This window comes from Mobula birostris, chromosome 10 (genome assembly GCF_030028105.1).
Source record: "Mobula birostris isolate sMobBir1 chromosome 10, sMobBir1.hap1, whole genome shotgun sequence".
In the NCBI taxonomy this organism is placed as follows: domain Eukaryota; kingdom Metazoa; phylum Chordata; class Chondrichthyes; order Myliobatiformes; family Myliobatidae; genus Mobula; species Mobula birostris.
Window position 1 is genome coordinate 15,212,888 of NC_092379.1, and position 243,793 is coordinate 15,456,680.

The following is a 243,793-nucleotide window of genomic DNA, read 5'->3' on the forward strand; positions in this document are numbered from 1 at the left end:
CACGTCCCCTCTACCGTGTTCCCCAATGACTGATTCCGTTTGTCAATCGTTCCAGGAGAAGAAGACATCAAGTGGGCTGGTGTTCGGGAACTCGCTGCACGCACTACCTCAGTGCAGGCTGCCGGACGGGAGTGGTACGATCCCAAGGTAAGTAGCAATCGGGTATCCCATTACGTGATCTAATCTCCTCCCCTCCTGGAGATGTGGAATGTCGCTGGTACGGATGCAGAGGGATAACGTCTCATCAGCACCCTTGTCCCATCACAACAGGCAGCTCTTTCACGCTGAACAGTAGATCCCTGTCGAACTGGGAACTGGAGTGCAAGTGTGTGCTTCCCTGAAAATAGAGTCACAAGTAAGAGAGCTTTTGAAATGCTGGCTTTCATCTGTTAGGGCGCAGAGTGGAAAAGTTAGGAGATCCTGGTACGGTTGTACAGGGTGCTAGTGAAGCCACACTTGGAGTTTTGTGGTTAGTTTTGGTTGCTATGCCAAAAGGAAGGTGTTTGAAGTAAATTTATTGTCAAAGTACATATATGTCACCATGTACAACCCTGGGATTTTTTTCTCAAGGGCATGCTCAGTAAATCCAAAGATCATAATCTTCTTCTTGGGGCCGTTAGCTCTTCAGTGGTGTATAGGCCATCGATGGCCTCCAGTCTCCATCGTCCAAAGTCAATGGTATAGTTGGAGTTCTCATCAATGGTCCTGCAATCCATTGTATCCACTGTACACGGGGTTGGCCTACACAGCCTCACCAGAGCCCTGTTGGCCGGCCTTACCCATTTCCTCCTTTCAGGATGGGGACGTAGGATTGGACTTCTGAGAGGCCAAGGACCACAATAGAATCAGTGAAAGACTACACTCAGCAGGATGGACAAGCAACTAATGTGCAAATGACAAAAGAAAAAGAGTAAATAAATGAGTAAGCAATAAGTTTGGAGAACATGAGATGAAGAGTCCTTGAAAGTGAGTCCAAAGCTTGTGGGAACAGTTCAGTGATGGAGCACGTGAAGTTGTCCCTCTGGTTCAAGAGCCTAATGGGGTTGAGGGGTAGGAACTATTCCTGAACCTGGTGGTGCGGGTCCTGAGGCTCCTGTACCACCCTTCCTGATGGCAGCAGCGAGAAGAGAGCCCGGCCTGGGTGATGGGGTGTCCCCAATGGTGGGTGCTGCTTTCCTGCGACAGTGCTCCGTGGAGAAAGGATTTCCAAGGATGGTGCTGGGTCTTGAGGGACTGAATCACAGGGAGAGATTGGACAGGCTAAGACTTCGTCCTTGGAGGTGAAGTTATAGAGGGGTTGTACAATCACGAGGTGTCTAGACGAGATGAATGCACTCAGCCTTTTACCCAGATTTGGGAAATCGAGAACTAGAGGACATAGGTTTAAGGTGAGAGGGGAAATATTTACTAGGAACTTGGGGGACTTTTTTTTTTACGCGAGGGTGGTTTCTAGGTGGAATGAGCTTCCAGAGGAAGTGGTTGAGACAGGTATAGTAACAACAATTGTACTTGACAGCTGGGCAGGAAAACTTTAGAACAGGAGTCATGGACTGCTTGCTTACTGGTATTGGTCTATGGTATACAAAGTAGATGGGAACCCCTGCTTCAGAAGTTTATGGAGTAAAAGCTGGAAATGGGATGAGCTTGGATGGTGCACCTCGGTCAGCACGGACCAGTTGGGCCAAAGGTCCTCTTTCCATGGATGGTTCTATCCTGGCTTCTGTTTTCCCCTGAGTCTGGACCCGAACACACGGCTTCTGGGTTGTTTCCCTGTCCCCGTTCCACTTGGTGGTTGTGTGCCTTTGTGCTATTGTGGGAGGGGTCACCAGGGGGAAAGATTCACCGATGTGCCCGAAGCCTCCAGGAAGAAATGCACCATCCCCACTGACTCCAATGACTCTCTGTCCCGTGACCCCCCTCGGAGAAAAGAGCGCTTGGGGTGGTACTGGGGACCTCAGTCATGTGTCAGGAGAACTCTCGTTTCATTGGGAGTTGTTTTAGGTGACGTTCCAAATCTCCTCAAACTCCTAGAGTTTCTACAGACATACTGTGGAGAGCACTCTGACTGGTTGTATCTCTGTCTGGTATGGACGGGAGGTGGCTACTGCACAGGACTGAGGCAACCTGCAGAGAGTTGTAAAGTTAGTCAGCTCCATCATGGGCACTAGCCAACGTTGTATCCAAGACATGTTTAAGGAGCGAAGCCTCATAGCGGCAGCACCTATCATTAAGGACCCCCACCTCTTGGGACAAGCCCTCTTCTCATTGCTACCATCAGGAAGGAGGTACAGAAGCCTGAAGTCACACACTCAGCGATCCAGGAACAGCTTCTTCCCCTCTGTCATCCGATTTCTGAATGGGCATTGAAACTATGAATGCTACCACACACTTTTTTATTTCTGTTTTTGCACCACTTATTTAATTCAACTATATATGTCCCATAATTCCGTTTTTTTTCTATTTTATTGTGTATTGCATTGTACTACAGCCGCAAAGTTAGCAAATTTCACGACATATTAAATCTGATTCTGACTGAGTGACTGAAGGAACATGTCACCTCACCTCGCCTCAGCCTCCGTGCCCATCTGTGGGAAGAGGCGTCATTAGCCACTTTGGAACCCACCGAACCGGACGCGACTCTTCCCCAGGGGCCGCCCAACACTGAAACACGAAAGGTGACGCACTTGGCTTGTAAGGCTTGGGTCAAGACCCACCTGGGCGTTGTCAAGCCATCGTAGAGAGGTTGGAGTCCTCCCGGGACCTGGGTCGACAGCGTACCTCCTCCAAACGAAACGCATCGCGATGGAGCAGCACGAGTTGTAGTCAGTTCAAGTACCGAAAGAGAAATAAAGTGAGCGAAGGGAGTTTGGTCTGAGAACAAAAAGAGATAAAGGAAACAATAACATCTCTACAGAGTATTTGTGATTTCAGAAACAAAATATTTATCATCTGAGGGACACACATCAAAGTTGCTGGTGAACGCAGCAGGCCAGGCAGCATCTCTAGGAAGAGGTGCAGTCAACGTTTCAGGCCGAGACCCTTCGTCAGGACTGAGGGACTACAGATTAAATTTTTGAATTTCTGGGCCTCTGAACTGCCTTAACCTAATTGTTAAAAGTAATTGAACTGTTATAGTACTGATCAGCATAATAATTGGTATTGCACTCTTAATATCCTTGTCTTTCTGTGGTGTTTAAACCATAAGATATAGGAGCGGAATTAGGCCATTCAGCCCATCAAGTCTGCTCCATCATGGCTGATTTTATTATCCCTCTCAAGCCCATTCTCCTGCTCTCTCTCTCTCTAACCTTTGTTGCCCTTGCTAACCAAGAACCTATCAAACTCCGTTTTAAATACTGTATATCCAGTGATCTGACCTCCGCAGACATCTGTGGTAATGAATTCCACAGATTCCCAACCATCTGGCTAAAGAAATTCCTCCTCATCTCTATTCTAAAGGGACTTCCTTTTATTCTGAGGCTGTGCCCTCAGGTCCTAGACGCTCCCACTACTGGGAAGCATCCTCTCCATACTCACTCTATCTAGGCCTTTCAGTATTCGATGTTTCAATAAGATCTCCCCCCCCCCCAATTATTCTAACCTCCAATGAGTACAAGCCCAGAGCTCTGGAACGCCCCTCGTATGTTAACCCTTTCATTCCCAGAATAATTCCCGTGAACCTCCTCTGAACCTTCTCCACCGCCAGCACATCGTTCCTCGGATATGATGCCCGAAATTGCTCACAGTGCTCCAAGTGTGGTCCGACCAATGCCTTAGAGAACCTGACATCCTTGCTTTTATATTCAAACCTTCTCGAAATGAACGCTAACACTGCCTTCCTCACCACCAACTCAACCTGCCAGTTAACTTTTAGGGAATCCTGCAGGAGGACTGCAAGATAAATGAATAATGGATTTAAAAAAAAATTCATGTGCAAGTCAAAAATTTGGGGGAAAAGTCAGGTTATTTATTGACGTCAAGCAAGATAATTTAACCAGTGTTCAGGGGGTTACAACACATGCCAGCTGGCTTAGTTCTTGGTGGCCTCACTGCATCTCTGTGCTTACATTTAGGCTTTGTTCCAGCTTGACAAACTTTCAGCTCGATTTCTAATGGACACGATGTGGTGGCACTTCCTGACCGTGTTCTTTATTGCACGGACCCCGTTTAATTTTGTGCTGGAGGTTTTATCTTTGATACCAATGGCTCCCCTCTACCCGGCAGGTTCCTGATGGAGGCCTGCACCTTTCTGAGTCAGCACCTTGAGACCGAGGGCATCTTCCGCAAACCCGGCTCGGCGGCGCGCATGAGGAACCTCAAGGTATGTCACTGGGAAGCCTGCGTGGTGCGCCGATGCGGGCTCCCCTGCGGTAGGGTTGCGGGGGGGTGGGAATCAGACTGGTGAGGGGGGCTCTCCAAAGTCTGAGCACTGCTCGGTGCACGGTGTGGTAGGTACAAAGACCTGGGGCGGATCCTTAAGCCCGGGCCTTTGAGATGCCGTAGATGTACAGAAAGTTATCAGGAAAGCTACTCACCTTCCCCCTCACCTGGTCTCGCGTGTCGCCTGCTAACTCGTACTCCTCCACCTCCTCCTCCGAGTGTCTACCCACTTCTATATCAGCCCTGATGAAGGGTTTCAGTCCAAAATGTTGACTTTTTATTCCAAATCTTACATTTGTAGATGTTGCCTGACTTGCTGAGTTCCTCCTGCATTTATGTGTGTGTTAACCAAGATTTCGAATATCTGTAGACTCTCCTGTGGGTTTTTATGTACTGGGCCAGGTACGTGGAGCCGGGGGTTAACACTGCAACTGTTCTCACACTGTTTGGTCCACACCTGAGTGCGCACTCTCGGAGTACATACACGTCGCCACGTACAACCCTGAGATTCTTTATTCTGCAGGCATACTTAGCAAATCTATAGAACAGTAACTGTAAACAGGATCAATGAACAGCAAACTGTACAGATGCAAATATAAATAATTAGTAATAAATAACGAGAGCATGAAATAACAAGATAAAGCGTCCTTGAACTGAGACCATCGGTTGTGGAAACACCAGAAATAGATTGAGTGTAGTTATCATCTTTGGTTCAAGAGCCTGATGGTCGAGGGGTGGTAACTGCTCTTGAACCTGGTGATGCAGATCCTGAGGTTCCTGTACCTTCTACCTGATGGCAACAACGAGAAAAGAGCATGGCCTGGTGCTGAGGATCTCTGAGGATGGATGCTGCCTTTCTATGGCAATGTTTCATGCAGAAATGCTCAATGGCCGGGAAGGTTTTACCCGGGATGTACTGGGTCAAATCCACTGCCTTTTGTAGGATTTTCCACTCATAGGCATTGGTGTTCCCATACCAGGCCGAAGTGCAGGCAGTCAGCACACTGTCCAACGCACAACAATAGAAGTTTGCCGTGGTTTCTGAAGACATGCCAAATCTCTGCAGACTCCTGAGGAAGTAGAGGCAATGTCGTGCTTTCTTTGTAATTACATTTATATGACGGGTCCAGGACAGGTCCTCTGAGACAGTGGCACCCAGGAATTTAAAGTTACTGCCCCTCTCCACCTCTGATCCTCTGAGTACTGGCTCATGGACCTCTGGTTTCCCTCTCCTGAAGCCTGCCATCAGTTCCTTGGTCTTATTGACATTGAGGGGAGAGACTGTTGTTACTACACCACGCAGCCAAATTTTCAATCTCCTCCTTTATGCTGATTCATCACCACCTCTGGTGCGGCCCACGGCAGTGCAGTCATCAGCAAACTTGTATATGGCGTTGGAGCCACACAGTCATAGGTGTAAAGTGAGTAGAGCAGGGGGGCTAAGCACACATCCCTGCGATGCTCCTGTGCTGATGGTGTTGGTGGAGGAGATGTTTTTGCCAACCCGAACTGACTGGGGTCTGCAGGTGAGGAAATCCGGGAACCAATTGCACAAGGAGGTATTGAAGCCCAGGTCTTGGAGTTTGCTGGTTAGTTTAGGTGCTGAGCAGTAATCGATAAAGAGCAACACTCACCACGCGCTGGAGGAACTCAGCAGGTCGGGCAGCGTCCGTGGAAAAGATCGGTCGACGTTTCAGGCCGGAACCCTTCGTCAGGACTGAAGAGGGAAGGGGCAGAGGCCCTAGAAAGAAGGTGGGGGGAGGATGGGAAGGAGAAGGCTGGTAGGTTCCAGGTGAAAAACCAGTAAGGGGAAAGATAACGGGGTGGGGGAGGGGAAGCAGGGAGGTGATAGGCAGGAAAGGTGAAGAAGGAATAGGGGAAAACACAATGGGTAGTAGAAGGAGGCGGAACCATTAGGGAGGTGATAGGCAGCTGGGGGAGGGGGCTGAGTGACATAGGGATAGGGAGGGAATTACTGGAAGTATGTTCATACCCTCCCCCCACCTTCTTTATCGGGCCTCTGCCCCTTCCCTCTACAGTCCTGATGAAGGGTTCCGGTCCGAAACGTCGACCGATCTTTTCCACGGATGCTGCCCGACCTGCTGAGTTCCTCCAGCGAGTTGTGTGTTGCTTTGACCCCAGCATCTGCAGATTATTTTGTGGTTATCGATAAAGAGCATCCCAATGTAGGCATCTTTGCTGTCCAGATGTTCCAGGGTTGTGTGAAGAGCCAATGAGATGATATCTGCTGTGGACCTGTTGATTCAGCAGGCAAATTGGAGTGTGTGTTGCCCCGGCTATACTCAGAGGGGACAAAATTGCAGACCAAGTCACCCACTTCTGTGGCACCTCCTCTATCCGTGAAAGCAAAGCTGTGGTTTCACTAACGTCCAGCTGACGCGGTGGGGACCGATCAGCCGGAAAGCGCAGCAACGTGAGCGCGGGCAGAATCTCGAGGGCTTTTGCTTGGAGTTAAAATAAAGGGATGGAAGACAATGTCGGAGAAGAGGTTCCACTCCTGGTCACCACGTTACCAATCAGTGCACGATACGGCTCCTTCATTAAGGTGATTAGCTGTCCTCACCAGGATGGTGGGGGAAGGAGACTGGGTAGAAAAGAGAGCAGGCAGTGCGGTGTGGTGTCGAACTGGAGTGCTCTTCTTACTGTGCTGAATGCCCACTTGACCCACTTACAGCCACTCTTAAGCCACCTCACTCCTCGCCTCCGTCGCTGTACAGCTGCGAACGTGCAGAGGTACGTGCGTGCGCTTCTTCAGAGCAGATCAGAGACACCGGGCCCCCACCGCCCCTCGAGTGCAGCTCTAATCTCAAAGCCGTGCTAACAAGCCGCTCTCCCCAAAGGCAGGAGCGGTGCCACGTGCCTCCTTCGACTGAGAAGCCAGGCTTTGTCTCCCGATGGCTGGCAGCTCAGTCCCAGAAATGCCCGCCATTGTTTCCAGCGCATTTGCTTGCATTCTAATGAAAATGAGAACGGTTCGGATCGGAGACCTGCCGCTCCAAAGGGGGCGGTGATTGTGGCTCTTCGCCTTTGGCCTGTGGTAAAATGCGCCTAGCTTCACTCTGATTCGAAACAGCCCATTCTTTTTTTGGCTCCTGCGGTGCTGGATTTGTATGTCATCTCGTCCGACTCGAGAAAGCGCTTCCCAGCCAAGGAAGCGGGGTACAGTATGTGGAGTGGTCGCCATTTTGCCGTCAGCAGTGGAGAGGACTTTCCTGTGCACAGCCACCTCCCATAGGCAGCAATATGGTGGCCGTTAGGTGTTCCAGTTCTTAACCAGCGACCGGGTGGTATGGTAGTGCTACAGCCTCGCTGCTCCGCCAACCAAGCGAACCCGCAAACCTCTGGTGCTGTCTGTGTGGAGTTTGCATGCTCTCCCTGAAACTGTGTGGGTTTTTAAAGCTCAAAGTAAATTTATAATCAAGGTACATGTATGTCATCATATACAACCCTAAGATTCACTTTCTTACAGGTATATTCAATAAAATTACAGGATAATAACCATGACATCCTTGCCATAATATCCTTGCCTTGCCACAATGTCCTTGCCATAGAGGGAGTACAAAGAAGGTTCACCAGACTGATTCCTGGGATGGCAGGACTTTCATATGATGAAGGCTGGATCAACTAGGCTTATACTCGTTGGAATTTAGAAGATTGAAGGGGGATCTTATTGAAACATAAAATCCTAAAGGGATTGGACAGGCTAGATACAGGAAGATTGTTCCCAATGTTGGGGAAGTCCAAAACGAGGGGTCACAGTTTGAGGATAAAGGGGAAACCTTTTTGGGCCAAGACTTGGAAAAACTTCTTCACACAGAGAGTGGTGAATCTGTGGAATTCTCTGCCACAGGAAACAGTTGAGGCCAGTTCATTGGCTATATTTAAGAGGGAGTTAGATATGGCCCTTGTAGCTAAAGGAATCGGGGTATGGAGGGAAGGCTGGTACAGGGTTCTGAGTTGGATGATCAGCCATGATCATACTGAATGGCGGTGCAGGCTTGAAGGGCCGAATGGCCTACTCCTGCACCTATTTTCTGTGTTTCTATGAGATAATCGATGAAAGACCGCACCAACTTGGGCAGTTGACTAGTGTGCCAAAGACAACAAACTGTGCAAATACAAAAAGAAAGAAATAATAGTAAATAACCAATAGATATTGAGATCATGAGATAAAGAGCCCTTGAAAGCGTGTCCATAGGCTGTGGGAACAATTCATTGATGGGGTGAGTAAAGTTGAGTGACATTATCCTCTTTGGTTCAAGAGACTGATGGTTGAGGGTAATTGTTCCTGATACTGTTGGTGTGAGTCCTGAGGCTCTGGAACTTCTTTCTGCTGGCAGCAGCCAGAGGAAAATATGTCCTGGGTGGTGGGGGGTGTGGGGGTGGGGGGTCCCTGATGATGGATGCTACTTTCCTGCGACAGCATTTTGTTTAGATGTGCTCAATATTGGGGAAACCTTTACCCGTGATGGACTGGGCCACTTCCATTACCTTTTGTAGGATTTTCCGTTCAAGGGCATTGGTGTTTCCATACCAGGCTGTGGTGCAGCCAGTCAGCAAACTCTCCACTACACACCCCTAGAAGTTTGTCAAAGTTTTAGATGTCATGCCGAATCTTCCCTCTGGGAGTTCCAGTTTTCATCCACATCGTACAGATGTAGGAGCTGGCGGGTTAATTCGCTGCTGTGATATTGTTCCTTGTACGTAGAAGAGGGGTAGAATCTGGGGTGGGGTGGCAGTAGTTGATGGGAATAGGAGAAGAATAGTATGGGATTAGTGCAGGATTGCGTGCTTTGTGGGTCCTTAAGGTTATTCTAGCCAGGGAGATAATGGGGACAAGCTCCCACTACCTGTTAAATGCTCCCAGTGGCATGCATCTCAAATGGCCTCCGACAACCAATACCAGCTCGGGGCCTTCACGTGTGGCTTAGCTACTAAACTCGGCAAAACCATTTCTACTGACAGAAGAAGTGGCAAAGGCGGGCTACTGGCGCTCTAAACCCAGTTGCTCTGGGTGGGTGGGGCTCATCAGCTATGTTCCCGCTAAGCTGTGCGTGTGCGCGCGCACAGGTTTTTCAGCCAGCGCACAAAGGAAATTAATGTGCTCACAAAAGGTTAGTTACCGAAAATAATATAGTAATTAATAATTATACTTACTGAAAATAATCTTTTAGCTAAATGTTTCTGTTAACTAGTTAGTCAGTTTTTCAAATACCACAATGCACGTCACTAATTTACGTCACCTCAGCTTTCCTGTTCCAGTTTGTACAGCTGCATCACGGCGGCAGCCATCCTTGGTGGACAGTGTTCATATCGTAAAGTTTACAACGATCTTTTTCAAATCCTGTAGATAGCTTACTAAGTTTCTACCGAAAAAAAAATATTGATTCACTATGTCGAATTCAAAAGAAGTGAAGGGCGTGAAGCGCAAAAGAACTGCAAATTTGTTTAAAGTTGAATGGCTTAACAAAATAGTAGAAACTGTTACACAGAAAGCTCATGAGGTCATGAACGTTCAGCTACGAGAAATATTTATGTATAATTCGGAAACTGGAGTTATCTGTTAGTATTGTCGTGATGCGAAAGTTGCCGGAGAATTTTCTAGTGGAAAGAAGTGGGACGATATTTGGAAACTTGACTTTTGGAAGCATCATTTGGCAAGTAAATCGCAATTGGATGGTATACAGTTAGAAAGGTTAACGATTTCAAATTTTCCGTGCAAGAAAAAATTAAATCCAAACTGATTTCAAACTTTGCTCAAATGGTGGCATTTGTACTTCAAAATGAACGGTTTTGCGAGCTTGCACAGTTGATGGACATTGGGGGAACCTTTCTTGCGTGTAGTGCGGACTGTGAGCGAGGTTTTAGCCTAATGAATCAACTCAAAAACAAGCTGAGAAACCGTTTAGGTGAATGTCATTTGGATATGTTAATAAGAATCAAAAGCTAGCAATTGATTAGAAGTTCTATTAGTCTAGATAGAGTTTACAAAGAATGGGTAAGTGCCAAAGACAGGAGAGAGAAAAATAACTGTGACTTAAATATGTATGTTATTTTGTTGTTATTCTGTGCAGTTTTATGTCAAACCTACATAAACTCTGCAATGTGTGCATTCAGTGCCCACATACTTTTGTCACAGGAAAAAAATTTGCACAACATAGAAACATAGAAAATAGGTGCAGGAGTAGGCCATTTGGCCCTTCGAGCCTGCACCGCCATTCAGTATGATCATGGCTGATCATCCAACTCAGAACCCTGCACCAGCCTTCCCTCCATACCCCCTGACCCCCGTAGCCACAAGGGCCATATCTACAACGTAAGACTTTTACGCACACTGACTACTAAAAGTTAGAGGGAACATTGTCTGTCAGCTCGTCTCAGAGAAGAAAATCTCTGACCTCTAACCTTGCGGCCATACCCACTCATGGGGAAGGCTTCGGGAATGGGCTCCAAGGGGAAGAATCCCGAGCTGGGGTCACTAAGGCGGTCCTACGTTGAGCTCAACACTGACTGGCAGCGCCTGTGATACTGCTGGTACCAAACTGTATTGGTCTCCGCCGTTCCTTTGGGTTCGTCAGCTGCATGAAGGGGGTGGTGGGGGAAAGAGACTGCCGCATCAGCAGCAGCTTGCTCTCCGTATTTGACTGCCCTGGCTTGCGTAGACAGCTCGGATGCAATATTCATGTTCTCGCTCGACCACGGGGGGCCTCACGAGTGCTTGATGGTTGGAGTGTTCTCAGTGGGTCAAAGGTCCTGTTTTTGTGCTGCATGTCTGTGATTCCACCAGCTTATGGAGCTTGAAGGCTGTGTTGCAACTTTGGAAAAAAAAACACTGTTTTAGTGATGACTCTGTGCATTTCTGGTCATCGCACGCTGGAGAGGATGTGGTTGCGCTGTAGATGGTGCAGGGACGACTCATTAGGATGTTACCAGGATTGGAAGCCTTTACAAATGGGGAGCGATTGGATAGGCTGAACTTGTTTTCCCTGGCAACGCAGGAGGGACTCAGCAGGTCAGGCAGCACCTGGGGAAAAGAATAAGCAGTCGACCTTTCGGGCCTAGACCCTTCATCGGGTCTGAGAAGGGAGGGGAGCCAGAATACAAAGGTGGGGGGAGGGGAAAGGCGGCAAGCTGGACGCTGATTGGTGAATCCAAGTGGGCGGGAAAGGTCAAGGGCTGGAGAAGGAGGAATCTGATAGGAGAGGAGAGTGGACCATTGGAGACAGGAACAGAGGAGGGGACCCAGGGGAAAGTAATAGGCAGGTAAGATCAACTTAAAGGTCAGAGAGGAGAATAGAGTTCGGAGGGGGTGTAATTTGTTCACCAGAAGGAGAAACTGATATTCATACCAATCCCAGGAGCGAAGGAGACTGAGGGGAGACCTGATGTTGGAAGTTATGAGGGCATAAATAGGGTAGGGTCAAACTTTTTACCCCCATGATGGGTATTTAAACAAGAGGGCATGGGTTTCAGCTAAGAGGAAGGAGTTTTTGGGGGAGTTATGTTACAGAGTTGCTGATATCTGGGACTCACTACCAAATGAGCTGGTGGAATTGGATATAGTCACAACATTTAGGAAGCATTTAGACACTGTGCAAAAGTCTTGGGAACAGATATATAGCTGGGATGCCTGAGACTTTTGCACAATGCCGTATTTATTAACATGGAGCGGAGGGCAAGTTTGTAAATCTGGCGGGAGCAAAGGATGTTGGGAATGGCGAGGGTGGTGCGCCACAGGAGGGGTGTGGGACAGGTGGCAGAGAAGGAGCGCCAGGGGCGGGTGCAGACACAAGGTCATTTGATTCCAAAAAATTAGTTTATTGGTCATTACAGAAAGTCTCTCTGGTGCTTCCCACTCCCATCCCTCTCCCTTCCCCTTTTCCCGACCATGATTCCCCTCTCCCTGCCCCCTTCCCACTGTCAGTCCACAATAGAGACCCAGATCAGAATCAGGTTTATCATCACTTACATATGTCATGAAATTTGCTTTCTTTTGTGGCAGCAGTACAGTGCAACACATAAAATTACTACAGTACTGTGCAAAAGTCTTGGACACCCTATATGTATGTGCCTAAAATTTTTGCACAGTTCTGTAAACAGGCAAAGAATAGAAGGATATGGAATTGTTGTAGACGACCAAAAAGTTGGAAATAGACAGTGATCTGAAGGGCCTGTCACTGTGTGTACCGACCCACGTTGGGTGTAGCTGGTAAAGCTGCTACCTCATGGCTCCACAACCAGTACCTCTAGTGCTGTCTATGTGGAGTTTGCACGTTCTGCCTGAGACCGTGTGGGTTTCCGCAGGTGCATCGGTTTCCTCTCGCATCCCAAACATGGCGGGTTGGTGGGTTAATTGGCTGCTGTGAATTGTGTGGGTGAGGGGTAGATTCTGCGAGGAGCTGATCAGAGCGTGCAGAAGATGAAACAGAGCTGCTGCAGGTTCAGAATTTAGAATCGGTTTATTACTACTGAAGTATGTAGTGAAATTTGTTTTGTGGTAGCAGTACAGAGCAGTATATAAAAATTGACAAGTTACAGCAAGAAATATTTTTTTTTAAAGTGCACAAAGAGATCAGAATAATGAGGGGACGTTCATGGACCGTTCAGAAATCTGAGTCCAGAGAGGAAGAAGCTGTTCCTAAAACTTTGAGTGTATCCTCAGGCTCCTGTACCTCTTCCCTGATGGTAGAAATGAGACGAGCGTGTGTTTTGGATGGTGAGGGTCCTTAGATTAGATTATGAGGGCACTCAGTCCTCGTTTATTGTCATTTAGAAATGTATGCATTAAAAAATGATACAACGTTCCTCCAGAGTGATATCACAAGAAAACACAGGACAAACCAAGACTAAAACTGACAAAACCACATAATTATGACATATAGTTACAACAGTGCAAAGCAATACCATAATTTGATAAAGAGCAGACCATGGGCACGGTAAAAAAAGTCTCAAAGTCCCGATAGCCCCAACATCTCACGCAGACAGCAGAAGGGAGAAACTCTTCCTGCAATGAATCTCCAAACGCCGCCAACTTGCTGATGCAGCACCATTGGAAACACCCGACCGCAGCGGACTGTGAGTCCGTCCAAAAACTTCGAGCCTCTGACCAGCCCCTCCGACACAGCCTCTCCGAACACCATCCTCTGCCGAATGCTTCAACTCCGCCCTGTCCGCCGAGCAACAAGCAAAGCCGAGGGACTCGGGGCCTTCCCCTCTGGAGATTCTGGATCACGCAGCAGCAGCGAAGCAGGCATTTCAGAAGTTTCACCAGATGTTCCTCTGTGCTCTCACGTCCATCTCCATCAAATCAGGATTGTGCATGGCACCCTACTTAACAGATAATAGACATCACCACCGGAGTGGCCGCTGCGAGCTGTGTCACGCCACCATCTTCTCCTCCCTTATTTATGAATGGTGGCTTCCTGAGGCATCAAGTTGGGTGGTTGACGATCATCATGGACTCAATGGGCCGAACGGCCTCTTTGTGTCTTGTGTAGCTCTGACTCCAAGGGGTCAGGGTCGAGGAGGAGACTCTTTCGTCCCCACCACTCTCCCCATGTAAGAGGGCATTCAGCCTGAGTGGATTTGCCCCTGATTGGGGTCCGTCCCTTCGGCGCTGTTGGACGAGGAGGTCCTAGAGGGGGAGCTGAGTTTGCAGCTCTCTATCTAAGAGGGAGAGATCGCCAAGCTACTTGACGGCCGGGGAAATCTCCCAGCGACGGTTCTGTTATTCCCAAGCTGGGGAGAGAGCCGGCGGGACTGGGACAGACTGAGCTGGAGGACGCCTCCAGTTCGGGACCTGTGATGGGATAGCCCGTGTTGTAGGAGGGCGCCACCCCGTGGTCCTGGGAAATGGTGCTAGCCCTCCTGTCCGCTGGCATTCGGAGGCAATATTCCAGGCCGGTGTCCCTCGAACGCATCTCCCTGTTCGGCCACGTGAGCCGTGCAGCTGCAGGAGCAGGTTAGATGCTTGGGATCCTGTGGCCGGGGACCTAGCTCCCGGCACCTTAAAAGATCCCCACAGAGGTCAACCTGGAACTCTCCCTCTTGTATCCTGTGACCTCTTCCGCCAGCAAGGAGGAGAAGAAAGGCCATGGGAACGCGCCACCATCTAACCCCACCCACTCAACAGATTTCCCCTCCACACTCCTGATATGTCAACATTCCTTCTCTGTCTCCAAACCTCCCTCCCCAACAGCATCTTCACCAGATGGCCTGCAGTAGCTCAGGAAGTCAGCTCACCCTGTCCACCCCCTCATCTTCTCAAGGACAGTCAGGATCGGCGATGAATGGTGTCCTACGTTCCAAAAGGCAAATGGCCAATAACACAAGGGAGTTGGCCAGTGCATTAATAAGTGAGTTGCTACAGCCAAGGTCCTGCACTGATGATTGTACTTTGGATTTTCTGCAATGGTATTGTTTCATTCTTGTCATGTGCACTGAGATGCAGTGAAAAGCTGGTCTTGCATACTCTCCACGCAATCAGACACAGTGCACTGAGGTAGAAGGTGAAACAATAATAATGCAGAATAAAGTGTAACAGCTGAGGAGAAAGTGCAGCACAGGTAAATGTTTGAGTACAAGATCTTAACGAGGTACTGTAGATTGTGAGGCTGAGTCCATCATATTGTACAAGAAGTCCGTTCATGAGTCTGATGACAGGGATAGAAGCTGTTCTTGGGCCTGGGGTATGTGCTTTCAGGGTTTTTATCTTTTGGCCTTGAGAGAGAAGAAAGAATGTCCGGGGTGTGTCGTCCTTGATTATGCTCAAAGGTTCATTTTATTGGCAAAGTACGCATGTACAATACAACTCTGATGTTCGTCTTCTCCAGATAGCCATGAAATACAGAAAGACCATGGAGGTTGTTGAAAGGGTCTGTCTACCCCTCCTCTCCTCCACTGGCATGAAAAAGAGAAAGAGAAAAAAACAAAATTTACAAAATCCCAAACCACCCCTCCCTTCCCTCGCAGGAAAGGACAGTGACAATAGCATCAAATCCTAGACTTCCTCCCACACATCAGTGGTGGGGAAGATGCTGGAGTCAATTATAAAAGATGAAATAGCGGCACATTTGGATAGCAGTAACAGGATTGGTCTGAGTCAGCATGGATTTACGAAGGGGAAGTCATGCTTGACTAATCTTCTGGAATTTTTTGAGAATGTAACTATGAAAATGGACAAAGGAGAGCCAGTGGATGTAGTGTACCTGGACTTTCAGAAAGCTTTTGATAAGGTCCCACATAGGAGATTAGTGGGCAAAATTAGAGCACATGGTATTGGGGGTAGGGTACTGACATGGATAGAAAATTGGTTGGCAGACAGGAAACAAAGAGTAGGGATTAACAGGTCCCTTTCAGAATGGCAGGTGGTGACTAGTGGGGTACCGCAAGGCTCAGTGCTGGGACCACAGCTGTTTACAATATACATTAATGATTTAGATGAAGGGATTAAAAGTAACATTAGCAAATTTGCAGATGACACAAAGCTGGGTGGCAGTGTGAAAGGTGCGGAGGATGTTATGATAATTCAGGACGACTTGGACAGGTTGGGTGAGTGGGCAGATGCATGACAGATGCAGTTTAATGTGGATAAATGTGAGGTTGTCCACTTTGGTGGCAAGAACAGGAAGGCAGATTACTATCTGAATGGTGTCAAATTAGGAAAAGGAAGATCTAGGTGTCCTTGTTCATCAGTCACTGAAAGTTAGCATGCAGGTACAGCAGACAGTGAAGAAAGCTAATGGCACGTTGGCCTTCATAACAAGGGGAGTTGAGTATAGGAGCAAAGAGGTCCTTCTTCAGTTGTACAGAGCCCTGGTGAGACCACACCTGGAGTATTGTGTACAGTTCTGGTCTCCAAATTTGAGGAAGGACATTCTAGCTATTGAGGGAGTGCAGTGTAGGTTCATGAGGTTAATTCCCGGGATGGCGGGACTGTCATATGTTGAAAGATTGGAGCGACTGGGGTTCTATACACTGGAATTTAGAAGGATGAGAGGGGATCTGATTGAAACTTATAAGATTATTAAGGGATTGGACATGCTAGAGGCAGGAAACATGTTCCCGCTGATGGGTGAGTCCAGAACCAGAGGCCACAATTTGAGAATAAGGGGTAGGCCATTTAGAACGGAGTTGAGGAAAAACTTTTTCACCCAGAGAGTTGTGGATCTGTGGAATGCTCTGCCTCAGAAGGCAGTGGAGACCAATTCTCTGGATACTTTCAAGAAAGAGTTAGATAGATAGATAGAGCTCTTAATGATAGCGGAGTCAAGGGATATGGGGATAAGGCAGGAAAGGGGTACTGATTGTGGATGATCATCCATGATCACAGTGAATGGTTGTGCTGGCTCGAAGGGTCGAATGGCCTACTCCTGCTCCTATTGTCTATTGTTATATAAAAACCAACAGATCGTTCACCCGAAAAAACACCAACAAGAACAGACCCTGAATCCCCAACCCCTCACTCTCACAAAAACTAACATTCCGGCCACAAGAAGGAAAACACCGAAAAGCTGAAGGAAATGTGAAGTACAGTCCAACGCTGGCCACTTTACTGAGATGGCGGGAAGTATTGACGGAGTCCATAGACGAGAGGCTGGTTCCCGTGATGTGCTGAGCTGTGTCCATGGCGCTCTGCTGTTTCTTTCAGTCTTAGTGTGCAATGAATATTCACAAACTCGGCATTTCTCTCCGCTACCACAGCTGAGTGTCGTAGGATGTGGTCTGCGTGGGGAAAGTCCTTTACTATAAGGGAAAGAAGCTGTGGGCATGATCATATCCCACAGTTCTCCTGAAATAAAGGCATGAGTGAGAGGTTTGAAGGTGTCAGAGTATAGATATTCACTGTCCACGGGGGAGGGGGGGGGCTTAGTTTTTGCCAAGCTCAGCTTTCTGACCCAGCAGCTGACACTTGCAGAGATTAATGAGTTGTTCCTAAGTAGGTTAGATTTCCAACCAATATTCTTTGTTCAGCTTCTTGTCGTGAACAGGAGCCAGTCTTCTGTCCTTAATGTAAGGGGCAAGCAGTGAGCATTCTGAAGTTAGTGACGGCTTTGCAAACAAACAGCACAATCTATAGAACACAGGATGCTGGCCCACAGCATGGAGCTGGTTTGTTTTTTTTTAAAGTGGCCTCTTTTAAACCAGACGCTGCCTAAGTTATTTAGTTCAAAGAAGCACGCAGACTAGATTGATATTTTCACTTAGCTCATCAAGTAGCTGATCTGTTAATCGTTGAAAGAGTTGCGTGTTCAGAGATTCTGCTTGATAACTTTAATCATGGGTAGAAGGGAACTCTATCCCCAGATGCTTTTTAAACCATCTGTGTGAAAATGTTTCTGGAAAAAAAATATCACATACGTGTGAAGTCACCCAAGTGGCAAAAAAACACAGTGTAAATGTTAGAGAGCAGTTAGGCTTGTTAGGAATGGTCAAGGAACAACAAGAAGAATGATGGAAAACGGGGTGACTGGAATCCATTCCTTTGCCTTTGACTTCTGCAATTTGTTCATCTTCAACTCATTGGTATATCTTTTTAGCTTGTAGGAATTGTACCTGTGGTTTGGAACTCCTTTGTGCTTTAGCTATCTTTTATAAGGTAGAAAACCCCTGTGAGTTTTGAATATGCTTTAAGAGTTTTGTCCAGATTTAAATGTGTAGCATTAAAAATAAACTGTGTTTAAGCTACTTCGTTAGCTGGAAGTAGCTTTCTCTTGGTGGGGGGGGGGGCGGCGGGGAAAGCGCCATTCAAACATGCATAATGGAAATTAAACTCGCCGTGGATGATAAACAGGGAAGTGATCGAGCCTTTGAAGAGTAGGTAGCTACAGTATTACCTCGTTTTAGTAAGAGTACCCGTACCCAACTGTACTGGGTAGGGTTTAAGATTTTCATTTGAGTTTACAACTTCATGGACAGCTTCACATGAGAGGCTGAGGAGTGCTGGAAGGAAGCTCTGGTGCTGAATGGTAACCTTGCAAAGCAGGTGACTCCTTAGAGGCCATTCAGCCCACTGAGCCTGTTCCACCATTCCTTTAGATCATGGCTGAAATGTATCCAACTCCATCTTCTCTATGTGGTTTGACCAGCCCCTTGGACAATGATCTCTCTGCCTCAATTTCGATGTGCTTGCCTGGACCCATCCCTGTCCCAGGCAGCTCTTGGAAAGGCTGTTCCTCTGTGCTGCTCTGTGTTCATATGTACCACCCCAACCCCTTCCCTGATATGAAGGACCATGTTAGGACCTTTGGCGCATTTTGCATGAAAGTGCGGTCAGAACAACCTATCCATAAACCCAGATGGTTGTGGTGTTGGAAGGGATTGTCAAAGGATTCACTTACAAAATTAACCCCTTCAAAGCCAGGAAGGAATCGTTCTACAGGATTGTAAATCATAGGAACGTGCCAATGGCCCATGCAATACTGATGTTTTGGATCTGAGTGAAGGATCTTGACCAAAATGCCAACTAGTTTCCTCCCCAGACGCTGACTAACCCATTCAAATCCTTCAGCATCTTGTCTCTTGCTCCTTCTGTTCCTTTGCCTCTGCAATCTCTTGTCTCTTGGAGATGCTATAATCCAGATCTGGCTCAGGGGCCACGATTGGGATGTCCTTGCGTTTGGGTTCTGGTCGTGCCAAGTATCTGCTGCTGTGTCCTGAAGCTCCAGAGGCTACGCTGTCCACACCAAAGCACATGACTTCATTTCCTCTCTGCCACATCCCTGTACAATGTCAAAGCTGAAGCCTCTGCTTGGCAGAGGAGATGAGAGGAAGCCAGAGAGAGGGGGTTGATACGAAGAGCCCAGAGTACGAAAGGGGAAGGAAGTGATGTTGTAACTTGACGCAGCACGGGATTTGTACAGATGCATTGAGAAAGTGCCTGAGCCCCCAATGAGAAGTTGCAACATTACTCCAACTACATCTGTTTGGTCACAGAGCACCAATAACATAGGCAAAAAACACAAGGAAACATTCAACAAGTCGACTGTGGAAGGAGAAACATTTAATGTTTCAGCTGAAGGACCCTGAAAGCCGGTCGATTTTAATTTTGCAGGGAGCATGGGGAAGGAATGGATGGGACAGAGGGAATCCCTCTGATAAGGTTACCTAGGAGATAAGTAGGTGAAGCATGATGGGATCACTGCAATGATGAAATTGGTCTTGTGCCGCAGAGCGCAGGAGCAACTAGAACGCTTCTGCTGCCCGTCTATGGGTTTGGGTGAGGATGCTTTGAATGTGACCCTTCATGCGTATCTGACAGTTTCCCTGTCTCTGCTTTCCGCCTCAAACTCTCAAAGACTCTCTGTAGCAAAGGAAGACTCTATAGGCATTGCTTAAGAACAGAGCAAATCCTTCAGCCAGAGGGTGGTGAATTCATTGCCACAGGTGCCTGTGGAGGCCAAGCCATCGGGTGCATTTAAGACAGATCGGTAGGCTCTTGATTGATGGGAGAATAAGGTTGGGGAGAAACCTCAGCCATGATGGAATGGTGAAGGAGTCTCAATGGGCCAACTGGGCTAATTCTTCTCCTGTTTCTTGTGGTGTTGAGGATGTGGTTGCACTGGGAGATGCAGAGGCGCTTCAACAGGGCAGCGTTGGAGGCGGCCCAACTCCGTTATGAGGAGAGACTAGAGATGCTGGGTTTGTTTTCCCTGGAGCAGGGACCTGACGGGAGTGCAGAACTGTGCGTGGCATTGACGGTTAGGAAGGGCTTTACTTTGGCAGAGGGTACCTGTTAGCAAAGGCCAAAGGTTAAGGGTGGGAATAGGACATTTAGAGGGGATTTGAGAAAAGATTTTCCACCTAAGGGAGTGGTTGGGACCCGAACCCTAAAGCCTGCATTTTTTTCGGTCTTCCTCTCCCTCTTGCTGGCTGCTGTCAGAGGAGTCTTGGGATCCACATTGCAAGGATTGATCGGAGAGGCTGTGGACCCGTTACTGGGGGGGGGGGGGGGGGGGGCTTTGATGTTCATGTATGTGTACCTGGATTCTGGTTACTTCTTGTCCCTGTTTCTGAGCGGTTTGATCGGGGGTGATCGATGTGCTCTGAGGTGCTTCAGTGAAGAATGCTTTGCCCCCGCGGCCTGCAGCGGACTGGTGGTGCGACGCTGAACTGAGCTAACCTGAATGCTGCTGGACTCCTCAAGTCAAGTCTAGTCGCTTTTTACTGTCATTTCGACCGTAAACTGCTGGTACAGTACACAGTAAAAACGAAACAACATTCCTCCAGGACCCTGGTGCTACATGACACAACACAAAACTACACTAGACTAAGTGGAACAACACAAGGCTACACTAGACTATGTAAAACAACATAAAAATGGCACTAGACTACAGACCTACACAGGACTACATAAAATGCACAAAACAGTGCAGGGCAGTACAATAAATAACAAACAAGACAATAGGCACAGTCGAGGACAAATTACAATATAATGATGTAGATGTCAGTCTAGACTCTGGGTAGTAAAGAGTCTGATGGCTTGGGGGAAGAAACTGTTGCACAGTCTGGTCGTGAGAGCCTGAATGCTTCGGTGCCTTTTGCCAGATGGCAGGAGGGAGAAGAGTTTGTATGAGGGGTGCGTGGGGTCCTTCACAATGCTGTTGGCTTCGCGGGTGCAGCGTGGGGTGTAAATGTCTGTAATGGCGAGAAGGGAGACCCCGATGGTCTTCTCAGCTGACCTCACTATCCGCTGCTTTGACATTTGATACTCTATGTATTGTCCACTTGCATTTTGCCATTTGTGCAATTTGTTCTTTTATTTTGCGCGTTGGGTGTTTGATATCTTCTCGAACAAGTTCCATGGTGTATCTTTGTTTTGTGGGCTGCCTGCAGGAGGACCAATCTCAGAACTGTACTCTGTGTACATACTTTGATAATAAATGTACTTTGAATCATTAATTGAACGCTTGAAGTGCTAAGGTGCAGAAAGTTTCGGACTGACAGCAAGGATGTGTGATTACTTCTCTGTGGTTAGAATGGCTATGTTGGGCCGAAGGGCCTGTTTCCTTGGCGTTTGGCTGTATGAGAGGGGCGTGCAGAAAGGCTGCAGAAGGATTGGTCAGATGAAGCTGAGGGAAAAACTCAGTGAGATCCAGGGGGTGGGGCAAGATGGTTGCAACTTGGGTGGTGATGAAGCCTGTGAGGCGGGGTGGAGGTTACAGGTTACGGGGACGGTGGGACTAGAAGGGCTGAAAGCCATGGATGAGGGCGGGAGGAGGATGAGGCAGAGTGCCCGACTAGGCAGGTTGTTGGTGCAGACACTGAGTTAGTGGAGATCTCTGAGCAGCCTCCCGCTCTTCCTTCAGGCTCTCGCAAAGCGACAAGAGTGGACAGCGAGAATGGACAGTCGACAGTGGACCCCGAGGCCACAGTTTAAGAATAAGGAGTAGACAATTTAGAACGGAGTTGAGGAAAATCTTTTTCACACAGAGGGGTCTGGTTCTGTGGAATGCTCTGCCTCAGAAGGCAGTGGAGGCCAATTCTCTAGATTCTTTCAAAAAAGAGTTAGATAGAGCTCTTAATGATAGCGGAGTGAAGGGATATAGGGAGAAGGCAGGAAAAGGGTTCTGATTGTGGATGATCAGCCATGATCACCGTGAATGGTGGTGCTGGCTTGAAGGGCTGAATGGCCTACTCCTGCACCTATTGTCTATGGTCTATTGAGATTCCCTGTGAACATTGCCAATACTGTATCTCGGTACGCAGAGATATGGAAGAGCCAGGCAGATGCCGGCCTGGATTGGCACTGGTGCGGGCTGCGTGTTCCAGGCACGAGGGTGCAGCGTTGGTGGCTGCTTTGTTGTGGACACAGGAGCACGGAGGGTGATGGGACGCACTGCGGTAAAGATAAACTCAATGGGCCAGTTGGCCCAGTTCCGCTCCTATGGCTTGTGGGGTGGCAGGGTGGAGACACGTCTAGACAAATGACAAATACTTTATTTTATTGTCACCAAACAATTGATGCTACAGCATACAATCATCACAGCGATATTTGATTCTGCGCTTCGCACTCCCTGGATTACAAATTGATAGTAAATATTAAAAATTTAAATTATAAATCATAAATAGAAAATAGAAAAGGGAAAGTAAGGTAGTGCAAAAAAACCAAGAGGCAGGTCCGGATATTTAGAGGGTACGGCCCAGATCCAGGTCAGGATCTGTTCAGCAGTCTTATCACAGTTGGAAAGAAGCTGTTCCCAAATCTGGCCGTACGAGTCTTCAAGCTCCTGAGCCTTCTCCCGGAGGGAAGAGGGACGAAAAGTGTGTTGGCTGGGTGGGTCGTGTCCTTGATTATCCTGGCAGCACTGCTCTGACAGCGTGCGGTGTAAAGTGAGTCCAAGGACAGAAGATTAATTTGTGTGATGTGCTGCGCCGTGTTCACAATCTTCTGCAGCTTCTTCTGGTCTTGGACAGGACAACTTCCATATCAGGTTGTGATGCACCCTAGAAGAATGCTTTCTACAGTGCATCTATAAAAATTAGTGAGGGTTTTAGGGGACAGGCCAAATTTCTTTAGTTTTCTCAGGAAGTAAAGGCGCTGGTGGGCCTTCTTGGCAGTGAACTCTGCTTGGTTGGACCAAGTCAGGTCATTTGTGATATTGACCCCAAGGAACTGAAGCGGGAGGTCACGGTGTCAGAAGTGGTGTCGTGTTGGGCGGAGGAAACGGATGAGGTCCTTCGTGACTGCTTTGAATCGGTGGACTGGTTAGTATTCAAGGGCTCGGCAGCTAACCTCGATGAGTATGCCTCAGCTGTCACGGACTTTATTTGGAAATGCACGGAGGACTGTGTGTCTTGCAAGACGACCTGGGTATTCCCTAACCGGAAACCTTGGATGGATTATGAGGTCAAGGCCCTCTTAAAGGCTAGAGCTGTGGCTTTTAGGTCAGGGATACCAGTTGCTACACGGAATCCAGGCGTCAACTCCGGAAAGCCATTAAGAGTGCCAAGGGGCAATATCGAGCCAAGTTGGAAGCCCAGGCTAACCAGAGGGATGCCAGTAGACTATGGCAGGGTCTAAATGAGATCACTGGGCGCCAAGAAAAGGCTGGGAATATCAATAACTGTGGCACTTCTCTTCCTGACGAACTTAACGTATTCTATGCAAGATTCGAACAGAAGAGGAGTGTCCTGCTTCCTCTGGATGAACTGGACCTGGTGGCATTGACATTCATCACCACCAAGGAGGACATTAGAAGGGCCTTCCTGAAGATAAATCCAAGGAAGGCGACGGGCCCAGATGGCATCCCAGGACGGGTTCTCCGGGCCGATGCAAGCAAGCTAGCTGGAGTGTTTGCTGACATCTTCAAAGCAGGTGTCAGTGTCAGGCGCTCCTTCCCTCCGCTAGCCTGCAGGTCACCCTTGGGCAAGGTGTAGCACCTGCTTAGCCCCCCGATCAGGGCCATGGGAGCAGGAGGTGGACGGTCGTACGAGCAGCCAGTGCAGATCATGAATCCTGGTTATGTGACCACTGATGCCAGACAGACAATCTCTGAAGAGGATTGATAATGGCTGGGGTCACCCATCTTGTAAAGACACTGCCCAGAAGGCGGAAATGGCAAACCACTTCTGCAGAAAAATTTGCCGAGAACAATCATGGTCATGGAAAGACCATAATCACCCACATCATACATGACACAGCACTTAACAAGTGGACAATGGCATATGGTCTTGTAGGTACAAGCAGAAGAAAGACACACCAGTATTTTTAATCCTTTGGAAGGTTAAGGTTGTTTTGCTCATCTCCAAAGAATCTAACAAGCTTCTACAGATGTACTATTATTAACAGTATGCTGGCAAATTTCATTGTGGTTTGGTATGACATTTTGAAGACACAGGGATATTAGAAACCGCAGAGATAATGGGCTCTGCCTAACACATCACAGGCACATCCCTCCCCATAAACCATTCGGTTCTTGGGCCACCCTACCCAACTCTAATCACTAGTTCAGTACGTGTGTTGGTTATCCGTCATTTCCGATGATGTTTGTCAGCTGCACGGAGAAAAACCTGTGTGGGGGGAGTTTTGTAGTGTAAAGACCATTGCACTGGGGCAGTTCCACTCTCTCTGGGCTTCAACATCTTAGTCCAATGGTACGAAAAATTGTCTAGACTGGAGACTTCCTTAGCTGCAATTTATATCCATGACTCCTCCTGTGCCTAGTCATGCCCTCCGCTCTCCACAAACCGTTGTAACACCGGCCTCTTGGCCCGTTCGGTCTTGTAGTTGATCTCATCCTCCCAGTCTGGCAGAAGTGGTTTCGCGTGCTGGGGTAGGCACAACCCTATCTTACTGGAGGTCGGAAGTTCCCGGCTACCCTCACCTGGTTTAACCTGCCTGTCCAGGGTGTGGCCACTGTTGCAGGCAGTTACGTGGAGCCGGAGGTGAGAGCTGGGTGGCAGGTGGGGACCAAAGGTGAGTGAGCTGCCCCTGGGCGGAGCGTGACAAGCCCACCACCACCAGAGGTGCTACCCCTCCCTGGAGACCCCATACATCCCAGTATAGAAACACAATGGCCACTTTGTACTACAATGAGCTTTTATGTGTTCTTTCTTGTAAAACATGTGTATAATTGATTCCTTAGGGCTGTTATAGCCAGAGGTAGTAATGAGGACAAGGCCCCACTACCTATTAAATGCTCCCAATGGTGTGCATCTCAAATAGCCTCTGGCAACCAAGTCCCGCTCTTGGCCTTCACGAGTGGCTTAGCTACTAAGTCTGGCTGAACCATTTCTACTGACAGAAGAAGAGGCAAAGATAGGTTGCTGGCCCCTTAAAAGAAGTCACTTTTGCTCCCACTTTGTCACAATGGTTCTCTCAAGTGATGCTATGTCTTAGTTTGGAGAAAATTAGAAGTCGAATCTTTAAACCTATGTTTGATTTTGAGAAAAGTTGGGGTTCATTTGCTCGTTATTATCATTTGAGTTAATTGATAGATTTCCTTCACGATCTAATTGTAAATTTTTGGTACTGTACATTTCTTTTGCTGGCGGTTTGATGTTTATCTTTAGAAGCTTTTGTGTGAAACATGGCTCCAGGGTTGAACACCTAATGGGGTTTTTATCTCACTTTTTGTTACTCAGTAGGATTTTTTTTCTTTTTTTTTCATCACCAAAAATTTTTTCAATCTTTATAATAATGTTTTTTTTTTTCTTGAGACATTGTGAGTGTTGTTTACTTCGATGTACTCTTGTAAATTTTGGATAATAATGAAAAGATTTGAAAAGAAAGAAAGAAGTCACTTTGGGCAAATGGGGCTCGTCGGCCAAGGTTGGCAGCTCATTTAGGAGAAGGAAAACTCCAATCTCAAACCTCCGGCGCCTTGCGGCTACACCCACTCATGGGGGAGGCTTGGCGAGAAAGCCCTGAGGGGAAAATCTGGAGCTGGGGTCCCTAAGGCAGTCCTATGTTGAGTTCAATGCTGACCAGCAACTCCTGCGACACCACTTGCGCCAAACTGTGTTGGTCTCTGCCGTTCCTTTGAATTCATCAGCTGCGTGGAAAGGGGGAGCCAGCTACATGGGCAACGGCTCACTCTCCACATCATACAGCCCAGACTTGTGTAGGCAGCTCAGATGCAACACCCATGGTTGACCCTGATCAACAGAAGGTCTACATGTGTACAATTTATGTTTTTTCAAGTGAATCTTATGCCTGTGATGCGTAGCAAGTGATATTTTCTGTTGCATATGACAGTAAACTCAACTTTGACTCCTCCCTCCACTACTTAACCCATCACAAACCCCTTATGGTGACCCTGGACTCGATCAAGAGCCCAACCCTTCCCAACACATTGTGCCTGAGATAATCTCACACAACCTCTCCGAGCAACTGATCCATCTAACTAAAGATTTAATTACTGTCCCGATAGTCATAGAGTGATAGAAAAGTACAGCACAGAAGCTGGCCCTTCAGCCCATCTATTCCGTGCAGGACCATTTAAGCTGTCTACTCCCATCCACCTACACCAGGTCCATAGCCCTCCCATTCATGTACCTGTCCAAACCTCTATTAAACATTGAAATCAATGTCGCATATACCACTTGGGCTGGCAATTCATTCTCACCACCCTCTGAGTGAAGAAGCTTGCCCTTCATGCTCCCCTTAAACTTCTTACCTTTCACCCTTAACCCAACTTAATTGGGAAAAAGCTTGCTTGCATGTATTCTATCTGTACCCCTCATAGTCGTGTACACCTCAGACAAATCCTGCGTTCCAAAGAATGAAGTCCTAACCTATTCAATCTTTCCTCATAACTCAGGTCCTCCAGACCTGGCAACATCCTTGTAAATTTTCTCTGTACTCTTTCAACCTCATTTACATATTTCTGGTGGGTAGGTGACCAAAACTGGACTGATAAAAGGTCTCGGCCCAAAACCTCCAGTATTTCCCTCCGTAGATGCTGCCTGACCTGCTTTACTTTCCCCTTCTTCCTCCCTGGCCCAAGCAGCCGCTCCACTCATTTTCCTCTGCACATTTCACAGTAGCAGATAACTTCTCCTGGGTCAGGAGGCATCCGAGGACGAGTTCCAGGGCTCCCAGTGCTTCCGACGCAGGGCTGAGAACTTCTGCGGGAACTCGGGCCATGCAGAGACTCCCTGTGCATTGACGGTGCGTCTCCCGGTACCCGGCACGCTGTCTGGGCTGAAAGTTTACGGCACAGCCAGCCCAATGCCCGAGAATGGAAAACCAAAGTGACACAACTGCTGGTAATCTGAAATCGAAACAGCAGGTGCTGATATCTCTCAGCAACTCAGGCAGTGTCTGTGGAGAGAGAAACTTGGGGCCAGAGGCATGATAGAGGGGTGTCCATTTAGAACAGGGATGAGGAGGAATTTCTTTAGCCAGAGAGTGGTGAATCTGTGGAATTTGTTGCCACAGGCAGCTGTGGAGGCCAAGTCTCTTTGCATATTTAAGGCATAGGTTGATAGATTCTTGATTAGTCAGGGCATGAAGGGATACGGGGAGAAGGCAGGAGATTGGGGCTGAGAGGGAAAGTAGACCAGATGTGATGAAATGGCAGAGCAGACTCGATGGGCCAAATGGCCTAATTCTGCTCCTGTATCTGATGGTCTTACAAACATGAACTCTTCACAGATGCTACCTGACCAGAATCAGAATTGGGTTTTTTATCGCTGATGTATGTCGTGAAATTTGTGTTGTGGCAGCAGTGCAAAATATTTTTTAAAAAGTTACTCTGTTACAATAAAAAAAATACATAAATAGTGCGGAACTGGAATAGTGTTCATGGACCATCCAGAAATCTGATGGTGGAGGGGAAGGAGCTGTTCCTAAAATGTTGTGTGTATCTTCAGCAATGTTCCCTCTGATTTTTAGTAGTCAGTGTGCACTGAAATCTTAAGTTGTGCAATTTTTTTTCCTGTGACAAGAGTATGTGCACACTGAATTCACACATGGCACAGTTTATGTAGGTTTACAAAATATTTGACATAAATCTGCACAAAAAACATACATATTTAAGTCACTCAGCTATTTTTTCTCTCTCCTGTCTTTGGCATTTACCCATTCTTTGTAAACTCTATCTAGACTAATAGAACTTCCATCCCATTGATAGCTTTTGATTCTCATTAACATATCCAAATGACATTCACCTAAACGGTTTCTCAGCTTGTTTTTGAGTTGATTCATCAGGCTAAAACCTCACTCACAGTCCGCACTAGACGCAAGAAAGGTTCCCCCAATGTCCATCAACTGTGCAAGGTCGCAAAGCTGTTCATTTTGAAGTACAAATGCCACCATTTGAGCAAAGTTTGAAATCAGTTTGGATTTAATTTTTTCTTGCACAGAAAATTTGAAATCATTAAACTATTACAGTATTTTTCAGCTAGAAAATCATGATATTTTAGACATAAGGCATTAACTTGTTCATCGCCAAATGTGAAGTCACAATCTGCAATTGTAGAGAAATCAAAAGCTGACCATTCTTGTACCTCGTCTTCAGGAAACCTTTGTTCTAAATGAACACGAAGACTATTTATAAAAGTCAACAGCGAACTTGTATCTACTGTGACGCTTTCTTCACGCTGTTGGCTTAGCAAAACTTTAACTTTGTCACTCCACGAAACATTGTCTCCCAGATACTGCTTGCTTATCTTGTTAATTTTGCCTCGTGCAAAATGAAGTGTATCAATTGGTGTCAGGCCACTCTTTTGCAGAGTCTTGCACAGTGCAGCCAGCTCATCAAAGACATCACTTAAAACCTGTCAAGCTACTTTGTATGTGATGTTTATCAATTTCTTGTGACAGTATTTAGCCACAGGTTCATTTGACTGATCTTTTTCAGTAAGAACTTAGTAAGCTATCTACAAGACTTGAAACAGATCTTTGTAAACTTTACGATATGAACACTGTCCGCCAAAGATGGCTGCTGCCGTGATGCAGCTGTACAAACTGGACCAGGGAAGGTGGGGTGACGTGCATTGTGGTATTTGAAAAACTGACTAACTGGTTAACAGAAACATTTTAGCTAAAAGATTATTTTCAATAAGTATAATTATTAAATACATTATTTTAGGTAACTAACCTTTTGAGCGCACATTAATTTCCTTTGTGCGCTGGTTGAAAAATGTGTGCACACGCGCACACGCACAGCTTAGAGGGAACGTAGGAGACTCTTTGGGCTCCTGTACCTCTTCCCTGATGGGTAGGCATGAGAAGAGGGCACGTCCTGGGTGGTGAGGATCCTTAGTGATGGATGCCTTTTATGGTGGGAGGGCTGTGCCCGTGATGGAGTTAGCTGAGTCTAGAGCCCCTGCGGCCCCTTTCGATCCTGTGCATTGAAGCCCCTGTGCCGGGGGAGATGCAACCAGCCTGAATCCTCTCCACTGCTTTTAAAAAAAACTGCTACAGTCTGTAGGGTGTATCCATCATCTTAAATTTCTATATTTTGGGTTGTACCTTTGCCCAGGCCTGGCAAGTAGTTCCTCCCTCTGTAATTGGCCCTGCCCTTTCCCAGTATTTTCCTAATACAGTATTCCTACCTGTCTCTCTCTCTTTAACTCCTTATAGGGCTAAGCAAGTATCTTTAGATGTGTGGTACATTTTACCCATTTTTTTTAAAAATAGAGAAGTGCCCAAGTTATTTCCACACAGAAGTGACGCCTCGCACTGTAATCCTTTTCCATTTTCAATCTTTTTATTAGTTTTATAAAAATAAACATGATAATGGTACAAAGTTATTGGGAATACATTGTTATAATTAGCAAACAACAGGAATTCTGCAGATGCTGGAAATTCAAGCAACGCACATCAAAGTTACTGGTGAACGCAGCAGGCCAGGCAGCATCTCTAGGAAGAGGTACAGTCGACGTTTCAGGCCGAGATCCTTCGTCAGGACTAACTGAAGGAAGAGTGAGTAAGGGATTTGAAAGTGGGAGGGGGAGGGGGAGATCTGAAATGATAGGAGAAGACAGGAGGGGGAGGGATGGAGCCAAGAGCTGGACAGGTGTTTGGCAAAGGGGATACGAGAGGATCATGGGACAGGAGGTCCGGGAAGAAAGACAAGGCGGGGGGGGGGACCCAGAGGATGGGCAAGAGGTATATTCAGAGGGACAGAGGGAGAAAAAGGAGAGCGAGAGAAAGAATGCGCATATAAAAATAAGTAACAGATGGGGTACGAGGGGGAGGTGGGGCATTAGCGGAAGTTCGAGAAGTCAATGTTCATGCCATCAGGTTGGAGGCTACCCAGACGGAATATAAGGTGTTGTTCCTCCAACCTGAGTGTGGCTTCATCTTTACAGTAGAGGCAGCCGTGGATGGACATGTCAGAATGGGAATGGGATGTGGAATTAAAATGCATGGCCACTGGGAGATCCTGCTTTCTCTGGCGAACAGAGCGTAGGTGTTTAGCAAAGCGGTCTCCCAGTCTGCGTCGGGTCTCGCCAATATATAAAAGGCCATATCAGGAACACCGGATGCAGTATATCACCCCAGCCAACTCACAGGTGAAGTGTCGCCTCACCTGGAGGACTGTCTGGGGCCCTGAATGGTGGTGAGGAAGGAAGTGTAAGGGCATGTGTCACACTTGTTCCGCTTACACGGATAAGTGCCAGGAGGGAGATCAGTGGGGAGGGATGGGGGGGGGGAACGAATGGACAAGGGAGTCGCGTAGGGAACGATCCCTGCGGAAAGCAGGGGGGGGGAGGGAAAAATGTGCTTAGTGGTGGGATCCAGTTGGAGGTGGCGGAAGTTAACGAGAATAATATGTTGGACCCAGAGGCTGGTGGGGTGGTAGGTGAGGATCTGGGGAACCCTATTCCTAGTGGGATGGCGGGAGGATGGAGTGAGAGCAGATGTGCGTGAAATGGGGGAGATGCGTTTGAGAGCAGAGTTGATAGTGGAGGAAGGGAAGCCCCTTTCTTTAAAAAAGGAGGACATCTCCCTCATCCTGGAATGAAAAGCCTCATCCTGAGAGCAGATACGGCGGAGACGGAGGAATTGTGAGAAGGGGATAGCATTTTTGCAAGAGACAGGGTGAGAAGAGGAATAGTCCAGATAGCTGTGAGAGTCAGGTTGGACCCGGAGGGTGGTGGGGTGGTGGGTGAGCCTCCAACCTGATGGCATGAACATTGACTTCTCTAACTTCTGCTAGTGCCCCACCTCCCCCTCGTACCCCATCCGTTATTTATTTTTATACACACTTTCTTTCTCTCACTCTCCTTTTTCTCCCTCTGTCCCTCTGACTATACCCCTTGCCCATCCTCTGGGTTCCCCCCCGCTTTTCCTTCTCCCTGGGCCTCCTGTCCCATGATCCTCTCATATCCCCTTTGCCAATCACCTGTCCAGCCCTTGGCTCCATCCCTCCCCCTCCTGTCTTCTCCTATCATTTTGGATCTCCCTCTCCCCCACCCACTTTCAAATCTCTTACTAACTCTTCCTTCAGTTAGTCCTGACGAAGGGTCTCGGCCTGAAACGTCGACTGTACCTCTTCCTAGAGATGCTGCCTAGCCTGCTGCGTTCACCAGCAACTTTGATGTGTTTTGTTATAATTAGCATAAGTGATTATAAAGCCAGTTGACACTTAAATGATAAAACTCCCAATCCTATAGGATACAAATGAACAATATACAAGAAAGAAAAATATCTAAAAAAAAAATCATGAAAAAGGAAAAAAAAATATAACCCCCTTCCAAAAAAAACTAATCTAAACAAAATTAATCAACTAAACCAAAAAAAAAGACATGGGCTGTTTTGGAACATCGTTTAAAAAAAAGAGAAAGGAGAAAACCTTAGTGTTGACGACTCCGTTCCTCTCAACCAATATTACAAAGAGATTAAATAAGTTTGGAAAGGCACACTGTTTTCCTTTCGGAACCTTTTCTCTCCCCAGGCGAAGCTGCAGCGGGGAGACTGCTCCCTTGAATTCTCGTCCGCCTCCGACGTCGCCGGGCTGTTGAAGCAATTCTTCCGGGAGCTGCCGGAGCCCATCGTCCCGGCCGGATTCCGTGGGCCGCTGTGCCAGGCGCAGCAACTGCCGGCGGAAGATGAGCAGAGTGCAGTCACCCTCCTGCTAACCTGCCTGATGCCTGTGGCTAATGTGGCCACCATGAAGTATTTCCTCTCCTTCCTCCAGAACGTCGCGGGCAGGTAGGAGACCTTTCGTCGAACTAGGCTGCACCTTGTGGTCTTTGCACTGCAGTAGGGGTGGGCTGCAGGACATCAACCTAGGCTGGGTAATCCCTGCCTCCAAGGATATGGTTGCGTAGCCGTGGAAACACAGGCATCCATTGGCCAAAAATAAATCCTGTTTGGTCTAAGCCAGAAATCCATGTGTTCAAGGCCCAGTCCATTGACTTGATTGTATGCTTGGTGCTGATATCCCTCAAGGAGAGCTTTAGTGTGGCCAGAGACATAAAACTGGGAGCTCCATTGTCTTGTGAGATTACTAGGAAAGTCCCATCACTCTGTTGGGGTCTTCACAACTCAGAAAGTTGGGGGGGGGTGGTGAAACTTGGAGATGGGTGGACACGTATAGAAGTGTCACACGCAAAATGCTGGAGGAACTCAGCAGACCTCGCAGCATCTATGGAATTAACAGTTGACATTCAGGGCCAAGACCCATCTTCAGGGCTGAAATGAAAAGAGGAAGACACCAGAATAAAAAGGTGGGGGGGGGGAAGGGATGGAGGATGCTAGAAGGTGATAGGTGAAAGGTCAAGGGCTGGAGAAGAAGGAATCTGATAGGAGAGGAGAGTGGACTGAAGGAGGAAGGGAGGTGATAGGCAGGTGCTACTACTACTACGTCAACTCAGGCCTAGGGGGCTGACATCAGGCACGATGACAGACTCTCCACTTCTCCCTCTCCCTCATCAGTGTGTTCAGTTCATCTACATTAGCCTCGCCGCTGTCTTCTAGGAGCATGTTGACCATAGTCTTGGGAGGGCGCCCAGGGTTCATCCTCCCGTGCTTGGGCTCCCATATGATGACTAGGCTGGCAGGTAGCTCGGGGTGGCGTAGACAGTGCCCCGCTAGTTGCAGTCTTCTTGCCTCAATTTTAGTGGTGAGCATCGGTAGGTGGTTATAGAGTTCGAAGTTCATCATGTGCTGTTGGCAACTGACGTCAACGGCCACCTGGAGCATTCGTGTATAGCAACCATCTAGAGACTTTCACATCGTCTTGGTGAGCGTCCACGTCTCGCATCCGTACGTGAGAATGGACTCTATGACTGCCATGAAAATCCTCTTTTTTAAGCCCTCTGGTCAGGTTCGACTTCCAGATTTCCTTCATGTCGTTCATAGCTCTCCAAGCCAGCGCCTTCCGTATCTTTATGTCCTTCTCTGAACTCATCATTCTTGACCCAAGGTACTTGTAGTCAAAGACTACACCTAAACTCTAAAAAGACGGAGTACATGGTGTTTAACTGTGACAAAGGTACTCTCAAGACTGTAGAGAATGATACCATTAAGAAAGTCTTTGACTACAAGTACCTCGGGTCAAGAATAATGATAGGCAGGTGAGAAAGAGGTAAAAGGCCAGAGTGGGGAATAGAAGAAGAGGGAAGGGAAAGGGAATTTTTTTTAAGCCAGGAGGAGAACTCTAAATTCATGCTATTAGGTTGGAGGGCTACCCGGATGGAATATAAGGTGTTGCATTTCCTCCCTTTGGGGCAGGAGAGGGTGGCCTCTTGGCACAAGAGGAGGCCATGGACTGACATGTCAGAACAGAAATGGGAATCAGAATTTAAATGTTTTTCCAATGTAGAACGGGCCACATCAGGAGCAGCAGACCCAATAAACGACCCCAACAGATTCGCAGCTGAAGAGCTGCCTTACCTGGAAGGACTGTTTAGGGCTCCCCCCCACCTTTTTATTCTGGTGTCTGTTTGATTTTTTGAAAGTATCCAGAGACTTGGCCTCCACAGCCTTCTGGGGCAGAGCATTCCACATATCCACCACTCTCTGGGTGAAAAAGTTTTTCCTCAACTCCGTTCTAAACGGCCTACCCCTAATTCTTAAACTGTGGCCTCTGGTTCTGGACTCACTCATCAGCAGGAACATGCTTCCTGCCTCCAGCGTGTCCAATCCCTTAATAATCTTATATGTTTCAATAAGATCCCCTCTCAGCCTTCTAAATTTCAGAGTATACAAGCCCAGTCGCTCCAATCTTTCGACATATGACAGCCCTGCCATCCCAGGAATTAACTTCATGAACCTACACTGCACTCCCTCAATAGCAAGAATTACACCCCCTTTGGTAGAGGCGTATCTCCACACCCAACTGATGGGATTGTTCAATGACAAACAAGAGAAAACTTGCAGATGCTGGAAATCCAACCATCACACACAAAGTGCTGGAGGAACTTGGCAGGCCAGGCAGCAACTAGGAAAAAGAGTGCAGGTGACGTTTCAGTCCTGCTGAAGGGTACTCTTTTCCATGGGTGCTGCCTGGATTGCTTAATGAGTTGGCTTGGACCCATGGCCCAAGTGGCCTCTTCCAATGGCATGAAGACCTAGAATTACTAAATGTTCTGTAGGATTTGTAAGTGTGGCTGGCTGTGTTTACACATTTGTTCATTTGTGTGTCTCTGTGTGTCCCTCTCTCTCTGCCTCTCTCTCTCTCTGTCCATTGTGTCCTGTTCTCACTGTGTCTACATATGGTTGGGACACGCACTGAGAGGAAATTTACATATCAACTAGCCGCATCAATGATCTGGTGTACAAAGATTTTGCTACCTGAATTCTTTTGGGTGTATCTTATGGAATTTGGGCTGCTGGTCATGAAAATCGCCATGAAAATTCCCTATCACGCATCATTTTTCTGAAATCGCCCATATTTTTTTGTTTCAATTCATAATTCAAGTCTGACTAGCTGATGCCAAGATTAAGGAAGACATTTTTGTTGGTCCACAATTAAAGAGGTCATCAATGACAGGGAACTTCTAGTGGGACCGGAGAAAATCACATGGAAGGCACTTGAGGGTGCTGTTGAAAATTTTCTTGCTAACTACAGAGCACCAAACTACGTGCAGCTGGTTGACAACATGCTTCAAGGACACAAAACCATGAAGTGCAACATGTCACTAAAGATTTCTGCATTCCCATTTAGACTTCTCCCCTGCAAATCTTGGCACTGTCAGTGACAAGCATGGAGAAAGGTCTCACCAGGACATTGCGGTCACAGAGAAACTGTATCAGGGCAACTAGAATCCATCGATGCTGGCTGATTATTGTTGGACACTTCAGCGAGACAGCCTAAGACACTGAGTACAAATGAAAATCATCAACAAAGCATTTTTAGCTTAGTTGAACTATTGCAAAGAGTCAGCACTGTCATGCAATTAAACCCATTATATTCAATAAAAGTCAAATTCTTGTTTCTCCAAATTCCTATGTGATACAAGTAGCCTGAAATGGTATTTGTGTTCAGCTTTAAACGGTCTATTATAAACAAAAGAAGATTCTGAGGAAGCAATACCTGAAAACATTTGTCTTCTAGTGTTTCTGAGCACTGCTGTTCTGTTCTCGTAGATCCGAAAAGAACAAGATGGGGGTCCACAACCTCGCAGTGGTCTTCGCTCCAAACCTCTTCCAACTCTTCGATACGAGTGGCAAGCTGGCGGGAAGCGTTGAGAAGGCGCTGCCGTTGCTCACCCAGGCCACGGAGATTCTCATCGGCCAAGCTCAGAACATCGGTGAGTCTGATACGTGCGGGGTTCAACCGAATGATTTAAGGATTAAAATGAAAAAGACTCCGGGGATGGTGTGTTCCCTCCGAGGTACTAGGGTCATCGATGCCTCAGAATGGTCGCAGGATTCTCTCCCTCGAGAGAGAGAGAGAGGGTGAGCAGCCAGAGGTCATGGTGCATATTGCACCAATGACGACCTGTAAGAAAGGGGGAAGAGGTCCCACACAGTGACTGAAGATCAGGACCTCAGTGTAGTCATCTCTGGACTACACCCAGTGCCATGTACTGGTCAGGGCAGGAATAGGATGGTAGTACTGAATGAATGAGGGGCTGGTGCAGGGGGAAGGGTTTCAGATTTCTGGATCATTGGGATCTCTTCTAGGGAGCATATGGCCTATCCAAAAAGGATGGGTTGCACCAGAACCCGAGGGGGACCAATATCCCTGCTGACGGATTTGCTAGAGCTGTTGGAGGAACTGAAATTTGGCATGGGTGGGTTGGGAATTGGAGTGATCAGGCTGACGTTGGGGCAGTTGGTATACAAGTGTGTAGTGAGGCTGTGAGGAAGGACAGGCAGAGGACAGGGTAAAATTGCAGTCAGTGGGATGAGTTTAAGTGGTACGTGGGGGAAAAATTAAAAATGGTGATGAATAACGGGATGGGAGGATTTGTATTTGAATGCCCACACTATATAGAATTAGATAGATGATCTTCTAATGCAGTTGGAGATTGGCAGGTATGACATTGTGAGTATCACTGGGTTGTGGCTGAAAGAAGATCAGAGTTGAGCTTAACTTCCAAGGACACAAATAGTATCAAAGGACAGGCAGGTAGGCAGAGGGGGTAGGTTTGGCCTTGTTAAAAAATGAAATCAAATCCTTAGAAAGAGGTGACATAGGATTAGGATTAAGGAACTGCAAAAGTCAAAAGACCTTGATGAGAACTATATACAGGCCTCTGAACAGTAGCCAGGGTGTGGGAGATAAATTACAATGGGAAATAGAAAAGGCATGTCTAAAGGACAATGTTACAACAGTCAAGAAGGGGATGTCGATATGCAGGTAGATTGGGGAAAACCTACTAGAAGGTAGAGGGTAAAATGAATGCAGTGACATGCACGACAGCTGCATCTTGGGAGAAGCAACACCCACAAAATACTGGAGGAAATCAGCAGGCCAAGGCAGCATCTTATGGGAAAGAGTACAGTTGACGTTTCGAGCCGAGACACTTCAGCAGGGCTTCGGAGAAGATCTGTTTTCCAGCAAGACCATGACCCCAAGCATGAAGCCAAAGCTGCACAGGAATGGCTTAAAAACAACAAAGTTAATGGCCTGGAGTGGCCAAGTCAGAGTCCAGTTGAGAATTTGTGGCTGAACTTGAAAAAGGCTGTTCACTCACGATCTCCATGCAATCTGGCAGAGCTTGAGCAGTTTTGTAAAGAAGAATGGGGAAAAATTGCAGTGTCCAGATATGAGAAGCTTATAGAGACCTATCCACACAGACTCAAGGCCGTAATTGCTGCCAATGGTGCATCTACTAAATACTGACTTGAAGGGGGGTGAATACTTACGCAATCAATTATTTTGTGTTTTATATTTGTAACTAATTTAGGTCACTTTGTAGAGATCTGCTTTCACTTTGACACGAAAGAGTCTTTTTCTGTTGATTAGTGTCAAAAAAAGTCATATTAAATCCACCGTGATACAATGTTGTAAAATGTCCGGGGGGGGGTGAATACTTTTTATAGGCACTGTATGTATGTGACATATGAAGTTAATAATTATATTTTAAAAATGTATATCTTTATAAACAAGAGAAAATCGGCACTTGCTGGAAACCCAAGCAACACACACAAAATGCTGGAGGAACTCAGCAGGCTAGGCAGCATCTATGGAAAAGAGTCAACAGTCAACCTTTCGGGTTGAGACCCTTCATCAGAACTATTCAATAAAGGGTCTCAGCCAGGAACGTTGACTGTTTACTCTTTTCCATAGATGCTACCTGGTCTGCTGAGTTCCTCCAGCATTGTGTGTGTGTGTTTTCATTTCTGAAAGATATGTTGGTTAAGGTGCACTTGTTGTGACTAGAGATCAAATTGGGCAGGGAGTTCACAAGATGTGACCTTCAGACTTGGTTATTCCTCTGAATGTTTGGAACAGCAGTCCAGAGCGTACTGGGTGGAGTTATTTCAGTGTTGTTTGCCATTGGTTAATGTGTTTTCATCTTACCCATTCTTCCCTCCCTTTGAGATGCTGAGGCAGGGAGCAACGTGCACTTTTCTTTCTCCCCAAGGTGGTTTTTGGTTTCAAGCTCGAGCTGCCGAATCATTAGCAGGAGAATGCTGGCCTCCAGTTGCAGAGGGATGAATTTCCAGCTGGCTCTCGGCAGAGTGGTTGGTGGTGGAGCCGTTAAATTCAGAGATGTTTGTGTTCTGGGGCTGGGAGCAGACAGCCACATCACCGGGGGTTGGGAAGCAAGAATAACTGCCTTAACATGGAGGCGTAGTTTGTGTGTGCACTCTGCATGCTGGTGGCCAGGGGAGTAGTTAAACTCTGCATTGGTGTCTTTGGTGATCACTGCCGTGCTTTAACTGTGCACTGGTGTGGTCAGTGATCACAGTGGTTTAACTGTGCGCTGGTGATCACGAGCCTGGTTTAGCTGTGGGCTGTTGTCGTCAGTGATCACAAGCCGTGGTTTACCTGTGCACTGGTACACCTGACAGTTTTATTAATGTGCAATAATGTGATCCTGTTTTCCCATCAATCCACACAGTGCTGGAGGAACTCAGTAGCCCAGGTAGCATCTATGGGGGAGCGGGGGGGAAGTACAGCCGACGTTTTCAAGCCGAAACCCTTCGGCAGGACTGGAGAAAAGAAGTTTTCCACAGACGCTGCCCGGCCTGCCAAGTTCCTCTGGCATTTTGTGTGTGTTTCTCGGATTTCCAGCATCTGCAGGTTTTCTCTTGTCTCTGTTTTCCCGTCAGATAACTTTCTGGGCTCAGTAGGACTGGATGTTGGCTGCGAATCATTTTGCTCCGCCCTCACCACACAAGTGGAAGGTCAGGAGCCCGTGTCCCCTTTGAAAGGCCTGAGCCCAAGCTCCGTGTTGTCTCGACAGTAGTACCCATTTGTGGGTGCGCTGTGCAAGGAAAGATCAGTCTGTCCTGTCTAATGGTCGTAGAAAAGTCTGGGACCATTGAAGATGTTCAGAGTCCATTTATTTCTCCTGCTTTCCCCTCCCCTCCCCCTGCCATTTAGGTCACCTCCCACCATCAGTGTTGAGCAAGCTGCCCTCCCTGGATACAGAAGCTGGTTTCGTGACCACTGGTGGCCCAGACGGACGGAAGCTCTCGGCGAAGCAGAGGAAACGGCTGCGGCGAAGTGTCGGAGGTCAGCATCTGTGTCGGAGGGCGGGAGGTCAAATGGTGGGTGTCAGAGACTGGAGGTCAGTGTGTCTAGCAAGGCAGATGGCTGCTGCTTCCATTATTGTCGTGAGTGGCTGGGCATCTCCATGAGAGGTCAAAAGCTGGTTATTTATACCAAGGTGTTTCCATGGCGACCATTCCCCGCCATTCAGGGCCAGGCCGGCCTTTGGCTTAGAAATTAGTTCAGGATGAGGCTTCTTTTCAAGCAAGGTCCACCAGTGAGATCACAGCTGATCATGATCAGGTTTTGCGACCGGCACTTCTGCACCCCGAGTCTACCTGGACAAATTTCCCGTTTATACCAATCCTAAAGTTAATCACCCTGTCAATCAAAATCAAATCAAATTCCGGTTATCATTCAACTGTACATGAATGGGTCCAAGGTGCGCTGCACAATCAAGATTGTGAGCACACGTACAGTCACGCAAGTATGTAGCCCAAGTCCCTGAGTGATATGCCCTGCAAATTGATGGTGCATTTTCCGGCAGTCCACAGATGAACACATGCACGCAATCCAGCTTGTCACTCCACTAATCGGACACTGGAGGGCAGCACCAACAGGCGAGTCCGGCCCCCAACCGAGCATGAATGCCATGCTACAACATTTGTGGCATCTCCTCTCCTGGACTGCCGCAACAGGCAAGTCTGCGGCGTGAGGCCTAGTCTGTGCTAGAACTGATGCCACACAGCTCCCCTGCCATTTGTCACGCCACCAAACAGGCCCGGGGCATCTCGCATTATCAGTGTCCAACAGGGTCTCGTGATTGTAAGAGACACATCCGAGGCAATCACCCGCCATTACTCTGCACGCTGCCTTGGTGCACCAACTCTGACGCCTTCGTGTGGCAGGCAGCAACGTGGTCTGTACCAAGTCCAGCTGCTCCACCAGCCAGCAGCTCACTGACCCGCGGTACCCGAAATTCTTGGAGTCCAGCATTGTCCTGTAATCGTAAAAAAAAATTTTTAAAGAGAAAGGAAAAACACGTTTGGTTGTCCCTCGAGAGGCCACTGCGTCTGAGCACGCTGCCACCATATCGGAAGTAGGAGTATTCTCATCGACTCCCTCCAATTTCTGCCCGTCCTACACACTGCTGCCTTTAACCCGAGGGACGTTGAAGGAAGTTGGAGCACCCGGGGATACCTGCTCCTTCACGACATAAAACTCCACACAGGCAGTGCCAGGGGTCAGGATTGAACTTGGGTCCCTGTAACTGGGACCAGTTGTGCGTCCCACCACTTGTCTTCCACTGTGCACCACTGGAGATCTGATCACCAAGCACACCACTCTGTTGGAGTGGCAGGTGCTGAGGCCCGGTCGAGTGGGACTTCTGCATCGAGGCCTAGTGATTGGATAACAGTGCTTCAATGCCTCAGTGGTTCCATTTAATATCAGAGAATGTATTCAATATACATCCTGAAACTCTTACTCTCTGCAGATAAGAGAGTAAGAGTTTCAGGTTGTATATTGAATACAGGAGAAAAACCCCTAAGACTGAATTACAGAAAAATATAACAACTCCAAAGCCCCTCTCTCCCTCCCATGCACTAGTAGCAAAAGCATCAATCCTCCCCCTCCCTCTCCCCACACTTATTCCAGCAGAAAGCAACAGCAAAGGCCCCAAAGAGAGACCATGGTCTACAGTCCATCGAAATCCACTGTTCACCCAACCGTTCATCATGTCTCCCAGCCTCCCAGCCTCCCAGTCCCCCTTTCCATGGAAAGAGGGGAGACGATCAGAGATCCTTGCTAGATCAGTGTGATAATCTGAGGCTTGGGTTTTAAGGAATATCATGTAGGGTGAGAGAAGGGGGAGGAAGAAACAGCATCAAGGAAGGGTCTCTGGGTCTTGGGGTCTAGGTAGCAAAGGAGTCCCTGCTTGAAGGTTACCATAGGTCTAATTCCAGAAGTTGGGAGAGGAGAGATTTGGATTTATTACGTTAGTGAATGAAGTATTAAACCAGAACACAGAAAACTTGAGCAACGCACACAAAATGCTGGAGAAACTCGGCAGGTCAGGCAGCGTCTATGGAAACGTGCTCACCCCATCTTCCCACCGTCTTAACAGTAATAAAGTTCCTCTTGTCCTTACCTACAGTACCATCCCATCAGTCTCCGCATCCAACTCATTATCCTCTGCAACTTCCGTCATCTCTAAAAGGATCCTACCACTAAGTGTATCTTCATCACTCTCCAACCGTCCCCGCCTCCAGTTTTCCACAGGGATCACTCCCTCTGCGATCCGCTTGTCTGTTTTGTCCCTCTGCACTAATCTCCCTCCCGCCATTATCCCAGCAGCCTAGGTGCTACACCAGCCCATACCCACCTCCTCCCTCACCTCCATTCAGGGCCCCAGGTTTCACCTGTGAATCTGCTGCGGTCACCTGTTGTGTCCAGGGCTCCCAATGCAGCCCCCTGTACGTGAGACCCATCGCCAATTGGGAGGGGAGACTGCTTCGTTGAGCACCTTCACTCCACCCTCCAAATGTGGAACGCCCCAGTGGCCAAACGTTTTAATTCTGATTCCCGTTCCCGTTCCAACATGTCGGTCCGTGGCCTCTTGTGCCAAGATGAGGCCACCCTCAGGGTGAGGGAGCAACACCTTGTATTCTGTCTGGGTAGCCCCCCAACCTGATGGCATGAATATTGATTTCTCCTTCCGGTAGGCAAATTTTTCTACCTCCCCCACCTTCCCCCATTCCCCGCTCTAATATTTTACCTCTTCTCACCTGTCTGTTACTTCTTCATGGATCCTCTCCTATCACCCTTTCTCCTACGGTCCACTCTCCTCCCCTATCAGGTTCCTTCCTCTCTAATCCTTGACCTTTCCCACCCAGCTGGCTTCACCTATCACCTTCCAGCTAGCCTCCTTCCCCAACTCCAATATTTTTATCCTGGTATCTTCCCCCTTTCTTTCCAGTCCTGAAGAAGGGTCTCAGCCCAAAATGCCGACTACCTATTCACTTCCACAGATGCTGCCTGACCTGCTGAGTTCTTCCAGCACTTTTGTGTGTGTTGCTTTGGATTTCCAGCATCTGCAGACTTTCTCATGTTATAGAAAACTTGATATTCTTTTCACTATCCTGTTGACCTTTGACATCCTGCATTTGATGTATCCAGCTCCCAAGTCTCACACCAGGGAGGAAGGTAACATTTAATGCAATCCATTCAATTGAACAACTAACTGATCACAATTAAAAAGTTTTTATTTATTTTTGATTTCTATTTAATTTGGGATGTTTTATAGATAGGTTATTACTATAAAAACCTGTAGAAATTATTGTTATTAATTTAATTCAATTCGAACGGTTTCTTTGGTTAGTAGAGGCCATTAGTCGAGCTCAAAGCCACTAAGATGTTGAAAGGCCGTTAGGATGCCACAGAGAAGGTCCTCGGAACCTAGCTCCTGAGGTCTGGTCCTTGACTGTGTGTCGCTTACCCCTTGGCAGGAGTACTCCAGGAGCAGGATGCGAAAAATGGGTGAGGCTCTGGGAAAGGTGAGGAAGGCCGGATGCATGGTGGCCTGGCCCGTGGTGTGAGCTGGGAGGTGGGCAGCTGAGGAAATTGTTGGCAATGGTGGTGCAACTTCATCCTTGTGCCCCTGTACCACTGAGATGCCCTCCTTTGTGGGCCACTGACGCCACGTACTGGGCAATAGGACCTTTTTTTCATTGGGTAGCTTTACTCTCCATTCTGCCCTGATGTGAGCCAGACCTAATCAAGAGTAGTTCAAAGGGATATCAGTCATTTAAAGTTAATACATTGTTTAAAGTAAATTGATCAAGTTTTTCTAACTAACTTGGATGGTGTCAGGTACCTTTCGCTAGGTCTTAAACTAAAGAACCAAAAACTGAGCGGATCTGTTCAAAGACATGTTTGTTGATTGGAAGGAGAAACAACTTTCAGGCTGCTTCTGATATACAGCTCACAAAGTTTGTTATTTTTTAATACAAATTTTCAAACTCTGGCTGTTACCTGTTCTGGAGATCTACTCCTCCACTACAATACAGCTGCAGTACCCAAGGCCAGCAGTATATCATTCTCCCCTTAGATGCACAATGAACAATGATCAGGACGTTAAATGCCTCTTGACATATACATACCTAGCTTATAACAAAGCACTCTGGGATTATACAGGTTCCATTTTGTCACATTACAAGATTAAATGCACAAAAATCTCAAAGCTTTAAATATATTTCCATAATGGACTCAGTGTCTATCTCAATGTGACCTTCTCGTCGACCTGTACTATATTTGCTCTGTAACTGTAACAGTTTATGCTGCATTCTGGGGCCATAGAGCACTACAGCACAGAAACAGGCCCTTCAGCTCATCTACTCCATGTCAAAATTATTTTATTATTTAGTCCCATTGACCCACTGTAGCCCTCCATACCCCTCCTGTCTATGTCCTTGTTCAACATTTAAGAGAAGTTTGGACATGCATGCACCACTTCCGCAGTCTCACCACCCTCTGAGTGAAGAAGATCCCCCCTCAGGTTCCTATTAAGTTCTCTTATTGTTTCACCTTGGACTACCTCAATGCACTGTTAATTATGAAATGATCTGTATGGGCAGTATACAAGACAAGGTTTTTCACTGTGTCTCAGCATATGCGACAAATATAAACCAATTTACCAACTTAAATTAAAAGTATTAAGATTTCCAAACACGAATGAGCAAGTTATGCCCAAACACTGTGGAAAGTTTCCACTGAGGATCAATCTATTGCAGTGAGCTTTCCATCGAGGCTATAGTGCACAGAGGCCGAGGGGTTTTATAGTGGCTGGAGGCTCAATGTTCAAGGTAACTATATGTCACCATATACAACCCTGAGATTCATTGCCTCAGTAAATCTACAGAGTAATATAATCAAGGAAAGACCACACCAATTTGGATGTTCAGCCAGTCTGCAAAAGGCAACAAGCCGTGCAAATACAAAAAGAAATAATAATAATAAATAAATGAGCAATAAATATTGCGAGCACAAGATAAAAAGTCCTTGAGAATGTGTCCATAGGTTGTGGGAACAATTCATTGATGGGATGAGTGAAGATGAGTGACGTTATCCCCTTTGGTTCACGAGCTGATGGTTGAGGGGTAATAACTGCTCCTGAACCTGTTGGGTGTGAGTCCTGAGGCTCCTGTGCCGCCTTCCTGATGGCAACAGTGAGAGGAGAGCATGTCCTGGGTGGTGGGGGTCCCTGATGATGGATGCTGCTTTCCTGTGACAGCGTTTCATGTTGATGTGCTCAATGGTGGGGAAGGGATTTAACCTGAGGACTCTGCTTTCCCCCCAGTTATTGTCAGTGGAGCACTGAGCAGACTGAAGACTTCAATCACTCTGCAGCCGAACAGGTACACAGGTACGTTGTGTCTTTGGTGATCCCTCACTGTCCAGTCGATCTCTTCCTGTTGTACCTGGGCTCCAAAGGGAACACTGTTCCCTAGATCCTATATTTCCCTGTCTGCCCCCATCACAGCATGCTCCCCGCCTGCTCCAAATCATGTAAGGACTCATGAAATTGGAAATTCAGTTCAAGCTGCTACCCAGCTACGGTAAAACTCCAGCACACTCGAGATATTGGTGGTGTTCGATTAGAACAGTGGTCCCCAACCTCCGGGCCACGGACCGATACATTGCCGCGAAGAGTGCAGCGGTAGCCGGGACGCACCCAGCACATCTTTAAGAAAAAAGCCGAAATAAACAAGCTAATTGATTAGGTGCCGCCCGGCACGTAAATGTCGGCCCAGATCAGAGGCGACGCAATCGGCAATCGCCTCTGATCTGGGCCGACATTTACAGGCTGGGCGGCACCTAATTAATTAGCTTGTTTTTTTCGGCTTTTTTCTTAAAGATGTGCTGGGTGCGTCCCGGCTACCACTGCACTCTTCGCGGCAATGTATCGATCCGCGGCCCGGAGGTTGGGGACCACTGGATTAGAAGACTGTTGGATATAATTTCTACTCATAACACAGCTTGAATTGACTTTTTTTTCTGATGTGCTTCATTATACATATTCCAGTTGAAGCAGGTACGTGTCAATAGAGCACGGGAACTGAGTGAAAAAGGGAGTTCGGCAAATGTCACCTAGTGAGCCAGAGGCTAAGTGGCTAGAGTTTCTGAATAGTTGGAGCACAGATTATTGGAGTTCTACCGTAGGAGCCATGCATCTGTTCTCTAACTGCATTGTATCGAGTGTTGTGCGTTTATTATGGTAATCCAGTCACATGAGTTGGGGAGGTGGGGCGTGGTAAAAGCAAAGGGAATAAGTCACGTATTCACGCTTTGTTCTAGGCTGTTTGTAGTAGATTGGGACTGGCGGATGTCGTATCTCTTGCTGACCGCTCAATTGTGCTTAGCTTATACCTGGGTTGTACTTAAGTTCACAGCTTCAAGATGGTATGTTTGCACGTTGCTAATAAAGGATTTGACCTTTGGAGCGATCATTACAGGAGGTGGGGGGGTGCATCATGCAGGTATAACAACTCCATTCTTTTGGTTTGGCTTGGTTTTGCTGGGACACCGTGTTTGCCTTGTGCCAAGTAGAATTTCCCCCCTCACCCCCTTCAATTTTCAGATACGGCTTTGCACTTCAATATGGCTGATGCTCAGCTCTGGCCTCCCGTTGTCAGGGTGAGATGCCACTTGTTCGTCAATCCTATTTCTTCCCCGCTGTCTCACTGTCATTGTGTGTGGTTGTTTCTTCTTTTCCTGGAATAGGAGACTGTCTAATGTCCTTGACCACCAGAAACGACCAGGAATTAGCTTGAGGGGTTGGGGGGGGTGAACACAAGGTCGTGACCTAACTGGAGGTCATGTTGAGATTGTTATCAAGTGCATGATTACGGTACAGGAGTAATGAACAACTTCCATATACTGTAACAGTACACAGATACATAGATTCAGACAATCAGTATACAGAATATCAAGGATCAACTTTATTCCATAAGACATAGGAGCAGAATTAGGCCATTTGGCCCATTGAGTCTACTTTGCCATTCAATCATGGCTGATCCTTTTCTCCCCTCCTCAGCCCCACTGCCTGGCCCTCTCCCTGAAACTTTTTGATGCCACGTCTAATCAAGAACCTATCAAGCTCTACCTTAAATACACCCAATGTGCACAAGTTGTTCATGTTGAACTTCTCTGCCACTCACGTGCTGGGTCCTCAGTCAACGTGAAAACACACATAACTTTCCGAACATTGCTCACAGTCCATCTCGAACAAGCAGGTCTCCCACCGGATCGCACGCTACGACCAATTCTCCCCAGCTACTTCTCTCTTCATCTCCACTCGAACAAAAACCCCAAGCCCAACCTTATTGTCCCTCACCAAGAAAAATCTCCCGCTAATTGGATGGCACACATTCCACATCACCCCTTATCTTCAACAATGACCCAAGCGGGCTGAAAGCAGAACAAACTGCTCTTACAGAGCTGCTAAATGAAATTCCTACAGCGAACCAGGAAAGACGTGAATCAGGGTTTTACACATTACGAACTTGCTGTGGTGGGTTAGTGTGTCATGCAATAAAAAACCATTCAACAATTGTGAAGAATGAAGAAGTATATAAAATTAGAGTTTAGAGTGCAGGTTGGAATATAATGTACATAAATCTGTATGTACCAGCGTGTATTTGCAATTTAAGTAGCATTATAAATTCAGAATATCAATTATACAAGGCAATGAGGAGGGGAAAAATGACTATGATGACTTGCGATTTTTGAACATGTTTAACCATGGGATTTCACAAGAGGACAGGACATAATCATTTGATCAAAGAGCCATTTGATCAAGGGAGTGGGACAACCTCTGCTTTAAATATACCCAATGACTTGGCCCCCCACAGCTGTTTGTGGCAAAGAATTCTGCAGGTTCACCGCTCGCTGGCTAAAGAAATTCCTCCTCATATCCGTTCTCAATGGACATCCCTCTATTCTAAGGCTCTCTGGCCTTAGACTCCCCCACCATAGGAAACCTCCTCTCCACACCCACTCTATCAAGGTCTTTCAACATTCGATGGGTTTCAATGAGATTCTCTCCTCATTCTTAGTGAGTACAGCCCAGGGCCATCAAAGACTCCTCGCAATGAGCCTTTCAAGCGCGGAATCATTTTCATGAATCTCCTTCAAATCCTCTCCAACGTCAGTACATCCTGAGGAAGGGTAAAGTGTAGGAATGGAATTCCGAATAACTGAAGACTCAGTGATGTGGAGCAGAACAGGTGATAGGAGGGAACGTGCAGGATCCCTGAATTGGAGGAGCTAATATTTCAGGGAAGCAAGAGGCAGTAGATGCTGGCAAGAGCAAACTGCGGGAGCAACTTGGCAGGTCAAGCAGCATCTATTGGGGGGGGGGGGGGAAGATGCGTCAACACTTCAGATCTAAACCATGCATCAGACCCTCCATAATCTTGGGGAATATTTAGGCTGGAAAGGATTACTAGTGTAGAGGGGGAATGATTTTATTTAGATTATGGGGACACTCAGTCCTCCTTTATTGTCATTTAGAAATGCATGCATTAAGAAATGATACAATGTTCCTCCAGTATAATATGACAGAAACACAAGACAGACCAAGACTAAAACTGACAAAAACCACATAATTATAACATATAGTTACAACAGTGCAAAGCAATACCGTAATTCAATAACAGCAGACCATGGGCACGGTAAAAAAATGTCTCAAAGTCCCGATAGCCCCAACATCTTACGCAGATGGTAGAAGGGAGAAACTCTCCCTGCCATGAGCTTCCAGCGCCGCAAACTTGCCGATGCAGCATCCTGGAAGCACCTGACCACAGCCGACTCAGTCCGTCCGAAAACTTCGAGCCTCCGACACCAAGCACCATCTCTGCCAAGCGCTTCGACCCCGCCCCAGCCACCGAGCAACAAGCAAAGCCGAGGATTCGAGGCCTTCCCCTCCGGAGATTTCGGATCACACAGTAGCGGCGGCAGCGAAACAGGCATTTCAGAAGTTTCACCAGATGTTCCTCCGTACTCTCACATCTGCCTCCATCAAATCAGAATTGTGCACGGCACCCTACTTGACAGATTACAGATATCCATCACCGGAGAGGCCGCGCGCGCTGCGTCGTGCCGCCATCTTCTCCTCCTCCTCCTTGATTTGAAAACAAGGCTATGATTTTAAGATCACATGTTGATGCCGTGGGACGTCTCAGGTTTAGGAGCATTAGGGTGAACTGATTGGGCCTTTGCGGTCTGACTCTATAAAGATCAATGTAAGCTTTATTATCAAAGCACATATACAACCCTGAGATTCACTTTCCTGTGGGCATACTTGGCAAATCTATAGAATAGTGTAAAAGAATCCGTGAGACCAACCAGAGTGCAGAAGACAACAGATTGTGCAAATGCAAGTATAAATAAATAGCAATTAAATGATAAGAACATGAAATAGTAGGGTAAAGAACCGTCATGGTGAGATTATTGGTCGTGGGAACATCTCAATGGATGGGCAAGTGAGTGTAGTTATCTCCTTTTGTTCAAGAGCCTGATGGTTGAGGGGTAGTAGCTGTTCTTGAACCTGGTGGTCTGAGACCTGAGGCTCTTGCACCTTCTACCTGATGGCAGCAGCGAGAAGAGAGCATGGCCTGGGTGGTGGAGATCTCGGATGATGGATGCTGCTTTCCTACGACAGCGTTCCATGTAGATGTGCTCAATGGTTGGGAGGGCTTTGCCTGTGACGTATGGGGCCAAATCCACGACCTTTTAAACGGAAAATCTTACTGGGGCTTTGGTGTTTCCATACCAGACTGTGATGCAGCCAGTCAGCACAAGCGGTTCTGTTGCAAACTAAGTTCACTTTCTCAGAGGGAAGAGCTTTAAATTGAGAAGGGGAGAAGCGGTTTACCAGATGTTTTACGGAGTGGCAGGTGAATTGAATGCACTGTCGGGGGAAATAGCCGGGTGGGGCCTGCAGCAAGGCACGGCTTCAGATCATGTCCAGCTGAAGATGGCTTACAGAGAGAGTACAATCAGCCCAAGCAAGAAAGGTCTTTGAAGAGCCCAGCTTCCCTTTGCAGAGCAGGGGACCGGAGCCACTAGGTATACCAAGCTAAGATAAGGATGGAAACGAAGATTTCTAGTGTGACAGTAACTACTGGTCAGTTGCTTTACTAATTCTGAAATATTATTGCCCAAAATATTTTTAAAAAAAGACCATCAAACACCCAATGTGCAGAGGGAAGGGGTGAGAAAAAGACACACAAATCATGCAAATAGTAAAAGCAAGCAGCAGCATTTGGAACGAAAGTGAGTCCATTGACACGAAGGCCGGAGTAGGCCCGTAGCCTCAGCCTCAAGTCATCACTCATCGGAGCAAAATGTCGCGGAGCCTGCAGGCACAAAACCCGGGGCAGGCCGGGTCCTCTGCCTCACTGCAGCAGAGAATGGAGGAAGCAACGCAGATTGGCTCACGTTCACGGCTGGCACAGATATTGTGGCCTGAAGGGAGGGCAGGGCCTGTTCCTGTGCTGTGCTGAACCACGTCCGAGATGCAAATGGAAGGAAAGGTGAACTGTCCCAACTTCAGGTGTGTGGACAGTCATCTTGTCTTCAGGGTGAATCAGAGTCAAGTGCTCCCGGCTGTTGTCTCTGGAGATTGGAGAATCAACTGCTCAGAGGACTTTAGAGTGTTGGGCTGAGGCTATTTGGCCCCATTGTGCCTTTGCAAGCAGTTTGAAGGAGGTGCTCCTAACCTTAACTCTTCTCTGCAGACTTTCCCTTTGGGTTTATTCAATTCTCTTTGCAGAGTTGCTGTTGAATTTGCTTCCAACACCCCTTCAAGCAGACGGGTAAACCAAATGTCTCCTCCTCTGTCCTCTGATCCTGCCTATTATTTTATGTCAGAGATCCGTGGGCCCAACTCTTTTGCCGCTGAGTTTCTGCTACCTGCTTACTTCAGTCAGTCAGGTAGCAGTCAACGTTTACCTCTGGCATTCAGATCTATAGACAGATACCTCAGTCAGTCTCTGCTGTTCAGATCTAGACAGGACCCACAGATACCCCAGTCATCCTCTGCAATTCAGATCTATACAGGACCAATAGATACCCCAGTCAGCCTCTGACATTCAGATCTATAGACAGATACCTCAGTCAGCCTCTGCTGTTCAGATCTAGACAGGACCAATAGATATTCCAGTCAGCCTCTGCAAGTCAGATCTATACAGGACCAATAGATATCCCAGTCAGCCTCTGCACGTCAGATCTAGATGGGGCCAACAGATACCCCGGTCAGCCTTTGCCATTCAGATCTAGACAGGACCAATTCATATCCCAGTCAGCTTCTGCCATTCAGATCTATAGACAGGGCCAACAGATACCCCTGTCAGTCTCTGCTGTTCAGATCTAGACAGGACCCACAGATACCCCAGTCAGCAACTGCCATTCAAATCTAGACAGGACCAATTCATATCCCAGTCTGCAATTCAGATCTATAGACAGGACCAATAAATACCCCAGTCAGCCTCTGCAATTCAGATCTGTACAGGACCAATAGATATCCCAGTCAGCCTCTGCAAGTCAGATCTATAGACAGGACCAACAGATACCCTAGTCAGTCTTTGCACTTCAGATCAATACAGGACCAATAGATACCCCAGTCAGCCTCTGCTGTTCAGATCTAGACAGGCTTCATTGTCAGTTATACTTCCAAGGGTGAACATCACCAACAGTTTGTCCTGGTCCAACAACGTAGATGCCACTGCCAAGAAAGCTCACCCAATAGCTGTTCTTCCTCAGGAGGCTAAAAAAAGAAAAAAAATGTGCGTGTTCCTGCTAACTGTGGCTAATTGTTATCAATGCACCGTAGAAAGCATTCTGTCTGGGTGCAATACAATTTGGTAAGATAACTCCTCTGCATCTGCCCACAAGAAGCTGCAGACTTGTGGTCACAGCTCAGCACATCTTGGAAATCAGCTTCCCCTCCAAGTCCTCAGTTGACACTTTTCGCTGCCTCGTAAAGCAACCAGCACCATCAAAGACCCAGCCAGCCTGGACATTTTCTCTTCTCCCCTATTCCTTTGGTAAGAAGATACAGAAGTCTGAAAGTGCAAACTACCAAGCTCGAGCACAGCTTCTACCCCTGTTGTAATAAAACTATTATATAGTTTCTTAGTACAACTAGCAAGGTTCTTGACTTCACGACCTACCTCGCTATGATCCTGCACCTTACTATTCCCCTGCACTGTACCACTGCATCTCTTTCCCGGTTCCTAAAAAAAGCAATCGGGAGACAGCGGCTGGAATTTCTGGGACGTGTGCTGAGGAAAGAGAAGCTCGAACGTCTTGCAGTGACGGGAAAAACTCCTGGAAGAAAAAGTTGCAGTCGACAGTGTATGACATTCATGAGTTGCATCAGGGGGTGGGCAGGCAAAAGTTTGAAGAGCTTATTCGTACCTCTCAGATTAAAGACCATGATTACCCACACCATATGACACAGCACATGATGACAATGAAGACAATGACGATGATGAAGATGAAGACGAAAATGATGATGACAATGACTATGATGAAGACGATGTTGAAGCTGAAGACTATGATGTTGGCTCTATCTGTAGCTGCTGCATTTTATTTATTTGTTTTACTTATTGATACAGCGTGGAATAGTCACTTCCCGCCCTTTTGAGCCATGCCACCCCAGCAATCCCAGACAAACCCGATTAACCCTGACCTAATCACAGGACAGTTTTTTACTATCGCTAATTAACCTACCCGGTAATCTTTGGACTGTGGGAAGAAGCCAAAGCATTCAAGGAAAAATCATGCATTCCACAGGGAGGAGGTACACAGACTCCTTACAGAACAGCACCAGAATTGAACTCTGAACTCTGGAACACCCCTAGCTGTAACAGCACTGCTCTAACTGCTACGCTACCATGGCTCCTTAGTCTGCAATGTTATTATTTTCCCTTGTCCTACCTCAATGCTCTGTGTAATGATTTGATCCGTAGGAACAGTATGTAATGGAACATAGAACAGTACAGCACAGTACAGGCCCTTCGGCCCACAATGTTGTGCCGACCCTTAAACCCTGCCTCCCATATGAACCCCCACCTTAAATCCCTCCATATACCTGTCCAGTAGTCTCTTAAACTTCACTAGTGTATCTGCCTCCACCACTGACTCAGGCAGTGCATTCCACGCACCAACCACTCTCTGAGTAAAAAACCTTCCTCTAATATCCCCCTTGAACTTCCCACCCCTTACCTTAAAGCCATATCCTCTTGTATTGAGCAGTGGTGCCCTGGGGAAGAGGCGCTGGCTGTCCGCTCTAGCTATTCCTCTTGTTATCTTGTACACCTCTATCATGTCTCCTCTTATTCTGCTTCTCTCCAAAGAGTAAAGCCCTAGCTCCCTTAATCTCTGATCATAATGCATACTTTCTAAACCAGGCAGCATCCTGGTAAATCTCCTCTGTACCCTTTCCAATGCTTCCACATCCTTCCTATAGTGAGATGACCAGAACTGGACACAATACTCCAAGTGTGGCCTAACCAGAGTTTTATAGAGCTGCACCATTACCCCGTGACTCTTAAACTCTATCCCTCGACTTATGAAAGCTAACACTCTATAACCTTTCTTAACTATCCTATCTACCTGTGAGGCAACTTTCAGGGATCTCTGGTGTAAGATGAGCTTTTTCCTGAACCTTGGTCACACATGACAACAGCAAACAAACTCCAATTCCAGTTCCAAGGTCAAAGTTTGCCTTGAGCTTTAGACAGCTTAATGTCTTGAGATAGAACGGAGACGGAAGGGTTGTCATTTAGAAAGAAGAACCCCTGTTTAAGGAAACAACTGCTCAGTTGATAATTTTGAGGCTTTATGATGTGCAGTGCTGTGCTCTCTTTTCCTCCCTTCAGTTAGTCGTCGGCAAGGACCAAGTCCTGCGGTCGGGTCTTCGCTCACAGCCAAGAGGAAGGCAGCTGACGATTCGGCCCGGATTCCAGGCATCTCACCGAAGAAGAGGTACCCGGGCGAACAACTGCAGCCTGTGCACTTTTTGCTTTAGCTTAAGTTTAATGATTTTAAAAAGAAAAGCCCATTCCTATCTAACTATAAACCTATCACTCGTGCTTCACACACTTGCACTACACCAGAGCCTGTGTGATTTCTCCTGACTGTAACGGCACTGGAGCCTGAATGCAGCTATAAACGCAGCTGAATTAAGTGTAGAGATTCCACTGGGAATTATTTTGGTGTTCCTGTTACCAGTTCGCACTGAGATACTGCCATTGTTCAGATGACAGTGCTGCTTCCATTGGGAGGGTGTTTTCCCTTCCCGTAGCGTTTGGAATTGAGCAGAGGGGACGGGGTTGCAGCTTCTCAGGATGGGAGGTTGGTGTTTTAAGATCACAATGATTGTGAGAGATTTTTGCAGTTCTCAACACAGTCAGCCACTGGGGAGAATTCAAGCTTAGAGTCATAGAGAAGTACAGCACAGAAACAGGCCCTTTGGCCCATCTAGTCCATGCCGAAACCGTTCAACTACCTGCTCCCGATGGCCTGCAACCGGGCCATAGCCCTCCATATCCCTACTATCCGTGTACCTATAAGAGGAACACGAGGGGAAACTTCTTCACTCAGAAGGTGGTGAGGGCATGGAACGAGCTGCCAGCACAAGTCCATGCAAGCTCGATTTCTTCTCTTAAATGTTGAAATCGAGCTTGCATGCACCACTTGTGCTGGCAGCCCGTTCCACACTGTCACCACCTTCTGAGTGACGAAGTTTCCCCTCATGTTCCCCTTCAACTTTTCACCTTTCACCCTTAACCCACAACCTCTGGTTGTAGTCCCACTCAACCTCAGAGGGGGGAAAAACCTGCTTGCATTTACCCTTTCTGTACCCCTCATAATTTTGTACACCTCTATGAATTCTCCCCTCAATCTTCTACATTCTAAAGAATACCGTCCTACCCTATTCAGTCTTTCCTTGGGTCCTCCAGACCCGGCAACATCCTTGTAAATGTTCTCTGGACTCTTTCAACAAGCTGGTAACAAACTTACGGACATCAAAGGATCTGAAGGTGAAGGACGAGAGGGAGGAGGCCACTCGGCCCGTTGAGCCTGTGCTGTACCTGCTTTTCAGAAAGATCGTGACTGATCTGACCTTGGCCTCCACTCCACTTTCCTCTTCTCCACAGTCCTCGAGTCTGCTGCAGTTTAAAGATCTGCCTGTCATACTTGGACTTAAATTTATTCCATCTGGTTGAGGGTCTTGGAGTCCATATTTCAATAAGATCACCTCAATGTTGTGAACTACAGTGAGTATCCACCGAACCTGCTCCCACAACACCTTCAGTCCAAGCAAAAACCATGTTGAATCCAACAAATAACCTCCCCACCCTTTTTCCCTCAGAACCTTTTGCTCACCCTCTCCCTGTTCATGCTGATAGATTAGATACCTCCCACTGACCTTGTGCACTAGCTGTCTATACAAGGCTGATTGAAGACCTGCTGGGAATCCAAATACACAACATCAGCTACGTCCCCTTTATCTACCTTCCTCACCCTGAGATTACCGTCAAGTCCAAGTTTCATTCATAAATCCCAGGCTGATTCATCTTGATTATTATCAAGGTTTTCTAAAATGTTGTATTACAAGTGGCTTAAGATAGAATTTTGCCAATCGCACAAACACTAGCTGGGTTCCTCTTTTTATTTTTTCTTTGAATCAGGGAGCTAAATAATCCATTTGTATCTGGATACAAGGATCAGCAACATTTTACAAACAAGAGGTGCTGGAAATGCAAAGCAACACACACAAAATGCTGGAAGAACTCAGAAAGCCAGGCAGCATCTGTGGAAAAAAGTTAACGGTCGACGTTTCCACGGATGCTGCCTGGCCTACTGTGTATTACTCAGCAACCATTTTGTTTAGTATCAGAGTAGATTTGATGGGACTTTTGCTGGTTTCCAATTTAGCCAGTCAGTAATCATCCCTTTCCCTACTCCCCGCAGGAGATCACTGTCCGATTCAGAGGAGGCTAAACCTGAATCCCGTGTGGATGATGGAAGTCCAGGATCAACAGACTTCACCCGTGCAGGTCCGTGGCCTTTTGGAATACCTACTGTGAGATCGCAGTGGCTGCTAGTCGTAACTGATGGTTCAACACAAGACCTAGGAGACGTCCGGCGTGGGGCAGCCTTGAACGGAGGTGGGAGAAGTTTCCGCAGGGGAGGGAGATGCAAGGATTGACTGGGCAAGGAGCCAGCAAGTCATGAAGAGGCATTGGAGGAGAGTCCAAGAAAAATTTGTGGGTGGAATGGGGGAGGTGTAGGGGAAGACAAGCCATGGGGGGAGTCCACCGGGATCTTAGAGGGGGCAAAGGGGGTTAGTTGAGACCTTGGTGCTGGTCTGGACAGGGAGGTGGTGGGAAGACCAGGCTGTCCTTGGTAAGAGACGAGACAATGCCTCCCCTGGATCTCGGTCTCAATCCCCAACAAAGTCCAGTATCTTCTGTGAAACATCTTCAGTGTTGGCACGTGGCCAAGTGGTTAAGGTGCCGGTCTGGTGATTTGAAGGTCGCTAGTTCGAGCCTTGGCTGAGGCAGCGTGTTGTGTCCTTGAGCAAGGCACTTAATCACAGATTGCTCTGCGATGACACCAGTGCCAAGCTGTATGGGTCCTAGTGCCCCTCCCTTGGACAACATCGGTGGCGTGGAGAGGGGAGACTTGCAGCATGGGCAACTGCCGGTCTTCTATAAAACCTTGCCCAGGCCTGCGCCCTGGAAACCTTCCAAGGCGCAAATCCATGGTCTCACGAGACTAACGGATACCTATTTATTTTCTGTGAAATACCTTGGTGACTGATGGAGGCAGGGAGAGGTCGGGCTGATGGGACAGCTGCCGGGAAGGGGACAGGCTCGTCATCGAAGCAGAGCCGTAAGGTTGTTGTCTGTGAGGAGGAAGTCGTGGGTCCTGGAAAAACCCAGCCAGCAGACAGCAGCTGTGGAATCACTAATGGAAGGCGAGCAGAGGGGGTGAGGTGGGGTCTGTGAAAGGTGGGGAAAATGGAGGGACAAAGTGAAGGCTGATCTTGGTGGTGGTATGGTCACTTCTCAGCCCCTCCTTTAAGGTGTGAGTTTATAGAAATATACAGCACGTGACTCTTCAGCCTATCTTGTAGTGTTGTCTGTTGGCACTCATCCCATTTTCACACTTTAGTACCTTTTCCCTCCACAACTTTTCTAGAACATAGAAAATGTACAGCAAAATACAGGCCCTTCGGCCCACAATGCTGTGCCCAACATGTACTTTAGAAATTATCTAGGGTTACCCATAGCCTTCTGTCTTTCTAAGCCCCATGTACCTGTCCAGGAGTCTTGTAAAAGACCCAATCATATCCGCCTCCACCACCGTCACCAGCAGCCCATTCCACACACTCACCACTCTCTGCATAAAAAAAACTTACCCCTGATATCTCCTCTGTACCTGCTTCCCAGCACCTTAAAACTGCCCTGTCGCGTTGGCCATTTCAGCCCTGGGATAAAGCCGCTGACTATCCACACAATTGATGTCTCTCATCGTCTTATACCTCTCTCTCAAGTACCTGTCCAAATTCCCCACACACACACACACACACACACACACACACCTCACTCTCCCCTCCTCTCCCCTCCTCTCCCCTCCTCTCCCCTCCTCTCCCCTCCTCCCTCTCCCATTCCCTCCCTCTCCCCTCCTCCCCCACTCACTCCCTCCTCCCCTCCTCCCCCTTCTCCCCCACCTCTCTCTCCCCCTCTCTCTCTGCTCCCCCCCCCCGGAGGAAATCTGCAGGCCAGGCGGCAGCCATGGAAAAGATTAAACAGGCGGCGGTTCAGGCCGAGCCCCTTCGCTTCCTTTCCAATCCTGGTGGAGAAGTCACCTGTCCAAATGCCTTTTAAACATCGTAACTTTATCTGCCTCCATCACCTCCTCGGACAGCTTGTTCTAAATATAGAACAATATAGAATCTTGAGGGGTCACAGCCTCAAGATTCGTGGGAGTAAATTTAGAATGGAGATGAGAAGGAACTGCTTTTCCCAGAGAGTGGTGAATCTGTGGAATTCTCTGCCCAATGAAGCAGTGGAGGCTACCTCAGTAAATATATTTAAGACAAGGTTGGATAGATTTTTGCATCGTAGGGGAATTAAGGGTTATGGGGGAAAAGGCAGGTAGGTGGAGATGAGTCCATGGCCAGTTCAGCCATGAATGGCGGTGCAGGTTCGACGGGCCCAGATGACCAACTCCTGCTCCCATTTCTTATGTTCTTGTATTCGCCACTCTCTATGTAGAAAAACATTTGCCCATCAGGTCTCATTTAGATTTTTGTCCCTTCTACCTTCTGGATCTAGGCTCCACTCCTCAAGACAGAGACTCTGACTCTCTGTCCTTTATATGACCCTCATCATTTTATAAACCTCTGCAAAGCCACCTCTTGCCTTCTGATCTTCAAGTGAGAAGAATCTAGAGCAGAGGCTCCCAAGCAATGCCATGAAGCAAGGGAGTCTGAGAACCTCTGATCTAGACTATCCAATATCTCCCTGTAACCACACCTCTCCATTCCAGGCAATGTCCTGGTGGATCTCATCGGCCATCTCTCCATTGCCACGCATCCTTCCTACGGTGTGGTGACCAGAAATGTACACAACAGTCCAACTGCAGCATAACCAATGTTTTGTACAGCTGCAGTGTGTCATGCCAACCTTGTACAAAACTGGATAGAAGGAAGATGCTCCCCCAAACTGTGACAGGGGAATCACAGTGTTTGGATTCAGGGTAAGACACTTCACAAATTTTTCCATGCCAAGGGTGGCAAATTTGTGGAATTTAACTGAATTACACTTTTTATGGGCTATGGTAGTTTGTTCATTATATGCCGTGTCGTATGACATGGGCAGTTATGATCTTTCCATGGTCAAGATTGTCTTTGGCAAATTTTTCTACAGAAGTGGTTTGTCATTGTCGCCTTCTGAGCAGTGTCTTTACAAGATGGTGACCCCAGCCATTGTCAACACTCTTCAGTGATTGTCTGCCCGGAGTCAGTGGTCGCATCACCAGGACTTGTGATCTGCACCAGCTGCTCCCATGGTTTCACGTGACCCTGATCAAGGGGGCAAAGCAGGTGCTACACCTTGGCCAGGGGTGACCTGCAGGCTAGCGGAGGGAAGACGTGCCTCACACGTCCTTTGGTAGAGGCGTATCTCCACCCCACCACCATTATGGTCGTATAATGATTAAATTACAAAGCCATAATCAAGATATGAGATCGAATCCTATCATGGCTGCTGGCAAATTTTAAGTTCACTTGATCAAATACTCTCTCCTGAAGGCAAGTAGGGAGGCAGATCCAAGGAAAACCGTCACCTAACCAACGAAGAGAAAGGTTAACTAAGTTAGGACTTTATTGCTTGGGGCATAAGAGGAATGAGGGGTATAAACAGACTAAATACAAGCTGGCTTTTTTCACTGAGGTTGGGTGAGACTAGAACTAGAGGTCGTGGGGTAAGGGTGAAAGGTGAAATGTTTAAAGGGAACATGAGGATCTTCTTCATTTAGCGGGTGAAGAGAGTGTGGACCGAGCTGCCAATGGATGTGGTTGAAGCAGGTTCGATTTCAACATTTAAGAGAAGTTTGGATAACTCCTTGGTTGAAAGGAATGGAGGGCTATGATTGAGGTGCAGGACAATGGGACTAGGCAGAATAATGGTTCAGCACAGAGTAGATGGGCAGAAGGGCTTGTTTCTGTCTGTTCTCTATGACTCTCAGTCATTGTGAAGTCTGGTGGACTAGAAGAGGCCATTTGGTGCATTGTTATACTTTGTAGAGCCAGTCTAATCAGCCCTAGTCTGCCGGGCTCCTGTAGCTCTGCACATAATTTTCTCTCAATCTAATTGTGCGAGAATGGTAGACCCTGTTGCTTCCCCACACACTGCCAGTGAATTCAAGAACATTGCCAGCAAATAGTAATTACCTTGTCTTCCCCCATTATTATAAATCTGCACCTCCTGATCTTTAAATTATATGCCAATAGAAATGATACCTTCTCCCATCCCCCCCGTCCTCCCTTCTCCCGTCCCCCCTTCTCCCGTCTGTCACCCTTCTCCCATTCCCCCCTTCTCTTCTCCCCCTCTCTGTGTCTTCCTCTCCCTTCCCCCTCTCTCTCTGTCTACCTGTCCCCCTCCCCGTCTCTCTGTGTCTCCCTCCCTTCCTCCCCCCCCCCCGAGTCTCTGTCACTCATTAGTACTACAGCACAGAGTTGGCCCTCCAGCCCTTTGAGCCCCAGCAGTCTAACCCCAGGCTGGTCACAGGGCAATTTCCCATGGTTAATTACCCTACCCAGTACCTCTTTAGACTGGGAGGACCTGGAGAAAACCCACACATTCTAAGGGGAAGATGTACAGACATTCCTTACAGGACAGCGCAAATTCCATAGCAACCTGAGCTGTAATTGTGTGGTACTAGCCATTATGCTGTTGGGGCGCCCCCTACTGAAACTCATCATAAACTTCAGAATAAAGTTTGTTGTGACTGACATCAGTCGGGACACTTTTTGTGGCAGCAATACAGTACAGACACAACAAATTACTACAATAAAAAATATATGTAAATTAATAGTGCAATAATACACTATAAATAGTGCTCATGGACCTTGCAGAAATCTGATGGTAGAAGGGAAGAGGCTGTTCCTAAAATGTTTGAGTGTGTCTCTTCAGGCTCCTGTACCTCCTCCCAGATGATACTGACAAGAAGACGACGTGACCCAAGTGGTGAAAATCCTTAATGATTGATGCCACCCTCTTGAGGCCCCACCGTCTGAAGGTTTCCTCGATGAGGGGGAGGCTTGTGCTCGTGATGGAGCCAATGGTGTCTACAGTCCTGTGAAGCCTCTTGTGATCCTGTGTATTGGTGCCTCCACAGCAGGCAGTGATGCAACTAGTCAGAATGCTCTCCACCATACAGCAGGAGAAACCGGCTAGTCTTTGGTGACAATCCAGATCTTTTTGAACTATGAATGGAGTTTAGTCGCTGGCGTGCCTTCATCATGACTGCATCAGTATGGTGGTCCCAGGATAGATTCCCCGAGATGTTGACGGCCAGGAACTTGAAGCTGCTCACACTTTCCACCACTGACCTCTCAATGAGAAACCTTATGGGGCTGTCTACTGTGTCTGGTGTGCCCGATGCAACCTCCTCTACATTGGTGAGACTCGTCGTAAATTGGGCGGGGGGGGGGGCAGCTTCGTCGAGCACCTCTGCTCCATCAGCCTAACGTGGAACTTGCCAGTGGCTGAACATTTTAATTCTGATTTCCATTCCCATTCCGACATGTCCGTCCGTGATCTCCTCTTGTGCCAAGATGAGGCCACCCTCAGGGTGGAGGAGCAACACCTTATATTCTGTCTGGGTAGCCTCCAACCTGATGGCATGAACATCGATTTCTCCTTCTGGTAAATTTTTTTCCTCCCCCTGCCCTCCTATTCTAATCCCCACTCTAGCCTTTTACCTCTTCTCACCTGCCTATCACCTTCCCTTTCTCCTGTTGTCCACTCTCCTCTCCTATTAGATTCCTTCTTCTCCAGCCCTTAACTTTCCCATTCCAGCTGGCTTCACCTATCACCTTCCAGCTAGCCTCCTTCCCCTCCCCACACGTTTATTTAGTCTGGTGCCTTCCCCCTTCAATTTCAGTCCTGAAGAAGGGTCTCAGCCCAAAACATCGCTGTTTGTTCATTTCCATAGATGCTGCCTGACCTGCTGAGTTCCTCGAGCATTTTGGCATGTGTTGCTTTGGATTTCCAGCATTTGTAGACATTTTCTTTCTTTTTAATTTTTAAATCTTTTTATTAATTATTATTGAAAATCAACAAAAAATACATTAAAGTAATCAAATCAACATATCAATATGTACAATAAGAGTTAAACTATCGAGGGAGGAGAAGATGGCGACGCGACGCAGAACGCGTGGCCGTTCCGAATGATATCGTAGGGGTTAACTAGGATGCCGTGCACAATCCTGATTTGATGGAGACAGCCGTGAGAAGTACAGAGGAACATCTGGAGAAACTTCTGAAATGTCTACTTCGCTGCCGCTGCTACTGTGTGATCGAGAATCTCCGGAGGGGAAGGCCCCAAATCCTCGGCTTTGCCTATTGCCTGTTGCCGGGGCTGGGGTCGAAGCGCTCGGCAGAGACTGTGCTCGGTGTCGGAGGCTCGAAGTTTTCGGACGGACTCGGAGTCGGACTGTGGTCAGATGCTTCCAGGATGCTGCATCGGCAAGTTTGCGGCGCTGGAGGTTCACCGTCTGCGTGATATGATGGGACTTTCGAGAGACCTTGAGACTTTTACCGTGCCCATGGTCTGTTCTTATCAAATTACGGTATTGCTTTGCACTGTTGTAATTATACGTTATAATAATGTGGGTTTTGTCAGTTTTTCAGCCGGTTTGTCTTGTGTTTCTATGATATCATTCTGGAGGAATATTGTATCATTTCTTAATGCATGCATTATTAAATGACAATAAAAGAGGACTGCGTGTCCTCATAATCTAAAAAAAAACTGATTAACCAAACTAAACAGTATATCAATAATAAGAAGAAAAAAACAAAATGTTAAAACTATAATTTTTTTTGGAAAAAAGAAAGAAGGAAAAAAGAACCCCTACCAACTAAAACAAAAAAAAACCCCTACTAACCAAAAAAAAAAAAAAAAAAAAAAAAACCATTGGGAGCACAACCCCAGACCTATACGCCATACAAGCTTCCATAAAAGAAAAACATCAATCCGCCAACCAAATCCACTTACACAAGAATCAGAAGGGGACTTGTAGACATTTTCATGTTAATGAAGACTGGTGTTTGTTCTCCCAACTTCCCCTTCCTGAAGTCTGCAATCAATTCCTTGGTCTTACTGATGTTGAGTGCAATGTTGCTCTTGCAATTCCACCCGACCAACTAATCTAAGTCACTCCTGTAAGCCTCCTCGTTGCCACCTCTCAATCTAAACCTAGCTTCTCTATTCTGACCAGGTAGGTGAATGCTAGTCTTATGCTTGAGAGATTATCTCCTTGGGATGTGTGGGTTATTCTTTTTTTTGCAGATCTCGGCCAAGATGAGAATCTGTTCCCTGTAGCATCTCAGAGTCCTTCTGCGTTCCTGAAAACCTGGACAGAGCGAGACGTCCTGTCAGCAGGGGGCAGGAGAGCTCCATTTATCGCTTCAGTGACCAGGATGGGAAATAGCAAGGCAACGAGTTACCAGAGGCAGAGGCAAGTACCAACACTGCCCTCACGTTGTTTAGGCAGAAATCCAACACGACAGAGATCGATCTTTAAGTACATGTAAATAATATATCTTTATGAGCCCAATGTTCTTTACAGTCAGTGAAGGGTTTCCGAATTGTAATTCAGGTTGAAGTTAAAAACTGTACAGTGCTGTGCAAACGTTTTACATGCTTATGTATACCGAAGATACCTAAAACTTTTATACAGTACTGTTGTAATTTTATGTATTGCACTGTACTTCTGCAAAAAAAAACAAATTTCATAACGTGAGTGAAGAGCCATTCTATAATGACCAATAAACCAATTTGTAACCCAGGTTAATTAAACCCAAAGATGTAATGTTGGAAAGCTCCACCTGTGGAGGGATGAAAATATGGTTTAAAAAAAGAGAACTTGGGGGAAGCTATGAACGAGGCGTGGCTGACACAGCACGGGAAAGCGAGAGAAACGCAGCAAACTATTAGAAACTAAAGATATAAGAGCGTTAAAAGTGGAATTAGTCATGCGTATCTCTACCCTACTTACTTGGAAAACCTCAGGGTGAAAAGCCTGGAGGAGATACGATGGTGATAAAGGATTGCTTGAGGCTACATCTATAACACGCCATCAACTGTAACGAGACAATATCGGCAGGGACGAGCGTCCAAGATCTCCACCGTGTAACCGGGAATTAGTTCTGTTAAATCACACCGAGGAATTTGGTGAGGTTTTTTTGTGTAAGTATTGTAAATTGACTTTCCGTGGATGATCAACTATTTCATCCAACAAAACAAGATGGCTAGCCACCCAAGATGAAGAGCCAGCGTGGGAATGAACTGTTTCATGACGTGGAGGATTTAATGTGGTTGGATGTACAAGTTTATTTTCATTCGAAGGATCTGAATTTGATTTTCTGCAAGAACTGGTCATTTTCACAAAGAATTTGATAGGTTACTGAACAAGAATCATTTTGTTTAAAAGTTGTGATGTTGGAAAATTGTCGTGAAAGGAGTTGAGCTGTATAGATATATAATGTTTGAATTTCAATTTGTAGACATACTGACTTGGACTGAAACTGAAGTTAACCATAATACTTCAGAATAGGAATTCAATTAGTTTTCTAACAGAGAAGAAAAAAAGGAAAGTTTAGTCTGTAAACCTTTAGATGGGGAATAATACTAGATCTAATTAGTTAGAGAAATTGCAGTAACAAAGGTTATTCTAATGAATATCACTGATTCTAACTAAAGAGGAATTTGGTTTTTGTTTGATGTCTTAGATTTGGAACCTAAACAGAATGTTGTAATTTTGAATTGTTCTTACTCATGTAAATATTTTGTATATCTTGTTTTTTTTTAAATAAATAAAACTTAACACCATAAGTGTGAGTTTTCTGGTCACTGCCTCTTTCTGATATCTAGAGCTTCTGATGACTTACTAGCCCCTGGTGTAGTACTATGTAATTTGATTTTTCTCATAGAGTGCGGTGACCAGTCGCATAAGATAAGACGAGTGCTACACAGGTGTTACGTAAAACTTGGCGAGCCAGCCAGGAGGCAGTTACTAGATAACCAGTAGCATACCGATTAGGATACAAAGCACTGGAAGAATCTTATTGTTCAAACTCACTTGTTCAATTAAGACCTACAGTGAAAGAAAATGGAAGTCTTGGAGGAAAAGGGTGTCAAAATCCCAAATGCTGCTTCAGTCAGTGGCATAACAGAAAAAGATGAGGAAATACTAGACTTCCTAAAAGAATATGGTTCAGTTGCCAGACTTATTCCTCTGACTGACCCCGGTGAAGAATTTCCTAAGTGCCTCATACAACTTTTGGCTCTGCAGTGCAAGATCTCCAGCCCTTGCACTCAACAGGCAAGTGGTGACCAAAAAGTTTCCTACCATGTAGTCACTTTAGCCGGTGTTTACACTCAGAAAGTTGGAAGAGACTCTACTCAAGCTTACCTTGGTGGGTTGAAAACCTTAGCAAAGTGCAGTGGGAAGGATTATGATGAAATCCTGAGAGAGATGTGAACCCAGATCAGTGAAACCCTTACTATCGAGAGAAGGGAAACAGTCACTGTTCAAACTGCTGAAGATGTACGTGACAAGACCACAACTCTTCAATTTCGAGCTAATTGCCAGAAACAGGTCTAGCTGCTATGCAGAATAACTCGGTCCCTGAAATACAAACTAAGGGAGTTGCAGTGAACCTACCCCTCTCTCCCAATGATCTAAACTCTCCAGAAATTCAAAGTGGAGCACATTGTGCCCAGTAATGACTTGATGACTCATGGCCATCCACCAGTAAGGCTCTGAACTTTTTCTGGTAGAACGCCTCGTCCACCTAGTGAGGTGGATTATGAGATGCTAGTGATGCTGAGATGACAGACTCCCAGTTAGCATGCTAGTGTTGAACTGCTCTTGCAAGACCCAAGTGTGTCAGAGCTTCGTAGAACACCAATAATATGTGAAAGTAATCTTCCACCAGCTTCTGACATCATCAAGTCCATAAGCCCCGGAGCTTCACCTGCAGTTTACGTGAAAGTCCAATATTCAGCTTTTGCCACTATGGAAGATGGTGATGAATTATTTGCCAAATTCATGAACATTGTACAGAGCATGTCTGCCTACCTACAGCAGCTGCAGGTAGCGTTGACACTGTAAAGCAAGGCGGAGTTGCTGAAACTGAGGCTAACAAGCGTCTCTTAAAGCAGTTTTGTAGGAGATGTTGGGACTGATCCCCAATGTTAGAGCTGCAACTGGAACTGAAAAAACAAAACCTGCCATCATTTACAGACTATTGACATTTCTACACCGAGGAAGACAAGCATGTTTCCAGAACCGCTCACACGGAACAACATTTAGGAACAGTTGAACAACGTGCCGGTATACAGTCTCACTCCACAGGTGCCTGTAAAGAGGATGATGTAGCACAGCCAATTTCAGTTACTTCTCAACTGGCTAAACAAATCGCTGAGCTTCAAAGTCAGCTAGCTACCCTGCAAGCCACGAAACAACGAGGGTAAAAGCAAGCTCTAAGATAGTAGGTGATATGCTACTAAAAGGAAATGCTGACACAAAAGATAAACTAGAGTCCACAACCACTAACAAACAGCCAAGTGTAAAACCAAAACCTTGGTACTGTTTCAAAAGTGGCGAAAATGGGGGACACAGCCAGCTCTTACTGATATGAACACAATCCGACTCTAGTAGCGGAAGAGTGAAGAGAGTTTGAAAAGAGATGGAGTGAGAGGGAGCCAAGTCATGGTACTCCTAAACCTCATTTTAAACTAGAAGCGGTTCCTGTTGCGGGACCAACAGGGTCTGATGTTAGCAAAGCACCTCCCAAAAGCTCCAGGATGTTGCTCAGTGAAACAAAACCCGAGGAAGTGCGGGAACACATCTTGAAGTTTACTGGAAGTCAACGGGTGAACACGGGTTGTGGTTGAAGTTAGCGCTGACGCTGTGCAAGCTGTACATGGGCGTCGTCTTGTCCAACAAACAGCACCTGCCGCAGATGTCGCCATTGTGTAGGTTCGATCCTTAATGATGCATTCAAGTGCTAGTCCTGACAGTTACACACAGGAAGATTAGTGTGGGGGATTACCAGTCATCTCTCATCTCTCTGATGCTAAGATTACAGACTCCTAGTTAACTGATCCTTGTATTAGGGAAGTCATCGAGCAGATGGAAATTGGAGAAAAACCATCCCCTTCAGTGAGAAACACAATCCCCAGACGACCCTACCTTCTCAGAGAATGCAATTGTCTAGAGCTAGAGGACGGAATTCTCTACAGGAATTCTCTTTAGGTACAGAGGAGATGTCAGGGCTAAGTTTTTTACGCAGCCAGTGGTGAGTGTGTTGTATGGGCTGCCAGCAACAGTGGTGGAGGTGGATGCCATAGGGTCTTTTAAGAAACTTTTGGATAGATACATGGAGCTTAGAAAAATAGAGGGCTATGGGTAACCCTAGTAACTTCTAAGGTAGGGACATGTTCGGCACAACTTTGTGGGCCGAAAGGCCTGTATTGTGCTGTAGGTTTTCTATGTTTCTATGAAAAGATTAACCGAAGATAAAACAACATACCAGCTTGTCTTACCTGAGAAGTTTCAATCTGAGATACTTAAGAGTTTCACAATGACTTTGGTCACATGGGTATTGATCGTACCCTGGATTTAGTCAGAAGCCGGTTCTGTTGGCCCAAGATGGCTGCTGATGTAGAACACAAGACTAAAACATGCGGCCAATGTGTAAGAAGAAAGACCTTGCCTGTGAAAACTGCTCTGTTAGTGAATATTGTGACTACTTGACCCCTGCAGCTGGTCTGCATGGACCTTTTTGTGGTAGAACTCAATCAAAGTAACACAAAAGATGTGTTAGAAATAACTGATCTTTTCACTAAGTATGCTTTTTGGCTGGGTGTAGGAATAGCCAAAGCCAAGACGGTTGTGAAGTGCCTTTGGGAGCATTTCATCTCACATTATGGTTATCCTGAGTGCCTACACAGCAATAGAGGGGCTGACTTTGAATCCCACTTGATTAAAGAACTGTGTGACATAGCTGGAATTCAAAAAGTCAGAACTACACCATATCATCCTATTTGTCGGACCCTGTCGAAAGGTTTAACAGGACCCTTTTAAATATGTTGGGAGCTCAGGAGACGAAAGATAAAAGTCGCCGGCAAGAATTTGTGAAACCTCTAGTCCGTGCTTATAATTGCACCAGGAATGAGGCAACTGGCTTTAATCTGTATGAATTGATGTTCGGATAACAACCCAGACTCCCAGTCGACTTGGTTTTCGGACTACCCTTGAAAGACAAATATGGAAAATCACAGTCTCAGTATGTACAAAATTTGAAATCCTCGTCTTGAGGAAAGCTTCAAGATAGCTACAAGGAACTCACAGAAAAAGGCAAACCAAAGCAAGACCAGATGTGACAAACGTGACAGCTTCCGAGTTGAAGGAAGGAGACCGAGTGCTAGTAAGGAATGTGCGCCTGCGAGGTGAAAACAAACTTGCTGACAAATGGGAAGAAACGGTCTGTGTAGTGGTGAGCCAAGCTGGTGATCTGACTGTCTACAAGGTATGTCCTGAGAACCAGCCTGGGCCCATACAAACATTACATAGGGATCTGTTACACACATCAAGGTTGCTGGTGAACACAGCAGGCCGGGCAGCATCTCTAGGAAGAGGTGCAGTCGACGTTTCGGGCCGAGACCCTTCGTCAGGACTAACTGAAGGAAGAGTGAATAAGGGATTTGAAAGTTGGAGGGGGAGGGGGAGATCTGAAATGATAGGAGAAGACAGGAGGGGGAGGGATGGAGCCAAGAGCTGAACAGGTGATTCGCAAAAGGGATATGAGAGGATCATGGGACAGGAGGCCCAGAGAGAAAGAAAAGGGGGAAGGGGGGAAGCCCAGAGGATGGGCAAGGGGTATAGTCAGAGGGACAGAGGGAGAAAAAGGAGAGTGAGAGAAAGAATGTGTGTATAATAAATAACAGATGGGGTACGAGGGGGAGGTGGGGTATTAGCGGAAGTTAGAGAAGTCGATGTTCATGCCATCAGGTTGGAAGATACCCAGACGGAATATAAGGTGTTGTTCCTCCAACCTGAGTGTGGCTTCATCTTTACAGTAGAGGAGGCTGTGGATAGACATGTCAGAATGGGAATGGGACGTGGAATTAAAATGTGTGGCCACTGGGAGATCCTGCTTTCTCTGGCGGACAGAGCGTAGGTGTTCAGTAAAGCGGTCTCCCAGTCTGCGTCGGGTCTCGCCAATATATAGAAGGCCACATGCTCCCTTCCCTTCTAAAGACAATGAACAACTTTCTCCTGTCCCTGTTCACAAGTACACAACTTGCAGGAGTACTAAGAATGAGCAGTCGGTTGAAGAGGACAAGGATGAGGTTTATTACCTCAGACCAAGACTTGACATCATAGCTAAACCTTCTAAGAGTCGAGAAATTTGTGAACAGTTACACAGAAGAAATGGTGGCCTCCAGCCCAAGCCCAAACCAGCCCCTTGCAGACACTCCAGTTGCAGACCCAGTGCTGGAATCCCAAAGAAATGCTGCCTGGCCTGCTGCGTTCACCAGCAACTTTGATGTGTGTTGCTGAAATGACAGTTACTTACCTTATGTAGAGGAATCCACTGTAAAAGGTAAATTGCCTGTTAGTCCTGAAGAAAACCCAGTGGAAAAAACAACTGAGAAAATGTGTAACCAGTACATCCAACAGACGAAAGAGGTCTGGGAAATTCGTCAATCCCAGATAAGTCTGAGACTCGACAAAAGAAAGAGACGTGATGAAGAGTTGACTAGAAAAGATACGACGAATGAAAATTCTCACAAAGAAGAGCCTGAACTTACGTGGTTTTCTAGAAACAGAGAAAAGCCTAGAACTCTGACATATCCTGAGCTGGGAAAACCTATAGTGACAATAGTTCAGTCCCCTTTCCAAGCTCTGAGTTCAACTGCAAATATCCCAGGAGGGAGGAGAAGATGGCGGCACGACGACAGCGCGCGCGGCCACTTCGGTGATGAGTATCTGTTATTTGTTAAGTAGGGGGACCGTGCAAAATTCTGATTTAATGGAGACAGACGTGAGAGCACAGTGGAACATCTGGAAAACTTCTGAAATCCCCGCTTTGCTGCCACTGCTACTGTGTGGTAACCGGAATCTCCGGAACTGAAGGTTCGGAGATCCTCGGCTTTGCGAGTTTCAGCGGCCAGGGAGGGGTCGAAGGCGCTCGGCAGAGGATGGCGCTCGGGAGGCTGTGTCGGAGAGACTGGTCGGAAGCTCGAAGTTTTCGGACAGATGGACTCAGTGTCGGCTGTGGTCGGCTGCTTCCAAGGCATCAGCAAGTTGACGGTGCCTGGAGGTTTACGGCAGGGAGTTTCTCCCTTTTGCCGCCTGCTATCGGGGACTCGGGAGTCGATCGACTTGGGGACTTTGAGAACTTTTTTTTACAGTGCCTATGGTCTGTTCTTTATCAAATTATGGTATTGCTTTGCACTGCTGTAACTATATGTTATAATTATGTGGTTCTGTCAGTGTTAGTCTTTGGTTTGTCCTGTTTTCAGTGATATCACTCCGGAGAAACATTGTATCATTTCTTAATGCATGTATGCATTTCTAAATGACAATAAAAGAGGACTGAGTGTTCTCATAATCTAAAAAAAAACTAATCTAAAATCGAACTGCTGTAGAATCTCTTCCAGATTTCACAAGTGTTGAACACACCAACCCCATTACAGTGCAGCCTGTAGCTGTATGCAAAGGGACTTGCACAACTTCAAAGGGGAAGGGTGTAACCCAGGTTAATAAACCCAAAGATATAATGTTAGAAAGCTCCACTTGTGGAGGGATGAAAATGAGGTTTACCGAATTTAAATAAAGAATTTGGGGGTGGGGGGGAAGCTACGTAAGAACAAGGCAAGGTTGATACAGTGTGGGAAAGTGTGAGAAACGCAGCAAACTGCTAGAAACTTAAAGATATAGACTGTTAAAAGTGGAAGTAGTGAGTATCTCTATCTTACTTGAAAACCTCAGGGCGAAACCCCTGGAGGAGGGACGATGGCGATAAAAGATCTATTGAAACCATGGCAATAACAAACAACAATGAGACAACATTGGCAGAGATGAGTGTCTGAGATCTCTACCATGTAACTGGGAATTAGTTCTGTTAAATCACACCAAGGAATTTGGTCAGGTTTTTTTTTGTGTCAGTGTTGTGAATCAACTGTTTGTAGATGATCAACTATTTCATCCAACAGACCAAGAAACAAGGTGGCGAGCCAGCCAAGCTGAAGAACAAAATGCGGGAACAAAATGTTTCATGACGTGGAGGATTTAATATGGTTGGATGTACAAGTTTATTTTCATTCTTGGGATCTGAATTTGATTATCTGCAAGAACTGATTATTTTTGCAAAGACTTTGATAAGTTGCTGAATGAGAATTACTTTGCTTAAAAGTTGAGATGTTGGAGAATTGTCATGAAGGGAGTTAAGTTGTATAGATATATAATTTTTAATTTTCAATTTCAATTTGTAGACAAACTGACTTGAACTGAAGCTGAAGTTAACCGTAATATTAGTTTTCTAATAGGGAACGAAAAAAAGAAAAGTTTACTCTGTAAACCTTTAGGTAGGGAATAACACTAGATCTAATTAGTTAGAGAGATTGCAATAAGAAAGATTATTTTAGTGAATATCACTGATTCTAACTAAACAAGAATTTGTTTTTTGTTTGATGCCTGAGATTTGGAACCTGAACAGAATGTTGTAATTTTGAATTGTTCTTACTCAGGTAAATATTTTGTATATCATGTTTTTTATATAAACAAAACTTACCTCCAGAAGTGTGAGTTTTCTAATCACTGCCTCTTTCTGACACCTAGAGCTCCTGATGACGTTCTAGCATCTGGTGTAGTACTATGTAGTTTGATTTTCTCATAAAGGGTGCGATGACCAGTCACATGAGATAAGACGAGCACTACATAGGTGTTACAAATCGTTTGGAATCAAATGACCTTGCCTGGTGTCTGACGGGAGCAAAGGATGTTGGGAATAGTGTGGGGGTGCCACGGGAGGGGGGTGGGGCAGGTGGCAGAGAAGGAGTGCCGGGGCGGGGCAGGTGGGTGTGGATGGCACAGGTACAGACACACCCAGCCCTGAGGCACCAGGCAAGGTCATTTCATTCCAAACAGTTGGCTGATTGATCATTACAGAATGTCTCTCTGGTGCTTCCCTCTCCCCTCCCCTTTTCTCAACCATGATTCCCCTCTCCCTGCCCTCTTCCCACCCTCAGTCCACAATAGAGACCCAGTACAGTGTGATACACAAAATTACTACAGTACTGTGTGTATACCTTGGATCCTAGCTGTATACTGTATATGTGCCTAAGACTTTTGCACAGTTCTGTAGGTGTCCTGGAGGAGTGTTTTATCTGACCCATCAACTTGTGATACCAGTAAAAGTCCTTGCATTTGCAGAATTTTTTGACATTTGCTTTGGGTATTAATGTGAACTATCTTAATAAGAGCTGAATCACCTGCGATTCACTGAAACTTTTGAACTGTGCTCGTGTTGAACTTCCAGTGTCATCGTCATACTTTATTGATCCTGGGGGAAATTGGTTTTCGTTACAGTTGCACCATAAATAATAAATAGTAATAAAACCATAAATAGTTAAATAGTAATATGTAAATTATGCCAGTAAATTATGAAATAAGTCCAGGACCAGCCTATTGGCTCAGGGTGTCTGACCCTCCAAGGGAGGAGTTGTAAAGTTTGATGGCCACAGGCAGGAATGACTTCCTATGACGCTCTGTGCTACATCTCGGTGGAATGAGTCTCTGGCTGAATGTACTCCTGTGCCCACCCAGTACATTATGTAGTGGATGGGAGACATTGTCCAAGGTGGCATGCAACATCCACCTCCCAAAATATGCCGGTTGGGAGTTTACTTGAATACAGGAAATGACCCCAGGATCATTACATGCAACACCGCTGAAGGACATAGCTAAAGGGTTCAAAGGAGGTTCAGGAAAATGACTCCAGGATTCAACGGCTTGTCGTATGAAAAGCGTTTGATGGCTCTAGGCCTGTATTGGCTAGAATTCAGAAGAATGAGGGGCGACCTCATTGAAACCTATGGTGAAGGGTCTTGATGAGGTGGATGTGGAGAGGGTGTTTCCTATGGTGGGAGAGTCTAGAGCCAAAGAGGTCACAGCCTCAGAAAAGAGGGGAGTCCTTTTAGAATGGAGATGAGGAGAAACTTCTTTAGCCAGAGAGTGATGGATCTGTGGAATTTGTTCCCAAGTCTTTACGAATATTGAAGGCGGAGGTTGATAGATTCTGGATTGGTCAGGGCATGAAGGGATACAGGGAGAAGGCAGGAGATTGAAGCTGAGAGGAATAAAGGATCAGCTGTGATCAGATGGGCCAAATGGCCTAATCCTGCTCCTATATCATATGGTCCTAGGGTCTTAATTTGGGTGTCTAAATTCACTGTTTGTGTGCTTTCCAGAATCCCAGTCAAGAAAGCAGCTGCTCCATCTACTGTAGACCACCGGGAGAGTGGCTGGGGATCGCCACGGTGCCATGGTCTAAGTGGAAGGGAAGATTCAGTAAGTTCCATTTGTACTTGGTGACGGGGCTTTGTGAAGGTCTCACTTTAAGTGGGGGCATGATACAGCCCAGGACTTGGGCAGCTGTCCGGAGTAGGTGCAGTACACTCGTCAATCCTGTCAAACAAATTCAGCCCGTTGGAGGAATGGGTGATTTAATTGACCACTGATGGACATTTTTCCCCAGTACCTCGATGGCGTGGCTGCACCCGGCTTCCAGGTCAGATCATAGATGCAAGAGATTCAGCAGGTGCTGGAAATTTTGAGCGACACGCATGATGCTGGAGGGACACAGCAGATCAGGAACCTTCTACGGGAGGGGAATAAACAGTCATTGTTTCAGGGACCCGCCATGAGTCCCTTTATAGATTTCCCTCCATGGATGCTGCCTGACCTGCTGAGTTCCTCCACCACTCTGTATGTGTCCAGGTCCCCGGACGTGGCGCTCAATGCTCGTGCACCTTGGCAGGTACTGATGCTGGCCTCGGGAGTTGGCAAAGTGCAGAATCCCGAACAGCGGCGCAAGTCTTGACTGAATCATGTGTCCCAATGTTCAAAGTGCTACCGGTGAGCTGTTTCCTCCTCGATACCTCAACAGTCCTCATTCCTGGGCAACGTTCCCTCTCATTTGTAAGTCAAAAAACAGTGTGCGCAAAAAAAATCTTGTGCTGTGCCATTTTTTTGCAACATGTGTGGACTGAATAATTTCCTTAATAAAAACAGAACAAGTAAGCCAGTTCTAAAATCTGCAGACAAATCATCGCAAACTCCACGCTGTCAGCGCTGTCCGCATCAGAAACCGGAAAAGGAAATGTGACTGTGTATAAAGGCATCCGTTAGTCTTGCGGGACCATGAATCTGCGCCTGGGAAGTCTTCACTCTCCAGGGCGCAGGCCTGGGCAAGGTTGTATGGAAGACCAGCAGTTGCCCACGCTGCAAGTCTCCCCTCTCCACAACACCAATGTTGTCCAAGGGAAGGGCATTAGGACCCATACAGCTTGGCACCGGTGTCGTTGCAGAGCAATGTGTGATTAAGTGCCTTGCTCAAGGACCCAACACGCTGCCTCGGCTGGGGCTCGAACTCACGACCTTCAGGTCACTAGTCCAATGCCTTCACCACTTGGCCATGTGCCCACACTGTGAGTGTGATTGTGTACGATCGTGAAATATACTTAACATGCTGACGAGGTAGAGGACAACAACCTTTTGTGAGCAGTTTAAATTCCTTTTTGCGCTAGTAGCAAAAGATGTGCGTGCGCGCGCACACCTTAGAGGGAACGTTGTTTCTGGGGACTTTCCACTGTCCAAGTCCTCTCCTCACCCAGCATTCCCTGATACTGTCTCCCATTCCCGATCTCTATCCTCATTAGCCAGTGAGCTGTTTCCTCCTCATTAACTAAATAATCCTCATTCCTGGGGACTTTTCTAATCCTCACTTTCCACTATCAAATTTTCTCTTCACTCTACCTCCCATTCAAGATCTCTATCCTCATCACCCACCCCAGCATCAGACTCCCTCAGTTGGTATAATAAGAGGAAGCAACTTATAAAGTAATCAGACTTACTGACCTATTGCCCTCTCAAATAGAAACCCATCGGGACAACAAATCAGAGCAGTCAAAAGGGGAATTAAACCAAACAGTGTTGAACTAATATAATAAATCCTTATGAAAGTTTATTATTCATCAGTCCAGAGTAGTCAAACAATTTGAATTCTGTCCAAATGAGAAATTTCCTGCCATTGGTGGAATCGATCTATCATTGTGACATACGAGAGAAAGCAAAAAGGGATTGCAGGTGTTGGAAAGGAAGAAGAAAATGAATTAGGCGAGTGAGGAGGCGAGGGCGGGTGTGGGTTTTCGGAAATATTAAGATTCAGCGTTTTTACCAGTTTGAAATTGTGTCTCTGTCGCAGTGGAGAAGGCCGGAGGGGAAGACAGGTTTAAGGTGAGAGGGGGAAATTTAAGAGGCAACTGGAGGGCAAGTTGCTCACATAGAGGGTATTGTATTTATAGAAAGAGCTACCAGAGGAAGTGGTTGAGGCAAGTGTAAAACACTTTTGCAAGACATTTGAACAGGTAGATGGATTGGAAAGGTTTTGGGATATGGGCCCCAACGTGGGCAAATGGGACTAGGCTAGGTGGGCACTTTAGTCAGTGGGTTGGGCCAGTTTCAGTGATGGATTGCTCTATTGCGTTTCCTTGTGCTGGACTCCTCCAGGAAGGCAAATAGATCCTTTCCTCCCCAACCATCTTCACTGTCCACCACGAGACCAAAGCTGGTGGCATTTGCAAACATATTAATTCTGTCTCCTACGTTCTCTTCCAAATCATGAATATACACAACATATATTTTTAATGCTAATTTTGATGTCTTTGCACTGCTACCACAAACCAACAAATTTCACAACACACAAGTCAGTGTTAATAAGGCTGGTTCTAGACCTTCACTGGGCCTTCTCTCTCCGGAGGTACCCTGTGCTTGCCGGATCAGTACTCGTGGGGAGTAGGCATGAACTCGGGTTCAGTTGTTTCAGATGAGAGAAACTGGGTGGATTGGGTAAAGTCTAGATTCAGGCCTGACAGCTTGTTGTGCCTGACGTTAGGACTAGATGCAAGGAGGAACACTTGGGAAAATTCCATCCAAGCTCTCATGCTCTACCAGCTTGGTTTGTAGCAAGTTTACCACTTCATAGTTCAAGAACACTTGACTGTGACGAATGACATTCTAGCCATTCCTTCCCTGCCTTTTCCTCAGCAGATCAACACCTCTTCCAACGTGTTTTACCGTGACTGGATGACCCCGACCTTGAGTGCTGACGTTGCTGGATTCCCATTGTGTGGAACAAGGCTCCTCTCAACCCCAGTGATGCAGGGGAATGACCCACAGGAATGTGGTATGTACTGAGGGGCACAGGTGACCCAGGGATGGTGGTCCGTACTGAGGGACACAGGTGACCCAGGGACGGTGGTCAGTACTGAGGGACACAGGGGACCCAGGGACGGTGGTCCGTACTGAGGGACAGGTGTGACCCAGGGACAGTGGTCCATACTGAGGGACACAGGGGACCCAAGGACGGTGGTCCGTACTGAGGGACAGGTGTGACCCAGGGATGGTGGTCCGTACTGAGGGACACAGGTGACCCAGGGATGGTGGTCCGTACTGAGGGACACAGGTGACCCAGGGACGGTGATCCATACTGAGGGACACAGGTGACCCAGGGATGGTGGTCCGTACTGAGGGACACAGGTGACCCAGGGACGGTGGTCCGTACTGAGGGGCACGCGTGACCCAGGGACGGTGGTCCGTACTGAGGGACAGGTGTGACCCAGGGACAGTGGTACATATTGAGGGACACCTTCCCCAGGGACTGTGTTACGTACTGAAGGATCCAGGTGACCCGAGGATGACGGTGTGTCCTGCAAGTATCAGCTTTTAAAAGCAGCCACTCATTCCGTCGGATTATGGAGCATACACGAATGTTGCTCTGCAGTTTGCTGTCATTTGTTGGGGTTGTTCTGAGGCTCTGGAAGGGAAGGCAGCAGAGATATTCTGAGGTTTAATGTACTGTGTCACTTGGTCAGTAAGACTCTTCACTCTGACTTCAACCGCCTCATCAGTGAGTCTGGGTTTGAGCTTTCTCCTGCCATTCTCAGACACTGCTGCTCCAGTTAATGACCTGGTCCCACACTGAATGCCCAGAATGGTGCCTGTTTATTCATTTCCTTAAATGCTCCCTGGCCTCTGAGTTCCTCCAGCAGTTTGTGTCTGCTGCTTTGGATTTCCAGCAGCTCTTCGTGCTAACGAGAACTGTTCTCTTGACTTCCCCTTCAATAGACAATAGGTGTAGGAGTAGGCCATTCAGCCCTTTGAGCCAGCACCACCATTCACTGTGATCATGGCTGATCATCCACAATCAGTACCCCGTTCCTGCCTTCTCCCCATATCCCTTCGCTCCGCTATCTTTAAGAGCTCTATCTAACTCTTTCTTGAAAGAATCCAGAGAACTGGCCTCCACTGCCTTCTGAGGCAGAGCATTCCACAGAACCACAACCCTCTGTGTGAAAAAGTTTTTCCTCAACTCTGTTCTAAATGGTCTACTCCTTATTCTTAAACTGTGGCCTCTGGTTCTGGACTCCCCCATCAGCGAGAACATGTTTCCTGCCTCCAGCGTGTCCGATCCCTTAATAATCTTATATGTTTCAATCAGATCCCCTCTCATCCTTCTAAATTCCAGTGTATACAACTCCAGTCGCTCCAATCTTTCAAAATATGACAGTCCCGCCGTCCCGGGAATTAACCTCGTGAACCTACGCTGCACTCCCTCAATAGCTAGAATGTCCTTCCTCAAATTTGGAGACCAAAACTGTACACGATAATCCTGAAGTCTACAATCAAATCTTTGACCTTGCTGATACTGAGCGTGTTGTTGTAGTTGCAACATAACTCCACCAGCCAATCTAAGTCACTCCAGCTTTCCCATTTCCATGGGTGCTGCCTGATCCGCTGAGTTCCTCCAGCATTTTGTGTTTGTTGCAAAGGAAATTCTTGTTGCTGTGCAGGAAATGATGAAAACCCAGTGCTTTATTTAAAAGTGACCTCTTTCTCACGGTGAAATTAGTTTGATTGCACCAAAGTAGCTCCTGGCTTTGACTGACTGGCGTTGAATATCTTGTGTTTTGCTCCCTCCAGATCTTCCCGGTCAGAGCGACCAGGAGCCCCCTCGATCGCCGGGCTTGGTCTCAGCTGGTATTGAGCTGAGCACGGGTGAGGCGGATATTGCTGATCCCATCACTAACCGAAGAGATCCGTCGCTGAAGGCCAAGGCCCGCGCTCTCAGGCCGTGCAGCGCGTTGAGGCCAAGTGTTGCTGATAGCCCAGGGGCAGGAAGGAAGGATCAGCCTTGGGCAGGCTGCAAAGATGCTGTGAAGACGGACTTCAGCCCCGCCTGTGACCATGCAGCCTCCTTGCCACGTTTCCTTCAGTGTAATTCCACCCTGTGTCGTGAGGTAGTTCGCCAATCGCTGAGCTTGCCCGAGGGTATTTCGGACAACTGGGAGCACGGGGCTGGGTTTGGAGACAGTCCTGATCTCCTGCTGGAAGGCACTCCGCCTGCAGCAAGAGCTGAGAATCCGCCAGCCTTCGGCTGTGGACCTTCTCCGCGACCAGTGCCCGCCATGGGGGCGCGTCACCGCTCCGCAGATCTGGCCGGCCTGACCACAGGTCCTCTGCTATTTCAGGGGCCAGCCCTGCCCGTCGTTGCTCAGGTAGAGAGCAGTGCTACACACTCCCTGTACGAGACGGGGGATGGATTGTGGCCAGCAAAGGGCTGCAAGCCAGCACCCTACAACGCACCGGGCTGCGGCAGTGAAAAGTCCCACCCGCAACCCAGCATGATGGCGCTGGCCCCAGCCTCTGTGGCAGGGTGCATTCGGAAATTTAACAAGCTCTCTGTGAAAAGGGATGGTTTGAAACAAAAAAGTTCCCACTGATCTCGAAGCAAGCCCCACAGCAATCTTCCGCGCTGAGGTTTGCCCAGCAGGCAAGTACTCTGTTCGGAAGAAAGCCCATGGGGCAGGAGCATCGAGGCACGGGGCAGCCCATCAGAAGGTCCTTAAGCCTTGCAAATTTGTCAGGGCCTAGAGGAGCTGACGAGCGCTAGCAAGCGCAGAGCAGTTAGTGCATCTGAATCAAATGACCTGCAATTTTCAGGTGGCCCGGAGCGATGCTAGCTTAGCGGTGGCGTCACAGACTCTGAGGAAGACATCCAGGCCGGGTCTAAGGGAAGAAGACCCCCCCCCACCCCCGGACAACAGAAGGAAGCCAGCAACACCAGTGGGCCTCAGGCTCGCCACCCAAGCAAGATGTAGCCAGCAAGGCCGCCCAAAACAATATTTTTTGACTTTTAATGTGAGATTATCATCGGGATAGTGCTTCTAGCTTGAGGAAAGTGGGTGGTGTTTCAATATATGAGGGCTCAAGCCATAGATGTCCTTTGTCAACTGTCCACATTGCTGGCCTTCAAGCACGGCGCGAAGACCTAGACTACAAAGGCGTTTCATCCCACGCCCACCCTATTGTAGTTTTATTCAGGTGGATTGAAGGCATAGTGACCCTTCCAGTTTTCGAGACTCGGTACCAGTCCCGCCACCTCCATCGGGGTTCATTGGGCAGATTCCCAAAGATATTCCGTGTTTCCTGGTGTAGTTTTGTGTTTTGGATATACGTAATTCAAAGCATGCCTCGCAGAAGGGGAGGGGGGGGGCTTGTGACAGCGAGTCTTTATGAGGCCGGTAATTTGGAGATTCCAGTGTCTTGTCATACCTCATCGGAAAAGGCTTCTGCCTTGGGAATGCCGGATACAGGGTATCAGTTTAAGTAATGCTCACACTGTTTTTAAACATTTTCACATGAAAAACATTCAATTTTACTCTTCTTTTTTTCCCCTTGAGAAAACTTGTATTCTCGAAGCTATATATTTCTACAATAAAATCAGACTGTACCTTATTGATTTACCCTGGTTTAAAGATTAGCTTTATTTGTCAAATATACATTGAAACATACTGTGAAATGCATCGGGGGCGGGGGGGGGGGGTTGAAGGCAGGAGATTGGGGCTGAGAGGAAAAGTGGTGAAATGATGGAGCAAACTCGATGGGCCAAGCAGCCTAATTCTGCTCCTGCGTCTTATGGTCTTATGGCCTCTGTCTCCAGGACAGTCCTCCAGGCCTCCTATTTCCAGGCTTTGGCCATCAGGCTTCAACTTCTGGACGTCCATTCAGCATTTGGCCATCATTCTTCAGTAGTGACCACCGGACTAGCCGATGATGGGACCTTGAACACCAGGCACGCCCCTTGTGCTTCCCAGAACCCACTGACTTGGGACAGCCCGGCATCCATGGATGTCCTTTGTCAATTGTCCACATTGCTGGCGGAGACCTCGACTACAAAGGTCCTACATCCCATGTCCACCCTATTGTAGCAAGAGTAGGTCTGGGCCAGTGCAGAAGATGGGCGAACAGGACAATTTGTATATTCCAAGCAGCTGAAGTTTTGATCTTTTCCTCTGTGTGATAGAACAAACCCTCCCTTTGACATCCAACCTGTAAATTCTGTCTGCCAGTACTGCCCTCCCTTCTGTTGTCCACAGCCACGTCGCCCGGCGACGGAGAAAAGACCAGACAACGCAGAGGCTCTGGGGAGATGGGAGGTGCCTCCCACAATGGATCTTACCGAAGTCTTCCTTGGGCTGGGAATCCCAGGCCCCAGTCACTCATGGGATTATGAACAATCTTCCACTTGTGGAAAGGGGTTCGCAGCGTCCCAAAGATGAGCAGATTAAATTTCCCCTCGTTGAGGGTGAGGGGTTAAATCTGGAAGTCTGTAAAAAAAAAAAAAAAAAAAAAAAAAGTGGGCAGGTTAAAACTGGGAGTAGTGTCAGTGGATGATTGATGCTTGGTACAGACTCCGGGCCTGTTTCCATGTTTTACCTCTCTATGATCTATGAAATGGATTAAAAACATAAATGTTGATTTATGCGTCAGCATTCTGGTATGAATCCATTTGGCCGAGGTTCCTTTCTCCCTCGACATCTCAGAGTATCAATCCAGTTATTAAGGAGAGCAGGTGCTGGAGAAGTTAGAGTGATAGGGGAACGAGGCCCCTGTGAATCATCACTCAGGGTGTGCAGGGGTTCCCATTCTTTCTTTAATGTCATGGGCCCCTAGCATTAACCGAGGGGTCCGTGGACCCCAGCCTGGGAACCCCTGGTGTAAGTAAGCGTACATGTGAAATGTGGCCACCTCCACACAAGGTTATCAAAGCTGAGCTCCTCTTTGTACCACCAATCCTTCAAGAGAACCACAAACTTGTGGTTTGTGTGCCTCAATGACCCGGAGAGCGATGTCGGCTGGAGTCCGGGCTTTATGCTTTGTCCCTTGGTGGGGTCACCCATGCCGAACAGGTCAAAGGGTAGAGGCCAGACTAAGAGTGGTCCACCGGTCCTCCAGGTTCAGGGGGTTCAGCTCAGGGCTAACAACCCTGACTGGTCAAACAAAACTGTTACGGCAACACCAGTGAAGAGCCTTCTACATCTGAGTGTGACGGTATTCCTGAGTCTCCACCCGGGACTTGCACGACCAACAGTAGTGAAAACGGAGAGGAAGCTACTGATGGGGTGAAGGAAGCCCTGAGATGGAGGACCTTCACTGCCCTAAATGCCAGTGGCATAATGGGCAGTAAGTAAATAAGTTGTACCAATTCTATTTTAACAGGCATAACAAATGTACAAAGTTCTTCCACTACTGGACAGGGAGGTCCATGGTCCATTGGGTTAGGAACCCCCTCGATTATTGTGCGTCTATCACCCCAGAGGTCCACCTGAGTGGTGACAGCTCTATTGGTTTTAAGAAATCTACTTGAACACCACCTCACGCTACTACCACTACGTCGATTCAGGTCTAGGGGGCCGGCGTCGGGCACGATGACAAACTCTCCACTTCTCCCTCTCCCTCATCAGTGTGTTCAGTTCATCTACACGTTGTCTATGAATGAAAGGTATGCATGGTTTATTCTTGTAAATTAAAAAATTATGAATAAAGTTTATTTTGATACAGTACAATGGAAAACTTTGAACTACTACAGCACTGTGTATATATAATATGAGCTAGGGTGCCTAGCACTTTTGCTCAGTACTGTAACACACATAAAAATAGCTGGTGAACACAGCAGGCCAGACAGCATCTATAGGAAGAGGTACAGTCGACATTCTTGAAATTCCAGCATCTGCAGATTTCCTCGTGTTTGCACAGTACTGTAGCAGTTCTGTATAATGCTCTGTACTGCTGCTGAAATAAAAACTGTGGGTGGTATCTCTCGTACGTACAGAGAGAGATAGAGCTAGGGTGCCCAAGACTTTTGCACAGTACTGTAGTAATTTTATGTGTTGCACTGTACTGCTGCAAAATAAAACACATTTCATGACCTCTGTGAGTGTGGATAAACCTGATTCTGATCTGGGTCTCCATTGTGGACTGAGAGTGGGAAGGGGGCAGGGAGAGGGGAATCATGGTTGGGAAAAGGGGAAGGGAGAGGGAAGGGAGTGGGAAGCACCAGAGAGACATTCTGTAATGATCAATAAACCAACTGTTTGACATTAAATGACCTTTCCTGGTGCTTCAGGGCTGGGTGTGTCTGCACCCAGCCCATCTCCCAACCCAGCACTCCTTCCCTGCCACCTGTCCCACACCTCTCCCGCGCCACACCACCCTCACTATTCCCAACATCCTTTGCTCCCGCCAGATTTACAAACTCGCTCTTGGCTCCTTGTCGACAAATACCCCTCCCGCAGCGCTCTACCTTCACCGTTCCCGACATCCTTTGCTCCTGCCAGGTTTACAAACATTAAAAAAGCAAATACATATTCACATCTTCATGTGGTATTATTCTCAGCACTTCACACCAACCACTTTTTGGCTTAAAATTAATGTGCGTGATATCGTGCATACCATGCACAGAAAACCTTGGTCGTGTTCCCCGTCTTACTGGAACTTGCAGGTCCAGCTCATCTTTTTAAGAAGCTGAGCCATAACACAGAGTGCTTCCAGATTTGCTTTTAATGGATTTGGGCTCTTTGATAATAGTTTTGTACCTGGAAATGTTTGTGTAGGCTGCTTGTGCACTTAAAGAGGTATTGACGAGGGAAAACGTTTCCCTGGTTGCCCAGGAGATCTATGTTTCGCTTCTGCTGACCATTAAAGGAGAATCCCATCAGAAACCCATCGTTGCTGAAGCCAGTCATGTTATCACCATTATTAGTTTAGTAGTCGGAGCCTTTTCCCCCTGCGTTGTCGTGGCAACAAATGGTTAATAGAAATCATAGATCCTCAGCACTGATGGTACAGGGGGAGGTTGTTTGACTCTGTGGAGCACCTTTCAGTGACTGGGAAGAGCGTATCCATTCTGTTATAAGACCAGAATTAGGAGCAGAATTAGGCCATTCGGCCCCATCGAGCCTGCTCTGCCACTTAATCATGGCTGATTTATTATCCTTCTCAACCCCATCCTTCTGCTTTCCCCTCATAACCTTTGACAGCCCTTACCAATCAAGAACCTATCAACATCCGCTTTAATCATGGTTCATAGCTCAACAGCAAGAGAACCAGACCCTTCAGCCCGATGTGTGTCACAGCATCTATAACGGGGGCTCCCAATCTTTATAAACCCTACAACAATACCACTTACCAAACTCTTGGTCCATACCCTACAATACTTTGATGGTTAAAGTGAACATGTCGATCAGGGGTTCCCAACCTCTTTTCTGCCTTGGACCAGTGCCATTAAGTAAAGGGTCTGATAGCATGAACATCGATTACTTGTGTCTGGGGTTTCTTCTTTGTTATGTTAAAATTAAAATGGCTTCTTTCTTATGTTAATCTTTTAAACTGCTGCGTATTGAATTAAAATGGCTTCTATGTTATGTTAAATGCTGAGGAAGTCTCTAGTTAGCAATTTGCTTGGGTTATAACAGATAGCTGGTGTACTATCAGCCAGTGGGTGTCCATGTTATTCTTTCTTGGAGTGATATGCTGTCTCATATGGCTGGGAACCAAGGGCTTTTGGTGGGGAGTCGGAGGAGAGACCGTGAGGACGACGGACGTGCGGGGAAAGCTCAGGTCGATCACTCCGGGTGTTCCCGAGCCGCGAGTCGACGGGGTCAGAGGGGTCCCGAAGAGGTCCCCGAGCTCCAACATGTGCACGAAGGAATTGAACTTTGATAAGTCTGGCTCCTTTTCCATTCCTTTTTTTGTATTGAACTTCTATTAATCTCATAGACTTAGTAATATCTATAAAGTGTACTTGGTAAAATGTACTGAGTGCGCTGGCTGGCGATCGATGTTTGAAGTTGAATTCAGTGGCAGTTGTACAGCAACCAACGCAACCAACACAACCAGGAGACCGGGCGAGCGGCGGCCGGGGTTTCTCCTCGATATATACGAGCCAATATAGCTGAGCGTTACACTTGAACTTGCAATAATGCCCCCGCCTCTTCTCTATTCCCATTCCCCTCTCCCTCTCTCACCTCATCTCCTTACCTGCCCATCGCCTCCCTCTGATGCTCCAGCCCCTTTTTTCTTTCTTCCATGGCCTCCTGTCCTCACTTATTAGATTCCACCTTCTCCAGCCCTGTATCTCTTTCACCAATCAACTCCCCAGCTCATTACTTCATTCCTCCCCGCTCCTGGTTTCACCTATCACCTTGTGTTTCTCCTTCCCTTCTCCTGCACCCCCCACCTTCTAACTCTGCCTCCTCATCTTCTTTTTTCTCCTGTCCTGAGGAAGAGTCTCCGCCCGAAAATCGACTGTTGACTCTTTTCCTTAGATGCTGCCTGGCCTGCTGAGTTCCTCCAGCATTTTGTGTGTGTCGCTCGGATTTCCAGAGTCTGCAGATTTTCTCTTGTTTCTTTCAATTTTTTTTTCTCTAGTTTACTGAGCCCTAGTTCACCGGCTAAACTCCAGGTGGTCTCAGTCTCAGGAACGCGTAAGCCTCTCCACCACCACGAGTCGATGATCCTCGCTCAGCTCCTGGGAGGTTCACTCATGGTCAAGGGGACGTTTCCCGACAAAAACGGATCCAACCAAGATCTCAACGGTGGAGCTGGCAGAAGATTACACATCACAACGGCAGTGGGGGAAGACTGCAGCAGTGAAGGCTCCCCCGTTGTCTTCCACTTCATGTAACTGGATCTTGACCCTGATCTGCCAACAACTAAACAAGGAGGTTGCCCATAAAGTGACACACAGGCATTCTCCATTAAAGGGTTCCACATCCTGGATCGACCTCTACAGCCACCTGAGGACCCACCAGTAGACAACCCCCAGGGAGAACATCATACTCAATTCCCCGTCCAGTCGTTTAACAGCATGAAAGATTCATCTGTCCAACTTTTCCCTGGAGCTCCCCGTCCTGACCTCCAACAGCAACGTAGGCAGTGATTATATACTTACAGCCGGTGTGGTAACCCTTGCAGTGATTCGAGATTCAAGGCACAAGTTTGTTTGCCGTGCATCGGAACGTACAGTGGAGTGCGTCATTCACGTTAGCAACCAACACACACACACACACACGCGCGCGTGCCGGGGCCAGCCCACGAACACTGCCGCACAGTTCCAGTGCCAACATAGCATGCCCACAGAGCTTGGCAGAACAACACAGAACAGGACAAGCAATAGCCCCGTTCCTCCCTTCCACCCACACATGTTCACAACCGTGACCATTGTGAAGATCGAGTGGAGACCCAGACTCTAGCCAAACCTCTAATTTCCCACGTCCCTGTTCCCTAAACCCTAACCTGACCCCAACTCCCTTTGCTGTCCCCAAAACCATCCCTACAAACCTAAAAAAGCAATTAAAAATAGCAAAAGCAGAGCTCTAGCCTGACAAAGGTCAAAAATTAACATTTGATGCCAAATCTCACACAACTGGTTGATTTCAGAATCTCTTTGGAAGAGAAAGAGGCAAAGGAGGTTTAGGGGCCAGATGATGTTGAAAGGTGCCCAGAGGAAGTGATATTAAACTAACAGAAACGACATAAGTTGGGTAGTAAATCAAAAAGAAAGGAAATAGAATTTGAGGTGGTGATTTTGCCCATGCTGGCCATAAATTTAATCTTTGACTCCAAGGTTTTGTACACTTGGAGCTATAAGCACAGTTCTCATCATCACACCACAACAAGAATACGTTTTGCAATATTTAAGATGCAAATGAGTATGAACATGTCTTCCTCCTGTGAACAAATTCCACCCCCCCCCCATTCCCAACTGTGACCTTTTACTTCTTCTCACCTGCCTATTACTTCCCCCTGGGTCCTCTCCTCCTTCCCTTTCTCCTTGTGGTCCACTCCCCTCTCCTATCAGATTCTTTCCTCTCCAGCCGTTGACTTTTGACACTTACTCTTCCAGCCGGCCTTTTCTCCCCCTCTCCTAATCGTTTTATTCCGGCGTCTTCCCCTTCCTTCTCAGCCCTGAAGCAGGGCCTCGGCCCGCAACATTGACTCTTTCCTCTTCGCAATAGATGCTGCCTGATCTGCTGAGTTCCTCCAGCGTTTTGAATGGATTAGATTGATGTTGTAGTAGGTTAGTTAGTCAGTATAACACCGGTGGGCCGAAGGGCCTATACTGTGCTGTTCTGTTCTATGTTCTCTGTTCCGGTGCCTTGGCTTTCTGTAGTGCTGATGTGAGCAAAATTAGTGCTCATGGTCACAGAGTCATGGAGAAACAGGCCCTTCGGCCCATCTAGTCCATGCCAAAACCACTTAAGCTGCCTACTCCCATCGACCTGCACCGGGACCGTAGCCCTCCATACCCTTACTATTCGTGTACCTGCCCAAGCTTCTCTTAAATGTTGAATTCGAGCTCTCATGCACCACTTGTGTTGGCAGCTCATCCCACACTCTCACGACCTTCTCAGTGAAGAGGTTTCTCCTCATGTTTCACCTTTCACCTTTAACCCATGACCTGTGGTTGTAGTCCCACCCAACCTGAGTGGGAAAAGCCTGCTTGCATTAACCCTATCTAGACCCCTCATAATTTGGTGTACCTCTGTCAAATCTTATCTCAATTTTCTATGTTCTAAAGAATACAGTCCTAAGCTACTCAATCTTTCCTCGTAACTCAGATCCTCCAGATCCGGCAGCATTCTTATAAATCTCTAAAACAGCGGGGAGAGAAAGTGGAAATACGAAGCAAGCAGTGCAGTTTATTTACTCACACCTCTTCTCCGATAGCCCATGTGCTTCTCCCTTGCTGTTTCAGAGTTCTAACACTATTACAGGGTGTCAAGCACTTGGCAATGTCGCTGGGACGGTGAAGAGTTTTATTACCGCAGGTTCTCTGCTTCATGACTTCATTTTCTGAACTAATACTTGACGATGCTGAGATGCACCCTGGGATGTATCAGTGGAGCAACCTGGGGTCACTGGGTGTTTCGGGTCATTCAACGTCGGGCGCTCCTGCCCAGGCGACTCGGCCAGGGTTGATCAGGCCCTGGGCTTGATTGGTTCAGGGGCTACACCTCTTGATCCACTGCTCGCTCAGCAGCCTCTGTGATAGTCCTGATGGCTCTTTTCTTTGCAGACCCCGTAATGCCAAGGAGAGAGTAGGTTCTGCACAGCAGGAAGCCAGCAAAACCTCTACACCCCACCTTTATAGGCTCACATCGTGCCCTCCAGCCCTGTCTCTACCAGCTCCTGGCATTTGGCCGCCTTACGCTTGAATGCCTCTTCAATCCGGTCTTTCCAAAACACTGTCAGTTCTACCATGACCACCTGCTTCCAGGTTTCTGACTGAATGGCCATGTCAGGCCTCAGGGATGATGATGCAATGAACTTGGGGAGCTCCAACTGCTTGCCAAGATTGACGTTCTGACGCCGTGGTGAGCAAACCTTCTAGTGAGACAAGTGCTATATCAAAGAGTCCTTTCAAATCAGAATTCAGCCGTACTTTGCTAGCAGCAAATACCCGGTAGCGTACCCTTTAGTGTAAGGTCTTGCAGTGCCACCATTGTTTGTCTGGAGTCCGTACATTCTCCCTACGACCGGCTAGGTTTCCTCTGGGTGCTCCGGTTTCTTCGCACATTCCAAAAAAAGACGTGCGTTGCAGTGAGTAAGTTGTGGGCGTGCCATGTTGGCGCCAGAACCATGGTGACACCTGTGGGCAGCCCCCAGCACATCTTCGACTGTGCTGGTCGTTGGCGCATGTGGCACATTTCACTGTTGTGCTTCGACGTACTTGTTTAGATTAGATTATGAGGACACGCAGTCCTCTTTTATTGTCATTTAGTAATGCATGTATTAAGAAATGATACAATATTCCTCCAGTGTGATATCACAGAAACACAGGACAGACCAAGACTGAAGAACTAACAAAAACCACATAATTATAACATATAGTTACAACAGTGCAACAATACCATAACTTGATGAAGAACAGGCCATGGGCACAGTAAAAAAGTTCAAAGTCTCTCGAAAGTCCCACATCTCACGCAGATGGGAGAAGGGAGAAAACTCTCCCTGCCATGCCCGACCACAGTCCGACTCTGAGTCGTCCGAAAACTTCGAGCTCCAATCAACCCTCCAACACCGAGTACCGAGCACCATCACTGCCGAACGCTTCGACCCCAGCCTTGGTCGCCAGCAGCAGGCAAAGCCGGGGATTTTGGGGCCTTCCCTCTGGATCTTCCCGATCGCACAGTAGCAGCGGCAGCAAACCGGGCATTTCAGAATTTCTCCAGATGTTCCTCTGTGCTTTCACGTCTGTCTCCATCAAATCAGAATTGTGCACGGTCCCCTACTTACAAATACGATATCATTTCACCGGAGAGGCTACGCGCACTGTGTCGCGCTGCCATCTTCTCCTCCCGCCATCTTCTTGTGACGGGTAAAGCTAATCTTTTATTCTTATAAAATGCTTTGTTACTGCAGCGATGTTGGAAATATGGAAATACTTTCAGGGATTGTGATTATAAAGCCTTAGATTATTGGAAGAACCGTGAGGGGAGACTTCTTCACTCAGAGGATGGTGAGAGTGTGGGATGAACTGCCAGCGCAAGTGGTGCATATGAGGTCGATTTCAACGTTTAAGAGAAGTTTGGATAGGTACTTGGATGGGAGGAGTATGGAGGGCTATGGTCCCAGTACAGGTCGATGGGAATAGGCAGTTTACATGGTTCGGCATGGACTAGATGGGCCGAAAGGCCGGTTTCTGTGACCTTAACCTGGGGAAAGAGTTTCAGAGTCACGAGAGACAGCAGATGCTGGAATCTGAAGCTGCAGACAGTCTGCTGGAGGAACTGGGTGGGTCGAGCAGCGTCCGTGGGGGGAGATGGACGTGATGTTTTGGGTCGAGAGTCTTCATCAGGATTGAGAGGGGAGAGGACAGATAGTATTCCGTGGAAAGGGGAAGGGTGTAGGGAGGTGTTGAAGGGTGAAGGGCAGGTGGAACCAGATGGGGGAGGGGATACAGTAGGCGGTGAGTTGGTGGTAGGTGGTTGGGACTAGGATGGAGATGGGGATGGAAATGGGTTTTGGGAGGAGGGGTTGCTGGAGGAGGGAATGGGAAAGGGGACAAATGTAGGTGGATCAGACGAGGAGACAGAGGAGCACAAGAGGTGTGGGTTACTGAATGGCGTGGAATGCAGTAGATCAGGTTGGGAGCAGTGCTTGAAGAGAGCTGCTCAAGTCCCCGGGTGGTGGTGATGAAGGAGTTGGCACCTCCAGTAGGACACCAACGAGCTCAGTCACAGTGGCCACTCAGGGTCCAATCAAAGGTGCATTTGTTCATCTTGTATTTCGTTTTGCAATCATAAGTCACCGCCGGTTACTAAAAACATCAAGTACCGCAGGACAATCCCATCAGCAATTTGCTCGATGGCGAAGGAGCTGGACTTGTTGTTTGTGTTGTCATCAGGACTTGTTGCGTACCATCGGACGGAGAGAGTGCGCGATCCAACAAACCAAGTGAGTGATTACCTTTGACGCAAGACCCTGTTGCATATTGGTGACGTGGAAAACTGCAAGCCCATCCATGGGCAAAGACCGGTGGCGGTAGAGGTGCTTTGCCTCGATTGCGGCGTGCGCTAGGTCTCGGGCCGTGGGGTCGCCTTGGATGCAGCGACCTGTTGCAGCTGCTGAGGGGGAGCGAGCAGGGGCTTCTGCTGGGATCGTGCTGGGTTAGGACCTGGCCCCTCCTCTTGGCGCTGCCCTCCGGTGTTCACTCGGCGCTGTCTTCCGGTCTTCGCTCAGTGGAAAAACCAGCTCAACCAGGACAGTTCAGGTTCAAGTTCAAATTCAGGTTTAATTGTCATTCAACCATCATGAATACAGCCGAACGAAACGGTGCTGCTTCGGGCCAAGGTGCAAAACATACACGCCAGGCACACACAAAGCAAAAATTCGGTCATGAGGGAGAAAAATAAATAAATAGATAGAGAGATATATAGATGTGTGTGTGTATATATATACGTATGTGAATGTGTGGCTATATATCCCAAGTCTCTGAGTGACCTGTGCCCCAAATTGATGGTACAGTTAGTTCCCAGCAGTCCACAGGCAAACACAGACATGCAATCCAGCTTGTCATTCCACCAGTTGAGCACTGGAGGGGAGAACCAATGGGGGAGGCCAGCCCCCAACCCTGCACGGACGCTGCGCCACACCACCTTGGGCGTCTCCTCTCCTGGGACTGTAGCAGCAGGCAGCCCATAGCTTGAGGCCTAGTCCCAACTACGACCAAGGCCACGCAGCTTCCCCACTCCCGGCAGTCTGTCGTGCCAACAAGACAAGGGAAATGGGCCTGTGGCATCTTACGTGATCAGGGTCTGACAGGGTCTTGCGATCGTAGTAGAAATGTCCAAGGCAATCACCCGCCATTACTCTGCATGCCACCTTCACGCAACAACTTCGATGCCTTCCTGTAGCAGGCAGCAACGTGGTCCGCACCAAATCCAGCTCCTCCCCCGATGAAGAGCTCACTGATGGAGTAGACCTGCAGCCCCCGAAGTTCTTTGATGTCCTATGATTGTAAAAAAGACATAAACACCTTTGGTTGGCACCCAAGGGGCCACTGCATCCAAGAATGTCACCACCTTACTGGAAGATCTTGAACTTGATATACCATTCTTGTGTTGTCACCTGGACATGTTGCCTTCCCTTGTTGTGCGGAGATGTCCACTACGTTCGGATATGGCCCAAGTGCGGAGCGAGCTACACTGAAGCGGGTCAGTAGTTCACAGACTTTAATGCAAACAGAGTGAGAGCGAAAAGAAAACAATAAACTCTAGGCCAAACAGGGCCATTGACTAAAACTCTCAAATGGAAAACGAAGCCAACGCGGGGGATGAAAAGAATAACTAAATATAAAACAAATACCGCTAGTCTTCAGAGTCAGTTGACTCGGCAGTCCAATTTCTCAGACACGGCAGAATGCAAACAGGCAGTGAAATGTTGCTGTGCTTTGCCCAAGTCTCGACAAGCACTATGACAAAAAGAATGGATTTAAATACCATCGCAATGAAATAATAATTAGCTGACACGTGCATATTCACGAGCACAATTGCTGTATTTGCTGTGCTGCCAAATCCGTGGTTGTGACAGAGACAGAGTGATCGTATCGGACACTTTTCTTTTGATTGCAAGACCCTGTTGGCCATTGGTCATGTATAAAATAGTCCGCAATGTGGACCTTGCGGGAAAATCAAGAAGCTGGGAGCCACTGGAGTTTCAGAATGGACCATGAAGAAGTCAGAAGAGCTATTTCTTGGAAAACGATATTCAGGTGGAAAATATAATGGCAACTGCTGATGCTGCTTTGGTGGTAGGTAGATACACAGGATTCATTGCTCATTTAAAAATGTTGTGCCTGACATTTTTTGCATGCACTGTTATCCACCATGAGTATTTGGGTACAAGTAAATTGGGAGGACTTTTGCACGACACCATTGTTGCTGTAATAATGGCTGGCAACTTCATCAAATCAAATGCACTTCAACAACCATCTTTTTCGACAACTTTGAGGAAGATGAAGAAGATTTCGAAAGGCTACTAATGCATACAGAGGTCCGACTGCTATCAAAAGATAATTGTCTTTATTGCTTTGTTGCACCTTGGGATAGTATTTTAGCACTTCTAGATGATAAGCTGCTTGGAGAACAAATTGTCAGTGATAAGTCTGATATATTTTACCTGTCAGATATATTTCAAAAACTGGATTTATTAAACAAACAGTTACAAGGGAAAAAACTGCAATCTCATATCATGTGAAGAAGCTATTATCACATTCCTTGGAAAACTCAGACTTTTCATCAGCAATATTGGACGTCATGAGTTTAGGTAATTTCTTTCAGTGGCCACTCTTACAATAGAATTGCAAGGTGATGATCTGATTGTTTAAAATCTTGATCATTTAAACAACTGCACATAGATATGGAACTTTGAGTGTTGATATTTTTATATATGGATATTGAATATACCATCAATCTATACGCCTCTTGGGGACTTGGCTGTATTAATTTTAACTCAAGAATCGGGCAATAAACTCCCCCCTTGAACTTGCAAGGGCAAGTCCTATGGTTGCAGGGAAAAACTCCAGGGTGGGGAGGGATGAGTGGAGCCTGTGGAAGGTAGAAAGGGGTGTGCAGGGGTAATTCGATCACGGTGCAGCAGGTAGAAATGAAGGATGATGTATTGGACACGAAGGCTCACAAGGTGAATGGCGAGGACCACAGGAACTTTAGCCCTCTTCTGTTTGATGGCAGGGGTGGGTAAAAGCTGAAGTTTGAGAAAGCAAGAAAGTACGGGGGGGGGGGAGGGAGGTGGTGCTCGGGCTCATTCTACCACAGCAAAAGGGAAGCTGCATTTCCAGAAAAAGGAGAAAATTTTTAATGCCCTGGAATAGAAGGCCTCATCTTGATAGCAGGTATGACAGAGAAAGTGGTAGAAAGAGATGGCATCCTTACAAGAAACAAGGTGGGCAGAGGTGTCGCCTAGGTAGCTGTGGGAGTTACCAAGTAAGGACTTAGCTGTTCAATCCTGCCTGGCTCTTATAAACCCTCGTCCTCCAAGTCCTTGTGTGATTTGAAATCTGGTAAGAGGGTACAAAATTGCTAAAGGAACACAAAAACTGCTGGAGGAACCCAGCAGGTCAGGCAGTAGGGGTGAATAAACGGTGGACATTTTAGGCATCCTTCATCAGGGTATTCCCTTCATAGAGGTTTCCTAACTAACTGAGTTCCTCCAGCATTTTGTGTGTGTTGCTCAAGATCTGAAGGATTTCTTGTGTTAATGGCCCCGCTGCTGATCTGTTGGTCTGGTGCTCATTGGCCAAGACAGCAGGGATAATTTCCCATTCTCCAAGACTTTGTTGTGTCCATGTGAGTAACTAGGTCACTGTTTAGCATTTCAACTGGAATAAAACTCCATCAAAGAGGCACTCCGAAAGTACTGCATCTGAAGAGTTGGCCTACGGTTTGTCAGTTTCTGAGTGAGCGCATGAATCTACTGAGAGAAGAGGATTGAGAGCCACAGACACCAACCGTTTATTGATAAATACCAGATCATTGTCAAGGAAGATGCAGTCCAGCCGAACCAGAAAGTCTAAGAAAGCATGGTTCCGCTGCTGTGGTATGCTGGTGCACAAGCAACTAGTCGCGGAACTGTGAAAATGCTATTGGTAGATAACACTGAGCACCTTTGGGCACATCTACATGACGTGTTGTCACAGGAAAGCAGCATCCATCACAAGAGAAATCCACCACCCAGGTCACACTCTCTTCTCATGGCTGCCTCGGGGCTCACAACAACAGGTTCAGGAGCATTGGTGAAACCCAACGTAGATGGGGGGGGGGGTACAGCTTCGTTGAGCACCTTCACTCTGTCCACCACAAAAGGCGGGATCTCCTGGTGGTTGCTCATTTCAATTCGACTTCCCGTTCCCATTCTAACACGTCTGTCCACGGCCTCCTTTACTGCCAGAATGAGGCCAAGCTCAGGTTGGAGGAACAACGCCTCATATTTTGGGTAGCCTCCAACCCGGTGGCATGAACATCAACTTGTTCAGCTTTTGGTGATTACTCCCCTCCCCCTTCTCTCTTTTTCCATTCCCTATCCTGGCTGACCTCCTTTCTTCTCTTCACCTCCCATGCCCATCAACTCCCTCTGGTCTCCCTCCTCCTTCCCTATATTCCATGGTCCGTTGTCCTCTCCTTTTCAATTCCTCCTTCTTCAACCCTCCCAGCTTCTTATTTCATCTCCCCTTCCCTGAACCACTCAACACCCTCCTCACTTGGTCTCACCTATTCCTGCCCGTTTGAATTCATCCCCCTCTCCCCCTCTCCATTTCCAGTCCCGATGAAGCAGCAATTGTTTATTTCCCTCCATAGATGCTGCCTGGCCTCCTGAGTTCCTCCAGATTTTTGTGGCTGTTGCTCAAGATTTCTGGCACCTGCAGAACCTCTTGTGTTTATGATCTTCCTGCTGATCATTGGCCTGATGTCCTTGCCAAGGCAACGAGGATAATTGGTGTCTGTGATTCGCTGTTTTCTCCTCAAAGTCAAAAGGAAACCAGCAAGAGGCGCTGCTTTCATTTCTTTCAACCAGCACGCAGAAAACCCAAAACATATTTCATTAGGAGTTTGAGGAGGTTTGGTTCGTCAACTAAAACACTCGAAAACTTCTACAAAAGTACTGTGGAGAGCATTCTGACTGGCTGCATCACCGTCTGGTGTGGGGAGGGCAGTGCTACCGGACGAGGTTGAAACAAGTTGCAGAAATGTGTAAAATTAGTCAGCTCCATCATGGGTACTACCCTCCGCAGTGTCCAAGGCATCTTCAAGGAGTAATGCTTTAGAAAGACGGCGTCCATCACTAAGGACCCCCACCACCCAGGACATGCCCTCTTCTCACTGTTGCCATGGGGAAGGAGGTACAGGAGCCTAAAGGCACCCACTCAGCGATTCAGGAACAGCTTCTTCCCCTCTGCCATCCGATTTCTGAATGGACATTGAACCCATGAATGCTACCTCACTACTTTTTTATTTCTGTTAGTTTGCATTACTTATGTTAACTATTTAATAGATATATACATACTTAATGTAACTCTATATTTTTCTCTATTTGTTTAGCTGTATTTCATTGTACTGCTGCCATAAAGTTTAAAAATTTCACGACATAGGCCAGTGATATTAAATCTGATTCTGATTTAAACTGTGACGGTTATGTGACAGATTCAAGGCTGAAGGAAGAGAAAATCTACAGATGCTGGAAATCCAAACAACGCACACAAAATGCTGGAGGAACCCAGAAGGCCAGGCAGCATCTGTGGAAAAAAGTACAGTCGACGTTTCAGGCCGAGATCCTTCGGCAGGTCTGGAGAGAAAAAAAAAGCTGAGGAGTAGATTTAAAAGTTGGAGGGAGGGAAGAGAGAAACACCAGGTAATAAGTGAAACCAGGAGGGGGTGGGATAAAGCAAAGAGCTGGGAAGTTGAGTGGTGAAAGAGATGCAGGGCTGGAGAACAGTGAGTCTGATAAGAGAGGTCAGAAGGCCATGGAGAAAAGAAAAAGCACCAGAGGGAGGCGATGGGCAGGCAAGGAGATATGGTGAGAGAGGGATAAGGAAATGGGAAAGGGTGAAGGAGGGGGGGGGGGGTATTACCAGAAGTTCGAGAAATCGATGTTCATGCCATCAGATTGGAGGCTGTGTCAGGTACAGTTTGAAATACTTTACTTAATTTAGATGGCATGGTTGAAACCATGGAGACACTTGAACCCAAACTGCCACTGGGGCGAGGCTGGCTTTGGACAAAGGCCTGTTTAATAGCGCATCTGATTATGGCCCCATTGAACTCAGTGTATTAATCTGGTAAATTCACCTGGTTAAATTAACCCTTAGTGAATTTTATTGAAATCTACTTTTATATGCGCTCAGTGGCCACTTTATTAAGTGTAATCGTACACCTGATCGTTCGCGCAAATATCTCATCAACCAATCACGTGGCAGTAACTCAATGCATAAAAGCATGCAGACATGGGTCAAGGGGTTCAGTTGTTGTTCGGGCCAAACACCAGAATGGGGAAGAAATGTGGTCCAAGTGACTTTGACCCTGGAATGATTGCTGGTGCCAGATGGGGTGGTTTGAGTATCTCAGGAACTGCTGATCTCCTGGGAGTTTCACGCACAGCAGTCTCTAAAGCTTACAGAGGATGGTGTGAGAAACAAAAAAAAATATACCCAGTGAGTGGTAGCACTGTGGGTGAAAACACCTTTGTTAGTGAACGAGGTCAGGGGAGAATGGCCAGACTGTTTCAAGCTGACAGGAGGGTGACAGTAATTCAAATAACCATGCATTATAATAGTGGTCTGCAGAAAAGGCTCTCTGAATACACAGCACATCAAACCCTGAAGTAGCTAGGCTACAATAGCAAAAAAAAACCACCGGGTTTCAGTCTTGTACCTAATAAAGTGGCCACTGAACAAATACTTTTTTATACACATTTTAACTAATTCAAATTTATGGAACTGCACCTGAAAATGAATCTTGATGTAGTATGTGGTGACATAATGTATATATACTTTTTATAATAAATTTTACTTTGAACTTTGACTAGGCTGGGTCTGCCTTGTGTTTGTAACAATGTAAGACACCACAGTATAGTTACAGAGCCCACATCTGCCAGAGCTCAGAACAACTGCAAAATAACTTCAGTGGTTGGTAAGTTGATGGAGAAGATCCTGAGAGGCAGGATTTATGAACATTTGGAGAGGCATAATATGATTAGGAATAGTCAGCATGGCTTTGTCAAGGGCAGGTCGTGCCTGATTGAATTTTTTGAGGATGTGACTAAACACATTGATGAAGGTAGAGCAGTAGATGTAGTGTATATGGATTTCAGCAAGGCATTTGATAAGGTACCCCATGCAAAGCTTATTGAGAAAGTAAGGAGGCATGGGATCCAAGGGGACATTGCTTTGTGGATCCAGAACTGGCTTGCCCACAGAAGGCAAAGAGTGGTTGTAGATGGGTCATATTCTGCATGGAGGTCGGTGACCAGTGGTGTGCCTCAGGGATCTGTTCTGGGACACCTACTCTTCGTGATTTTTATAAATGACTGGGATGAGGAAGTGGAGGGATGGGTTAGTAAATTTGCTGGTGACACAAAGGTTGGGGGTGTTGTGGATAGTGTGGAGGACTGTCAGAGGTTACAGCGGGACACTGATAGGATGCAAAACTGAGCTGAGAAGTGGCAGATGGAGTTCAACCCAGATAAGTGTGAGGTGGTTCATTTTGGTAGGTCAAATACGATGGCAGAATATAGCATTAATGGTAAGACTCTTGGCAGTGTGGAGGATCAGAGGGATCTTAGGGTCCAAGTCCATAGGATGCTCGAAGCTGCTACTCAGGTTGACTCTGTGGTTAAGAAGGCATACAGTGTATTGGCCTTCTTCAACCATGGGATTGAGTTTAAGAGCCGAGAGGTAATGTTGCAGCTATATAGGACGCTGGTCAGACCCCACTTGGAATACTGTGCTCAATTCTGGTCGCCTCACTACAGAAAGAAAATGGAAACCATTGAAAGGGTGCAGAGGAGATTTACAGGGATTTTGCCTGGATTGGGAAGAATGCCTTATGAGATTAGTTTGAGTGAACCCGGCCTTTTCTCCTTGGAGTAACAGAGGATGAGAGGTGACCTGATAGAGGTGTACAAGATAATGAAAAGCATTGATCGTGTGGATAGTTAGAGGCTTATTTCCCAGGGTCAAAATGGCTAGCACGAGAGGACGTAGTTTTAAGGTGCTTGGAACTAGGTACATAGGAGATGTCAGGGGTAAGTTTTTTACGCAGAGAGTGGTAAGTGCGTGGAATGGGCTGCCGGCGGTGGTGGTGGAGGTGGAAATGATAGGGTCTTTTAGAGACCCCTGGATAGGTACATGGAGCTTACAAAAATAGAGGGCTACGGGTAAGCCTAGATAGTTCTAAGGTAAGGGCATGTTCAGCACAGCTTTGTGGGCCGAAGGGCCTGTATTGTGCTGTAGGTTTTCTATGTTCTATAATGACACAAGAGGAAGATGCTGGAATGCAAGGCAACACACACAAAATGCTGGAGGAACTCAGCAGGTCAGGTAGCATCTATGGGAATGAATAAAGTATCGACGATCAGAGCTGAGACCCTTCTGCAGGAATGGAAAGGAATGGGGAAGACGGCTGAATAAAAAGGATGGGGTAGGGGGAGGAGGACAGCTGGAAGGTGATAGATGAAGCCAGGTGGGTGGGAAAGGTAAAAGGCTGGAGAGGAAGGAATCTGATAGGAGAGGAGAGTGGACCATGAGAAAAAGGGAAAGAGAAGAGACTTGTTGGTCCATAACCTCCTCTCGTGCCATGATGAGGCTATCCTTAGGGTGGAAGAGCAACACCTTGTATTTCGTCCCGGTAGCCGCCAACCAGATGGCATGAATATCGGTTTCTGCTTCTGGCTTAAAAAAAAATTCCTTCCACCTTCTATTCCGTACACTGGCCTCTTTGTTCTTCTCACCTACCTATCACCGCTCCCTAGGTCCCCTCCTCCTTTCCAATTCTCCACTCCCTGGCCCACTCTCCTCTCTTGTCAGTCTGACTGTTTATTCATCTCCATAGATGCTGCCTGACCTGCTGAGTTCCTTCAGCATCTTGTGGGTGTTGCTTTGGACTCCCAGCATCTGCAGGTTTTATGAGCCTTGGCCTGAAACATCGCCAATTTGTTCCTTTCCATAGATGCTGCCTGACCTGCTGAGTTCCTCCAGCATTTTGCTTCGGACTTCCAGCATCTGCAAGGTTTTAAGAGTCTCGTCCTGAAATGTCAACTGTTTACGCATTTCCACAGATGCTGCCTGACCTGCTGAGTTCCTCCAGCATCTTGTGTGTGTTGCTCTGGATCTCCAGCAGCTGCAGACTTTCTTGTGTTTATTATGGAGTTCTCCCTGCATCCTATGCAACAGTTATCCCTGAATCAATGTCACTAAAACAGATTAACTGGTCATTAACACATTAGTGTTTAGGAGAATTTCCTGACCACAGTTTGGCAGCTGTAGTCTGTTACAGCTCTGGAAAGGGAGCTATGTTTTAAAACAATAGGCTCATTGGCTGCAATGCACAATGCCAAGGTCTCCTTACCTTTGAAGGTGCCTGCAATGTGCCTCTTATTCTGTGTGTTTGATTTTGAGGGCAAGAGTTCTTGCTAAATCAATTTACCACTTTTGCTTCATTCTTTTATGTTTCGTGCCAGATTGTGGGTTTGCAAACAATGCCGGGCTCCCCTCTAATCCGACCACAGACTGCCAGGGCCCATGCAATATGCAGACTGCTGTGTACACACCATCCATCTCAATTAGAATGCCATGCTAGCTTTTCATCTTTAAGTAATAGCAGCCTTTATTAAACGAAGAAATGCCACAGGATCTTAAAAACTGGAGCTTTAGAGAGTGAAAACAGAGACTGTTTATACAGTATAGCACTATTTACAATCATTGGACTTAAGTCATTGAGTTATGCAGCATAGAAACAGGACCTTAGGTCTAACTCATCCATGGCAACCATGATGGCAGCGAAGCTAGTCCCTCTTGCCCATGTTTGGTATGTGTCCACCCCTGTCCATAGACCGTTCCAAAGGGCTTCTTTCTGTGCCGGATCTCTCCACGACTGGTCCAGTATTACAGAATGAATGAGCTCAAATTTCCTTAAACTAAATGAAGGGAAAAAAATCCAGAAATTTTGGTTATTGGCACCTGCTTACTGCCTGTTACACCGCTGGCGTTTCGGGCAGCAATGAAGATCCTCCATCTCTGGCGGTGTTCAGGGCTTCCTTCGTCATGTCAGTAGCTTCCTCTTGGTTTTCACTATTGTCAGTCATGCAAGTCCTGGGTGGAGACTCACGAATACTGTCGCACTCAGACATAGAAGGATTCTCCACTGTTGATTCTGCAACAATTGTGCTTGATCACTCAAGGCTGTTACTCCCTGAGCTGAACCCCCAATCCTGGATGGACCACTCTTAGTCTGGCCTCTACCCTTTGACCTGTTTGGCATGGGCGACCCTACCAAAAGCCAAAGCATAAAGCCCTGACTCCAACCAACACAGCTCTCCGGGTCATTGAGGAACGCAAGCCTCCAAACCCTCCGACTATGTTGTGGTCCTCTTGGAGGTATGGTTATTGCTAGCAATAAAAAAGTGAGAATTTTAGAAATAAACTTGATGATTTGGCCTTACAAATCAAGCAGCAGTAAAGAATTTAAGCATTATTATTAACCCTGAGCTAAGTTTCAAGTCACATATCTGCTGTCACTCCATCCTCCCGCCACCCCACTAGGAATAGGGTTCTCCTGGTCCTCACCTACCACCCCACCAGCCTCTGGGTCCAACATATTGTTCTCCGTAACTTCTGCCACCTCCAACGGGATCCCACCACTAAGCACATTTTTCCCTCCCCCCCTCTCTCTGCTTTCCGCAGGGATTGCTCCCTACGCAACTCCCTTGTCCATTCGTCCCCCCCATCCCTCCCCACTGATCTCCCTCCTGGCACTTATCCATGTAAGCGGAGCAAATGCTACACATGCCCTTACACGTCCTCCCTTACCACCATTCAGGGCCCCTAACAGTCCGTCCAGGTGAGGCGACACTTCACCTGTGAGTTGGCTGGGGTGATATACTGCGTCCGGTGCTCTCGATGTGGCCTTCTATATGTTGGCGAGACCCGACGCAGACTGGGAGACCGCTTTGCTGAACACCTATGCTCTGTCCGCCAGAGAAAGCAGGATCTCCTAGTGGCCACACATTTTAATTCCACATCCCATTCCCATTCTGACATGTCCATCCACGGCTTCCTCTACTGTAAAGATGAAGCCACACTCAGGTTAGAGGAACAACACCTTATATTCCATCTGGGTAGCCTCCAACCTGATGGCATGAACATCGACTTCTCTAACTTCGGCTAATGTCCCACCTCCCCCTTGTACCCCATCCGTTATTTATTTATATACACACATTCTTTCTCTCTCTCCTTTCTCTCTCTCTGTCCCTCTCACTATACTCCTTGCCCACCCTCTGGGTTCCCCCCCCCTTGTCTTTCTCCCTGGGCCTCCTGTCCCATGATCCTCTCATATCCCCTTTGCCAATCACCTGTCCAGCTCTTGGCTCCATCCCTCCCCCTCCTCCTATCATTTTAGATCTTCCCCTCCCCCTCCCACTTTCAAATCCCTTACTCACTCTTCCTTCAGTTAGTCCTGACGAAGGGTCTCGGCCTGAAACGTCGACTGTACCTCTTCCTATAGATGCTGCCTGGCCTGCTGCGCACATCCTTCATATAGATGAGGAGTAAAATCTTTACGTCTCTGTTCAAATGTGCAATGTGCAATTATAGTAATTTATAATAAATATTAGGTACAACTGAATAGTCAGCATAATATAGAAGTGCAATTGTATCAGCATGAGTTAATCAGTCTGATGGCCTGGTGGAAGAAGCTGTCCCGGAGCCTGTTGGTCCTGGCTTTTATGCTGCGGTACCGTTTCCCGGATGGTAGCAGCTGGAATAGATTGTGGTTGGGGTGACTCGGGTCCCCAATGATCCTTCGAGCCCTTTTTACACACCTGTCCTTGTAAATGTCCTGAATAGTGGGAAGTTCACTTCTACAGATGCGCTGGGCTGTCCGCACCACTCTCTGCAGAGTCCTGCGATTGAGGAACTGCACAAGAATTCAATTTTTTAAAATAATATTCTAAGATGCAGGAAATTTGATACACACTTCCGTTTTCAGCCAATTAGACGACTGTAATGCACTTTCTTCAGGACTGCCTAAGAAAGATAGAAATCGGCTGCAGCTTGTTCAAAATGCAGCAGCAAGCATCTTAACCAAATAACGAAATTCTTAGCACACTTCACCATTTTTGGCATCATTACGCTGGCTGCCTGTGCCCTTTACGGTCAGTCTTAAAATACTCTTCATCGTATATAAGGCTCAGAATAATTTAGCTCCTCCATATATTTTGGATTGTCAACCCCCAGGGTGGTGGGGTGGAGATGCGCCTTTACCAAAGGACGTCTAAGGAGCAGGTGGTGGATGGTCGTATGAGCAGCCGGTGCAGATCACAAGTCCTGGTTATGCGACCACTGACGCCAGGCAGACAATCTCTGAAGAGTATTGATAATGGCTGGGGTCATCCATCTTGTAAAAAGACACTGCCCAGAAGAAGGCAATGACAAACTACTTCTGTACAAAAAATTTGTCAAGAGCAATCATTATCATAGACCATGATTGCCCCCGTTATATGACACGGCGCACAATGATGATGACGATGCTGACCCCCTTACACCCCGAATGGTAATTTTAGATTCATGAATACTGGTTTGCTTAGTGTTCCTAGAGCAAACCATATAAGAACTGGTGATGCAGATATTTGCTCTTATGCACCAAAAATTGGGAATACTCTATCGACTGAGATACGCCAGGCTAGTACTGTGGAATATTTCAAAACAATTCTAAAAATCTACTTTTTAAATTTATCCTACTTACAGGATTACTTAATGTCTGGTGATGTTGATTATATTTATATAATTTGGTATCTTTGATTACATTTTATTCTACATAATGTTTATCTTTTCATATGATTTTAATATTGCCTCATATGATATGACTATATTTGACCATCATTTTAATGTATGAAAGGTGCTATATAAAAAAAAATTATTATTATTTATTTTTTCTCCACTAAAATCTGAGGTATGGGCATAGCCAAGCACGCTCATTTTTCAACTGCTAGGAACTTTTGAACTACTCTAGTGGTATTCAGTATTGTGGTTTTCTCAAGATTTACATAGATATTGCTGTGTAGGCCTAACTGTGTAATGTGTAGTGACCTTGGGATGATACCAGTTGTAGATATTACTATTGGGACGATGTATACCCTGTTCATGTTACATAGTCTTTCAATTTCCTCTGTTAATTCTGTAGTTTTTCAATGATCGATTTCTATATATTGCATTGTGTGTGTTTGGAATGGCTGTATCTATTAAGTAAGTTGTTCTTGCTTGTTTATCCTGTGTTATTATATCCTGATATTTATTATGGATTGTACTTTCTATAATAATGGACTGATCGTTATATAATTTAAAATAATTATTATTTAATGTGTTTGCTCCAGTTTTTGACTTTTCCACTCCGGGAAATTACTGACTATCTAACCCAGAGATGGCCAACCTATGGCGCATGCGCTAAAAATGGTGCCTCGGATGATTCGAAGTGGCGCTTTGCACCCCAGTGATGATGATAAAAAAGTAAGCCTACTCATGCAAAATGTATTAACCAAAATCCGATTTGTAGAAAAAAAATCTATAACAGGAATTCAAGTAGCTTAGAGCTAGAAATGGGTTTTACTGAGAATAAATCTAAAATTTAGCAATTATTTTTAGCGATTTTATTATTTTGTGCACATCTTTTGGTGAATATTATCTTCTTTCACATTAATCTGTTTTCAATTTTAAAAAATGTTCAATGAGTCAAACTAGGAAAGAAGGACTTTTATTCTGCAGTTGTTCCATAACTGTTCAACACACGTTTGATACTTGTTTGATCCCGAAGCACCAGGCGTCTGCACCAGCGGTGGGTCGCAGGTTTTTGCCAGTCAGTTTACAATTGACACTCGTGCGCTACGGAGTTGGCTTTGTTCGTCCTTTGTGAACATTTGCAGTTTTGTACTTTTTCGAAAACTAAGCCTTGTTTTTACATTCAGTTACCCATCACAGTGCAAAAGAAAATGAGCAAAAGAAAAGCAGAAGGTGGTAGTAAGCGTGAATTCAATGAACAGTGGGAAAATGAGTTCTTATTTATAGCGGGTCTGGCAGGAAAACCGTTGTGCATTGTTTGTGAAAACACTTTCTCACATAATAGAAGTCATGGTTTTAATAGACAGTATAAAACACAACATCAGACTGAAATAGAAGGAAAACTGAAGCTCGTGCTTGGGTCTGAGTTACGGAAAGAACATGTGATTAAGAAAAAGGAAGAAATCAAAAGAAGACAAAATATGTTTGTTAGAAGAAGTTGTGAAAGTTTGGCGATGACAGAAGCGTCCTACGAAATTGCTTTAGAGTTGGCCAAAAAATGGAAGTCTTTCTCTGATGGAGAAGAAATTGTTACGCCTTGTCTCCAAATATTTGCAAGATGTCTTGGTGATAAAAATATCGAAAGGAAAGTAGACAAAATTGCTCTGTAAAAGCAAACAGTTACGAGAGGCACCGAAGAATTCCTTCATGATGTATCTGAGCAACTGAAGGACCTTGTCCATGTTTGTACTTTCTTATCTTTAGCTTTGGACGAATCTGCTGACGTACGTGATGAAGCCCAGTTAAGCATTTTTATAAGAAGAATTGATGATAATTTTAGCGTCTTTGAAGAACTTATCGGTCTTGAGTCGCTTCATGGAAAAGCAAGAGGATCAGACGTATTTGACAAAGTAAAATCATGCCTAGAAAATCTACAACTAGATTCTAGTAAACTCATTGGTGTTTGTACTGACGGAGCGCCATCAATGATATGTAAAACCGCTGGGACTACGGCTTTGCTTGAAAACTTTTTAGGTCGTCCTCTGCTGAAATATCACTGCATTATACACCAAGAGTCACTGTGTGGAAAAACTTTAAATTTGCAGCATGTTATGTTACTGGTTGTGAAATGCGTGAATAAAATTAGAGCAAGAGGATTAAACAGATGACAATTCAGAGAATATTGTGAAATGTTGGATTTGGAATCTGGTGATCTCGTCCTTCATTGTGAGGTGCACTGGCTTCCTAGAGGACAGGTTCTGAGTAGATTTTGGAAGCTGAAAAATACTGTTCATAATTTTCTAGAAGAGAAAAATGATCTGCCTGAGGAAAGAGCCCTTTTATGTGGTAACAATTGGCTACTTGATTTAACATTTTTAGTTGATGTTACCAGCCATCTCGATGATCTAAATTTGAAATTCCAGGGCAAGAACAAATTATTTCCTAGTTTAGTAAATGATATCAATGCATTCAAGATGAAGTTAAGACTGTTCACCTCTCAGTTAGAGAATGAGGATTTGAGCCAGTTTCTGCAATTAAAAGAGTAGAGTGAATGTGCTGGAGATAATGGCAATTTTACAAAATATATTGAAAAAATCGGGTTATTGCAAGAGTCATTTGAAAGTCATTTTCGTGATTTTGCTAAAGAAGAAGACTGCATACTTGCATTCATAAACCCATTTTCACTTAGAGAACAAAGAATCATGAAGATGCCTAGTAACATACAAATGGAACTTATTGACTTGAAAACAAATTAATTATTGAACATGAAATTTAATGAGCTTCCCTCAGTCCCAAACACTTCTGACATGATTCATTTCTGGCGATCATTACTCTGTGAACATTTTCCAGGACTAAGAAAATTTGCTCAGAGTCATATCTGTCATTTCGGAACGACGTACAGATGTGAACAAGCATTTTCAGCCATGAAATTGATTAAGAACAAAACGAGGTCATGACTGACTGATTCAAATTTGAAGAATTTTTCTCTGCTGCTCCCAGTAACTAATTGAACTCCAAACATTAAAAGCTCGGCGAAATCAAAACAGACTCAAAAGTCTCATTAAGGTAAGTAATGTTTATCTTGTTTTTATATTAAATCAATATATCATGTAAAAATGCTAAATATGTCTATATTAACATATTTTACAAGAATTGAATGGGGGTACAAGAGTTGTATGGCGCATCTGAACTCGTGCGTGAAAAAATTGATGCATGGAATTTAAAAGGTTGGCCACCCCTGATCTAATCTATCAATGTCTCATAGAAGTTTATAAACTTTGATCGTCTCCCCTCAGCCTTTGACAATCCAGAGAAAACAACCCAAGTTTATCCAGCTTCTTTTTATAGCTCATGCAGCAGCATCCTGATAAAAATCATCTGTGAGGCGACCAGAATTAAGCACAGTACTCCAAGTGGGGTCTGACCAGGGTCTTACATAGCTGCAACATTACCTCTCGGCTCCTAAACTTAATCCCACGATTGATGAAGGCCAATGCACCGTATGCCTTCTTAACCACAGAGTCAACCTGCATAGCAGCTTTGAGTGTTATCCTCCCGGGAGCGGGGAGAAGATGGCGGCGCGACGGCAGCGCGCGTGGCCACTTCAGTGAATGATATCTGTTACCTGTCAAGTAGGGGACCGTGCACAATCCTGATTTGATGCAGACAGACGTGAGAGCACGGAGGAACATCTGGAATGCCCGCTTCACTGCCGCTGCTACTGTGCGGTAACTGGAATCTCCGGAGCTGAAGGCCCCGAAATCCTCGGCTTTGCTTGTTTCAGCGGCCGAGGTGAGGTCGAAGGCGCTCGGGAGGCTGTATCGGAGGGGCTGGTCGGAAGCTCGAAGTTTTCGGACGGATGGACTCAGTATCGGCTGTGGTCGGCTGCTTCCAAGGCATCGGCAAGTTGACGGTGCCTGGAGGTTTATGGCAGGGAGTTTCTCCCTTTTGCCGCCTGCTATCGGGGACTCAGGAGTCGATCGACCCAGGACTTTGAGAGTTGTTTTTACTGTGCCCATGGTCTGTTCTTCATCAAATTATGGTATTGCTTTGCACTGCTGTAACTATATGTAATAATTATGTGGTTTTGTCAGTGTTAGTCTTCGGTCTGTCCTGTTTTCTGTGATATCACTCCGGAGAAACATTGTATCATTTCTTAATGCACGTATGCATTTCTAAATGACAATAAAAGAGGACTGAGTGTTCTCATAATCTAAAATAATGTCCTGACTCTTATAATCAGTGTTCCAACCAGCATGCTAAACACCCCCATTACCACCTATCTACTCTCAGTGACCTGTAGACCTGGACCTCAAGATCTCTCTGCACATCAATGCCGTTAACTGTGTACTTTCCCTTAACATTTCACCTCTGAAAATGCAACACATTACACTTGGTCAGATTAAACACTATCTGTCATCTCTCTGCCTTTATCTATAACGTTATGGTCTTATCGGAGAGAAGGCCAGGAAGTGAGGTTGAGGAGGAGAGAGTAAAAAATGATCAGCCATGATCGAACGGTGGAGCAGACTCAATGGGCTAATTCTGCTCCTACGTCTTATGGTCTTATATTCTGCAGTATTCTTTGGCCAGCCCTCTGCACTGTCCATAACTGTGCCAATCTTTGTGTCATCTGCAGATCTACTAGCCCACCCATCTGCAAGTGCTGTACATCCAGATCATACAGTCACAGAGGTCCCACCTTCCTTCCCAAGTGGATGGCAAAAGTCCTACTACATTTCAGAATCAGAATTAGAATCAGGTTTAATATCACCCGCATCTGCCGTGATATTTGTTGTAATGAGGCAGCAGTACATTGCAATACGTAATAATGAAAATTGTGAATTAGAGTAAGAACTATATATAATGTATATAAATACAAACTATGTATAATATATATCTATATTAAAGTATCGTAGTAGACAGTGAGGAAGGTTTTCAGAGCCTGCAGAGGGACTTGGACCAGCTGGAAAAATGGGCTGAAAAATGGCAGATGGAGTTTAATACAGACAAGTGTGAGGTATTGCACGTTGGAAGGACAAACCAAGGTAGAACATACAGGGTAAATGATAAGGCACTGAGGAGTGCAGTAGAACAGAGGGAACTGGGAATACAGACACAAAATTCCCTAAAAGTGGCGTCACAGACAGATAGGGTCGTAAAGAGAGCTTTTGGTACATTGGCCTTTATTAATCAAAGTATTGAGTATAAGAGCTGGAATGTTATGATGAGGTTGTATAAGGCATTGGTGAGGCCGAATCTGGAGTATTGTGTTCAGTTTTGGTCACCAAATTACAGGAAGGATATTAATAAGGTTGAAAGAGTGCAGAGAAGGTTTACAAGGATGTTGCCGGGACTTGAGAAACTCAGTTACAGAGAAAGGTTGAATAGGTTAGGACTTTATTCCCTGGAGCGTAGAAGAATGAGGGGAGATTTGATAGAGGTATATAAAATTATGATGGGTATAGATAGAATGAATGCAAGCAGGCTTTTTCCACTGAGGCAAGGAGAGAAAAAAACCAGAGGACATGGGTTAAGGGTGAGGGGGGAAAAGTTTAAAGGGAACATTAGTGGGGGCTTCTTCACACAGAGAGCGGTGGGAGTATGGAATGAGCTGCCAGACGAGGTGGTAAATGCGGGTTCTTTTTTAACATTTAAGAATAAATTGGATGGGAGGTGTATGGAGGGATATGGTCCAGGTGCAGGTCAGTGGGACTAGGCAGAAAATTGGTTCGGCACAGCCAAGAAGGGCCAAAAGGTCTGTTTCTGTGCTGTAGTTTTTCTATGGTTTCTATATATCTAATGTGTATAATATGTATATAATGTGTGTATATACTCATGTATATGTCTATATTTAAAAGAAAGGCGTCAAAATGGTTGCTGTGACGTGTTTAGTGTGTTAGTGTAGTGGGCAGTGCTTGTCGCTCTCATTTTCAGATCCCACCGCTGACTAGCAATCTCGCGAAAAGGAAAACTGAATGTGTACGTCTCTCCCTGCCAGTAACGCAGCCTCTCCAACAACAGGCCTCATGTAGCGCCTCCTCGCTGGCGACACACGGAAACTGAACTCCTTTCGGACTCGGGCTGAACTACAGAGGACGGGGAGGAGGTCAGGCCCCTGCACACGTAGCACGCAGGCCCACCGACGTGTGGACACGCGCTGGTGCTCGTGAACCAGATCCCCAGCTATGGGTAAATAGCCCCACTGCCTTGTGGGCAAGCTCGGGAGAGACAAAAGCTACAGGAGGAAACCCAGACAGCAAATCTGGAGTGGAGCCTCTAAGTGATTGGACATCATTGAACATCTTTCCGGCAGCTCCTGCAGCCAAGCTGATGACAAACGTATTGCTTCATAAGCTTTCCTTTGGTCCACACTAGTGAGGGGGATCTTGACGACTGGGCATCTCAGGGTCTCCATACCTTCTGCACAGGTCAGTGATGATGATCGTCGCCCTTATCTCCTCCGCGACAGACGGATGCCAAGCACCGCCACCATTAAAAAAAATTAAATTCAATAAGTAGCGCAAAAATTTTTAAAAAGTAGTGAGGTAGTGTTCACGGGTTCAATGTCCATTCAGAAATCTGATGGTAGAGGGAAAGAAGCTGTTCCTGAATCGTTGAGCATGTGGCTTCATTTCTTAGAAACAGCAGGGGAATTCAACAGGTACATTTAATGTCAGAGAAATGTATACAATCTACATCCTGAAATTCTTTTTCTCTGTACTCCAGGGTTCCGGCTAAGATTTACCCCTCAACCAAAAGTGATTTACCACACTAATGTTTTAGGAGCCCAATGTGTGTAAATTGAATGTTATGTTTCTGATACCACAGTGTGAAAGCTCAGAAGTTTTTGACTGGCTAAATTGTTTTGGGAAGTCCTCAAGTTACAGAAAGGAGTTTATAACTTCAATCCTTCCTCTTGACAACTACCAACACACATCAAAGTTGCTGGTGAACGCAGCAGGCCAGGCAGCATCTCTAGGAAGAGGTACAGTCAACGTTTCGGGCCGAGACCCTTGACAACTACGAGGTCTTTCCAATCTGTTCAAGCTGGAAGTGTAACCTTATGACTGAAGCACAGCCTTCGTGTCAATGCTCGTTGTCAAAAGCAAGCGTTGCAGTCAGAGAAAGGACTATGTGAGCATGAGAGTTCAAATCTGCATAGATAGCTCACAGCCTTTCTTTTGTCAACTATGAGGGGTGATTGATACCTTCGTGGCCTAAGGCAGAAGGAGTCAATTTTAGAAAACCTAGCACATTTATTTTTCAGCATAGTCCCCTCCTACATTTACACACTTAGTCCAGCGGTCGTGAAGCATACAGATCCCTTCTTTGTAGAAGTTGGCATCTTGGACCTCCAGAAAGTGGTCCACAACAGGGGTGATTGACAAGTTCGTGGCCTACAGAAGGAGATGAGTTATACAGCTCTCATTACATGCACGTGCAGTTCAACTCTTTGAGTGATTATGCAGAAAGTTTGAAGTTAGTAAAGAAGGGATCTGTATGCCTTACAATCGCTGGACTAAGTGTGTACTTTGAAAAATAAATGTGCTAGGTTTTCTAAAATTGACTCCTTCTACCTTAGGCCACAAACTTATCAATCACCCCTCACAGGCTTCAATTCCAGATGCACTGATGCCAACACAAATGCTTCACAGGGAAGGTCAGCAGTCCAAGGTCCTGTTGCCACTGGGTATTAAGGGTTTAGCCCAGTGTAACACTTGGTGGGTGCATTATTCAAAGCAGCTGCAAATATACGGAATATATACTCTCAGTAGCCACTTCATTAGGTAGACTTGATCATCAATGCAAGTATTTAATTAGCCAACCCAATGCATAAAAGCATGCAAACATGGTCAGGAGGTTCAGTTGTTGTTCAGAACAAACATCAGAATGGGGAAGAAATGTGTTCTAATTGTGGAATAATTGTTGGTGCCAGATGGGGTGGTTTGAGTATCTCAGAAAATGCTGATCACCTGGGATTTTCATGCACAACAGTCTCCAGAATTTAGATAGATGGGTATCTACTTTATTGATCCCAAAGGAAATTACAGAGAACTGTGCAAAAAAAACCAAAAAAAAAATCCAGCAAGTGACAATTCTGTAGGAAGAAAATGCACTGAGACACCAGGTGAGGTCATTTGATTCCAAACAATTGGTTTATTGATCATTACAGAATGTCTCTCTGGTACTTCCCACTCCCTCCCCTCTCCCTTCCCCTTTTCCCAACCATGATCACACCTCTCCCTGCCCCCTTCCCACTCTCAGTCCACAATAGAGACCCATATCAGAATCAGGTTTATCATCACTCGTGTATGTCATGAAATTTGTTTTTGTTTTGGGGAAGTAGTACAGTGCAATACATAAAATTACCACAACACTGTGCAAAAGTCTTAGGCATCCTAGCTGAATATATAAAGACTTTTATACAGTACTGTGTATATACAGGTGTATCTGTGTATACTATATATATTTTTTATGGTTTATTCTGTAATAAAAAACACTTCAACTTCTTCCTGAAGATTAATCTATTGGAAAATTGACAACACATTGGTGTTCGTTCGTTCTCTCTCTCGTTCTCTCATTTGTTCTCACTCTCACACACACACTCACTCACTCTCTCTATCTCTCTCTCTCTCTCTCTCACACACACACACACACACACACACACACTGAGGATGCCATCATCTACCTGCTGAACCGTGTCTACGCCCACCTGGACAAGCCAGCGAGCACTGTGAGGGTCATGTTTTTTGACTTCTCCAGTACGTTCAACACCATCTGCTCTGCCCTGCCCTGCTCTGCTGGGGGAGAAGCTGACAACGATGCAGGTGGATGCTTCCCTGGTGTCATGGATTTTTGACTACCTGACTGGCAGACCACAGTACGTGTGCTTGCAACACTGTGTGTCCGACAGAGTGATCAGCAGCACTGGGGCTCCACAGGGGACTGTCTTGTCTCCCTTTCTCTTCACCATTTACACCTCGGACTTCAACTACTGCACAGAGTCTTGTCATCTTCAGAAGTTTTCTGATGACTCTGCCATAGTTGGATGCTTCAGCAAGGGAGGTGAGGCTGAGTACAGGGCTACAGTAGGAAACTTTGTCACATGGTGTCAGCAGAATTATCTGCAGCTTAATGTTAAAAAGACTAAGGAGCTGGTGGTAGACCTGAGGAGAGCTAAGGTACTGGTGACCCCTGTTTCCATCCAGGGGGTCAGTGTGGACATGGTGGAGGATTACAAATACCTGGGGATATGAATTGACAATAAACTGGACTGGTCAAAGAACACTGAGGCTGTCTACAAGAAGGGTCAGAGCCATCTCTATCTTCTGAGGAGACTGAGGTCCTTTAACATCTGCCGGACGATGCTGAGGATGTTCTACGAGTCTGTGGTGGCCAGTGCTATCATGTTTGCTGTTGTGTGCTGGGGCAGCAGGCTGAGGGTAGCAGACATCAACAGAATCAACAAACTCATTTGTAAGGCCAGTGACGTTGTGGGGAAGGAACTGGACTCGCTGACGGTGGTGTCTGAAAAGAGGATGCTGTCCAAGTTGCATGCCATCTTGGTCAATGTCTCCCATCCACTACATAATGTACTGGGTGGGCACAGGAGTACATTCAGCCAGAGACTCATTCCACCGAGATGCAGCACAGAGCGTCATAGGAAGTCATTCCTGCCTGTGGCCATCAAACTTTACAACTCCTCCCTTGGAGGGTCAGACACCCTGAGCCGATAGGCTGGTCCTGGACACAGGCTGGATTTCATAATTTACTGGCATAATTTACATATTACTATTTAACTATTTATGGTTCTATTACTATTTATTATTTATGGTGCCACTGTAACGAAAACCAGTTTCCCCCGGGATCAATAAAGTATGACTATGACTATGGCTATGACTATCACACATACACACACACACACACACACACACACACACACACACCTCGGTAGGAGTGATATTTCTGTGCATACTTTTAACTGACAGGGTTTATGCCCAGTCTCAGTGAATAAGATTCACTGGACAAGAGATCTCGGGTGACGGCAGAGCCTCATAGTTGGAAGTCCCACTTCTCACGTGCGATATTAAATTGAGGAACTATGCATGCCCTCGTCACGGAGAGCGGCAATTGTGACTTCCCTAGTGCACTGGATAATCCTCATCTCTCCATAAACAGTGTTAAAATCAGATATTAAATCATTTTCACATTGCTGCTTGTGGGATCTTGCTGTGCAGAGATACACTGCACGTTTCCCACACTGCAACAATGACTAACACGTCAAAAGCATTTCACAGGCAGAAACACAAGAGATTCTGCAGATACTGGAAATCCAGAGCAACACACAAACACACACACACACACACACACACACACACACACACAAATGCTGGAGGGACTCAACAGGTCAGGCAGAGAGAAATAAATAGTTGAATTTTAGCAGTCCAAGACCCCTCATCGGGACAGAAACATGGAAATTAGAACAATGCAACACAGGAATGGGTCATTCGGCCCACAATGTTGTGCGAGCCGGCTAAAGAGCAAATCAAAAATACCCAAACATTAATCTCTCCTACCTACACCAAGTCCATATCCCTCCACCTTCCTCACATCAATGTGCCTATCCAAACGTCTCTTAAAAGCCTCTAATGTTTTTGCCTCTACCGCCATAGCAGGCATCCACCACTCTGAGTAAAAAAACTTACCCCTCACATCCCCCTTGAACCTACCCACCCACCCCACCCCCCACCTTCAATGCATGCCCTCTGGTGTTAGACATTTCAACCCTGGGGAACAGATGCTCCCTGTCCATTCTTTCTCTGCCTCTCATAATTTTATAAACCTCAATCAGATCTCTCCCCAGCCTCCGCTGCTCCAGAGAAAAACAACCCAAGTTTGTCTAAGTCAGGCAGCAGCCCGTGTTTTTTTTTAAATCTAGGAATCACACAGTTTTGAGAATGCACCGTCTTTATAATCTTGAACATAGTGTGAGACCTCTCAGTTTAAACCTGAGAAGTATTCAAATGTACAACTTTGGAACTAAGTGAAGAAAACTTATTGGCTGTATTTATTTACCAATGGAATCACCCACCCTGACCACGCTTCAGGGGTTTGTTGACGAATGATATGTTGCAACAACGTGTCGTCACTAAAAGTAAAATGCTGCAGATGCGGGAAATGTGACATTAAAGCAGAAAATCCTGAAAGACTGCCCAGTGTGGGCGACGCATTAATGTGTCAGGGCACTGGTATTGTTTAATGTACTTGGGGATACGGCCTAGTTCCCCCATTTCATCGTCGTCTCATCACGGGACAATTTATAATGACCAATTAACCTGCCAACCATTTCTGCACCGTGGGAGGAACCCGGAGCACCCGGGGAAAATCGCATGCGGTGACGGGGAGACCGTACCGACTCCTGGCAGGCGCAGCGGCGGGAACAGAACCCGCGTCGAGTAATACTGTACAGAGTGGGGCCGCCGCGCCCTTTTCTGAGACCCTTGTCCTGGGACTGTAGCACCACATTCACGGCATTTCCTGTGTTATCCCGTGGTCTGAAGGACCCTCTACCTGTTGTAAATTTTAAAACGCAACGCTTTTAGAAATGTCACCGATCCCCGTGGCATGGTGCGAGTGGAACTGAATCGCTCCCGAGCGCCGCAGAGGTGCAACAGCAAAGGTCTCTGTCCATTACTCCGAAAAACCCAGAGCTGGAGAAACGCTAGCCTAGGGATTCTGCAAATGCTGGAAATCTTGAGCAACTCACGCAAAATGCCGGAGGAACTCAACAGGTCAGGCAGCATCTACAGAGGGAAATAAACAGTCGAGGTTTCCCTCTGTAGCTGTCGTCTGACTTGCTGGGTTCCTCCAACATTTTGTGTTGTCGCCCAAGTAACGTCGAGTGGCAACGAGGAAGAGAGCCCGCTGAAAGCCGTTCACCAGAATTGCAATCCTGATCAGAAAAGGATTTCCCCCTTTCTTTCTCTCACTCTCTTTTACCACACATAAGGCCGGACGGCCCATTCAGTTGGTGCTAGCTCTCCCAGCAATCCCACCCGCCACCCTATTCTGGCTCGCGTTCCCATCGCTCACACTCGGGCGAACTTTAACCAATCAACGCCCCGACCCGCGCGCCCTCCGGGGTGCGGGAAGATGCGCGAGCGCGCGCTTCCGGGGGAAACTCGCACGGCCACGGCGAGGGCGGGCAAACTCTACACGGACAGCGCCGGAGGTCGCAGGGTTGAACTGGTATTGCTGGCTTGGTTTGAACCATCACTAGGTAATTCAATTTTAAATGTTAAAAAAAAACTGTTTACCGGGGTTCAGTTCCCAGTTTCCACCCAAATTTCATTAGTCTCTCTCCCTCCACATGTTGTCTGACTTGCTGAGTGATTCCAATATCTTGTCTTATTTTTTACAATGTTCGGCTTTTGCATCTCAAACCATAACATACTGACTATTTGTTGACAAGAGAGATTACGTGGAAACTATTAACACTGCTTAATGTTTTGACCCCACACGCGTACATTCAGCATTGATTTCGAGGGACGAGGAGTAAACAAGACGGGCAGACGCCGAGGATGGTTGTATGTAACTTAATGTATTTCGAGTTTCCAGCTTTGTGGCCACCTGTAAGCAAGCAAATCTCAAGGTTGTATAATTTGATAATAATACTTTGAATCTTTGAAAACACATATAATTTGTTTTTTTTTAATTTTGCTGCAGAGCTCAAATTTGACAACATATGTCAGTGATTCTGGGGCTAACGAAGAATAGGGACATCAGTTGTCGGTGTCTGTGTATCTAAGGGTCTTCCCCCCTCCCCCTCTGTATACGACTAGCTTGAAAGCGATAGTAGCCCAGCGGGCCATACTCGGACAGTGGGCGCCGGTCGAACCACTAGCGCGGTTTAGGAAGCGTGCGTGCCGCGGACCGTCAGTGTTAACGAGGGGAGAGGACTTCAGGTGACAGTTCGCCGTGACCTTGCCTGCGAGTTGTCACTGAAATCACACACTCAGGGAAAGGTCGTGGGGGTGCGGGGTGGGTGGGTGTTTGCTTTTGAGGATTTGCAGCGGAGTCGGCGATCGCCACCGACGTTCGAAACACACACACACACACACACACACACACACACACACACACAGACACACACACACACCCACACACACACACACAAACACACACACACATATACTTACACACACACACACATACACATACATATACACACACACACACATACACATACATATACACACACACACATACACATACATACGCACACACACATATACACATACACACACGCACGCACACAGATACAAAACGAAGCGAATCGCAGCAGTCGCCGGCATCTCCTCGCACTGTACCGTTTACGACCTGAAGAGCTGCAAGGTAGGACAATTATCGCGGTTTAACCGCCAAGTGTAGAAGTCACCGACTTCTCCCCCGTCATTACAGGTACCATTCTTTAAAACTTGGCCTAAGTTCCGAACAATTTTGATGTTATAAGCAATAATAATTCAGCAATGTCAATAAGATCGATATTACCATAACCTTTGCAATTAGCATATGATTATGTTTATTATTCGGGGATCTAACAAAAAACTTTCTGGTTCTAGAGTTTTAAATCTTCTCTAGTTGAATCTACTTTAAATGCGTTTGTGCTCAATAAAACATTATTTGTAAATACATACGCCAGCTCGTGTATACAAATTGTAGTCTTCTTCATATCCTGGCGGCTTGATTTAACGCTGGGAACTTACGCACGCTTTTTAAAGTTTTATTGCTTTCATGCGCGTTTAGCTACAAACTTTTGACTTCGAAACGAGATCGCGTCCATCCAGCGACCGCAGTTTACTCCTTGTTTCAGACCCCCTGGGTCAGTCCACCAGCTGCTGCCGTCCGTCTCAGGGAGCTTTACGTGCGGAAACAACGCGATTTTTTTTCTCTCTCTTTGCGTCCGCCGAGGGTGCGATCTGGGCAGCGACACTCGGCGAAGCTCTGCCCTGCGCGCCTCAGGTGGAGCGCGGCGTGTTCGGCGAGTTTGCGCGCTGTTTTCGGTCGCTGTCTCAGTTTCCACCCGCAGCACTCCGCGTCGACAAGCGCTTCTCTCCTCACTTCGCCTCTCCGACTTGCTCTCATCACCCCAGTTCGTCAAACTTCCCGCTCCACTCGGAAGACAGAAGACACCCCCTTGGCGGTTCGGACAGCATCGGCAGAGCGAAGGAACAGCCAACATTTCGGAGCAATGCCTTCTCTACCCACGGGTGCGGCCCGATCTCCCGAGCGTCCTGTCTGTATTGAACGTTCCCAACAATACACGGCTATTCTGTTTGTCTGCCCAGTTCCTTATCTGGTCCTGCCTATAGCGGAGTTTTTCCCTGTCTTACCCCGCCGTCGCTCTCCCTCTATCGCCCGGTTACCGCTCCCCCTCCCCCGTCTGCATTTGCTTCTCAGAGTCAGAATCAGGTTTAATATCACCGGCATATGTCGTGAAATTTGTTGTCTTTGCGGCAGCAGCACAATGCAGTACAATAATAATAGGGGGGAATTACAGTAAGATATATAAAACAGTGCAATAAATAGTGCAAAAATAGACATTTTAAAAGTAGTGGGGTAGTGTTCAAGGATTAAATGTCCATTCAGAAATCGGATGGCAGAGGGGAAGAAGCTGTTCCTGAATCATTGTGTGTGTGTGTTTGTACCTCCTTCCTGAAGGTAGCAATGAGAACAAGGCATGACCTGGGTGATGGGGGTCCCGAATGATGGACTTTTTTGAGGTTTCACTCATTCCCAGCCGGATGGACGCGGCCCCCGTTCCGCCGGCAGCCTGGAGATCAGGCACTGTCCACTATCCGGTCCCATGTACTGACCTATACAGAGGGACTCATAACGAGTTAAACCGGTGACTTGAGTTGCGCGGGTCTGGGAGAGAAATTATTTCGCGTTAGTCTTTCAGGGACAATGTCGGGTCCACTTCAGACTGCCATTAGAAGAAATCTGGGAGTCTGTACCCAGTATGTGTTCAATTGACCTGCCATGAGTGCATTTAATCTGTTCGCTGATGTGATGTCTGCGTTGACAGCAAAACCAGCCTTATTTTTCGCCGCAGACTGCCCCGCGTCGGTATCCATGCAGCGGCAGTTCACGCAGGAGGTCCGGAGTCATACTCGCGTGACGCCGGAGAAAGCGAACGGGGCTGGCGCGGCAAATAACCGTCGCGGCCACACTGCGGCAGCGGCGTGTGGTTCTGATCCCGACCTCCGGTGCTGTCCGCGTGGAGTCCGCGCGTTCTCCCTGTGACGGTGAGGGGTTCTCCCAAAGAGAGGTGCGGATTGCAGGGGGTGTAAATCTGTAACTGTAATTGTCTGCAAATTTAAAGGCACAAGAAATTCCGCTGATGCGGAGTAGCACACACGCAAAATGTTGGGGAAACTCAGTAGATCAGGGGGGCGCCTGTGGGGAGCAGGAAACAGCCCTGATGAAAGATCATGGCCGGGAACGTTCGCGGTTTATTCCTCTCCATGGATGCTGCCTGGCCTGCTGAGTTCCTCCAGCATTGTGTGTGTGTGTGTGTGTATGTGTGTGTGTGTGTGGTCTGTAAAACAGCGTGCAAATGGGACAGTTGATGGACTGTGGGGAAATAATACTGTCTTGGTGGTCAATTTTGTGTCCGTTTAACGGTCGCGACACGAACTCAGTGAACGGAAAGGTTCCGTGAAATTTTCTTGAAGGACTAGACAATGCAGCGAGTTCACGGTCGCTGATAGTTTTGTTTTAAATTCAAAGTTTATGGAATTCATCATCGTCATGACCACGATTGTTCTTGGCAAATTTTTCTACAGAAGTTCTTTGCCATCGCCTTCTTCTGGGCAATGTCTTTACAAGACGGGCGACTCCAGCCATCATCAATGCTCTTCAGAGATTGTCTGCCCGTAGTCAGCGGTCGCATAACCGGGACTTGTGATACGCACCGGCTGCTCATAGGACGGGGTCCCATGGCTTCATATGACCCCGATCAGGGGGACTAAGCAGGCGCTACACCTCACCCAAGGGTGACCTTCAGGCTAGCGGAGGGAAGGAGCGCTTTATAGGGACGTATCTCACCCCGCCACCCGATTGAATTAGCTGAGCACAAATACCGCTGAGATGGGGCATACAGTGTGCCCTGGTAAAAAGTTCGGGCCTCTGTTGATCCTGCAATTTAATCAACGTGCTGTCACACATGAATCACTGCAGTCCCCCGAGAGTCCGTGTTTCGTTGGAGGGAATCGGTTTAAAACGTTGCAGCAGGGATTGGTTGAAGTTGCCGGACCACGGTACGGGGTGACAGACCAACCGGAGCATCTTGGAACAGATTTAAGCGCCCGAAGTTTCCAGCGCTGTCCCTATGAACCCCATCTCCGGTTGCCTTTATTCTGACATTCTTCAGGGCTGCCTCACGGCGGCCTTGTTGATCTATTTATTTTACTGAACGCGGAACAGTCCTTCCCGGCCCCCGAGCCGCGCCGCCCGGCAACCCACCGATTTAACCCTAGCCTAATCATCGAACAATTTAGAACAATTAACCTACTAACTAGTACATTTTTGGACTGTGTGAGGAAACCGGAGCACCCGGAGGAAGCACACGCGGTCACGGGAAGGAACGTACAACGTTGCCTACAAAAGACGTAGGAATTGAACCCGGAACTCCGACACCTCCTTCCCCCCCCCCCCAGCTGTAATAACATTGCGCTAATGTACCAGTAATATCTCAAAATCTTCCACACTAACACACAGTACACTGGCCATTGCCATCTCTGTCGCCTTTTCAATGTCTAGAAACCCGCAGGACATCACTCATCTCATTATATGGATCTATCTACATGGAGCACGGTCATAGGAAAGCAGCATCCATCATCAGAGATCTCCACCACCCAGGCCATGCTCTCTTCTCGCTGCTGCCATCAGGTAGAAGGTACAAGAGCCTCAGGACTCACACCACCCGGTTCAAGAACAGTTACTACCCCTCAACCATCAGGCTCTTGAACAAAAGGGGATAACTACACTCACTTGCCATTGAGATAGAAACATAGAAAATAGGTGCAGGAGTAGGCCATTCGGCCCTTCGAGCCTGCACCACCATTCAGTACAACCATGGCTGATCATCCAACTCAGAACCTTGTACCTGCCTTCTCTCCATATCCCCGATCCCTTTAGCCACAAGGGCCGTATCTAACTCCCTCTTAAATATAGCCAATGAACTGGCCTCAACTGTTTCCTGTGGCAGAGAATTCCACAGATTCACCACTCTCTGTGTGAAGAAGTTTTTCCTGAACTTGGTCCTAAAAGGCTTCCCCTTTATCCTCAAACTGTGACCCCCTCGTTCTGGACTTCCCCAACATTGGGAACAATCTTCCTACATCTAGCCTGTCCAATCCCTTTAGGATTTTATACGTTTCAATAAGATCCCCCCTCAATCTTCTAAATTCCATAGAGTACAAGCCTAGTCGATCCAGTCTTTCATCATATGAAAGTCCTGCCATCCCAGGAATCAATTGCAACATGATCTCACTTTAAGGTCTCTTTATCTTGTTATTTCATGTTCTCATTATTTATTACTGATCATTTATATTTTATATTTCACAGTTTGTTGTCTTCTGCACTCTGGTTGATCTTTCATTGACCCTGTTATCGTTAATAGTCTATGCATTATTGAGTATGCCCGCAAGAAAATGAATCCCAGGGTTGTACATGGTGACTTATATGTTCTTTGATAATAACTTTTAGTTTGAACTTTTCCCATGATTTGAACTTTGAACTTTTGAATTTTTTGCATAACTTGAACTTAATCAGTGTACATCAGCTGTCCAGGTCCTGAACTTTGGAATTCTGTCCCAAACATTCCTTTCTCTCTGCAACACTTTTTCCTTTATTAAAACCTCCTTTTGTATAATCTACCTCTTCATGGCCTTGCATCTCACTGCCTGCCTGTGCATTATTTTCTCCTGTAACTGTAACACTTTATTCGGCAGTCTGTTATTGTTTTATCTTTATAAAATTCGAATCAGAATCAGGTTTATTATCACTGACACAGGTCATGATATTTGTTGTTCAAAGACCATAACATATAGGAGCAGAATGAGGCCATCTGGCCCGTCAAGTCTGCTCTGTCACCTCATCATGGCTGATCCATTTCCCACCCTCGGCCCCAGTCCCCTGCCTTTGTGGCAGCAGTAAAGTGCAAGAATTAAAATTACTACAAGTAACATAAGATGCATGAACAGTGGTGTGAAAGAGGAATAGTGAGGTAATAACACACACAAAATCCCACAGGATCTCAGCAGGTTAGGCAGCATCTATGGAAATGAATAAACAGTCAAAGATCAGGGCCAAGACTTTTCTTCAGGACTGGAAAGGAATGGGGAAGATGAAAAGTGGGGGGAGCTAGAAGGTGTAAGGTGAAGCCAGGTGGGTGGAAAAGGTAAAGGCCAGGAGAGTAAGGAATCTGATAAGAGAAGAGAGTGGACCATAGGAGAAAGGAAAAGAGGAGGAGCTCCAAGGGGAGGTGACCGGCAAGCAAGGAGAGGTAAGAGGCCAGAGTGGGGGATAGAAGAAGAGAGAAGGAGAAGGGATTTTTTTTTACCAGAACGAGAAATTGATATTCATTCCATAAGGTTGGGGGCTACCCAAATGGAATATAAGGTGTTGCTCCTCCAACCTCAGGGTGGCCTCATCTAGGCACAAGTTGAGGCAATGGACCGACATGTTGGAACAGGAATGGGGACTGGAGCAGGGGTGCTCAATGAAGCGATCCTCCCCATTTGCCACGGATCTCACCCATGCCTCGGGAGCACTGGGCACAATAGATGGCCCCAGCAGATTCACAAGCGAAGCATTGCCTCACTTGGAAGGACGTTTGGGGCCCTGAATGGAGGTGAGGGAGGAAGTGTATGGGCAGGTGTCGAACTGATGATGATTTCAGGCAAAATAAACCATGAAGTGTACAATGTTCAAATCACTGGAGCAAGTAAACAATTATGCAGGAAGTGTTTTAAAAATAATTATTAACATACAGTCTCTGCAGGTTTCTTAGAGAGGAGTAGCCAGTGGTTAACTCAGATAGTTCCTTTGGGATGTTGGTATGCAGTACAAGTGGAAAGAATGCCATTTCTTTGCCTGTTTAGGAACAATATATGATTGGAAACAATGGTGACTGCATTGGGTCAGAGTTAGAAGTGTAAAAAATTTTCATTTCTGTAGCACCTTTCACATCCTCAAGCATTCAGCAGTAAATTATGTTCTTTGTAAACACCCTCAGTGGCCAGTTTATTCAGTACCTCCTGTACCCAATAAAGTGGCCACTGAGTGTATGTTCATAGCCTTCTGCTCCTCTAACCCATCCACTTCAAGGTTCGACGTGTTGTGTGTTCAGAGATGCTCTTCTGCACACCACTGTTATAACATGTGGTATTTGAGTTACAGTTGCCTTCCTGTCAGCTTGAACCAGTCTGACCATTCTCCTCTGACCTCTCTCATTAACAAGGCATTTTTGTCTACAGAACTGCCGTTCACCAAATTTTTCACACCATTCTCTGTAAACTCTAGAAACATTGTGTGTGAAAATCCCAGGTGATCAGCAGTCTCTGAGATACTCAAACCACCCCATCTGGCACCGGCAATTATTCCACAGTCAAAGTAATTTAGATCACATTTCTTCCCCATTCTGATGTTTGATCTGAACAACTGAACCTCTTGACCGTGTCTGCATGCTTTTATGCATTGAGTTTCTGCCACAGGATTGGCTGATTAGATATTTGCATTAACGAGCAGGTGTACAGGTCTACCTAATTAAGTGGCCACTGAGTGTACTTCCATTTTCCCTCATGCACATTTATAGCTTTCTCTTTATGGGCTCTAAATCAAACAATGACAGATCCATGAAAGTATAAACACATAAGAAAAAGCTTCATGCTGACTCGGATGTTGAACAAGATAATGGCTGTCCTAGCTATATTTATTACCACTAACATGTCTTGAACTTTGTTGTTCTATGGTAACAGTACAGTGCAGGACATAAAAATTACTGTAAGTCACTAAAAATAAACTGATAATACAAAGGACGTGTTCTTGGACCATTCAGAAATCTGATGATGGAAGGGAGAAAACGCTCAGTGTGGGTCTTCAGGTGCCCGTACTGTACCTCCTCCCTAAAGATAGTAAGGTGAAGAGGATATGTCCCGGATGGTGAGGGTCTTTAATGATGGATGCCTCCTTTTTGAGATACCACCTCCTGAAGATAGCAGGGAGCATTGTGCCCAGGACGGAGCCGGCTACGTCTACAACCCTCTATTGCCGTTTGCAATTCTGCACCTCAACATCACAATGCTAGTCTGTATCCTACTGAGCCCCTTTTGCACCCTCATGTCCACTCATCTGCCCATCAGTTTCAGAAGCAAATTTGGAATAATCACGCTTGTCTCCTCAGTTGAATCCTTGCCATAGAATTTCAACATTTGGGACGCAAGCACCAACCCTTGCTGTTGCTCACTTGTCATCATCACTATGTGCCTTATAAGGCCTCACCTGGAGTATTGTGAGCAGTTGTGGGCCCCTGATCTAAGAAAGGATGTGCCGACACTGGAGAGGCTTCAATGGAGGCTCATGAAAATAATTCCAGGATTGAACGACTTGTCATCTGAAGAATGTTTGATGGCTCTGGGCTTTTACTCACTGGAGTTCATGAGAATGAGAAGTGACCTAAATGAAACCTGCTGAATATTGGATGGCTTCAATAGAGTAGATGTGGAGATGTTTCCTATGGTGGGAGAGCCTAAGACCAGAGGACACAGAATAGAGGGACGTCCTTTTAGAACGGAGAGGATAAGAGGAATTTTTTTAGCCAGAGAGTGGTGAACTTTTGGAATTCATTGCCACAGGTGGCTGTGGGTATATTTAAGATAGAGGTTGATTCTTGATTGGTCAGGGCATAAAGGGATATGAGGAGAAGGCAGGAGTTTGGGGCTGAGAGGGAAAATGGATCAGCAATGAAGACTTGATGGGCCAAGTGGCCTAATTCTGCTCCATTTCTTACTGTCACATGGTCTTTATGTGTACTGCTGGATGACATGGGCAGTCAGGGTCTTTCCATGACCATGGTTTCTCTTGGCAATTTTTTTCTACAGAAGTGGTTTGCCATTGCCTTTACAAGACGTGTGGCCCCAGCCATTATCAATACTCTTCAGATGTTGTCTGCCTGGTATCAGTGGTCACATATCCCGGACTTGTGATCTGCACCAGCTGCTCTGCTCTCATGGCTTCTCATGACCCTGATTGCGGAGGGCTAAGCAGGTGACCTTGCCCAAGGGTGGCCAGCAGGCTAGCGGGTGGTGGGGGTGGGGAGGAGGACCTTACACCTCCTTTGGTAGAGACCTGTCCCCACCCGCCACCCAGTTACTCACTAGTTGCCCTCAGTGTGGAAGGATCTTGGGGTCCAAGTCCGTGGATCCCTGAAAGTGGCCACGTAGCATACCTGCTTTCAAGGGTCTGGGCAATGAGTATAAGAGTAAGGAAGTTATGTTGCAGCTGTATAAAACTTGTTTTAGGATCATTGTGTGCCATACTGTATGGAGGACGTGGAGGCTTTGGAAAGGGGTGATGAAAAGCTCCACCAGGATTAGAGGGTGTGAGCCATCAGGAGAGGTGTGACCAAGCTGAATTATTTCCACAGGTGCATGGAATGCTGAAGGAAGGCCTGATAGGAAATTGTGAGATGCACAGATAGGGTAGACAGAGCCTTCTTCCCAGAGTAGAAATGTGAAATTATCTAATAAAGGCATTGGAGATGGTCCACAGAAGGTTCCTGGGAGGAAAACAGGGTTGAGAGGGGTAATAAATCAGCCATGATGGACTGGTAGAGTAGACTCAATGGACTGAATGGCCAAATCCCACTCTTATGTCTTATGGTCTTATGGAAATATTAGAGGACATGCATTTTAAGTCTGGGCCATTTTTTTCCCAGATAGTACTGTGCAAATATCTTAAGCATATAGACAGGATATAGGTCGGGTGCCTAAGACTTTGGACAGTATTCTATTTGTCAACATGGAGCGGAGAGTGAGTTTGTAAACCCGGTGGGAGCAAAGGGCGTTGGGAATGGTGAGGGTGGACCATCCCGGGAGGGGTGTGGGGCAGGTGACAGAGGAGTGCCGAGGTGAGGGGTGGCACGAGTGGAGACACACCCACCCCTGAGACACCAGGCAAGGTCATTTGATTCCAAAAAATTGGTTTATTGATCAGTACAGAACATTTCTCTGGTGCTCCCCTCTCTCTTCCCCTTTTCCCAACTATGATTCCCCTCTCCCTGCCCCCTTCCCACTCTCAGTCCACAATAGAGACCCAGATCAGAATCAGGTTTATCATCACTCACATATGTCATGAAATTTGTTTTCTTTTTGCGACAGCAGTATAGTATAATACACAAAATTACTACAGTACTGTGCAAAAGTCTTAGGTGCCCTAGCTATCTATATATCTGCCTAAGACTTTTGCACAGTTGAGTAGAGAGCAGTGGGGGCTTGGGACAAACTGCCATGGGTGGTGATGGAGGCAGATATGATGGAGGCATTTAAGAGGCTATCAGCCAGGTGCATGCAGGGAATGGCATGATATAGACCACGTACAGGCAGAAGTTAGTTTCTGCCCATTGCGCTGTTGGCGTTTCGGGCCGCAATGAAGGTCTTCCATCTCGGTTGGTGTTGGTATTTACCCTTTGACTTGATGGCATGGGTGACTCTACCAAGGGTCAAAACATAAGGTCCTTACTCCAGCCAACATAGCTCTCCAGGTCATTGAGGCACACAAGCCTCCAAACTCTACGACAAGGTTGTAGTCCTCTTGGAAGACAGGCAGTGTCTTTACAAGATGGGTGACCTCAGCCATTATCAATACTCTTCAGAGATTGTCTGCCTGGTGTCAGTGGTCACATAACCAGGACTTGTGATCTGCACCGGCTGCTCGTATGACCATCCACCACCTGTTCCTGTGGTTTCACGTGACCCTGATCGGGGGGCTAAGCAGGTGCTACACCTTGCCCAAGGGTGACCTGCAGGCTAGCGGAGGGAAGTACAATTATTAACAGTTATTAGTAATTAATCAGATAACAAGCCAGTTATCAGAAGAGTAGAATCAGAATCAGGTTTATTTTCACCGGCATGTGACATGGAATTTGTTAACTTTGCAGCAGCAGCAGTTCAATGCCATATATAATCTAGCTGAGAGAGAGAGAGAGAGAGAAAAGTAAATAAAATAAAACATAATAATGATAAATAAACAAGTAAATCAATTACATATATTGAATAGATTTTTTTAAACGTGCAAAAACAGAAATACTGTATATTAAGAAAAAGTGAGGTAGTATCCAAGGATTCAATGTCCGTTTAGGAATTGGATGGCAGAGGGGAAGAAGCTGTTCCTGAATCACTGAGTGTGTGCCTTCAGGCTTCTGTACCTCCTTCTTGATGGTAACAGTGAGAAAAGGGCATGCCCTGGATGCTGGAGGTCCTTAATAATAGACGCTGCCTTTCTGACACAGCATAATCTGACAAATTATTAATAATACTCACCAAAAGTGTAAATGTTCTTCGATAATGCAATAGGATAATGGCCACCAGAAAGTTGCCCACAAACTTAGATTGCCAAAAGATTACTTCCCATTGGTCTACTGCACTCCACAGTGCCCTACCACTCACTGTGTAAGATCTACTGTAGTCAGTCCTCCCAAAGTGCAACCAAGCTTCTAGAAAATAGAGGATTGCTGAAAAATTCACTGAACATGTATATAGGTGATTACCTCCTCTAACAACCAAGGATTATGCTCATTGCTTACTAGACTCTGGGAATTGGCTCAGTGCTTTGTCTTGATCGGAGGATGAACTCACAAAATAGTTGCTCAAACAGCTCTTCTACCCCTTGACAGGGTTTCAGGAATGTCTTCCTGCTGTCCTGTTACTGCAGGTACTACAGTCTGATCTTGTTGGATCCCTGTACCTTTGTGATCCAAAGGTTCTTTGGAAGTCAAGAACGAGGTATTGAACTTGCGTTTGTTTTATTAAAGAGCAAAGAAAGACAAACGAAACAGCAGCTGTGGTTGTCTCATACTCAGACGAGAGATGACAAATGCCAGTCACAGAGTCAGAGAAAAGTACAGACAGAAGCAGGCCCTTCAGCCCATCTAGTCCATGCTGAACCATTTAAGCTGCCCAGTCTCATCAACTTGTACCTGGACCGTAGCCATCCATACTGCTCCCATCCATATACCTCTCCAAATTCCTCTTAAGTGTTTAAATCGAACCACCACTTGTTCCACTCTCTCACTACCCTCTGAGAGATGAAGTTCCCCCGCACGTTCCCCTTAAACTTTTCACCTTTCACCTTTAACCCATGACCTCTAGTTTGAGTCTCACCCAACCTCAGCACGTGGCCAAGTGGTTAAGGTGTTTGTCTAGTGATCTGAAGGTTGCTAGTTCGAGCCTCAGCTGTGGCAGTGTGTTTGTGCCCTCGAGCAAGGCACTTAACCACACATTGCTCTAGTGTCTGTGCGAGGAGTGGCGCCCCACAGAGACTTCCAATCTGCGCCTTGTAAGGCATGAAAATGCCCTACACAAGCCTCTCATGGTCTGAGTCGACGTTCCCTCCTCCAACCTCAGCAGAAAAGGCCTACCTGCATTTATCCAATCTTCACCTGTGATAATTTTGAATACTTTTTATCAAATCTCCCCTCAGGCTAATATGTTCAGGGAATAAAGTTCTAACCTATTCAATCTTTCCTTATAACTCAGGTCCTGCAATCCTGGCAATTTCCCCTGTAATCTTTCAAACTTATTTACATATTTCCTCTCGGAGGATGACCAGAACTGCACACACAATTCTCCAAATTAGGCCCCAGCAATGTCTTATACAACTTCAATATAGATAGATTAAGAAGACCCGTAGTCCTCTTTTATTGTCATTTAGTAATGCATGCATTAAGAAATGATACATTATTTCCTCCGGTGTGATATCACAAAACACAGGACAAACCAAGACTGAAAAAACTGACAAAACCACATAATTATAACATATAGTTACAACAGTGCAACAATACCATAACTTGATAAAGAAGTTTGTGAGCACAGTAAAGTTCAAAGTTTCTCAAAAGTCCCACATCTCACGCAGACGGGAGAAGGAAGAAAAACTCTCCCTGCCATGCCGACCACAATCCGACTCTGAGTCATCCGAAAGCTTTGAGCTCTGATCAGCTCTCCGACACTGAGTACTGAGCACCATCTCGGTCCGAGCGATTTGACCTCCTTCTCGTTCGCCAAAAGCAGGCAAGGCCGGGGATTTGAGCCCAATATAACATCAGTACTTTGATCTGTGCCAAAAACGTTCTTTACCACCCTGTCTACCTGTGATGTCACTTTCATTAAATTAGGAACCTATATTCCCAGATCCCTTTGTTCCACAGTACTCTTCAGTGCCCGACTGTTCACTGTAGAAAGCCTACCCTGGTTGGTCTTACCAAAGTACAACCAAGCTTCTGGAAAAATATAAAATTACTGGAAAATTCACTGAACATGTATATAGGTGATTATATAAAAATACAGGCAAGCATAGGAAAGTTAAACTACAAGGAAAATACAAGACAAATAACAACACTACACCTTAACTAACCAATTATACACCCCTTCAGTAGTGGTGTTAGTGCTTCAGATCTCCAAGTGCAAATCTCTGCAATGCTCTACATAGATATCTCCAGCTTTCAGATTCGGTCTCCTCTAAGGCAGCAGTTGCTTCCATTGTTTCTTAGGAACTTTCTGGTGGAGAGTGATCCCAGGATCATTAACAAACTTGGTTTAATGTCAAATGCACACTTGAAGCTCCTTAAGATATTTAATTACAAGTTACTGTTATTATCCATGACCTCTAGATAATGCATTGCAGCAATTGGAATCTCAGGGCCCTCAGGCAATGGTAAAACACACACGGGTTGCCAAAACTGGCAAGAAACGCTCCAAAACTTTCTCGTCCTTCATAAAAGTGTGAGGCACAAAAGCCTATGAAATTCTATTTAGTACATCTGGGCAATTACAAATAAAACAAAATAATTCCTGTCTTGCACTTTCAATCTCACTCCCTGGGAAAAAAAAATATGCAATCCAGTTTGGTCTTGAATTGGCCAGCACCATTCTCATCTCCAGCTCCAAGAGAATTCCGTTCCATTTACCCATCTGTTGTGAAATATACAAATCTTTTATTATCATCGGTCTTTTTTAAAATTCAGCTGTTTTCTCTTTTTAAAAAAATTTGATGGTCTTTTTTCAACGAATTCTTTTAGAGGTTTCTTTGCTTTGTGGCTGCCCGTAAGGAGACAAATCTCAAGGTTGTTTACTGTACAGGTACTTTGCTAAGAAATGTACTTTCAACCGTGCACTTTCAAATCTGTGTCCCATAAATACAAGAGGTTCTGTGGATGCTCGACACATAAAAAACAGCGGAGGAACTCAAAAAGTCAGGCAGTATCTATGGAAAGGGATAACCGGTCAACGTTTCCGGCCAAGAGGGTCTTGTCCAGAAAGGTTGACTGTTTATCCCTTTCCATAGAAGCCGCCTGGCCTGCTCAGTCCCTCCAGCATTTTGTATGTGTTACTCTAAATCTGTGCCCTGTTTTAAGCCAATCACACTGCTATGTTGTTACCCACAAAGGATGCTTATTCATTCCCCCACCCCTTCTTTGCCTTGTTTTCAGAATCCAAGTTGATACTCCCAGTGTCGCTGACTTTGCCATGAACAAATGCATTTTGCTATCAGTTCTCATAACCCAGGGGTTACTTCACTATGCACTCAGTGGCCACTTTGTTAGGAATAGCTGCTCATTAATGCGGATATCCAGTCATTTGGCAGCAGCTCAGCATATGAAAGCATGAGGACGTGCTCAGGAGGTTCAGTTGTTGTTCAGAGCAAGCACCAGAATGGGAAAGAAATGTGACCTAAGTGATCTGAAATGATCGTTGGCGCCAGATGGGGTGGTTTGAGTATCTCACAAATTGCTGATTTCCTAGGATTTTCATGCTCGATTGTCTCTAGAGTTTACAGAGAATAGTGCAAACCATGCGCCCCCCCCCCAAAAGACATCCAGACAGCAACAGTTCTGTGGGCAAAAAAAATGTCTTGTTAATGAGAGAGTTCTCAGGAGAGTGGCCAGGCTGGTTCAAATTGACAGTAACTCAAATAAACTTACCGTGCATTACAATAGCAGCGTGCAAAAGAGCATCTCTTCTTTTTGCACTACTTACTAAATTTTTTGAAGAGGTAACGAAGAAGGTGGACCAGGGTAATGTAGTGAATACAATGTACTAGACTGGCCAAGGCCTTTGGAAAAGGGCCTCATACTATGAATAACATAAGAGTGCAGGAGACTTCAGTAGGATGGACAACTGGCATGAGTGCTAGGCTCAAGAGAAAGAACAGAAGGAAAGGAAAGAGTTGTCTTTCCAGAATGGCAGGAGGTGAAACTGGAGAAAATCTGCCGATGCTGGAAATCTAAACCACACACACAAAATGCCGGAGGAACTCAGCAGGCCAGGCAACACCTATGGAAAAGAGTAAACAATCTGTACTTCGGGCCGAGACTCTTCATCAGGAGTCATGATGAAAGGTCTCAGCCTGAAATGTCGACTGTTTACTCTTGGAGGTGACTGCTGGGACTAATCTAGCTCTCAATTTTACTGATATTTTTATGTGCCTGCTGTCTTGCATAAGCTATGTGTGCTTTGTGCTGTGTGTGACTATTGGTACTATGTTTAGTACCTTGGCCTGGTGTAATACTGTTTTGTTTGGCTGTATTCATGGGTATTCATGTATGGTTGAATTACAATTAAATTTGGAAAGGGAAAAAAGAAATTGCCTTTTTAAACTCACGAGAGAGCATAGGCCATCAACCTTTTGCTGTTGATGTTTCTGTAGCAGGCAATTTCTCTTTTACGAGGTCGAGTTGCTAGCTCGACGCTCAACCCAGCACGGATGGAGAGCGTGCCTGGGGAGCCGGCTGGGTTCGAACCTGGGAGCCTTCGCTCCGAAGTCCGGCACTGATGCCACTACGCCACCACCAGCCGGCCAATTAAATTTGATTTGAATTATTTTAACAATTCAGACCAGATTCAAAACCACAATTTCTAAATTTGATTGTAATAGCAAGTTGGGAAGGATCATCATGGCTAAGATCTGTAAAATCAAGAAGGTATTAATAAACCTAAGGATTGGGACTATCAGTGCACCCAAAATGCTGGAGGAACTTGGCAGGCCAGGTAGCATCTGTGGAGGGAAATGAACAGTCAATATTTCGGACTGAGACCCTTCATCAGGCTGGAGAGGAAGGGGGTAGAAGCCAGAATAAAAGGGGAGGGGGACATAGCACGAGCTGGCAGCTGATAGACGGTCCAGTTGAGACGCAGAAGGCAGGAGGGTGGGGGAGGGGGTTGAAAGGGAATAATGTGAGAAGCTGGGAGGTGATAGGTGGAGAAGGCAAAGGGCTGAAGAAGAAGGAACACACACAACATGCTGGAGGAACTCAGCAGGATAGGCAGGTTGGAAGTGAATAGATAATCGTTGTTTCAGACTGAGACCCTTCTTCAGGACTGAGAGGGAAGGGGGAAGATGACAGAATAAAAAGTTGCAGGGAGGGGGAAGGAGGCAGGTGCAGCCAGGTCGGCCAGAAAGGTCAAGGGCTAGAGAGGAAGGAATCTGATAGGAAAGGAGAGTGGACCATTGGAGAAAGGGAAGGAGGAGGGGACCTAGGGGGGAGTAAAAGGCAGGTGAGAAGAGCTAAAGGGTCAGAGTGTGGAGTAGAGGAAGGGGGTTGAAATTTGTTTACCAAAAGGAGAAATTGACATTCATGCCATCAGGTTGGTAGCTAACCAGATGAAATGGAAGGTATTACTCCTCCACCCTGAGAATATTGTTGTGTACCATTCACCTAGATCTTCTAGCATACAGAAACAAACTGCAACAAATTCAGAGTGGCTCACATTATTAATGCATTTATTATTTTACTTGCAATAGGAGGTATACTTCTAGCCATGCATCATCCGGAAAAATAGTCTCAATCTTTTGTTTCAACCAAAGCACTTTTATACGTTTTACAGAGTACAGTAATTATGTTGTTTCATTCCATTACATTCCTCTTTTATCTCATTCTGACATTTGTTCTTCAGAAGCTCTATTCTGTTTCCCTCTGTTGTCAAAAAAACCACCCCCCCAGCCATGAAACAAATCTCCTGTCATAAAAAGACAGCTTCCTATCATAAAACGCACATGGACTTGTAAGCTTCCCATCCGAACCAACAAAACACCTTGGGATCACATAGGTTCCATCGTGTTCACATGATACTTTTGCAAAAGTTACAAACTCATAAAGACTTCTGGGTTACGGATATATTTCCACAGTATGAGAGGAGAAGGCAGTTATCCATGGAACAAAGGGGAGGGGGTGGGGGACCAGAGGGAGAAAGGTGATGAGGATGGGCAAGTTGTGAGGTGGGGTGGGGAAGGGGAAAGAGAAGGGGTGAGGGGGTCACAGAGGGGAGTGGAAGCTTGATGTAGCGAAGTGCGAGTTGTTATCTTACAACAAGAAAAAAATTAAGTCTCAGTTATTTGGAAAATAACATGGGCTTGAAGAGTGAAGCAATAGCTTCAATGGTTCCAGTTAATATCAGAGAATGTATTAGATTAGATTATGAGGACACGCAGTCCTCTTTTATTGTCATTTAGTAATGCATGTATTAAGAAATGACACAATATTCCTCCGGTGTGATATCACAGAAACACAGGACAGACCAAGACTGGAAAACTAACAAGAACCACATAATTATAACATATAGTTACAACAGTGCAACAATACCATAACTTGATGAAGAACAGGCCATGGGCCCAGTAAAAAAGTTTAAAGTCTCTCGAAAGTCCCACATCTCACGCAGACGGGAGAAGGAAGAAAACTCTCCCTGCCATGCCCGACCACAGTCTGAATCTGAGTCGTCCGAAAACTTCAAGTTCCGATCAGCCCTCTGACACCGAGTACCGAGCATCATCTCTGCCGAACGCTTTGACCCCAGCCCCGGTCGCCAGCAGCAGGCAAAGCCGGGGATTTTGGGGCCTTCCCTCCGGAGATTCTCGATTGCACAGTAGCAGCGGCAGCAAACCGGGCATTTCAGAAATTTCTCCAGATGTTCCTCTGTGCCTACTCATGTCTGTCTACATCAAATCAGAATTGTGCACGGCATCCTACTTACAAATACGATATCATTTCACCGGAGCGCTCTGCGCTCTGCGTCATGCCACCATCTTCTCCTCCCGTATGCAATATACACCCTGAAATTCTTACTCTTCACAGACATCCACGAAATAGAAGAGCACCCCAAAGAATGAGTGACAGTAAAAACATTAGAATCTCTAAACCCCCTTCACTCCCCCAAGCATAAACATCAACCCTCTTCCACTTATTTCAGCACCCACCACCCACCAAGCAAGCAATAGCAATGTCCCCAGGGGAAATCATGATCTGCAGTACAGAAAAACTAATCGCTTACTGTACGAATGTAATGCAAGTTAAAAATGTCTCGTCCTTTTTACAAAATTGAGAAATAATAAAGTTTCATTAAGTTTTCATTGAATCTTGAAATATTAGAGGCAGTTGTGGTTTCCATCTATAATGAGAACATGGAGGCTTTGGCAAGGATACAGAAATGACTTACAAGCAGAATGTTTGGTTATACCAGTCAACAGAGGTTTAACAGACTAAATCAGAATCAGATTTATTATCACTGATTTATAGGATGTGCAATTTGTTGTTTTTGTGCTGCAGTAAAGTGCACGGGCATAAAATTACCATAAATTACAAAAATAAATAAATATTGCAGATGAAAGGAATAATGAGGTAGTGTTCATGGGTTCATGAACAGGGTAAAAATCTGATGATTTTATTTACTTATTTGGTTATTTGTTTACTGAGATACAGCACAGTATAGGCCCTTCCATCCCTTCGAGCTGTGCCAACCAGCAATCCCCTGATTTAACCCTAGCTGAATCATGGGACAGTTTACCAATTAACCTATCAGCCGGTACATCTTTGGACTGTGGGAGGAAACTGGAGCACCCTGAGGAAACCCACGCAATCATGGGAAAAACGTACAAACTCCTTGTGGACTGGGTCACTAGTATTGTAAAGCATGATGCTCGCCACTACGCTACCGTGCCACCCAGTGATGGGGGTGAATATGTTGTTCCTGAACCATTGAGTGTGTGTCTTCAGGCTTCTGTACCAACTCCCCAATGGCAGTAACGAGAAGGTGGCATGTCCTGGTTTGTGAGGGTCCTTTGTGATAGATGCCACCTCATTGACGATGTCCTTAATGGTGGAGTCCATTCTCACGTACAGATGCGAGACGTGGACACTCACCAAGACTATGCGAAAGATGGTTGCTATACACAAATGCTCCAGATGGCTCTTGACGTGAGTTGGCAACAGCACATGACGAATGTTGAGCTCTATAACCACCTACCGATGCTCACCACTAAAATCAAGGCGGGAAGACTGCAACTAGTGGGACACTGTCTACGCCACCCCGAGCTACCTGCCAGCCTAGTCATCAAATGGGAGCCCAAGCATGGGAGGATGAACCCTGGGTGCCCTCCCAAGACTATGGTCAACACGCTCCTAGAAGACAGCAGCGCGGCTAATATAGATGAACTGAACACACTGATGAGGGAGAGGGGGAAGTGGAGAGTCTGTCATCGTGCCCGACGCCAGCCCCCTAGGCCTGAGTCGATGCAGTAGTAGCAGTAGTTGACGGTGGAGAACTTTGTGCCCCTGATGGAGCTGGCTGAGTTTTCTTTCCTCTTTAAAGACTGAATCTCTTTTCACTTGAAAAGCGGCATCTGGGTCAGTATTTAAAGTTATGAAAGGTTTCTTGTACATGGAGAGAGCTCCTTATCCAGTATCTCTTCCTTCCAGTAGTTAGGGAGATTGGGTAAGGAACTCAGAAGGAATGACCCTTCTGGATGGAGTGATTGGAACGTGGAGTAAATGAGGTAAGTTATTTAGATTCTTGCAAGACGATGCTGAATAAACCTCTTACTCATGGTAGCAAGACCAGGGAGCTGATTGTTGACTCCAGGAGGAGGAAACTGGAGGTCCCTGAGCCAGTCCTCATCGGGGGGATCAGAGCTGGACAGGGTCAGCCACTTTAAATTGCTTGGTGTTATCATTTCAGAGGATCTGTCCTGGGCCCGGTATGTAAGTGCAATTACCAAGAAAGGACGGCAGCACCTCTACTTTCTTAGAAGTTCGCAAAGATTTGGCATGACATCTAAAACTTTGACAAACCTCTATTGATACGTGGTGGAGAGTATATTGACTGGCTGCATCACAGCCTGATACAGAAACACCAATGCCCTTGAATGGAAAACCCTACAAAAAGTTGGATACGGACCAGTCCGTCATGACTAAAGCCCTTCCCACTATTGACCACATCTACATGAAGTGTTGTCGCAGGAAAGCAGCATCCATCATCAGGGACGTCATGGTCTCTTCTCACCGCTGCCATCAGGAAGAAGGTACAGGAGCCTCAGGACTCACACAACCAGGTTCAGGAACAGTTATTACCCCTCAACCATCAGGCTCTTGAACAAGAGGGAATAACTTCACTCAACTTCATTTGCCCCATCACTGAGCTGTTCCCACAACCTGTGGACTCACTTTCAAGGACTTTTCATCTCACGCTTTTGATATTTATTACTTATTTATTTGTCCTGAAGTCTTGAAGAAGAAGGGTCTCAGCTCATAACGTTGACCATCTATGTATTTCCATGGATGCTGCCTGACCTTCTGAGTTCCTCCAATATTTTGTGTGTGTTGCTTTGGATTTCCAGAATCTACAGTCTTTCCCTCATTGATTATTGTCATCACACCTTTTTTAATGCTTATAGTATTTGCACACTGGTTGTCCGCCCTTTTGGGTGGCGTCCTCCATTGATTCTATTATGGTTATTGAATTTACTGAGTATGCCCGCAAGAAAATGAATCTCAGGGTAGTATATGGTGACACATATGTACTTTGATGAAGTATTTACTTGACCTTTGAACTTTGATGAAAGTGGGAACAGAGAATTGTATTCATTGACTTCGAAGGATGACATATCATGATTTGGATGTGCGGAATAGCTTGTTTCTGTCCGATATTTTTTATCCTCTCATCGAACATGACAGACCTGGGCAGCATATTTTGCCCACCGCTGAACACAGTGCTGTGCTATAGGTCATTAAAAGTCAAGTACGCTCATTGGCCACTTTATTAGATACCTCATGAACCTAATAAAGTGGCCACTGAATCTATGCTCATGGTCTTCTGCTGCTGTAGCCATCACTTCAAAGTTCGACATTCAGAGATGCTCTCCTGCACACCACTGTTGTCACACATGGTTATTTGAGTTACCGTTACCTTTCTGTCAGCTTGAGCCAGTCCGGCCATTCTCCTCTGACCGCTGTCACTAACAAGGCATTTTTGCCCACAGGACTGCCGCTTACTAGGTGTTGTTTGTTTTTAGCATCATTCTATGTTAACTCTGATAATCCCAGGAGATCAGCAATTTCTAAGATATTCAAACCACCAATCATTCCAAGGTCAAAGTCACTTAGGTCACATTTCTTCCCCCTTCTGATGTTTGGTCTGAACAACAGCTGAACCTCTTGACCATGTCTGCTTGCTTTTACTCTTTGCTTTGCTGCCACATGATTGGCTGATTAGGTATTTGCATTAATGAACAGGTGCACAGGTGTTCCTAATAAAGTGGCCACTGACTGTACAGACCTGATAGGGTAAGTATAGTCAGATTTCTTCCCCTAAGGACACCAGTAAACCAGATGAGATTTGACAGCAATCCAGTATTTTCATGGTCACTATTCTATTAACTGGCACAAAATGTTTATTCCATATTTAATCTCCCCACCTGCTGTGGCAAATTCCAATCTCATGCCTCCAGATCAATTTGTACAGGCCTTCAGAAAAGCAACGGGCCCACCACATATTCTTGATATTATTTAGCTTGCCTGCATGTTATCAAGTCATCCTGAGTTGCTTCAAAGCTAACATGAAGCCATAAAGATGTAATTGTAAATTTAAAGCCCAATTGCGATCACTGTCTGTCTCGGTGGGATAGCTACTGCACAGGCTCGAAGTAAGCGGCACAGGATGGTAAACTTAGTCGGCTCCATCTTGGACACTAGCCTCCATAGTATCCAGGACATCTTCAAGGCACGGTACCTCTGGAAGGCAGCGTCCATCATTAAGGAACTCCACTACCCAGGACATGTCCTCTTCTCATTGCTACCATTAGGGAGGTATGGAGGCCTGAAGGCACACACTCAGCGACTCAGGAACAGCTTCTTCCCCTCTGCCATCCGATTTCTGAATGGACATTGAACCCGTGGTCACTACCTCACTACTTTTTTTATTTCCTTTTTTTTTGAATTACTTATTTAATTTAGATATTTAACATATATCTACTTGCCGAAATTCACAGGTTTTTTTCCTCTATCACCATGTTCTGCATTGTACTGCTGCCGCAAAGTTAACAAATTTCATGACACATGCCAGTGATATTAAACCTGATTCTGGTATATTTTCTCAAGAGTCAGTACTGCCTTAGCCTCCTAGCTTCATGGGCAGTCTATGCACAGTCCTTTCCAAGCCTGGACTCAGCCCTGTCATAAACAAGAAAACTTTGGCAGTTTAAGGAAATATTTCTGCAAGCATAATAGAATAATTTTCGAGATAATACTCTTGGATCGACAACAGAAGGTGACTGTGGCCAACTTTTCTGTAATAAGATCACTTGATTGTTAAGTGCAGTTTTGGAAATTGGTTACAGTCTCTGAGCATCAGGACGCTGGCGGTTATCTGCACAGAGCACTTGTTGTTTGTCTTAGTGAACTTAATAATACCACAAAGCTCACATATCTAATGGAGCTGCTGTGCTTTATCAGGATATTTTGTGTACATGTTCTGCGCGCAGACAAAATAATTGTGACTTCCAAATTATCAAGACATATCAGAGATTCTAGGGTGATTTCCTGTTGGAAGGAACCTCTTCAGCTGGTGCTAAACATACATGGCTCTCCAGCACTGGAAGAAATAAGACAAAGGGCAAAGATAATCTTAAGAGAAGTTAGATAAATACTGGATGGAGAAAGTTCAAAGTTTAAAGTTCAAAGTAAATTTATTATCAAAGTATATATATATATATATATGTCACCATTTACAACCCTAAATTCATTATCTTGCGGGCATACTCAATAAAACTATGATAAAATCAATCAAGGACCACACCAACTCGACATTCAACCAGTGTGCAAAAGACAAAAAACTGTGCAAGTACAAACCAAAAGAAATAATAATAATAAATAAATAAATGAACAATAAAGGAAAGGTATGTCGGATCTGGAGTTTCTCCGGTTAGCAGGCAACTTCCCTCCACGCCTCTCTGACGTAGTGGGGAACCGCTTACGAGGCAAGTTACAGCAGTGATTTACCATTGCCCTCTGCTGGGTGAGTTTCCAAAGAGATCACCAGCTCGTAACCCAGCACGGATGGAAAGCGTGCAGGGGAGCCGGCTGGATTCGAACTCGGGACCTTTCGTCCTGAAGTCCGACACTGGTGCCACTATGTCACTAGCCGGCTTGTAAATGAACAATAAATATCAAAAAACATGACATGAAGAGTCTTTGAAAATGAGATCATTGGTTGTGGGAACATTTCAGTGACGGGGCAAGTGAAGTTGAGTGAAGTTATCCCCTTTGGTTCACGAGCCTGATGGCTGAGGGGTAATAACTGCTCCTGAACCTGGTGGTGCGAGTCCTGAGGTTCCTGTACCTTCTTCCTGATGGCAGCAGCGAGAAGAGAGCATGTCCTGGGTGGTGGGGGTCTCTGTTGAAAGGAATGGAAAGAATTGAAAGTGTAATGAGAAGAAAGATGTAGGAGGGGATTTGCTAGGACACCTTACTTAAGCCAAATGGCCTGGTTACATGGCAGTTCTGTATACAAAGTTAACATTACTAATTAAGTTTTTATTTCAGGCCAAATATTATTGATCTAACATCTTAATGGGTTTATTTCTTGCCGCTCTCTGTAAGGAGTTTGTACTTTCTCCCTGTGGCGGCATAGTTTTCTCTGGGTGCTCCGGTTTCTCCCACATTTTAAAGACATATGGGTTAGGGTTAGGAAGTTGTGGGCATGCTCTGTTGGCACTGGATGCATAGCAACACTTTCAGGCTGCCTCCAGCACATCCTCGGACTGTGTTGGTCACTCGTGTATATATAACTAGGGTGCCTAAGACTTTTACACAGTACTGTATTTGTCGACGAGGAGTTTGTATATATGGCGCGAGCAAAAGATGTTGGGAATGGCGGGGGTGGAGCACCGCGGAAGGGGTGTGGGACAGGTGGCAGAGAAGGAGTGTTGAGGTGGGGGATGGTCCAGGTAGAGACGTACCCACCCCTGAGATACCAGGCAAGGTGATTTAATTTCAAACCACTGGTTTATTGATCATTACAGAATGTCTCTCTGGAGCTTCTCGCTCCCTCCCCTCTCCCTTCCCCATTTCCCAACCATGATCCCCCTTTCCCTGCCTCCTTCCCACTCTCAGCCCACAAGAGACCCAGATCAGAATCAGGTTTATCATCACTCACATGTGTCAAGAAATTTGTTTTGTTTTGCAGCAGAAGTACAGTGCAATACATAAAATTACTACAGTACCGTGCAAAATTCTTAGGCATCGTAGATATACGTATATTTGCCTAAGACCTCTGCACATCGATGTACATGTGGCAAATAAAGCTAATTTTTAATAATAGAAGAACATCAGAATTAGAAGTGGAAGGAGGTCGTGTCTCCCCTTCAGCCTGCCAATGTCCTGGCTAATCCTGTGGATCAGTCACTCTCCTCCCCGTCCTCAGTCCTCATCCCCACTTATTGTTCAGCAGCCCACCAGTCTCAGCCTTGGCGATACTCAGCCGCTGAGTATCCACCTCCCTCAGAGGTAGCGAGTGCCCAAGATTCCCAGTCCTCTTTCTGAAGGCGTTCCTGTGTGGGTGGAGTCTGAGAGGGGGAGCAGCAGGAAGTTCCAGGAACTTGGACCCGGAATGTTGAGGGAATACAGTCAAGAGCTGAAACCCACACAGAGCAGTGAATAACTGGGGTCTTACACCCTCGCCTTCTAGACCACAGAAGCTTCGTGAGGATCTACTCAAGATGACTTGCTAAGGTGCTGAATTTTGCCTTCTAGGTGGCGCAGAGTGGCCATCGTATTCTGAAGCCTTTTCAACAAACAGATATGCTGAGGTGAGTGAGGAGGAAAGTTACTTTGGTCTATCTTCTGTCCAGCTGGAATTTCAGTCTTTGTCCATACCGCTAACGTCTATGAGTTAAAAAAAATTTCAATTTGTGAATCAACTTTTGCTTCAATTCAGAGGTTATTTTTAATCTGTGGTGTGAAGTGGGCACCAGGAATGAATGGCTGTGGGAAAGGTAGCGTACTGACGCACTGTCGAAGCCTTGTGCAATAACCCGCGGCCTGAGAGGGCTACAGGAGGCTTACTGATACCCTGGCATGGCAAAGCACTCAGCAATAGCCAGAACTCTGCTGGAAACCTCTCAGCCTGCAATATCTCCTCAGCCCCAGTCCTGAATGTCACCCCCTCCTTCACTCCAGTGGTTCCCCTGGGTTCCGAGCATCACGAAGGTAAGAGTTGGTAGATGGGAAGTGAGCTGGGCTCATTTATGTCAAGGTCAAGGTGAATAAATTTATTACCGAACCAGTCCGGATGCTCGCCGCTGCACCTTCTTCCTGACGGCGGCAGCGAGAAGAGAGCGTGTCCCAGATGGAGGGCACTGCTTTCTCGTGGCAGTGCTCCTTGCAGACGTGCCCTATGGTTGGGGGCAGTTTTCCCTCTGAGGGATTGGGCTGGATCCACTGCTTTGGTAGGCTTTTCCGTTCTTGGGCATTGGCGTTTCCATACCAGACCGGGATGCAGCCAGTCAGGGTACTCCCCACTGTGCAGCTATGAAAGCTCGTCACAGTTTTAGCTGACATGCCGAGCCCATGCATGAAAACTCCTAAGGAAGTAGAGTTGCTGTTGTGCCTTTTTTTGTGATGGAACTTACGTGCTGGTCCCAGGACAGATCCTCTGGGATAGTAGCACCAAGAAATTTAACGTTACTAACCCTCTCCACCTCCGATCCCCTAATGAAGACTGGCTGCAGCCCACAGCTTCTTCCTTCTGCAGTCAACATTCAGCTCCTCGGTTTTGCTGAGGTTGAGTTGTTATTGTGGCACCACCTAATGGGATTTTTAACCTCCCTGCTACGTGCCCTCTCATTCATGTATTTACTCACCCCCTACCATCCTTCCATTTGAGAGTCAATGATGGTAAGTAAACATGGCAGGTGGACTCCATCAGTGTCTGTGGTACTTGGGAACCCCCCGTCAGTGTGGAGAGCTTTGGGAACTGTAGACCCAGAGCCAGCAGTTCCTCGTTGGGCATTGTTGCGGTTACTTACATCTCATTCTGCTGGTGATAAAGCCGTAGACCTGGACCTGAGGCAATTGTGCTCACATTTCCGACATTTCGGAGATTTCTCACAACTGGTTTTACACTTGAGTTCTGAAGCGGGAAGAAGAATCCTCTCGAGATTGTGGGCAGTCTGCCTCTTATTGTTATTGAATGCCAATTTCTAGAGCGCCTTTCTTCAGAATCAGAAGTGCAGAACGAAATAAGCCGTGTGTATTGACCCGAAAGAAAATGGCAGTTGGTTCAAGAAGGAGGGGTATGGGGCTGCTCCCCTGGAAGTTAGCATGGACTTGATGGGCCGAATAGCCCTTTTGTGTGTTGTTACCAGCATAAGATAGGTTCCAAAGGCCACCTTGTCGGCACAACCCTGCCTGCACACAGATAAGCGACACTGGGAGTACTGGCGTTACTTGGAAAAGATGGATATGAAAGTTAGTTCTGGAATTTTATAATTGTATTTCTGAGAAGTTCTCTTATCTCCTGAGACTGAATTTAAATACACCCTTGTTTGGATTATTAGTACACTTAAATTAAAAAAAAAGATTATGGGGCTGGTAATGGATGTTCAATATTAATGAACTGTTGTAAACATGCTCGTAATAACTGAAGCAAAGGTATAACTTTTGGTTGAAAGGACTGCAGGGCTTAGAACAGGAATTCAAGACCACCAGATGTGTCATGGAAAATCTGGATGGTCCCGTTCTAACATGCCTCTACTTCGGACTTTTCCAGTTCTGACAAGAAGTCTTTGGTCTGGAACATCCACTGTGTTTTCCTCACCATAGACGCTGCCTATCTCCAGGATTTCTTCTGCTTACGTTTCAAATTTTCCACAACTGCAGTATTTCACCTTTGGGCCATCCGATAGGATTGACTCTTCAAGTAGAAATATCCCAAAGAGCAGTTAATTCATACCCAGCAGAAAGTCAGAGTTCAAAATGCACTTATTAACAAAGCATGTATAATATATACAACCTTGAGATTCGTCTCCTTACAGGCAGTCACAGAACAAAGAAACCTCAAAAGGAGCCATTAAAAAGGACCAACAAACACTCAATATGCAGGGAGAAAAAAAAAACAAATTGTGCAAAAAATAAAAGTAAGTAAATAGCATTTAGAATGAAAGTGAGTGCTCAGACACGAAGGCTGGAGCAGACCACAGTCTCGGCCTCAGTGCAGCGCAGAGCGGAGCAAACGTTGTGGAACAGAGAGCAGAACTGGCCTGACCCTCGCCTCCCGTCCCGACATCCTGCCTTCTCAAGCCACCCAGCTGGTGTCTAAATCATCCGAACATTGGGTCGCTCCTTGTGAGCTGCCGTGACCGGTGACAGCTTGGAACTGTGGTTGCCACAGTTGACTTCCCCAGTTAGATCGAGGCCAGTGTCCTGGTGGTACTCAGCCCCAAAGGGGGTGCCTACCTGCAGGTCAGAGATCTTACAGCTGTGGGCCAGGTGAGCCAGGTACAAAGGTAGAACTTCTGCACGATTTCGTCACCCATGTGCCGGGGTGAATTGGCAATGTTTGAGAACCTTCCATTGGTTTCCCACAACTATCTTGCCTGGTAACATTACAATCATCACTTGGAAGAAATAAATATGTAGAGGCTTCAAAATAGTTGTGCGTTTCTGCGTGTGTATGGGGTGATTACTCATCTCAGAGCATTTGTTCTATGAATGTGTTCTATTTGTTCCATGTGGAATGCTCTGCCCCAGAAGGCTGTGGAGGCCAAGTCTCTGGATGCTTTCAAATAAGAGATGGATAGAGCTCTTAAAGATAGTGGAATCAGAGGTTATGGGGATAAGGCAGGAAATGGATACTGATAGTGCATGATCACAGTGAATGGTGGTGCTGGCTCAAAGGGCCGAATGGTCTACTCCTGCACCTATTGTCTATCGTCTATTGAATCTTCTCATTACTGCCATCGGGGAGATGGTACAGAAGCCTGAAGACACACATTCAATGATTCAGGAAGAACAGATTCAAATCTCTAAATTCAAAGTAGGTTTATTAGATTAGATTAGATTATGAGGACACACAGTCCTCTTTTATTGTCATTTAGTAATGCATGCATTAAGAAATGATACAATTTGTTCCTCCAGAATGATATCATAGAAACACAAGACAAACCAAGTCTAAAAAAAACCTGACAAAAACCACATAATTATAACATATAGTTACAACAGTGCAAAGCAATACCGTAATTTGATGAAGAACAGACCATGGGCCCGGTAAAAAAGTCTCAAAGTCTCTTGAAAGTCCCATCATCTCACAGAGGCGGTTGAAGGGAGAAACTCTCCCTGACATGAGCTTCCAGTGCCGCAAACTTGCCGATGCAGCACCCTGGAAGCATCCGACTATAATCCAATTCTCAGTCCGTTCGAAAACTTCGAGCCTCCGACCAGCTCTCCGACACCGAGCACCGAGCACCATCTCTGCTGAGCGCTTCAACCCCGGCCCCGGCAACAGACAATAGGCAAAGCCGAGGATTTGGGGCCTTCCTCTCCGGAGATTCTCGATCACACAGTAGCAGCAGCAGCGAAGCGGGCATTTCAGAAGTTTCTACAGATGTTCCTCTGTGCTTCTCACGTCCATCTCCATCAAATCAGGATCGTGCATGGCCCCTATTTAACAAATACAATATCAATTCGGAGCGGCCACGCGCACTGCGTCACGCCGCCATCTTCTCCTCCCCCCTATCGAAGTATGTATACATTGCCGGACGGTGGTGTAGTGGCATCAGCCCCAGACTTTGAAGTGGGTGGTCCTGGGTTCGAATCTGGCCCGCTCCTGGCATGCTTTTCATCTATGCTGGGTTGAGCATTGAACTAGCAACTCGGCCCCGTATAAAGAAACGGCAAGGTTGTTGCCTGATGCACCGCAAGGTGCAGAGAGGAATAATGTAACATGCTACGTGTGTACATTGTACAACCTTGAGATTCATCTCCTTACAGGCAGCCACAAAACAAAGAAACTTCAAAAGAACCCATTAAAAAGAAGAAGACCACCCAATGCGCGGAGAGAGACAAAGAAAAAGATGCAAACAATAAAAGTAAGCCAATTGCTTCAGAACTGAAATTTTACAAAAGGCACGAAGCCGGGCATCACTACACAGCCTCAGTTCAGCGCAGAGCCGAGTAAGTGTCACGGAGCAGAAAGCAGAACCTGGCAGAATTGACCCTCGCCTTGCCTCCGGACCCGACACCAGGACCTTTTAAACCCGGCCCAGCGCTTAAATCGTGCAGACGTCGGGTCGTTCCTCGCTCTCGGACTACACTGGGGCCTGAAACCCCTGCCGCCACGATTCGGCCCCTACCTGACCTTTCCGGTCTGGCCCAGTGCTTAAATCGCTCAGACGTCGGGACTTTCCTCGGGGACCCTGCCCCGCCTTTGCTTGCCTCGACCTTGCCTTCCCCGTGCCCCGCCTCCGCCGCTGCTCACCTCTCCATTGTCAGCGCTGATCATTATCGAAATGAAATGAAATGAAATACCTTTATTGTCATTGCATAGCACAATTTGTCATGCACCAATACAGTGAAAATGAGTTTGCAACTCTCGTACTCAATGCTATAAAACAACAAATAAAATAAATGAACAATAAATAAAATCAAGTAACCAGCCAGTACAACCAGCAACCATAAAACCAGTATTAAAGTAGCAATATAACAAATTTATGGATGATACTTGATCGATCAGTTCAGAGCAATTACAGCTCTGCGGTAAAAGCTATTTTTCAGTCTGGAAGTGTGGGCATAGAAAATCTTATAACGTTTGCCAGATGGAAAAGTTCAAACAGATGATTGCATGGGTGTGTATTGTCCTTACAGATGCTTGTAGCTTTCCTTAGGCAGCGAGAGCTGTAGGTGTCCTCCAGGGCTGGGAGCTGTGTCCCGATGATCTTCTGTGCACTAGAGATGACCCGCCGAAGTGCTTTCCTATCAGCTAGGTATTTAGTAGTTTTCTTTGTTTTGTCTTTTTTGCCACCGATAAGTAGCCCACTCCAAGATCAGACTTCTGAACCCACGAGCTTTACTTCATTATTCCTTTTATCTGTAATGTTTATTTTTGAAATCTATAGTAATTGTGGTCTGAAGAGCAAGTTCTAAGACCGTAGACTATAGAACAGTGTAGAACAGCAACATGCCCCTTGAACCGCAGGTTTTTACCCAACTCAGTAAGCTAGCCTCTCCTCCGTGCACGCGGTCCATATCCCTCCATTCTCTGTACATTCATATGCCTCTCCAAGAACCTCTCAAGTGTCTTTGTTGTATCTGCTTCCACCACCACCACTCCTGGAAGAGCATTCACGGGCACACACTACTCTCTGTGTGACAAAAAAATGTCCCCTTCTCATCCAGCATTAGACATTTCAGTACTGTGGAGAAGACACTGGCTGTTGACTCTATCTAGGTCTCTCATAATTTTATAACCTTCTATCAGATCTCCCCTCATCACGGTAGCATAGCGGTTAGCAAAATGCTCTACAGTGCCAGTAACTCAGGTTCAATTACCACCACTGACTGTCAGGAGTTTGTACGTTCTCCCCGTTACCGCTTGGGTTTCCCCCGAATGCTCCAGTTTCCTCCCACAGTCTAACCAGTTGGTAGGTTAATTGTACTATGCTTAGGGTTAAATCGAGGGTTGCTGGGCGTGGCTTGAAGGGTCAGAAGGGTTTATTCTGCACATCTTTATATAGGCATCCGTTAGTCTCATGAGACCATGGATTTGAGCCTTGGAAGGTTTCCAGGGCACAGGCCTGGGCAAGGTTGTATGGAAGACCAGCAGTTGTCCATGCTGCAAGTCTCCCCTCTGCGCGCCACCAATGTTGTCCAAGGGAAGGGCATTAGGACCCATACAGCTTGGCACCGGTGTCGTCGCAGAGCACTGTGTGGTTAAGTGCCTCGCTCAAGGACACAACACGCTGCCTCAGCCAAGGCTCGAACTAGCGACCTTTAAATCACTAGACCAACGCCTTAACCACTTGGCCACGTGCCAACACATTCTGCACAGCATCTCAATTAAATAAATAAATAAATAGATCTTCTGCCTCTCCGGACAAAGCATTCCAAGTTTGTCCCGCCTGTCCTTGTACTACATGTCCTCTAATCAGACCAGCTTGAGAAAGTCTCTGCCTGTTTGCAATCAGCACCTGACCTGCAGCATGAGAGGACCCAACATCATCGACCACTGCTATAGCACCATCGAGAATCCGGGCCAGGCCATCTTCTTGCAGCTCCCATCGGGCAGGAGGCACCAAAGCCTGAAGTCCCACACCACCAGGTTCTGGAACAGCTACTTCCCTTCCACCATTTGGTTCTTGCACCAGCCGGCACACCCCAGTTACTACAGTTTAGCCACAGTATGAACTTTCTGGTTACTTTGCATTATTTTCTGTACCGGGCTGTGATGCAGCCGGTCAATACGCTCCCCACTACGCATCTATGCAACTCGTCTTTGACTTTAATCTAGACAACATCCTGGTAAACCTCTTCTGAACCCTCTCCAAAGCTTTCATAGCCATCCTATACCGCAGAGATTAGGAGTGAAGGTCCTCCAGATCCTTTGAAGACTGGTTCACTAATTATTGAAGTATTCAAGATTGACCATTTGATGGACAGAGGTGTGGTAGAGATGATGAATCCTCAGGGATTCATTGACCCAGGGATGCTGGTAGGAGCAGAAACTGAAACTGACAAATGTTTGCCTCAGAGGCAAATGCAATTCTCGGTTTTTGAAAAGTCGGAATGATGTGCCGAGTGGACAGAAGGACAGCCTCAATTGCTTTGTCATTAGTGTATTTGGGAATGCTCTCCCTCTCCCTCCTTCTCCCTCCCTCCCTCTCCATCTCCCTCCCCATCTCCCTCCCCTCCCCTCCCCTTCCTCTCTCCCTCCCCTCCCTCCCCCTTCCCTCCCTCTCCCTCTCCCTCCCCCCCTCCCCTTCCTCCATCCCCTACCCGCTCCCCTCCCCCCTCCCCCTCTCCCTCCCCTCCCTCCCCCTTCCCTCCCTTCCCTCTCCCTCTCCCTCTCCCTCCTTCTCTCCCTCCCCACTCTCTCCCCCCTCCCTCTCCCTCCCCTCTCCCTCCCCTCTCCCTCTCCCTTTCCACTCCATCCCCACTCCCTCCTCCTCCTTCCTCCTCTCCCTCCCCTCTCCCTCCTCCTCCCTCCCCCTCCCTCCTCCTCTCCCTCCCCTTCTCCTTCCCCCTCCCTCCCCTCTTCCTCCCCCTTCCTCACCCTTCTTCCCCCTCTTTCCCCCTCCATCCCTCTCCCTCCCCTTCTCCCTCACCCTTTCCCTCTCCATCTCCCTCCACTTCTCCCTCTCCCTCTTTTCCCTTACTCTATCTCCCTCCCCATCTCCCTCTCTCTCTCCCTCTCCGCTCCCTTATCCTCTCCCTCTCCCTCCTTCTCCCTCTCCCTCTTCCTCCCCCCTCTCTCCCTCTCCCTTCTCCTCTCCTTCTCTCTCTCTCTCTCGCAGCCTCTATTTCCATGTCTCCCGCCACTGCCTGACAGCGGGTGTAAACGTCCAGCCTTCCCTGGGGCAGCCTTGTTCATGAGCGTGGTCCTGCTGGACGCACGCAAGTGCTGTTCCAGAACAACAAGCCAACTGCTGGAGGAACTCAGCCGATCGAGCGGCATCTGTAGCATTTTGGGAATAGTCATGTTACAAGTCAAGATCATGACTCAGGACACTTCTGACCCAAAATGGCAAAGGTTCCTTCCCTCCACAGATACTGCCTGACCTGCTGAGTTCTTCCAGCTGATTGTTTGTTGCTCCTGATTCCAGCGTCTGCAGTCTCTGGCGTTCCTAGTTCAGACCGTCTCTTTGAATGTGAACAATCCCAATTCATTGTTAGGTCAGTTTGACAAGTTTCTGCACTACCACCAATCTTCTATGTGGTGGTGTGCTGGGACAATGGCATCAACACGAGTGATGCCAACAGGCTCAATAAACTGATTAGAAAGGCTGGCTCTGTTACCGGAGTCGAACTGGACACACTGGAGGCTGTGGTAGAACAAAGGACCCCCCAGAAAATCCTGGCAATTCTGGACACTGTTTCTCACCCCCTGCATACCACATTGGCTGAATAGAGGAGCACTTTTAGTAATAGACTAACCCAACTGTGCTGCTCCAAAGAGCGCTATATGAGGTCATTTTTACCCTCAGCCATCAAGCTCTATAATAAGTGAACCTATAGCCAGGGATGCGACCTTGTAATCTTTGACTTGTAAATCTTGTACATCTTATTTTGAAGGTAACTTGATTTTATTCTTTCTTACTTCTCTTCTAATATTTGTATATCTGTGCACTTGTAATGCTACTGTGACACCGTAATTCCCTTTGCGACCAATTAAATGTCTATCTACCTATCTAATTAATATTAATATGAAGCCCACCAACAATTTAGCACACCACAAATAGGGAAAATTCATTTTCTAGACATTTCCCTCCTTGCTTGCTTATCTGGGCATAGTTTCTCTAAAGGCTCCTCCGAGCAGGGTGACAGTGAACCAGGTTCAGTGGCAAGGAAGAAGAGAAGATTTGGCCACGTGGACCTTCCCGATCTGGAGCGTCTACCCACGCTTCACGTTCAAGGCCATGTCTGTACAACCATATGGGTTAGTTGGCCAGCAAGATAAAGGAGGTCAGCAAGGAGCGTTCCTAGAAACACGGAAAATCAGTTTTAGAATTTTGTGCGCTGTTCTTCTGGGAACCCTTATCTGCTTAAGCTGGGGGCAGAGTTCCAGTTACACAAGGAGAGATTACAGAGAAAGCATAAACGTGAACAGACATGGTGAATAAAAGCAAACACATTCACAGACCTTAATTATGGATACATTCAGGGGTGCAGTGCTAGCCAGAGCGCACTGGAGCGCGTCCGGCACATCTTTCAGAAAAAAGCCGAAATAAACAAGCTATTAATTAGGTGCCTCCCAGGGTGATTTGAGTATCTCAGAAACTGCTGATCTCCTGGGATTTTTATGCACAGCAGACTCTGGAGTTTACAAAGAATGGTGCCAAAAACAAAAAAACATCCAGTGAGTGGATTTAACAACACACATCAAAGTTGCTGGTGAACGCAGCAGGCCAAGCAGCATCTGTAGGAAGAGGTGCAGTTGACGTTTCAGGCCGAGACCCTTCGTCAGGACTAACTTTAACAAGATGTTTTTGCTCACAGAACAGCCACTCGCTGGATGTTTTTTTTGTTTTTGGCACCATTCTTTGTAAACTCCAAAGTCAGCAGTTTCTGAGATACTCAAATCACCCTGGGCAGCACCTAATTAGTTAGCTTGATTATTTCAGCTTTTTTCTTAAAGATGTGCTGGATGCTGTCCGGTGCGCTCCAGCTAGCACTGCACCCCTGGGTATATTTAAGGCAGAGGCTGATAGATTCTTGATTAGCCAGGGCATGAAGGGTTGTGGGTAGAAGGCAGGAGATTAGGGCTGAGAGGGAAATGGATTAGCCATGATGAAATGGTGGAGCGGACTCGATGGGCCAAATGTTAAGGCTGTGATGCAACCTGTCAGGACACTCTCCACTTTGCATCAATGGAAGTTTGTCAAGTATTTAGATGACTTGCACAAACTTCTAATAAAGTAGAGGTGCTGTTGTGCCCTCTTTGTTACTGCCCCCCAACCATCAGGCTCTTGACCAAAAGGGGATACCTACACTCAACTTGACTTGTCTCATCAATGAGATGTTCCTACAACCAACGATCTCACTTTAAGGATTCTTTATCTCATGGTCTCAGTATTTATTGCTATTTATTTATGTTTGCATTTACACAATTTGCTGTCTTCTGCACTCTAGCTGATCTTTCATTGATCCTGTTTACAGTCACTATTCTATAGATTTGCTGAGTACACCCGCAGGAAAAAGAATCCCAGGGTTGTAAATGGTGACATATTTGTAATTTGATAATATAGAATTTAATTTGAACTTTGAACTTCGTGTTTGCACTTACATACTGGATCTTCTTCTGATATGATGGTCAGAATCAGGATCTGATATTGCCAAGGAGTTTAAAGCTGCTGACTCCCTCCAACTCTGGTTCCTTCACGGCGCACGGACCTCCTGACTGGGAATCATTTAGAAGCAACTATGAAAATGGTGATAACGGACAATGAGGGCAGCACAGTGTTGCAGAGGGTAGAGCTGTTACCTCTCAGCTCCAGCCACTCTGTCACAGAGCAGAGAAAGAGGCCACTCAACCTTACTTGTCCACAGTGCCTTCCTGCGCCAGTCTCAGTTATCTGCATTTGCCCCATATCCTGAGAAACTAGGAGTTCCCAAACATGGACCCCTTGTTTAATGGTATTGGTCCATGGCATGCAAAAGATTGGGAACCCCTTCTAAGCCTTTCCTACCCATGAACCATGTCATTTCAGTCTCCGAGGTCCATGTGAGGTCATCCTTCAGCAGGGTGAACCCATGGAAAAACATCTGTCTCTTATGGTGTAACTGGCCGAGTTCTGAAGAACCATAATAATCCATCGGCTGGAGTGTCTACCAACATCTTCAGGGTCTTGCTTCGGCAGTCTGCGGTACCCACCTGCGTCAAGTAGACTTTCGTCACACCTCAATGTCTATCTCCAGTAGCACTTACGTCCACTGTGATGAAGTGCCTTCAGAGGCTGGCTATGAAGCATATCGACTCCTGCCTGAGGAGTGACTTGGGTCTGCTTATTGTCACAACAGGTCAACAGCAGATGTCCTTCCATTGGCTCGTCACTCAGCTTTGGAACATCTGGACAGTGGAGAAGCACACATCAGGATGCCCTGCATTGACTAGCTCAGCATTCAACGCTATCACTCCCTTGAAACGAGTCACTAAGTTCCAAGACCTGGTCTTGAATACCTCCAGGTACAACTGGGGTTCTTGATTTCCTCACGCGAAGACCACGATATCTATCAGCACAGGGTGCATCACAGCGCCATGTGCTTAGCTCCCTCCTCTACTTGCTTTATAAGCATGATTGTGCGGCTAAATTCACCTCCAGTGACGTGGTTATGACACCTCTGTTGTTGGCTGAATCAAAGGTTTGACGAAAAGGCATACAGGAGAGAGATTGAAAATCTAGCTGAAAGGTGCCACAACAAAGACCTCTCACACTCAGCAAGACCAAGAAGCTGAATACTACAACTAGAGGAAACTACGGGAGGTCCATGATCCGAGGTGGAGAGAGTCAGTAACTTTAAATTATCCGATTCTAATTCCCATTATTAAATCAGACCTGTCCTGGATCCAGCATGCAGGTTCCATCACAAAGAGGGCACAACGGTACCTCTATTTTATTAGAACTTTGCACAGATTCGACAGGTCAGCTAAGAATTAGACAAACTTCTACAAGTGCACAGTGGAGAGTATCCTAACTGGTTGCATCACAGCCCGCTACGGAAACACCAATGACCAGGAGCGGAAAATTCTACAGAAAGGGACGGACGCAGTCCATCACAGGCAAAGCCCTCCCACCATTGAGCACATTTACAAGGAACGCAGCCAGAAGAAAGCCGCATCCATCAACAAGGACCCCGCCATCCAGGCCACGTCCTCCGCATTCGGCAGGAGGTACAGGAGCCTCAGGTCCCACACCACCAGGTTCAGGAACAGTTATTACTCTTCAACCGGCGTGGATAACTTAATTCACTTCAACACTAACCTGGTTCCACAACATGTAGACTCACTTCTATGGAATCTATAGCTCAAGTTCTCAGTATTATTTGTTTGTTTGTTATTTGCACAATTTGTCTTCTTTTGTGCATTGGTTGTTTATCTTTGTTTATGTTTGTCATAAATTCTTGTGTATTTCTTTGCCTGTAATTGCCCGCAAGAAGATGAATCTCAGGGTAGTATATCAAAGTTAAAAGTAAAGTTTATTATCAAAGTGCATATATGTCACCACATACAATCCTGAGTTTCATTTTCCTGTGGGTGTACTCAGCAAGTCTATAGAACTATAACAGGGTCAATGAAAGATCAACCAGAGTGCAGAAGACAACAAACTTTGCAAATGCATATAGAAATAAATAGCAATAAATAACGGGAGCATGAGGTAATGAGATAAATAGTCCTTAAAGTGAGATCATTGGTTGTGGGAACATTTCAGTGATGGGACAAGTGAGTGTAGCTATCCCCTTTTGTTCAAGAGCCTGATGGCTGAGGGTTGGTAACTGTTCTTGAACCTGGTGAAGTGAGTCCTGATGCCCTTGTACCTTCCACCTGATGGCAGCAGTGAGAAGAGAGCACAACCTGGGTGGTGGGGATCTCTGATGATGGATGCTGCTTTCCCACGGAGGCGTTTCACGTTGATGTGCTCAATGGTCGGAACAGTTGTACCCATGAGGCACTGGGTCGAATCCACTTCATATAGGTACTTTGATGATAAGTTTACTATGAGTTGGCTTCAAAGTTCTTAATTGTTTTAATGGTAGCAGCCTCAACCACTTCCTCTGGTAGCTGGTTAGAAACACGGTGCTCACCGTGTGAACATGCTGTCCTTTAGGTCCCCTTTAAATCTCTTCCCTCTCACCTTAAATCTGTGCCCTCCAGTTTTAGATTTACCTATCCTGGGCATAAACTGTGACCATTCACCTTATCTATGCCCCATCATGATTCAATAAACACTAGAAAGTTACCCCTATACTCTTTCACTCCGGGGAAAACAGTCCTACGTCAATTCTGTCATCATAATTCAAGACCCCCACTCCCAACAACATTTTTGTCGATCTTTTCTGCACTCTCTCTAACTTAATGGCATTCCGCCCATGGGACAGCGACCAGAATCGCACACAATATTCCACGTGTGGTCTCCCTCAGGCCCTGTCATTCACCGTTGCCATAGTTTAACTTCCCACAATGCATCGCTTCACACTTGTCTAAATTTAAAGGTAGAGTAGTGGATGTAATGTATATAGATTTCAGTAAGGCATTTGATAAGGTTCCCCATGCAAGGCTCCTTCAGAAAGTAAGGAGGCATGGGATCCAAGGAGCCCTTGCTTTGTGGATCCAGAATTGGCTTGCCCACAGAAGGCAAAGGGTGGTTGTAGATGGTTAGTATTCTGCATGGAGGTCGGTGACCAGTGGTGTTCCACGGGGATCTGTTCTGCGACCCCTCCTCTTTGTGACTTTTATTAATGACCCGGATGAAGAAGTAGAAAGGTGGGTTGGTAAGTTTGCTGATGACACAAAAGTTGGGAGTGTTGTGGATAGTCTGGAGGGTTGTCAGATGTTACAGCGGGACAACGATAGGATGCAGAACTGGACTGAGAACTGGCAGATGTACTTCAACCCAGATAAGAGTGAAGTGGTTCATTTTTGAAGACAGAATATAGTATTAATGGTAAGATATTGGCAGTGTAAAGGACCAGAGAGATCTTGGGGTCCGTGTCCATAGGACACTCAAAGCTGCTGCGCAGGTTGACACTGTTGTTAAGAAGGCGTATGGTGTGTTGGCATTCATCAGCCATGGTATTGAGTTCAAGAACCGTGAGGTAATGTTATGGCTATATAAGACTCTGTTCAGACACCACTTGGAGTACTGTGTTCAGTTCTGGTCACCTCACTGCAGGAAGATATGTGGATACTATAGAGAGAGTGCAGAGCAGATTTACAAGGATGTTGCCTGGATTGGAGGGTGTACCTTATGAGAATAGATTGAGTGAACTCGGCCTTTTCTCGCTGGTGTGACAGAGGATGAGAGGTGACCTGATAGAGGTGTATAATATGATGAGAGGCATTGATCGTGTGGATAGTCAGAGGCTTGTTCCCAGGGCTGAAATGGCTAACACATGGGGGCACAGTTTTAAGGTGCTTAGAAATAGGTACCAAGGGGATGTCAAGGTTAAGTTTTTCATGCACAGAGCAGTGGGTGTGTGGAATATACTGCTGGCAACAGTGGTGGAAGCAGATAAATAGTGTCTCTTAAGAGACCCTATGATAGGTATATGGAGCTTAGAAAAATAGAGGGCTATGTGGTAGGGAAATTCTAGGCAGTTTCTAGAGCAGGGTACATGGTTGGCACAACATTGTGGGCAGAAGGGCCTGAAATGTGCTGTAGATTTCTATGTTCTATGTTCAATCCTAACCTCCATTGCTTTTTGAGTGAAATTTTTGTGATCTCCTTGTGATCCTGTGGGATAATCCAGCTTCCTCCCACAGCCCAATGGCGTGCACATCGGTAGATTCATTGGACACTGCAAATTGCCCCTAGTACAGGGGTTGCCACTCAGGGGTCCACCAACCTCATGCTTAATCACTTTGGTCCATGGCATAAAAAAGGTTGGGAGGCCTTCCCTAGTATGGAGGTGAATGATAGAACTTGAGGGTTGCTGACGGGAATGTTGGGAAAATGAAACGGGATTAAAGTAGGATTGGCATAATTGGTGTTTGATGGCTGGTTTGGAGCCTGAGGGATCGTTCCCATGTTTGTATGGCTCTGTGATGACTGTGTTAGATGTAATCCTTATCTCGGTTTCTATTTCACTCCCTCCAAGAATTTACTTACTTGCTTACTGCCCCTTACACCGCTGGGACTTAGAACAACAATGAAGGTCCTCCATCTCTGCCTGTATAGAAGGATTCTTCATTGCTGTTTCCATGACAATTGCTTTTTGAGCAGTCAGGTTTGTAAGCCCTGAGCTGAACCCCTGAACCTAGAGGTCTTGCTCTGACCTCTACCCTTTGACCTGTTTGGCATGGGTGACCCTACCAGGAGTCAGAGCACAAGGCCCTGACTCCAGCCAACATAGTCCTCCAGGTCACTGAGGCACACAAGCCTCCAAAACCTATGGCAAGGTTGCGGTCCTCTTGGGGATTTTACTTAAGAGAGGAAGGTCTTCCATAGCGCACTGTCTCTTGGGTACACTAAATTGTAAAGTCTAGTCTTTACTCTCCAGCGTGTTTTCCTCCTGCAAGGTCATGCTCACAGTAACTAAATGACTGTTTTATGCCCCAGGAATGCTAATACAGGATTCACCAGTCTTTGGCCACCACCAGATAGGCATTTGCATTTCTGCAGTTAAATTTTTGCTGCCAGGGTTGGAGGATCTGAAGTGAAGATCACAGAAGGATGATTGGAACCAGGCTGTAAAGGAAGCTAACTGTCTATGTGTTCTTCAGGTCTCTATGAGCGCTTATCCTACGACCATAAGCCCATGTGACATAGAAGCAAAGTTAGGCCATTCAGCCCGTTGAGTCTGTTCTGCCATCCCATCATGGCTGATTTATTATCCCTCTCAATCCCATTCTCCTACCTTCTCCCATAATCTACAGCATCCTTACTGATCAAGAGCCTATCGATCTCCACTCTAAGTATCGGGCAGCACAGTAGTGTAGTGGTTAGCACAATGGCTTACAGCTTAGGTGACCCGGGTTCAATTCCCGCCGTTGCCTGTAAGAAGCTTGTACATTCTCCCTGAGGGGTATACCAGTTGGTATATAGGTCATTGAAAATTGTTGGGGCTTAAAGAGCCAGAAGGGCCTATTCCATGCTGTATCTCAATAAAATAATTACATATTCCCAATAGATTCCATCACCCTCTGGCTGAAGAATCAAGTGGCTTGAGGTATGGGGTGGTCATCAGAGTCTGCAAGGGGCTCAGTCAAGTGAAGTGGGTGGTTAGAGTGAGGGAGATGGAGATTGAGAACCATGGATAGAAAAGAATTCATATCCATGGTATCATAGGTTCAAGACAAAGTCCTTGAATGATCAGGGAGGTCGCTGAGAATTGGATCAGAACATCAATGGTTTGCGGTGTTGTCAGGGTTGAATGGGGCATCTGAAGATCTGGCTGTTGTGACCTGGGCAAGGTGATGCTGAGGTGAACACACACAGAGGTGTGCAAAAATTGCAAGGCAGGACAGGGACTTACAAAGATCCCCATCCAAAGTTATTTTGGCAAATGCCTGACTTCTGGAGTTCTCCAAAAGTTACACAGGGGACAACATCACCCCTGAATATCAGTGATTATGAATTTGCTTTAGGTGCCCACTAGTCACTCAGTCTGGAAAGTACTCAGACCATCCAGAAATTGTCACAATAAGTAAAGTTATACTCCTGATTTAGTCAACTTTAACAGAACAGTTTAGTGTGATTGAACTCCTCTGGTATTTATTTATCTTCCGCGTGACATAGAGTTGGGCTCACCAGGAGAACGTGCTTTCCTCCAGACAGAACGTGTGAAGGAACTACCCGTCCTGGGTTTCTAAAGCGGGCAGTGATCCCTACCAGAGAGAACAGGCTCAGTGCAGAGTGCCAGCTAGTTTACCTCGAAATGGTTCAGGGGTGGATCATTGCAGCCTTCTTATTCAGAGGCACCGCCCCACGAAAGTGAGAGAAAGCAAGAAGATAATCTGTTCAATATCATAGGTCTCTGGGTCTGGTTCATTGCTGATAGGCAGTATAAATATGACCGCCATTCAAGAGGACACACTAGTTCAGCACACTGGGAAGATGTGAATGGGTGCCATTAATATTAGCTCACTTTCTTTACACATACATTATTTAAAATGAGATAATGCAGATAAACATGCACCAGAACATGCACAGATTGTCGACTTTTACACACTGGGTTGTCAGTGTCTGTGTGCAGTTTTTCACCGATTCTATTGTATTTTGTGTCCTGCTGTGAAAATCTGCAAGAAAGAGAACCTCAGAGTGGTATATGGTGATATGTATGTACTTTGACAACAAATTTATCAAAATCGGGTTTAATAGCACACACATATGTCGTGAAACTTGTCTTTGCGGCAGTAGTACAATGCAATACATAATAATAGAAATAAAAACGTAGTGAGGTAGTGTTCATGGGTTCAATGTCCATTCAGGAATCGGATGGCGGAGGGGAAGAAGCTGTTCCTGAATTGTTGAGTGTGTGCCTTCAGGCTTCTGTACTTCCTTCCCGATGGTAGCAATGAGAACAAGGCATGACCTGAGTAATGGGGGTCCTTAATGATAGATGTCACCTTTCTGAGGCATGGCTCCTTGACGATATCCTGGATACTACGGAAGCTGGTGCCCTCGATGGAGCTGACTAAGTTTACAACTCTCTGCAGCTGTGCAATAGCCCCCCGCCCCCCCACAATACCAGATTGTGATGCAGCTTGTCAGAATGCTGTCCGCGGTACATCTGTCGAAATTTGTGAGTGTCTTTGGTGACGTATCAAACCTCCTCAAACTCCTCATGAAATATAGCCGCTGTTTGTAGCTGCACTGATGCGATGGGTCAAGGATAGAACCTCAGAGATACTGACACCCAGGAACTTGAATATACTTTGAACAAGTAAGCTTAAACGCTTGCCTGCCTTTCAATGCATGGCATCTTCCATATTTTTTGTCACACACGCTGAGCCCTGCTTTGTTGATTAACAGAATTTTCATCTCCCTCTCGCATAGGATTCTCTTGCTGGTACACCACTGTGGCTGTAGCTGCTGGTAAGAGTTCAAAGCATCGTGGAGAAGTTGTATTTCATACACTCCATCCCCTATTACTACACCCAGTTACCATTCCCAACTTCAAACTGCAGTCTGGATCATGTTAGTCAGGCTCCTGAACCAAAGAGGGTAACTTCACTCAGTTTCACCTGCCCCACGTTTGAAATGTTCCCATAGCCAAAGAACTCACTTTCAAGGGCTCCTCATTTCATGTTCTCGATATTTATTGCTTATTTAATTATTATTATTATTTCTTTCTTTTTGTATTTGCACAGTTAGTTTTATTTTGCCCCAGTTGGTGCGGTCTTTCATTGATTCTGTTATTATTCTATAGATTTATTGAGTATGTCTGCAAGAAAATGAACCTCAGAGTTGTAATGTTGACTCAGATGTACTTCGATAATAAATTTACTTTGATCTACCTAAAGCAAATCAGTGTCTGAGGGATTCTGGTTAAGCCACAACTATGGTGGTTCATCAGAACTATTCAAATACCAAATGCTAACCCAAAGGATCTTCCTGAGATGCCTTTCCTATCCAGTCTTCTGTCTCTAAACAGCTTTGTGCCTCTATCCCTGAAGAAGTATTGAATTGAATTGACTTTATTTCTTACATCCTTCACATGCATGAGTAGTAAAAATCTTTACGTTACGTCTCCGTCTGAATGTGCAAATTATAGTAATTTGTAATAAATAGTCTGTACAGTAAGGTATACAACAGAACAGTCAATATAGCTTAGAAGTACAGTTGAATCAGCATGAATCAATCATTCTGATGGTCTGGTGGAAGAAGCTGTCCCGGAGCCTGTTGGTACTGGCTTTTATGCTGTGGTACTGTTTCCCGGATGGTAGCAGCTGGAACAGTTTGTGGTTGGGGTGACTCGGGTCCCGGTGATCCTTCGAGCCCTTTTTACACACCTCCTGTCTTTGTAAATATCCTGAATAGTGGGAAGTTCACATCTACTGATGCGCTGGGCTGTCCGCACCACTCTCTGCAGAGTCCTGCGATTGAGGGAGGTACAGTTCCCATACCAGGCAGTGATGTAGCCAGTCAGGATGCTCCCAAATGTGCCCCTGTAGAAAGTCCTTAGGATTTGGAGATTCAAGCCAAACTTCTTCAACCGTCTGAGGTCAAAGAGGCGCTGTTGTGCTTTTTAAACCACACAGCCTGTACGTACAGACCAAGTGAGGTCCTCAGTGATGTGTATGCCGAGGAACTTAAAGCTGTTCACCCTCTCAACCCTGGATCCATTGACGTCAATAGGGGTGACCCTATTTCCACTCCTGTAGTCCACAACCAGCTCCCTTGTTTTCGCAACATTGAGGGAGAGGTTGTTTTTTTGATACCACTGTGTCAGGGTGATGACTTCCTCTCTGTAGGCTGCCTCGCAATGTTAAACAAATGATGTGGAACATGAAGTCTCACAATCCTCACACCATGGGTTTGTCCAGTGCAATCAGGTCTTTTCTGTAGAATAGTGATCAGAACTGTGCACAGTGGACTGACCACAGTTTTATAGAGTCGTAGATTCCCTTGGCCCACCATGTGCATGCATCCATCAGCTACCCATCTCCACAAATCCCATTATCAGCACTTGGGTCACCAGCCTTCTATGCCTTTGCTGACCTGAAAATGTTCTCTTGATTCTTCCAGTTACTGACAACAGGGGTAACTTACAGTGGCCAATTAACCTACGAACTCACACGTCTTTGGGATGTTGAAGGAAACCGGATGATCCGGGAAAAAACTCCGTATGAGCACAGGGAGAACGTGCAAACACCACACAGTCAGCACTGGAGGTCAGAAAGGAGCACCAATTGCTGGCGCAGTGCAGTGCACAGCTGTAGTAACTGTGCCACTGTGTCACCTTGAAGGTTACGTTGGTGGAATAACTTCTCAAACGCTTTTCTTGTCCATTTCCACTGCTTGCACGTCACAACACAGGTCTATAGTGGATGCAAACTCACTGGCTTTTCACTCAGCCTTGGACTGCCTGGACAACAGCTCCCCACCTCAGGCTGCTGTTTATCGACTGCAGCTCAACATTCAACCTCATCGTTCCCCCGGTACAAGTTTCCAAACTTCAAAACTTCAAGTTTCAAAACTTCAAAACTTCAAAGCTTGCAAGCAGTTTTGGGCCCTTTATCTTAGAAAGGACGTGCTGAAACTGGAAAGAGTTCAAAGGAGGTTGACAAAAATGATTCCAGGATTGAACAGCTTGTCATATGAAGGGTGTTAGATGGCTCTGGGCCTGTGTTCACTGGAATTCAGAAGAATGACAAGTGATATTGAATCCTATCGGATGATGACAGGCCTTGGTAGAGTGGATGCGGAGAGAATGTTTCCTATAGTGGGAGAGTCTATGACCAGAGGACACAGCCCCAGAACAGAGGGGCATCCATTTTGATCAGAGATGAGGAGGAATTTCTTTAGCTGGAGAATTGTGAATCTCTGGAATTTGTTGCCACAGGCAGCTGTGAAGGACAAGTCTTTATGTATATTTAAGGCCAGAGGTTGATAGGGTCTTGATTGGTCAGGGAATGAAGGCATATAGGGAGAAGCCAGGAGGTTGAGGCTGAAAGGGAAAATGGATCAACCATGATGAAATGGCAGAGATGACTTGATGGGCCAAATGGCCTAATTCTGCTCCTGTGTCTCATGGTCTTATGGTGTTAAACCTGAGCCCCCATACCCGCTTCTGCAACTGGACCCTTGATTTCCTCGCCGGGACACCACATTCTGTACAGATTAGAAATAACATCTCTTCCTCACTGACAATCAACACAGGTACACCTCAGGGAAGCGCACTTAGCCCACTGCTCTACCCTCTCTACACTCGTGAGCTGAATCTATAAGTTCGTTGATGACGTAACTGTTGTTGGCAGAATCTCAGATGGTGACAAGGAGGCGTACAGGAGTGAGATAGATCAGCTGGTTGAGAGGTATCGCAACAGCAGCCTTGCAATTTACCTCAGGAAGACCCAGGAATTGATTGCGGATGTCAGGAAGGAGACGTTGGGAGAGCACACACCCATCCATATCAAGGGAAAGAGTGAGCAGTTCCAAGTTCCTGGGCAACCCCATCTCCGAGGATCTATCCTGGGCCAACATATTGCGCAACTGCAAAGAAGGCATGTCAGCAGCTACACTTCATTAGGTTTTTGAGAGATTTGGCATGTCACCAAATACTTGGAGCATATTTCTACAGACGCACCCTGGAGAGCATCCTGACTGGTTGCATCACTGCCTGATATGGGGGTGGGTGGAGGGGTGGTTACGCACAGACTTGAAAAAAGCTGCAGAGGATTGTAGCCTCAACTTATATGCACTAGCCTCCTGAGTCCTCACCATTGAAGATATCAAAAGGCGGTGCCTCAGGGCGGCAGCATGAAGGACCTTCACCACCCAGGACACGCCCTCTTCTTATTACTACCATCAGGAAAGAGGTACAGGAACCTGCAGATGCACATTCAACATTTTAGGAACAGCTTCTTTCCCTCCACCTTCAGATTTCTGAATGGTCTTCGACCCCATGAGCACTTCATCACTATCTGCACTAGTCATTACATTTGTCATTGTAACTCGTGGTAATTTTTATAGAAGAGATATTTTATACTTCATTGTCGCCAAACAATTGATACTGGAACGTACAATCATCACAGCGATATTTGATTCTGCGCTTCCCGCTCCCTGGATTACAAATCGATAGTAAATATTAAAAATTTAAATTATAAATCATAAATAGAAAATAGAAAAATGGAAAGTAAGGTAGTGCAAAAAAACCGAGGGGCGGGTCCGGATATTTGGAGGGTACGGCCCAGATCCGGGTCAGGATCCGTTCAGCAGTCTTATCACAGTTGGAAAGAAGCTGTTCCCAAATCTGGCCGTACGAGTCTTCAAGCTCCTGAGCCTTCTCCCGGAGGGAAGAGGGACGAAAAGTGTGTTGGCTGGGTGGGTCGTGTCCTTGATTATCCTGGCAGCACTGCTCTGACAATGTGCGGTGTAAAGTCAGTCCAAGGACAGAAGATTGGTTTGTGTGATGTGCTGCACCGTGTTCATGATCTTCTGCAGCTTCTTCCGGTCTTGGACAGGACAACTTTCGTACCAGGTTGTGATGCACCCTAGAAGAATGCTTTCTACAGTGCATCTATAAAAATTAGTGAGGGTTTTAGGGGACAGGCCAAATTTCTTTAGTTTTCTCAGGAAGTAAAGGTGCTGGTGGGCCTTCTTGGCAGTGGACTCTGCTTGGTTGGACCAAGACAGGTCATTCGTGATATTGATCCCAAGGAACTTAAAGCTTTAAGAAACATATAAAATTATGAAAAGATAGATAAGATGGAGGCAGGGACATTGTTTCCACTGCTAGGTGAGACTAGAACTAGGGGACATAGCCTCAAGATTTGGGGGGGATTAGATTTAGGATGGAGATGAGGAGGAACTGCTTTTCCCAGAGTGGCGAATCAGTGGAATTCTCTGCCCAATGAATCAGTGGAGGTTACCTCAGTAAATATACTTAACACAAGGTTGGATAGATTCTTGCATAGTAGGGGAATTAAGGGTTATGGGGAAAAAGCAGGTAGGTGGAGATGAGTCCATGGTCAGATCAATCATGGTCTTATTGAATGGTGGAGCAGGCTCGATGGGCCAGATGGCCGACTCCTGCTCCTATTTTCCTGTGTTCTTATGTTCTCATGTGCCATGGCCTGTTCTCCATCAAGTTATGGTATTGTTGCACTGTTGTAACTATATGTTATAATTATGTGGTTTTTGTCAGTTTTTCAGTCTTGATCTGTCCTGTGTTTCTGTGATATCACGCCGGAGGAACATTGTATCATTTTTTAATGCATGCATTACTAAATGACAATAAAAGAGGACTGCGTGTCCTCATAATCTAATCTAATCTAATCTAATCTTAATTTTTAATGTATTGCACTGATCTGCTGCCACAAAACAACAAATTTCACCACATATGTCAGTGATACTAAACCTAATTCTGATTCTGATTCTCGGCAAGATGCTCACCATCCCCACTCTGTACCCATCCACCCTTTCATTCAGGGGCTCCTTCCCACAGAGGTAACAAGGGGTGAGGAGGAGAACCTCGTGGAAGTTCACTTCCCGAAGATTCCAGAAGGTAATTTCACTCCACAAGTGTTTGGGTTGTTGCATTCCATGTTGTAAAGAAAGATGAGTGTACAAGTGTTGTGTCTATATTGAAGGAGCTGATACCAAGGAGGGGTGTTCAAGCCTATAATCTAATCTCAAGTCTCATGTTTGTGGTTAATGATATTTGCTGTCCTCCAATGATTAGACCATAAAAGGCCTTGATCTTGAGAGGTTAGCATAACCATTTCCCATTCTTTTAATCCAATCTCAGGCCATGTACCGAGAAATGCCCTTCCTAATATTTCTTCCACAGCTAGTATGAGATATCTTCGGTCCCAGACATCTCTAGGGTCACTCCCAAGCGCCTTTATTTGCAATTTTGCAGTTCAATTTTCACGCAATAGGCATCTTGGTAGTGTAGTGGTCGACACAACACCTCACAGTACAGGCGACCGGGGTTCGATTCCAGCCGCTGACTGTAAGGAGTTTGTACTGTTCTCCCCATGACCGCGTGGGTTTCCTCCACGTGCTCCGGTTTCCTCCCACAGTCCAGTTGGTGGGTTAATTGGTCATTGTAAATTTCCTGTGATTAGGCTAGGGTTAAATCAGGGGTTACTGCTCAAAGGGTCAGAAGGGCCTATTTCACTCTGTATCTCAATAAATAAAAAATAAATCAATAAATTTCTTCCCAGTCTTTCCATCTTCTTTAATGAACCATGTACTTGCAATACATTATTACAGTAAGCACTGATATCTACAACTCACGGGTTCAGTTATCTACCATGAAAACTATATCCTGTTCCAAAGACACTGTTTCCCTGTGTTTTAATGATGGATCCCATGAGTTTCTGATGAAGCTCAGGAACATTCGCCAGTCTCTCCGGAAGCTTTGTGTTGTAGAATCCATTGTTCAATCCATTTTTACAGAAGGGTGTTCAGGCCAGGGACATGGGGGCTTCTGAAAGTACCCCAGCCTCTTCTACTGCCCCCTTTTGGGATCATGGGTTGTTGCACTGTCCTCTGTTGTTCTTTCCTTGTACAGTATTTCAGAATGGACCAAATCCAATGGAACGTAGAAGAGTACAGCACAGGCCCACAATGTTTCTACTGAGGGTGGTGCCAAATTACATGAGGCCCTTCTGCCTACATATGATCCACACCCTCCTTTCCCTGCACGTTCATGCATCTGTCTAAAATCCTCTTGAACATCCCTAATGTATTGGCTTCCTTGAGCACCTCTGGCACCCTCATTCCAGGCTCCCACCTCTCTTTATGTAAAAAACTTGGCCTGGGCATCCTTTTTAAACTTTCCCCTCTCACCTTAAAACTTCAAACTTCCAAAGGTGCAAAAAGATCCTGAGTGTCTGCCCTGTCTTGTTATTTTATAAAATTCCATCAGGTCTCTGACACTCCCGGGGAAGCAATCCAAATTGGCCCCACCTCTCCTTATGCCCTCAAATTCAAACAGTCATAGAGTCATAGAAGAGCACAGCACAGAAACAGGCCCTTTGGCCCATCTAGTCCATGCCAAACCATTTCAGCTGCCTATTCCCATCAACCTGCACTGGGACCATAGCCCTCCATACCCCTACCATCCATGTACCTATCCAGACTCCCCTTAAGCATTGAACTCGAGCTCGCATGCACCACTTGTGCTGGGGGTTTATTCCACACTCTTAGCGAAGAAGTTTCTCCACATCTTTCCCCTTAAACTTTCATCTTTCATCATTAACCCATGATATCTAGTTGTCTAGTTCTCAGTGGGAAAAAGCCTGCTTGGATTTACCCTACCTATACCCCTCGTAATTCAACAGCAGCCTGGCCAATGCTGTCCACACCCTCACAATACCTTCACCTCCTTTCCATAATGAGATAACACACACAGGAGCGGCCGAACCAAAGTGTAATGACTCTATATACTTAATGCCCTTAGTGTAGAAGCATGTCACATGCCTTTTTTACCACTCTATTGACTTGCATGGTCCCTCTCGTGGAGCAATGGACTTGGACACCAAGATCCCGCCGTATACCATTGTTGTTCAGATTCTTCTGAACCCTGCTCTCCTTCGACAATCTATTGATCTATTGCCTTCTAAAAGCCAAGCTAGCAGCCTGCATTGTTCCATAAGATGATGGTTGATCTAATCCTTGGACTCAACTCTACTTTCCTGTCTGGTTCCTATAATCCTTGCTTCCCTTGCAGCCCAAGATCTATCACCATGCCTTGAACATGTCTCATGACTTGGCATTCATGGCTCCCTTGGGTGGAAGATTCAAAAGAATTCCTTTTCATCTCATTCTCGCAGTCAACACACCAAGATAACAAATGAGTAATCCATAGACCATAAATACTCAGGGAGGGCAGTTTTCTTTTGTCGTGAGTGCAACAGGAAAGATTAATCAGAAATATTGAGTTCAACAGGTTTTGTCTCAAGTTAGTTTTCAGACCTGATTCACGGTGTCTGTGGGTTTTTCCTCTGTTGTTACCAGTGCTATCATTCCAGTTAGGCACAAATAACCATGGAACATTATTGATGTAATAGCTGGTCTGTGGTGTAGTGGGATCAGCACCAGACTTGGAGGGCCCAGGTCCCAGGTTCAAATCCAGCCAGTCCCTTGCATGCTAGGTTGAGTGTCGAGCTAGCAAAATCAGCCTTGTTAAAAAAAAACATCCAAACCATTAAGGAAATGGCAAAAAATACTGCCCGATGCACGAAAAGGAACAACAAAAATTCTCGATTTTTTAAGACAAATGAAGAGGAGAGTCTGGTAAATATCCTTGCAATACCATGTAGTGCTCTGAGTTCCTCAAGGTATGCTAATGCCTCAATATACAGTACTCAGGAAAACTTTTAGGCACCTACTTATAGCTAGGGTGCCTAAGACTTCTACACAGTACTGTAAATGTGGAGTGGAGAGCGAGTTTGTAAATCTGGTGGGCACGTGGCCAAGTGGTGAAGGCATTGGACTAGTGACCTGAAGGTCGTGAGTTCGAGCCCCAGCCGAGGCAGCGTGTTGGGTCCTTGAGCAAGGCACTTAATCACACATTGCTCTGCAACGACACCGGTGCCAAGCTGTGGTCGCCAATGTCCTTCCTTTGGACAACATTGGTGGCGTGGAGAGGGGAGACTTGCAGCATGGGCAACTGCTGGTCTTCCATACAACCTTGCCCAGGCCTGCGCCCTGGAGAGTGAAGACTTTCCAGGCGCAGATCCATGGTCTCGTAAGACTAATGGATGCCTTATAGGGAGCAAATGATGTTGGGAGTCGCGGGAGTGGAGCGCCGCTAGAAGGATATGGGTGAGAAGGAGTGCCAGGGGCAGGGGGTGGTGCCAGTGTGGACACTCCCAGCCCTGAGACACTGGGTGAGGCCATTTGATTCCAAACAATCGGTTTATTGATCATTACGGAATGTCTCTCTGGTGCTTCCTGCTCCCTCCCCTCTCCCTTCCCCTTTCCCCAACCATGATTCCCCTCTTCCTGCTCCCTTCCCACTCCCAGTCCAGAACAGAGACCCGTATCAGAATCAGGTATGGGATTCTGATCCATGGAAAATCACTCACGTATGTCATGAAATGGCTTTTTTTTGGCGGCAGTAGTGCAGTGCAATGCATAAAATTACTGCAGTAATCTGCAAAAGTCTTGGGCACCCTAGCTAAGTATATATATATACGTGCCTAAGACTTTTGTACAGTACTGGATGTCATGAAATTAATTGCTTAGCAGCAACACACAGTGCAATACATAAAATTACTGTAGTACTGTGCAAAAGTCTTGGGCGCCCTAGCTAAGTATATATATGTGCCTAAGACTTTTGTACAGTACTGTATATTCGTGAAATTTATTGTTTGGCAGCAGCATACAGTGCAACACAAAAAATAAATGTTCCTAAAATGTTGAGTGTGTGGCTTCAGCCCCCTGTACCTCCTCTCCAGTGGTAATAATAAGAAGAGAGGATGTCCTGGGCGATGGGGGTCCTTAATGAAGGACGCCACCTTTTTGGGGCATCGCCTTCAGAAGATGTCTTCGATGCTGTGGAACAACCGTGGAACGTTCTCAGTTTAAGAGCTGGCCGGTGGTGTAAGTAGCTTCAGCACCAGACTTGGAGGGCAATGGTCAAGGGTTCGAATCTGCCCGGCTCCTTGCAGCTTTCCATCCGTGCTAGGCTGAATGTCGAGCTAGCGAAACCGGCCTCGTAAAAAAACTTCAGTGGCCCCCTCCATTCCAGATGGTGATGCACCCAGTTCGAATGGCCGCCATGGTACACCTGTAGAATCTTGATCATGTTTTTAGTGACTTAGCTCAAACTGCTAAGGAGATAACTTCCTTATTCATCAAACTCAACCCTTGTGCTATCTTACTTTGCTCTATCAGATACCCTCTTGGTACACCACCTTCAAAGCTATTTGCCATAGTCATAGTCATAGTCATACTTTATTGATCCCGGGGGAAATTGGTTTTCATTACAGTTGCACCATAAATAATAAATAGTTATAGAACCATAAATAGTTCAATAGTAATATGTCAGTAAATTATGAAATAAGTCCAGGACCAGCCTATCGGCTCAGGGTGTCTGACCCTCCAAGGGTCGAGTTGTAAAGTTTGATGGCCACAGGCAGGAATGACTTCCTATGACGCTCTGTGCTGCATCTCAGTGGAATGAGTCTCTGGCTGAACGTACTCCTGTACCCAACCAGTACATTATGTAGTGGATGGGAGACATTGACCAAGGTGGCATGCAACTTGGACAGCATCCTCTTTTCAGACACCACCGTCAGAGAGTCCAGTTCCATCCCCACAACATCACTGGCCTTACGAATGAGTTTGTTGATTCTGTTGGTGTCTGCTACCCTCAGCCTGCTGCCCCAGCACACAACAGCAAACATGATAGCACTGGCCACCACAGACTCGTAGAACATCCTCAGCATCCTCCAGCAAATGTTAAAGGACCTCAGTCTCCTCAGGAAATAGAGTCGGCTCTGACCATTCTTGTAGACAGCCTCAGTGTTCTTTGACCTGTCCAGTTTATTGTCAATTCGTATCCCCAGGTATTTGTAATCCTCCACCATGTCCACACTGACCCCCCGGATGGAAACAGGGGTCACCGGTACCTTAGCTCTCCTCAAGTCTATCACCAGCTCCTTAGCCTTTTTCACATTAAGCTGCAGGTAATTCTGCTCACACCATGTGACAAAATTTCCTACCGTAGCCCTGTACTCAGCCTCATCTCCCTTGCTGATGCATCCAACTGCGGCAGAGTCATCCGAAAACTTCTGAAGATGACAAGACTCTGTGCAGTAGTTGAAGTCTGAAGTGTAAATGGTGAAGAGAAAGGGAGACAAGACAGTCCCCTGTGGAGTCCCAGTGCTGCTGATCACTCTGTCGGACACACAGTGTTGCAAGCACACGTACTGTGGTCTGCCAGTCAGGTAATCAAGAATCCATGATACCAGGGAAGCACCCACCTGCATCGTTGTCAGCTTCTCCCCCAGCAGAGCAGGGCGGATGGTGTTGAATGCACTGGAGAAGTCAAAAAACATGACCCTCACAGTGCTTGCTGGCTTGTCCAGGTGGGTGTAGACACGGTTCAGCAGGTAGACGATGGCATCCTCAACTCCTAGTTGGGGCTGGTAGGCGAACTGGAGGAGATCTAAGTGTGGCCTGACCATAGACCGGAGCAGCTCCAGAACAAGTCTCTTCAGGGTCTTCATGATGTTGGAGGTCAATGCCACCAGTATGTAGTTATTGACAAAAGTATCTAACAGTTGCACTTTAACCTGAAGGGTTCTCATGGTCTTGAGTAGACATCTAGATGGTAGCAAAGTGCTTACTCAAAGCGGGAGGTTTGAAGAAGGAAGGAGAGGTAACAAGCAAAGGGGATTAGGGATGCATTCCCAGGCTTGAAGGCTTAGCCTGATAAAGGCGTTGCATTAATGCCAGAGAGATTCAAACCGAGAATGCACAGGAAGCCAGAATTAGAGAGCTCAGGTTGTGAGAAATGGAGGAGGTTTGAAAGAGGGGAAAGAATGAGGCCAAGTGGGGATTTCAACGAAGGATGAAGATTATGTTGAAGAAGTGTTGCTTATGTCTGATTGTCATTCTACTAACTCAGGGCCTCAGAACATTTAGCCACAGGTCAGACATGACAGGATAGATCTGGCTTTTTCCAACTAGCTCTTTTGTCTAAGGGCTGAGGCAACTTTCAACCATTACAAATTCCAGTACTTTATTCAGATTAGATTTTAATCATGCAGATTTGTACGTACAGGATTGCTCCAAATCTCTTCCTAAAAATAACACAGCAATCTTTGGAAACTTGCATTTTACTGACATAGTTCTATAGCTTCCTTCCTATAAAACCCTTGGGAGGAAGCCCTCAGCTTCTGGAGGATAATCTATCTAAAGTGTAACAATTTATTAGTTGACCTAAATTTAAACAAATATTGGATATTTTCCTTTTGGCTTATTTCATGAGCTTTCTTGAGTGGGAGTCAAGTTCTGTTATGGTAGAGTTGGCAAGTGAATATAATTTATTAGTTTTTTTTTGACATTTTGACTTTTTTTTTTGACATTTTAACCCTGGTGTCTATTTCATTACTTCCAATGTTATTCATAAAACACCTGCAAATCTTCTTACAGTACAGGTTACATTTATTATCTGTGGACACCAATGACAGTGTTAGATATTTATTGATTGATTGATTGATTGATCAATTGATTGAGATACACTGCGGAATAGGCCGTTCCACCCCTTCAAGCCATGCTGCCCAGAAGTTCCCCTGATTTAATTCTAGCCTAATAATGGGACAATTTACAATGACTGTTTAAACTACCAACCGATGTGTCTTTCGATTGTGGGAGGAAACCGGAGCACCTGAAGGAAACCCACGTGGACATGGGGAGAATGTAGCAACCCCATCAGGCAATGGTGGGAATTGAACCTGGGTCACCTGTACTGTAAAGTATTGTGCTACCGCATTGTGCCGATCTGAGTTGGTGAACTGCTTATCATTTTAATTCTATTGTATTCCAAGTGCGGTCTGACCAATGCCTGTAAAGCTGAGGCTTTGTAGGTAGTGGTCAGACCGCACTTGGAGTATTGTGAACAGTTTTGGGCCCCTTATCTAAGAAAAGATGTTTTAGCATTGGAGAGGGTCCAGAGGAGGTTCATGAGAATGAATTGAATTGGAAATGTAAGGGGTAAAGTATGAGAAAAATTTGATGACTCTGGATTGTACTCGCTGGAGTTTAGAATGATGGGTGGGTGGGACATCACTGAAATCTATCAAATTTTGTGAGTGGGTGGCGAGGTGGAGATACGTCTCTACCAAAGGAGGTGTAAGGTGCTCCTTCCCTCTGCTAGCTTGTAGGTCACCCTTGGGCAAGCTGTAGCACCTGCTTAGCCCCCCACCCCCTGATCAAAGTCACGTGAAACCATGGGAGCAGGTGGTGGATAGTCGTACGAGCAGCCCGTGCAGATCACAAGTCCTGGTTACACGACCACTGACACCAGGCAGACAATCTCTGAAGAGCATTGATCATGGCTGGGGTCACCCATCTTGTAAAGACACCGCCCAGAAGAAGACAATGGCAAACCACTTCTGTACAAAAATTTACCAAGGACAATCACGGTCATGGAAGACCATGATCGCCCACGTCATATGGCATGGCACTTGTTGGTGATGATGAGGAGTGCAGGTGGAGATGATGTTTCCCATAGTAGGAGGGCCTGGGGGTAGAGAGCACAGCCTAAGAATAAAGAGATGTCCATTTAGAACCGAGATGAGGAGGAATTTGTTTCATCAGAGGGTGGTGATTCTGTGGCATTCATTGCCACAGATGGCTGTGGAGGCCAAGTCAACTGGTATATTTAAAGCAGGGGTTCTTGATTAATCAGGGCATCAAAGTTACAGGGAGAAGGCAAGAGAATAGGGTTGAGAGGGATGGTAGGTCAGCCATGATGGAATAGCAGAGCAGTTGATGGGCCGAAAGGTCCGATTCTGCTCCTGTGGCCTATGGCCGTATAGTCTTATGGTATGAATAGGTGATGTGTTTAGAGTTCACACTGGGCCATGGTTTTGGAGAACTGCTCTAAAAGACTTGGCACAGCACAGAAAGTATTGGCTCGGTGAGACACTTGGAAATGGAAAATGAAAGAGACAAATCTGGGTTAGTCTGTGCCCAAACTGTGGTGCTTTTGATGTCTGATTGCACATTTACACTAAGTGGCCACTTTATTAGGTACAGGAGGTACCTAAGAAAGTGGCCACTGAATGGATTTCTCTCCGTTTGTGGTCTTCTGCTACTGTCAAGGTTCAACGTGCTGGGCATCCAGAGATGCTCTTCTGCATGCCGCCGTTGTAATGCCTGGCTATTGGAGTTACTGTCACCTTTCTGTCAGCTTGGACTAGTCTGGCCATTCTTCTCTGTCTGCTCTCATTAATAAGGTGTTTTCACCCACAGAATTGATGCTCATTGGATTTTTAAGAAATTTGCACCATTCTCTGTAAATTTTAGAGACTGTTGTGCATGAAAATCCCAGGAGGTCAGCAGTTTCTGAGATACTCAAACCTTCCCATCTGACACCAGAAATCATTCCACTGTCAGTCACTTAGATCAAATTTCTTCCCCATTTTCATGTTTGGTCTGGAAAACAACTGAACCTCTTGACCATTTCTGCATGCTTTTATGCATCGAGTAGCTGCCACATGATTGGCTGATTCGATATTTGCATTAATGAGCAGGTGTACAGGTGTACTTTATAAACTGGCCACTGAGTGTAGTTTGTTTGTTCACAGTGGAACAAAGAAATACAATAGAATCAATGAAAAACTACACACAGGCAAACATTGACAAGAGAAAATCTGCAGACGCTGGAAATCTAAGCAACGCACACAAAGTTCTGGAGGAATTCAGCAGGCCAGGCAGCATCTATGGAAAAGAGTAAACAGTCAACATTTTGGGCAGAGACCCGCTGAAGGACTTGATGAAGGGTCTCAGTCCAAAATGTCGACTGTTTACCCTTTTCCATAGATACGGCCTGGCCTGCTGAGTTCTTCCAGCATTTTGTGTGTGTTGCACAGACAAACATTGCATGTGTTTAACACAACAGTATACAAAAATAGTCAAACTGGGCAAATATGAAAAAAAGAGAAAAGAATAAATAAATAGATAGATAGAAAAATGGATAATACTGAGGACTGGAGTGTTAGAGTCCATACACATGACATGAAATTTATTGTTTTGTAGCAACAGTATAGTGAAAAAACATCAAAATTTCTACAAAGTACATAATACATTAGTGCAAAAGGAAAGGAATAGTGAGGTAGTGTCATGGGTACGTGGACTAGTCAGAAATCTGATGGAAATCCGAGGCAAAGAAACTGTTCTTGAGTCATTGTGTGTGGGTCTTTAGGCTCCTGATGGTAGTAATGAGAGAAAGACAAGTCCTCAATGGAGAGGGTTCTTAAATAAAGGACTAAAAGAAGGAAAGAAGCACTCTTGGAGTACTGTATCCAGTTTTGGTCGCCTCACTATAGGAAGGATGTGGAAGCATTGGAAAGGATACAGAGGAGATTTACCAGGATGCTGCCTGGTTTAGAGAGTATGCATTATGATCAGAGATTAAGGGAGCTAGGGCTTTACTCTTTGGAGAAAAGGAGGATGAGAGGAGATATGATAGAGGTGTACAAGATAATAAGAGGAATAGATAGAGTGGATAGCCAGTGCCTCTTCCCCAGGACACCACTGCTCAATACAAAAGGACATGGCTTTAAGGTAAGGGGTGGGAAGTTCAAGGGGGATATGAGAGGAAGGTTTTTCACTCAGAGAGTGGTTGGTGCGTGGAATGCACTGCCTGAGTCAGTGGTGGAGGCAGATACACTAGTGAAGTTTAAGAAACTACTGGACAGGTATATGGAGAAATTTAAGGTGGGGGGTTATATGGAAGGCAGGGTTTGAGGGTCAGCACAACAATGTGAGCCAAAGGGCCTGTACTGTGCTGTACTATTCTAAGTTCTATAAAATGATAAATTAAGTTAATTGTATTTATAAAGTGCTCTCCATAATTGCAGGAAGTCCCAAATAACTCTTAAGGTGGTGAATACATTTGAAGTTGCAATATGAGGAACATAATTGTGCACAACAGGCTCCGACAAACAGAACGCGATCAACTGCATCAGCGTCTCCCTGTGATTAAGAAAAACATGTGACCTGCTGATGGGTTTCCTTTACAGGTTGGGATTGTGGACTCGCATTGTGAAATGTTTGCTGGAGCAAAGCTGATGGGTTCTAGTACACTCTATGTCAATGTAGATGGGTTCAAGAGCACTGTATGTCAATGTAGGTGGGTTCCAGTGCACTGTATGTCAATGTAGATGAGTTCTAGAACACTATACATCAATGCAGTTGGGTTCTAATGCACTGTACATCAACGTAAATGGGTTCTAGTGCATGGTATGTCAATGTAGATGGTTCTAGTGCACTGTACATCAATGCAGATGGGCTCGAGTGCACTGTATGTCAATGTAGGTGGGTTCTAGTGCATTTTATGTTAATATAAATGGTTTCCAGTGTCTTCACAAGTCTGCTCATTAACATTCCTTAGCACCTACCATTTGTGGATTATATTCTATCTCTACTTAACTTTCTAACACACCACGTCAAATTCCTAATGCATGTAAATGTATACAGTGAAAAAGTTGATTCTTGATCCTTAATCCTAGAAAATGCATCACCTCACAATTGTCAGGATGAAATTCCATCTGCCAACGCTCTGCCCAACTTTCCAACTGATAAACCTCCTGCTCTAGACACACTACTGCACCTTGCACAACACCACCTATGATAATCCACTGGTATTCAACCATCTGGACACAGGACATAGAACACTACCACACAATACAGGACCTTTGGGCCATGATGCTGTGCCAACCCTTTAACCTATTGCTGGTTCAATCTAACCCTTCCCTCCAACACAGCCCTCCAGTTTTCTGTCATCTATGTGCCCACTTAAGAGTTTCTTAAATGTACCTGATAGATCTGCCTCTCCCTCCACCCCTGGCAAGGCACTCCATGCCCCCACCACTCTCTGTGTAAAAAACTTGTCTCTAACTTTCCCCCAATCACTTTAAAGTTATGCCCCTTCATATGAGCTATCTTTGCCTTACAGAAGAAAGACAGGAATCAGTCATAATCCTAGGACCCACTTCGTGACTGATACTGACGTATCTGATATTGTGTTTAGTTCAGCAACAGAGTCTGGTTTTACTGGAATTCATAGACATAGACATAGACATAGACATAGAATAGTTCAGCATAGTACAAGCCCTTTGGCCCACAATGTCGTGCCAACCCTCAAACCCTGCCTCCCATATAACCCCCCCACCTTAAATTCCTCCATATACCTGTCCAGTAGTCTCTTAAACTTCACTAGTGTATCTGCCTCCACCACTGACTCAGGCAGTGCATTCCACGCACCAACCACTCTCTGAGTAAAAAACCTTCCTCTAATATCCCCCTTGAACTTCCCACCCCTTACCTTAAAGCCATGTCCTCTTGTATTGAGCAGTGGTGCCCTGGGGAAGAGGCGCTGGTTATCCACTCTATCTATTCCTCTTATTATCTTGTACACCTCTATCATGTCTCCTCTCATCCTCCTTCTCTCCAAAGAGTAAAGCCCTAGCTCCCTTAATCTCTGATCATAATCCATACTCTCTAAACCAGGCAGCATCCTGGTAAATCTTCTCTGTACCCTTTCCAATGCTTCCACGTCCTTCCTATAGTGAGATGACCAGAACTGGACACAGTACTCCAAGTGTGGCCTAACCAGAGTTTTATAGACCTGCATCATTACATCGCGACTCCTAAACTCTATCCCTCGACTTATGAAAGCTGACACCCCATAAACTTTCTTAACTACCCTATCCACCTGTGAGGCAACTTTCAGGGATCTGTGGACATATACCCCCAGATCCCTCTGCTCCTCCACACTACCAAGTATCCTGCCATTTACTTTGTACTCTGCCTTGGAGTTTGTCCTTCCAAAGTGTACCACCTCACACTTCTCTGGGTTGAACTCCATCTGCCACTTCTCAGCTCACTTCTGCATCCTGTCAATTCCCAGTATTTTATCAGCCAGACGCTTTTTCAGTCCTACGCCAGTAGTCGGGTAGCAGAGTGGAGATATACCTTTACCAAAGGAGATGTAAGGAGCTCCTTCCCACCCACTTAGCACCCCCCCCCCCTCCACTCGGGGTCTCGTGAAGCCATGGGAGCTGGTGGTGGGTGGTCGTATGGGCAGCTGGTGCCCATCACAAGTCCTGGTTTTATGCGACCTCTGACGCCAGGCAGACAATCTCTGAAGAGATAATGGCTGAGGTCACCTGACTTGTAAAGACACTGCCCAGAAGAAGACAATGGCAAATGACTTCTGTAGAAAAATTTGCCAAGAACAATCATGGTCATGGAAAGACCATGATCACCCACGTCATATGACACCGCACATAACGAGTGAACGAACACCAGGAGTCTGGGCCCTTCCAATTCAACTGCAGCTGTCTGCCTATACAATAGGAGAACAAGTGATTAATAGGTTCAGGCTGTATCTGTGGAAAGACAAACAAAGTTAATGTTTCAGGTTGATGATCTTTCATCAGAGAATCCTTCTGGCTCCACGAATGCTGCCTGACCAACTGTTTCTAGCACTTTCTGTTTTGCCTCAGATTTCCAACATCTGCAGCATTTTATTTTTCACATTCTCCTTTTCTACATTTTTAAATGTTTTGTATCAGTTTTAATGAGCATTATCTTTTCTCAGATGTTATTAGTCTCTAAATATCACTGAATATCAGAGACATGTAGACATTGTGAAAGTAATTCACAGCTTTGGAACAAGGGAAAGCTCCTTGCTCAGCCTTGCCTTCAAACAGGGCCTATCCCAGTGTTGCCAAGCTAGAACTAGAGGTCATGGGTTAAAGGTGAGAGGTGCAAAGTTTAAGGGGAACATGAGGGAAAACTACTTCACTCAGAGGGTCGTGAGAGGGTAGAGTGAGTGGCAATTGGTGCATGCAAGCTCAGTTTCGATGTTGAAGCGAAGTTGGGATAGGTACATAGATGGTGGAGGTATGGGGAGCAATGGTCTCGATGCAGGCCGATGGGAGCAGGCATTTTAAATGGTTTGGCAAGGACCAGATGGGCCAAAGGGCCTGTTTCTGTTCCGTTCTTCTCTATGACTCTAGAGCTGCATTCCATCCCTATCTGACTGTTGAACTTTGCCTCTCTGCACCTGAGTCTAGGGGGCTGGGGAAACCAGCTGAGCACAACTGGCACAGCTGATGGTGGGCAATACCTCTGGGTAACAGACCAGTGCAGGAACATCTGGACTTGTTTGTGACAAGGTCTACTGCAGATGTCCTGACGAGCCAGAGGGAAACCTGAAGCGAATGTTCCTCAGCCTCTGCTAGCCACATTATGCTGCGAAGTGTAATCTAGTTATTTCAATATTCTTCATTTAAATCTACCAGGAAATGGAGAAGTAATAGAAATAGTCATTCCATGTCTATGTGTCTAGGCACTGCTTAAATACTAACTGTAAATTTGCTGATGCTACAGCCATTGTTGGCGGAAATGCAGGTGGTGACGAGGGGGCGGCAGCATTCAGAGCCGAAGTAAAAGTAAAATAGAGGGCATACAAGGAAGCCAAAACTAGTGGGAAGGTAGAGGATTGGGAAGCTTTTAAAAACTTGCAGGAGGAAACTAAGAAGGTCAATAGGAAGGAAAAGATAGATTATGGAAGGAAGCTGGCAACTAATATCAAAGAAGATACTAAAAGCTTTTTTAAGTATATAAAGAGTAAAAGAGAAAGGGTAGATATAAGACCAATAGAAAATGACGCTGGAGATATTGTAATGAGAGACGCAGAGATGGCAGAGGAACTGAATGCATATTTTGCATCAGTCTTCACAGTGGAAGACATCTGCAGTATACCGGACATTCAAGAGTGTCAGGGAAGTGAAGTATGTGCAGCGAAAATTACAACTGAGAAGGTGCTCAGGAAACTTAATGGTCTGAGGGTGGATAAATCTCCTGGACCTGAAGAAATGCACCCTCGGGTTCTGAAGGAAGTAGGTGGAGAGATTGCGGAGGCATTAACAATGATCTTTCAAGAATCGTTAGATTCTGGCATTGTACCGGGTGACTGGAAAATAGCAAACGTTACTCTGCTATTTAAGAAGGGTGGGAGGCAGCAGAAAGGAAGTTATAGAACTGTTAGCCTGACATCAGTGGTTGGGAAGTTGTTGAAATCGATTGTTAGGGATGAGATTATGGAGTACCTGGAGGCACATGACAAGATAGGCAAAATCCAGCATGATTTACTAAAAGGAAAATCCTGCTGACAAACCTACTGTAATTTTTTGAGGAAATTACAAGCAGGGTAGACAAAGGAGATGCAGTAGATGTAGTGTATTTGTATTTTCTGAAGGCCTTTGACAAGGTGCCACACACGAGGCTGCTTAGCAAGATAAGAGCCCATGGAATTACAGGGAAGTTACTAGCATGGGTGGAGCATTGGCTGATCAGAAGAAAGCAGAGAGTGGGAGTAAAGGGATCCTATTCTGGCTGGCTGCCAGTTACCAGTGGAGCTCCACAGGGGTTGGTGTTGGGACTGCTGCTTTTTACGATGTATGTCAATGATTTGGACTATGGGATTAGTGGATTTGTGGCTAAATTTGTTGATAATGATACAAAGATAGGTAGAGGAGCGAGTAGTGTCGAGGAAACAGAGAGCCTGCAGAGAGACTTAGATAATTTAGGGGAATGGGCAAAGAAGTGGCAAATGAAATACAATATTGGGAAGTGTCTGGTCATGCACTTTGGTGGAAGAAATAAATGGGCAAACTATTATTTAGATGGGGAGAGAATTCAAAATGCAGTGATGCAAAGGGACTTGGGAGTCCTTGTGCAGAATACCCTAAAGGTTAACCTACAGGTTGAGTCAGTGGTGAAGAAGGTGAATGCAATGTTGGCATTCATTTCTAGAAGTATAGAATATAAGAGCAGGGATGTGATGTTGAGGCTCTATAAGGCACTCATGAGACCACACGGAGTATCGTGTGCAGTTTTGGGATCCTTCTTTTAGATAGGATATACTGAGATTGGAGAGGGTTCAGGGAAGATTTACGAGAATGGTTCAGGAATAAAAGGGTTACCATATGAGGAATATCTGGCAGCTCTTGGGCTGTATTCCCTGGAGTTCAGAAGAATGAGGGGGGATCTAATAGAAACATTCCAAATGTTAAAATGTCTGAACAGATTAGATGTGGCAAAGTTATTTCCCATGGTAAGGGAGTCTAGGACAAGAGGGCATGACTTCAGGACTGAAGGCCGTCACTTTAGAACAGAGATGTGGAGAAATTACTTTAGTCAGAAGGTGGCAAATCTGTGAAATTTGTTGCCATGAGCAGCTGTGGAGGCCAAGTCATTGGATGTATTTAAGGCAGAGATAGATAGATTCTTGATTAGCCAGGGCATCAAAGGGTATGAGGTGAAGGCAGGGGAGTGGGGAAAACTGGAAGAATTGGATCAGCCCTTGATTGAATGGTGGGACAGACTCAATGGGCCGAATGGCTGAAGCTTTATAAGGCATTGGTCAGATTGCACTTGGAGTATCGTGAGTGGTTTGGGTCCCTTATCTAAGAAAGGATGTGCCAGTATGGGAAAGACTCCAGAGGAGATTCATGAGAACAATCCCAGGAATGAAAGGTTTAACATACGAGGAGAGGAGAATCTGGTCCTGTACTCATGGGAGTTTAGGAGAATGAAGGGGGGATCTCATTGAAACCTATCGAATATCGTAAGGCCTAGATAGAGTGGCAAACCACTTCTGTTGAAAAATTAGCCAAAAACCATCATGGTCATTGGACCACGATGGCATTCGTCATATGACATGGCACGTAATGATGATGATGAGATAGAGTGGACGTGGAGAGGATGTTTCCTATATTAGATTAGATTATGAGGACACGCAGTCCTCGTTTATTATCATTTAGTAATGCATGCATTAAGAAATGATACAATGTTCCTCCAGTATGATATCACAGAAACACAAGACAGACCAAGACTAAAAAACTGACAAAAACCACATAATTATAACATATAGTTACAACAGTGCAAAGCAATACCGTAATTTGATGAAGAACAGACTATGGGCACAGTAAAAAAAAGTCTCAAAGTCTCAAAAGTCCCATCACCTCATGCAGACGGTAGAAGGAAGAAAACTCTCCGTGCCATGAACCTCCAGCGCCGCAAACTTGCCGATGCAGCACCCTGGAAGCACCCGACCACAGCCGACGCTTGAGTCCGTCCGAAAACTTCGAGCCTCCGACCAACCCTCCGACAGAGAGCACCGCGCACCATCTCTGCCGAGTGCTTCGACCCCGGCCCCGGCAACAGGCAACAGGCAAAGCCGAGGATTCGGGGCCTTCGAAGATTTTCGATCACACAGTAGCAGCGGCAGCGAAGGGGGCATTTCAGAAGTTTCTCCAGATGTTCCTCCGTGCTTCTCACGTCTGTCTCCATCAAATCAGAACTGTGCACGGCATCCTACTTGACAAATACAATATCATTCACCGGAGCGGCCGCGCGCACTGCGTCGCGTTGCTGTCTTCTCCTTCCCCTTTTGGGGTAAGCCTAGAACCGGACTCAGAATGCAAGGATGTCCCATTAGAACAGAGATGAGGAGGAATTTCTTTAGCCAGAGGGTGGTGAACTTGTTGTATTCATTGCCACAGACGGTTGTAGAGGCCAGGTTATTAGATATATTCAAAGCGGAGGTTGATTGATTCTTGATTATTCGGGGCCTCAAAGGTTATGGGTTGAAGACAGAAATATGGAGTTGAGAGGGATAATAAATCAGCCATGGCAGATCAGATGGGCTGAATAGCCAATTTCTCTTCCTATATCTTATGATCTTTTGGTCTTATTTATTGGGATACCAATATTTATTTATTGGGTGCCACCCAGAAATCTCTCAGTTGCATCCTAGCCTAATGACAGGACAATTTACAATGACCAATTAACCTACTAACCGATAGGCCTTTGGACTGTGGGCGGAAACCGGAGCACCTGGAGGAAACCCACACGGTCGCAGAGAAAACATACAAACCCCTTTCAGGCAGCAGTGGGAATTGAACCCGGGTCATCTGCACTGTAGAGCGTTGTGCTGACCAGTACACTGCCGTGCCTCTCTTTGCTGTTTTTTGAATCTTTTACCAGTATCACTTCTCCCAGTTTCACCTATCATCCAAAGCTCAAGGCTTGCAATAGTGAGCTGCATTTCATTGTGAAGCCTATTAAAACCGACAATCTGGCAAATCAGCTGGACTATCTTGCTATTTGATTCATCTTCGTTTAAGACCTTAGAGGGTGTTGCAATAGATTGCCGAGTGAACTGAGCGAGTTTAAGGGAATCACAGAAAATAGGACCCTGTTCAAGTGAGAGTGAGATGGAGGGGTGGCAGTGGGAACGGGGGGCCAGTGAGCAAGAGGCGATGGCTGGAGCGGGGAGGATCAGAGGAACTGGGGCTCTGGCAAGGGGCAAGGGAATTTAGGAAGGAGAGCACCAGTGCCAGCAGCGAACAGGCCCAACGTTACCTGGTGCGCCAATCCCAAACCACTGGGATTTCCAAAATGGAAAGAAATCAAATCTTTACTATAACCGGCTTTCTGCCTCATCTACTGATCTTGAAGATGAACTTGCTGTTCCAACTACCCTGTTTTATTTTTATTGTTCAGTGTGAGTGAGGAGCATCCATTTGTTGGACCTCCCCAACAGGATTGCTGAGCAGGTCTGAGAGGGCATGCAGCCTAGTCTGGTTCCATTCCCTCTGTTTCCCCATCCCGTAACTAATATAAATCCTTCCCCACAATATTGAATTCAGACGTTTAATATCTGAATTTTTTTTTGCATCTTCCTGCTAATGCATTGAGACAAAATCTTGTCCAGGGTGGAAAACTTGGAATGGATGGATCAGATATATAAACAAAATCTTGTTGCTACGTGCACAGCAAACAGCTGGCACCTGCCCAGGATCTGCCTGCTGACAATGTTTTGCAAAAAAGAAGGCAAAATAAAGGAATTTGGATTCTCTAACTAGGGGTAAAGTCTGCTTAGCTTTTACCCTGTTGATAGAGTACTGTGCAAAAGATTTAGGCACATATATAAAGTTAGGGCACCTAAGACCTTTTCACAGTGCTGTGTTTGTCAATGTGGGTCCACTCTTTCTGTTGCTGTTTTGGTCGACTGTGAATCGGGGCGGCCTGCAGATAGTGGGCACTTAGCTTCACTGAATATGGGCCCTTTCGATTTTTTTTTCTTATATTCTTTGTTTTCGCTCGTTCTTTCTTGCTGCCGATTGCGCGACGGGAAGGGGGCTTTCTTTTTCCCCTCTGCGCAATTTGTTACTCTTGCACGCGGTGCTGGAGTTGATCCTTTTCTTCGAACGGCCCCGCGGTCTGCCTTTGTTTCGTGGCTGTCCGTGGAGAGGAAGTACCTCAAGGTTGCATGCTTGGAAAATAAATGTACTTTGGATCCTTTAAGAGCGAGTTTGTAAATCCGGTGGGGGAAAAGGATGTTGGGAATGGTGAGGAGGGGAGCGCTGTGGGAGGGGTGAGGGACAGGTGGCAGTGAAGGAGTGCCAAACAATTGGTTTATTGATCATTACAGAATGTCTCTCTGGTGCTTCCCTTCTCCTTTTCCCAACCATGATTCCCCTCTCCCTGCCCCCTTCCCACTCTCAGTCCACAATAGAGACCCAAATCAGAATCAGGTTTATCATCACTCACATATGTCATGAAATTAGTTTTGCTTGTGGCAGCAGTACAGTGCAATACATAAAATTACTACAGCACTGTGCAAAAGTCACAGGCACCCTAGCTCGGCTGGCTACTTGGCGGCCTCAGGATTCTGTACAGGAGCCCAAATTGAGGCACTGAGAGCTTGGCTGCACATGCGTCAATATCTGAGAAACCACGTCCATCGTTTGAGTGAACATCACCTTGAGCACGTGGGCATTCCATCTGGGGAACTGTGAGGCACATGCTTAAAGTGGAAACGAGCCACATATTTATATATATTGTGGAGGTGGAGGTGAACCACTGGCAAACATTGTGCCAGAGAACATTCCTGGGTCTGTTCAGCTAGATTTAATGCCTCATCCTGCATACTTTGCCTCACCAGCTGCCAATTGCTGGAAACTGTTAATAAGCACCTTTGAACAACAGATCTGCAGAATCCGAATTGGAATCTGGTCATGCAATGTGTTATTTTGTGGCGGCAGTGCATAAAAATCTATAAATCACAATAAGCAACATATATAAGTAGTGCAAAAAAAAGAGCAAAAATAATGAGGTCATGGGTTGTTTCATTGTCCGTTTAGAAATCTGATAGTGGAAGGGAAGGAGCAGTTACTAAAACATCGAGTGTGTGTCTTCAGGCTCCTGTACCTCCTCCCCAATGGTGGTACTGAGAAGAGGGCATGTCTCGGGTGACGGAGGTTCTTAACGATGGACGCCGCCTTTTTGAGGCACTGCCTTTTGAAGATGTCCTCGGTGCTGGCGCTGGCCGAGTTCACGACCCCCTGCAGCGTTTTCCAATCCCGCGCAGCGGCCCTTTCCTTACCGAACGGTGCTGCAACCAGCTCGAGCGCTCTCCGCCGCACATCCATGGAGACTCGCCGGCGTGCTTGACAAAGCAAAGCTCCAAAAATTCCTTGTGAAGTATGGCTGCTGTCGTGCCTCCTTTGTAATTGCATCAATATGTTGGGCAGGGTAGACCTTCGGAGATGTTTTCACCCAGGAATTTGGATGTGCTCACCCTTTCAATAGACAATAGACAATAGGTGCAGGAGTAGGCCATTCAGCCACAATCCACAATCAGTATCCTTTTCCTGCCTTCTCCCCATATCCCTTCACTCCGCTATCTTTAAGAGCTCTATCTAACTCTTTTTTGAAAGAATCCAGAGAATTGGCCTCCACTGCCTTCTGAGGCAGAGCATTCCACAGAACCACAACCCTCTGTGTGAAAATGTTTTTCCTCAACTCCGTTCTAAATGGTCTACTCCTTATTCTTAAACTGTGGCCTCTGGTTCTGGACTCCCCCAACATTCCCCAACATCTTTCCACTGCTGTTCCTCGATGAGGACTGGTGTGGGTTCCCTGGGTTTTCCCTTAGTGAGTTGCACAATCAATTCCTTGGCCTCACTGTGAGCAAGATTGTTCTTGGAATCTACCTTACCCCTCTACGCCTCCTCATCATCAATTTTGAGATTCTGTCAACAGCAGTTGGCACTTAGTCGTGCAGACTAAATGGCACATGTGTAAAAGAGACTGAACTGGGTGAACAAGTATAGAACTGCTTAAAAGTGGTAGGGCATTGAAATAATGTCAAAAATGTCTTTCCAATATTTTTCCAGCAAAGGACATGACCAAACATGTGAGTTAAAGAAGCTATCTCGGAATGACATCTATCGCATATAGGATTTCTATAAGAATAACGAGATAGTTTATCTTTAGACATATGAGCCCTGTGTACTACTTTAAACTGTTTCAACACATGTTTAGCACATATAGAGGATAGATTAACCAATTGAAGAATTTTTTCCCATTTTCCAATCGGTATAATAATGTTAAGTTCACTTTCCCAGTCTGCTTTAATTTTATTGGAAACATCAGGACATAAATTCATAATTATATTATGTATAATTGCTACAACACTTTTCTGAGAGAGATTTAAATCTAAAATTTTTTCCAAAATGTCCATTGGACATGGGTGTGGAAAATTAGGAGAAACAGTAATTAAAAGGTTGGTTGAGAGGAATGGAGTCATCGACACTAGGGTTTTCTTCTTTCCCATTTTCATGTTGTTAGTATTGCCCAAGTCTTTTAGTTTAGTTGACTAATTCTGTTTAGTTAAGTGTTTTTTGGGGATGGGTTTTTTTTTCTTTTTTTCTTTTTCATGATTTTTCTTCAGTTTTTTTTTGCTTTGTATTATTCACTATTATTCTGCACGATTGGGAGTTTTGTTAATTTTTACTATTTGGTTTTACAATTACTCATTTTAAATGTAACAATGTATCTCCTACTACTCGTATTTTTGCTTTGTTATGTTTTCATTCTATGAAATTAATAAGAAGATTGAAAAAGAAAAGTGGTAGGGCAGGCCGAAACGGGGCACAGGAGAGTACAGATGCTGGAAAGCTGAAGCGATGTTCAAAGGAGATGGAGGAACTCACTGGGTCATGCGCTGTTACGTTGAAGATGTGTAAGAGATTGGTGAGGCCTAATTTGTGCGCAGTTTTGGTCATCTACCTACAGGAAGCACGTAAATAAGGTTGAAAGTGTGCAGAGGATCTGAGTTGTAAGGAAAGACTGAATCAGTTGGGATGCTTTACTGCGGAACGTAAAAGATTGAGGGGAGATTTGATAGAGGTATGCAAAATTATGAGGGGGTATAGATCGGGTAAATGCAAGCAGGCTGAGGTTGGGTGGGGCTACAATGACAGGTCATGGGTTAAGGGTGAAAGGTGAAAAGTTTAAGAGGAACGTGAGGGGAAACTTCTTCACTCAGAGGATGGTGAGAGTGTGGAATGAGCTGCCAGCACAAGGGGTGCATGCGAGTTCGATTTCAATGTTTAAGAGAAGTTTGGATAGGTACATGGATAGTAGGGGTACGGAGGGCTATGGTCCCGGTGCAGATTGATGGGATTAGGCAGTTTAAATGGCTTCGGCATGGACTAGATGGGCCAAAGGGCCTGTTTCTGTGCTGTACTTTTCCACGAGTCTTTGACTCTATCTGTGGATCTGACTGATCATTTCCTTCCACAGAGGCTGCCCAACCCTGCTTAGATCTTCCAGCGACTTGTCAAAAAAGCAGAAGCAGAGAAAATAGGATGCATGATGCTGAGATGGATCCTAGGATGCGCTGGGCCACATCATCAGCGATGTCACCTGCAGTCATCCGGTGTTTCAACATCGGACAGCCTCGCCCAGGCGACCCAGCCAGGGTTGATCAGGCCCCCGACTTGTGTCCCAGCAGCAGTGGTCCAGGGGTCACACCCCTTGATCCATGCGTATCTGAAGGCTTACTCAGCAACCTCTTTGCAGGCCCCCCTAATGCCAAGGAGTGAGTAGGTTCTGCAGAGTGAGCAGCTGTTAATAGGGACAATAGGAGATTGGATCTGTAAATTAAAACAAAAACAGGAATTTCTGTAAACATTCAGCAGATCAAACTTCAAAGTTCAAAGTAATTTTTTATTATCAGAGTACATATATGTCACCATATACAACCCTGAGATTCATTTCTCTGCAGTAGATCTATAGAATAGTAACTATAACAGGATCAATGAAAGATCAACCAGAGTGCAGAAGACAACAAACTGTGCAAATGCAAATATAAATTAATAGCAAAAAAAAATGAGAACACGAAATAGCAGGGTAAAGAATCCTTAAAGTGAGGATTCTTTGTTGTGGGAACATCTCAATGGATAGGCAAGTGAGTGTCGTTATCGCCTTTTGTACAGGAGCCTCATGGTTGAGGGGCAGTAACTGGTCTTGAAGCCGGTGATGTGAATCTTGAGGCTCTTGTACCTTCTACCTGATGACAGCAGTGAGAAAAGAGCATGGTCTGGCTGGTGAGGGTCCCTGATAATGGATGCTGCTTTCCGATGGCAGCAATTCTTGTAGATGTGCTCCATGTTGGGAGGGCTTTACCCATGATGTACTGGGCTGAATCCACTACCTTTTGCCATCCTCTGAGGAGGAACCAGCTGAATATTTAGAACATCTAATTTTTCTTTATTTGGTGCAGTTTTATTTTTGAATTTTGGATGTGTACAAAACACTAGTTGGATCTCATTATAAGATTACCTCTTTTCAGAAAGGGCATGAAATCCTAAAGAAGGTGCAGAGAAGACTTCCATAGATCAAAGGTCAAAGGCCCATTTATCAGCAAAGCATGTATCCATATACAACTCTGAAATCCGTCTTCTTCCAGATAGCCATGAAACAAAGAAAGAACGTGAGAGTCGTTCAGAGAAAAACGTCAAATCTATGTGCCCCCCCCAAAAGAAATAACGACATCCTGATCCTCAACCCCTAAAACCCCCTTCCCCGGCACAAAATGGAACAGGAACATCAACCCTCGAAAATCCCCCGCAGAAAAGTGACTACCATAACCCTAACAGAACGTCAACACCCCTCACACAACAAAATGGAAAAGGAAAGGGTGATAAAAAAACACAGGATCACAGGATATAAAACTGTAAGTCTGATAAAAGTCTACAGATTAAACGTAGAGACATGATACCATCCTACGATATCACCAACGTTCATCGAAAGAGAGGGACACCTCACGAGGTAGTGAGGCCTACCTGTCTGCTACAGCTTTGTAGAGCACTACAGCACAGAAACAGGGGTACTGCTGGACCGTAGCCGTCCATGACAAAATTCAACCCTCAGCCACCATTCCCACACTCTCACCACCCTCTGAGTGATGACTACTGCTACTACTACGTCGACTCAGGCCTAGGGGGCCGGCGTCAGGCACGATGACGGACTCTCCACTTCTCCCTCTCCCTCATCAGTGTGTTCAGTTCATCTACATTAGCCGTGCCACTGTCTTCTAGGAGCGTGTTGACCATAGTCTTGGGAGGGCGCCCAGGGTTCATCCTCCCGTGCTTGGGCTCCCATATGACGACTAAGCTGGCAGGTAGCTCGGGATGGTATAGACAGTGCCCGCTAATTGCAGTCTTCTCGCCTCAATTTTAGTGGTGAGCATCGGTAGGTGGTTATAGAGCTCGACGTTCGTCATGTGCTGTTGCCAACTCACGTCAAGAGCCATCCGGAGCATTCATGTATAGCAACCATCTAGAGATTTCCGCATCGCCTTGCTGAGTGTCCACGTCTCGAATCCGTACGTAAGAATGGACTCTATGACTGCTATGAAAATCCTCTTTTTAAGCCCCCTGGTCAGGTTTGACTTCCAGGTTTCCTTCATGTCGTTCATAGCCCTCCACGCCAGCGCCTTCCGTATCTTTATGTCCTTCTCCGAACTCATCATTCTTGACATGAGGTACTTCTAGTCAAAGGCTTTCTTAATGGTATCTGAATAATGAAGTTCCCCTTAAACATTTCACCTTTCACCCTTTACCCTTGACCCCTAGTTCTAGTCTCTCCCAACCTCAGTGGGAAAAAGGCCTGGAAGCATTTACCCTATCCATGCACCTCATAATTTTATTTTGCTCTACCAAATCTCCTCTCATTCTCCTACGCTCCAAGGAATAAAGTCCTAACTTATTCAACCTTTCCTTGTAACAGGCAAATTCCCAAGTGGCTTTGAGGAAGTGATGTTTCAGTTCCAAAATTATACCAGATAATCGGGGTTTGTTGGGAGGAGATCTGACTAAGATGAACAAAATCAGGATAGGTTTGTGGAAGACAGAAGATTAGATTAGATTAGATTATGAGGACACGCAGTCCTCTTTTATTGTCATTTAGTAATGCATGCATTAAGAAATGATACAATGTTCCTCCGGTGTGATATCACAAAACACAGGACAGACCAAGACTGAGAAACTAACAAAAACTACATGATTATAACATATAGTTACAACAGTGCAACAATACCATAACTTGATGAAGAACAGGCCATGGCACAGTAAAAAAGTTCAAAGTCTCTCGAATATCCCACATCTCACACAGACGGGAGAAGGAAGAAAACTCTCCCTGCCATACCAACCACAGTCCAACTCTGAGTCGTCCGAGAGGAGAGGAAGGCTGTTTACATTAGTGGGCAATTGCAGGACATGGGGATTTCGGTACAGGTGAGATATGAGGAGAAGGTTTTTTTATTCAGTGAGTACAAACACAAAAGATTCTGCAGACGCTGGAAATTCAGTGTTTCACACACACAAAATACTGGAGGAACTCAGCAGGACAGGCAGCATCTATGGAGATGAATAAACAGTCAACGTTTCAGGGAATAATAGTGGGAATCTGGAATTTAGATCTCATAATGATGGAGAACCCAACTCAATGGGGGTTGACAAATGGGAAATAGATAATTAGTTGGGATATAGGGTGGTTGGTGCCACTAACGACCACAATAGATGCCATACTTTGAACGTTCTTCCTTCTGCCTGAACCATTCAATGATTACCCATAAGATCAGCGTCCCATGGCCAGCTGGTGGCGCAGTGAGATCAGCGCTGGACTCTGGAGCGAAGGTTTCCGAGTTCGAATCCAAGTCGGGCCACCCTCGAACACGCTTTCCATCCGTGCCAGGTTGAGTGCCGAGCTAGCCATTCGGCCTCGTAAAAAACACAAAGGTTCGAGTCAGGAACGTTCATAACTTGACCTGGTTAATCCTGACCCCACATGCCAGACAAGAATGGCTGAATGTCTGGTACGACACGCTTAAAAAAAACAGTGTCCCATCTCCATAAACTGGGTCTGAGAAAGTAGAGAAGCAGCAGAAGGAAGAGTATAGTGAATGACTGGCAATCCGGAAAGATATTTAAAAAAAAGGGAAAGGAAGGAGGATTGGATGAGTGGAGAAAGTTCAAAGTTCATCGTTATTATCAAAATATACAGCCTTGAAACTCATCTTCTTGCAGGCAGCCACAAAGCAAAGAAAATTCACCAAAAATACACACATCTGTACAATGTGCAAATGAGGACAAATCACGGAAATAGTATAAGAAACCTAAAACCCATGGAACGTGATCTGCAGAGTCCCCAAAAGTGAGTCCAGAGCTGCAGATCCCGTTCAGCGCCAAGGCGAGTGAAGCCCGTCGACTGCAGGGCAACAACTTTTCTCGAAACAAAGAAAACCCAAGAAAATATTTTAATGACAACAAAACTTACCAAATTCCTACAGCAATTTATGCCCACAGCCTGTACTACACAGCAGCTTTGGTGCAGAGAAACGTCCCGAGCGTGGGGGTTGTACAGTGACCCTGTGCGGCGTTGCCCACCCTGTAGTTACTCTGGTAGGAAGAAGTGGGGTCAGAGATGGATTTGACAACTATGTGTCAGATTGAAACATTTGTGACAGAGACTTTGAACGATGGGGATGCCCTTGTTTTTGGTGAAGGGAGGGCAGGTTAGGTTTGATGTTTCTCTCTGAACGACTTTTGCGATCTTTCTTTGTTTCGTGGCTATCTGGGGAAGACAAATTTCAGAGTTGTATATGGATGCAGGCTTCGACAGGAAGCACAATGAGAAAAAGCAAAGTAAGAGTAAGAGTTCGGCACGGACTAGAAGGGCAGAGATGGCCTGTTTCCGTGCTGTAATTGTTATATGGTTATATAGTTATATTTCAATTCAGAATTAGAATCAGGTTTAATATCATTGACATATGTTGTGAAATTTTTTTATCTTTGCGACAATGCAATATATGATAATAAAGGAAAATCTGTGAATTACGGTAAATATATATAAATAAGTTAAATTAAATAAGTAGAGCAAAAAATAGAAATTTTAAAAAAGTAGTGAGGTAGTGTTCATGGGTTCAATGTCCATTCAGAAATTGGATGGCAGAGGGGAAGAACCTGTTCCTGAATTGCTGAGTGTGTGTCTTTACACTTCTCTACCTCCTTCCTGATGGTAACAATGAGAAGAGGGCATGTCCTGGGTGGTGGGTGATCCTTAACGATGGACGCAACCTTTTCGAGGCATCGTTCCTTGATGGTGTCCTGGACACTACGGAGGCTGGTGCCAATGACGGAGCTAAGTTTACAATCTGTAATTGTTTAAAAGAAAAGGTTATCACAAAGTAAGGAACTCCTTGTATTTTCAATTGACTCTAAGGTCATTTTGGACATCAGAAACGTCAGTTACTTGGAAAAAAGGCAGCTCAAGGAGAGCTGGTGAAAATGGCCAAGTAATTGACATTTGGGGAGATGGTAACACAGCACCACACAGTGGCTACAGTGCGCAATTACAAGGGACTACGTTTCGCTTTATTCACATTCTGAGAATATATCAATATATAGCTCATGAAAGTTTTGCACAAAAGTTTGTCTATAAATATATCAACAGAACATAAGATTTTTTTTGGAGCAGACAGTAATGTACGAAGTATACAGATATAATAACACATTTCTTGATTTCAGCTCTTAATAGTTCCCCATGGATTACATAAATTTTCTGTTTCAGCTACAGTCATTGACTAGTTCTGAAATGCCACAGCTACCCTCTCCTACCAGACACTGCAAGTGCAGAGCAGACTCGATGGGCTGAATAGCCTAATCCCGCTCTTATGTCTCATGGTACTAAAACCCGGTCTGTGTGCTTATTAGTGCACAGAGAAAAAGCATATTGTGCTCCAGGAAGGGAAGGTGTGGTAGATTTTTCTTTGCTGGAACTAGCCAACCCCCATCTCTAGTACAAGAAAATCTGCAGTTGCTGGAAATCTGAAGCAAGCCAAATCTTTCCTGTATTTGTGCAGATCACTAAGATCGTGGGATGACTTTCCAGGAAAGATAAGCAGCTTGCGTCGACAATTCTGCTTGACTCACTGAGTTCCTTCAGCTGAATGCTCGTAGCTCCAGATCCCAATCCCTTGTACCTCCGAAATAACGACCGAGGTTGACAAAAGTATTCCAGGTTCTTTCCCCTTCCTTTCCAGTCTCAGCCCGAAATGGCAACTGTTTATCCCTCTCCAGAAATGCAGCCTGACCTCCAGCATTTTGTGTGTGTGTATGTGTGTGTGTGTGTGTGTGTGTGTGTTGCTCAGGATTTCCAGCAGTTGCAGGATTTCTTAGGTTGACAATGAACCTGACCGATGAACTCAGGACAGATTTGGGCACATTTCTAGTGTAATGGCTGGAGGAAAGACAGATATGCAACGTCAAAGTAAAAGTCGAGATTATTGTCACAGCCACAAGTGCACGTATGCACAAAAACTTGCTTGCAGCAGCGTCACAGTCCGCAGCACCGTATGTCCTTCCTTTCTATTGCGTTAATCTCTTCTTTAACCAGCAACGCCACCCCACCTCCCCTTCCTTCATGTCTATCCCTCCTGAATATTGAATATCCCTGAACGTTGAGCTCCCATCCTGGTCACCCTGGAGCCATGTCTCTGTGATCCCAACTATATCATAATCATTAATAACAATCTGCACTTTCAATTCATCCACCTTATTACGGATGCTCCTTGCATTGACACACAAAGCCTTCAGGCGCTCTTTTACAACTCTCTTAGCCCTTATACAATTATGTTGAAAAGTGGCCCTTTTTAATGCTTGCCCTGGATTTGTCGGCCTGCCACTTCTACTCTTTTCCTTAGTACTTTTTGCTTCTACCCTCACTTTACACCCCTCTGTCTCTCTGCACTGGTTCCCATCCCCCTGTTGTGAACTAACCTCCTCACGCCTAGCCTCTTTAATTTGATTCCCACCCCCCAACCATTCTAGTTTAAAGTCACCTCAGTAGCCCTCGCTAATCTCCCTGCCAGGATATTGGTCCCCCTAGGATTCAAGTGTAACCCGTCCTTTTTGTACAGGTCACGCCTGCACCAAAAGAGGTCCCAATGATCCAAAAACTTGAATCCCTGCCCCCTGCTCCAATCCCTCAGCCACGCGTTTATCCTCCACCTCATCGCATTCCTACTCTCACTGTCGCGTGGCACAGGCAGTAATCCCGAGATTACTACCTTTGCGGTCCTTTTTCTCAACTCCCTTCCTAGCTCCCTATATTCTCCTTTCAGGACCTCATCCCTTTTCCTACCTATGTCATTGGTACCTATATGCACCATGACCTCTGGCTCCTCACCCTCCCACTTCAGGATATCTTGGACACGATCAGAAATATCCCGGACCCTGACACCAGGGAGGCAAACTACATGCCGGAACAGATGGCGACAGCACGGCATTTCATTGTTTTATTCTTATTATTATTATTACTACTTTATTGTCGCCAAAGAATTGATAATAGAGCGTACAATCATCACAGCGATATTTGATGCTGCGCTTCGCAGAACCTAACAATTTCAGAACAGACGGCAACAAGACTGAAGCCAGAAGGGTTAGAAATGTACTCACCAAATACTTTTTGACCCATAGCTTACTGAATAAATAAGTATACTCACTTTGCCCTGTCTTCTGTCCTTGCTTGTATGAAGGTGCTTTACCCATTTATGCAAGTACTTCTCTGACAAGAGGTGTGTAACAGCCTAATGTAACGTTGTATGGAAATGAAAGATAACACTGATGCAGACATGTTTTATACATTTAACAAGCTGCTTTATTAATGCAACAGAGTTAGTCAGTTTTTCAATGTTCGTCGTCAGCCGGGTCATACTGCTCGTGAACTCCCTGTCGCTTGCCTCCATACGCTTCAGTATTTGTTTTCTTTTAGTTTTAAGTCCTCCTGTGCGAGAGCCAAGAGCAATTCCTTTTAAGTTTTTCCACTCTGTAACTGGACAAACGTGCACCAAGTATATCGTTTCCTCTTCGCTTGTTTTCTGTGCGTCCTGCACATGCCCAGTAGGAGGAGATTCGCCCAAATATCTGTCTAACGTGGACGGAGATATTTTGGAAAAACGCTTAGTGCGGACGCCTGTCATTTTTACTCGAAACCGGCGTTTTCAAAATTATCCGGCGTCATGTGGACGTAGCCTCAGAGTGTTGCTGCCCTCGGAAAGGAGTTTGTTCGTACTCCCTGTGGGATGCGTGGGTTTCCTCCCACAGTCCAAAGACATGCTGGCTAGCAGGATAATTGGTCATTGTAAAATGTCCTGTGATTAGGCTAGGAGTAAATTAAGGATTGCTGGGTGCCGTGGCTCGAAGGGCCTATTTCTAAATTGCGGGTTCCCAGCCTGGGGTCCACAAACCCCTCGGTTAATGATAGAGGTCCATGGCATTGAAAAAAAGGTTCCGAACCCCTCCTCTAAATAAATAGACGGGATCAGTTGTGAACGGAGGTTACGAGCCCCATTCCTGGGAATGAACTCTGAATGCGAACACAAAGCAGTGCTGAGGGAGTGTTGGAGAATTGGCATCTTCTGGGTGAGACACCAAGTATGGGTCCCACCCCTTTCGAATCAGATAAAAAGGTTTGATCCCGCATTTCCAAAGAAGAACATGGTGCTGGCCCAATATTTATTCTACTTAAACTAAAACCGTTTCATCTGCCCATTATTTGGTTTCTGTTTGAGAGTCTTGTCTTGAACTGCTTCCTACATTACGGCCATCTCCAGTGAGCTGTAAATAATCTTGGCGGGTCCTGAACTTGAGAGAGACTTTCCTTTCTCGTGGCCTCCATTGGACAAGAGGTACAGAAGCCTGAAGTCCCTCAGCACCAAAGTCAAAAGCAACAACTTTCCTTCAATTCTTTGGTTCTTGAACCAGCCTGCACAACATTACTAGCTTAATAAAACTATACCCACTCGTTAGACCACACTTGGAGTATTGTATGCAGTTTTGGGCTCCTTATTTCAAAAAGGATATACTGACGTTGGAGAGGGTCCAGAGAAGATTCACAAGAATGATTCCAGGAATAAAAGGGTTGCCGTATGAGGACCGTCTGGCAGCTCTTGGGCTGTATTCCCTGGAGTTCAGGAGAATGAGGGGGGATCTCATAAAAACATTCCGAATGTTAAAAGGCCTGAACAGATTAGATATGGCACAGTTATTTCCCATGGTAGGGGATTCTAGGACAAGAGGGCACGACTTCAGGATTGGAGGATGTCCTTTTAGATGCGGAGAAATTACTTTAGTCAGAGGGTGGTAAATCTGTGGAGTTTGTTGCCACGAGCAGTTGTGGAGGCCAAGTCACTGGGTGCATTTAAGGCAGAGATAGATAGATTCTTGATCAGCCAGGGCATCAAAGGGTATGGGGAGAAGGCAAGGGAGTGGGGATGACTGGAAGAATTAGATCAGACCATGATTGAATGGAGAAGCAGACTCGATAGGCTGAATGGCCTACCTCTGCTCCTATGTCTTATGGTCTTATGATCACTTTTTGCAAAAGTAGACTTCTTATTCTAATTGAGTTCTTTCTTGCTGAAATTGTGTTTAATTTATATTTTTCTTGTGCATACGGTGCTGCGGACTGTGATGCTGCTGCAAGCAAGTTTTTGTGCATACGTGCACTTGTGGCTGTGACAATAATCTCCACTTTTACTTTGACTGGATGAACTGGGCTTGTACTTGTTGGAATTTAGAAGATTGAGGGGGGATCTGATTGAAATGTATAAAATCCTAAAGGGATTGGACAGGCTAGATGCAGGAAGATTGTTCCTGATGTTGGGGAAGTCCAGAACGAGGGCTCACAGTTTGAGAATAGAGGGGAAGCCTTTTAGGACCGAGATTAGGAAAAACTTCTTCACACAGAGAGTGGTGAATCTGTGGAATTCTCTGCCACAGGAAACAGTTGAGGCCAGTTCATTGGCTATATTTAAGAGGGAGTTAGATATGGCCCTTGTGGCTACGGGGGTCAGGGAGTATGGAGGGAAGGCTGGGGCAGGATTCTGAGTTGGATGATCAGCCATGATCATAATAAATAGCGGTGCAGGCTCGAAGGGCCGAATGGCCTACTCCTGCACCTATTTTCTATGTTTCTATGTTTCTATGTCATGACAGCGGTTTTAAAACGCTCCGGTTACCCCGTACACACTGCAACGGATATTAGGCGTTTTCAGATTTATTCACTCTGGAGACCGTTTCTGAAAATCTCCGTTTTCGGGGGCTGAAAACACCGTTTCAATGTGGACGGAAGGTCAAAATAAAGAGAAAAAGCGTTTTCAAAATTATCCGGCGTAGTGTGGACATAGTCTGAGCTCCAACGGCCCGAGCTGCGATGGCCTCACGCTGACTCACGCCCATTCAGACAAAGGGATGAGGTCATTTGGATCTAATGACTATGGTGACATCCGTCTGTCTCCAAGGACAATGGAGCACAGGGATGACTCCTCCAGGGCACAAGCCTGAGCAGAAAGTATGGAGACCTAAGCATTCAGCTCTCCTTTTCGTGAGACTACTAGCCAGTAGTGGAAGCTGACAAGCATTACCTGCTACACAACCACGCTAGACACGTCAGAACGACCATTAGACACACTTGGATTTGGATCTAATAGTCCTTCTAAAATTAACACATTGCCGGGCATTCTGAGGAATGTTTCAAAGTTCACAGTACACTTATTATCAAAGTATGTATACATTATACAACCTCGAGATTCACCTCCTTACGGGCAGCCACATAACAAAGAAACACAATTGAACCCATTAAAAAAATCAAGATCTTAATGTTGAAGTGACTTATGCAGAAAGGCTTAGCTCAGTAAAATAAAACCGTGGTGAATCAAACCGGTCTAGTCCTGGTTCAATATTGTATCATCTAATCCTGAAGCCAAGCCAAGGTGATTCCTAAATCCCCAAGTATTCCCAGCATGCAGGATTGGGCTGATATGTAATGAAGAATTTCATATATTCAGATCAGCACTGGATCTAATTACCTGAGGAGATGTGAAAGGAATTATCAAGAGCATTTTGAGAAAATACTCAAAGTGTGAAGAGTATTTTGAGGAATCACCAAGAGTAGCTTGATCACGTGATCGCTTTGTAGGGATCTCTTTTCACCTTGACACGAACGATTCCTTTTCCGTTGATCAGTGCCAAAAAAGCCAAATTAATGTTGTAAAAAATTGAAACAAGAAAATTTCCAAGTTTTCTCAGCGTTGCATATATATTTATTTTAATTCACAGTTTTCTCTATATTACCATGTATTGCATAGTCCTGCTGCCGCAGAGTTAACAAAACGTCAGTGATGTTAAACCTGTTTCTGAGTATTTTGATAAATATACGGTATGTGTGGCAGCAAAGTGGGAAAAGTTGAGTGCTGGTGCTGAAGGAAGTTCCCGATGACTGCATGTATGAGACAGATTTGATTTCCATTTGGTGTATTGCTCTCATCCATTTATACATCTGTATAATTATTGATTTATTGCTCCCATTGGATACGTTCCTGGCTAAGGAGTTACTCTTCACTTCAGAATAATGCCAGATTAATAAAAGTAACCAAACCTTGTATGTGTCTAGTGCTTTCACAAACTCAAAACTCCTAGAAGTGCAATGGAATCAGAGTTGTAATGAAGGGAATGTGGCAATTGGTTAGCTCAGAGGAAGCTCCTACAGAGAGACCAGTCGATAGCTTCCTCTTGAAAGAACTAATTCCAACGCTGTGGAATTTCTCACTCCCTTTCATCCTTCTCCAGCTTGCAGACATTTGCAATCACACAGCCCGGGTTTGTGCTAATTGAATTTGACGCAAGTGAATTTCAGATGTGAGTTCATCTTCTCCATGTTACTGTTTTTGACGACTACAGTTAATTTCTTGGAATTAATTTCAAGCCTCATAATTTCCTGACTTTGATTAATTCTATTTCTGGTCATCTCATAATCAGAATCAGATTTAATATCATTGGCATATGTTGTGAAATTTGTTCTTCTTGTGACAACAATACAATGCAATACTCAATAATAATAAAAATACTTGAATTACAGAAAATATATATATATATATACGAATTGACAATAAACTGGACTGGTCTAAGAACACTGAAGCTGTCTACAAGAAGGGTCAGAGCCATCTCTATTTCCTGAGCATACTGAGGTCCTTTAACATCTGCCGGACGATGTTGAGGATGTTCTACGAGTCTGTGGTGGCCAGTGCGATCATGTTTGCTGTTGTGTGCTGGGGCAGCAGGCTGAGGGTAGCAGACACCAACAGAATCAACAAACTCATTCGTAAGGCCAGTGATGTGTGGGAATGGAACTGGACCCTCTCACGGTGGCGCCTGAAAAGAGGATGCTGTTCCTGAGCCAATAGGCTGGTCCTGGACTTATTTCTTTGCATAATTTACATAGTACTATTTAACTATTTATGGTTTTATTACTATTTAATTATTTATGGTGCAAATGTAACGAAAACCAATTTCCCCCGGGATCAATAAAGTATGACTATGACTATTTGGACATTGAACTCATGAACACTTTCTTACTAGTGTTTTATTTATATTAGATTAGATTAGGTTATGAGAACACTCAGTCCTCTTTTATTGTCATTTAGAAATGCATACATGCATTAAGAAATGATACAATGTTCCCCTGGAGTGGTATCACAGTAAACAGGACAAACCAAAGACTAGCACTGACAGAAACACATAATTATAACATATAGTTACAGCAGTGCAAAGCAATACCATAATTTGATAAAGAACAGACTATGGGCACGGTAAAAAAGTCTCAAAGTCTCGATCGACTCCCGAGTCCCTGATAGCAGGTGGCAAAAGGGAGAAACTCCCTGCCATAAACCTCCAGGCACCGTCAACTTGCCGATACCTTGGAAGCAGCCGACCCCAGCCGACACTGAGTCCATCTGTCCGAAAACTTCGAGTGTTCAACCAACCCCTCCGACACAGCTTCCCGAGCGCCATCCTCTGCCAAGCACCTTCGACCTCTCCCCAGCCACTGAAACACGCAAAGTCGAGGATTTCAAGGCCTTCAGCTCCGGAGATTCCGGTTACCACACAGTAGCAGCGGCAGCGAAGCGGGCATTTCAGAAGTTTTCCAGATGTTCTTCTGTACTCTCACGTCCGTCTCCATCAAATCAGATTTGTGCACGGTCCCCTACTTAACAGATATTCATCACCGGAGAGGCCGCGCGCGCTGCCGTCCCCCCTATGTATTAGTTAACTATATATTAGTTAAATTAAATAAGTAGAGCAAAAAAGTATTGAGGTAGGGTTCATGGGTTCAACGTCCATTCAGAAATCAGATGGCAGAGGGGAGGAAGCTGTTCCTGAGTCGCTGAGTGTGTGGCTTCTGGCTTCTGTACCTCCTCCCTGATGGCAGCAATGAGGACGGGGCATGACTTAGGTGATGGGGCCCTTCATGATAGATGCTGCCCTCTTCAGGTGCAGCTCCTTGAAGATGTCCTGGATGCTGGGGAGGCTGGTGCCCAGGATGGGGCTGACTGAGCTCACAACTTTCTGCAGCTTTTTTCAATCCTGTACAGTCACCTCAACCCCCGACCACCACCCGCCATACCAGATGGTGATTCCGCAGTACATCTGTAGACATTTGCGAGTGTCTTTAGTGACAAATCTCCTCAGATTATTAATGAAATATAACCACAGTAGTGCCTTCTTCTAATATACTGTAAATGCAATGGACTAAATGGTATTTTTCTCTAATAATGTGGTTATTTTTATATCTCTGGCATCAAATCATTGTTCATCTATGTGCAGTGAGATGTAGCTGTATAAAATTAGGCCACATTTGGAGCTGCAGTTCTGGTTGCTCATTACAGGAAGGTTGTGGCGGCTTTGGAGAGGGTGGTGAAGAGATTCACCAGGAAATCACTAAGATTACAGAGTACTAACTATAAGGAGATGTTGAACTTTCCTGGGCTGTTTCCTCTGGAGATGTGAAGGTTCAGTGCAACGTGTTAGATATTTATAACATTATGAAAGGCATAGATAGGGCAGAGAGCCAGAGTCTTTTCCCAGGCTGGAAATATGAAATAATATGGAGCATGGCTTTAAGAAGAGAGAAGGGGAGACATGTGGGACAAGTTTCCTACCCAGAGTACTGTTCCCTCTAAGCTGCGCGGGCGCGCGGCCGCACTGTAACTGAAATGCTTCCGCACACATAGCCTTTGTTGCCACACAGCTGGAATTTTGGTTAATATAATGTTAATATTGGATGGCAGGGTAGAGGTACATCTCTACCAAAGGAGGTGTAAGGCGCTCCTTCCCTCCACTAGCCTGCGTGTCACCCTTGGTCAAGGTGTAGCTCCCCCCTCCCCCAATCAGGGTCACGTGAAGCCATGGGACCAGGTGGTGGACGGTCGTACAAGCAGCCGGTGCAGATCACAATTCCTGGTTATGTGACCACTGACGCCAGGCAGACAATCTCTGAAAAGTATAGATAATGCCTGGGGACACCCATTTCGTAAAGACACTGACCAGAAGAAGGCAATGGAAAACCATTTCTGCAGAAAAAAAAATTGCAAGACTCAGTATTGGTCAAACCATGAGTGCCCATGACATACGACATGGCACATAATGATAATGATGATGTTCATATGTTTGAAATTATGTTAATATAATCTTGAAATTATGCTAATATAGACTTCCTCTGGCAGCAGGAAGAGGACAGTTTTCTTATTTTATTCCCCTTCCAACACTACTCTCCCCTCCCCCTTAAGAGTGAAGGTCATGCCCATCCCAACCTGCCGGGCAAGTCTTCCCACTCTACATTTCACAACGCCCACATTTCTCACTCTCTGACTACTCCCATTCACTCGTTGACCAGGCAAACCTTGCTCACCTGGCTATCCTCATGGTTTACCCAGTTTTACTCTCGGAAACACCCAACTTCCCCGCCCTTCCTGCAGGCCTCTTTTGCCTCCTTCCTAGTCAGCGGCCTGAAACCTTGACTCCGTTTTTCATCAAAGTTCCAAGTACATTTATTATCAAAGTATCTATAGATACAACCCTGAGATTCATCTCCTTACAGAAACCCGATAGAACCCAATTTAAAAAGAAAGACCAACCCCCGATGTGCAGAGAAAGAGAAAAAAAACATAAATCACGCAAGGAATTAAAACTACCAACAGCATTCGGAACCAAATTGATTAGATTAGATTAGATTAGATTCAACTTTATTGTCATTGTGCCGAGTACAGATACAAAGCCAATGAAATGCAGTTAGCATCTGACCAGAAATGCAAAGAATAGTGTTATTTACAAAATAACTGCGAATAAAAAGAAGTGCTACAGCATACAAATATAGAAGTTCTGAGACAGTACAATACGGATGCAGTACTGCTTAGCGCTGTGATGTGAGGTTCAGCAGGGTCACAGCCTCAGGGAAGAAGCTCTTCCTGAGCCTGCTGGTGCGGGAGCGGAGGCTCCTGAATTGCCTACCGGATGGGAGGAGAGTCAAAGGTCCATGGTTAGGGTGAGATGCATCCTTGATAATCTTTTCACCCTGCCCAGGCAGCATTTATGGTAGATGTTCTCAATGGTGGGCAACTGGGTGCCGATAATCCGCTGGGCAGTCTTCACCACATGCTGGAGTGCTTTGTGGTCCGATACAGGACAATTGCCATACCACACTGAGATGCAGTTGGTGAGTATGCTCTCAATGGTACAGTGGTAAAAGTCCATCAGTATCCTGGGACAGAGGTGAGCTTTCTTGATGCTCTGCAGGAAATAAAGGCGCTGTTGCGCCTTTTTGATCTGGATGGAGGAGTTCAGGGACCAGGAGAGATCCTTGGAAATGTGGACACCAAGGAATTTGAAGGAAATTGAGTGCACAGTCCTGAATCCCAGGGCAGCCGGACTAGGCCCGTAGCCTCAGTCTCAGTTCACCATATAGCAGGGTGAACTGCCATGGAGCTGGCAGACACGGAGCAAATGGCAGCCTCACAGACTCAGTGCCAGGAGAGAGGAGCAAACACCGCAGAGGAGCGAGCGGAATCAGCCCGACCCTCGCCTCTGGTCCCAACACCCGACCTTCTCGGTCTGTCTGGGCTCGTCATTGGATCTGGGCCGTGGCATGCTCTGGGACTCGGGGCCCCGCTGCAGCGATATGTTCCAGGCCTAGGCCTCACTGGCCAGCCCAAAGCCATTCTCCACCCCTACAAATCGGCTCACCACACCATTCCACTCTAACTGAAGTGGAAGTTTCCGACATTTTCTGTTTCGATGTTATTGACCAAGGCTTTATATTGTTAGGTATGAGCATGCTACCCACATAGACTGTGTTACTGACTGCTGCTCTATATTCTGCCCGAATGAATATAAGTTATTCAGTCAGGCAAGCACATGACGTGCAGATATTGGAACCATACAGCTGCACTGAATAACTAGGTATGACAGTTATCAGAAATGAAATACACTCTGACATCCAGCTGAGAGAAAGGATGTGAAGGAAGTCCACCACCACAAATCTAAAGCTAAAACTAGATCTAGCAAGACAAATTAACATCACGCCACTCCCATAACACTGAAAGAATTTCCCTGGGAGTCTGGAGTGAGATGGATATCCAGAAGAAAATGCTTTGAAAGGTGCATGGCAGAGGAAAAGTTCTACAACACAAGGTGGCTCAGCTCAGAGTGACACCCAAAGGGTGTAGATTGTGTGTCACAGCAACAGAACGGGGAGGAATTACCAGAAGTTAGAAAGTTTCTAGTGAAGGGTCTCAACCATAGATTCTCTTCCATAGGTGCTACCTGACCTGCTGAGTTCCTCCAGCATTTTGTGTGTGTTTGTTTCTCTGGATTTCCAGCATCTGCAGAACCTCTTGTGCTTAGGGCTGAGCTGTTTACTCAGGGGACCAGTGTTCTGGTGCACAGATTCGAATCTTCACTGCCAAGTTCGGATCACTCTTCACTGGAGAGTTGTGCTGTAGGAAGTGGTAATATTGTACTTCCTCGAAAAGGGTCTGAGAATATTCTTCATACTTTATACTTTATTGTCGCCAAACAATTGATACTAGAACGTACATTCATCACAGCGATATTTGATTCTGCACTTCCCACTCCCTGGAGTACAAACCGATAGTAAATATTAAAAATTTAAATTATAAATCATAAATAGAACAGGGAAAGTAAGGTAGTGCAAAAAAACCGAGAGGCAGGTTCGGATATTCAGAGAGTACAGCCCAGATCTGGGTCAGGATCCGTTCAGCAGTCTTATCACAGTTGGAAAGAAGCTGTTTCCAAATCTGGCCGTATGAGTCTTCAAGTTCCTAAGCCTTCTCCCGGAGGGAAGAGGGACGAAAAGAGTGTTGGCTGGGTGGGTCGCGTCCTTGATTATCCTGGCAGCACTGCTCCGACAGCGTGCGGTGTAAAGTGAGTCCAAGGACGGAAGATTGGTTTGTGTGATGTACTGTCCCGTGTTCACGATCTCCTGTAGCTTCTTTCAGTCTTGGACAGGACAACTTCCATTCCATTCCAACCAATTCCTTCATCTTGCTGACATTGAGGGATAGGTTATTGTCTTCGCACCATGCCACCAGGTTCTTAATTTCCTCTCTGTACTCAAACTCATCATTACCTGAGATACGGCCTACAATTGTTGTGTCATCAGCAAACTTATATATTGAGTTCTATGGAAACTTGGCTACACAATCATGGGTGTACAGTGAGTACAGCAGGGGGCTGGGTACCCAGCCTTGTGGGGCACCGGTGCTCAGAGTGATTGTAGAGGAGAGCTTGTTCCCTATTTTTACAGCCTGGGTCCTGTCTGTGAGGAAGTTAAGATCCAGTTGCAGATCTGAGTGCTAAGGCCCAGATTCTGGAGCTTAGGAATCAGTTTATTTGGCATGATGGTATTAAAGGCAGAGCTGTAGTCAATGAAAAGGAACCTTATGTATGCGTCTTTATTCTCCAGGTGTTCTAAGGAGGAATGTAGGGCCAGAGAGATGGCATCTGCCGTTGACCTGCTGCTCCGGTAGGCGAATTGCAAAGTGCTGAGGTTGACCGGTAGGCTGTGGTTGATGTGTGCCATAACCAATCGCTCGAAGCACTTCATAGCAATTGATGTCGGAGCCACAGGTCGATAGTCATTCAGGCATGTCACCTTGCTCTTCTTTGGCACTGGGATTATCGTTACCTTCTTAAAACATGAGGGGATCTTAGACTGAAGCAAGGAGCAGTTGAAGATGTCAGCAAACACTCCAGCTAACACGCTTGTACAGGCCCGGAGAACCCATCCCAGGACGCCATCTGGGCCTGTCGCCTTCCTTGGATTTATCTTCAGGAAGGCCCTTCTAACGTCCTCCTCGGTGACGATGGATATATTCCTCTGTTCTTGGCCTAAACTCTCCTGCTCCAGAAGTCTGGTGTTGGGTGTGTGAACACCAGGACCTGCCCAACAGTGCCAAGCTCGTGTAATGAGGGTCACAAGGCCAGGGTCGTTGCAAAGGATGTTACTATTAGATCTGAAAGGCTTTGCAGAGATCGTGAGTGTGGTTTAGAGGATGGTGCTAGTAGATTTGGAAGGCTCTACAGAAACTTTGGGAGTGGTCTAGAGGATGTTGCCAGTAGATCGGGAAGGCTTTACAGAGACAGTGGGTGTGGTTTCTCTCCAGTGAGTTGAGATGTCTGATGTGGGTGATCGGAGGGTCGGGAATGGCCGCTGCCCAGTAGACTACGGGTTTGGTACCAGATCTGCAGTCGTCACTTCCATGGGTTGTTCTCAGAGTGCGAAACACTCTGAAGGTAACTGTAACTTCCATCTGCAATGTTGGCCTTTGCTGGGAGGGACTCCTGAGTTGTGGGAAGGGGCCCCATTTTCCAAGGTCTTCCTGTGGACTTCATTGTTGGATCATCATCATAGCATCTGAAAAACAGGCCCTTCAGCCCACTACATCCGTGGTGACCTCTTTTTGCCCATCTACACTAATCCCATACATCCATGTTAGGACCGTCTCCTTCTATGCCCTTCCTATTTTAATGTCTTGTAAGTGTAGAGATTGTATCGGATCCCACCACCTCATTGGACATTGAGTTCCAGTATCAAATGCTCTGTGTAAAAAAAGCTATTCCTCAGATCTCCTTTAAAAATCCTCCCTCTCACCCTAAACCTATTCCCTTTAGCTTTTGATACCCTAAACTGGAAATAGATTCAAAATATTTGTGCTATTGATGCTTCTCATAACCTTCATTGTCTCCATCAGGTCATCTGTTGGTTTCCTTTACTCCAGAAAACATGACCAGCATCTCCAATATCTCCCCATAGCTAACATCATCCAATCCTAGGATTCTAAATCTCCAACAGGTCACCTGTTGGCCTCACCTACTCCAGAAAACACAACCAACATCTCCAATATATCCCCATAGCTAACATCCTCCAATCCCAGGATTCTATATCTCCAACAGGTCACCTGTTGGCCTCACCTACTCCAGAAAACACAACCAGCCTCTCCAATCGCATCCCCCTAGCTAACACCCTCCAATACCAGCAAAAAACTGGTGAATCTCCTCTACACTCTCCCCTTGGTATTGGTGGAAAACCTTTCTTTTGTAAAAACTTGAGGTCACCAGCTCCTGTGTGGTTCAGTGAACGTAACAATGGCCTCAAAGTTCAGGTAAATTTATTATCAAAGTACACAGCGCAACCTGTGCAAAAGTCTTATCCACATATATATAGATAGGGAGCCTAAGACTTTTGCACAGTACTGTAGTAATTTTATGTATTGCACTGTATTGCTGCAAAAAAAACCAAACTTCTTGATAAATGTGAGTGATGATAAACCTGATTCTGATCTGGGTCTCTATTGTGGACTGAGAGTGGGAAGGGGGCAGGGAGAGGGAAATCACGGTTGGGAAAAGGGGAAGGGAGAGGGGAAGCACCAGAGAGACATTCAGTAATGATCAATAAACCAATTGTTTGGAATCAGATGACCTTGCTTAATGCCTCAGGACTGGGTGTGTCTGCACCCACACCACCCCCTCCCCGGCATTTCTTCTGTGCCACACCCTTCTGGCAGCTGCCCACCCTCACCATTTCTAACATCCTTTACACCCACCAGATTTGCAAGCTCAGTCTGCACTCCATGTTGACCAATACAGTACAGTGAAAAAGTCTTAAGTCACCCAAACTATATATATGTTGCCTAGGACCTCTGCACAGTACTGTATATGGAAACATTTACAAGCTTGAGATTCATTTTCTTGGAGGCATTTACTGGAAAATAAAGAAATACAATAAACTTTATGAGGCCCTACATTCCTCCTTAGAACACCTGGAGAATAAAGACACATATGTAAGGCTCCTTTTCATTGACTACAGCTCTGCCTTTAATACCATCATTCCAAATAAACTGATTCCTAAGCTCCGGAACCTGGGCCTTAGCACTCAGATCTGCAGCTGGATCTTCAACTTCCTCACAGACAGGACCCAGGCTGTAAAAATAGGGGAAAAGCTCTCCTCTACAATCACTCTGAGCACCGGTGCCCCACAAGGCTGGGTACTCAGCCCCCTGCTGTACTCACTGTACACCCATGATTGTGTAGCCAAGTTTCCATCAAACTCAATATATAAATTTGCTGATGACACCACAATTGTAGGCCGTATCTCAGGTAATGATGAGTTTGAGTACAGAGAGGAAATTAAGAACCTGGAGGCATGGTGCGAAGACAATAACCTATCCCTCAATGTCAGCAAGACGAAGGAATTGGTTGTTGACTTCAGAAGGAGTAGCGGACCGCACGACCCCATTTACATCAGTGGTGCACAAGTGGAACAGGTCAAGAGCTTTAAGTTCCTCGGGGTCAATATCAGAAATGACCTGACTTGGTCCAGCCAAGCAGAGTTCACTGCCAAGAAGGCCCACCAGCACCTTTACTTCCTGAGGAAGCTAAGGAAATTTGGCCTAAAACCCTCACTAATTTTTATAGATGCACTGTAGAAAGCATTCTTCTAGGGTGCATCAGAACCTGGTACAGAAGTTGTCCTGTCCAAGACCGGAAGAAGCTGCAGAAGATCGTGAACACAGCCCAGCACATCACACAAACCAATCTTCCATCCTTGGACTCACTTCACACCGCACGCTGTTGGAGCAGTGCTGCCAGGATAATGAAGGACACGACCCACCCAGCCAATACACTTTTTGTCCCTCTTCCCTCCGGGAGAAGGCTCAGGAGCTTGAAGACTCGTACTACCAGATTTGGGAACAGCTTCTTTCCAACTGTGATAAGACTGCTGAACGGATCCTGACCTGGATCTGGGCCGTACCCTCCAAATATCTGGGCCTGCCTCTCGGTTTTTTTGCACTACCTTACTTTCCATTTTTCTATTTTCTATTTATGATTTATAATTTAAATTTTTAATATTTACAATCAATTTGTACTCTAGGGAGCACGAAGAGCAGAATCAAATATCGCATGATTGTATGCTCTAGTATCAATTGTTTGGCAACAATAAAGTAGAAAGTAGAAACAAAGACTAACAAACAATATGCAAAAGGAGAGGAACTGTGCAAATAAAAAGTTAAATAATACTGAGTACATGAGTTGTAGAATTCTTGAAAGTAGTCTGTAAGTTGTGGAATTAGTTCAGAGTTGAAATAAGTGAAATTATCTAGGCTGGTTGTAGGGAAATAACCGTTCCGGAACCTATTGGTGTGGGGCCTGGAGCTCGGTCTCCAAACACAAGAAGCACCATCAATGTGAAGTATGTCAACTCAGCTACAAGTATTCCTATCTGGGGCACTCAAATAGGCAGAAACAAGGGTGCCAAGGAGGAAGATAGCTGTTGGGAATTGAATGGGGATGTGTAAAATTCCACACATGATCCAAACCACATATTGACATGTCACAGTGGGGGATGTCTACAGTGAGACAACAGAATAAACTGCAAGTCTTTCCTGCTCGCAGTACTGGAACAAAGTTTAAAACAAGTTTAATGTAGATAACAGGGTTGTGTGGTGGAGACACATCTCTACCAAAGGAGGTGTAAGGTGCTCCTCCCCTCCGCTAGCCTGCAGACCACCCTTGGGCAAGGTGTAGCACCTGCTTAGCCCCCGATCAGGGTCACGTGAAGCCACGGGAGCAGGATAGTCGTATGAGCAGCCAGTGCAGATCAAAAGTTTCAATAAGGGTACACCTAATGTCAGAGAAATGCAAACAATATACATCCTGAAATTCTTCTTCTTCGCAAACAAGGACAGCTCCTGGTTATGTGACCACTGACGCCAGGCAGACAATCCAGATAGATAGATAGATAGATAGGTAGACATACTTTATTGATCCCGAGGGAAATTGGTTTTCGTTACAGTTGCACCAACCAAGAATATAATATAAATATAGCAATATAAAACCATAAATAATTAAATAACAATATGTAAATTATGCCAGGAAATAAGTCCAGGATCAGCCTATTGGCTCAGGGTGTCTGACCCTCCAAGGGAGGAGTTGTAAAGTTTGATGGCCATGGGCAGGAATGACTTCCTATGACGCTCTGTGCTGCATCTCGGTGGAATGAGTCTCTGGCTGAATGTACTCCTGTGCCCAACCAGTACATTATGTAGTGGATGGGAGACATTGTCCAAGATGGCATGCAACTTGGACAGCATCCTCTTTTCAGACACCACTGTCAGAGAGTCCAGTTCCATCCCCACAACATCACTGGCCTTACGAATGAGTTTGTTGATTCTGTGGTATCTGCTACCCTCAGCCTGCTGCCCCAGCACACAACAGCAAACATGATAGCACTGGCCACCACAGACTCGTAGAACATCCTCAGAAATATATTGATAATGGCTGAGAATCATCCGTCTTGTAAAGACACTGCCTAGAAGAAGACAATGACAAAGCACTTCTGTAGAAAAATTTGCCAAGGACAATCATGGACGTGGAAAGAATATGATCACCCACATCATACAACACAGCACATAATGATGATGTCATACAACACAGCACATAATGATGCTGTCACAACACAGCACATAATGATGATGTCGTATGACACAGCACACAATGATGATGTCATACAAGATGGAACATAATAACTATTGCCCATTTGCATTGCTGCTTAAAGCTAAACAAGTTCTTCACCCTTCATCAACCATTATGTCATGGCACATAATGATGATGATGATGAATGTAGATAACAGATGTAAGATACATTTTCTTTAAGAAAGAAGATCCATTCTTCAGTGTGATTGAGGAAGGATGTACATTGGTCATAAGTAAGTACTTGCATCACTCATGGGGGCATCATGTTCAAGGCCAGGAATACATACTGCGTCATGGAACCAAGCGCAGGACGTGAAGAATTGGAATAAAAACATTTGCAAAGTTCGAAGTAAGTTTATTATCAAAATGCACATGAGATTCATTTTCTTGCGGGCATTCACAGTAAATACAAGAAACACAAAAAAATCGCACTCAACACCATGTGCCAAGGACAACAAACTGTGCAAATACAAGAAGAAAAGAGTAATAACACCCTTACCTGAGGTTTTATCAGCTGAGAAAAAAAAATTAAGCGATAACTATCAAGAACACTTACTAACCTAGTGAACCGTTAATCTTAGTCCAATCAATAGCTAGGCATTTGAGGGGTCTGATATTTTTCTTTGAATGGGTTACGTGTTTTTCTTTGCTTCGTGGCTGTTTGGGAGAAGACAAATCTCAGGGTCGTATACTGCATGCATCCTTTGATAAGGAATGTGCTTTGAACTTTGAACCCCGGTCGCTGGCATTGTGAAGTGTTACGCTACCTGCTACCTTACCGTGCCGCCCTTCGATCTGATGAGTGAGAATGGGACAGTACTGCACAGGAACACATGGAGGAGTGTTTGATCACTCTGGGCCTGTACTCACTGGAGTTTAGAAGGGGGGGATTGAAAAGCCTAGATAGAGTGAACGTGGGGAGAATAGTCCCAATAATGGGAGAGTCTAGTACTAGAGGGCAAAGCCTCAGAATAGAACAGAGATGGGGAGCAATTTCTTTAGCCAGAGGGTGGTGAATTTGTGAAATTCATGGCCACAGCTGACTGTGGAGGCCAAGTCACTGGGTGTATTTAAGGCAGAGATTGATAGATTCTTTAATGGTAATGGACTTCAGGGTTACAGGGAGAAGGAATAAGAATGGGTAGGAAAGAAATGTCAGATATGATTGAATAGTGGAGGAGACTCGATGGGCTAAATAGCCTAATTCTGCTCCTATGTCTTATGGTTCAACAGGTCTTTCGGCCCACAATGTTGTACTCAACTAATTAAGCTAGTAATTAAATGCCCGACTAAACTGATCCCTTCCACCTACACCGGGAGTTCCAAGCCTGGGGCCCACAGAGCCCTCGGTTAGTGGTAGGGATCCATGGCATAAAAAAAGGTTGGGAACCCCGACCTACACAATGTCTATATTCCTCCATTTTCTGTATCTTCATGTTCTTATCTACGAGCCTCTAAAATGGCCCTTAAACTCAGCGCCCATCACACACTAAAAAAAATGCTTGCCCTGCACATCTCCTTTGAACTTGGCCCCTTCAATGACTGCCCGCCAGTTTTGGACATTTCGACCTTGGGAAAAAGATACCATCTATCTACTGCATCTATGCTTCTCATAATCTATCAGCTTCTACCAGCAGGCCCTTAAGAGTCCTAGTGCATTCACTGGCTGCATCAGGGCCTGGTGTGGGAAATCCAATTCCTTTGAATGTCAAATCCTACAAAAGGTTGTGGATTCAGCCCTCTACATCATGAGTGAAGCCCTCCCAAACATTGAGCACATGTATATGAAACGCTGTCGTAGGAAAGCAGCGTCCATCAAATCAGGGCTCCCCACCACCCAGGCCGTGCTCACTTCTTGCTGCTGCCATCAGGTAGAAGGTACAGGAGCCTCAGGACTCACATCACCAGGTTCAAGAACAGTTACTACCCCTCAACCTTCAGACTCTTGAACAAAAGGGGATGACTACTCTCACTTGCCCATCCATTGAGATGTTTCCACAAGCAATGATCTCACTTCAAAGACTCTTTATCTCATAATAAGACACAGGGGCAGAATTTGGCCCATCGAATCTGCTCCACCATTCAATCATGACTGGTTGTTTTATCCCCTCCTCGGCTCCAGTCCACGGCCTCTTCCCTGTAACTTTTGATGCCATGTCCAACCAAAAACCTATCAACTTTTGACCTCCACAACTGCCTGTGGTAACAAATTCCACAGAGTCACCACCCTCCGGCTAAAGAAATTTCATGTTCTCAAGTCTCATGATTTGTTGCTATTTATTTATATTTGCATTTTCACAGTTTGTCGTCTGCTGCATTCTGGGTGATCTTTCATTGATCCTGTTACAGTTACAATTCTGAGTTTAAAGGCATCCGTTAGTCTTGTGAGACCATGGGCCTGTGCCTGGAAAGTCTTCACTCTCCAGGGCGCAGGCCTGGGCAAGATTGTATGGAAGACCAGCAGTTGCCCATGCTGCAAGTCTCCCCTCTCCACGCCACCGATGTTGTCCAAGGGAAGGGCACTAGGGCCCATACAGCTTGGCACCGGTGTCATCGCAGAGCAATGTGTGATTAAGTGCCTTGCTCAAGGACACAACATGTTGCCTCGGCTGGGGCTCGAACTCACGACCTTCAGGTAGCTAGCCCAATGCTTTAACCACTTGGCCACGTGCCCACAATTCTGAGTATGCCCACAGGAAAATGAATCTCTGCATTGTATATGGTGGCATATATGTGCTCTGATAATAACACTTTTTTTGAACGTTGAACTTTTATTAATCTTTGATTAGTGCAGGAAAGTGACTGCAGCACAAGGTTAAATGAGAACGGGAATGGATTAATTACGTTTTGATCAATGTTTATTATGGTGTGGGGCTGTGTTCCTGCTTTCATGTATTAACTAGACTCACTTGGTGTGACATTGATACATGCTAAACCCAGACCCAGTCCAGACCAGAGCCCAGACCCTCTCTTGCCGAATCTGGAAGCAAAGAGCAAAATAACTTCAACCTTGCCAGCATTCGATCATCATAAATTTGGATAGGTGAAAGTCTATGAGTCCTGGAAGCAAGTCAGTCCCTAATAGGTTTCAGAGAAAAATATAAAACAGCATCTGTTAAACAATTTAACATGTGATATATTGACCCAAATGTACAGACAATTTCTCATCCTTTTTTTTAAAAAAAGAAATTCCAACATGGAAACCAGCCACCCGCACACAACATCCTTATGGGAATTCACCGGGTAGAGGCAGAGAGGAGGCGTTCCCTCTCAGAGATCAAAATAAGGGGTTAAATGTTCCGGACTGAGGTGGTGGCAAGTCCTTTAAGGACCATGTACTCAGTGTTATCTGTTTTAGTTAGTTTAAAACTGTTACACAATTTGTCTTTTTTGTTTACTAGTTGTTTGTCAGTCTTTCTTTATGTATAGTTTTTCACAAATTCTATTGTATTTCTTTATTTTCCTGTAAATACCTGCAAGGAAACGAATCTCAAGGTAGTGTGTATGCACTTTGATAATAAATTTACTTTGACCTTGAGACAGTGAGTACAGCTGTCGTAGGCCTCTGTACTCTCCCCCCTCGCTTTCTCTTTCTCTCTCTCTCACACACTCTCTCAGTCTCCCTCTCTCTCTCACTCTCTCCCCTCTCTCTCTCGCTCTCTCTTTCTCTCTCACACACACTCTCTCAGTCTCTCTCTCACACTCTCTCTCGCTCTATGTTTCTCTCTCACACACACTCTCTCAGTCTCCCTCTCTCTCTCCCTCTCTCTCGCCCTCTCTTTCTCTCTCACACACACTCTCTCTCTCACACTATCTCTCACACACTCAGTCTCTCTCTCTCACCCTCTCTCAGTCTCTCTTTCTCACTCTCTCTCACACACTCACTCTCTCACTCCATAACAGCGATGGAATTGGCCCTTCCGGCGCTTTGAGCTACGCCGCCAAGCAACCCCCTCCCCCCAAATTTAACCCCAGCCTAATTCACAGTAACCTACCAACCAGAGCACCCGGAGGAAACTCACACGGTCACAGGGAGAACGTACAAACCACATGGGGAATTGAACCCCGGTCATCTGCACTGTAAACCATTGTGTTAGTCACTACGCTTCTGAGTCACTCATTCTTTGTTCTGCTGTGAATGCCCGCAAGAAAGTGAATCTTCGGGTTGTATATGGTGACATATACATACTTCGATAATAAAATTTACATTGAACTTGGACTTTGATTGAACTGGAATGATTGATCAATTTAGCTTCAGGGTAGGAATGTCAGCTTTGCACAGTTAGATTTTTAAAAATTTATTCATTTACGAGATGTGCCAGCATTTATTGCCCATCCCAAGTTACCCTTGAGATGCTGCCTTCTTGAACCACTGCAGTCCCTGAGGTGTAGGTACACGCACAGTGCTGTTAGGGAGAGAATTCCATGATTTAGACCCACCAACAAAGAAAGAAGCACAACATGTTTCCAAGTCAGGATGGTGAATGACTTGGAGGGGGATTTCCAAGTGGTGGTGCTGCCAGGTATCTGCTGTTCTCGTCCTTCTAGATGGTAGTGGTCGTGGATCTGGAAGGGGCTACCTTAGGAACTTTGGTGTGTTGTTGCAATGCATCTTGTAGACAGTACACACTGCTGTGACTATGAGGAAATCTTCAGTTGCTGGAATTTCAAGCAACACACATAAAAGTTGCTGGTGAACGCAGCAGGCCAGGCAGCAGCTCTAGACAGAGGTACAGTTGACGTTTTGGGCCAAGACCCTTTGTCAGGACTAACTGAAAGAAGAAATAGTAAGAGATTTGAAAGTGGGAATTTTGGATCTCCCCCTCCCACTTTCAAATCTCTTACTATCTCTTCTTTCAGTTAGTCCTGATGAAGAGTCTCGGCCCGAAACGTCGACTGTACCTCTCCCTAGAGATGCTGCCTGGCCTGCTGCGTTCACCAGCAACTTTTATGTGTACTACTGCAACTGTTCGTTGATGTAGCCTACCTGTTTTAAGGTTCTTCTATTTTTTTTTTCTTTTGGCACCATGGCACAGGAGCTAAGTGGTTGGTGTAACACTGTTACAGCACCTAGATGCTTCTGAGTTGCTGCCACATGATTGGCTTGATTAGATAATGGCATAAACAGGCAAGTGTACAGCAGAAGCTAATAATGTTGCCACTGAGTGGAAGTACGCAGGGGCCTCTGGACACAGGTGTGAAACCCGAGGCCGACGTGAGAGCCAGAAACGGGTAAACGATAAGGACGTTGGTAGCTGACTAGGGGAGGCATTGGCAGGTCTATGGAATGGACACACAGAGGTCCAATGGAAATAAAGCCAGGGAAGTATGTGGTGATTCATTCTGCTCCGATGTCATATGGATGACATACTTCAGAAGGAACATTTCAAGCCAATTTTAATGGGAGTGCAAGGAAAGAGGGAGAGAAGCATACGTGGGGCTTTATGCAGAAAATTCTGACAAGTTAACAAAACCATTAAAAGTGCATTGCGGATCCTGGGCACATACGGGAGGCTGTGTCAAATTCCGGGCATTATAGCTTAGAGAGCACGAGCAAGCATACAAGAGAAATTTACCAGAATAGCTCCAGGGATGAGAGATTATAGCAGAGCGGAAATTAGAGCACCGAGGTTCTTTGCCTTAAAGCAGACAGGGTGAAGGTAAGAAAAGGGTACTGAAGGTGAAATTTCCCAGTGGACAACTATTTTAATTTCCATCCCCGTTCTGAGATCATGGGTTGCAGAGTCCTTGACAGTGACATTTCTATAGGAAAAAAAATATTTGCAGGTCCCCTCCAGTTCACCTGGACTTTGAGAAAAATCACAGTTCATTCATTGTACCAGGGTTGAAATGCTGGAGTTTCTGTGTACACTTTACCCTGTAGAATTGTGAGAAGGCAGCTCACCTCATCGTCCCAAAGGCACGTACACATGGGCAATAAATGCCCCCTTGACCTGACACCCAGAAACCAAAAATCAGTCAATAAAATGTCTGATAGGTTAGACTTTCTGATCTTCCTATCCCCCTGACACTAGCCGCACAAGCACCACAGTTCAGGATCAGAATCAGAAATCTGGTTTATTATCACCGGCATGTGACGTGAAATTCGTTAACTTAGCAGCAGCAGTTCAATGCAATACATAATCTAGCAGAGAGAGAAAAAAATAATAAATAAAATAAACCAGAATAGTAAATAAACAAGTAAATCAATTACGTATATTGAAGAGATTTAAAAACATGTGCAAAAACAGAAATACTGTTATATTAAAAAAAGTGAGGTAGTGTCCAAAGCTCCAGCGACCACCCAGGAATCGGACGGCAGAGGGGAAGAAGCTGTTCCTGAATCACTGATGTGTGCCCCCAGGCCTCTGTGTCTCCCACCTGAGAAAAGGGCATGCCCCGGGTGCTGGATGTCCCCGACAATGGATATCACCCTACTGAGACACCACTCCCCAAAGATGCCCCAAGCACCCTGCAGGCCAATGCCCAAGATGGAGCTGACCAGATTTACAACCTTCTGCAGCTTTTTTCGGTCCTGTGCAGTAGCCCCTCCATACCAGACAGTGATGCAGCCTGTCAGAATGCTCTCCACGGTATAACTATAGAAGTTTTTGAGTGTATTTGTTGACATGCCAGATCTCCCCATACTGCTCAGGATACAATTGAAAGAGCAGGCTGTTCTCTTTAACTCTTGGCTATTAACATAAGCGCCAGTGGTGCAGAGTGGAAGGTCCAGACTGGGGACCACAGAGCCCTTTGAGTATCAGGAGCAGAAGGAGGCACAATCTGAAACAAATCTGGGACACATCCTTAGACATTGAGGCTTCCATTTCAAGGTTACTTCAGAGAGTAACTTATACTTTATACTTTATTATCGCCAAACAATTGGTACTAGAACGTACAATCATCACAGCGATATTAGATTCTGCGTTTCCCACTCCCTGGATTACAAATATTAAATATTAAAAATAGTAAAAATGAGTAAATATTAAAAATTTAAATTATAAATCATAAATAGAAAATAGAAAAATGGAAAGTAAGTTAGTGCAAAAAAACCGAGAGGCAGGTCCGGATATTTGGAGGGTACGGCCCAGATCCGGGTCAGGATCCGTTCAGCAGTCTTATCACAGTTGGAAAGAAGCTGTTCCCAAATCTAGCCGTACGAGTCTTCAAGCTCCTGAGCCTTCTCCCGGAGGGAAGAGGGACGAGAAGTGTGTTGGCTGGGTGGGTCGTGTTCTTGATTATCCTGGCAGCACTGCTCGGACAGCGTGTGGTGTAAAGTGAGTCCAAGGATGGAAGATTGGTTTGTGTGATGTGCTGCGCCGTGTTCACGATCTTCTGCAGCTTCTTCCGGTCTTGGACAGGACAACTTCCATACCAGGTTGTGATTCACCCTGGAAGAATGCTTTCTACAGTGCATCTATAAAAATTAGTGAGGGTTTTAGGGGACAGGCCAAATTTCTTTAGTTTTGTCAGGAAGTAAAGGCGCTGGTGGACCTTCTTGGCAGTTGAAACCTCTCCAGCCAATTACTTGTCTCTGAGGCCCTCTGTTGGTCAGGGCCAACCATGGATGTTGTGTGTCAGCTGTCTTCGTGATACGTAAGCCAGTAAGCAAGTCCAGGTAGTACGATATGGAGAGTGAGTTGTTGCCCATGTAGCAAGCTCCCCCTCTCCATGCAACTGATGAACCCAAAGGAACGGCAGAGACTGATACAGTCTGGTACCAGCAGCATCGCAGGAGTTGCCAGTCAGTGTTGGACTCAATGTAGTTCTGCCTTAGGGACACCAGCTCAGGATGTTTCCTTGGCGATTTACATCCAAAGCCTTCTCCATGAGTGGGTATAGCGGCAAGGCAGTGGAGGTTTGAGATCAGAGATTCCCTCCTCCTAGGTGAGCTGCCGGCTGCGGCTGATGAGCCCCATCTGCCCGAAGCAACTGGTTTTAAGGTGCCAGTGACCTGCCTTTTCCCCTTCTCCTGTCAGTTAAAATGGCACCACTGGCCTTCCGTGCTGAGGTTTGCCCAGCAGGCAAGTACACTGTTCATAAGAAAGCCCATGGGGCAGGAGCATCGAGGCATGGGGCAGCCCATCAGAAGGTCCTTAAGCCTTGCAAATTTGTCAGGGCCTAGAGGAGCTGAAGAGTGGTCTCACTAACAACCACGGTACAGTTAATGCATCTGAAATGGTTCTGCTGGGCTTTGTAGTAAAGCCATGCATGATGGCCAAGAGCTGGACTTGGTTGTCAGAGGCTATTTGAGGAGCACCCCGTTGGGAGCATTTAATAGACAGTGGCAGCTTATCCCTACTATGTCGACCTCACTATGAGATCCTTAAAGAAACTGCTTGTCGCTATCCAGGCAATTATAGACAAAGAGTATTTTTTCTTTGCGCAACTCCTCAGGAAGATCCAGCTTTTTAATAGGGATCATTTAAGAAAACATCGACTCCAGAATATTTTCTGGTGGCTCTCCAGGAATGTCACATGTGCTCCATGTAAAACCTCTTGTGACAGGGAGCCAGTTTGTGTTTTTAAAATGCACTTGACAATGGCACATTATTTTCTGATTTTTGCTGCTGCATAGAACCATCCAATCAGAAAATTGTTTTGATGCAGAACGAAACTGTTCATTCCGTCGTCTAAACTGGCTGATGTGGCGGAAGCATTGTGGCACTTGATGGCTGCCCCAGCACACTGAGTCGATCATTGCCACAAACGGCATATTGCACTATACCCTCAGCGGCCACTTTATTAGGTACACCTGCTTGTTAATGCAAATATCTAATCAGCCAATCGTGTGGCAGCAACTCAATGCATAGAAGCACGCAGGCATGGTCAAGAGGTTCACTTTTTTTTGTTCAGACCAAACATCAGGATGGGGGAAGAAATCTGATCTAAGTGAAATGTGATTCTTTGACCGTGAAGGGATTGTTGGCGCCAGATGGGGTGGCTTGAGTATCTTAGGAACAGCGGAAGTCCTGGGATTTTCACGCACCATGGTCTCTAGAGGTGACAGAGAATGGTGCAAGAACAAAAAAACAAAAGTGAGTTGTAGTTCTGTGGACAAAAATGCCTTCAGATCAGAGGAGAATGGCCAGATTGGTTCAAACTGACAGGAAGATGAATAACCACATGCGTAAAAGAACATCTCTGAATGCACAACATATGGAATCCTGAATTGCATGGGATAGAGCAGTAGAGGACCAGAAACGTACGTGCAGTCGCCACCTTATTAGGTACGGGGGCGTACCTATTAAAGTGGCCACTGGTTCACTGTTTCGATGTACATGTGACAAATAAAGCTGATCTTTTCTTTCTCTCTATCTTTTATCAGTCGTATTTTCCAACTCATTTCTCATAGCCCTGCATGTCAAGTATCTATCCCGTTCTGAACGTCTTGAGTGACGTTGTTTCCACCTGGGCCCAAGGCAGAGTTTCACATCTAAACTATTCTCTTTTATAAAAAACCTTTCACTTCACTTTCTCCCTTGTCTTGCGGCCAAAAGTTGAAATCCGTGTCTTGGTTAAATTATCCACTACTGGGAACAACTTCTCTCCCTCTAAAGCTGTTCAGATCTTGTCCAGCTCAATTAGGTTGCCTCTCTATAAGTCTCGCTCCAAAAAGGACAACCCCAGCTCACGCAGTCAAATTGTAGCTGAAACCTTTCATTGGTTTTGGCGCCTTCTCTGGCACATTCACATCCTTCCTAAGGATACATGCAATCGTGTAAATGTGTCTAACTATTGTTTATGAAATGGATGATTTAATTCCTTTGTAGTTCTTGTCTCCACTTATGGATCCCAGGCACAGAACCTATGCCAGGTAGTGCATGCCAGCTCATAATTCATTGTATAAAATCGCTGTCTCTAACCTTCCCTCTCCCGGACCTCTGCCAAGTTCAAATGGTTCAAATGGTCCCATTTGACATCAGAGAATGTATTCAGTACACAACCTGAAATTCTTGCTCTCTGCAGACATCCACAGAAACAGAGAACGAGTGACAATAAAAACGTTAGACCCTCAAAGCCGCCTTCTCCACCCTCCCAGGCACTCTCCCTACCCAACTTATTTCAGCGAAAAACATCACCAAGCAAAGCCTCCAAAGAGACCGTTATCTGCTCTCCGACGAAAGCTAATCATTCACCCGGCAATTCAGTGTCACAGGCTCTCTCCCTAAAAAGGGAGGTGTCGCTCTTCCCGTAAGCGAGAGGGGGGAAACGGCTTGCTGATTGCAATGTTAAAGTCTGCCACACCGCTTTTATTCCGAGTTCTCCAGCTTGAGAATCAGCACCAAACTCTCCCCCCACCATCCAGAGGAAGAGAACGTGAGAGAGCGATCCATGCGGAGGCCTCCGACAGACGATCCGCTGTTCGCAACGTTCAGTTTCCCCCCCGCAACGCTCCAGTCGGCGGCACCAGCGTCGAATCGGCTCGTCCGCAGGGCCCTCAGAACCCCGAAGGCTCGCACGTCTTCCGGGCCACATCTTCAGGGTATTGAAAAATGGCGGTGGGCGAGCAACCGTCACCGTATAGAATGGCAGTTTCAGTGCAGCTGTAGGTCACGGACTCCGACAGAACTCCGTTCACCTTGAAAAGGAAAATAAGAGACATTAGAAGGAAGAAATTAAGCTGTTTTTGCAGATGATCTCAAAGAGGCCACCCACTGGTGCCATCTGAACTCTGCCATACATCTTAAGTTTAAGTCTTCAGGTCACTGATATCTCCCCTCCCTTGTCCCCATCATTGAAATATCATCTGGTACGGGAGCAGCCGAGCGTCAGACTGGAAGTCCCTTCAAAGGGCTGTGAGAACGGCTGAGAGGATCATTGGGGTCTCCCTACCGTCCATCGAGGACAGTTATCAGGAGTGTTGTGTAAGCAGGGCCCTCAGTATTATCAAGGATCCCACCCGTCCGTCCAGCATCCGCTTTGACGTTCTCCCATCAGGCAGAAGACTCCGATACAGGAACGATCAGAATGGGAAACAGTTTCTTCCCTCAGGCCATTCGGCTTCTGATCTCCCGGCTGCATCACATTCGAAGTGTCACTGGTTAATCTGTTCCGTACCTTACAATATTTAACTTATGTGATTTAGTTTGCAATTTATGAGTAATTCTGCAGATTTTATCCTTACCTTCCTAAGTTATTGTGTGTTATGTGTATTACTGTGCTTTACACCCTGGTTCAGAGATATGGTTATGATTATATACGTTATATACATGTATATAGTTAAATGACAATAAACTTGACTTGAGAAAACCCTTCATAATTTTAAACTTCCCTATTGGATTTTCTACTAACATCTGCAGCAAACAGAATAATCCGTTTCCCAGTCAATCTGGGAGGGAGGGAGGAAAAGATGGCGAAGCGACGCAGCGCGCTCGGCTGTTCCGAATGAGTATCGTATGTGTTAACTAGGGGGCCGGCCACAGTCCAGATTTGATGGAGTCAGCCATGAGAAGCACGGAGGAACACCTGGAGGAACTTCTGAAATGCCCCCTTCGCTGCCGCTGCTACTCCGCTGAATCTCTGGAGGGAAGGCCCCAAATCCTCGGCTTTGCCTGCTGCCTGTTGCCGGGGCCGGGGTCGAAGCGCTCGGCAGAGATGGTGCTCGGTGCTCGGTGTCAGAGAGCTGGTCGGAGGCTCGAAGTTTCCGGACGGACTCGGAGTCGGACTGTGGTCGGATGCTGCATCGGCAAGTTTGCGGCGCTGGAGGTTCACCGTCTGCGTGAGGTGATGGGACTTTCGAGAGACTTTGAGACTTTTACCGTGCCATGGTCTGTTCTCATCAAATTACGATATTGCTTTGCACTGTTGTAAATATATGTTATAATTATGTGGTTTTTGTTAGTTTTTAAGTCGGTTTGTCATGTGTTTCTGTGGTATAATTCTGGAAAAACATTGTATCATTTCTTAATGCATGCATTATTAAATGACAATAAAAGAGGACTGCACATCCTCATAATCTAATCTAATCTAAATCTGTACAAGTGAACTTCCTCAACTCCGGTACAAATTATCGTCTACCTGGACGGCATTTTCTCTGTGGCTGTAACACTTCAACCTGCACTGTATACGAATCATCAACACAAGAGATTCTGTAGATGCTGGAAATCCAGGGCAGCACAACACCACACAGAATGCTGGAGGAACTCAGCAAGCCAGGCAGCATCGAGGGGAAAGAGTAAACAGTCAATGTTTCGGGCTGAGAGCTTTCATCAGGACTGGGGAAAAAAAAGAGATGAGAAGTCAGAGTAAGAAGGTGGGAGGTGATATGCACCCCGCCACCCCCCCCCCCCCACTGGCGGTCTCACCAATAAACCGGAGAACCGGACCTACAGTATTCTGTATTACTCCTTAGTCTAAATACACCGCAACTGTGTGTTGGACTTCCTGACCGACAGACCTCAAACAGTCAGGATACTCAATCAATCCTTCTTCCCCAACATGGGTAAACCCCCAGGGCTGCGTGCTGAGCCCATCACTGTACTCTCTGCTCTAGTGTGACTGCACGGCCAAACACCCGGGCAACCACCTTGTCAACCGCCTTGTCAAGTTTGTCGACAACGCGACAGCGGTGGGGCTCAGCACCAACAATTCTGCGCCGGCCTGTGGGGAGGAGGTGGAACAGATCGAGCCCTAGTGCCAGGCAAGTAACCTCCCGCCCCCTTAATGTCAACAAGACAGAGGAGACAACCGTTGACTTCAGGAGAACTTACACCACTCAGGCGCCTCTTTACATCGGCAGCTCAGCAGTGGAAACTGCATGCACTTTCAAACTCTTGGGAGTGCATATCTCACACAAACCTCTCATGGTCCCAGAACACGCCCCACATGATCAGAAAAGCTCACCAACTCCTCTACTTTCTGAAGAGAGCTGGACGACGCACATCTAGACTCAAGTCATTCTACAGATGCGCAGTGGAGAGCATCCTAGCAAGCTGCGTCACTGCTAGGTACGGAAACTGCACAGTGGTGGACAGGAAGGCTGTACAACGTGTACCCAATGCATCATCCGCACCAGTCTATCATCAGGAAGATAAATACAGAAAGATGCCAGTAAAGGGCAGGCTGGTGGCATAGTGGCATCAGCGCCAGACTTCGGAGTGAAGGCTTCCGAGTTTGAATCCAGCCATCTCCCTTGCATGCTTTCCATCCGTGCTGGGTTGAGCGTCGAGCTAGCAACTTGCCCTCATAAAAATAAGAAAGCCTGCTAAAATAATGCCATCATGACGGTGTCCCGATGACTCCTCTTGGAGTTAAGGACTTTCTTCTTCTTCTTCTTCATGCCAGAAAAGGGCCAGTAACATCATGAAGGATCCCACCCACCTTGCTCACCCCCATCAGGGAGGAGGCTGTATTGAATTGAATTGCCTTTATTTCTTACATCCTTCACATACATGAGGAGTAAAGAATCTTTATGTTACGTCTCTGTCTGAATGTGAAAATTATCATAATAAATAGTACGTACAGTAAGATATACAATAGGACAGTCAATATAGCTTAGAAATACAATTGTGTCAGAGTGAATTAATCAGTCTGATGGCCTGGTGGAAGAAACTGTCCTGGAGCCTGCTGGTCCTGGCTTTTATGCTGCAGTACCGTTTCCCAGGTGATAGCAGCTTGAACAGTTTGTGGTTGGGGTGACTCGGGTCCCCAATGATCTTTCGGGCCCTTTTTACACACCTGTCACTGTAAGTATCCTGAATAGTGGGAAGTTCATATCTACAGATGCACTGGGCTGTCTGCACCACTCTCTGCAGAGTCCTGCGATTAAGGGAAGTACAGTTCCCATACCAGGCAGTGATGCAGCCAGTCAGGATGCTCTCAATTGTGCCCCTGTAGAAAGTCCTTATGATTTGGGTCCCATACCAAACTTCCTCAAACGTCTGAGGTGAGAGGTTTGTTGTGCCTTTTTCACCACACAGCCGGTATCTACAGACCACGTGAGATCCTCAGTGATGTTTATGCTGAGGAACTTAAAGCTGTTCACTCTCTCAACCCCAGATCCATTGATGTCAATAGGGGTTAGCCCGTCTCTCTCCGTTCCTCCTGTCGTCCACAACCAGCTCCTTTGTTTTTGCGACGTTGAGGGAGAGGCTGAGCATCCTCACCAGGATTATCAGATACTAAAGCAGTTACTTTCCCCAAGCAGCAAGGCTGAACAGACCTCGACCCACTAACCCACCCTCCACCCTCTACCACTACTTTGCCATTTCCTGTCAGAGTCACCTTATGTACAGGCACTCCTGTGCCTAGTGTCATGCAATCGATCTATGTATATCAGCTATCTTATGTATTTATATTTATTGTGTTCTTTACCTTATTGCATTGTGTTGTGCTGCATTGGAGCTGGAGAAACAATTATTTCATTCTACTTTACACTTGTGTACTGAAAATGACATTAAACAATTTTGAATATTATACGTCATGAAATTCGTTTTGTGGCAACAGTACCAGACAATACATAAATGTGAGCTGCATTAATGACCACCGCCTGGTAGCACTCACATCGACAGTGATGAAATGCTTTGAGAGGTTGGTCATGACTAGACTGAACTCCTGCCTCTGCTAGATTATGTATGGCATTGGACTGCTGCTACTAAGTTAACAAATTTCACGTCATGTGCTGGTGATAATAAACCTGATTCTGATTCTGATAAAATAATATAATATACAATAAAACATATAGGTTCAGGGGCTACTTATTATGTACAGGAGAGGAATCCAGTGTGGTCTTCTGCTGCTGTAGCCCATCCTCTTCAAGATTCGGCATTCAGAGATGCTCTTCTGCACACCACTGTTGTAACTCGTGATTACCTGAGTTACTGTCACCTTCCTGTCAGCTTTAGCCAGTCTGTCCGTTCTCCATGATCTCTGTTATCAACAAACCACCTTTGTCCACAGAACTGCCACTCACTAGATGTTATTTTGTTTTTCGCGCCATTCTTTGCAAACTCTAGACACCATTATACATGAAAATCCCAGGAGATCAGCAGGTTTTGAGATACTCAAACCACCCCGTCTGGCACCAACAATCATTCCAAGGTCTTAGTCACTTAGATCATATGCCTTCCCCATTCTGATGTTTGGTCTGAACGATAACTGAACCTCTTGACCCTGTCTGCATGCTTTAATACACTGAGTAGCTGCCACGTGATTGGCTGATTTGATATTCGCATTAACGAGTAGGTGTACGGGTGTACCTAATAAATTAGCCACTGGGTGCATATAAAAAAAATAAATAAATAGTGCAAAAACAGAGCAAAAGTAGTGGTGGGAAGTGTGCAGAACTACTGAACTGGGCAGAACAATTAATGTAAGGTTGGATGAGGATCTGTACTGAAATGTAGTTACTTCACACACCTTTCTTTGCCACAATGATACAGACCACAGGTACAATAGTACAATGGCGAGGGTCAAGCCATCTCTGCTCCGCATCTTTTTACTCCTCTCTCTTCAGTGCTGAGGCTGTGTTGTGCCCTGGATGCTCCTGGCTTAGTGTCTGTGAGCTTCCCGCTGATTAGCCGCTCTGTGTGATGAACTGAGACTGGGACTATGAGCTGACCTCCGGCTGCTCCCAGCTTCGGATTTATGGACTCAGTTTCGTTCTGAATGCCGATCCTTGTTTTGTTGTTTGCATGATTTGTTTTTTTTTTTTCTCTCTGCACATTGGGTGTTGGTCCTTCTTTTAAAAACTGGATTCTTTCGGGTTTCTTGTTTTGTGGCTGCCTGTAAGCAGACAAATCTCAAGGTTGTATAGTTTATATATTCTTTGATAATAAAATATACTTTGAACATTGAACTTTGAGCTTCTAAGAGTGCGCAGAAAGGTATGACCCCCAAGCAAGGGTAAATCCCAATTTCTGCCATCTCCAGGGCATTCAGTTCAAGGTCTGTTGCAGGTCTAATCTGGTAAGCAATGCATCCTTGGATAACTGGAAGGGTTTTTGTGAAATGGTTTTGAAATATCCTGGAAGGAGAAGTGAAGTGTTTTCCATTAGGAAGCAGCACGCAACCTGCAAGTGAGAAGTCTGCTTGGTTTCCAGTGAGTGTCCAGCGTCCAATGATCGTAGCCCCATAAAACTGATCGTTCATTGCTGAGGCGAGATGGCCAGGACTCAAGTACCGGCCTCCAGATTCTCTGCCAATGCTTCCAATGCCAGTGTTGGAAAACGGGAAGAACAAAAAAGGAACAAATAAAGTGTTCCAAGTTTAAATCAAGTGAAGTTTGGGTTCTGTTCAGCTGGCTGCCTGGGCCAAATTTAAGTGGCAAGAGAAGAAAGGTAAATTAATACTCCCACTGACGAAATTCTTTTAATTTCCAATAGTTCAATGTTTCAATCTAATGTCAGGGAACGTATACAGTGTACAACCTGAAATTCTTACTCTTCACAAACAGCCACAAAACAGAGAAAACACACGAAAGAATAAATGACAGAAAGATGTTAGACCCCCTAAATATAGACTCCCCTTCCCTCTCACAAGCAGCAGAAAAAGTATCAACCCTCCCTCCTCCCCCCACCCTCCACTTACTCCAGAAAAACTCCACCCCCCCCACCACCACCCACCATGCAATAGCAAGCCCCTAGAGACCATGGTCTAGAGTCCATCAAAAGCTACTGTCCATACCAACACTCCGACATCTCAACAGGCTCTCTCCCTCACTAGGAAGAGAGAGAGAGAGAGAGAGAGAGCTATCACTCCCGCCACAGCGAGAGGGGAGACTGACAGCTCGCTGTTTTGACGTTATGATCTGCAGTGTTGCTTGTTCAAGTTCCCCCGACTCGAGAATCAGCAAACCCTCTCTTACCATCGAGAGAGAGAGAGAGTGCAGAGGCTTCCGACAGCTTCTGACAGTTATATGAATTTTCAAATCGATCACGAGTATTACCAAATAAAACAAGAGTGTGTAGAGATTGTGTTTACTGTTCATTTTGACCCAAAACTCCAGAGAGTTATAAACTCATTCAGCTCCATCATGGGCACTGGCCTCCATAGTATCCAGGACATCTTCAAGGAGTGATGCCTCAAAAAGTTGGCATCATTGATTAAGGACCCCCACCACCCAGGACATGCCCTTTTCTCACTGTTACCATCAGGGAGGAGGTACAGAAGCCTGAAGGCTCACACACTCAGTGATTCAGGAACAGCTTCTTCCCTCTGCCATCTGATTTTTGAATGGACATTGAACCCATGAACACTACCTCACTACTTTTTTGCAATACTTATTTAATTTAACACACACACACACACACACACACACACACACACATCTAGCCCTGTGTGTGTGTGTGTGTGTGTGTGTGTGTGTGTGTGCCCCTGTGCGTGCTTGGGTGGGCAGGTGCTAAATAAGTAATTCTTAAAAAATTGATTTTAAAATGATCATGTATTGCATTGTACTGCTACTGCAAAGACAACAAATGCCATGATTTATGCCAGTGATATTAAACCTGATTCTGATTCTGGTTAATGTGAGAAGGTTGGAAAATGGCTTCAGAACTGGGAACTGACTAGTCCTGAACACTAACCTGATTCATACATCTTGGGAGGTGGTACATTGCAATGTGATGATTTTAATCCTTGATAATAGAAAAGGCCAAAATAGAACCATGGTATTAAAAAAGCTAATGAAGCCAAATTGATTGATTTATCTATCTATCTACATTTATTTATTTATTCATTCATATATAGTGCGGAATAGACCTTTACAGCCCTTCAAGCTGCACTGCCCAGCAATCCCTCAATTCTAACCTATCGTGTTTACTGGACAATGTATAATGACCAACTAACCTATTAACGGGTATCTCTTTGGACTGTGGGAGGAAACCAGAGCACCCGGAGGAAACCCTCACAGTCACGGGGAGAGTGTACAAGCTTCTTACGGGCAGCAGTGGGAATTGAACCTGGATCGCCTGTACAGTAAAGCATTGTGCTAACCACTAGGCTACCGTTCTCTCCTGATAGTTAACTTGGCGATTGCTGCCTCAATTAATACTGGGGAAAGTGAACAAGCAATAGGGAAAGTTTTGTTTGATGATGAACTTCAATAAAAAATAAATTACACAAATAAAATCTTCCAATAAAACTTTGGGCCAAAGTATTCTGTCGAGGGAAGGCTGAGGCTATTAGCAATGAGCCTTTATATTGCACATATGCTTTTGGTAAGGCAAAGAATCAGAGTTAAATATCTGAAGCATTTAGATCAAACTCTAGCATTCTGTAGTTAGCTCAGTGAAAACATCATTGAACGGCCTGTCTCATCAATACATCTAATGTTGTGAAGTGAATTTTTTTTGAACAATATAATCTAAACTTACAGCAGATATAGCCCCTGAGCTCCTCTAGCATTTTGTATGTGTTGAGCAGATATTTTGGCATGGTATTTATAAGTACCAGTATTCTTTTAATGACATAATAAGCTTAGATGATAAAACAATAAGACATTGGGGCAGAGTTAGTCTGCTCTGCCATTCCATCAAGACTGATTTATTTTCCCTCTGAACCCCATTCTCCTGCCTTCTCTCCGTAACCTTTGACACCCTTACTAATCAAGAACCCATCAGCCTCTGTTTTAAATATACCCAGGGTCAGTAAGACTGTTTGGCACTCAGCTGTTTTTTAATATAGAGAAATCATTTCGTTTATTTGCAAGATTTAAAAAAAAATGTAATATTGTACGTGTGCTATTTACTTATAACTTTTTTTTATTCAAAGCTGGAAGTAAATTTATTATCGAAGTGTGTGCGGTACTGTGCAAAAGTTGTAGGCACATATGTATAGCTAGGGTGTGTAAGACTTTTCCACAGTGCTGTATTTGTCAACATGGAGTGAGGGCGAGTTTGTAAATCTGGCGGGAGCAAAGGTTGTTGGGAATGGTGATGGTGGAGCGTCGCGGGAAGGATTTCCAGCATCTACAGTACCACTTGTGTCAGAATCAGGTCTATCAAAACTCACAGATGTCATGAAATTTGTTTTTTTTTTCGCGGCAACAGTCAGTGCAATATATAATAGGCATCCATTAGTCTCATGAGACCATGGATTTGCGCCTTGGAAGGTTTCCAGGGCGCAGGCCTGGGCAAGGTTGTATGGAAGACCAGCAGTTGCCCATGCTGCAAGTCTCCCCTCTCCATGTCACCGATGTTGTCTAAGGGAAGGGCATTAAGACCCACAGAGCTCGGCACTGGTGTTATCGCTGAGCAATGTGTGGTTAAGTGCCTTGCTCCACGACACACACACTGCCTCAGCCAAGGCTCGAACTAGCAATTTGCAAATCACGAGATGAAAGCCTTAACCACTTGGCTGCGTGCCAACATGGCAATACATAAAATTACTACAGTATTGTGCAAAACTCTTGGGCGCCCTAGCTATATACGTATGCCTAAGACTTTTGCACAGTATCAGACATATACTGTGATTCATTTTCCTGTGGGCATTCACAGTAGAGCATAGAAATACCACTGAATTAATGAAAAACAACACACTAAGATTGGCAAATAACCAATGTGCAAAAGAGACAAAATGTGTACGTGGAAAAAAAACTTAATAAATAATATCACGCAGAAAATGCTGGAGGAACTCAACAGGCCAGGCAGCATCTATGGAAGAAGGTACAGTCGATGTTTCAGGCCGAAACCCTTTGGCAAGACTGGAGAGAAAAAGCCGAGCGACCCTTTTTTCTTTCTTCCATGGCCTTCTCACCAATTAACCTCCTAGCTCTTTGCTTCACTTCCCCCCGCCCCCATCCTCCAAATTTCACCTATCGCCTAGCATTTCCCTCTCCCCTCCCCCCCACTTTTCAAATCTACTCCTCAGCTTTTCGTCTCCGGTCCTGCCGAAGGGTTTTGGCCCGAAACGTCGAATGTACTTTTTTTCCCATCGATGCTGCCTGGCCTGCTGAGTTCCTCCAGCATTTTGCGTGTGATGCTCCGGATTCCCAGCATCTGCGGATTTTCTCTCTTGTTAACGAATAATATTAAGGATTTGAGTTGCAAGGTTCTTTAAAGCGAGTCCATACGTTGCATTCAGTGATCAGTTTGGTGCTGAGGCGAGAGAAGTTAACTGCATCTAATTTAACATTGAATCCAACATTCAAATGGACCCTTTCCACTGGTTACCTCAGACTGGTTGTTGCTTGCCCTGCTCATTCAGAGCTCACGTGCCCTGTTCCCTCACTGTTGAAATCATCTTACGCTTCAATTTCTGCAGCTTGTGGGTGAAAATAATCAGAGGTGCAGGGTGCGGGCACGGACAGCTTTCTGCAGCCAACCACAGCCAAGTGCCAGCCCATTTCTTTCACGTTAAAGATCAGCATTATGCGCTGGATGGGGGCTAGTCAGAGTCAAAGTAAATTTGCTATAAAATTACATGCATTCAATGGCCACTTTATTCGATACCTCCTGTACCTAATAAAGTGGCCACCGAGTGTACATTGAATGATCTTTATTGTCATTATACATCGGTACAATGAAACTCTGTTTGGCTTCCTCTCAGGCAATTAAATGAAGTGGTAGATAAAAACAAGACAGTAACAGAAAAACAGTATTAAATAGATAAGTAGCAACAGCCACCAGAATATCACTGTAATGCACAAAGTGCCGTTAGTACAAGTAATTGAGTCCCTGTGTGTGCACGTGTGTGCTCACAGTTTCAGTTATTGTTCTGTGGGAGTGGTGTGATGGGGGCCTCAGCTCTGGGATAGAAGCTGTTCCTCAGTCTATTTGTTCTGGCTTTTAGTGTCCTGAACCTTTTGCTGGAGGGCAGCGGGTCAGACAGGGAGTGGCTGGGGTGTGTGGTGTCTCTGGTTATGCTGATTGCTTTCCTCCTGAGTCTGCTGGAATAGATGGTGTCCAGTCCTGGGAGCTCCATCCTGACAATTCGCTGGGCCGCCTTCTCCACGCGATGCAGGTCTTGTCGCTCAGCGGCTGTGCAGCTGGCATATCACACCGTGGCGCTGCTGGTCGGGATGGTTTCGGTTGTGTTTCTGTAGAAGTTAAGCAACAGCTTTTGCGGAAGTTTGGCCTGTTTCAGCTTTCTGAGGAAGAAGAGTCTTTGTTGTATGTTTGCGGTCTTCTGCTGCTGTAGCCCATCCACTTCAAGGTTTGATGTGTTGTGTGTTCGGAGATGTTCTCCTGCACACCAGTGTTGTAACACTTGGTTATTTGAGTTACTGTCGCCTTCCTGTCAACCTGAACCAGTCTGGCCATTCTCCTCTGACCTCTCTCATTAACAAGGTATTTTTGCTCACAGAATTGGCACTCACTGGGTTTTCTTTTTTTGCTGCTTGACCATTCTCTGTAAACTCTAGAGGCTGTTGTGAGTGAAAATCCCAGGAGATCAGCAGTTTCTGAGATACTCAAACTACCCCAACCATCATTTCACAGTCAAAGTCTCTTAGATCACATTTCTTCCCCGTTCTGACGGTTGCTCTGAACAACAGCTGAATCTCTTGACCGTGTCTGCATGCTTTTATGCATCAAGTTGCTGCCACAACTGAGATATTTGCATTAACCAGCAGGTGTACAGATGTACCCAATCAAGTGGCCATTGAGTGTATACGTCACTGTATGCTCAGTTTGAGATCCATTTGAGCCTGTTGACAGAGAGGTTAGGAGGATGCAGTACGGGAATTTTGATATACCTTGGGATTGAAATTTGACTATGAATATTTACGTAGTTGGGAAAGACAGGGTCATATTCAACTATAAATCTGTGGAATCGAAGAGCAGGCACTCACCATGCCATTAAATATTAAAAAACAACGTCTGGCCTTGGTAATAATGAAATAGTTTCAAAGAGTGATGTGGAAGCAATGGTTTGGCGAAGTGAAAGTATAAACACTTTATGAGGAAATAGATCTAGACGTTGATCATTTGGTTCCAAAAACACGGACTAGATTTACTCACTGCAGAACTCTCTGGCCCTTGAATACTCCCAGTGGTTTCTCAAGTTTCAAGAATCTGCGGCAGACATAATCTCAGTATTAGAGAGCAGCCTTTCAGAACTGAGATGAAGAAAAATCCGTTTTGTAAATCTTTGAGATGATCTACCGGAGACCGCAGACACCTGTTTGTTATATTGAAGAGTGAAGATGAGAGATTTTGGGAGGCTAAGTGGGGCCAGGGGTATGGTGGATGAGGGTACTGCTGCTTTCTCCTCAGCCCATTTCCTGCACTATGGAGCACCTAAATCTCCTCCAGCAGCCGTTCTGAAAAGCTGTCTTTCCTAACTACTTGCTTATTCATAGTCAAATTCCAATGCCGAGGTATATCAAGATTCCTGTACTGCATCCTCCTAACCTCTCTGTCAACAGACTCAAATGGATCTCAAACTGAGCATACAGTGACGTATATACTCAATGACCACTTTATCACGTGTATCTTAACACCTGCTCGTTAATGCAAATATCTAATCAGCCAATCACGTGGCAGCAACTCAATGCATAAAAGCATGCAGACACGGTCAAGAGGTTCAGTTGTTGTTTCACAATGGGGAGGAAATGTGATCTAAGTGACTTTGACCGTGGAATGATTGCTGGTGCTGGATGAAGTGGTTTGAGATGGGCTGATCTCCTAAAGTTTACAAAGAATGGTGTAAAAATTTAAAAAATCCAGTAAATGGCAGTTCTGTGGGTGAAAATGCCTTGTTAATGATAGAGATCAGAAGAGAATGGTCAGACTGGTTCAAGCTGACAGGAAGGCAACAGTAATTCAAATAACCACATGTTACAACAGTGGTTTGCAGAAGAGCATCTCTGAATGCACAACATGTCGAACATGAAGTGGGTGGCCTATAGCAGCTGAAGACCATAAAAATTCAGTCAGTGGCCACTTTATTAGGTACAGGAGGTATCCAATAAAGTGGCCACTGAGTATATATGGCTTCTTTTATCACTTCTATAATCTGTCCTGTTTGGCATGTCCCAACATGCCAAAACACACAAATTACACAGAATCCGGCAACGCTTTCCCTGGAGTGTACAAGGCTGAGGGAGGAAAATTTGTTTTTCCGTTATGTGTTGTGCCGTGTGACGTGGGCAATTACGGTCTTTTCATGACCATGATTGTTCTTGGCAAACGTTTTCCTGCAGAAGGGGTTTGCCATTGCCTTCTTCTGGGCAGTGTCTTCACAATAAGGGTGACGCCAGCCATTATCAATCCTAGCGTCAATGGTTGCATAACCAAGGAGAATGATAGTGGTTTATAAAATCTTGAGGGGCACGGATAAGATGGATTGTCTAAGTGTTTTTCCCAGGGAAGGTGGGAGGGATCTAAAATGCAAAGGCCGTAGGTTTATAGTAAAGAAGGGGACCTGAGGGGCAACTTTTTCACACAGAGGGTAGAGGATATATTGTTTATTGTTTATTGACATACAGTACGGAATAGGCCCTTCCAGCCCTTTGAGCCACGCCACACAGCAATCCCCTGATTTAATCCTAGCCTAATCACGAGAGCATTTGCAATGACCCATTGACCTACGAATCGGTACATCTTTGGACTGTGGGAGGAAACCGGAGCACCCGGAGGAAACGCATGCAGTCACGGCAGGGGTGGGGACGAGAACGTACAATCTCCTTACATTCGGCTTCAGGAAATGAACCCGGGTCGACGGTACCATAAATCATTGTGCTAACCGCCACCATGCCACTACCGGAACAATCTGCCAAAGAATGTGGTAGGGGTGGGTACATGCAATGGACAGGCTCGTGGACGGGGAAATTTGGAAGGAATGGGATGGGGTCGGAAAGGCATATTTGATGGCAAGGACAAGTTGGACTTGAAAACTTGTCTCTGTGCCGTAAAACTGATTCTAAATGTAAAAATGTAATTTCAGCTCATCTTTGAAGTCATATTCTGTTATGCCATTTCAGTTTTGGCATGCTGCCTTGTAATTTTCCACTGAGACAGTCCCTGCACTCTGTATTATCATTGCAAACCAGACATTTATGTACATAAATTGTTTCAATCTCCAGAAGTTAGAATCTGGCTATGTTAGCTGCACTAATTGTAGATCATTTGCCATTCTCTTCGCTGGATCTAACTGGCTAGTGGTTCAGACATCCCTTCAAGTTAACAAAAAAAATTGAATACCAGATATGACGCCAGCAAAGCCTTTTACTCTGGGTCAGAGGTAACTTTGGTCTCTGACACAGACCGAGATATAGATTGCATCTACCACTGCTCGAGTAAACTGCCAGCCTGATTCCGAGAAGGGAATGTTAAATTGCCATTCCAAAATATTAAATCAGCTCATGAAATTGGATGCAAACTCCTCAACTTGGTCTGTTGGGTTCTTCTCTGTACAGTGGGCATCCTATTTGAACAGACATGACTTTGCAAAGCATATTCTAGCTTTCTGAGGTGAGATATTACTGTTAAGAACCCTACAGTAAAGGAGGATTTATTAATAAAAATATGTTGTTTATAACTGGGGGTGTGTTATCAGACATATCTCGTTAACTCCCTCACCTCCACCCACCACCCATCTGACTCTTAATACAGGAGCCCCTCAGGGCTGTGTACTAAGTCCCCTCCTTTACTCCCTGTATACCCATGACTTTGTTGCCACCCACAGCTCTAATTTGCTAATTAAATTTGCCAACAACACTACATTGATTGGCCTTATCTCAAACAATAACGAGGTGGCCTACAGGAAAGAAGTCATCTCTCTGACACGGTGGTGTCAAGAAAACACCCTCTCCCTCCATGTCGCAAAAACAAAGGAGCTGGTTGTGGATTACAGGAGGAATGGAGATAGGCTAACCCCTATTAACATCAATGGATCTGGGGTTGAGAGGGTAAACAGCTTTAAGTTCCTCGGCATTCACAACAGCGCTTCTTTCACCTCAGACAGTTGAGGAAGTTTGGTGTGGGCCGCCAAATTCTAAGAACTTTCTACAAGGCACAATTGAGAGCATCCTGACTGGTATGGGAACTGTACTTCCCTCAATCGCAGGACTCTGCAGAGAAGGTAAAGATTTTTACTCCTGATGTATGTGAAGGATTTAAGAAATAAAGTCAATTCAATTCAATTCGATTCAACAAAGCGCTTTCGCCCACAGAACTGCTGCTCACTGTATGTTTTGTTTTTGTTTTCAGCACTATTCTCTGTAAACGCTAGAACCATTTTTATGCATGAACCTTTACCATTAATCAAGGGGTCCATAGAAACCAGGTTGTGAACCTCTGCTCTAGAGACCGTGTGTGTGAAAATCCCAGGAGATCCACAGATACTTAAACCTGGCACCAACAATCATTCCACAGTTAAAGTCATTTAGATCACATTTCTTCCCCATTCTGACATTTGGTCTGAACAACAACTGAATCTTTTAACCATGTCCGCATGCTTTAATGCACTGAGTTGCTGCCACATGATTGGCTGATTTGATATTTGCATTAATGAGCAAATTAATATGTACCTAATAAAGTGGCCACTCATTTAGGTACTGTATCACCATAATCATCATTATGTGCTGCGTCGTATGACACCATCATCAGGTGCCATGTTGTATGACATCATTATTATGTGCCGTGTCATATGACGTGGGCGATCATGGTCTTTCCACGATCATGACTGTTCTTGGTAAATTTTTCTGCAGAAGTGGTTTGCCATTGCCTTCTTCTGGGGCAGTGTCTTTAAAAGATGGGTGACCCCAGCCATTATCAATACTCTGCCTGGTGTCAGTGGTCGCATAACCAGGACTTGTGATGGGCACCACCTGCTCAAGCGACCATCCACCACCTGCTCCCGTGGCTGCTCATGACCCTGGTCAGGGGGCTAAGCAGGTGCTACAGCATGCCCAAGGGTGACCTGCAGGCTGCCTCCTTTGGTAGAGACGTATCTCCACCCCACCAAGCTAGGTAACACAGACAGTGAGTGTGGGTTATATAAAGTCAGAGCATTCAATATTGAGGCCTGTGAGCTGCAACATGACCAGATACGGCATGAGGGGTTGTATTCTAAACTTCTTGAAATGAATGCTAACATTGTATTTGCCTTCCTCACCACCAACTCTACCTGCAAGATAACCTTTAGGATGTTCTGCACAAGGACTCCCAAGTCCCCTTGCATATCAGATTTTTGGATTTTCTCCCCACTTAGAAAATAGCCCACATATTTATTTCTACTACCAAAGTGCATGACCATGCACTTTCCAACGTTGTATTTCATTTACCACTTTCTTGCCCATTCACTTAATCTGTCTAAGTCCTTCTGCAGCTTACCTGTTTCCTCAACACTACCTGCCCTTCCAACAATCTTCATATCATCTGCAAACTTGGCAACTTGGCAACAAAGCTATTCCATTATCTAAATCATTGATATACAGCATAAAAAGAAGCGGTCCCAACACCGACCCCTGCCTAGTCACTGGCAGCCAACCAGAAAAGGATCCTTTTATTCCCACTCGCTGCCTCCTACCAATCAGCCAATGCCCTAACCATGTCAGTAACTTTCCTGTAATACCATGGGCTCTTAACCTGGTAAGCAGCCTCATATGTGGCACCTTGTCAAAGGCCTTCTGAAAATCCAAATATACAACTTCCACTGCATCCTCTTTCTCTATCCTACTTGTAATCTCCTCAAAGAACTCCAACAGATTTGTCGAGCAAGATTTTCCCTTAAGGAAACTATGCTGACTTTGTCCTGTGTCACCAAGTACTCCATAACTTCATCCTTAACAACTGACTCTCACATCTTCCCAACCACTGAGGTCAGGCTAACTGGTCTATAATTCTCATACCTTTCTGCTGCCTTACTCCTTTCTTAAAGAGTGGAGTGACATTTGCAATTTCCCAGTCCTCTGGCACCATGCCAGAGTCCATTCATTTTTGAAAGATCATTACTAATGCTTCCACAATCTCTACCATTACCTCTCTCAGAACCCTGGGGTGCAGTTCATCTGGCCCGGGGGACTTATGTAACCTTAGGTCTTTCAGCTTTTTGGGCGCCTTCTCCCTGGTAATAGCAACTGCACTCACTTCTCTTCCCTCACACCCTTCAACATCTGGCACACCGATAGTGTCTTCCACAGTGAAGAACGATGCAAAATATTCATTTAGCCCATCTGACATCTCTTTGTCCCCCATTATTATTTCTCTGCCCTCATTTTCTAGTAGTCCCTTTTTCCACTTTCATCTCTTTTTTATCTTTTATATACCTGAAAAAACTATTATTCACTTTGTTATTATTCACTAGTTTGCTTTCATAGTTCATCTTTTCTTCCTAATGACTCTTTTGGTTGCTCTCTGTAGGTTTTTAAAAGCTTCCCAATCCTCTGTTTTCCCCACTAATCTTTGCTTTGTTGTATGCCCTCTCTTTTGCTTTTACATTAGCTTTAACTTCACTTGTCAGGCACATTTGTACTATTCTGCCAGTATTTCTTTGTTTGTGGAATATATCTATCCTGGACCTTCCCCAGAAACTCACGCTATTACTGCTCTCTGTCATCCCTGGCAGCGTCTCCTTCCAATTTACTTTGGAATTTACCTCTCTCATACCACTGTAATTTCCCCTACTTCACTGAAATACTTCTATGTCAGACTTTAATTTCTCCCTACTAAATTTCAAGTTGAACTCAATCACTGCCTCCTAAGGGCTCTTTTACCTTAAGCTCCCTAATCACCTCCAGTTCATTACATAGCATCCAATCCACTATAACTGATCCCCTAGTAGGCTCAACAACAAACTGCTCTAAAAGCCATCTCATACCATTCAGCAAACTCACTCTCTTGAGATACATTGCCAACTTGATTTTTTCAATCGAAATGCATGTTGAAATCTCCCATGACTATCATAACATTGCCCTTTTGACATGCCTTTTCTATTTCCCATTGAAACCTGTAGTCCACATCCCAGCTGCTGTTAGGAGGTCTGTATATAACTGCCATCAGGGTCCTTTTACTCTTGTAGTTTCTTAACTCAGCCCACAGGGATTGAACATCTTCCGATCCTATGTCAAAACTTTCTACTGATTTGATGCCATTCTTTACCAGCAGAGCCACGCCACCTCCTCGGCCTACCTTCCTAACCTTCTGATACAACGTGTAACCTTGGACATTCAGCTCCCAACTACGACCGTCTTTCAGCCACAATTCAGTGATGGCCACAACATCATACCTGACAATCTGGAATCGTGTAACAAAATCATCCACCTTATTTCTCATACCCTGTGCATTGAGATATAACACTGTATTTGCTCCCCCTTTTTGATTCTGCATCCTTAATGCACTGATGCTCACTCTGCCGGCTGCAATTATGTCCTGTCAACTGCCTGCCCTCCCTGACAGTCTGACTGCACGCTATCGTTGCTTTCTTACCATCTGTCCCATCCTGAGTCCCTGCCAAATTAGGTCAGTGTGGGTGTGGGATAATGAATTACAGCGACAGGGAGCTGGAAGCTCAGAGAAGTGCTCAGAGAAGTGCCTGAGTGCTCAGAGAAGCAATTGGTTCCTCCACACTAGAGGGCGCCACACGGAGTGCACCGCAGGACACTAGGGTTGAGGACATGCAAATGGACGGCTGCTTGACCAGGAGAGACTGTCGGGGTCCCAGGGTAGTGGAGGACAGGAGAGATGAAAGGGCAGGAATGGCATGGCCTACAGCTGATGGAACTGTCCCTGATGAAGGAGGTGAGGGGGGAGCGGGCCAGGGAATCACAAAGGAAGTGGCACCCTTGGAGTTGAAAGCAGAGCTGACCTTGCCCCATGCTGTGATTGAATAAAAGCACAGGTAGGTATGAGGGACATGAGAGAGGACCGTGGACTGGGTCAAACAGCCAACATGAAATGCACTTGTTAAAGGTGAAACCGAGGGAGAGGTCTGATAGTTCAGAAGGGGCCAGCTGTGTTTCAGTGCTCTCTGGACGAGTGGGCATGAGCAAATGTACAGACGGGGAAAGAGAACAGTGCACCGAGGAAGGAGAAGCAGGAGTAGGCCATTCAGTCCCTTGTGACATGGCCATCACTGATCCTGTAGTCCTCAGAACCGCCTCAGTCATCATACATCTATAAACCTCAGCCTCAAACGTACACAGCAATGTAACATCCACACATCCTGAGGGTGGGAACCCATTTGAATTGCCAAGTGTCTCATTCAGTTGTTCAATTTAATGTCAGAGAATGTATAAGGCATACAACCTGAAATTCTTATTCTTCACAAACACCCATGAAATGGAGAGAGAAGAAAAAACAAAAAATGAATGACAGAAAATGTTAGGACTCCAAAAGCCCCCCTCCCCTCCCACTCAAAGCAGCTTCCAGCATCAACCCTCCCCCCCACTTGTTCCAACAGAAAGCATCAATTCCCCCCCCCAACAACCCAACAAACAATACCAAGCCCCCAGAGACCAACACCTATAGACCATCGAAAAGTACCGTCCAGCCCAACACTTCAACATCTCAGCAGGCTCTAACGAGGGAGCGAGGGATGTCACTCCTGCCAGAGCGGGAGGGAGGCCAGCATTGCAGTTTGCAGCTTCGCTTATTTTGAAACCCCTCACCCAGCTCGAGAATCAGCAGCAAACTCTCTCTCACTGTCGATATAATTCTTCCCAATGTAATATCGCCTCTCCTCTCTGCATTAGGACCCAAGTGCCATTTAGCTATCTTCCTCCCGTTGAGTTACAGGGTCCACACAGCACAGGCACGGGCCCTTCAGCCCATCGAGTCCATGCCAAGAACTGTGCGGGTCCTAATTTCCCGTCTTCAGTCTATATCCCTCTAAACCTGGGATCCACGGATCCTTCGGTTAACGGTAAGGCTCCGTGGCATGTGTTGTGAAATTTGTTAACTTAGCATGATCATATAGAAAAAAAACTGTGAATTACAGTAAGTATTTAAAGGCATCCATTAGTCTTGTGAGACCATGGATCTGCGCTTGGAAAGTCTTCACTCTCCAGGGTGCAGGCCTGGGCAAGGTTGTATGGAAGACTGGCAGTTGCCCATGCTGCAAGTCTCCCCTCTCCACGACACTGATGTTGTCCAAGGGAAGGGCATTAGGACCCATACAGCTTTGTACCGGTGTCATCGCAGAGCAATGTGTGGTTAAGTGCCTTGCTCAAAGACACAACACTCTGCCTCGGCTGGGGCTCGAACTCACGACCTTCAGATCACTAGTTGAATGGTTAACCACTTGGCCACGTGCCATAGTAAGTATATATATCTATTAAACAGTTAAGTACTGCAAAAAAACAGAAATAAAGAAGTAGTGAGGTAGTGTTCATGGGCTTCAATGTCCATTCAGAAATCAGATGGCAGCGGGGAAGAAGCTGTTCCTGAATCACTGAGTGTGTACCTTCAGGCTTCTGTACCTCCTTCCTGATGGTAACAATGAGAAGAGGACACATCCTGGGTAGTGAGGGTTTTTAATGATGGACACTGCCTTCCTAAGGCACCACTCCTTGAAGATGGCTTGGATACTGCGGCGTGCCCATGATGGAGTGAGTTTTACAATTTTCTGGAACTTACTTTGCTCTTGCGCAGTAGCACCCCCCCCCCCACCCATAACAGATGGTGATGCAGTTAATCAGAATGCTCTCCACTCTACCTCTGTAGAAGTTTTTGAGTGTTTAAGGTGACAAACCAAATCTCCTCAAACTCTTAATGAAATATAGGCGCTGTCTTGTTTTCTTTATAGCTGCATCAATATGTTGGGGCCAGGTTTGGTCCTCAGAGATATAGACACCCAGGAACTTGAAATTGCTCAGTGCCTCCACTACTGATCTCTCTATGAGAATTGGTTTGGGTTCCCCCATCTTAACCACCGTGGGGATGGTGTGCACCACCTCCTTGTAAGATCACAGAAGTCCACCCAGATCTACTGGTAAACAACCTTGGCTCACTCCTGCCCGTCCATCCCCACCACCCCGAGACGGCTACTGTTCCTTGTGGGAACCGGGGAACTGGACAGCTTCCCCCTTCTCCAGAGTCACATGCAACATGCGCTTTGTGTAAATCTGCAAGCAGTTAGTGACTGCCTCAATTATTTTGATCGATCTGCACCAGGACTGGCTGTACTTGATGTTAAAACAATCGAAACTTTGCTCTTCAAAAACAAGGCAGCATCGTTGGTCACCACAGGATTATTGAAGGAGAAATGCGAATGTTAACATGTCAGCAGAAATGGAAACCCTAGGGAACGCTAAGGTCCCTGATTAGCATTTTGGCTTCCAAGAAAAGGAAAAGGTTCAAATAAATGTTTGAGTTGTGTGCCTCTGGAGTGTGTCCAAGCTGAACAAGTAATAAGATTTCTCATTCTGATTCCAATATACATTACAATCAAAGAGGATGCTTTATTTGACTTAGACCTATCCTGATAAATCCCTGAGACAAAAGATAGCTGGATTCGGGCAAATTACAAATAGACTAAAACAATAAATCATGTATTTCATTGAGAAGCTTTCAGACTAAATTCCAAGGGGCTTATTTCAAACAAACAAAAGCCATTATGGATGTAGTAAACACAGAGACAGGGAGAATGAAAGTCAAACCATCCCTCACGACGAACTCAGCCTTGGAAGAGTTTCAAGTTTTCCACAAGCAAGTTTATAGGAATATGTGTTGTAGCCATCAGAGGAAGGTCTTGGAGCAAAAATGCTTCTGGCAGGTTAATCCTCACTGTTGCTCGTCGCAAATTTACCTCCAGTGTTGGAAGATGGTGGGTTTAAGCTCCTGCAGATCATTCTAGACAGTGTAACTCAGCTTGTCCTGTGTCTAGACTGGAAAAAAAACCTTTGCATTTACATAATGCTTTTTTACAGCTTTCAGATCATTCACAGTTGTAACGCAGGAAGCAAACGCTCTGTCTCAGTGTATTGATTGGCAGCACTGTGATCTGAACGGCTCTCAGCAAAGCACTTCAGCTTTTAAGAGGCTTTGTGAGGCACTTGGAGTATCGTGAGCAGTTTTGGGCCCCTTATCTAAGGAAGGCTTTGGAGAGGGTCCATAGGTGGTTCTGGAGAATAACCCTGAGAATGAAAGGGTTAACGTACAAGGAGCGCTTGGCGGCTCTGGGCCTGTACTGACCCAGAAGAATGAGGGGGTGATCTCGTTGAAACCTATTGAATATTGAAAGGCCCGGACAGAGCAGATATGGAGAGGAGGCAGCGAAGGAGTGTCAAGTGCCGGGGTGGGGGCGTTGATGGCATGGGTGCAGACACACCCAGCCCTGAGACACCAGGCAAGGTCATTTGATTCCAAGCAATTGGTTTATTGATTATTACAGAATGTCTCTCTGGTGCTTCCCCTCTCCCTTCCCCTTTTCCCAACCATGATTCCCCTCTCCCTGCCCCCTTCCCACTCTCAGTCCACAATAGAGACCCAGATCAGAATCAGGTTTATCATCATTCACATATGTCATGAAATTTGTTTTGTTTTGCAGCAGAAGTACAGTGCAATACATAAAGTTACTACAGTATCGTGCAAAAGTCTTAGGTACCCTGTTTATATGTACGTGCCTAAGACATTTGCACAGTACTGTATGTCAGTACTGATTCTGATTCTGATCCCTTACAACTCTACGGGTCAGAGATGTGGGGTGGCCAGTGAGTCAGGTTCCTGTTACCCACCTCTCACCTGCTCAGGCACACCACATTTAATTACAGTACTACTCCACCATTTCTCTATGAAATAGGCCTCACCGCTGGAGGGCTACAAATACACAGATAAAAACAACAGTAAAATGAGATGTGCATTGCAGGTTGTTGGATATCCCAGTGAATGCCGGCCCATATAGACGGGAAAGCTCGAGAGCCACTCTCCCGCGATGTTCATTCCTCTCTCTACGGCGCTGAGGCTGTGAACCTCTCCGGCTGCTGTCGTCTCTGCGAGTTTTGCGGCAATTTTGCCCCGCCCATATGATGAACTGAAATGGAGGCTTGGGCCTACTTCGGCTGCACTGGGGAGTGGATCTAAGGACTCACTCTGGTTTGGGCCTACCCTGACTGCACTGGGGTGTAAATCTAAGGACTCAGTTTGCCTTGGGCCTACTCCAGCTGCACTGGGGAGTAGGTCTAAGGACTCAGTCTGGTTTGGGCCTACTCTGACTGCACTGGGGTGTAAATCTAAGGACTCAGTTTGGCTTGGGCCTACTCTGGCTGCACTGGGGAGTAGACCTAAGGACTCAGTCTGGCTTGGGCCTACTCCGGCTGCACTGAGGTGTGGATGTAAGGACTCAGTCTGGCTTGGGCCTACTCTGGCTGCACTGGGAAGTGGATTAAGAACTCAATCCGGTTTGGAATGCTGTCGCTTGCTTCTATTGTTTGTATGATTTGTTTTTTTCTCTGTGAAGTGGTTATGGTCTTTTCTTAAATTGGGTTCTTCAGATATCTGGCTTTATGGCTGCCTGTAAGCAGACAAATCTCAAGATGTTTAATTTATACATTCTTTGATGATTAATGTACTTTGAATCTTGAATCTTTGAACATTTCCCAGTCTATAACGCATGGAGGGTTGCCTATGTATTAAATCGCCATGTACTAACCAGTAAAAGAAAAACTGCAGATTCAGATAAATTTCTAAAGGCACATTCCTTCAGAAATCTGTTTGGCATAGATAGAATCAAAATCAGAATCGAGATTGTAATCACTGTCATATGTCACGAAATTTGTTGTTTTGTGGCAACAGTATAGCACAATACATAAAAACTGCTATAAGTTACAATAAGAAATAGAAAAAAGAGAAAAATTAGTGAGGTCTTGTTCACGGTTCATGAACTGGTCAGCAGTCTGATACCGGATGGGAAGAAGCTATTCCTCAAATGTTGAGTGCAGGTCTGCACCTCTTCCCTGATGGTAATAATGAGCAGAGGTGACGCGGTCGCGGGGTGGTTAGCACAACATCTTACAGCATGGGAGACCCGGGTTCAATTCCCACCGCTGCCTGTAAGGAGTTTGTACATTCTCCCCGTGACCGCGTGGGTTTCCTCCGGGTGCTCTGGTTTCCAAAGACGTACCAGTTGGTAAGTTGACTGGTTATTGTAAGTTGTCCCGTGGTTAGGCTAGGGTTAAGTCGGGGGGGGGGGGTTGCTGGGTGGCACACTCAAAGGGCCTATTCTGCGCTGTATCTCAATCAATCAATCAATCAATGCTTTCACTAACATCAGAGAATATATACAGTATACAACCTGAAATTCTTACTCTTCACAGCCATCCACAAAACAGAAGGAAAAAAAACCCAAAGAATGAATAACAGTAAAGTGTTAGAACCCCAAAGCCCCCCCACCCAACCCTCTCCTGCACACAAGCAGCAGCAAAGCATCAACCCCCCCCCCCCCCATTCGTTCCAGCAGGAAACATCAGCCCCACCAGCCACCAAGTAAGCAATAGCAAAGCCCCCAGAGAGACCGTGATCTAGGTCCATCAGAAACTACAGCCCAAAACACACCACAGGCTCTCTCTCTCTCTCTCTCTCTCTAACAAGGGAGAGGGAGGTGTCGCCCCTCCCACAGTGAGATTGATCAACCAATCAATCAATCGATCAATAAATAAAAAGGTGGATAGATAGTGAGGATGTTTCCTGTGGTGGGAGGTATCCAGAACTAGAGGGCACAACCTCAAAATTGAGGGGCGGCCTTTTAGAACAGAGGTAAGGAGGAATTTTTTTAGCCAGAGTGCAGTGAATCTGTGGAATGCTCTGCCACAGACTGCAGGGGTGGCCAAGTCCGTGGGTATACTTAAGGCAGAAGTTGATGGTTTCCTGATTGGCGAGAAGGCAGGTGTATGGGGTTGAGTGGGATCTGGGATCAACCATGATGGAATGGCAGAACAGACTCGAAGGGCTGAATGGCCTAATTCTGCTCCTATGTCTTATGGTCTTATGCTTGCTTTTGCACAGTGTGACCCTAAACAAGAAGATCATGATTACATCACCTATGTTTCTTTTTATGATATTGCTTGGGGGATGGGGGGGGGGCTAATATTTACCAAGGGTAAATCTTTACTTTTTTTCAAGATACACGAGGTAGAGTAGTGTAGAGTTTAGTGTATCGCTATTACAGTGCTAGCAACCCCGGTTCAATTCCACCTCTGTCTGTAAGGAGTTTGTACATTCTCCCCATGACCACATGGGTTTCCTCCAGGTGCTACGGTTTCCTCCCACAGTACAAAGACATACCGGTTATGGCCTGTTTGGCCTAATCCTGCTCCTACGTCTGATGGCCTTATGGACAGATAGATAAATACTTAAGAGGACACGTCCTGGGTGGTGAGGGTCTTCAATGATGGATGCCACCTTCCTGAGGAACTGCCTTTTGAAGACTTTGAGGAGGCTAGTGCTCATGACACAGCTGGCGGGACCTAATACTGGTGTGCCTGGACCCTTTATGCACTGATTTGGAAACATAGAAAACCTACAGCACAATACAGGCCTTTTGGCCCACAAAGCTGTGCTGAACATGTCCTTACCTTAGAAATTACCTAGGGTTACCCATAGCCCTCTATTTTTCTGAGCTCCATGTCCAGTAGTCTCTTAAAAGAGTCTCCTATCGTTTCTGCCTCCACCGCTGCCGCTGGTGGCCCATCCCATGCACTCACCACTCTCTGCGTAAAAGAACGTAACCCCTGACATCTCCTCTCTAACTACTTCCAAGCACCTTAAAACTGTGCCCTCTTGTGCTGGCCATTTCAGCCCTGGGAAAAAGCCTCTGACTATCCACACGATCAATGCCTCTCATCATCTTATACACCTCTATCAGGTCACCTCTCATCCTCCGTCGCTCCAAGGAGAAAAGGCAGATCTGGAATAATCTCCATGTTCAGAAAGAACAGAAAGTAATTTTATATGACTAGTGTCATCACGTGTGGGCACATGGCCAAGTGGTTAAGGCATTGGACTAGCGACCTGAAGGTTGTGAGTTCGAGCCCCGGCCAAGGCAGCATGTCGTGTCCTTGAGAAAGGCACTTAATCACACAGTGCTCTGCGACTGGTGCCAAGCTGTATGGGTCCTAATGCCCTTCCCTTGGACAACATCGGTCTCGTGGAGAGGGGAGACTTGCAGCATACAACCTTGCCCAGGCCTGCGCCCTGGAGAGTGAAGACTTTCCAGGTGCAGATCCATGGTCTCGCAAGACTAACGGATGCCTTTACTTTAGTGTCATCAGAACATAGAAAACTTCCTTCAAACTAGTGACCCTCCAAGCCCCTTCAGATGACAACAATGGAGCCTCCATTTTTCTAATACTCTTTCTCTTTTCTTTGCAGAATGTTTTACAGTACCCTTCTTTTATTTATCATATCTGGACTCTTGTACGGTGAAGAGACAACTAGTCGTGGAGGAGCTCGTGGGGCAGTTCCCTCTCCTGGGAAGGGGTTGTCCGGGAGGAGAAAGGACAAGGAGGACGTCTTGGACTCCAGCCAGGCTGCTCTCATTGTAATGGATCGGCGTTATGTGCGCAGGGACTGGTGCAAATCCCACCCTCTCATCCAGACCCTGAAGGAGGAAGGGTGCGTCAGCCGCACCGTCATCAACCGCTTCTGCTACGGGCAGTGCAACTCGTTCTACATCCCGAGCTATGAGTACGGCGGAGATCCCTTCCGCTCCTGCTCCTTCTGCAAGCCAAGGAAGTTCAACACCGTCACCATCTCCTTCAACTGCCCCAGCCTTCGGCCTTCGTCCAGGCGGAGGCGGATCCAGCTGGTGAAGGAATGCCGCTGCATCTCCATAGACCTGGAGTAGGGCACGGCGGGGAAAAGCTGCTGTCTGTTTTCAGAGTGGCACTTTATAAACCTGGGAAATCAGCCCAATGAGCAGGAGGACTCCACGATGCGTATAAACGAAACCCATCCAGGTGAAATCGAGCATAAGCATGCAGTTGGCAACTGTTTCAATAAATCATTAAATTATGTAAACGGTAAATCAGTCACGGAATCTAAAAAGCCATTCTTTTTTAAACAAAGAAACATATGATAATCTACGGTGAAGAAAATGCTACCTGATGATTGGAAAGGAAATCAAGCAGGTGACTGCTAAAAAAAAATCAATCTTCCTTAAGAAGCAAGCTTGTTTCTGGGCATGCACTTCGTCTGCCTGTGAAGAACTGCAGGCCAGACCCCAATGTGGGTTCCAGCTCTGCTGAACGATAGCTTTCTTTCATGTTAGGCAGTGCTTTTGACCTTTGCAAATGTACCATTGTGTATTGTTCTTTGAGGGGAGGGGTGGTTACGCTGTCGTCTGAAACCACAATAACCAATAAATACAAATCTTAACATCATTGATGATGGTGCTTTCTCAATGAAGTCTTGTCATGAGGTGATCTGGGACTGATAGGTTTGATAAAACTAATATTGACGTGACTGGTTACTTTATGTACCGCCAGCCTGCAGGTCACCCTTGGACAAGGTGTAACACCCACTTAGCTCCTCGATTGGGGTCACGTGAAGCCGTGGGACCAGGTGGTGGTTGGTCGTACGAGCAGCCGGTGCAGATCACAAGTCCTGGTTATGCGACCACTGACGCCAGGCAGACAATCTCTGAAGAGCATTGATAATGGCTGGGTTCACCCATCTTGTGAAGACAACGGTAAAGCACTTCTGTAGAAAAATTTTCCAAGAGCAATCATGGTCACGAGACCATGATCGCCCACATCATACAAATTAGAATCAGGTTTACTATT

The 243,793-nt window shown here is 45.9% G+C and overlaps 2 protein-coding genes across 12 annotated transcripts in view; both read left to right on the top strand.

Annotated features, from left to right (window-relative positions):
* Window positions 1-78,810, top strand: part of LOC140204412 (uncharacterized) — an 83,623-nt gene extending 4,813 nt beyond the window's left edge. Inside the window, exons 2-13 of the mRNA XM_072271133.1 lie at window positions 56-147; window positions 4,225-4,321; window positions 31,752-32,008; window positions 35,390-35,553; window positions 38,805-38,936; window positions 44,269-44,334; window positions 52,859-52,964; window positions 54,957-55,042; window positions 62,070-62,238; window positions 72,267-72,366; window positions 75,124-75,262; window positions 77,059-78,810. Of these exons, the coding sequence (XP_072127234.1) occupies window positions 56-147; window positions 4,225-4,321; window positions 31,752-32,008; window positions 35,390-35,553; window positions 38,805-38,936; window positions 44,269-44,334; window positions 52,859-52,964; window positions 54,957-55,042; window positions 62,070-62,238; window positions 72,267-72,366; window positions 75,124-75,262; window positions 77,059-77,858 (2,208 nt within the window). The 3' untranslated portion in view covers window positions 77,859-78,810. The remainder of the gene's footprint in view (window positions 1-55; window positions 148-4,224; window positions 4,322-31,751; window positions 32,009-35,389; window positions 35,554-38,804; window positions 38,937-44,268; window positions 44,335-52,858; window positions 52,965-54,956; window positions 55,043-62,069; window positions 62,239-72,266; window positions 72,367-75,123; window positions 75,263-77,058) is intronic.
* A 34,847-nt stretch (window positions 78,811-113,657) lies between these two features.
* Window positions 113,658-243,406, top strand: LOC140204446 (gremlin-1-like). Of its 11 annotated transcripts, XM_072271169.1 has the most exons (4): window positions 114,554-114,880; window positions 138,843-138,898; window positions 231,036-231,156; window positions 242,382-243,404. In XM_072271169.1, exon 4 carries the CDS (start codon window positions 242,383-242,385, stop codon window positions 242,854-242,856), a length of 474 nt encoding a protein of 157 aa, XP_072127270.1. In that variant the 5' UTR covers window positions 114,554-114,880; window positions 138,843-138,898; window positions 231,036-231,156; window position 242,382; the 3' UTR covers window positions 242,857-243,404. The 11 variants fall into 11 exon arrangements, 9 of the variants coding, with proteins under 9 accessions (XP_072127268.1, XP_072127274.1, XP_072127269.1 ...); XM_072271167.1 differs by lacking the exons at window positions 114,554-114,880; window positions 231,036-231,156 and adding an exon at window positions 113,658-113,765 and having other exon boundaries at window positions 242,382-243,403; XM_072271168.1 differs by lacking the exons at window positions 114,554-114,880; window positions 231,036-231,156 and adding an exon at window positions 114,049-114,137 and having other exon boundaries at window positions 242,382-243,403.
* Window positions 243,407-243,793: the final 387 nt, after the last annotated feature.